Source organism: Salarias fasciatus, unplaced genomic scaffold, assembly GCF_902148845.1.
Source record: "Salarias fasciatus unplaced genomic scaffold, fSalaFa1.1, whole genome shotgun sequence".
Taxonomy (NCBI): Eukaryota; Metazoa; Chordata; class Actinopteri; order Blenniiformes; family Blenniidae; genus Salarias; species Salarias fasciatus.
This window is the reverse complement of record NW_021941384.1, coordinates 1,915-288,838: the sequence shown is the minus strand read 5'-3', so window position 1 is coordinate 288,838 and position 286,924 is coordinate 1,915. Positions and strand designations below refer to the sequence as shown.

Below are 286,924 nucleotides of genomic sequence, written 5' to 3'. Positions count from 1 at the left end.
TTATATTATTTAATTTGCTTTGCTGTTTACTTGGTTTGTTAATAAAATGTTAAACTATTCTATAGTTCTAGTTTTCAGTGCAGATGCTTTAAAACTGGTTTAAAAACAATATAACATATCATGATTATAATCGATATAAATCGTGGTCATTTTGTTTTGCCATATCGCCCAGCCCTACTCCAGGTCAGAAACATTAAACAGGCAGACATCCGAGTACTCTCTAGCCTGGTAAACCAGCCCCGCCCACTCCTCATCCACATTTGGATTTGGAGTTGGGCTCAGTCTGGACAGGAGCCCATAGAAACGTCCTGCAGGGGGCGTCGGTTACTCCTTTGACTGACAGGTACTTCAGCCAATCAGCGTTTCAGAACAAATACGTCATCAAAATGCGTTAGCTTCTCTAAGGGTTAGCTTTAGCTCATTATCTCTAGCTTCCCAACATGCAAAGACACGCGAAAACGTCTTTTCCTGTCAGACCCTCTCCAGGCCAGACTCTGGCTTGATTGTTGTAATTCTTGCTATTTTGGCTCTAACTTTACTGATTGCAGCTTTCAGACGATGGTTAAAGTTAAAGTCCGTCATCTCCGATACGCGCAGCGAAAGCGTCACTTCTGGTTTAGCCACCGCAATTCGCCCAAAAAATTTGAAAACAAAAAGCAGCAATGCTGATTGGCTCGGTCGTGAATGGGCGGGGCTGGTTTATGAGGCAAAGTTCTCTCTCCTCTGCAAGAAACTGTGAAGCAGCAAATTAAAGGTTTAAAGCATACTCTGCCTACTGCGCCACAAACAAATCAAACAAAAAAGACAATAACAGCTGAACAGAGAAAAACCTCACAACAGCAGCCTGCAGTTACTGGCTGCTGTTTCTAATCACAACTCCGAACTCAACCTGTCTTCAAGACACCAGCATGTGAATCGCAGAGGAAATTATAAAACACATCTCTCAAACTATATTCCTCCTCTCCATACTGTCAACGGTTTTGTGAAAGACTGTTTTTCCCTTGAAGGGAACAAGAGAAGCTCAGACTGCGCAAACAGAAATGTTTAGTGAGGCTCTGATCTGAAGACCACCTGAATTTTACGTTGGGTCCTGAACGCACCATGGATGCAGCTGTCAGCACAGCAGCCCAGCAGCAAGCTGGACAAACGTCCTCCTCCCCGAGGACACGCCGGGATGAAAGAACTGGGGCCTTACCTATAAAACTCTGCAGGAAAATCTGACAATACTCGTGCGTGGGAACGCAACGCAAAAAAAATTCAGGAGCTAAAAAAAAGTCCGGTGCACAGCTGTACGCAATTTCCAAGCAATGGTTCCGAATCCTGCGGAGAACATGACGGTGTCCGACCCCACCCACAACCCCCCCAACTCCACCCCGTGGCACCATATATGGGTATGCAAATGAACTCATGAATGAAATTCGGGTATATAAGAGTGCGGCGCAGAGTGCTGTTATCCTTTGCGCGGACTGCGGTTGCACCCGCAGAGCCTGCGGACAACTGCTGATCGGGCGGATGATGTGTCGAAAAATTAAGATCATATCTTAAACAGCTCTTAGTCCCAGACCGTCCCAGGAGAACGCTTCGTTCTCAGAGTGCTGGTCTGCTGGAGGTTCCTGGTTCTCTAAAAGTAGAACAGGAGGTAGAGCCTTTAGCTATCAGGCTCCTGTTATGTGGAACCAGCAGATCAGGCTGAAGACCTTTCTATTCATTCAAGCTTACAGCTAGGGGTTGCTCTCTCTCCCTCTCTCTCTCTCTCTCATTATGTAACTGTTCTGTAAGGTGATGTTGGGAAAATGAGTCGTGGCTTTATTGTATAAATCTGTGAACCTGTGTCCACTTCCATGGAAATAAAATGATCTCTCCCCCTCTCTCTCTTTCCACTGTGGGAGATCAATAGTCAGAACACAAGAACCCTGGACCAAGAGGCGGTCTCTGAGGTGGACTAGAGCCGTGCTTGAGGGATCGCAGACAGAACATCAATCAGCTGATCCACTGAGACAGCCTGGATCCAATGGCTGCAATTCTAACTGGTCATCAATCAAAACAGCTGCTCCACTGATTGATGGAGGAACCCGGACCCAGTGGGTGGAAGGTTTACTGAACCCCGGGTTCTACCATGTGGAACCGGCTCCCAGCTCTGCTCCTTCTCTCGTTTCAATGTAATTTCATTGTATTGCTACATGTCACTGATGATTGTTCCTCCTGTAGCCTCTGTACCCTGTTTATATATGAACTGTATGTAGACACAAGAACCTGTCTGTCCCCTCACCCCAACCGGGACAGCAGGAAGACCACCTCTGAGCCTGGTTCTGCAGGGTTCTCCTCCTCTGAGGCTGGTTCTGCAAAAGTTTCTTCCTGTTAAAAGGGAGTGTTTCCTTTCCACAGTCCTGATGCTGCTCATGTGGATCTGTTGGGTTTCTCTGTAAAGTGTCTGAAACCACCATGTTGTAACTGGCACTTCATAAATAAAGCTGAATTGAATTGAAGTAATGACATTTGGGCGGGTTGCGTTGAGGCACTCAAATAAAAGAAAAGCAACATTTTAAATATTATTCCAATTGTAAACAAAACGAACGAAAACAATAGAAAAACACTTTTTGATCAGCCAAACGAGTAAAAGTGTGCATAATAGGGTTGGGCGGTATCCACATTTTGATACCTTCATACTAGGGATGGGTACCGAATTTCGGTAATTTTTTGGTACCGACCGAATTCCCGGTGAAGTACCGAGTATCGATTCACGGGAAATCCGTCGGTACCACATTTCGGCACCTGAACGCACCTTTTTTTTTTTTTTTTTGACCCTGAACGCACCTTGACATGATGCATCGGCAAGAGCGGAGGACACGGTGACGCGGTTACGTGGGTCCAAAATCTTCGGAGTATTTTGACTCGCAGACCGGGAGCGAATCTATAATATACCGGGAGAGCGGACACGCACACGGGCCGTGAGAGCGGGCGGGCGGGCGGGGGGGGGGGGCGGGCTGCCGCTTGTGTCTGCCGGCCGGAATAGACCCCACTGGCCTGGAACACACCGGCCGTTCGGGAAACCTCCCGATGGCCACCCCGCCCCTGTTCGGAGGTGTTCGCGGGAGGAACAAGCCGCTTCTGCGGCTTCTGCTTCTGCGATGGTCGCTCCCGCTGCATGTCACTTCCTAAACAATGCTCTGCGCATGCGCGGCTCGAAACAAGAGCGCGCATCGAGGCGGCGACTCGACATGATATGTCATCACGCAAAAGCGGTCCCACGTGGCTTTTGATTGGTGTTATGACTGCCCAATCACGAGTTGGAACCATACAATTCTGATCCTCCAGTAAACCTTTCAGTGTTTACTGTAGAGGGGCCTGGTGCTGCTAATGTGAAACATTTTATACAGTTATTTATTTTGAAAGTTGTTTGTTACTGTACAGGCAGCAGGTGCAAATGTGAAACATTTCATACAGCTCTTTATTTTGAGTCTATTTTTATTATGTTATTTATTATTGTTATTTATTTAAATTTTTTACTTTATCCCCACACACATTTTTCTCGTTATTTCAGTTGATGTTATTGAAGCATAAATGTTGAAAATTCTGAAGTTTTGACTATTTTTTTAAATATACAAAATAACTTTAATTACCAAATGCACACCCCCCCCCCCCCAAAAAAAAAAAAAAAAAAAAAAAAAAGTATCGAAAACAGGTACCGAAAAATACCGGTATCGATTCGCAGGTACCGAGTATCGGTATCGTATTGATTCAGATGTGAAAGGTACCCATCCCTACTTCACACCATCTCCACATTTTACCCCGGTATGAAGTATTACCATAACTACTTAAAAAATTATAACTCAAGGCTCAGACAGCATCAAACTTTTGGCTTGTCCCTACACCGTCCAGAACCTGAATACCAAACACTGATAATGAAACAATAACAACATAATGTGCAAAATACCAACAACTTTTATCAGCAACAGCTTAGAAAGTGCAAACACAACAATTAGCATAACCATCCGGAACTGTTTTTTTGCGCAGAATGCGCAGCGCCCACATCGATTAAATTGAAATCTCAACCTGAACAACTTTGAATAACAAAAGAGCAGCTTCTAAAAAGGTGTGAATACAACAGTCAATTAAATGAACCTGACCATTAGGGCTGCCACAAACGATTATTTTGGTAGTCGACTAATCACCAATTATTTTTTCGATTAGTCGACTAATCGCATCATATATAAATTAAATGTAGAACATAGTTTATCACACCACCATGAAGCTGCTCTTATTATAGCCACAACTAGATTTCAGCTTTAAGTGTTTAAGGTATATTCTAACTAAAAATAAAGACAATTCAGATGAGAGTTCATTAAACCTGTATTGAAATATTCAACAAACACTTGTTGAACTGTGTACCATAAAGTGCAAATACTTGAGTAAAATAAGGAAAAGGCTCTTCCCTAAACAACACAAAAATAAATCCTTCATGTATTTGTTTTTCCTAATTTGTGTTTGGCATCAAGCACAGCAACAATGGGCACGTTTACATGGACCACGTATAAGCGGATTGTACATGGAGCGGATTGTAAAATGTGTCATGTAAACACCGAGTGGATCCGCTTCACTCGAAGCTGATTGTAATTTGGAGCCGATTGTAGGAGGTGGTCTACGCCGATCGACAATCCGCTCCGTGTCCCTTATAAACGAGCCTGACAGCGGAGCGGATTGAACTGGGGGAGTGTTTGTTCTGCGCCTGCCTTCCCTCATAGATAGTGATGTGTGACGTGCCAGTAAACAGGAAGCAGCACAGTCAAAAAACCAGCAGAGAACGCCACGGTGGTTTAAAAACACTTTTTTAGTAAAAAACCCCGACAGAAAAAACATTGGTGAGGCGAGATGGAACAAAATCGCACAATAGCGAGTTGTATAAAGAGCTCTATAGCAGAATACAAGCGATCGCCGGCTGGTGTTATGGATTAACTGGCTCCCGTGTTAACGAATGACGGCGGAGGTCTGTGTAAACACATTTTGATTACAGCAGCTGTTAAAGACTCACAAATGACTTTAAACGTATACACTCACTGGAACTGTCCATAACCGACGTTCACCAGAACGACTACAAGTTTCAGTCTATTGGTCACAAGTTAACACGGGCACCAGTTAATTCTAAACATCGACACGCGGAGCAGAGCTCACACCGAGACGAGGCGCTCGGTGCAGCGGTGCTGCAGCCAGGGGAGCAGCCGCTCCTTCAGCAGATATCATGGACTTTTGGGACATTATTTGAGCAGATATCAGCAGATAAAAACTCTCTGCTCGGCGCTGAGGACTGCTGCTGCAGAGAGAAGACCTGGAAGTTCCTTGCGAGAATTTGTGCGCATGACACAGGACGCTGTATAATCCGCTTCACCCAGGGTCCTGGTAAACCAGGATTCATCGTGGATCACTTCATGAATACACTCCGTTTAATACGATTGTTTACAATCGGATTGAAAAAACCACCCATGTAAACTGGGCCATTGAGGCAGGCACCTGTAACTACGGAATTATTAAAGTTTTCGTCTCACTGACTCAAAACAAAAGTGCATTTTGTGTTCAGTGCTCAACTGTATACAACTTTATTCCACTCTGACTCTACATAATCCCAAACTCCACAGGGCTCTGGTTCACCGCCAGGACAGTCAGCATTTCTCCATGTTGGAGACAGGCTGCTCTCTCTGGGAGCAGATGTTCTGCTGCAGAGAGAATCCGCTCCGACGGGGTGAAGCTCTGAAACATAACGGTGGAAAACATCAGCGCGACGTCACTTCTTATTAAAACACATCACTGTTAGAGCGTTACAGAAAACATGAAATGTGTGCTAAAGGCAGCTGATGGATCCAATCGTCACGGCTAAAGCTCGTGTCCGGAGTTTGGAAAGAGAGGTTTTTTTCCGCCCTCCCTCTGCTTTCATAAGCAACCAAGCCACGCCCCTTTAATAATGTACACGGGTGAAAATGAGAGCCTCCAGTCCTGCAGCATCCTCCATGTTGAGCTGTTTCCGGTGGATGTTCAGCAGACGGTGGATATATCTGCTGCTAGCTAACTCTCCTCTGCTGGGCGAGCGCCGTGCTCTCTGGCTGCTCCAGCTGACTGACAGCAGGACAAGGCGGAAGCTCGAAATCTATTGGCTGACGCTGACCGGCGCTTTTTCGGATAACATGGGGGTCTATGAGACGAAGGCGGGGCTCATAAATAAATGTTTATATTGCTTTATGCTGATATTATATTGTAGTATGAACCAGACTGACACACTGAAGCTCTGTTGAAAAAATGATTCATACGTTGGAAACGAACGGAAACTCCGGACACCAGCTTTAATGTTAACATTAACAGCTATGAGTAAACAGCAAGTTAGCCCTCTATGCTAATATTATTAGCTTACCGAGACGACGGTCAATCATCGTCGTCACGAGCCACGACCTGCTTCTGTTTCGGCTGCTCATGCATCGCCGTTGTGCTGCCGTGGAAGGCAGGTTCTGTCTGGCAGATCCTGCATTGCACTTTTCTCTGAGGTTTGGAGCTCCAGTCTGGTGTCGTCGCGGCTGACACGACCACACGTGTGTCAAATACAGAAAGGCAGTTTCGAGACAAAAACAATTTAAAAACAAAAAAAAAAAAGACTATTAGTCGTCGATGATTTTAATAGTCGACATAATCGTGATTAATCGACCAATCGTGGCAGCCCTACTGACCATCCAGAGCAGCTTTTGAGCAGAATGCGCCGCGCACATTTCGATTAAATTCACCTTCGTATTGCATGATTTACAAGCTGCCTCGTCAGTATACCGCTCTCTCTTCTCGTTAGCTCAGAACCCGAAATACTGCCGGTCCGCTGCAGTCCTGGTCTTCTTTGGGACCAGGTCACTCAGTGAGTGAACTGATGGAGATGAAGGACCGCCGCTAACTGACGGAGATGAACTGACAGAGATGATGGACCGCCGCTAACTGACAGAGATGAAGGACCGCCGCTAACTGACGGAGATGAAGGACCGCCGCTAACTGACGGAGATGAAGGACCGCCGCTAACTGACGGAGATGAAGGACCGCCGCTCACTGACGGAGATGAAGGACCGCCGCTAACTGACGGAGATGAAGGACTGCCGCAAACTGACGGAGATGAACTGACGGAGATGAAGGACCGCCGCTAACTGACAGAGATGAAGGACCGCCGCTAACTGACAGAGATGAAGAATCTTTACGTCGTAGTAATTAAACTGTAAGACAAGTAGTTTGTGGACTCAAAAGACCAAGATTCCTTGCGGATAGAACAAGCGCAGAACAGTATTTCATGTCCCTTTCGACCGGGTTTTTAAATATGAATATGAGCATATTCAGGGTTTTGCACGTGTTTATGTGGCTGTGCACCATGTATTATTCCGTCAATATTCCAGTTAATAAAGAGTTATTGCCTTTATATAAACGTACTCAATCTCGCGGCATTCGATCTTGCGAGATCTTGTCCCATCCCTACTTATTAATCGCCCAACCCTAGTGCATAATCATGGCATTTACAATTTAATCTCACGTTCAGCAGAGTACAACGCAGCTTTTCCTTTTCAAGGGCGATCAGCGTCTCGCTGCAGGTAGACCACAAGTGTCGGCCGGCAGGCGATACGCGCCGCATGCAGGCGGTGGATCTGCCGCTGTGGAGGTTTGAGGTGATGTCTCAACATTGCAGAAACACCTTAAAAAAACAAAAAACAAACTTAACATAAAAATGTAGTGAACTGGTTGTACAACATGACTGTGCATCCAGGCTTTATCAGAATAGTTTTCCTCTGGAGTCAACAGGGTTTAACGCGCTGCAGCACATAGAGGCCGTGGACCCGGAGGATTCGGGGTTCGGAGGTCAGATATGGCCATGGCTACATAGCAAACATTTTTTATGTCAATTTGCCATTTAAAGGTGCTGTAGGCAGGATTCTGCATCTCCGCCATCTTGCTTAAGGCCTCAGTATACTCCCCCGTCGCCGCTACGTCGTTCCTACGACGTAGACGTCGTAGCCCTACGACGGGCTACGTCGGGGCTTGACGTGCGCCTCCCGAAAATTGTGACTTCGCGTCGTTTCGACGCGTGGTGACGTGAACGTCGAGGGCTGTGATTGGTCCGCTTTCGCGTTGTTTATAGAATAAAGTAGAACTCACCCGGAATGCTTTTCTGATCCCAACAGTGCTTCGGGAGAAATTGAGATCCAAAATTGAGCGGCGCACATCCCGATGCTGTTAGCGGTGTTAGCACTGTTAGCAGACGGGGCTATGTGTATAGCCGCTCCTCAAACGGCTTTAATCGTCCAAAAGCTCATTAGTTTCACCAATATTCATCACGGTCCGCTCAGCCTCTCCTCCACCACAGCCCGGTGTCACCAGATATGTCATATATGCAGATATATGTTCGGTAAATGCACGCGTGTCTAGAAACGTACGTCTAGAAATCTATGTCTATAGATCTATGTCTAGGTAAAGCCGGAGCTACGGAAGCCGCATTGTTGTTGTGACTGCTAGCGGCTTGGCAGAGGAGGGCGTTCCCTTGACGCAGGAGCAAGATATGTTCAGTAGCGGCGTAGGGTTGCCGGCGTAGGAACGCCGTGGCGGCGACGGGGGAGCATACTGAAGCCTGTAGGGTGACCTAAGCAAGACTTGACCCATCTAAGATGGCGATCTGAAACGCAGCACAGCCAATCCTGTCCTGTTTTCTCTGACATCACGCCCTTACGCAAGTTAAGCCCCTCCCACAAGAACGTGCGACGAACGCCCCTCGACCAATCTTCGGTTAGAGCCTCAGGGGCTCTTCTGATTGGTCAAAGATACCTGGAGCTGTGGAGATTCCTTCTCAGCTCAGAACAGAGACAGATGGAAACGCTGCGCCCTCGCGGTAGAGCAGTGATGCTGCACTCCTAAAGGATTATCAATGGATACTCTAACATTTAATCCAAAGAAAACACAGAAAAATTAGCATTGACTAGCAAAATCCTGCCTACAGCAGCTTTAATTGAGAACAATTTGAAGTGTGTATCATGAGAAGAATTATTATGTCATTACAAGTGACAGTGGGTGTTTGTAGAGCAGAGACAAAGACATTGTAGAGTTTTTATTCCGTGATGTCTGATTGCTCCCTTTGAACTATTGATGTAGTGTTTATTGTAGAAGATGTAGAAAGGTGAGGGTTCAGGAAGGAAACATTCCAAAGCCTCTGAACGTGACTTCCTCAAAGTGTCTCCCCTCATGTGCTTACCACCACTCACTGTCTGTGTTAAATGTATATTTAATTTATATCGAACTTATATCTGTTATTAGTATAGTGTACATACAGTATCTGTCCGTCCTAAACGTATATCCTAATTATCTCTTTGTATCTGCTAATGTATATCTTTATATCTGTTATTTATGTCATATCTGTCTTGGATCTTTAGGTAAATTATATTTAATTTATATCTGTCAGCTTATATCTATTACTTAAAGGTGCATTAAAGGGAAACTTCGGTTTTTTGACACCTGGACCTTATTTCTAGGTGTGTCATGCTCATCAACTCACTCAGACAAACATGGTGCAGCTCGGAGTCCTCCAGAAGTTATTTAGATCCAACTGATTTAGCCGCACTTAGCGGGGGCCACGGCAAGGGAGCTTCAGCGCGGGACATCATCTCTGCAAAGTCGCTCATTTCGGCTGTATTTTTTCATCCATCGCCAGTGTTATCATAAAGTCAGCTCGTCTACCGTACAGTTTTCGCTAACTTAGCCACAATTAGCTCGGATGGGAACGTCGCGGAGCTCCTCTCCCCGGCAGAGAGGCACTTTGGCTGGGCCTCGGCTGTCACGTCGCACGGGCGTCTGACTTCCAGGGCCGGGTTGGTCCGAGTCGGGGCCGAGGTGGGTAAACGGCCCGGAGCTTTTTCCACGGAGTCTCTGGCCCCCGCGATACGCCCTCCTGGCGAGGGGAGAGACCCAGCAGGTGCGCCCAGGCCGGTCTGGAGACCTCCGGAGACTCCGTGGAAAAAGCTCCAGAATGAAGCTTCGAAATGAAAAAAGAAGAACATATTATGACTCAAATTCCTTATTTGGAGTTTTTGTACAACGGCGACAACGACCGACGCGAACACACACACACACACACACACACACACACACACACACACACACACACACACACACACACACACACACACACACACACACACACACACAGACACAGACACAGACACAGACACACACACCCTGGAAAGGGGCCACTCCCAGGGGAAATGGGGGAAACACTGAGCTTAGTGAAACACTCGTGCCTGTGGCTTGTGTCCATGTGCGTGCACAGAAGAGGGGAACTCCTTCCTCACTCTTTTAGCAGCGCTGCAGTAAAATGTAAGTGTCTTCTGCCTGCTGGGTCTGTGTGGAGCTGTGGCAGTGCTGGAAGCCGGTCTGTTCTGACTTTCTGGAAGCTCCATCCTCATACTGCTCAGTTGTTGCTCACTAAGCATCTGGCGGAATAATGGCGGACAAAACGAAACCAAACTAAATCAGGTCAGTAGGAGCGCGCATTACGTCATTCCTCTCAAATTCTCCCCAAAAAAATTCTGGTGCCGGACCGGCACTGCAGCTTTCAAGTGACAATTTAGCGCTGTTAGCAGTACTTGCAATGAATATGTCAGGCCACATTGTACACATTATTGAATATGTCTAACATATTAATGGTGGAAAATAAGTATTTTTGAAGTTGAAAAACTCCTTAAAGGGGCACAGCGCAGTTTTAAATATTAAATTTTCAATTATTCACACCCACACACGTTTTCACCTTTGCCTGATGGGCAGCAAGAGCCATTTTTGCAAGATCGCAGTCGCTCCTATTTCCCTGTGCAGGGCACTGAAGGCACAGCAGTATGAGTGATTCGGGTACGAATCGCTCTGAGCCTGACGTAATGCGCCTCCCGCTGGCCTGGTAATCCTTAAGTTTCGATTTGTCCGCCATTACTCCGCCAGACGCTGAGCAGCAACAACTGAGCAGTACTGAGGATGGAGCTTCCAGAAAGTCAGAACAGACCGGCTTCCAGCACTGCCTCAGCTCCACACAGACCCACCAGGCAGGAGAAACTTACATTTTACTGGAGCGCTGCTAAAAGAGAGAGGAAGGAGTTCCCCTCTTCTGTGCACGTACATGGGCACAAGCCACAGACACGAGCTTTTCACTAAGCTACAGTTACACCTAAGGCCTGCAGGGGGCGCTGTTTCGCATAAAACGAGCAAACTGCGCTGTGCTCCTTTAATTATATTTGTCTTAAATTTGTATGTGGCTCACTCCACACTGAACTGTACCATTTTGTTACAAAAAGGTCAAATTTTAAATTGTTGATTTTCACAAAGTTTCCTCTCTATTTTTGAAGCTATGACTTTATAGGACGAGAAAATATTGTTAAAAAGATAACTCCCTTACTTTTCGGATTTATATAGAGTAATGTAGTACACAAGAGACGCATTTTTTTGGCTGTAACAGGGACACGAAATTGAGTACAAAAGTGTATATAATGTAATTTTTAGTCGGGCATCCCGTTCGGGCAGTGAGACACGGACAGAGCTAATCTCCGGTGCTACGGCCGAATGCGTTCAGAATTCGCAATAGCAAGTGAGAAAAATGTTTGCAGGACGTAACTACTTTTGGACGTAATGAAGTGGACATAAAACAAAAACTGACCTCTTCTAAACATCATACGCGCCAGCTCCCGCCATGTTCTACGTGCCTTTACGTAATAACAGTAAATAAATAAGCACCTCCATGTATTTTCTGGTTTGCATTAAATAATGTCACCTCGTAACTGTGAAAATGACCCGAAAAAGCATTCCAAAACATCAAGACAGCTTCAGAAAAACGTGCACGCTCTCTGCTCGTTGAAGAGGGCAGTTCTGAAACACCGACCCGTCCAGCTGCTCCACCGCTGCTCACCTGTAACCCCTGAGGGAAACCAAGGACTACGTCCACAAGGGGTCGCTGCCCCTGCAGATAGTAAACACATCTTATTACATTATGCAGAATCCTTTGTTTTAAATTAAGTTTTGATATTTCCCCGACCAGTTAGCAACCAAAAAGTCAACCCTGCTTTGTTAATTAACCCGTACACAAAGTCCTAAACACGTTTGGCCGTGCACGTTACAATTCTAACCCCAACATTCAGCACAATTTTTGGAAAGACATGCAGATTTCTTGAAATGTGTTTTTGCTACTCATCTCATTTTATTTTATGTATATCATTGAAGTATATTGTATGAAAAAAATAATAAGATTCAGACATTTGTGTTTCAGATTTTTTTTTAATTGATCCTTGAAGTAAAGTGTTATGTTTGGTACAGTTTAGTGTGGAGCGAGCCATCTACATTACATTTAATTTAAATGTAATAATTAGTTGTGTCGGTCTGTATATTTCTGCTACGTAATTATATCTATCCTAATTTTACATACAAATTACATTTAACTTTTCCTTGTATGGTTGGGCTTTGTATTTTTCTACTTTTCTTTCTCCGTTTCTTGCTGCTGCGACCCTGCAGTTTTCCCATGCGGGACAAATACAGGACTTTCAATTCCGTTTCCTTCTCCTGTTTCGTCTCCACGTAGTTTCTCTGAATTGTGCGGTCCTGTACGGCAGCTGTTTTGTTGGCGATGAGGACGGTAAAGTCACACGCATTTTTTCCCTGGGCAAAATTTTTATAGGTACCAGCTTTGGCGCAGAGGAGCCGCTGTGCAGAGTTTGAGGCTTGTTTTGTGCAGCGAGCTTTATGGGTAGGAAGCCTGGACACTTTAAAACGCAAGTGACCAAAGACAGGATGCATTAGTCCCTGTCCATGCCATGGGGGACGCACTTCATCTTCCCACCGAGAACTGTTTTGAACGACCGGCGTTTAAAACCACCTGGTCAGCAGACAGACGGGATCCCTGGACACAGACGGCGGTGCTGGTCCAGACCGCCAGGCGTCCCAGACGCCGCGGGGCCGTCCCAGACCAGAGGACCACTGCTGGACGGAGGGCAAGAGGACGTTTGGTACAATAAGACGCTGGTCCAGCTGAACGCTCAGCTCCTTGCTGCTTCATCTTCTCTGTTTGTGTGTATTTCTGTGGCAGGGCGACGACGCCATCTACAGGCTGGCAGAGGAACTGCATGGTTCTGAGTCATGGTGTGTGGATGCAGGACGGGACACTAAGAACAGCAGGGGACAACAGATGGCTTGTTCTGGACTACACCAGGTCTAGGAGGACACTGGAACCTAACAGGCTGGTCTGGTCTAGACCAGGTCTAGGATGAGACTGGAAACCAGTGTTGGGCAAGTTACTTTTTGAAAGTAATTAGTTATAGTTACTAGGTACTTCTTTAAAAAAGTAACAGAGTTAAACTCTTAAAATATAACTCAGTAACTAACGTCTAGTCAAATTAACTGTTGTGTTGCTAAAAAAAAAGTGATTAAATCAAAGGATTTGGATCCCTCTTAATGGAACTTTAAGACGCGTATTGGTTCTGAAACCGAACATGATTCAAGAAGTAAAGGGACGCCTGGCAGAATACATTACAAACAGGACACACTTCATTAGTCTAAATTATTCAAATGTTGCTGTGTGATCATGACTCAAGACACCAATCACATTTTATTAGTAACTGAGATCGCATTTTAACATCTGTAAAAAAAAACAAACAAAACAAGAGTTGTCTGTACTTCCATTTACAAGCTGACTGAACGATCATAGCTCTACGGCTGTATCTCCACCTGCTCTACGGCTGTATCTCCACCTGCTCTACGGCTGTATCTCCACCTGCTCTACGGCTGTATCTCCACCTGCTCTACGGCTGTATCTCTACGGCTGTATCTCCACCTGCTCTACGGCTGTATCTCTATCTATTGATCAGGGTTCTATGGCTGTATTGCTGCCATGTCATGTGACGCAACTTTGCACCAATAAGGATCCTTTGTTCTGCATGACGATGTCATTGAGAACGCTTCTGACTGAGGAGCTGAAGATCACATGGAGGACAGAAGTTGCAGGGGTTCCAGCCGGTGCTAAACGTCTGTCCAGCGAGTCTTGCCTGGTCCTGTCATGGCCGCCGTGCCACTGGTGCACTGTTCTCCTGTGTGTTGCCACAGTGGCGCCTCAGCGATCAGAACCGGAGAACGTCAGCTGCATTTTGCCAGTGAATATCTTATATACTGCTGAATGTGCTCACACTGTCCCCAAACCTTCCCCTCGGCGACACCATGTTCGATCCCGGCAGAGCGCCACATGGGCTGGCCAGACGCAGGTGGTGCTCCACACTCCGCCACTGTCCCAAATCAAGTAAACTCCTCCAAACTGGCAACCGCTCTGAACGGGAGGGGGAAGAGCGTTATAAGGAATGCAACCGATTACGTTCTGTGTAATCTCCCTGAAAGGACCTAGAATCAAACTGCTATCACATGACTGATCGACGACTGATCAGAGGTCAGCAGCAGTGAGCCCTGGGGGGGCGGGGGGCAGCCTAGGGGGATGCAAAGGATGTGAGCAACCGTAAAGCACAAGCACACATTAAAGCTCGGGTAGGCGATGTTGTCCAAAAGCTCTCCTTGTCATACTGAGTGAAACGCTCCCTCCCCCTGGGAGAAAAGTCAGTACATTATGTGGACGGAAAAAGGTGCAGAAAAAATCTGACCACCGTAGCGGCCACAGGACAGTAAAAACTCCGACCAATCATAAGGCGCAGACCGCTCTTCAGGAACCAATCAAACCCCTTCGCCGTTCTACCAGCCCCCTGTGCGTACACTTCAATGGCGTGCACTGGCCCTGGTTCAGAGCGCGCTGCCAAGGCGCTCTCGGCACTCGCGTGAAAAATAGAAGGAAGGGAGCGGCGCGCTGCGCTGCTATGCGCGTTGTGTGCGGCAGTCAGAAAGGTTCACAACATTGGAGGCGATCACAAACGCGCGGCGCTTCCGCGTCCAGTGCGTTCGCTCTCAACAGGAGCTCCTCCAATGGGGTGGGAGCTGGGCGGAGCCTTGGGGAGATGCTACATTCGTGCTACATGCTAGTTCTCCAAGATCGTCAACCGTAGCTTTAAACAGCTCACAAAGACAGAAATTAATCATTATTATGTCAACTGTTTTTTTTGTTTTGTTTTGTTTCAAATACGGTACAAAAACTAAAATAGGTTTGCACAGTAACAGTATGTTTACAGTTGTCAAAATGTGGTCCCTGGACCCCCAGGACCCCCCATGGTTCTCGCTTGGCGGCACGGCATGCTCTGCACGCCGCTCGGACGCGACATCAGAAACCACGGCAGCCCAGCTTTTTGTTTTGCAGCCACTTCTCATGTTTGAGCCTGAGGAGCTGCAGCAGTGCAGCAGATGAAATGGCCTCATTGTTTAATCTGACCCCAATATGGAGGACAACCACCTGTAGGACGAAGGAGACGGTGATGGACTTCAGGAGGACACTTCCACACCCACCAGTGGACATCCAGGGGGAGGACACTGAAACAGTGGACAGCTTCCAGTCCCTGACTTCACCTCAACACTAAACTGGACTGGTCCCACAACACCAAGGACCAGAGTGTCTCCACCTTCTGAGGACACTGAAGTCCTTGTGAGTGTCCAGACCTCTGCTCAGGACCTGTTAAGACTCTGTGGTTCCTCTGCTGTCCACTACGCCGCCGTCTGCTGTCCCCGGGCAGGACAGAGCGGGACAGGAAGAGACTCAACCAGCTGGACAGGAAGACCAGCTCTGTCCTGGGCTGTCCTCTGGACAGGAGGGACAGCTCTGTCCTGGGCTGTCCTCTGGACAGGAGGGACAGCTCTGTCCTGGGCTGTCCTCTGGACTCTGTGGAGGACGTGGGTGAGAGGAGGATGTTGTCCAAGCTCACATCCATGATGAACTTCTGCTCTGAGACACTGCAGTGGACGGCAGAGGAGCTCAGCCGACTGAGACCGAGGCTCTCAGTGCAGGACAGAGCAGGTCCTTCATGTCCACCACTGTCAGACTGGACAGCTCCACTGTGGACAATATGTGCAACAACCCTGGACATTATAATATCCTGCAGCCATGGACACTTTAACCCCCAAAAGACATTCAAGGACACTAGTCCATTCCCTCTGCTGTGTCCATTAAAGGGGACATATGATGCTATTTGTCAGTCCCGTCATTTCGGTCTCAGAAGGCCAAAAACATAGTATTTAAGTTTGTTCACCCCAAATTCCTCCTTTGTTCTGAGTTTCAGATCTACGAGCCTCTGCCACCTGTACCTCTCTCCACTGTGGGATTAATGAAGTCTTCCATTCTATTCTATTCTATATGCAAATGAGGAGCTACACAAATCTGACAATGCCATTTCGGACTTTCTTGAGTGAGGAGTTGCATCAACATATTGGTTTTAAAACAATATTGTCTTTTATTTAACAATGAAATGCATCATGTTTGATTTGATTATATATATCATCTGTATCTCTGTACATTGTATGTTTTATATTCCTACACTCCTTGTATTTTGCTGCTCCTTCGTATACATTTATATTATTTATTGTTATTCTTTATTTCTTTTTCTATTTGCACCACGAGTTGTCCTTTCAATTCCGTCATACTTGTACGATGGAAATAAACACATTCTATTCTATTCTTAATTATTGAGCAATAAATATTTCACATCATGACATTGCAATATGTATAACACAACTCACCATTCAGTTCAACACAGCTTAATTTATATAGTGCCACGTACAGAGTCATCCCAAGACGGATAAAAACCCAACAGTTTCACATGAGCAAGAAAAAGCAGCTGTGGAGATGAAAGCCCCCTTTAAGAAGAAGAAACGAGGCAGTATGTCAGTCATGTCTGTACTTCCCTTTTACCTTTGAATGGCCAGGGATCTGTCACGTGATGCACTTTGCACCAATAAGGTTCCTTCTTTCTGTATACTAACTCCATGCTCCACGGCTCAGCTGTTCTCAGGGAACCCCGAGAGAAGAGCCCAGGGGTCCCCGACTCCCTCCGGCCCCAGGTGTTGACCTGTGATGTCATGATGACGTGAACAGGTGCGACGATGGACACGTGAAAATCAGCAGGCGGACAGGGCAGGTGTGCGCGCCTCGCTCCGCCACAGAGTGGCAGTGAAACCTGCTGCTGATTGGTTCTGATCGATCCACAGCAGGTACATGGAGTCTACGCGCGGTCACGTAAAATCCTTTGATCTTAAACGAGCGCCACGGTAACGCGCATGCGCCCGGCAGGCTTGAGAAACAAACAGGGAGGGGGTGGGGGGCACAACAAAAGGCTGCGTCTGCTCCGGAGCCACAGCTCGACACACGGACTCCGCGGAACTCCTCTGCGGGACTGAAGCGGACCACAGTGCCGTGGAACGGTGTGGAACCGCCGATAAACCGGTTCACCGCCACCTTTCAGCGCGGCCCGCTCAACCTGGCCTCACGAACGCAGCCGCTGCTCCGGCGCCACTTTTACACAAAATGGCGGACACGCCCCTACCGGAGCGCTGCGAGCCCGCGCAACGTTTCTGTCCCACACCGCAAACTGTGGCGCCCCGTATCCATTGAACACGTCCCACCGGGAACACCGAATCTTCCCCCGCGTATGGGTGTGGTCGGAGCGTTCGACCGGAGCCCCTGGTTCTTACCTGAAGTGGTTAAAAGCGGACAGCTGTGGGTTGTGCCTGCTGCTTTCGGGTCCTCCGCTTCGCTCCCTCCCCGCCTGCTCAGACATCTTTACAGGGACCCGGGCTCAGCACTGCGCAGGCGCAGATCCGCTTCCGGTGCGGAGCTGTCCCTCTCCATGCGCCATATTGAAAAGGTCAAACAGAAAACACACAGGGACATGACGTCTGGAGCATCCTAAAGAAACAGGAATGTTCCAGAAAACTCTGAAATTATGTTGACAACAAATGAGCACAAAAACTTGTGAAGTCAACCGTTCACAACAACTCTCAAATTCAATTCAAATCGATCTCTAGACGCAGAATACAAGACAGTCAGCTGGAAGTACTTTAAAGTTAGGGTAGACGATGTTGTCCAAAAGCATTTTTTGCCATACTGAGTGAAACGCTCCCTGCCCCCTGGGAGAAGTCAATACATTATGTGGACGGAAAAAAATGCGGAAAAAATCTGACCACTGCAGTGGCCACACGAGTGTAAAAACTCCGACGAATCGTATCACGCGGACCACTCTTAAGGAACCAATCAAATCCCTTCGCCGTTCTACCAGCCCCCTGTGCGTTCATTTCAATGGCGTGCACTGGCCCTGGTTCAGAGCGCGCGCGTGTTGCCAAGGCGCTCTCGGCGCTCGCGGCTCGCATGAAAAATAGCGGAGCGGGGCGTTGTGTGCGGGCAGTCAGAAAGGTTCATAACATTGGAGGCGATCACAAACTCCGTGCGCGTGGTGAGCGTGTGGCACTTCCACGTCCAGTGCGTTCGCTCCCAACGGGAGCTCCTCCAATGGGGTGGGAGCTGGGCGGAGCTGGGCGGAGCCTTGGGGAGATGCTACATTCGTGCTGCATGCTAGTTTTCCAAGATCGTTGACCCTGGCTTTAACAGACAAAAAACAACTGTACATGAGGAGAGGTGGAAAAAAAAACCTCCCTGTGAGCATGAGGGAGCCTGCAGAACCATTCTCACAGCAGGACACATCCTGCAGAACCATTCTCACAGCAGGACACATCCTGCAGAACCATTCTCACAGCAGGACACATCCTGCAGAACCAGTCTCACAGCAGGACACATCCTGCAGAACCAGTCTCACAGCAGGACACATCCTGCAGAACCAGTCTCACAGCAGGACACATCCTGCAGAACCAGTCTCACAGCAGGACACATCCTGCAGAACCAGTCTCACAGCAGGACACATCCTGCAGAACCAGTCTCACAGCAGGACACATCCTGCAGAACCAGTCTCACAGCAGGACACATCCTGCAGAACCAGTCTCACAGCAGGACACATCCTGCAGAACCATTCTCACAGCAGGACACATCCTGCAGAACCAGTCTCACAGCAGGACACATCCTGCAGAACCAGTCTCACAGCAGGACACATCCTGCAGAACCAGTCTCAGGGTACATTCTGTAGAACCAGACTCAGAGGAGACCATAGATATCTTATAGAACACTAGATTCCTCGTCACCGCTGCTGGCCAATGAAGCCGGACGTCCGCAGAGGTCGGCCATCTTTGTACGGAAATCTGGCTCATTACATTGTGTTGATGAGACATGAACTGTTTAACAAGCTAAAACTCGCTCAAATTTCAACCAATTTTCAAATGGTTTGGTTTGTAATAAACCTCAAATCTCTGTTAATGACAAGACATATGTTTGATGAGCACAGCGTGCCCCACACATATACAAACACACACACACACACACACACACACACACATATATATATGTATATGTATATATATATATATATATATTTAAAGTGAATGCATATCATATCCTGAATATTCATAATATTCTTCATATGAGGCTCCATGTTCAAATCCTTACACTGAGATATATTTATAGCACTGCAGACTTATGAATAATTCAGACAAACCATACATGTCCGTATTTTTAGTTTTGTTTGAAAATATTTTAAGATGTGGCAGGGCTGCAGTGGAGGCTGAAGATAAACTATTCACCCACCTGAAACTTCAGAAAAACTCAAATCTCATGAACCTCGTCATCTTGAATATACTATATTTATCAATATAACATTAAACGGTAACCTTCCTCATTATTAAATCTAGTGTGAATGTATAATGTCCCCTATAGATTATTGAAACATGAAATCGTGCACCAGAAAACACACTGTTAAAAAATATTGAATCAGGCTTTGTAAACATTTATGAAAGGAGCTCAGAAAGTCTCAAGTCAAGTAATGGAATCGCAGATTAATTAATAATTAATTAATATAATAGATTACGCTACAATACACAATCTGGAATCCATAATTATCTCTTTAGATGCTGAAAAAGCTTTTGATCGAGTAAATTGGAAATTTCTATTTGGAATATTAACCAAATTTGGGTTTGGAACGTCTTTCATAGACTGGATTAAAATCTTATATAACAACCCAGCTGCATGTGTGAAGACTAACGAGCAGACTTCTCCAAGCTTCTGTCTGCAGCGAGGAACCAGACAGGGCTGTCCACTCTCTCCTCACTGTTTGCCATCTTTATCGAGCCTCTGGCAGCTGCTATAAGACAAAATAAAGACATCAGAGGGATCCAGGCTAACAATAAGATAGAACATAAAATAAGTCTTTATGCAGATGATGTATTGCTTTTCCTGCAGAACTCTCCATCTTCTATCTCCCAGACAATCACACTTATTGACAAATTTTCACTAATATCTGACTATTCTATCAACTGGTCTAAGACTACAGCCATGCCTATAAACTGTGATTTACAAAGTATACCCAATGCTACAATCCAGTCTGGAAACATTAGATATTTAGGCATAAACATTTCTCCAAGGATATCAGAACTTTTAAAACTAAATTACGTTCCGTTACTGAAATCAACAGAGGATGACCTCTTACGGTGGAGACGCTTACCTATATCTCTTATGGGGAGGGTTGCCACCATTAAAATGATGACTTTACCTAAGGTTAACTATTTATTTTCAATGATACCAACCAAACCATCGTCTGGCTGGTTCAAATCACTGGACTCATACATATCTAAATTTCTCTGGAAAAATAAACCATCACGTATCAGTTTAAAGACGCTACAACAGACTAAAGACAGAGGTGGACTAGACTTGCCTAACTTCAGTAATTACTTTATAGCCAGCAAGCTGCAATATATCTCCAAATGGCTTAAACCGAACAATTTAGATGAGCCATGGCTGGATGTAGAGCAGCATTATGTGAGGATCTAGTCATCTCTGACCTGCCATTCATCAGTCCCACCATCAAATCCCATCGCTGTTTTAAAAGTGTCAACATCAGCTCCTCTTTAATGGCTTGGTGGGACTTTCTAAAGCTAACCAAATCTTCTCTGATCCCGTGTAAACTCACACCCATCTGGAACAACCCGGACATCGTGCAAAACAAAAAGATGATCAACTTCACTCAGTGGAGAAATAAAGGAATCAGCCAGCTTGAACATATCATTGAAAATGGCAACTTTCTATCATTCAATACTCTCATCTCACAATATGGAATCAGCAGCACAGCATTTTTAGAATATCATCAACTTAAATCTATCATAGGCATCCGTGGGCCAAGAAGGATCCCAAGCCTGGCAAGAGGCATCCGTGGGCCAGTAAGAAGCACCCCAAGCTGGTGAGGAAGCATCCGAAGCCACACCCGAAGCCGTTAAAGCATCCCAAGCTGCACCCCAAGCCGGTGAGGAAGCATCCCAAGCTGCACCCCAAGCCGGTGAGGAAGCATCCCAAGCTGCACCCCAAGCCGGTGAGGAAGCATCCCAAGCTGCACCCCAAGCCGGTGAGGAAGCATCCCAAGCCGGACCCCAAGCCGGTGAGGAAGCACCCCAAGCCGCACCCCAAGCCGCCTCACAAGCCGGTGAGGAAGCATCTGAAACCGCACCCCAAGCCGGTGAGGAAGCATCCCAAACTGCACCCCAAGCCGGTGAGGAAGCATCCCAAGCTGCACCCCAAGCCGGTGAGGAAGCATCCCAAGCTGCACCCCAAGCCGGTGAGGAAGCATCCCAAGCTGCACCCCAAGCCGGTGAGGAAGCATCCCAAGCCGCATCCCAAGCCGGGCAGGAGGCACCCTAAGCCGCATCCCAAGCCGGGCAGGGGGCACCCCAAGCCGCATCCCAAGCCGGGCAGGGGGCACCCCAAGCCGCATCCCAAGCCGGGTAGGGGGCACCCCAAGCCGCATCCCAAGCCGGGCAGGAGGCACCCCAAGGCAGGCAAGAGGCACCCCAAGCTTCACAAGAGCTCAAGGAGGGAAGCCTACACAATCATCCATTGAGCATCTTCAACAGTGCGATCTCAAAATAAAGTGTTGTTTGATGAAAAAAAAAAAAAAAAAAAAAATCTATCATAGGCAAAAAGTATACCTTTAATCAATTGCAGGGACAGCTACCTCTCGGGGTCGAAGAATTCTTAAACCTCAGTTCCCCAAAGTTGCTATCAAAGATATATAAAATATTATCAAAGGTAGAAGACGAAATCTTCCTTCCGACCTTAAAATGGGAGGCTGACTTATCTAACAACTTTGACCAAAATGCGTGGTCACAAATATGTTTAAATACTTTCAAAATGACAAAGAATTCAAATATACAACTAATACAATTCAAAATTCTGCATAGAATTCATTACACAGGACGAAGGATGTTCCAGATGGGTCTATCACAATCTGATATCTGTTCACATTGCAATGATAACATGACTGACAGCTCCCTCCATGCCTTGTGGTCCTGCACACCAGTGCAGAGGTTCTGGCTTCAGGTGTGTGAAGACCTGTCAACATGGTTCACATGCAATATCCCTGCAACTCCCACACTGTGCCTCTGAGGGGATCTGGGTGAAATTAACATGTCGATAAACTCTGTCTACATGGTTCTCACCATCTTGTGCATCGCAAAGAAAACTATCCTTGTAAATTGGAAATCCAGAAATAATCTGAGTAACGGGCAGTTTAAGAATCTTCTATTAGATCATATCAGCTTGGAGACGATGTCTGTCTGTTCAGAGGATCAATCAGCTGAATCTGGTTCCCTCTGGTCCCCTGTGATCAGCTCCATCACTTAATGTAAGGGGAAGATGAGGGCCTCTCCACTTTGAGGGTCGGTTGTTGGTGGGGGGGCCTGATGGCTGCAGGTGGTTGGCACTGTCTTGGGGTCGGGATCTGGGCAGCTTCGCTGGGGGCTGTCTTCGTGTTTGGTTTGGATTGGGGGTGGGGGGGCCGCCGGTTGTTGGGGCTGTCTGGCGGCGGTGGGGCGGGGGCCCCGGGGGGCCGGGGTCGGCGGGTGCCGGTTCATGTCCGGGCGGCCGGGGTGTCCTGGGGCGGGTGTGGCTGGGAGCCCTGGGCCCTGGTGCCTGGGGGCTCTCTCCTTCCGTGAGGGTGAGGGGGTCGACCTGGCTGGGGGGGCCGGTCGGCTCGGGCGTGCTGCCGCGGCCTGGGTCGGTGCACGCCCTGGTGTCTGGTTGCTGCCCCGGAATCCAGGGCATCGGGGTGGGTGGTTGTGGTGGTGGGGGACAGGGGGGTGGGGTGGATGGGTGGGGGGTGGCGGGGGAGGTGGGTGGGTGGTGGGGGACAGGGTGGGGTGGATGGGGGTGTAGATAGGGGGGTGGTGGGCTGTGGGGGTTAGGGGGTTGGGGAAGGTGCGTGTACGTGTATGTGTATATGTGTGTGGGTGTGTATGTGTGAGTATGTATATATGTTTTTGTATGTGTTGGTATTTATGTAGGTGTATGTGAGTGTGTGGGTGTGTATCTGGATATGTTTGTGTATGACTATGTATGTATGTGTGTGTGGGTATGTATCTGTGAGCGGGGTATGTATGTGTGTGAGGGTGTGTATCTGTAAGTATGTATGTGTGTCTGTACGTGTGTGTATATGTGTGGGCGACTGGAGCTATGTATGAGAGAGTGCGGTGTCCTGTGGGGGGGGGCCCGGTGGGCCTGGGGGCGGTGGGCCCTGGGTCTGGGTCCTTCTGCTGCCCCCTGTCTGTCCTCACCTTCACTCCTCCTGATGCATGATGGGTGTGTGCTTCTTGGGTCGGTGGTTCTCTGGCCATGGTCGCTGTCCGCCCTGGTCCTGGGGGGGGGGGGGGGGGGTGGCGCTCCTGGCCCTGTCCTTCATCGGGGGGCTCCTGGGTGACGGGGGTGCTGCGGCATCCCCGGACCCCCCTCTCCCCCCGCTCTCATGCACACACACGTAGGGCTTTGGGAGGCGGGCTTATCAGGTTGGGTGTGGTGGAGGGGGCCGTCTAAGTGGCCCCAATCACTGCACCCTTCAGTGGCTCGCCTCTCAGTCTTAATTGCACTTAGTCATGTAACACGACCAAATACATACAAACACACACATTGGGGGGTCTTGGCGCGCTGTGTCGGGGGGGGGGCTGTTCAGGTGGATGAGACTGCTCGTTTGGCCTCACTCGCGGCACGGTGTGGTTACTGACCCTCAAATTTTAATCGCAAACAACATATACTCCCATCAACACTCAAGAGACGGAGGGGGGGGAGGGAGGGCAATGGGGTCTTCTGCGCCCCCGTTTCCAGATTCCTTCTGGTGGGGGGTGGGGCGGGGGGGGGGCTGTTGTTTTCCCCACAGGCCGGGGGTTTGGAGCGGCTGTGGTTTGGGGGGCTGCTGGCTCAGGGGGGTGCATATCTGTCTGCGGCGGGGGGGTGGGGGGGTGGGGGCGGCAGTTGTGGGTGGCGGGGGGTTCTGGATGTGGGGTTCGGTGTTCCCTTGCCTTCCGGGGGTGTCTCCCACAGGATGTGACAGTTGGATGACGCGGGAATGTGAGTGTGTTTGGGGTAGGATGGACTATATGTGTGTGTGTGTGTGTGTGTGTGTGTGCGTGTGTGTGTGTGTGTGTGTGTGTGTGTGTCTGTGTGTCTGTGTGTGTGTGTGTGTGTGTGTGTGTATGTGCGTGTGCGTGCGCGTGCTTGTTAGCGTGTGCGTGAGAGGGTGTGAGTGTGTTGAAATGTGAGTGTGTGTGTGTGTGCGTTTGGTTTAGGGATGAGTGGTTGTGTGTGTGCGTGTGTGCATGTGTGTGTGTCAGTATGAGTGAGTGGGTATGAGTGTTGGGTTGGGGCGGGGGGGAGTGAGGCGGGAGAGGACAGGGGGTGGGGGGGGGGGGCCGGGCAGGGGACGGGCGGGGGGGTGGGTTCCGGGTGGGGGTCGTGGGGTGGGGGGTGGAGTGGGGTGGGGTGGGTTGGGGGGGGGGGGGTGGGGTGGGGTGGGGGGGTGGGGGGTGGGGTGGGGGGGGGGTGGTGGGGGGGGGGGTGATGCCCTGGATCTCGGGGTGCGTGGCCGGAGCGCTGGGGGGTGTACTGGCCCGGGGTGGGTAGCCGCCCGTGTGGGCTGGTTCTCCCGGGGGGGTCATAGCCCTTCGCCTGGGTGGGGGGTTGGCTCCTGGGCTCTTGGGCCTTGGGCTCTCGGCCCTGCCCGCCCCGGGCGTCCGGTGCCCGGGGTGGACCGGCTCCTGCCGGTCGTGGCTCCGCGGGGCCCGGGCCCCGGGACTGCCGGGGTCCCCGGCCGGGGCTTTCCTCTGCCCCGTTTCTGGACTGGAGCGTGGGCGTCTGCCTGGGGGGGCGGCTTGGATCCGGGCTCTGTGATGTCCGCCGGCTGTCTGGGCTCTGAGGGCCTCTCTGGCCTGCTTCTGGCCTTCTCAGAGGTCAGAGGTCATATATGCATGATCACTATCACCATCACTGTCACCATCATATTCACATGATCACGTTGATCTTTAATCACTCTTTACATACTGGGTTACCTTGTCTTCTTGTGGTGGTTAGACTAATGGTGATCTGTAGCAGACCTCTCTTGATGCACGCCCCTAGTTTACTACTAGTTACTACTAGTTACTACTAGTTACTACTAGTTACGACTAGCTATATTCAAAAAAAAAAAAAAAAAAAAAAAAAAATACGGTTTGTGGTGTCCTTGCATTTCCCTCCTTCCCTACACCTCCTTTTATTTTTGTGGCCTGGTCTGTTCACTAATATGGTTTGGAAAAAAAGGGGGGGAAAAAAAAAAAAAAAAAAAAAAAAAAAATGTATGTATGGTTCTGTAATTTTCTGTGTTGGTTGTCGGCTCTGTTTTGGTGTTGTCTAGATTGGGGGTTTGGGATTGTTCTAGGTTGCGTGTGGTGCGTCGACAACACTGTTTTGTATTGTGACTTTGTACATAGGTTGTGCCCCCCCCCCCCCCCCCCCCCCCTTCCGTTCTCCCTCTCTTTATCTTTCTCTCTTTCTGTCCCTGCTCTCTGAGCGTCTCCGTCCCGGTCCTGTCCTCAGCCATGCCGGATGCCAGCTTTAAATAAAGGCAGCAGCAGGAGGAGACTCAGTCTCATCCTGCTGCTAATATTAAAATCTGTTCGGATAGTAAAAGGCTACAATCATACAATATTGCACGCCCCAGCTACCGAACAGGACAAGGGAAAAAAAAAAAAAAAAAAAAAAAGTAATGGAATTACAGTCCCAATGTAATTAAGTAAATGAATAAAAGGCAACTGAGTGAATCTCTTGATCAACCAGTTTTTATATAACTCAGAGTCACAGCAGCAGCTGCCTTTTAGTGCTTTAAGATGTTCCACTGAAACATTTCTGCGAAATCAGAGTATAAACGCTGCACAGATCACCAGCCTCACCTTCATCCACAGAAACAATAATAATAATAGTAATAATAATGCATTGGTTTTATACAGTGCTTTTCAGGACACTCAAAGACGCTTTAAATTGCATTATTCATTCACTCCATACTGGGTGGTGGTAAGCTCCTGCTGTAGCCACAGCTGCCCTGGGGGGGGCAGACTGACGCCATCGGCCCCTCCCACCACCAACCATTCACTCTCACAACTTTCATACTCAGGCAAGGTGGGTGAAGTGTCTTGCTCAAGGACACAACGACAGTTTTACGATCGAACCGCCAACCTTCCGGTTATAAGACAACCCGCTCTACCAACTGAGCTACTGTCGCCCCTCTCTAAGTTTTCCCGTACTAAGATGGCCGCCCTCTGCGGACGTCGTGGAGTCTGCCGTAAGGTGTACAGTCCTCTAGAAGATATCTATGGGGGAGACTTCCTGCACAACCAGAACCAGAGGAGACTTCCTGCAGAACCAGATTCAGAGGGGAAGACTCTATCAAGGATTCTGGAGGATGGTTCTCCAGCTCCTCGCGTTAGCTCAGGTTACATAGATGTTTTTTCAATCCGATTGAAAACAGTCGTGTCAAACGCATGTGTGCCCACAGACAGCAGACAAAGGAATCCTCGATCAGTCCTGGTTCTCCAGGGTCCTGTTCTCCAGGGTCCTGGTTCTCCAGGATCCTGGTGAAGCGGATTGTACAGCATGCTGTGACATGAGGACAAAGTCTCTCAGGGAGTTTTCAGGTCCTCAGAGCCCAGCGGTGCTTCTATCTGCTGGATTCTGATCAATAATGTTCCATCGTCTCCGTGAGACGCTGCTCAGAGAGCTCCGCCCCCGGCCGGAGCCCCGCCCCACCCGGCACCACGTCCCGGTGTAGAGCAGCGGGTCTCCGCTCCGCCTGCCGATGTTTCGAATTAACTGGTGTCCGTGTTGACTTGTGACCAACAGACGTTGAAAACCGACTGAGACTTGTAGTCGCTCTCGCGAACGTCGGTTATTCCTGCTGCTGGAACACAGTAAGTTTATAAGTTTCAAGTCTTTTGTGAGTCTGATTTTAAAGGTCCCATATTATGCAAAATTCACTTTACAATGGTTTTGTAACAATAATATGTGTCCTGAGCCGGTCCACAAACCCCCCCAAAATGAGAAAAGTCTATTTCTCTCCTTCTCTTGCTCGCTTCACCTTTCAGCAAATGTGTGCTCAAACGCTTGGTTTTGAAATTCTCTGGTTTGTGACGTCAAAAACCCGAATCGCTCCTCCTCCGGGTTGGTGACACCGCCCCAGACAAGTGACAGACACCCCGGACCATTCCATTTATGCCCTGTGTGTTTCTGCTTGCAAGTGCTGATCTGATTAAGGGACATCTGATGCCTTTTTCACTTTGTGAAGAGTTTCTTCTAGCAGTGTGTGCTGCCGTAGCCTCATTAAGACGCTCAAGTTTGAAAATTGTCTGTTTCCTCCTTGTCTCGCTACGCCACATCTTTGAAAATGAAACTGAAACTTAAGGTGAACCGGTCCAGGAGACGTGCCTCTGACCCCCCACCGTGTAGCAGAGAGTGGGCGTGGCCAGATGCGTTCAAGAGCATCCCGGAAAGTTGGCTGTGAAAATCAGGCTGTTCCGATCAGGGCTCCTCAGAGCCACTTTTTAGACCCTCAAACTCCAAACATAGGATGAATTTGGGGTGAACAAACTTATATACTATGTTTTTGGGCTTCTGTGACCGATATGAAGTGACTGGAAAATAGCATAATATTGGAGCTTTAACATCTCCTGTTTCCAGCATGAGTTTACGAATTCTGTCACTCGTTACCATGGGAACCAGTTAATCCAGAACACCGGCCGGCGGTCTGCTGGTAGTCTGCCTCGGAGCTCTTTGAACAACTCACTGTTGCATGATTTGCGGCCATCTCTCCTCTCCTGTGTTCGTTCTCTCGCGGTTTTCATCAAAAAAGTGTTTTTCACCACCGTGGAGTTGTCCTGCTTGTTTTTGACTGTCCTGATTCCTGTTTACTGCCACATCACCACGTCACCACGTCACCACGTCACCACATACCAGGGAACCAATAATCCCCCGTCTAATCCGCTCCACTGTCAAACCGTATATATATGAGACACGGAGCAGATTATTGATCGGCGTAGATGACCTCGTACAATCTGATCCGAAATACGATCTGTTCCGAGTGAAGCGGATCCACTTGGGTGTTTATATGAACCTTTTACAATCCGCTTCAACTACAATCCGATTATATGGGGCCATGTAAACGTGGACCCTGTTCTTATCTGGAAGGGCCGTTCTCCAGTTCCAGTGTGTTCTGACCTGAATTCTCAGACGTTCTCTCCACTTCAGTCCTGACTTCAGGTGATGTTGTTTTGTGGTGGATTCCAACATTCATGTAAATGTTGACATTGAGAACCTCAACACTGCTTTTATTTCTTTAATATTTACGACTTGAAATTGAAGAGACTGATGAAGAGACTGATGAGGTGAGCATGGCTGAAACTCAGGATGAAAAGTCGGGGTTGTTTGGACCGGCTGTGGTTTGGGGGGCTGCTGGCTCTGGGGGGTGCATATCTGTCTGCAGCGGTGGGGTTTGGGGGTGGGGGGCGGCGGTTGTGGGTGGCGGGGGGTCCTGGTTGTGGGGTCCGGTGTTCCCTTGCCTTCCGGGGGGGTCTCCCACAGGACATGACAGTTGGATGATGTGGGAATGTGAGTGTGTTTGTGGTAGGGTTGACTCTGTGTGTGTGTGTGTGTGTGTGTGTGTGTATACGTTCTTGCTAGCGGGTGTGTGTGAGTGTGTCAGAATGTTAGTGTGTTTGGTTTAGGGATGAGTGGTTTTTTGTGTGTGTGTGTCCTCTGCTCCACGGATCAGGAGAAGCTCTCTGCTCTCGCTATCTTGCCAATGCTGGGCCATCTTGAAGGAAATCTCAGCTGTGTCTAAAAACAACAAATGTGTGAACTTAGCCACGCTAACGTAGCCACGCTAACGTAGCCACGCTACGGCAACGTCATCACGTAAATCACTGCGTCGACCCGGGTCTGACTTTCACACTAAAAGCCAATCGGAGCCGAGCCGATTAAAACCTGGGTCGGTCGCAGGGTTGATGGACCTTTAAACACTTTCCCACTGCCACGAGGAGCCGGTTACTAGCGGGTTGAAACAGGGTTTCTGGCCAGAGGGACAGGGGCAATGACGTATAGTAGACGAGACGCTCACTGCCCCCGGAGAGACGGCCAGCCGGAGCTGACTCCCGGTCGTGGCCGAGGCGGACTCAGAGCGGGATCCAGCACGGTGTGTGACGGTGTGTTTGGTGGTTTACCGAGGTGCAGAAGACTTCTGTTTGGAATCAAGTCACAATGCTTGAAATGTGACAGCAGGAGCCAGGAGAGCCTCGACGACCAAGGTACGTTTTATCAGTTTGATTTCCTGTTTCACTGGGGAGGCGACAGCAGCTCAGTTGGTAGAGCAGGTCGTCTTATAACCGGAAGGTTGGCGGTTTGATCCCCGCTCCCGCAGGCGTAAAACTGTCGTTGTGTCCTTGGGCAAGACACTTCACCCCCGTGGCCTAGTATGAAAGTTGTGAGAGTGAATGGTTGGTGGTGGGAGGGGCCGATGGTGCAGATTGGCAGCCTCGCTTCCGTCAGTCTGCCCCCCCCAGGGCAGCTGTGGCTACAGCAGCAGCTCACCACCACCTGGTATGGTGTGAATGAATAATGCAATATAATGTAAATGCGTCTTTGAGTGTCCTGAGAAGCGCTATATAAAACCAGTGCATTATTATTCACATCATCAGATTCCAAAAAACGGGTCATTTTCTCGTTTTTTCGTTTTTTCCCAAAAACGAAAAAACGAGAATTCAACTCATTTTTTTCGTTTTTCCATTCTGACTGACAAAATGGATTTGCCACTCGTTTTTTCCTTTTTGACAGGTGGGTGGGGCTTAACACTTCTCGCTCCTGATTGACTCATGTTTGCACCGTGCTCTTCAGAGTAAAAGTCTGGAGCCAGAGTCATCTACATGTCGGAAGAAGTAAGTAGTGATCTAATCTTACCGCGTTACATCTTTTAACACCACTGTCACTAAATACATCCTTATAAAACAATCCTCCCGTCATCGACCAGCTCTTCTTCTGAGCTGGCCTCATGCTGACAAGCATGTAGCCTGCACAATTCCTAAGACTAGTTTGAAACTAAACCTCCAACAGCAAACTCTTCTGTCTGTCAGAGGGATTTATGAATGTCACCCAGGTTTGAGCAGATCTGTGCTTCATATAGAACAGAACAGACTGTATTTATCTCACCATGGAGACACTTAGTTATGGAGGCTCGTAGAAAAACCGGGTGCAAAAAAATTAGGAAATTTGAAAATAAAGAATAAGTTAAAGAAATTTAAAAGAAGAAAAGATCAAATTTAATATACAACACATCTAAAATATAACTACTACTACTACTACTAAAATATAACAGGAGCTATAATATGTACAAATATGTACAGATATTTTTTTAGTGCAACAGAAAGAGTATATAATAAAGTGTCTATGATTGACGGGATCATAAAGTCACCATAATATAATAACCAGATAGAATCAAAAGGGTTCAGACATTTTCTCACCTAAGATTTTCAATGACTTTTCCATGACTTCATAATTTGTTACTGAATTTCCATGACCAAAACACAGCTTCACTAAAATGTATGTTTATTGGAGTATTGAACATGAGGAGGTGAGCAGAGCTCCTCAGAGCTGCTCCACTCCTCGTCTGCCGTCTCCTCCTCATCACCTCCACTCCTCTGTTCTCTCCTTGGCAGCGGTGTTACTTAAAACGCAGGCCGCCTGTCTCCAGGCTGTACTGTACTCACCGACTGTACTGAAAATAGTAAACAAACAAAGAAACATCGATTTGAAATAAAAAAAACACTATAATCTGTGATCACTTGGAGATCGAAGTCGAAAGGACACCGTCCATAAAGAGCGTCCACTGTAACCGGAAGTTTTTGTGCGGTCTGAGATTTCAGCAGAAATGACGTCACGTTGCTCCGTGCACAGCGCCTAACAATCAGGACCAAAGAGCAGCGAAGCACTGAGTCATCATGTCTGCGTAGTAGTAATATAGCTACGATGAGATATCTACAGTCCTGACAGGAGGCTGCAGCAGCTGCAGTAAGAAACGTGTAAAGATAGACTTTTACTCTGAAGAGCACCGTGCAAACATGAGCCAATCAGGAGCGAGAAGCGTTAAGCGACTGAGATTCGCGTGATGCAGAAAAAAAAGAGGACAAGAGGAGAAAAAGTCTCTCCACAGGTCACCAAAACACACATCCATCCTGGCAGAGCGAGACGGAGGAAAACCGAGAGCAGACGGATCCAGCCGAGTGCAGTCGATGTGTGACCAGCGGAGAGCGCAGCCAGCAGACACGCCTCCAATACCAACAGCCAAGCGCCGGCGCCGAGACGTTCGCGGCGCCGGCGCCTCCGCTACGCTTCCGTGTCCAGTGCGTTCGGGCCGTAAGGATCTTACAATGTTCATATGGACAAACAGTGGCGTGCTCCTCTTTCTGCTTTCTTTCTTCACCGTAAAAAATAATTCTACCTATTAGTCATGATAAATTAAGAATTTCAGTCAGCAGGACTACAAAGTATTGAAACAGTTGTAATAACTGAAGATGTTATGTTTATGTTGTAAACAAAACTTTTCAAACTTAGAAAAGCGAGTCCAGTGGAATTAGGAATTTTAGTCAAAACAATTAACTGATAATATCTTTCCTCATTGGACATTTCTGATGACATCAGCACGTTGAACGTGCATTGCAGACAGCGCCGGTTCTGCCGTCCGCCATTGCATTCACGACACGTGCGTGGCCAGGAGCTGCACGCTGACTTTATTGCAGTTCGGGTTCAATCAATCTAACGTATTTGTAAAAGGTAAGTCACCATGTTTTATGAATACCAGCCAGCGGTTCTATTTACTTTTAACTTGTCAAGTTATTAGATTAAAAAAAGGCTAAACGTGAGGCTTCAGCTATGTGGTACTAGCGGAGTGCCTCAGGCCTACGGCCCTACAAACTTCACGATTTTAACTGTTAATTCTCAACTTGCCACACTGTCTGACAGAAATGTTTGTTCTGTACAGAATACACCATGAATCGCAGGCGGGGGAGGGGGGGCGCAAGTGGTGTTGAGCGGAACGGGTGCACGGAGCGGAGTGGGTGGTGTGCTCCGAGCGGAGTGCACGCGTGGTTGGGAGTGCTCCGAGCGAAGTGCGCGCGTGGTTGGGAGTGCTCCGAGCGAAGTGCGCGCGTGGTTGGGGGTGCTCGGAGCGAAGTGCACGCGTGGTTGGGGGTGCTCGGAGCGAAGTGCGCGCGTGGTTGGGGGTGCTCCGAGCGGAGTGCACGCGTGGTTGGGAGTGCTCCGGGCGAAGTGCGCGCGTGGTTGGGGGTGCTCCGAGCGGAGTGCACGCGTGGTTGGGAGTGCTCCGAGCGGAGTGCACGCGTGGTTGGGGGTGCTCCGAGCGAAGTGCGCGCGTGGTTGGGGGTGCTCCGAGCGGAGTGCACGCGTGGTTGGGGGTGCTCGGAACGCAGTGCACGCGTGGTTGGGGGTGCTCGGAGCGAAGTGCGCGCGTGGTTGGGGGTGCTCAGAACGCAGTGCACGCGTGGTTGGGGGTGCTCGGAGCGAAGTGCGCGTGTGGTTGGGGGTGCTCGGAGCGAAGTGCGCGTGTGGTTGGGGGTGCTCGGAGCGAAGTGCGCGCGTGGTTGGGGGTGCTCGGAACGCAGTGCACGCGTGGTTGGGGGTGCTCGGAGCGGAGTGCGCGTGTGGTTGGGGGTGCTCAGAACGCAGTGCACGCGTGGTTGGGGGTGCTCGGAGCGGAGTGCGCGTGTGGTTGGGGGTGCTCGGAGCGAAGTGCGTGCGTGGTTGGGGGTGCTCGGAGCGAAGTGCGCGCGTGGTTGGGGTGCTCGGAGCGAAGTGCGTGCGTGGTTGGGGTGCTCGGAGCAAAGTGCGCGCGTGGTTGGGGGTGCTCGGAGCGAAGTGCGTGCGTGGTTGGGGGTGCTCGGAGCGAAGTGCGTGCGTGGTTGGGGTGCTCGGAGCGAAGTGCGTGCGTGGTTGGGGGTGCTCGGAGCGAAGTGCGCGCGTGGTTGGGGGTGCTCGGAGCGAAGTGCGCGCGTGGTTGGGGGTGCTCGGAGCGGAGTGCGCGCGTGGTTGGGGGTGCTCGGAGCGAAGTGCGCGCGTGGTTGGGGGTGCTCGGAGCGATGTGCGTGCGTGGTTGGGGGTGCTCGGAGCGAAGTGCGTGCGTGGTTGGGGGTGCTCGGAGCGAAGTGCGCGCGTGGTTGGGGGTGCTCAGAGCGAAGTGCGCGCGTGGTTGGGGGTGCTCGGAGCGAAGTGCGCGCGTGGTTGGGGGTGCTCAGAGCGAAGTGCGCGCGTGGTTGGGGGTGCTCGGAGCGAAGTGCGTGCGTGGTTGGGGGTGCTCGGAGCGAAGTGCGTGCGTGGTTGGGGGTGCTCGGAGCATGCGTTCGGAGTGGAGGAAGGGCAGGGATCTTTGGGGATCTGTAACTTAAATCTTAGATCTGTAATTTAAATCTGTAACAGATTCCATACATGAGATCATTGCAGAAATCAAGATAGGCAAATGCAAAAATAAGGTGGGTTTTTTTCAGTTTTGAGTGAAAACAATTGTCTTTATTTCATGGTGTTTACTAGTTGTTTTTTTCTTTTTAATTGAAGGTCCAAGTCTTCAGTTTAGTTCAGGAATTTTCAGTATATTTGCCTGTTACAATGCTACTTCCCCCAGTCCACATTAAATATTTTTTTTGCTTTTTAATCCTTAAAACTCTTGAATTTGACACAAAAACTGTATTATCAGTGCATTAATAGGCAAGTGTATGTGCACGCCTCTAGAAAATTTAAATAATTGTCATTGTTGAATGTATTGTAACTATTGTCACGATACTAACATGCGATTTTATGTTGTAGGTCATCGTTGCATTTGGAGGCTGCATGAATGAGATGGACATGTAAGTTCTGCACTTATGTCACAGGAAACCGCAGAAAAATCCTAGAGCACTACAGAACCAGCCATGGCCACTATGGAAGAAATGTAGCTCTTCCTTGCGTCTACAGTGACTGTGTGTGCTTTTTCAAGTCACAGAAGTCTCTACAAAACCATGTTAGACAACATGGATTACGGAGGAGCACACCAGTGAGCTTTAAAGTTAAATGTCTTTTATGCAACTTTGAGGAACCTGCAGATGAGAAACAGTACTTTCGTCATCTTCTGCAGCATTTGAGAAGAAAGGAAACTGTCATTTGCCCGTATAACCACTGTGGTTTTAAGTCAAGCGTTAGCTCCACTTTTCCGTCACACAAAAGTCGTTATCATACCGCCCACTCTTTACAGGATTTTAAATCAGAACTTCTTGTTAACGCTTGTATTTCAGATACAGCTGCACAAACATCAGATCCTGATACTCAATCTTCTGAGGGAAGTAGTTTTGATTTGCAGTCAGATGATGACAATGATGACGATGATGAACAAAGCAATGACACTGGTGAAAAAATTAAAGGAAGACTTGCATCTTTGCTTTTGCGCATGGAAGCAATGTTGCATGTTTCCAAGTCAGCTACACAAGAAATAATTCATGAATTTCATGAAATAGGTGTTTTAGCTGGCCATCTTTCAAAAAGCACAGTTGAAGCCGTTCTTAAAGAGCACAACTTAACAACAGATGATGCTACACTGAGGTTAGTCACTGAGACCCTCAAGGAAACCAATCCGTTTAGTTGTCTTTCAGAAACTGGGCCTCTTGGAACAGAGTACAAAAGGCAGGCATTTTACAAGGAAGCATTTGATGTCATTGAGCCAGTTGAATATGTTTTAGACGATTTGCACAAGAAAACATTTGTATACATTCCGATTTCAGTTTTATTACCAAAACTATTGAATAGGGGTGATGTAATTGACAAAATCCTTGAACAGTCAAACGTTAAGTCTGAGCTTGGTCAGTACAAATCATTTCGTGATGGGCTGTACTACAGAGATAATCCACTTTTGTCAGTAGAGGAGTTGGGTATTTCATTGGGATTATATGTTGACGAATTTGAAATCTGTAACCCTCTAGGAACTTCAAGAAAGAAACATAAAGTTACTGCTATTTATTGGGTATTGGCAGATTTGCCTGTCAGATACAGATCGACCTTGTCCAGTATATACCTTGCAGTACTGAGCAACAGTAATGACGTGAAGACTTTTGGCTATGAACCGGTTGTTGAACCACTCCTCAGAGATCTTTGTGTACTAGAAAACCAAGGGTTTTACATTGACAGACTAGGAACCAGCATCAAAGGCACAGTCCTGTACGTGTCATCAGACAACTTGGGAGCACACTCTCTGGCTGGTTTTCAAGAGTCATTTCGTGTTGATAAATTTTGTGGATTCTGTTTAGCCAGTCATCGTGCCATTCAGAGTGTCTCTGTGAGAGATGGTTCATTTCCTCTGAGAACAAAGAACTCGTATACTGATGCTGTACAGAAACTAAAAAGTACTGATGTTCTTGTTGTTGATGGTGTGAAAAGAGACTGTGCCCTAAACAAACTCACCTACTTCCATTGTGTGACAGGCTTTCCACCTGACTTCTTGCATGACCTACTGGAAGGAATTGTGCCGGTGGAGTTGTGTTTGTGTTTAAAGACACTAATTGACAGTAATTATTTCACTTTGAAGGAATTAAATACTGCCATTAAACATTTTCCATGTACTTTCTCGGATAAGTCAAGTAGGCCACAACCAATTCCCAAGGCCTTTAGAGTGAAAGGAACTATTGGTGGGAATGGCCACGAAAACTGGTCTCTTTTAAGGCTACTACCCTTGATTATTGGCAGTAAAATACCTGAGAACGACAAGACTTGGGCCATAATCTTGGACATCAAAGACATTGTGGAAATTCTGGCATCACCAAAATTTACTGAAGAAGAGCTGTTTTATCTTGAAAGTAGGATTTTTGAACACCGCCAACTCCTTCAAGAGGTTTTTCCAGAGTTCATGCTGAAACCAAAACATCACTTTTTAGAGCACTGTCCTCATCTCGTTCGTTGTTTTGGGCCTTTGCTTGAATTTTGGACAATTAGATTTGAGGCCAAGCACAGCTTCTTTAAGAAGGTTGTTCATGATGTCAATAATTTTAAAAACATATGACTGACTTTGGCCTCCAGGCATCAGCTCACGTTGGCACATTACATGGGCATGCCGAACCTCTTCAAACCAGCACTGGAAGTTGGAAAGATCTCCACTGTCTGTCCTGATATTTTGGACTCCTCTGTCAGAGACACTATCAAGAGTAAATTCAGAAATGTGACTGTGGTTTCTCTTGCCAAAACAGTTTTTTTACATGGAACTCAGTACACACAAGGAATGTTTCTATCAACTGGAAGCACAAGTGGACTTCCAGACTTTGCAAAAATCATCAATGTCTTAATTGTTGGAAATGAGCCCTGTTTTGTTGTGGAACCGTACACAGCTTGGTACGTCGACCACTTGAGATGTTATGAAGTCTGCAAAGATCCTTCTGCCAAACTGATTGTGATCCAACCAGAGGAGCTCAACCATTACTTCCCCCTGTCAGCGTACCTTGTTCAAGAGAGGCTTCTAGTTTCTCCAAAGGCTTTTCTGCTACGCTGAGGTGAGTTAAATCAGCACCTTTAAAAAAGAAATTCAAGGAAACACTACTCTCTTAATTGTGGATGCTCTACATGTCGTGCTCTCAGTTTCACAGAAAAGCACAGACTGACATCCTGGATTGTGGTCCAGCTCAAACAGCCAAAAGACTGCTTCCCTTGTCAGCACATATGGTTGGAGACAGACTTCTGGGTTCTCAAAAAGCCTTTCCGTTACACTGAGGTGAGTTAACTCAACACATTCAAATAAGGTTTCAAGAGAGCGCTTCATGAAATACTGTATTGGCCGGATTATAAGACAACCCCTATTTCTCAAATATCATTTTGTGTAAATATGTTGAAGACAATAAGGTCACTGACAAAAGACTTTATTGTACAATTATTCTATAAAAACTAGGGCTGGGACAACACGTCGACGCAAAAAATACGTCGACGCAAAAACTGCAAGTCGATGCGTCGTCTCAGAATCAAAACAATGGCGGGAGCTTCAGCGCGGGACATCATCTCTGCAAAGTCGCTCATTTCGGCTATATTTTTTCATCCATCGCCAGTGTTATCATAAAGTCAGCTCGTCTACCGTCTTCAGGTGGGTCAGCTGACAGTTTTCACTAACTTAGCCACAGTTAGCTCGGATGGGAACGTTGGAGCTCCTCTCCCCAGCAGAGAGGCACTTTGAGTCGGCCTCGGCTGTCACGGCGCCCGGGCGTCTGACTTCCAGAGGCCGAGTCGGGGCCGATTGGGTAAACGGCCCGGAGCTGCTCCACGGCGGCGACGGGAGAGCTCCGGATCTACGCTCCCGGGCGGAGACGCACTCCCTGCCGGCCGCCGAGCGCGGCGACCCGCCGCATAAACACGGAGGCGGAGAGGAGCTCCGCCACGGATTTAAAAATGAATCGTTAATCGATGCATCGAAGAACTATTTCCTAGATTAATCGATTACAAAATAATCGTTTAACCCAGCCCTAATAAAAACTCACAACAGAGATAACATTTCATGTGATTTAAGATCAAGAAATATTACTGCAGTATTAAATAAAAAAACATATTCTTTTTCTCAAAATCTGAGGCTGTGACTCAGTGAATAAGCAACAAATAAGAACCTCAAAGGTTCAATAACTGCATTAATGATGCTTTATAACCATCAAATTCAAGTTCTATTCAACTTCATGAGTATTAATAATTCAGTCTAATATATCCTGGCGGCTTGGCAGTTGTTTGTTTGACTCGGCTGCGTTGAACCATCAGTTTAAAGTTGGCATCAAAACTTGGCCTCTGTTGTTTGCTCACTTGTCTGGAGTTCCAGCCTCTTCGTTCCAGATGGTCACCTTCCTCCATTTTTCATCAGATCACATATCACACGCTCTGTTTGCTTCCTGGTCACTGATACTTTGGCTCCATCTAGTGGCGCAGATGTGTAACAACAATCTAGTCCTTGATTACAGTATGACCCCATTTTGGAGAATACAATTTCTGGAAAAAGCATTGTCCTATATTCGGGCCAGTATGGTAATCTCTTAATTGTGGATGCTCTACATGTCAGTCTTTTTGGGAAAATACAGAGGTTTTTTGTGATTGTCGTGGGCAACAATCCTTGATAATGTGGCACCTTTTCTTTAAAAATGCGATGGAATAGGCAGGATATTAATGTAATTTTATGCAATGAAATTGCAGGAACTTGCACTAGCTGCAGTTTTTTTGAATATGAAAAAGTGATTCCCCCTGCACTAGGAATGCACATGGTTAACCGTTTAACCGTTAACCGATAACAGGAACTTTGACCGGTTAATACTATCGTGTTTTGTTTTTTTCTTAAGCTCCAGCTGGAGGAGCTCTCCACAGAGCCGAGCGTCTTCCTGCAGCTGGCGTTATGTTACAGATTTCAATGACGGCGCTGCAGACGACTCCTTCAGTCACTGATTAATTCCAGCTGCCTTCATGTTGTACAGTCGGAGGGTGTGTGTCTTTGTGCGCATTGACGCATGTGGCACAAAACCAGCGTTACATTGAATATTATGTTTTATCTCCAGACGCCGCGGGTCGTCCAGATTCACAGTGAAATGGTTCAGTGTGAAGCCGCAGCATCCAGATCAACATTAAGCTCCTTCAGAACTGTTTAAAAATCGGATTTCAGAAGCTAAAACTTTGTTTAGGAAAGTAATCAGAACACACAAAGAAATGACCAGCGCGCTCACTCTCCACATCATTTAAAAAAACAACAGGAGACGATTGAAGCCTACAGTGCTGTCAGTTATATCTAAGTCTTGTAGCTTTTTTTACATTTTAGATGAGAATTTGCCGTCATTGTAAATCTGCAGTTCAGCACCGGACAGCGCCGAGTCCGTCTCTCACTCGGAGTGACGCACATTTCCGTGTCGGAATGGCGTTATTTCGGAATGGTGATGTGTCTGAATGGTGGTGCGTCGGTATGTCGGAGTCGTTTAAAGGTCGTCCATGCTTCGCGTCGCTTTGGAGCTTCGGCGCTCTTTCCACTGTTCCAAACATCCCAGAGAAGCTTTTCCAGCACTGCAGACTGTTTCTCTGCTCCTTTATTACAGATTATATAGAGAAAATGAAACACATACATTGTCAGTACGCTATCATTTAACATTAAAGTTTATTTAGCCTTTTTTTTTCTTTTCTCTGAATGGCGGGGCGGCGCCGGAGCGATTCTGTGGGCAGACCTTCTCCTCCTCCAGACAGGCTGCTGTCTCCGTCCACCAGATTTTCACTCTGGTGTTTGAGCGATCAGGCTGGAGCTCCGGCTGCCTCCACTTTTACCGTCATGTTTTGTTTTCTGTGGCGCTCTGGCGATGCGTATTCCGGCGTGACCTGCGCGCAACGCGGTCACACATTCTGGCTGCTGCGAGGACGTCCGCAGATCGGTCCACGCAGACTAATGGCCAACGCACAACCACGCAGACATGTGAAGCAGGACGGGCCTTAAATCTCATCGGTTGACGGTTATTAACCGGTTAAAGGGTGTCGGTTATCGGTCATAAAAAAAAATATAAAATCTGCATCCCTACCCGACACCCTGTGAAATCATGCAAAGCCCCACATATAAAGTTCTATGTTGTTATTATGCCACATGAACAATGTAAATTGTTAACTGGTTGCTATTGAAATAACTTTATACTCTGTTATCCAGGGGTCAACATGCTGCTGCGAATCATCCTCAACAAGGATGACAGGAAAATCAAGATCGACAGTTTGCCAGAGACTCTTGAAGAGTTTGTTGCGCTGTTGAAACTTAAACTGGAGTTGGAAGGTGACTTCGTGATTCAATATGAAGATCAAGAGTTTGACAATGAGCTCTGCAGCTTGGTGAGCTTATCTGATCTTCCAGAAGAGAAAGCAACACTGAAGATAATTGTCAACCAGGAACCTGAGTCATATCACACTGATTCAACATTGGATACAGCAAGCTTGTCGTCCTCCTCATCATCTACTCGTGAAGACAGCGCTGTCTGCCGTCGTCCTCGGCCTGACCCATTTGACATACCTCGATTCTCGTATGATGTGGAGCTGCAGCTGAAAAGGGGAAATGAAGCCTACGAGGAGAATGGGACATTGCTTAACATAAAAAAAGACACGAAATCTGAAATACTGGAAAAAATAGCCGAAAAAATGTATTCATACACTGCATACCCATCAAGGGAACAATACGAGATTGTTGCCAAAAGTCTGATCAGTAAACATCCCTGCCTGAGAGAGCCAGGCTCGGCCAAGGGTTGCTACTGCTGGAAATTCAGTTTAACATTTAAAATGGGAAACTACAGGACCGAGCTCCGTGTTGCTGGATGCTCTGAACTCCAAGTTAATCGCCGAAGCTCCGGACCAAAGCAGAAGCTGAAGAAGGCTAAAAAAGCCGAAGTCAATTTTCTCCCTGATTTTCCTGAAGGAACAAGCCAGGATGCTCTGGAGGAAGAGAGATTAGCCCTTGTTGGTGAGATGAAGAAGAAGAAGGCTGACACGAAGAAAGTCAACGAACTGATGGGAAACACCTTCTCCCTTCGACGCAAGCAGATAGTGGAACAAGAGCCACCTGTTGCTGAGGTGAAGAGGGATTGGCCGGCTCTGTTCCCAGAGCAGCAGGTAAGGGTCTTGGAATGCTAAAACTGTACCTCTGGTAAGTTGGTGTGGATGTTAATGGTGAAATTATCAGCACTCTACACAAGGGAATTGTGTGAATCATTGCATGATCCCCTCCGGAACCACTGACGGCCTTTTCACCTTTCGGATCAGAAATGCAGTGTTCGTGTGATCTCTCACACAAACTCTTGCCTGCACAATCTTCATATAACGGTAGTGGCACAGTATTTGGCAATATATAATTCAAGCAACAGTCTTTGGTATTATTCCAAGTCTTAAAAGTTCTTTGCAAGGTGAATATTAAGGCCAATGTGTTTTTGATTGTTGTTTTACTTTTTGTTTGAGCACAGACCAAGCTGAATAAAGTTTGTTTTTTTGTTTTTGGACAGATTGAGGCCGAATTTACAAGGATTACTGCAACTGAGCTAAGAAGTTCCTTTTTTTCTGGACTGGAACAGCATTCGCCTCGACTTCTCCAGCTGTACCAGGGCTGAGGAATCTCCTTAACATGCTTGAAAATGATGTAAGTAGTTTACTTAGGATGCACTATAATACTGGTTAATGTTACACAAATTGAGGATTGGTGACTTTAATACTGTACTCTGTTTCTAACAGAATTCAAACCAAATGAAGAGAGATGTCGTGTTAAAGGGCCTGCCATATTTCCTTCGTGAAGATCCTACAAAATTCCACAGAACTGCAGGGGTGAGCTTGAATTTTTCTTATTTTATCGAAGGAAATTGCAACGCCTATGCAATTGCTGGCATTCGTTTGTTTTTTTCTTTTCTTTTAAAAATAACTCAAAAAATTGTTTTTGGTGAATCTGCATACAAACTGGCCTCACACGACGCACATTAAGTCTTCCGTCAACCACTCATTGGTGGACTCTGCACTCTGAATGAATTGACTTTTTTGCCCATCCGTGCTGAATGAGTGTGTTAATCTGTCTGGAAAGAGGCAAAGTATAAATTCTAACAATGTTGACTGCTGTTGCTGCATGGCTTGTTGCTAATGCTTGTGAAAAACCTTTCCACAATTATTTAAACCAAGCCAAATAATCTAACAAGTTCCATTTCCCTGTCATTTGCCACACCATTGTAGCATGAGGGGAGGGAACGTGTTTTCTTCTTTCAGTGACATCAGACAAATAAAAATTATGACGGTGCTGTTTTTTGTTTTTCTTCTTATCTTTGAGAAGCCCACAGATATGGAGGAAGAAATGACGAGGGGATTGAAAGTGGGAATCCTCACAATTCAAGAAGGGGAAGATGTCGTTGACGTGTCGGCGGTGCTTGAGGATCACATCGTTCTGCATGGCATCGAGGAGTATTCGCATGCTGCAGCGGCGCTGTTTGGACTGCTGTACGTCCTCAACATTGACCACTACCCCACAGAGCTGAAATACACCTTTGAAGTGATTCAGAAGGTTCTGATGGGGATCGGAGGCGATCAGTGCTCGGCACGAGTCCATGGCCTGAGAAACAGACGTCTCTGTAAGACCGTTCAGGTCCAACAGAGACCGTTTCTGCCAAACGCGTCACGACCTGACGTAATGTCATCAAGGTTTCTGGATCTTTCAAAACGTCTGTGACACTGGTCAGATACCACTCTGTAAATAGTTTTTTTATTTAAAAAAAAAAGTGTTTTTAGGTAAAAAGGTTGTGAGTTTTAATTGGAGAATGTTGTTCACTAAAGTCTTTTGGTGTTGTACATTTTACAGTTTTACAGTGTTGTCATTTTAACGGTGTCTCCAGTTCAAACATTTTGTAAGTATCCTGTTTTTCAGTTTTCAGTGTTCCTGCTAAGTTTAAATTCTCGCTTTTTCATATGTGAGCCATAGTGGCAAAATGAGGTTTTTTCTGAAGTAGTGACCATGACGCCAAGTTCAAAGATTTAGAACATGTTTCATGGGAATGTGCAATGTCATTTTCAAATATCATCCAGTTAATAAATGTTGGGATGATGAAAAGGTGGAATTTGATTGTTTTTTATGCACAGCCACGAATGTGTAGAGACAAGATCAAGTCAAAAGTGAAAGGAATTATATGTATGCAGAACTTTAAAACTTAATTAGAAGTGAGTCCCATTGAAGCTGACTCCAATGTAAATGTCTCGTTCAGCTGACAAAAAGTTAAGTTAGGTTAACTCAACATTGTAGGTACACAGAAGTATAAATTAAGTTATTTCACATTTGTAATTGCAGTTGAAAGGGATTACATGATCGTGTTGACTAAACTGTAGAATTCTATTGGAATTGATTTGTACTGAAGTTATGAAAACTTAAAAATTTTAGTACAGCTGAACTGCAATAAATTTCATTAAACTTGAAAATACTATTTATTTTGAATAGTTCAGAAGTTACTTGAATGTGTTTTCTTAAGTTAAATCAACTCAAAATTCTAAGGCAGCCTGGACACTCGCTTTTAAGTTGAAACAAAGAGTTATTTTTTACGGTGTTCTTTATTCCAGACTCGAAATGGTCCATAAAATTACACACAAATACTAAAGACAGCAACAAAACAGAAAAAGAGCACTACACATATAAACTATATAAACACTCTCTCCAGTGTCTCCAGAGCACAGAGGTGTACCAGACACTGCTCTGCCCAGGTTTAACAAAAGCTTGAATAATTTTATCATCAGAGTCCTTGAGTCGCTTAATAAACTTAAAAATAAAATTTCTAACAGCATTCAGTGTTCTGACATTGTTCTGCACAAACCACTGGCTCACTCTGCCATCTACTGGGCGAAAAGGAAACGTTTCTCATGAGCACCGCCGTGCAGCTGACATGTCTCAAAGTTAAAATGACCCACGTATTTTATGATCAACAGACATGTCACACTTATCGAAAAGGTGAACACTTAACGATCTCGCGTCCGCAAATTAGATGTATGCAGGCCAGGCAGCAGACCTGTAATTATTATTATTATTATTATTATTCTTACAGTAGTAGTAGTAGTAGTAGTGGTGGTGGTATTGTTGTTAATAATAATAATAATTATTATTTTTTTCCAACATTATTACAAGCCTAGCAGTGTATGCAATAAATGCTGTTCAAAAATAAAAACGCTATTTAAAGTAATTCATCTTTTATTACCCATTTATTAGTAAGGCTTTTATTTTGGTAGGGAGTCCATTTGACCCGTGACGTCAGAGGTCACGTGCTTCCGTTTTTTGTTTTGAGACCTGAAACGAAAAAACAAAAAATTGAAATCCAAAAACAAAATTCAGCCGTAATTTGCTTGTGTTGGTTTTGTTTTTGGTTTTGAATTGAGAAAGAAAAAAAACGTTTTTTCGTTTTTGGTTGAAAACGAAAAAAGGAAAATTGAGCCATTTTTTTCCTTTTTTGGTTTGTTGGTTTGGTCAGAAAGACCCTGACCCTGACCCTGACCCTATTTCTTGTTGCTTTACTGTGTTTCATGCTTTCATTTTCTCCATTTCTTGTCTTCCTTTGGCTGTTTCACTCAATCCGTTTTAATTATTCTAGAAATGAGTGTCCATTGTATTCAATGAACCTCTTCTGATTAAATTGACTTCATTTTTTATTACACTACTTTATTTTTTACATTTTACTCTGAAAACCCTCTGTGTATGTTAAGGTATTACATAAATAATGTGCTGTTCTGACTGCAAGAATTACTCCTCCAGAAACTTTTTATGGCCATTTTTGTGGGAGGAAAAGAGCAGCCAGTCCGAGGTCTGTGGGTCTGAGCAGCTGTGAAAGACCTACTGAATCATTTGAATTGGAGAGAAGTTGTTTAAAACACTAACTTTCTTATTTGGCAGTGGTTCTGTTCTGACAGAAACAGTACTGATTTCTATGAGCAGCCTGGTGCTGCGGGGTTCAGGGGCCGTCTACAACTTACAAGACGCTGCAGCAGTGAAGACAAACGCCATGTCCAATAAATCTGATAGGAGACAAATGAGGATTGTAGTGATTATGGTGACGCTGCAGTGAATCCCAGTGGTGGTATTACATTGTTTTTTTTTGTGGTATTTGTCTTCAGTGTTTCAGCATCTTGCAAATTGTAGACGGTCCCTTAACCCCGCAGCACTACCGACTATTGAAATCAATATTGTTTCTGCTGCTTGACAGACAGATAGTTTTAATAAAAATGAGCTTGTAGCCTGTCGTCCAGCTCACAGCGATGGGATGGAGGCGCCCTTTGTGTGTTACTGACGTTTTGTTACAGAGTTACTGAGACCGAAAGTCCACATCTGTCAACATGCTGCTAACTTCACTGGACTGTTCAGTGAATTAATTATATAAATAATTCATGGGAACGAATTAGTAATTTGTGCGCACGATTTATTTCGTGGCCACAACTTAATTCCGTTTGTTATTATATGAGTGTGATTGCCATAGAAACAGGATTTGTTTTTTCTTGTCTGTGAGGGCTAAATGGCGCTGTGATCCTATTAACAGTCAAAGCCATAACATAACACATGTTGTCCCATCAGTGATGGCCAGCAGCCTTGAAGTCTGTATTTACCCAGGATTCCACAGCGCCCACAGCTTCTGCCACTACCGGGAGTCAGCGCCGGTTTGCCATGGCGCCGCTGCTGCCATGGTGCCGCTGCTGTATGGCTGATCGGCTTAGTACTCTAAATTGACGATCCAGCTATGAGCCCCGGGCGCAGAGCAGTCCTGTAGAACGCTCCTCTGTTGATCTTGTTGATCCCGTCACTAATCCTGCTCCCGGATTTTTACAAGTCCAGCATGGAGGTTTACCTAGGCTAACAGAGACTGAGTCTGTCCATAGTGCTCAAAGCATTAGAAAAAAGTCAATGGGTAAAAAGCTTAACACCTGTACGAGACAGAATAACTCTTCCAGTAGGAAATACATAAAATGTGGTCTACTAAACATTAGAGCAATCTCCACTAAATCTCTGTTAGTTAATGACCTTATCGGTGACAATAACATTGATCTCCTTGCTCTAACAGAAACTTGGCTCCAGCAAGATGACTATGTGAGGCTCAATGAATGTACCCCTCCAACCTATGTTAATTTCCAAACAGCTAGATCAACAGGTGGAGGTGGAGGTGTGGCAGTGATTTCCCACTCCAGTCTTCTTCTTAAACCCAAAACTAATGTTAAATTCAACTCTTTTGAAAGCTTAATACTAACGCTTACTTGTCCAAGTTGGAAGAATCAAAAAGCTGTGCTATTAATTATTGTGTATCGACCTCCTGGTCCTTACTCTGACTTTTTAACTGAGTTCTCAGAGTTTTTAAGCAATATAGTATTGACTCATAACAAGATCCTTATAATAGGTGACTTTAACATCCATGTGGATGATTCTGGTGATAGTTTGAGTAATGCGTTTATTGCAGTATTAGATAGTATCGGTTTCACTCAAAATGTTGATGAATCCACTCATAGTCACAAGCACACCCTGGATCTGGTCTTAACATATGGGATAGAGGTCAGGGACCTAAATGTTCTCCCTCAGAACCCTATACTCTCAGACCATTTTTTAATTACTTTTCAGGTTTTGATTGAAGACTACTGTGCTCAAAAAGATAAAATTCAGCTGATACGGACATTATCTGAAAAATCTGTGGCTCGGTACAAAGAATTGATCCAGCCTGCATTTGCTGCATTATCTTGTGAACTCACAGAAATGAGCTTATTGACCAGTGGTGATAATAGTGATCAGTTTGTTGACAGTGCTATGCACTCACTAAAATCTGCCCTTGACGTAGTGGCCCCGTTGCAGCTGAAAACCAATCAACCCAGGCGCGTTGCTCCATGGTTTAATTCTGAAACCCGTGTTCTCAAACAAAAAACTCGGCAATTAGAAAGACTGTGGCGTAAATCTAAATCAGAACAATCTCTGAAGGCCTGGAAATGTAGCTTGCTAAGCTATAAACAAACTCTTTTTAAAGCCAAGACATTATATTACTCTCGTTTAATAGAAATAAACAAAAATAACCCTCGGTTTCTATTCAACACTGTAGCCAGACTGACAAACAGTCATACTGCAGTGGAACCAGTAATCCCAGAATCTTTAAACTGCCATGACTTTCTTAAATTCTTTAATGATAAAATCATAACCATTAGAGGTAAAATCAGTGAAGCGCTTTCCTCAGATCAAGCTCAGGGAATCCAGCCACTGCCTCCACCTGAAATACCTGAAATACTAGATAGTTTCTCATCAGTCAATGGGGCTGAGATTACTTCAATTGTAATGTCTTCTAAAACCTCAACCTGTCTCCTAGATCCAATTCCAACTAAGCTTTTCAAAGATATTCTTCCAGTTATCTTAAATACGATCATAACTATAATAAATACCTCTCTAGAAATTGGCTATGTGCCACAGTCATTTAAATTCGCAGTAATCAAACCACTGCTGAAAAAACCTAATCTTGATCCTGATATTCTAGCCAACTACAGACCGATATCAAATCTGCCTTTTATTTCAAAAGTCCTGGAAAAAGTTGTGGTTAAACAGCTTTGCCGCCACCTACAGGACAATAGTTTATTTGAGAAATTTCAGTCAGGATATAGAGCTTATCACAGCACTGAGACTGCGTTAGTTAAAGTCACTAATGACTTGCTATTGGCGGCTGACGCAGGTCTAGTCTCAGTCCTGGTTCTCTTAGACCTCAGTGCAGCTTTTGATACAATTGACCACAATATTCTCCTGCAGAGGTTAGAATGTGAGGTCGGCATCAGAGGAAAAGCCCTCTGCTGGTTCAAATCCTATTTATCTAATAGGTACCAATTTGTTCACGTTAACCAACAGTCCTCACCGTGCTCCCAGGTCAGTTATGGGGTTCCTCAAGGGTCCGTGCTCGGGCCAATTTTATTTCTGTTATATATGCTTCCTTTAGGGAACATAATTAGAAGTCACGATATCAATTTTCATTGCTATGCAGATGACACACAACTGTATTTATCTATGAAACCTGATCAAACTAATCAAATAGACAGACTCAGTGACTGTATCAGAGAAATTAAAACCTGGATGACTACGAACTATCTCCGTCTGAATCCTGGCAAAACAGAGGTCATTATACTAGGCCCCCATAAACTGAGAGAGTGTCTATCCAAACAGATTATTACCTTAGATAACGTCAGTGTATCCTCCTCCTCTACTGTCAGGAACCTCGGGGTCTTATTTGATCAGGATATCTCCTTTAAAGCACACATCGACCTGGCTTGTAAAACAGCATATTTCCACTTGCGCAACATAGCTAAAATAAGAAACATTCTACCTAGAAGCGATGCAGAAAAACTCATCCATGCATTTGTTTCCACTAGATTGGACTACTGCAACTCCCTTCTTGCAGCCTGCCCAAAAAGTGTATTAAAAAACTTTCAGTTGGTTCAAAATGCGGCCGCCAGATTATTAACTGGAACTAGAAGACGTGAACACATTACTCCCGTTCTAAAATCTCTTCACTGGCTTCCAGTCGAGTTTAGAGTTAGATTTAAAATCCTTCTCCTCACTTACAAAATCCTAAATGGGATGGCTCCAACCTATCTCCAAGATGCTTTAACGCCTTATCAACCAATCAGAGCACTTCGCTCTCAAAATGCAGGGTTACTGGTGACTCCTAGAGTCTCTAAATGGACACTAGGTGGAAGAGCCTTTAGCTATCAGGCACCGTTTTTATGGAACCAGCTTCCAAGTGGTGTCAAAGAGGCAGACACAGTCTCCACATTTAAGGTTAGGCTCAAGACGTTTCTCTTCGATGCAGCCTATGATCAGGTCAGCTAGGGATTCTAGACTAAACTAAACTAAACTAAACTAAACTAAACTAAACAAAATGAAACTATCTAAACTATACTAACTAAATACTAGTTTAAATACTAAACTATCTTCTTATTGTCTCATGCTAGCTGTTGCCAAAGCTGTCCGTCCCTGGGAGAGGGATCCCTCCATACTGTGGTTCTCCCCAAGATCTCTTCTTCTCCCACTGGGTTTCTGGAGTTTGTTCTTGCCGGATGTGAGGGTCTAAGGCGGTGGTTGCTTCGTTTTGTCTCCTTACTGTGAATTTGACATATTAACATTATGCTTATTCACTGTTTTTATTTTTACCAACCAATGTAACATCTTGAAGCAGCTGTTGTTGTGATACTGGGCTGTACAAAAATACATTGATTGATTGATTGTCCGCCGAGCAGCGAGTGGTCTGGCTCTGGACAGGGGAATTAGACGCTCCATTCACTTCCTGGTCACCAGTAGTTTGGCTCCATCTTGCAGCGCAGATGTGTAACGACAATCTAGTCCTCGACTAAAATATGATCCCATTTTCGAGAATACAATTTCTGGAAAAAAAATCTGTTTGTCCTCTCTTTTTCCCTCTGTCTGTTCCCTCACCCCCTCTGGGCCTGGTTCTGCAGGGTTCTCCTCCTCTGAGCCTGGTTCTGCAGGGTTCTCCTCCTCTGGGCCTGGTTCTGCAGGGGTCTCCTCCTCTGGGCCTGGTTCTGCAGGGTTCTCCTCCTCTGAGCCTGGTTCTGCAGGGTTCTCCTCCTCTGGGCCTGGTTCTGCAGAGTTCTCCTCTGAGCCTGGTTCTGCAGGGTTCTCCTCTGGGCCTGGTTCTGCAGGGTTCTCCTCCTCTGGGCCTGGTTCTGCAGGGTTCTCCTCCTCTGAGCCTGGTTCTGCAGGGTTCTCCTCCTCTGGGCCTGGTTCTGCAGAGTTCTCCTCTGAGCCTGGTTCTGCAGGGTTCTCCTCCTCTGGGCCTGGTTCTGCAGGGTTCTCCTCCTCTGGGCCTGGTTCTGCAGGGTTCTCCTCCTCTGAGCCTGGTTCTGCAGGGTTCTCCTCCTCTGGGCCTGGTTCTGCAGAGTTCTCCTCTGAGCCTGGTTCTGCAGGGTTCTCCTCCTCTGGGCCTGGTTCTGCAGGGTTCTCCTCCTCTGGGCCTGGTTCTGCAGGGTTCTCCTCCTCTGAGCCTGGTTCTGCAGGGTTCTCCTCCTCTGGGCCTGGTTCTGCAGAGTTCTCCTCTGAGCCTGGTTCTGCAGGGTTCTCCTCTGGGCCTGGTTCTGCAGGGTTCTCCTCCTCTGAGCCTGGTTCTGCAGGGTTCTCCTCTGGGCCTGGTTCTGCAGGGTTCTCCTCCTCTGGGCCTGGTTCTGCAGGGTTCTCCTCTGGGCCTGGTTCTGCAGGGTTCTCCTCCTCTGGGCCTGGTTCTTCGGGTGTTCCCTTCCCTCAGCTCTTCTTGCTCATGTGGATCTGTTGTGCTTTCGCTGTAGAAGTCTTCAGACAGTGTGACTGTTCTGTGTGACTGTTCTGTGTGACTGTTCTGTGTGACTGTTCTGTGTGACTGTTCTGTGTGACTGTTCTGTGTAAGTGAAGCTGAATTGAATTGGAAGCTGAATCTATAATTGTATTCATTGCTGAAAAAAAACTATTACTTAAAACATCCTGAATTATTTCCAGGAGCATTGTATCGCTTCAAAAACTTTGAAAATGCATCAGGAATGTGTAACAGACTTCAGCTTCAGTGTACCTTTGACTTCTGAGCAAGAGAACGAGCGCATGGATCCAGCTGTTCGGGACCAATCAGCGGTCAGTACTGCGACCATGTGACCTGGGCCTGCTGTCCAGGTTGCTCCTTTACATGATGATGGCACTCATTGTTTGATCACATTTTATTGAAGTTGTACTTTTCAAATTTTGGAACATTTTATATTCACAGAGATTCACACGAAGTGTCTTTTGGTCTTTCCACTGCATGGACAGTCCTCACGTGTCTTTAGGTCCCTCCACTGCATGGACAGTCCTCACGTGTCTTTAGGTCCCTCCACTGCATGGACAGTCCTCACGTGTCTTTAGGTCCCTCCACTGCATGGACAGTCCTCTGGATGTGACTTTTACTTTGACAGTGGTCTCAGTGGGGGGTGCTGTTCATCAGATAGGAAATGTCCCGTGTCAGTGGACGGTGTCCGTCCAGCATTCAGTGGTGTGCGGCGTGCAGCAGCAGGTCCACGGCGTCCTCCACGTCCTCCACCAGGTGCCGGGGCTCCAGCAGCTCCGGCTCCAGGACCAGGTCTCTGTGGAGCCCCACCGCCGCGGCGCCGGTCTGGGTGGGAGGAAGCTCAGAGCGAGGGTCGTACACACCTGTACACACCTGGGAGGGGCGGAGACAGGACACATGGACACATGGACACACGGACACACACACTCTTCAGTCACACAGGAAGTCCTGCAATCTCCAGGGGAGTCTTGAGAGACACTGCTGGTGTCCCTCAGGTTCAATTCCTGCTGGATGCATTCAAGGACTTTTCTCTCCCAGCCCCCTCAACCTGTCCTGCTGTTCAGGACAGCGTCCCCCACCCCGTCTCCAGCCACCCCCCCTCTCCTGGTCAACCTCCTGGTCCTCCTCCTGGTCCTCCTCCTGGTCCTCCTCCTGGTCCTCCTCCTCGTCCATTGCTCACCCACCTGGAGACTGCCGCGGCGCCGTGAGGGTCGTGTTCTTGGACACATTCAGGCCGGTGCTGCTGCAGGGGACGCTGGAGGACGCAGGAGTGGACGGACGCCTGGCTGCCTGGACCATGGACTACCTCACTGAGCGTCCTCAGTCCAGCGTCTCTGAGTCAAAGGTGGTGGTCCCAGGACACCGTCCTCTCACCTGTCCTCTTCACCAGCTACACCTTCCACCGGACAGCTGTCCCTCCAGAAGTCCTCCGAGGACTCTGCCATCGTGGGCTGAGGGGAACCAGCTGGAGAACCGGTCGGTCATCATGGACATTGTGGACTGCTGTGAGGACAACCACCAGTAGGACAAAGGAGACGGTGATGGACTTCAGGAGGAGGACACTTCCACACCCACCAGTGGACATCCAGGGGGAGGACACTGAAACAGTGGACAGCTTCCAGTCCCTGACTTCACCTCAACACTAAACTGGACTGGTCCCACAACACCAAGGACCAGAGTGTCTCCACCTTCTGAGGACACTGAAGTCCTTGTGAGTGTCCAGACCTCTGCTCAGGACCTGTTAAGACTCTGTGGTTCCTCTGCTGTCCACTACGCCGCCGTCTGCTGTCCCCGGGAAGGACAGAGCGGGACAGGAAGAGACTCAACCAGCTGGACAGGAAGACCAGCTCTGTCCTGGGCTGTCCTCTGGACAGGAGGGACAGCTCTGTCCTGGGCTGTCCTCTGGACAGGAGGGACAGCTCTGTCCTGGGCTGTCCTCTGGACTCTGTGGAGGACGTGGGTGAGAGGAGGATGTTGTCCAAGCTCACATCCATGATGGACTTCTGCTCTGAGACACTGCAGTGGACGGCAGAGGAGCTCAGCCGACTGAGACCGAGGCTAATAGTCTGTTCTACTGTCACTGAGCCCCCCCCGAGCCCCCACCAACCCCCCGAGCCCCCCCCAACCCCCCGAGCCCCCCCCGAGCCCCCCCCAACCCCCCGAGCCCCCCCCCCCAACCCCCCCCCCCATCCCCCCCCAACCCCCCGAGCCCCCCCCAACCCCCCCCCCCCCCCCCCATCCCCACCGCCCGTTTGTCTGTCCCCCGTAATCCAGGACCTGAACCCAGCGGTGATCCAGAGCTCAAAGACAGGGTCCATCAAACCACACTGGGGTTCCTGATTGTGACCTTTGACCTCGCAGCTCCTCAGGAGGGGCTCAGTGAGCTTCATTTGTTGCCAGCAGAGCATTGTTTTTCATCTTCTACGTACCAGGATGGAGTGACACTGAGACGCTGACTCCGCCTCCTCTGTGACATCACTTCCTGTGCCCTGCACCGCCAGCTCGGCTGTCCCGGCCGCATGGCGCCGGGACAGGTAACGGTTGTAGAGATTGGCTCCATAGATGTCTGTCATCACGTTGTCTCTGGGAGGACAGTGAGAGGACACGCTGTCAGGGACATGTTCTAGATGTAAGACATGTTCTAGGTATGAAAGACGTGTTCCACAGTTCCCAGACGGTGTTGTGAGCGGCTCGGTTACCCCACAGCGTAGATGGTGCTGACTCTGCGGCCGAGGTTCTGCTGCCGCAGCAGAACCTCGGCGTGCCGGTAGGTTCTCAGCGCCGGTTTTCCCAGCAGGGCCTGGTACTGCAGCTCTCGCCCGCTCAGCTTCCTGTAGACCGACTCCAGGCACAGCAGGAACATCCCGTGGCCAAACCTACACGGAACGTCGTGACCACACGTCAGACGAAGCCCCGCCCCCCGGGTCGGAGACGACGGGCGCGGTTTGGCCGTTACCGTGGCGACGGCGCCTCGGCCATCCACAGCAGGTCCGCGTTGCACGCCAGAACCGGGAGCTGCGTCTTCGGCCGGGCGTCGTACACGGAACCCGGACTTCCGTTGGTCATGAGCAAGTCGATCAGCAGCTGCAGGTTCGTCTCCCACCGTACGGGCTCCCCGAGCAGGATTATCGCTACGGCAACGCCACGAAGCACAACAGCAGTCACACACTGGCAGAGAGTCCAGAGCGCCGGAGGAACACTGCTGAGTCTGTTGTTGTACCTTCGACCCGAGGGAGACTCCGAGGCTCCGACTGAAAACAAAAACCTCGTTTGAGTCTGAGAGCGTCACTGTAATGAGCCACGCAGGTGAAGCTCTTCACCTTGATGAGCCACACAGGTGAAGCTCTTCACCTTGATGAGCCACGCAGGTGAAGCTCTTCACCTTAATGAGCCACACAGGTGAAGCTCTTCACTGCAGGTGAAGCTCTTCACTGCAGGTGAAGCTCTTCACCTTGATGAGCCACGCAGGTGAAGCTCTTCACCTTGATGAGCCACACAGGTGAAGCTCTTCACTGCAGGTGAAGCTCTTCACCTTGATGAGCCACACAGGTGAAGCTCTTCACCTTAATGAGCCACACAGGTGAAGCTCTTCACCTTGATGAGCCACACAGGTGAAGCTCTTCACCTTAATGAGCCACGCAGGTGAAGCTCTTCACTGCAGGTGAAGCTCTTCACCTTGATGAGCCACGCAGGTGAAGCTCTTCACCTTGTTGAGCCACGCAGGTGAAGCTCTTCACCTTAATGAGCCATGCAGGTGAAGCTCTTCACTGCAGGTGAAGCTCTTCACCTTGTTGAGCCACGCAGGTGAAGCTCTTCACCTTGTTGAGCCACGCAGGTGAAGCTCTTCACCTTAATGAGCCATGCAGGTGAAGCTCTTCACTGCAGGTGAAGTTCTTCACCTTGTTGAGCCACGCAGGTGAAGCTCTTCACCTTGATGAGCCACGCAGGTGAAGCTCTTCACCTTAATGAGCCATGCAGGTGAAGCTCTTCACTGCAGGTGAAGTTCTTCACCTTGTTGAGCCACGCAGGTGAAGTTCTTCACCTTAATGAGCCATGCAGGTGAAGCTCTTCACTGCAGGTGAAGTTCTTCACCTTGTTGAGCCACGCAGGTGAAGTTCTTCACCTTGTTGAGCCACGCAGGTGAAGCTCTTCACCTTAATGAGCCATGCAGGTGAAGCTCTTCACTGCAGGTGAAGCTCTTCACCTTGTTGAGCCACGCAGGTGAAGCTCTTCACCTTAATGAGCCATGCAGGTGAAGCTCTTCACTGCAGGTGAAGTTCTTCACCTTGTTGAGCCACGCAGGTGAAGTTCTTCACCTTGTTGAGCCACGCAGGTGAAGCTCTTCACCTTGATGAGCCACGCAGGTGAAGCTCTTCACCTTGATGAGCCACGCAGGTGAAGCTCTTCACCTTGTTGAGCCACGCAGGTGAAGCTCTTCACCTTAATGAGCCACGCAGGTGAAGCTCTTCACCTTGATGAGCCACGCAGGTGAAGCTCTTCACCTTGTTGAGCCACGCAGGTGAAGCTCTTCACCTTAATGAGCCACGCAGGTGAAGCTCTTCACTGCAGGTGAAGCTCTTCACCTTAATGAGCCACACAGGTGAAGCTCTTCACCTTGTTGAGCCACGCAGGTGAAGCTCTTCACCTTAATGAGCCACGCAGGTGAAGCTCTTCACTGCAGGTGAAGCTCTTCACCTTAATGAGCCACACAGGTGAAGCTCTTCACCTTGTTGAGCCACGCAGGTGAAGCTCTTCACCTTAATGAGCCACACAGGTGAAGCTCTTCACCTTAATGAGCCACGCAGGTGAAGCTCTTCACTGCAGGTGAAGCTCTTCACCTTAATGAGCCACACAGGTGAAGCTCTTCACCTTGTTGAGCCACGCAGGTGAAGCTCTTCACCTTAATGAGCCACACAGGTGAAGCTCTTCACCTTAATGAGCCACGCAGGTGAAGCTCTTCACCTTGTTGAGCCACGCAGGTGAAGCTCTTCACTGCAGGTGAAGCTCTTCACCTTGATGAGCCACGCAGGTGAAGCTCTTCACCTTAATGAGCCACGCAGGTGAAGCTCTTCACTGCAGGTGAAGCTCTTCACCTTGATGAGCCACGCAGGTGAAGCTCTTCACCTTAATGAGCCACGCAGGTGAAGCTCTTCACCTTAATGAGCCACGCAGGTGAAGCTCTTCACTGCAGGTGAAGCTCTTCACCTTAATGAGCCACACAGGTGAAGCTCTTCACCTTGTTGAGCCACGCAGGTGAAGCTCTTCACCTTAATGAGCCACACAGGTGAAGCTCTTCACCTTAATGAGCCACGCAGGTGAAGCTCTTCACTGCAGGTGAAGCTCTTCACCTTAATGAGCCACACAGGTGAAGCTCTTCACCTTGTTGAGCCACGCAGGTGAAGCTCTTCACCTTAATGAGCCACACAGGTGAAGCTCTTCACCTTAATGAGCCACGCAGGTGAAGCTCTTCACCTTAATGAGCCACGCAGGTGAAGCTCTTCACCTTAATGAGCCACACAGGTGAAGCTCTTCACCTTGTTGAGCCACGCAGGTGAAGCTCTTCACCTTAATGAGCCACACAGGTGAAGCTCTTCACCTTAATGAGCCACGCAGGTGAAGCTCTTCACCTTGTTGAGCCACGCAGGTGAAGCTCTTCACCTTAATGAGCCACGCAGGTGAAGCTCTTCACCTTGTTGAGCCACGCAGGTGAAGCTCTTCACTGCAGGTGAAGCTCTTCACCTTGTTGAGCCACGCAGGTGAAGCTCTTCACTGCAGGTGACGCTCTTCACCTTGATGAGCCACGCAGGTGACGCTCTTCACCTTGGTGAGCCACGCAGGTGAAGCTCTTCACCTTGTTGAGCCACGCAGGTGAAGCTCTTCACCTTGTTGAGCCACGCAGGTGAAGATGAGGCACTCACAGGTGTGCTGGGTCTCCTGCTGTGGTCCACCATGTCCAGCAGGGGGTGCTGTTCTGCCAGCTGTTCGATGGTCAGCACCTTGTGGAAGCCCAGACTGCAGCTCTGCTTAGGACTACAACGCTCAGCCGTCACCGTGACGACCACGAGGGTCTGCTGTCTGAGGATACGAGTTTGCGATGCGAGTGACGGGTCCCTGTCCAGAGACAAGGACACATTTATCGTGGAAACTTCTCATGGTTTGCAGAGGACTGTAGGAAAGAACCAGCTGCTCTGGGGTGATCTACAGGAGAGAGAGGGAGAGAGGTCACATGACCACTGTCCAATCAAAGAGCAGCATGACAACAAATAGACAATTCAGAAATAAAGCAGAAGATGAAGCCTCCAGTTTATCTCCCTGATAAAGATCAAACTGAGATTAGTCCTCACCGGGACGTCCAGCAGGCGGGACAGCTGCTCCACCTTCTGCTGCTTCTCACAACTTCCTGCATTAGTGACGAAAACCACCGGGACCCGGAACTTCTGGTTCTGGTCTACAAGCTTCTGGAACGCTCGACGAGCTGCTGGAAGAACGGAACCACCACGGAGGAGGACGCCGTCCACATCGAAGAAGACACCCACCTGAGAGAGACAGCGACAGAGTGGGACGAGAGACAGAGAGACAGAGAGGGACAAGAAAGAAGGGGAGACAGAGATTGGGGACAGAGAGACAGAGACAGAGTGGGATGAGAGAGAGAGAGACAGAGAAGGAGAGAGTGGGACGAGAGATAGTGTGAGAGTGAGAGGGACAGAGACAGACAGTGGGACAAGAGAGAGACTCAGAGGGAGATGGAGAGAGAGAGAGAGAGAGAGAGAGAGAGAGAGAGAGAGAGAGAGAGAGAGAGAGAGAGAGAGAGAGAGAGAGAGAGAGAGAGAGTGAGTGAGAGACAGAGACATGCTGCTATAGAAAGCAGAATAAAGAATCTCTTCCAGCGGTCTGAACAAACAAACTGACCTGTGAGCTGGAGGACAGACTGGGTGTGTGGACCGGTCCACAGGGTGTCTGGACCAGTCCCCAGGGTGTCTGGACCGGTCTCCGGGGTATCTGGACCGGTCTTCGGACCGTCTGGGTCAGTCCTCGTCTCCACATCTCTCTGTCTGTCAAGGCTCTGCTGCTCTTTTATACTCATGTTGGTGTGGCGTCATGGAGGGGGCGTGTCCACACAACGTGATGTCATCGTGTCCCAGAGGAGTCCAGGAGGAGTCCAGGAGGAAGGAGTCCAGGAGGAGTCCAGGAGGAAGGAGTCCAGGAGGAGTCCAGGAGGAAGGAGTCCAGGAGGAGTCCAGGAGGAAGGAGTCCAGGAGGGTTCCAGGAGGAGTCCAGGAGGAGTCCAGGAGGAGTCCAGGAGGAGTCCAGGAGGAGTCCAGGAGGAGTCCAGGAGGAGTCCAGGAGGAGTCCAGGAGGAGTCCAGGAGGAGTCCAGGAGGGGTCCAGGAGGAAGGAGTCCAGGAGGGTTCCAGGAGGAGTCCAGGAGGAGTCCAGGAGGGGTCCAGGAGGAGTCCAGGAGGAGTCCAGGAGGGGTCCAGGAGGAGTCCAGGAGGAGTCCAGGAGGAGTCCAGGAGGAGTCCAGGAGGGGTCCAGGAGGAAGGAGTCCAGGAGGGTTCCAGGAGGAGTCCAGGAGGAGTCCAGGAGGGGTCCAGGAGGAGTCCAGGAGGAGTCCAGGAGGAAGGAGTCCAGGAGGGTTCCAGGAGGGTTCCAGGAGGAGTCCAGGAGGGTTCCAGGAGGGGTCCAGGAGGAGTCCAGGAGGGGTCCAGGAGGAAGGAGTCCAGGAGGGTTCCAGGAGGAGTCCAGGAGGGGTCCAGGAGGAAGGAGTCCAGGAGGGTTCCAGGAGGGTTCCAGGAGGAGTCCAGGAGGGTTCCAGGAGGGGTCCAGGAGGAGTCCAGGAGGAGTCCAGGAGGAGTCCAGGAGGAGTCCAGGAGGAGTCCAGGAGGGGTCCAGGAGGAAGGAGTCCAGGAGGGTTCCAGGAGGAGTCCAGGAGGAGTCCAGGAGGGGTCCAGGAGGAAGGAGTCCAGGAGGGTTCCAGGAGGAGTCCAGGAGGAGTCCAGGAGGAGTCCAGGAGGAGTCCAGGAGGGGTCCAGGAGGAAGGAGTCCAGGAGGAGTCCAGGAGGAAGGAGTCCAGGAGGAAGGAGTCCAGGAGGGTTCCAGGAGGAGTCCAGGAGGAGTCCAGGAGGGGTCCAGGAGGAAGGAGTCCAGGAGGAGTCCAGGAGGAGTCCAGGAGGAAGGAGTCCAGGAGGAGTCCAGGAGGAAGGAGTCCAGGAGGAAGGAGTCCAGGAGGGGTCCAGGAGGAAGGAGTCCAGGAGGAGTCCAGGAGGAAGGAGTCCAGGAGGGTTCCAGGAGGAGTCCAGGAGGAGTCCAGGAGGAGTCCAGGAGGAGTCCAGGAGGGGTCCAGGAGGAAGGAGTCCAGGAGGAGTCCAGGAGGAAGGAGTCCAGGAGGGTTCCAGGAGGAGTCCAGGAGGAGTCCAGGAGGGGTCCAGGAGGAAGGAGTCCAGGAGGAAGGAGTCCAGGAGGGTTCCAGGAGGAGTCCATGAGGAGTCCAGGAGGAGTCCAGGAGGAAGGAGTCCAGGAGGGTTCCAGGAGGGTTCCAGGAGGAGTCCAGGAGGAGTCCAGGAGGAGTCCAGGAGGAGTCCAGGAGGGGTCCAGGAGGAGTCCAGGAGGGGTCCAGGAGGAAGGAGTCCAGGAGGAGTCCAGGAGGAAGGAGTCCAGGAGGGTTCCAGGAGGGGTCCAGGAGGAAGGAGTCCAGGAGGAAGGAGTCCAGGAGGGGTCCAGGAGGAGTCCAGGAGGAAGGAGTCCAGGAGGAGTCCAGGAGGAGTCCAGGAGGAAGGAGTCCAGGAGGAGTCCAGGAGGAGTCCAGGAGGAAGGAGTCCAGGAGGGTTCCAGGAGGAGTCCAGGAGGAAGGAGTCCAGGAGGAGTCCAGGAGGAGTCCAGGAGGAAGGAGTCCAGGAGGAGTCCAGGAGGAGTCCAGGAGGAAGGAGTCCAGGAGGAGTCCAGGAGGAGTCCAGGAGGAGTCCAGGAGGAAGGAGTCCAGGAGGAGTCCAGGTGGGGTCCAGGAGGAGTCCAGGAGGAGTCCAGGAGGAAGGAGTCCAGGTGGGGTCCAGGAGGAAGGAGTCCAGGAGGAGTCCAGGAGGAAGGAGTCCAGGAGGAGTCCAGGAGGAAGGAGTCCAGGAGGAGTCCAGGAGGAGTCCAGGAGGAGTCCAGGAGGAAGGAGTCCAGGAGGAGTCCAGGTGGGGTCCAGGAGGAGTCCAGGAGGAGTCCAGGAGGAAGGAGTCCAGGTGGGGTCCAGGAGGAGTCCAGGAGGAAGGAGTCCAGGAGGGGTCCAGGAGGAGTCCAGGTGGGGTCCAGGAGGAGTCCAGGAGGAGTCCAGGAGGAAGGAGTCCAGGTGGGGTCCAGGAGGAAGGAGTCCAGGAGGAAGGAGTCCAGGAGGGGTCCAGGAGGAGTCCAGGAGGAAGGAGTCCAGGAGGAGTCCAGGAGGAGTCCAGGAGGAAGGAGTCCAGGAGGAGTCCAGGAGGAAGGAGTCCAGGAGGAGTCCACCGGACTGGATACAGCCCGACTGAAGAACGGCTTCAGAATCCTGCAGCCTCACTTTTATGCCACCATTCACCATCAATGTTTTCTCTTCTGTGTAATTTTTGTTTTTTGCTCAAATATTTAGCGTCTCTGTTTTTATGTAGGTATGCCTATAGGTGTGTGTGTGTGTGTGTGTGTCTGTGTGTGTATACACGTATATGCACACATTTATGTTCAGATATACTCTATGGTCACAGTATTGTCTATATATGTTAAAGTACTGTAATGTTTGAAGTTTATTATTTGTAGTTTTTTTTTACTTCACTTTTACACTAAGACCTGAGAAACAGTATTTTACTCATCCTGAAGAGGATCGAAGGACAAAGAGTCTGAGTCTGGAAGGAGTCCTCAGATCTGGTGGGGTCCAGAAGGAGTCCACAGACCAGAAGGAGTCCACAGGGAGTCCACAGACCAGAAGGAGTCCACAGACCAGAAGGAGTCCACAGGGAGTCCACAGACCAGAAGGAGTCCACAGGGAGTCCACAGACCAGAAGGAGTCCACAGACCAGAAGGAGTCCACAGACCAGAAGGAGTCCACAGGTTCTCACATGACTTCACGTGCAGCATTCAGTCACTAATCAGCCAATCACATGCTGCCATGCAGCCACCAATCAACCGGGAGATTGGAACCACATGTTCACACAGACAAGCAGTGTGTCTCTCTCACACACACACACACACACACACACACACACACACACACACACACACACACACACACACACACACACACACACACACACACACACACACACACACACACACACACACACACACACACAGAGAGAAAACTCAGTTTTATAATTTTATTTAGAAAATAGAGCTAAGATAAAAAAGTACAAAGGTATTTGACACACAGGTCAGAGTGAGACAGATGGGTCAGAGTGAGACAGACGGGTCAGAGTGAGACAGACGGGTCAGAGTGAGACAGATGGGTCAGAGTGAGACAGACGGGTCAGAGTGAGACAGATGGGTCAGAGTGAGACAGACGGGTCAGAGTGAGACAGATGGGTCAGAGTGAGACAGACGGGTCAGAGTGAGACAGACGGGTCAGAGTGAGACAGATGGGTCAGAGTGAGACAGACGGGTCAGAGTGAGACAGACGGGTCAGAGTGAGACACACGGGTCAGAGTGAGACAGACGGGTCAGAGTGAGACAGACGGGTCAGAGTGAGACACACGGGTCAGAATGAGACAGACGGGTCAGAGTGAGACAGACGGGTCAGAGTGAGACAGACGGGTCAGAGTGAGACGGACGGGTCAGAGTCCCAGGAGAGTTCGGGCTTCTTGACTTTGAGCCTGAAGAGTCTCACTGGCGTAACGCTGTAACAACTCCATCTTCTTCCGCCTCACCAGAGCTTCCTCCACCTGAGAGACAGACACATCAGAGACAGTGAGACAGGTCAGAGACAGTGAGACAGGTCAGAGACAGTGAGACAGGTCAGAGACAGACAGGTCAGAGACAGACAGGTCAGAGACAGTGAGACAGGTCAGAGACAGACAGGTCAGAGACAGACAGGTCAGAGACAGACAGGCCAGAGACAGACAGGTCAGAGACAGACAGGCCAGAGACAGTGAGACAGGTCAGAGACAGACAGGCCAGAGACAGTGAGACAGGTCAGAGACAGACAGGTCAGAGACAGACAGGTCAGAGACAGACAGGCCAGAGACAGACAGGTCAGAGACAGACAGGCCAGAGACAGTGAGACAGGTCAGAGACAGACAGGTCAGAGACAGACAGGTCAGAGACAGACAGGTCAGAGACAGTGAGACAGGTCAGAGACAGACAGGTCAGAGACAGACAGGTCAGAGACAGACAGGCCAGAGACAGTGAGACAGGTCAGAGACAGACAGGCCAGAGACAGTGAGACAGAGACAGTGAGACAGGTCAGAGACAGTGAGACAGGTCAGAGACAGTGAGACAGGTCAGAGACAGACGGGTCAGAGACAGTGAGACAGGTCAGAGACAGTGAGACAGGTCAGAGACAGACGGGTCAGAGACAGTGAGACGGGTCAGCAGACCTGCCAACCTTGGTGAAATGTTTTGAGTACCACTTGCCTGAACAGTTGTCGACCGGGGGGGGGCTGTCAGTTTTAAGTTCTCATGTGGTTCTTTAATTTGTTTATTGGCAAAGATTAAACAGATGTTTTTGTGATACACATTACATTGCGGCTGACCGTGCACGTTGTCCCCAGAAAAGAGCTTCAAAATGCTGCTACATGTCCTTTAACTAAGCATTTTTTGCTGTGTGTGTGCGCATGCGTGCGCGTGTGTGTTCCATTACTAAAACCTTTATAAAGCCGTGAATACGGTGTTTCAAATGAACTGGTGTCCTTGTTACCTGGTGACCGACTTCCTTTAAAATTTCCTGCTGCTGCTGCTAGTAGCTGCAGATGTTGAAATCAGACTCATAAAAGGTCTGACACGACTTTTTGTCTGGTTTTTAACATCTATCAGCAACAAGGGACGTGAAAGACACCCAGTCGCCAGTTACGTCACGCGGACCAACGCGCAACGCGCACCCACGCGGACATGTGAAGCATGGACGGGCCTTTAAACGGGACTCAGTTATTCCAAAACACCGGCTCCGCTCCGGTTTCGCGACACTCCTCCTCCGCTAGCTAGCTGCTGCGTTCAGGTGACTGGAACTGCTGCGGAAAACTGAAACTCGGTCGTTAACACGAAAGCAGCGGAGACAGCTGGACTCAGGAGACACGTGAAGGAAGCGAGGACAATTTGCACAAAGGAACGACTCTCAGACAGCTGTGAACCGGCTCTCGTCGTTCACTTGAAAGAGCCGTTCAAACGTTCATTGAACGTCGCAGCTCTACGAGGGCAGCACATGTGTTTCCTCCCGGTTCCATAGCTTCGGCGCACCAGACTAATTTACCGGTATTTTTTTTCAGCGTGACAAATACAATGTGTGAAGTGAATGTGTGACAACACACCGAAATGCGTGACACTTCAGAGGCCTGCTGCTGCATCGTGTTGTCAGACATGAGAACGTCCACGGTCCACATTTAGAACAGCGCTCACAGACGTCTGCAGCTTTTTGCGTAGTTTAATGAGGCGGAGCGTACCAGCGTGTTTTGATGTCAAATTGCGTACCTGCTACGCAAAATGCGTACAGGTTGGCAGGTCTGGGTCAGAGACAGACAGGTCAGAGACAGTGAGACAGGCCAGAGACAGACGGGTCAGAGACAGTGAGACAGGTCAGAGACCAGGTTCCGTCCCAGAGCGAAGACAGCCTCACCTCCTTCTGAGACGGGACAGGGACATGAGCGATGAAGGTGACTCCTCCCTCTTCTCCCTCCTGCTCCTCCTGACCCTCCTCCTCATCCGACTGCAGAGAGAGAAGAACCTTCAGCAGAACCCTGACAGAACCTCCAGCAGTAACAGAACCCTGACAGAACCTTCAGCAGAACCCTGACAGAACCTTCAGCAGTAACAGAACCCTGACAGAACCTTCAGCAGAACCCTGACAGAACCTTCAGCAGTAACAGAACCCTGACAGAACCTTCAGCAGAACCCTGACAGAACCTTCAGCAGTAACAGAACCCTGACAGAACCTTCAGCAGAACCCTGACAGAACCTTCAGCAGTAACAGAACCCTGACAGAACCTTCAGCAGAACCCTGACAGAACCTTCAGCAGTAACAGAACCCTGACAGAACCTTCAGCAGAACCCTGACAGAACCTTCAGCAGAACCCTGACAGAACCTTCAGCAGTAACAGAACCCTGACAGAACCTTCAGCAGTAACAGAACCCTGACAGAACCTTCAGCAGAACCCTGACAGAACCTTCAGCAGAACCCTGACAGAACCTTCAGCAGTAACAGAACCCTGACAGAACCTTCAGCAGAACCCTGACAGAACCTTCAGCAGTAACAGAACCCTGACAGAACCTTCAGCAGAACCCTGACAGAACCTTCAGCAGTAACAGAACCCTGACAGAACCTTCAGCAGAACCCTGACAGAACCTTCAGCAGAACCCTGACAGAACCTTCAGCAGTAACAGAACCCTGACAGAACCTTCAGCAGTAACAGAACCCTGACAGAACCTCCAGCAGAACCCTGACAGAACCTTCAGCAGTAACAGAACCCTGACAGAACCTTCAGCAGAACCCTGACAGAACCTTCAGCAGAACCCTGACAGAACCTTCAGCAGAACCCTGACAGAACCTTCAGCAGTAACAGAACCCTGACAGAACCTTCAGCAGTAACAGAACCCTGACAGAACCTTCAGCAGAACCCTGACAGAACCTTCAGCAGAACCCTGACAGAACCTTCAGCAGTAACAGAACCCTGACAGAACCTTCAGCAGAACCCTGACAGAACCTTCAGCAGTAACAGAACCCTGACAGAACCTTCAGCAGTAACAGAACCCTGACAGAACCTTCAGCAGAACCCTGACAGAACCTTCAGCAGAACCCTGACAGAACCTTCAGCAGTAACAGAACCCTGACAGAACCTTCAGCAGTAACAGAACCCTGACAGAACCTTCAGCAGTAACAGAACCCTGACAGAACCTTCAGCAGAACCCTGACAGAACCTTCAGCAGTAACAGAACCCTGACAGAACCTTCAGCAGAACCCTGACAGAACCTTCAGCAGAACCCTGACAGAACCTTCAGCAGTAACAGAACCCTGACAGAACCTTCAGCAGAACCCTGACAGAACCTTCAGCAGAACCCTGACAGAACCTTCAGCAGTAACAGAACCCTGACAGAACCTTCAGCAGTAACAGAACCCTGACAGAACCTTCAGCAGAACCCTGACAGAACCTTCAGCAGAACCCTGACAGAACCTTCAGCAGTAACAGAACCCTGACAGAACCTTCAGCAGAACCCTGACAGAACCTTCAGCAGAACCCTGACAGAACCTTCAGCAGTAACAGAACCCTGACAGAACCTTCAGCAGAACCCTGACAGAACCTTCAGCAGTAACAGAACCCTGACAGAACCTTCAGCAGTAACAGAACCCTGACAGAACCTTCAGCAGTAACAGAACCCTGACAGAACCTTCAGCAGAACCCTGACAGAACCTTCAGCAGTAACAGAACCCTGACAGAACCTTCAGCAGAACCCTGACAGAACCTTCAGCAGAACCCTGACAGAACCTTCAGCAGTAACAGAACCCTGACAGAACCTTCAGCAGAACCCTGACAGAACCTTCAGCAGAACCCTGACAGAACCTTCAGCAGTAACAGAACCCTGACAGAACCTTCAGCAGTAACAGAACCCTGACAGAACCTTCAGCAGAACCCTGACAGAACCTTCAGCAGAACCCTGACAGAACCTTCAGCAGAACCCTGACAGAACCTTCAGCAGTAACAGAACCCTGACAGAACCTTCAGCAGAACCCTGACAGAACCTTCAGCAGAACCCTGACAGAACCTTCAGCAGTAACAGAACCCTGACAGAACCTTCAGCAGAACCCTGACAGAACCTTCAGCAGTAACAGAACCCTGACAGAACCTTCGGCAGAACCCTGACAGAACCTTCAGCAGTAACAGAACCCTGACAGAACCTTCAGCAGTAACAGAACCCTGACAGAACCTTCAGCAGTAACAGAACCCTGACAGAACCTTCAGCAGAACCCTGACAGAACCTTCAGCAGAACCCTGACAGAACCTTCAGCAGTAACAGAACCCTGACAGAACCTTCAGCAGAACCCTGACAGAACCTTCAGCAGAACCCTGACAGAACCTTCAGCAGTAACAGAACCCTGACAGAACCTTCAGCAGAACCCTGACAGAACCTTCAGCAGAACCCTGACAGAACCTTCAGCAGAACCCTGACAGAACCTTCAGCAGTAACAGAACCCTGACAGAACCTTCAGCAGAACCCTGACAGAACCTTCAGCAGAACCCTGACAGAACCTCCAGCAGAACCCTGACAGAACCTTCAGCAGAACCCTGACAGAACTTTGAAAAGAACCAATAACGAACTCTATGGAGCAATCATGGAGCCTTGAAGAGGACAGGAAGCTCCTGTCTGTCTGGGTTAGAGCCGGCTGAGGGACAGGTGGGGACAGGTGGTTACAGGTAGGGACAGGTGGGGACAGGTGAGGACAGGTGGGGACAGGTGAGGACAGGTGAGGACAGGTGGGGACAGGTGGGGACAGGTGAGGACAGGTGGGGACAGGTGGGGACAGGTAGGGACAGGTAGGGACAGGTGGGGACAGGTAGGGACAGGTGGGGACAGGTGGGGACAGGTAGGGACAGGTGGGGACAGGTGGGGACAGGTGAGGACAGGTGGGGACAGGTGAGGACAGGTGAGGACAGGTGGGGACAGGTGGGGACAGGTGGGGACAGGTGAGGACAGGTGGGGGACAGGTGGGACAGGTGAGGACAGGTGGGGACAGGTGGGGACAGGTGAGGACAGGTGGGGGACAGGTGGGGACAGGTGAGGACAGGTGGGGACAGGTGGGGACAGGTGGGGACAGGTGAGGACAGGTGGGGACAGGTGAGGACAGGTAGGGACAGGTAGGGACAGGTGGGGACAGGTGGGGACAGGTGGGGACAGGTGAGGACAGGTGGGGACAGGTAGGGACAGGTAGGGACAGGTGGGGACAGGTGGGGACAGGTGAGGACAGGTGGGGACAGGTGGGGACAGGTGAGGACAGGTGGGGACAGGTGAGGACAGGTGGGGACAGGTAGGGACAGGTAGGGACAGGTGGGGACAGGTGGGGACAGGTGAGGACAGGTGGGGACAGGTGGGGACAGGTGGGGACAGGTGGGGACAGGTGAGGACAGGTGGGGACAGGTAGGGACAGGTAGGGACAGGTGGGGACAGGTGGGGACAGGTGAGGACAGGTGGGGACAGGTGGGGACAGGTGGGGACAGGTAGGGACAGGTGGGGACAGGTGGGGACAGGTAGGGACAGGTGGGGACAGGTGGGGACAGGTGAGGACAGGTGGGGACAGGTGAGGACAGGTGAGGACAGGTGAGGACAGATGTATGGAGATAATTTTGTGTCTTTATTATTCAATCAATCAAAAAAGGTTTTGCAAACAAAAAAGAGAGTTGAGACCAAAAAACATAAATTTGCAATCAAAAAATAAAAGTTCAATCAAATAGAATAAATCTGAGAACAAAATGATTTCAGTGGCAACCCCACCACATTTTTTTGACATCAAAACAGAAAAAAACTTTGGTTTTGAATTGTGAAGTTTTGCTTGCAAGCTCAAAAGTTTTGGTTTTGAATTAAAAAGTTTTGGTTGCGAATCTGACTGGACCCAGTGGGCGGGGCCAACACTGGTGGAAGAGAGAAGAGCTCCTATTGGTCGCTTTGACCTGGCTCCTCCACCGCCTGTCTCCGCGCTGCTGCTGCTGCTTCTGCATTGGTAAAGGCCAGTAGACATTACAGGCTTTTTTCAATCTTCCCCGATTCAGAGACACACTGGAAGACAACGGAGGACAGATCGCACCAGATCTTCCTCTCCTGACCTTCTAGCGTGTGGAGTCCTGTGGAACACACTAGAAGATTCTTCATTAGAGAATCGGCTCCTCGCTCTTCAAAATCTCGCGGAGTCAAACTTGATTTTGAGCGTTTTCCCTTCAGTCCTGTGTTTACATTCATCTCCACTATTCATAATAAGCGAGGAGCTCATTCCCTCACGTCATTCATTCCTATCGGCTCCGTTCTTTCAGAGCATCCCCCCCCCCCCCCCCCCCCCCCCCCCCCCCCCCCCCCCCCCCCCCCCCCCCCCCCCCCCCCCCCCCCCCCCCGTGCAGCACGGAGTGTTCACTGTCAGAGTTTAAATGGTACAGGGGGACGAGGGGAACATACGTAGTTTGACATCATTTCCTTATCATTTACCCCGTATTTGATAATAATTTAGCTCATTCATGTGTGTTTATTTCTTTTTTTTACGTTTCACTCCAGAGAGAAACAGTTTAGAAATAAATTATCGCAATCTGTGACGGACAAGCTACTTTTTTAAAAAATCACCAAATAGCTTAAATCATTTTTTGTCCCCAGATTGAATGGTTTAGACCAGAATTAAAATGCATTGATTAGGAAAAAGTTTCATTATACGTCCAAGTCCTCAGAAAGTTGTTTTTGCAATTCTTTGGTGATGGTTAATAATGAGATGAACTGAAACATTGGGATTATTGCAGGACTGGCGAGATGCAGATGAGTGAACCAGATCTGGGTTTGGGTCTGAATGAAATCCAGTTCATCCAGGAGCGAAACAGTTATTGAGGAATAACCTCTCGTTTTCTGCACTGCTGAGCTTTTCTGTTTCACTGTCATATAGTGAATATATTTCAAAGACATATATTCATGTCTCCAGCTCTGACAGCTGAGAGGGGATTTTTTTTTCAACACCTCAGTCAAACGGAACTGTTCGGCCAATCAGGGAGCTTTATTCTGAGGGTGTGGACAGGTCGGCTCTGAGCTGTCGTCTAGCAGGGCACCGCACACCACAGGATTTGCGATCGGAAATATTAAACATGTTCATTATCTACGATCTCGGCTTCCAACGCCTCCCGAGCGGCTCCGACTGGAAAAAAAAACAACCTCTGGGAACACACGGCACACTACAGGAAGATCGGATCCGAACTCATTTACATACTCCTGACAATCAGACCTTTGGCATCATTCAGGAGGAGAAAACCGGGACAAAATTCAGCCCGTGGTTCGGGCATGGATAACTGCCAATAATCCTGTAATGTCTACTGGCCTTTACCAATGCAGAAGCAGCAGCAGCAGCGTGGAGACAGGCGGTGGAGGAGCCAGGTCAAAGTGACCAATAGGAGCTCTTCTCTCTTCCACCAGTGTTGGCCCCGCCCACTGGGTCCAGTCAGATTCGCAACCAAAACTTTTGAATTCAAAACCAAAACTTTTGAGCTTGCAAGCAAAACTTCACAATTCAAAACCAAAGTTTTTTTCTGTTTTGATGTCAAAAAAATGTGGTGGGGTTGCCACTGAAATCATTTTGTTCTCAGATTTATTCTATTTGATTGAACTTTTATTTTTTGATTGCAAATTTATGTTTTTTGGTCTCAACTCTCTTTTTTGTTTGCAAAACCTTTTTTGATTGATTGAATAATAAAGACACAAAATTATCTCCATATAGGTGGGGACAGGTGGGGACAGGTGAGGGACAGGTGAGGGACAGGTGGGGACAGGTGAGGGACAGGTGGGGACAGGTTGGGGACAGGTGAGGGACAGGTGGGGACAGGTTGGGGACAGGTGAGGGACAGGTGGGGACAGGTTGGGGACAGGTGAGGGACAGGTGGGGACAGGTTGGGGACAGGTGAGGGACAGACCTTGTCATTGTGGACGGAGTAGATGTTCTCCTCTTCCTCCTTCTCCCCACACACACCAGCCTCCTTCTCAGCTCTCCACCTCTGCAGCGCCTCCAGCACCGCTACACACACACACACACACACACACACACACACACACACACACACACCACACACACACACACACACACACACACACACACACACACACACACACACACACACACACACACACACACACACACACACACACACACACACACACACACACAGAGTTGACAGCAGCACAGCGCCTTCAGCCCGACCAGTGACTCCGCCCACTCTCACCCCGTCACACACCCCACTGGGATGAAGCTGCAGCTGAAACACAGCTTCAAACCTGAGGTGCGCGGCCAGTGAGAGGGTCACCAGAGGTGAGCATGAAGGTCAGAGGTCATCAGCGAGAGATTTATACAGGTCAGAGAACAGTCTGCAAACAAAACCAAACTGAAGGGATGATTCCCCAACCGTCGTTCTGAAGGAAGCACATCTTCATCTCTGCGACGACCTGACCCATCGACAGCATAACGGACAGAACAACACTAAACTACAGGCGGCGTCTGTCCTGGTCTCACCCTGCTTCTCATGCTGCGTCTCCAGAGGGAGCAGCACCCCGTCGTCTTCGTCTCTGTAACCATAATACTCGGCGTCCACGTCCTTCATCAGCTCCGCCCTCGTCTTCCTCAGAGCCGGAGCCGCTGTTGGTCACAAGAGACATGAGGACCGGTGAGAGGTGAGTGGACACGAAGAAGCAGGAGGACAGAGACGGGGGCACAGAGACGGGGAGGACAGAGACAGGGAGGACGTACGCTCCTTCTCAAACAGCTCCCGGACTCCCGGCAGCTCCCGGGCCGCTCCGAAGTATTTGTATCCACGGTTACCAGGAACTTCCTTCCCCTCATGGTCCAACATCTTGGGGCCGAAACGCTGGAACACAGAGACTGGGTCAGACGGGTGTGTCTGCAACACCCGGCAGCTGAGAGACACCCGAACAACACCGGACAGCTGAGAGACACCTGAACAACACCCAGCAGCTGAGAGACACCCGAACAACACCGGCAGCTGAGAGACACCCGAACAACACCGGACAGCTGAGAGACACCCGAACAACACCCGGCAGCTGAGAGACACCCGAACAACACCCGGCAGCTGAGAGACACCCGAACAACACCGGACAGCTGAGAGACACCCGAACAACACCGGACAGCTGAGAGACACCCGAACAACACCCGGCAGCTGAGAGACACCCGAACAACACCCGGCAGCTGAGAGACACCCGAACAACACCCGGCAGCTGAGAGACACCCGAACAACACCCGGCAGCTGAGAGACACCCGAACAACACCCGGCAGCTGAGAGACACCTGAACAACACCCGGCAGCTGAGAGACACCCGAACAACACCCGGCAGCTGAGAGACACCCGAACAACACCCGGCAGCTGAGAGACACCCGAACAACACCGGACAGCTGAGAGACACCCGAACAACACCCGGCAGCTGAGAGACACCCGAACAACACCCGGCAGCTGAGAGACACCCGAACAACACCCGGCAGCTGAGAGACACCCGAACAACACCCGGCAGCTGAGAGACACCTGAACAACACCCGGCAGCTGAGAGACACCCGAACAACACCGGACAGCTGAGAGACACCCGAACAACACCCGGCAGCTGAGAGACACCCGAACAACACCCGGCAGCTGAGAGACACCCGAACAACACCGGACAGCTGAGAGACACCCGAACAACACCGGACAGCTGAGAGACACCCGAACAACACCCGGCAGCTGAGAGACACCCGAACAACACCCGGCAGCTGAGAGACACCCGAACAACACCGGACAGCTGAGAGACACCCGAACAACACCGGACAGCTGAGAGACACCCGAACAACACCCGGCAGCTGAGAGACACCCGAACAACACCCGGCAGCTGAGAGACACCCGAACAACACCCGGCAGCTGAGAGGTGGTTGTGGGTGGCTGGAGCCCTTCCCAGGTGCTGTGGGCGAGGGCGGGGTCACCCTGGACAGGTCTCCGGTCCGTCTCAGGGCAGGGTCACCCTGGACAGGTCTCCGGTCTGTCTCAGTCAGGGCGGGGTCACCCTGGACAGGTCTCCGGTCCGTCTCAGTCAGGGCGGGGTCACCCTGGACAGGTCTCCGGTCCGTCTCAGGGCGGGGTCACCCCGGACAGGTCTCCGGTCCGTCTCAGGGCGGGGTCACCCTGGACAGGTCTCCGGTCCGTCTCAGGGCGGGGTCACCCTGGACAGGTCTCCGGTCCGTCTCAGGGCGGGGTCACCCTGGACAGGTCTCCGGTCTGTCTCAGTCAGGGCGGGGTCACCCTGGACAGGTCTCCGGTCCGTCTCAGTCAGGGGCGGGGTCACCCTGGACAGGTCTCCGGTCCGTCTCAGGGCGGGGTCACCCTGGACAGGTCTCCGGTCCGTCTCAGGGCGGGGTCACCCTGTTCAGGTCTCCGGTCCGTCTCAGGGCGGGGTCACCCTGGACAGGTCTCCGGTCCGTCTCAGTCAGGGCGGGGTCACCCTGGACAGGTCTCCGGTCCGTCTCAGGGCGGGGTCACCCTGGACAGGTCTCCGGTCCGTCTCAGGGCGGGGTCACCCTGGACAGGTCTCAGGGCGGGGTCACCCTGGACAGGTCTCCGGTCCGTCTCAGGGCGGGGTCACCCTGGACAGGTCTCCGGTCCGTCTCAGGGCGGGGTCACCCTGGACAGGTCTCCGGTCCGTCTCAGGGCGGGGTCACCCTGGACAGGTCTCCGGTCTGTCTCAGTCAGGGCGGGGTCACCCTGGACAGGTCTCCGGTCCGTCTCAGTCAGGGCGGGGTCACCCTGGACAGGTCTCCGGTCCGTCTCAGGGCGGGGTCACCCTGGACAGGTCTCCGGTCCGTCTCAGGGCGGGGTCACCCCGGACAGGTCTCCGGTCCGTCTCAGGGCGGGGTCACCCTGTTCAGGTCTCCGGTCCGTCTCAGGGCAGGGTCACCCCGGACAGGTCTCCGGTCCGTCTCAGGGCGGGGTCACCCTGTTCAGGTCTCCGGTCCGTCTCAGGGCGGGGTCACCCTGGACAGGTCTCCGGTCCGTCTCAGTCAGGGCGGGGTCACCCTGGACAGGTCTCCGGTCCGTCTCAGTCAGGGCGGGGTCACCCTGGACAGGTCTCCGGTCCGTCTCAGTCAGGGCGGGGTCACCCTGTTCAGGTCTCCGGTCCGTCTCAGGGCAGGGTCACCCTGGACAGGTCTCCGGTCTGTCTCAGTCAGGGCGGGGTCACCCTGGACAGGTCTCCGGTCCGTCTCAGTCAGGGCGGGGTCACCCTGGACAGGTCTCCGGTCCGTCTCAGGGCGGGATCACCCTGGACAGGTCTCCGGTCTGTCTCAGTCAGGGCGGGGTCACCCTGGACAGGTCTCCGGTCCGTCTCAGTCAGGGCGGGGTCACCCTGGACAGGTCTCCGGTCCGTCTCAGGGCGGGGTCACCCTGGACAGGTCTCCGGTCCGTCTCAGGGCGGGGTCACCCTGTTCAGGTCTCCGGTCCGTCTCAGGGCGGGGTCACCCTGGACAGGTCTCCGGTCCGTCTCAGTCAGGGCGGGGTCACCCTGGACAGGTCTCCGGTCCGTCTCAGGGCGGGGTCACCCTGGACAGGTCTCCGGTCCGTCTCAGGGCGGGGTCACCCTGGACAGGTCTCCGGTCCGTCTCAGGGCGGGGTCACCCTGGACAGGTCTCCGGTCTGTCTCAGTCAGGGCGGGGTCACCCTGGACAGGTCTCCGGTCCGTCTCAGTCAGGGCGGGGTCACCCTGGACAGGTCTCCGGTCCGTCTCAGGGCGGGGTCACCCTGGACAGGTCTCCGGTCCGACTCAGGGCGGGGTCACCCTGGACAGGTCTCCGGTCCGTCTCAGGGCAGGGTCACCCCGGACAGGTCTCCGGTCCGTCTCAGGGCAGGGTCACCCTGGACAGGTCTCCAGTCTGTCTCAGGGCAGGGTCACCCTGTTCAGGTCTCCAGTCTGTCTCAGGGCAGGGTCACCCTGGACAGGTCTCCAGTCTGTCTCAGGGCAGGGTCACCCTGGACAGGTCTCCAGTCTGTCTCAGGGCAGGGTCACCCTGGACAGGTCTCCAGTCTGTCTCAGGGCAGGGTCACCCTGGACAGGTCTCCAGTCCGTCTCAGGGCAGGGTCACCCCGGACAGGTCTCCGGTCCGTCTCAGGGCAGGGTCACCCTGTTCAGGTCTCCAGTCTGTCTCAGGGCAGGGTCACCCTGGACAGGTCTCCAGTCTGTCTCAGGGCAGGGTCACCCTGGACAGGTCTCCAGTCTGTCTCAGGGCAGGGTCACCCTGGACAGGTCTCCAGTCTGTCTCAGGGCAGGGTCACCCTGGACAGGTCTCCAGTCTGTCTCAGGGCAGGGTCACCCTGGACAGGTCTCCGGTCCGTCTCAGGGCAGGGTCACCCTGTTCAGGTCTCCAGTCTGTCTCAGGGCAGGGTCACCCTGGACAGGTCTCCAGTCTGTCTCAGGGCAGGGTCACCCTGTTCAGGTCTCCAGTCTGTCTCAGGGCAGGGTCACCCTGGACAGGTCTCCAGTCTGTCTCAGGGCAGGGTCACCCTGGACAGGTCTCCAGTCTGTCTCAGGGCAGGGTCACCCTGGACAGGTCTCCAGTCTGTCTCAGGGCAGGGTCACCCTGGACAGGTCTCCAGTCCGTCTCAGGGCAGGGTCACCCCGGACAGGTCTCCGGTCCGTCTCAGGGCAGGGTCACCCTGTTCAGGTCTCCAGTCTGTCTCAGGGCAGGGTCACCCTGGACAGGTCTCCAGTCTGGCTCAGGGCAGGGTCACCCTGGACAGGTCTCCAGTCCGTCTCAGGGCAGGGTCACCCCGGACAGGTCTCCGGTCCGTCTCAGGGCAGGGTCACCCTGTTCAGGTCTCCAGTCTGTCTCAGGGCAGGGTCACCCTGGACAGGTCTCCAGTCTGTCTCAGGGCAGGGTCACCCTGTTCAGGTCTCCAGTCTGTCTCAGGGCAGGGTCACCCTGGACAGGTCTCCAGTCTGTCTCAGGGCAGGGTCACCCTGGACAGGTCTCCAGTCTGTCTCAGGGCAGGGTCACCCTGGACAGGTCTCCAGTCTGTCTCAGGGCAGGGTCACCCTGGACAGGTCTCCAGTCTGTCTCAGGGCAGGGTCACCCTGGACAGGTCTCCAGTCCGTCTCAGGGCAGGGTCACCCCGGACAGGTCTCCGGTCCGTCTCAGGGCAGGGTCACCCTGTTCAGGTCTCCAGTCTGTCTCAGGGCAGGGTCACCCTGGACAGGTCTCCAGTCTGTCTCAGGGCAGGGTCACCCTGGACAGGTCTCCAGTCCGTCTCAGGGCAGGGTCACCCCGGACAGGTCTCCGGTCCGTCTCAGGGCAGGGTCACCCTGTTCAGGTCTCCAGTCTGTCTCAGGGCAGGGTCACCCTGGACAGGTCTCCAGTCTGTCTCAGGGCAGGGTCACCCTGGACAGGTCTCCAGTCTGTCTCAGGGCAGGGTCACCCTGGACAGGTCTCCAGTCTGTCTCAGGGCGGGGTCACCCTGGACAGGTCTCCGGTCCGTCTCAGGGCAGGGTCACCCTGGACAGGTCTCCAGTCTGTCTCAGGGCTGACATCTACACTCACTCACTCACACATTCACACCTGGGGGCATTTTAGGGTGACCAACTAACCTGACATGCATGTTTTTGGACCGTGGGAGTTGGAGTACTTGGAGAGAACCCACACAGGGAGAACATGCAAACGCCACACAGTCCTGAGCCCCGGCCGGCATTTGAACCCAGGACCTTCTTGCTGTGAGGCAACAGCGCTAACCACTGCCCAATGTGCATTTATAAATTTTCAAAATCCTTTGGCAAGCCTAAGAAATCATCTTGCGACCCCACTCTGATCAATCCAGAGGAGAAAAACCTGCCGGGCTGTTCAGATTCTAACCTCACTCTGAGCAAAGCTTCCAGGCGTTTCCATGGAGACTCTAGAGCAGAATGAAGCTCTACTCTATAGAGGAATGAGAAGTCCCAGGTAAACACAGGTATCGATTATTTTAGTAATCAATTAATCTATCAATTCATTTGGTTGATTAATCAGATCATATATATATATATATATATATATATATGTATATATGTAATTTTATTTTTTTAACTTTTCTTTTTATTTTATTTTGGCAAGCATAAAACTCACCACGGACAAGAAAATGAACTACTATTAATGCTTGCAGTAACATTTATTAAACTGCACAGGAACACTCATTGCTAGGATGAACATTGCACTTTAAATTCACAAATTATGTAAATAAAAAATAAATCAAATTCCTGAGAGAGGGCTAAGGCCTTACCTTCATTATAAAAAAATGCACATGAAAGCTGATTAAAGAACACTTCAGGTACGGCAGGCAGTATTCAGTATTATCAAACAATTCCTATTGATATTATTTTGCCATCTGTCTTGTGCAAAAACAAACTAAAATAAAGCCGCAAGCGGCATTGGACGGGACCGAGCCCTCTGGCAAGGTGGCCCCACTGAGGTCGTCCTCGTGCCTTGATGACTGAAGTCCAGGTCACTGGGAACCTTGCTCCTCCAAGAACAACCATTTTCATGACGTGACCTCATTATCTCTTGTAAATGGGCTTTAATTTTGAAGGAATTTTGACCTTATATTTTGGAAACGTAGTACATGCTTCCACTAACACTGTTTAACCCAAAATTATAAACCAGCTTTGTTAAAAATGTCATTTTTTGCAAAAATGCGACTTTTATTTTGAAGGGGTCTGAGGCTTTTATTTTGCTAGTCATGTTTTCTCCGCTTTAACGAACACCAATATAACCATTTGAGTGTCAGAGTAGCGTTATTCCATACATCCCGTTGTCTGTGCATCTATCCATCCATCCCTCATCCATCCACCTGTTAAAGACTGATTTCAGGTGTATGGTGTGTGTCAGGTGACATTTCTGCAGGGTGACAGCTGTTTGGACCATTCCAATGTGTTTCAAGTGTTGCTTCCTCAGTGGCTTGCTGCTGCAGGGGCACTGCTGCTTCAGTCATGTGTGACTTGTGGTCACGGTGCGCCATCTGCTGTGGAAAGCAGGTACAACATGCAGAATGTTTTACAGCTGGTCTCAGATCAGTGGGAGAGGCTCAATGCCCATATATGGCTTAAGTAGGTCACATGATGTTAGAGTGTGAGTCGGCAGACAATCAGTTTCTCTTTGGTCAAAACAGCTGGTGGAATCCACACACTTCGGCCGAAGTGAACAAAAACTGTCACAATTGATAGGAAATTTACTTCTTTCACTGTCGAGCTTTTCAGAGCAGTCAGACTTACAGTTTTGACCGTGGAAGCCTTAATTAATGAAGAAGGCGAGATTTTTGAGCAAAATTTGACATAGAAAGTGTGAATGACGGACTTCCTGTTTGATTTAGGTCATGGGTACGAGTGAGAAAGTTGTAGATCTCGATGAGACGAACGCATGCATGTTTTTTTTTTTTTTATCTCTGTACGACATTCCTAAAGACAAACAGTCCATTGTAGAGGTTTTTGGGGTGAGGAGTGTTTTGAGGCACATTTGATTTGACAGGAAATAGCGGACTTCCTGTTGGATTTAGGTATAGGTATGTCTCTGGGTAAATTGTAGATCTGGATGAGATGAACGCATCCACGCTGATTTGATTCCTCTGCGACATTCGTGCGGGACACAGTGTCCACTGTAGTGTTTGAAGTGCGTTTTCAGACTTGAAACTTTAAGGGTTAACAGCATCCACACCCTGAGACTTTTGAAAAAGTTTTGAACATCATCGGAAGAGAAACTCGTCCTCTATTATTTGGCGCCACTCTGACGTCTCCACGACAAGCGGTCTCAGAGGAGATCATTTTTAAACGAGGAGTCATTTTTTGCCAAATTTTACACTGAAAGGGAAATACCGGATTTCCTGTGCGATTTAGGGCATTTTTGTCAATGAGGGATTTTTAGATCTCAAGGAGACGAACACATCCACATTGATTTGGTGTCTCTACGACATTCCTAATGGTTGCTGCGGCTATTTTACTGTTTCTAGGTGGCGCTAGAGAGCTGTTTGGGTTATGGGGTTCATTTTTTCATTTTATCAAATGGACCACCGGTCCAGATGTGCGTGCCAAATTTGGTGAGTTTTCATGCATGCTTAGGGGGTCAAATTAGTGCTCGAGTGCGTCAGTAAAATAAGAAACAAACGGACGAAGAACAATAGAGGCCTTGCCCTCAGGCGAGGTGGCCTCAGTTCTGAGGCCACCTCGCCTGAGGGCTCGGTCCCTAAATAGAGGCCTTGCCCTCAGGCGAGGTGGCCTCAGTTCTGAGGCCACCTCGCCTGAGGGCTCGGTCCCTAATTCTGAGGCCACCTCGCCCTCGGGCTCGGTCCCTAATTCTGAGGCCACCTCGCCTGAGGGCTCGGTCCCTAAATAGAGGCCTTGCCCTCAGGCGAGGTGGCCTCAGTTCTGAGGCCACCTCGCCTGAGGGCTCGGTCCCTAATAATAATAAAACTCAGGCTGAGTCCAAAACAGCACATTCACCTTTTTAAACTGACAGCTGCCCTAAAATTTAAAGTGCATTCAAAGGAGGGCAAAACAACAATTTCAGAATACAGTCACTTTTCTTCTTTAGCATGGACGTGGTGCTGTGATAATCTGCCAGCTCCGCTCGGCACTGCAGACTTTGCACCGAGCTCTTCCCTTTTTTTCATTCAAAGTTGTCCCAAACTTTTGACATTTTCTGGCGTTTCCTTTGTTGTCCTTCCTCCTTTTCACCAGCATTTTCTTCATTCTGCTCTTCAACACCCAGACGCGCCACGAAAACGCGTCTCGTCTCATTTGTTATCAATTGTATTTTGACGCAAAATCACGGAAAGCATTTGGCGGTGTGAACCATAGACATAATAAAGAGTAGGCCCCGCTCGGGGCGCTGCGCAACGAGAAATACGGCCGCCATCTTGGTCCGGTGGAGAGGCGCAGACGCTCCGGTCATCCGTATGGGGATTCAGCCGGAGCTCGGTGTGACTCCTGTGTGGGACGGCAGCGAGCAGGGCTCAAGGAATAACCTTTCTCAGATGGGATTAAACGTCTTTTCAACATCACACCTGACTGCAGAGTCATTTGAACAGCTCGCTCATTAACAATTATAGGAACTTTTAGGAACAGATTTGCATGAACTTGAAAAATGAGGATGAGAGGTTCTAAGAAACTTTAAGGAATAAAATAGAGTGAAAAAGGAAGAAAGTGAGCTCTTAGATTGTTTTGTGTTGATCTCCTGTTTCATTTGGCATATTTCCTAAAGACAGAAATGTGAGGAAGAAGTGTGAGATCGCTCTGAGGAGGGAGAATTTCCCAGCAAGAGACTCGTCTGTGCTGTAGTGAGAGTCCAGAGAGCAGGACGTCCGCAGGACGTCCACAGGACGGGACAGGACGGGACAGGCTGTCCGCCGCAGAGATGGCGTTATTCCAGCCATCTTTTCTTTTTTTTTTTTTGCACATATAGTCAAAACAATATGAGTATGTGCATGGGAAAGAAAAAAAAAGCCAAAAGGTTTGTACAGACACTGCTCCTGCACAAACTCAAAGTGAAAAAAAAAGAAATGACCATGTGAAAGGCGTACATAAGAAGACGACATAAAATCCAGCACAAAAGTAGAAAAATAAAAATAAAGAGAAAAGAAAAGAAAAAAAGAGAAATCTCACAAAAATATAAACAAAGAATAAAACAAAACAGACAATCTAAAGCAATTCCCAGGTATCTCCTGTGTCTCTCATTGTGTTTGGATCAGGTCAGATATTTCAATATTGAATTGTTCTTTAAGTTGCTTTTGTAGTTGAACATAGACGCAGCAGGGACAGGCACATTCAAATCTAGATTTTCCCCCATTGGTGAAGAGAAACAACCGATTCCAGCGTTCATAATGATGATAGAATCCGTCCAAACAGATGAGTGCGGGGTCTACTCATTAATAAACGAATCCTCGAAGCAACAGAATTTAATTCAAAGCTTTTTTATAATCGAATTATTCGATGAATCGTTTCAGCCCAAGTACCAATGTCCACACTGCTCCCTCTATAGGACACTACGTAGTGAAGACGCCACCTGTAGGGCTGTCGAATGTCCAGATAGCAAAAAAGAAGGGCACTCAGGGGGTTTGGGGGTGGGGGCGGCGGGGGGTCCTGGATGTGGGGTTCAGTGTTCCGTTGCCTTCCTGTGTTGGTTGTTGGCTCTGTTTTGGTGTTGTGCCCCCCCGTTCTCCCTCTCTTTATCTCTCTCTCTTTCTGTCTCTCGCTCTCTGAGCGTCTCCGTCCCGGTCCTGTCCTCAGCCATGCCGGACGCCAGTTTTAAATAAAGGCAGCAGCAGGAGGAGACTCAGTCTCGTCCTGCTGCTAACAGTAAAATCTGTTCGGACAGTAAAAGGCTGCAATCATACAATATTGCACACCTCAGCTGCTGAACAGGACAAGGGGGAAAAAAAAAAGAAGGGCACTAAATTTCCCACAATGCATCTCGAAAAGTAGTGAGCATCGATGGTCCCTGGATGGTTCAATATTACCCATGGTGCATTGCGAATCTCCAGCAAAATGACGGAAGAGCAGCAGCGCGAGCCGGGAGCTGGACCGAGCCGGTGCGTCTGGTTGCCATGGTAGCGGCCGGGGGTGACGTTGTTGGCGCCGAGGGAAAAAGTAGGGAGCTGCGAGTCCAAATCCCAGGGCTCTAGAAAGTCCACTATGTAGTCCGGCACTATGTAGTGATTGAGCGGTCAGGGCACAGTGTGGACATCCGGACACAGCCACAGACCGGACTGAGTGAGTGAAAGTCCCTCCACCATTAGCGGTCTATGCTAGAGGGCTGTTAGCGGTCTATGTCCGTGGTCTGTTAGTGGTCTATGTTAGCGGTCTATGCTAGAGGTCTGTTAGCGGTCTATGTCCGTGGTCTGTTAGCGGTCTATGTTAGCGGTCTATGGTAGAGGGCTGTTAGCGGTCTATGTTAGCGGTCTATGGTAGAGGGCTGTTAGCGGTCTATGTCTGTGGTCTATATTAGCGGCCTATGCTCGTGGTCTATGTTCGCGGTCTATGCTAGCAGTCTATGTTCATCATGCTCATGCTGTCATGCAGGTTCCCGGGCAAAGTGAAGTCCAGCTGTTTTGACTGTTGAAAATATCGAACTTGTAATATTTCATAATGCTGAACTCCGGAGCGCTGAAGAGGCTAAAATAGCTTCTCATTGACTGTCGATGTCTTTGGCAGGCTTGGAAAGGCATGATGCTGATGTTTGTAAACCACTCCACCTCCACCCCACACACACACCAAAATACACCCCAAAATATAGCAGAGAACAAGAACAGAGCCTCCAGAAGGGAGAACACAAAGTAGAAACAAAACAGGAAAAGCCCTGCTGCCATACGGCCTCAACAACTGCAGAAAACAGAGCAACTGGTGAACCTGCCAGTCCTGCAGCGAATACGACATGAAGAACATCGCAGCGCCACGCCGTAACACCGTAACGCCTGGACTCATTCAGAGTGACAGGACAGTCCCACCAGTGCAGGACAGCGTCTGCTTTTGACATGTAAGACTGGAGAAAAGGGTGCCAAAGAGCCTCTTCAGGAGAAACATCCGTCACCTCCACAAACGGCTTCAGTCCCAGAGAACCAGGAACACAACGCTGCTTTCACCTGCCAAACGTTAACGAACTTCACACGAAAGAAGAACCAACTGAGAACTAGACCAGAAAAACACAGGACAGAGGCCAGGACCTCCTGAAGACACAGCCAGCGCCTGAGCTGCTTGCAGCAGGACGGCCTGCCGGTGGACAGGAAGACACTCACATTGTAGTCCGGTCCCCCCAGATCCCTGATGCGGATCTCCCAGTGGCGCTTCTCCCGGAGCAGCTTGTTGATCTCATCGTTCAGATCCCGGATTCTGAACTCCCCGAGACCAGCTGGGACAGACGGGGCAGAGGGACAGACGGGTTAGAGGGACAGACGGGTTAGAGGGACAGACGGGTTAGAGAGACAAACTAACAGAGGAAAAGATGTAAAGTTTCAGTTTGGACTCACCGTTCTGAATCTGAGCAACTTTCTTTGAGATTTCACTGATGATCTGAAACAGAGACAAGAGACAAGAGACACGTTACGATGACTGCTGTTGGACAACACGAGGAGGACACCTTCAGAAAACTACAGCTGGACCTGGAACTGTGGACCTTATGTCTTCTGCACATCTTTTACACAGCTCTGCAGGAGTGTGGACAGACGACAGTTCTGCAGAACGTCTCCTCTGAGCCTGGTTAACTGACGGAGATGAAGGACCGCCGCTAACTGACGGAGATGAAGGACCGCCGCTAACTGACGGAGATGAAGGACCGCCGCTAACTGACGGAGATGAAGGACCGCCGCTAACTGACGGAGATGAAGGACCGCCGCTAACTGACGGAGATGAAGGACCGCCGCTAACTGACGGAGATGAAGGACCGCCGCTAACTGACGGAGATGAAGGACCGCCGCTAACTGACGGAGATGAAGGACCACCGCTAACTGACGGAGATGAAGGACCGCCGCTAACTGACGGAGATGAAGGACCGCCGCTAACTGACGGAGATGAAGGACCGCCGCTAACTGACGGAGATGAAGGACCGCCGCTAACTGACAGAGATGAAGGACCGCCGCTAACTGACGGAGATGAACTGACGGAGATGAAGGACCGCCGCTAACTGACGGAGATGAAGGACCGCCGCTAACTGACGGAGATGAAGGACCGCCGCTAACTGACGGAGATGAAGGACCGCCGCTAACTGACGGAGATGAAGGACCGCCGCTAACTGACGGAGATGAAGGACCGCCGCTAACTGACGGAGATGAAGGACCGCCGCTAACTGACAGAGATGAAGGACCGCCGCTAACTGACGGAGATGAAGGACCGCCGCTAACTGACGGAGATGAACTGACGGAGATGAAGGACCGCCGCTAACTGACGGAGATGAAGGACCGCCGCTAACTGACGGAGATGAACTGACGGAGATGAAGGACCGCCGCTAACTGACGGAGATGAACTGACGGAGATGAAGGACCGCCGCTAACTGACGGAGATGAAGGACCGCCGCTAACTGACGGAGATGAAGGACCGCCGCTAACTGATGGAGATGAACTGACGGAGATGAAGGACCGCCGCTAACTGACGATGAAGGACCGCCGCTAACTGGCGGAGATGAAGGACCGCCGCTAACTGACGGAGATGAACTGACGGAGATGAAGGACCGCCGCTAACTGACGGAGATGAACTGACGGAGATGAAGGACCGCCGCTAACTGACGGAGATGAAGGACCGCCGCTAACTGACGGAGATGAAGGACCGCCGCTAACTGATGGAGATGAACTGACGGAGATGAAGGACCGCCGCTAACTGACGATGAAGGACCGCCGCTAACTGACGGAGATGAAGGACCGCCGCTAACTGACGGAGATGAAGGACCGCCGCTAACTGGCGGAGATGAAGGACCGCCGCTAACTGACAGAGATGAAGGACCGCCGCTAACTGACGGAGATGAAGGACCGCTGCTCACTGACGGAGATGAAGGACCGCCGCTAACTGACGGAGATGAAGGACCGCCGCTAACTGACGGAGATGAAGGACCGCCGCTAACTGACGGAGATGAAGGACCGCCGCTAACTGACAGAGATGAAGGACCGCCGCTAACTGACGGAGATGAAGGACCGCTGCTCACTGACGGAGATGAAGGACCGCCGCTAACTGACGGAGATGAAGGACCGCTGCTCACTGATGGAGATGAAGGACCGCCGCTAACTGACAGAGATGAAGGAACCGCCGCTAACTGACGGAGATGAAGGACCGCCGCTAACTGACAGAGATGAAGGACCGCCGCTAACTGACAGAGATGAAGGACCGCCGCTAACTGACGGAGATGAACTGACGGAGATGATGGACCGCCGCTAACTGACGGAGATGAACTGACGGAGATGAAGGACCGCCGCTAACTGACGGAGATGAAGGACCGCCGCTAACTGACGGAGATGAAGGACCGCCGCTAACTGACGGAGATGAAGGACCGCCGCTAACTGACGGAGATGAAGGACCGCCGCTAACTGACGGAGATGAAGGACCGCCGCTAACTGACGGAGATGAAGGACCGCCGCTAACTGACGGAGATGAAGGACCGCCGCTAACTGACAGAGATGAAGGACCGCCGCTAACTGACGGAGATGAACTGACGGAGATGAAGGACCGCCGCTAACTGACGGAGATGAAGGACCGCCGCTAACTGACGGAGATGAAGGACCGCCGCTAACTGACGGAGATGAAGGACCGCCGCTAACTGACGGAGATGAAGGACCGCCGCTAACTGACAGAGATGAAGGACCGCCGCTAACTGACGGAGATGAAGGACCGCCGCTAACTGACGGAGATGAACTGACGGAGATGAAGGACCGCCGCTAACTGACGGAGATGAACTGACGGAGATGAAGGACCGCCGCTAACTGACGGAGATGAACTGACGGAGATGAAGGACCGCCGCTAACTGACGGAGATGAACTGACGGAGATGAAGGACCGCCGCTAACTGACGGAGATGAAGGACCGCCGCTAACTGACGGAGATGAAGGACCGCCGCTAACTGATGGAGATGAACTGACGGAGATGAAGGACCGCCGCTAACTGACGATGAAGGACCGCCGCTAACTGACGGAGATGAAGGACCGCCGCTAACTGACGGAGATGAAGGACCGCCGCTAACTGGCGGAGATGAAGGACCGCCGCTAACTGACGGAGATGAACTGACGGAGATGAAGGACCGCCGCTAACTGACAGAGATGAAGGACCGCCGCTAACTGACGGAGATGAAGGACCGCTGCTCACTGACGGAGATGAAGGACCGCCGCTAACTGACGGAGATGAAGGACCGCCGCTAACTGACGGAGATGAAGGACCGCCGCTAACTGACGGAGATGAAGGACCGCCGCTAACTGACAGAGATGAAGGACCGCCGCTAACTGACGGAGATGAAGGACCGCTGCTCACTGACGGAGATGAAGGACCGCCGCTAACTGACGGAGATGAAGGACCGCTGCTCACTGATGGAGATGAAGGACCGCCGCTAACTGACGGAGATGAAGGACCGCCGCTAACTGACAGAGATGAAGGACCGCCGCTAACTGACGGAGATGAAGGACCGCCGCTAACTGACAGAGATGAAGGACCGCCGCTAACTGACAGAGATGAAGGACCGCCGCTAACTGACGGAGATGAACTGACGGAGATGATGGACCGCCGCTAACTGACGGAGATGAACTGACGGAGATGAAGGACCGCCGCTAACTGACGGAGATGAACTGACGGAGATGATGGACCGCCGCTAACTGACAGAGATGAAGGACCGCCGCTAACTGACAGAGATGAAGGACCGCCGCTAACTGACGGAGATGAAGGACCGCCGCTAACTGACGGAGATGAAGGACCGCCGCTAACTGACGGAGATGAACTGACGGAGATGAAGGACCGCTGCTCACTGACGGAGATGAAGGACCGCTGCTCACTGACGGAGATGAAGGACCGCCGCTAACTGACGGAGATGAAGGACCGCCGCTAACTGACAGAGATGAAGGAACCGCCGCTAACTGACGGAGATGAAGGACCGCCGCTAACTGACGGAGATGAAGGACCGCCGCTAACTGACGGAGATGAAGGAACCGCCGCTAACTGACGGAGATGAAGGACCGCCGCTAAGTGACGGAGATGAACTGACGGAGATGAAGGACCGCCGCTAACTGACGGAGATGAACTGACGGAGATGAAGGACCGCCGCTAACTGACGGAGATGAAGGACCGCCGCTAACTGACGGAGATGAAGGACCGCCGCTAACTGACGGAGATGAAGGACCGCCGCTAACTGACGGAGATGAAGGACCGCCGCTAACTGACGGAGATGAAGGACCGCCGCTAACTGACGGAGATGAACTGACGGAGATGAAGGACCGCTGCTCACTGACGGAGATGAAGGACCGCCGCTAACTGACGGAGATGAAGGACCGCCGCTAACTGACAGAGATGAAGGACCGCCACTAACTGACGGAGATGAAGGACCGCCGCTAACTGACGGAGATGAAGGACCGCCGCTAACTGACAGAGATGAAGGACCGCTGCTAACTGACGGAGATGAAGGACCGCCGCTAACTGAATAGAGAAATACGTCACCTGTCGCCTCCATTTCTCAGCTTTAGGAAGGTCACTGCACTCCGAGGCCAGAAAAGGTCTTCTCTCCTGGAGAGAGAGAGAGAGAGAGAGACCATGAGACAGTCAGAGAGGGAGAGAGACACAACATGAGACAGAGAGAGAGAGAGACAGAGAGAGGGAGAGAGAAATAAAAAGAGAGAGAGGAAGACACCATGACACCAGAGAGAGAGAGAGAGACACCATAAGAGAAAGAGAGAGACCATGAGACAGTCAGGGAGAGAGAGAGAGAGAGATCATGGGAGAAACAGAGAGAGAGAGAGAGAGAGAGAGAGAGAGAGAGAGAGACAGAAGGATGTCAAATACTTGACCTTGACTTTTCCTTCTTCCAGCTGAGCCTGTCTGAACCGGGCCAGAGCCGTCCTGACAGACAGAACCAGTGACACAGTTACTCCACACATCCGGAACGAAGAGAGAGAGCAAGAAGGAAAGACGAAGAAGAAGACCGGAAAAAACGAGAAACAGAAGAGGGAATGAAACGGGGAGAAAGCAGAACGACAACAAAGGTGAGAAAATGAGAATCTGAGTAAAAGGTGAGCGGAACGTTAAGAGACGATGAAAAGGTGGAGGTGAGCAGAACGCTGGGGCAGAGTGCGGCAGAAGAACCGGGCCCAGTTCAGCCCCGACCGCTGCAGGAGAACCGGGCCCAGTTCAGGCCACTGCAGGAGAACCGGACCCAGTTCAGCCCCGACCGCTGCAGGAGAACCGGGCCCAGTTCAGCCCCGACCGCTGCAGGAGAACCGGGCCCAGTTCAGGCCACTGCAGGAGAACCGGACCCAGTTCAGGCCACTGCAGGAGAACCGGGCCCAGTTCAGGCCACTGCAGGAGAACCGGACCCAGTTCAGGCCAACGGAGGAGAACCGGACCCAGTTCAGGCCACCGCAGGAGAACCGGACCCAGTTCAGGCCACTGCAGGAGAACCGGACCCAGTTCAGCCCCGACCGCTGCAGGAGAACCGGACCCAGTTCAGGCCACTGCAGGAGAACCGGGCCCAGTTCAGGCCACTGCAGGAGAACCGGACCCAGTTCAGCCCCGACCGCTGCAGGAGAACCGGACCCAGTTCAGGCCACTGCAGGAGAACCGGGCCCAGTTCAGGCCACTGCAGGAGAACCGGGCCCAGTTCAGCCCCGACCGCTGCAGGAGAACCGGACCCAGTTCAGGCCACTGCAGGAGAACCGGACCCAGTTCAAGCCAACGGAGGAGAACCGGACCCAGTTCAGGCCACTGCAGGAGAACCGGACCCAGTTCAAGCCAACGGAGGAGAACCGGACCCAGTTCAGGCCACTGCAGGAGAACCGGACCCAGTTCAGGCCACTGCAGGAGAACCGGGCCCAGTTCAGGCCACTGCAGGAGAACCGGGCCCAGTTCAGCCCCGACCGCTGCAGGAGAACCGGGCCCAGTTCAGCCCCGACCGCTGCAGGAGAACCGGGCCCAGTTCAGGCCACTGCAGGAGAACCGGGCCCAGTTCAGCCCTGACCGCTGCAGGAGAACCGGGCCCAGTTCAGGCCACTGCAGGAGAACCGGGCCCAGTTCAGCCCTGACCGCTGCAGGAGAACCGGGCCCAGTTCAGGCCACTGCAGGAGAACCGGGCCCAGTTCAGGCCACTGCAGGAGAACCGGACCCAGTTCAGCCCCGACCGCTGCAGGAGAACCGGACCCAGTTCAGTCCGTCACACAGACGGAGGCGGTGACGACAAAATGAGGACAAAGAGACGAGACACAGGAGGAGGAAAAGATGAGAGGAGCAGCGGAGGAGGAGTGGAGGAAGGGAGGAGGAGGAGGAGGAGGATGAAGGAGGTTCTCACATGGCTTTCTCTGCGTTCCTCGCCTGCAGACAAAGAGAAGCAAGAAGTAGAAACATCAGAAATCTGATGGAGCTCTGCAACCTTCTGAAGTCAGTGTGAGGATTTGAACCAGCAGCCTGTACCTGTATCCTCCATTCCCTCTGTGTGTATGTTCTACAGCTCCTGTGATGTTCTAAGATTCATGCTGTTCTGTCGGATCCTTCTAGTTCTGGTTTTCTATTATTCTGATTTGCTCTGTTCTGTGTTCTTTATTCAGCCGTTCATGACGTTCTGCCCCCGTGTTCTACGAGCCTCCGGAACCTTAATGTATCCACTGTGAGGTTATTCCAGTCTGTTCTATTCTTAAGCTTTAAAGAACCCCAGAAGCCTCCCACAGAACCTCTCTTCAGAACCTACGGGTTCCTAAAGGTTCCCTCCCCCTGGTTCCTGGGAGCTAACGAGCTAACTAGCTAACAAGCTAGCTTTAGCACTGCGGTGGATTGACCGTGTCAGAGAAACCCGCTGCGCTGTGTGTGTGTGTGTGTGTGTGTGTGTGTGTGTGTGTGTGTGTGTCGCTGTGCAGCTCCTCACCATCTTCGCTCCTTTTTCAGTCTCTCAATAAGACAAAAACCCACTTTAATTCTCCGAAACGCTGCGACGCACGAGACAGGACCGTCTTCTTCTTCTACAGACGCAGAGACATCAGGACGGCGCTGTGCTGCTGCCCCCTGCTGGAGGACAGACGCAGAGACATCAGGACGGCACTGTGCTGCTGCCCCCTGCTGGAGGACAGACGCAGAGACATCAGGACGGCGCTGTGCTGCTGCCCCCTGCTGGAGGACAGACGCAGAGACATCAGGACGGCGCTGTGCTGCTGCCCCCTGCTGGAGGACAGACGCAGAGACATCAGGACGGCGCTGTGCTGCTGCCCCCTGCTGGAGGACAGACGCAGAGACATCAGGACGGCGCTGTGCTGCTGCCCCCTGCTGGAGGACAGACGCAGAGACATCAGGACGGCGCTGTGCTGCTGCCCCCTGCTTCTTCTTCTTTTCCTTTCCGGCAGGCTGTACACATATACAGTGTAATGCTGCCCTCTGCTGTTCAAAGAATTACTCGCAGTACTTTATAGTCACAGGTAAAGGTTGGTGCCTTTTCTATGTCTCGCGAATTTATTCCATAGGCAAAGATTGACTTGACTGAAAATACAGTCATTTTAAGCTTTGAAAGGTCTTTATACAAAGCCGCTCTTTCAGCAGAGCACTGATCACCAAATAAAACCACATGTGCAACAGTCTCTAGTTTCCCACATTGACATTTCCCATCCGGGTGCTTTCCCAGTACCTTTAAACAAGCTGCAAGACCACAATGCCCCAGTCTTAATCTGGTTATTTTTACTTGGTTAATTCTAGAAGAAAACGAAGCAAACCTGGGATTCTGCACTGTGGGTTGACACTTAAAATAATGCCTTCCCCTGGTCTCTGTTTCCCACTCCCTTTGCCACTGTTTCTGCACAGCTCTTTTGATTATACTAAACCACTCCATCTTCCCCAAACAGAGGTTGTACTCGATTTCATTACATAAAAGTGACTGTTTAGCAAGAGAGTCAGCTGCTCCGTTTCCTTCTATCCCTGAATGAGATGGGATCCAGCAGAATGTTACACTGCAGTCCATGGACTCTATTCTATGAAGGCAACTCAAGATTTCCAAAATGACATCTGCCCGAGCCCCAGCTGGACCAGCAGAGACCGCCTGTAGGGCAGACACAGAATCTGAATATATATAAGACGCTTTCGAATTGTTTCTTTCAATCAATTCTAAGGCACACCTAATGGCTAACAGCTCGGCAGTAAACACTGATATATGATCAGAAACTCACACTTTTGATAATTTTATTGTTACTTGTATAAACTCCAAAACCTGCCTTTCCAGAAGAGGGATCCTTTGACCCATCTGTGAAAATATGACAAGAATCTTTTTTATTCTCCACAAATTCATTTATTTGAGCACTTATTTGACTTTTATCTAATCCCACAAAATCCAGCGGAACCTCAGGTTCCGGCAGAAGCCAGAACAGAACAGGAGACCACACTGATCCCCCCACTCTTCCATCCTCTGTACCCATCTTCCTCGCCATCTTACAGACAGAATTTAGAAAAGACTGTTTTCCACTGCTCTTCTCAAACTCCCAGCAGTTTTCCAAAAGACATTAGCAGCAGACTTATGCTCAAGTCCGGCGAGTCTAACCCAGTACTGGAGTCCCAATTTTCTACTCCTAAGTGTTAAAGGGGTCTCCTCCTTCTCAACCAAAAGTGCAGGTATAGGTGTAGTTCCAAAAGCTCCACAACAGACTCTGAGGGCTTTGCTTGGACAATATACAACTTCTGCAAGGTAGATTTAGCTGCTGCTCCAAATACAAAGCAGCCATAATCCAATGTTGCTCTAATCATTGCTCTATAAACCAAGTGCAATGTTGTCCTGTCTGCTCCCTAATCACTGGCAGCCAAACTTCGAAGAACATTAACTATTTTTTCACACTTGTCTACAGTCTTGCCGATGTGTGTATGATATGTCAACCTTTCATCCATCCATAAACACAGAAATCTGACCACCTTAACCCTTTCTAATGGCTGTCTGTATAAGTGTAATGTCATTTCAGGAATTTTCTTTTTAAGACCAAAAATCATATAATTACTTTTTGATGTCGAAATTCTAAAACCCCACATGTTTGCCCAGTGTACCACCTGATCTAACGCTTTCTGAGTTTGCCTCAGTAAAAAGTTGACATTTCTGCCACCATACCAAATAGCACCGTCATCTGCAAAAAGGGATTTTACGAAGGCTGGACTAGAACTTTGAAAAATATCATTTGTCATTACATTAAATAATACAGGACTAATTACAGATCCTTGTGGTGTCCCATTCAAAATACTCGCGGTGTTTGAGATTTGATTGCCTATTCTCACCTGAATTGTTCAATCTTTAAGAAAATCCTCTATCCAAATGAACATCCTGCCTCTGATGCCAGCATCAAATAGTTTTATTAACAAACCCTCTCGCCACATGCTATCATAGGCCTTCTCAATGTTGAGGAAAATGGCCACCAAAGCCTCTTTTTTAGTAATTGCCCTTCGAATATCTCGATCCAACACTGCAACAGAATCCATTGTGTTACTGCCAATTCTAAAACCGTTCTGATAATCCACAAAAAAATCATTCATTTCTAAAAAGTACACTCGTCTATTAGTGACCATCCTCTCCATCACCTTACAGAGAACTGAAGTCAGCGCAATAGGTCTGTAAGACAAAGGAGAGGAGGCATCCTTTCCTGGCTTCAAGATCGGAATAACCACAGCGTGCTTCCATACCTTTGGTAATGTACCAACCTCCCATATGTAGTTAAAAAAAGCAAGGATCTCCTCAAGCACTGGGTCATCCAGATGCTGCAACAGCTTGAAACTTATCTGGTCTTGGCCTGGCGCGGTGTTAGCGCCAGCCTCAATCGCCTCTTTGAGCTCCTTGGAAGAAAAATTCATATTATAAGAACTATTATCATCGGTAATAGATTTAAGCTTCCAATTATTAATTTGCTTAACCGCATTTCTAACTCTAAGACTATCCTCCTCCAAAAACTTGGAATTGTGCACATCCTGAAATACTTTAACACACATATCAGCCTTTTCTTTACTCGAAATTGCCTCCAAGCTCCCATTTTTAAACACTGGAATAGAGGTATTAACCATTTTCCCCACCATTCTATGTATCCTTGACCACACTTGTTTAACTGGTGTTTTTGGCCCTAATGTGCTACAGAATTCTCTCCAGCTTTTCTTTTTTGCATCTTTAATTGTTTTCCTAGCCAGAGCTCTGCACCTTTTAAAATCTGAAACATTTTCCATAGTAGGACATTTTCTTAACCTCTTAAAAGCTTCAGTTCTTTTCCTAACTGCATCATTACATTCCTTGTTCCACCGCGGAACAATGGCTCTATGACGAAACTGCTTTCTGCAAGGAATTGTTTCTGAGGCTATTTTCATAATCATAGATGACAGAGAGTCACACATTTCCTCAATAGAGCCATCACTATTTACATTAGCCACCCCTGCATTAGTGCCTTTCCGAAAATTTTCCCAATCTGCCCGTTTGAAATCTAACCTAGGGGGTCTTTCAGAAGATTCAGTCACAAGGGTTTTATCAAAAATACTCATCACTGGGAAATGGTCACTACCGAGAGAGTCTCTATCTAAAACTCTCCATTCTGCCATCCTGGCTAACAATGGACAAGTAAAACCAAGATCAAGGCAAGACATCTTGTTCATATTAACATCAATACGAGTTGGGGTGCCATCATTTAACATTATAAAATTACTCCTATCTAAAAACTCTTCAACTACAAAACCATTTGAGTCTCTATTATGGCTTCCCCACAAAGGACTATGGGCATGGGGGGGTGGGGGGGGCACAGCCTATGTACACATTCACAATACAGAACAGTGTTGTCGACGCACCACAAGCAACCAAGAACAATCACAAACCCCAATCTAGACAACACCAAAACAGAGCCGACAACCAACACAAAGACTTACAGAACCATACATATATATAGTTTTTTTTCTTTTTTCCCCTGACGAACCATAGTAGTGAACAGACCAGGCCACAAAAATAAAAGGAGGTGTAGGGAAGGAAGGAAATGCAAGGACACCACAAACCTTTTTTTTTTTTTTTTTTTGAGAATATAGCTAGTAGTAACTAGTAGTAATGAGTAGTAACTAGTAGTAACTAGCAGTAAACTCGGGGCGTGCATCAAGAGAGGGCTACTACAGATCACCATTAGTCTAACCACCACAAGAAGACAAGGTAACCCAGTATGTGAAGAGTGATGAAAGATCAGTGTGATCATGCAGATATGATGGTGATAGTGATCATGCATATATGACCTCTGACCCCTGAGAAGGCCAGAAGCAGGCCAGAGAGGCCCTCAGAGCCCAGACAGCCGGCGGTCATCACAGAGCCCGGATCCAAGCCGCCCCCCCAGGCAGACGCCCCCGCTCCGGTCCAGAAACGGGGCAGAGGGAAGCCCCGGCCGGGGACCCCGGCGGCCCCGGGGCCCGGGCCCCGCGGAGCCACGACCGGCAGGAGCCGGTCCACCCTGGGCCCCGGACGCCCGGGGCGGGCAGAGCCAAGAGCCCAAGGCCCAAGAGCCCAGGAGCCGACCCCCCACCCCAGGCGGAGGGCCATGACCCACCCGGGAGAACCGACCCACACGGGCGGCTACCCACCCCAGGCCAGTACCCCCCCCAGCGCTCCGGCCACGCACCCCGAGATCCAGGGCATCACCCCCCCCCCCCCCCCCCCGTCCACCCCCCGACCCACCCCTCCCACCCTGTCCTCTCCCACCTCACTCCCCCCTGCCCCAACCCAACACTCACACCCACTCACTCACACTGACACACACACACACGCATGCGCACGCCACACACACACACACAAACACACACACACACACACACACACACACTCACACACACACACACACACACACAGAGTCAACCCTACCCCAAACACACTCACATTCCCGCGTCATCCAACCGTCATGTCCTGTGGGAGACCCCCCCGGAAGGCAAGGGAACACCGAACCCCACATCCAGGCCCCCCCACCACCCACAACCGCCGCCCCCACCCCCAAACCCCACCGCTGCAGACAGGTATGCTCCCCCCAGAGCCAGCAGTCCCCCAAACCACAGCCGGTCCAAACCCCAGGCCCGCGGGGAACACAACAGCCCCCCCCGCCCCACCCCCCACCTAAAAGGAATCCGGAAACGGGGGCGCAGAAGACCCCATTGCCCCCCCCCCGGCTCGTGAGTGTTGATGGAGTATATGTTGTTTGCGATTAAAACTGAGGGGCAGTAACCACACCGTGCCGCGAGTGAGGCCAAACGAGCAGTCCCATCTACCTGAACAGCCCCACCCCCGACACGGCGCGCCAAGACCCCCCGACGTGTGTGTTTGTATGTATTTGGTCGTGTTAGATGACTAAGTGCAGTTAAGACTGAGAGGCGAGCCACTGAAGGGTGCAGTGATTGGGGCCACTTACGCCGGGAACGCACTGGACGCGGAAGCGTAGCGGAGGCGCCGCGCGCACGGCGCGCGTCTCCGCGCCGGCGCTTGGCTGTTCGCACTGGAGGCGTATCTGCTGCCTGCGCTCTCCGCGCTGGTCACACATCGGCTGCACTCGGCTGGCTCCGTCAGCTCTCGGTTTTCACGTTTGTTCCCTGTTCCCTCTGTCTCGCTCTGCCAGCATGGATGTGTGTGTTTTGGTGACCTGTGGAGAGACATTTTCTATCTCCTCCTGTCCTCTTTTTTTCTGCATCACGTGAATGTCTGTCGCTGTGTGTGTGTGTGTGTGTGTGTGTGTGTGTGTGTGTGTGTGTGTGTGTGTGTTTGGGTGCGGACATGTCTGTTTGTGTGTCCATCTGTCTTGTGATTAGACCCAAGTGACAAATTATAGACGGACGAGCAGCACCGTCCGTAACTAATCGTCATTTAATTTGTTATATTTTGAAAATTGACCGGATTCTCTTGTCTTTTCTGTTTCCGACTTCCTGTCTGGTCCGATCTGCTTGATCCAGCTTGACATATGGCGCTCCCTGCGCTCTCGGCTCGCGTGAAAAATAGAACGAAGCGGAGCGCCGCGCGCGCCGCGCGAGCCGCGGCGCGCGCGGCGCTCCACTGCGCGTTCGGTGCGGCCGGTCAGATAGGTTAACATGGGAGGCGATCAGAAGCCGCGCGCGGCGCTTCCGCGTCCAGTGCGTTCGGGCCGTCAGATGGCCCCCTCCACCACACCCAACCTGATAAGCCCGCCTCCCAAAGCCCTACGTGTGTGTGCATGAGAGCGGGGGGAGAGGGGGGTCCGGGGATGCCGCAGCACCCCCGCCACCCAGGAACCCCCGGATGAAGGACAGGGCCAGGAGCCCCCCTGCCCCGCCCCCCCCAGGACCAGGGCGGACAGCGACCACAGCCAGAGAGCCACCGACCCAAGAAGCACACACCCATCATGCATCAGGAGGAGTGAAGGTGAGGACAGACAGGGGGCAGCAGAAGGACCCAGACCCAGGCCCCACTGCCCCCAGGCCCACCGGGCCCCCCCCCCCCACAGGACACCGCACTCTCTCCTCACATACATACCTCCAATCGCCCACACATATACACCCACACATACAGACATACACACATACTTACAGATACACACCCCCACACACATACATACATGCTCACAGAAACATACCCACACATACATACACACATACACAGTCTCTCACATACAGTATACATACATATCCAGATACACACCCACACACTCACATACACATACATACATACCCACTCATACAAAAACATACATACATACTCACACATACTCACCCACACACATATACACATGCACGTACACGCACACCCACCTTCCCCAACCCCCTAACCCCCACAGCCCACCACCACAACCCCTCTATCTGCCCCCCCGTCCAAAGTTCTTAGATAAGTCAGCCTCCCATTTTAAGGGATTTGAATTTGATTTGAATTTCATGAACAGAACAAACAAGATGGGAGGGGGGACAGCTCTGTATGTAGATAAAAGGTTAAAGTACCACATTGTGGAAGGTATGACTAATGCTATTGAAGATGTGTGTGAATGTATAACCATAGAGATTGTTATGGAAAAAAAGAAAAATATTATTGTCAGCTGTGTTTACTACGTCCTAGCTCCAGCATTGAAGTATTTCAGAATTGGATGGAAGACACGTTTACAATGATAGAGCAAAAAGTCATGTTCATTTGTGGGGATTTCAATATTGACCTACTTAATCCTAACAAGCTTTCATCAGCGGATGAATTTGTTGCTGCTATCTATAGCATGGCTTTATATCCTATTATCACCAAGCCTAGTAGAATAACGTGTCACTCTGCTACATTAATTGATAATATATTTACTAATAACATGAAAAATAATATAGTGAGTGTCGTGTTCGTGTTCGATAAACACTCAGGAGGCTCGACGTTTTCCAAGAAGAACATTTTTAATGCCGCTCATGTCTGTTGTCGGTGACACACAGATTCTTCTTCTACTAGTGCAGTTGTAACAGAGCATTAGAAACAGCAGCGACGCCTGGTGGTGAACAATATATAACAACAACTGATCATAACATCCCCCCTCCTTGAGTTGAGGTATTCCTCATCAATACACATTACAATACAAAACACATTTTACAACAAACAGTTTTGTTTTTGTTTTGTTTTTTTTTTTTTTTTTTAAATCAACCATTAAACATGTGCAAAACAAAACATCAGCTGGACCTTTATTTCTTTTCCAGCTATAAGTCCAGTCTGTCAGGTTTCTTTATTTCTCGTTTTGACTTTCTCAGTTCTGTTGTCAGAAGGACCACTTACATTCCAGTTCAGAGGTGATGTGGTTGTTGGTGGTTCAACTTGAAGTTTGTTAGGCTCCTTAGGCGCTGGTGGAGTCTTCAAAAGACTGCGGCGATTGCGCCTGAGTATCTGTCCATCCTCAGTTTGCACTGTAAAAGATCTTGGTGCAACTTCCTGTAACACAGTTCCTTTTGTATTCCATCCATCAGCATCCTCAATCCTAACTGAGTCGTTGTTTGTCAGAGGAGAGAGTGGTTTGGCTGAAACATCGTAGAAACTCTTTTGTCTCATTTTCTGCTTTTTGCGCTTGGTTTCCACTTTTGTGTTTTTCTTTGGTGTAGTCACAGTTGGGTAGCTTGGCAGTGTTGTGCGCAACTTTCTGTTCATCAGTAACTCGGCAGGTGATAGTCCGCACTGAAGTGGTGAGGCACGGTAACTGAGAAGTGCCAAGTATGGATCAGAGTTGCTGTCAGCTGCTTTCTTCAACAGTTGCTTTAGGATGTGAACACCTTTCTCAGCTTGTCCATTTGACAGTGCATAATGTGGACTGGACGTGACATGACGGAACTCATACTGCTCTGCAAACCTTTGCCATTCCCTGCTGCTGAAACATGGTCCATTATCACTCACCACAATGTGTGGTATGCCGTGCCTGGCAAATATGGATTTGGCGTGAGTGATCACGCAGGCTGAAGACATGTTTGTGAGTAGTGCCATTTCTGGAAAGTTAGAAAAATAGTCCATGACTACAAGGTAGTCTTTGCCTTTGAGGTGAAACAAGTCCATCCCAACTTTGTGCCAAGGAGATGTGGGCATTTCAGGTATCACCATTGGCTCTTTGCTTTGTTTGCTTCTGTGTTTTTGACATGTTTCACATTTACTCACAAGTGTCTCAATGTCTTTGTTAAGCCCAGGCCAATACACTGACTCTCTCGCTCTCCTTTTACATTTTTCAATTCCGAGATGTCCTTCGTGTATCCTGTTCAACAGATCTGGCCTCAAAGCTTGTGGGATGACTATTCTCCCTTTCATGAGTAATAGTCCATCAACAAAACTGAGATCTCCTCGAACATGGTAGTAGCGAGGGCATGAACCTACAGGCCAACCCTCGTCCATATTCTGAATGACACGCTGCAACTCTGTGTCTCGTGATGTAACTTCAGCAATCTGTCTTGACTTCGTGTCAGATACTGGCAAAAGACTTGACACCATGTTTATGTGATTTTCAACGTCATTATCTGTAGTGCTCACACATTTTTCAGCAGGTGCTCTGGACAAGGCGTCTGCGAGGATTAAGTGCTTTCCAGGTGTGTAAACAAGTTCAAAATCGTATCTTTGCATTTTCATCATTAAGCGCTGGATTCTCGGAGACATTTCATTAAGATTCTTTTTGATAATAGAGACAAGCGGGCGGTGGTCGGTCTCCACAGTGAAAGACGGCAGTCCATAGACATAACTGTGAAAATGCTCTAGACCATAAGCCACGCCTAAACACTCTTTTTCAATCTGCGCATACTTGCATTCAGACTTGGTCATAGCCCTTGATGCATAGGCTACTGGCTTCCAGTGTTGCCCTTCAGCTTGAAGAAGCACTGCTCCGATACCATCTTTGGATGCATCAGTTGACACTTTGAGCTTTTTGGTGTGGTCATAGTAGGCTAATGCTGGTGCAGAGGTGAGGGTCTGCTTTAGTCTCTGCCACTCTTGCTCATGTTTCTCAGCCCATTTAAAGTCACTGTCATTATGTAAGAGCTCACGGATGCAGGAGGTCTTTGCTGTGAGGTTGGGAATAAATTTGCCTATGAAATTCACCATTCCCATTATGCGCAACACTCCTGTCTTGTCTGTTGGTCTGGGCATGTTCAGTATTGCCTTTATTTTGTCTTTGTCCGGTTGTACTCCTGTAGCTGTAAGTTTGTCTCCAAGGAAGAGAATCTCTTGTACTGCAAACTCACACTTGGCTCTATTGAGTTTCAGTCCATACTTTTGTATGCGCTCCATCACTTTGTTGAGTCTCTGGTTGTGCTCTTGGAGAGTAGAGCCCCAAATAATGATGTCATCAATGTAGACTCTGACTCCCTCTAAGCCTTCAATGATCTGTTCCATTGCTCTGTGGAATATTTCTGGTGCAGATTTTATTCCGAATGGCAGCCTTAGAAAACAATACCTCCCGAAAGGTGTATTAAAGGTGCAGTACTTGGTGCTGCTCTCATCCAGTTTTAACTGCCAGAAACCTTGTGAAGCATCAAGCTTTGTGAAATTGCTAGCCCCTGCCATCTCACTCATGATTTCTTCTCGTGTGGGTATTTGATAGTACTCACGCTTGATGTTCTCATTGAGATCCTTTGGGTCCATGCAGATTCTCAGCTCTCCATTCTTTTTCTTTGTGACCACCATAGAGTTGACCCAGTCTGTGGGCTCCTGGACCTTTTTGATCACTCCCAGGTTGGTCATTCTGTCCAGTTCTTGTTTGAGGGCTTCACGCAGCGGAGCTGGAACTCTGCGGGGTGCATGCACAATCAGTTGAGCGCCTTCCTTTAGCTGGATTTTATATGTAAAGGGCAGTGTACCAAAACCTTTGAACACCTCAGAAAAGTTTTGTACAATAGCATTAGTGTCACATTTTGAATCTGTTTCAATACAGTACACTCTTTTCACCAGCCCTAACTCTTCACAGTCACCCAACAATGATTCACATTTCTCATTCACAACAGAAAAGTTGACATTGTGCACTTTACCTTTAACATTCACATTCAGTTTACAGGAACCAAAACACTCTATGGGTTGCCCATTGTAATCTTTCAACCCTGATTTCTTTCTGTAGATGTGCGGCTTTACCTGCATTTCTCTTATGTCAGACATGCTAATGAGATTAGCTTTTGCACCAGTGTCCAGTCTCATTGTGACTATTGTCCCATTCACTAGCAAAGGAGTGATCCATTTGTCAGCACTGGAAACACTGTTTACCTTTTCTGATTCATCCTCACTGTTAACGAGCCCAACGAAGAAAGTGTCACTTAAGTCTGTGTCCTCCACTACATGCACACTCTTGCCTTTCTTCCCTTCTTTCTTTTTGGTGAAGCATTGCTTGGCAAAGTGGTTCTTTCCGTGGCAGTTGGAGCATACTTTACCAAACGCAGGACATTGCTTTGGCCTGTGTTGTGATCCGCAGCGCTTGCAGGAAAACGTGGCGTCCTCGGTCCGCTGTGCAGGCCGGGTCTGCTGGCGGCGTCTCCCGCTCTGAAACGACACCGCGCCGATCGCTGCTCCTTCACTCGTGGACGGTGTGGCACACGGCAGCTCGCTGAACGTCTTCATGTGTTTCTGGGACAGCTCACTTGCTTGGCATATTTTAATAGTCATATCCAGGGTCAGCTCGGACTCACGAAGAAGTCTCTCTCTCAACTTCTTGTCTCCAATGCCAAACACAATTTGATCCCTGATCATAGAGTCCTTCAGTGTCCCAAAATTACAAGACTGTGCTTTCAGGCGCAGGGCTGTCAGATAAACATCAAACGGCTCATTTTGAAGCTGCATGCGAGAACAAAACATGTATCTCTCATATGTCTCGTTTTTCTTTGGAGTACAATGCTCCTCAAACCTTGCCAGCACAATATCCAGCTTCTCCTTATCGTCCGGCGAGTCAAACACGAACGTATTAAACACTTCAATGGCCTGTGGCCCCGCCACCGTTAGCAAAAGGGCTACCTTTCTTGCTTTGGACCTCGTCTCCAGTCCCATGGCCGTGACATAAAGCGTGAACTGCTGCTTGAAAACACGCCAGTTTTCGTCAACATTGCCGGTAAGTTTCAGGTTTTCTGGCGGCTTCAAATCCATGCTGGTCTCTTCGGTGGTCGCTCAACTTACTTCGTGGTTTACTCCTGGTACCATGTCGTGTTCGTGTTCGATAAACACTCAGGAGGCTCGACGTTTTCCAAGAAGAACATTTTTAATGCCGCTCATGTCTGTTGTCGGTGACGCACAGATTCTTCTTCTACTAGTGCAGTTGTAACAGAGCATTAGAAACAGCAGTGACGCCTGGTGGTGAACAATATATAACAACAACTGATCATAACAGTGAGTGGATTATTATTGAATGATATCAGTGACCATTTGCCAGTTTTTGTAATTTACAATTGTGATTACAGCATGAAGAAGGTTGGGAATAGTATGGGCTATGTGAGAGTAAGAACGGACGAAGCTCTTGATGCATTTAAAACCGAGTTGATATCCCATGACTGGAGGAATGTGTATGAAGAGAAGAATGTTGACTCAGCATATGATGCTTTTTTAAATTCATTTCTACTGCTGTATGACAAAAACTGCCCTTTGCGACAATGGAGGAAGAAACCAAACTGTTCTGATAAGCCCTGGTTCACAAGGGGATTGTTAAATGCCTGTAAAAAAAAAGAATAACTTATATAGAGATTTTATGAAACATAGAACTAGTGATAAAGAAACCAAATATAAAACATATAAAAATAAGTTAACTGATATTATTAGGAAACCTAAGAAAGATTATTATAATGTTATACTAGAAAAGAACAAAAATAACATTAAAGGTACTTGGGATATATTAAACAAAATTATCAGAAATAGAACAACCAACTCAGGCTACCCAGATCTTTTTATTGATAATGAAAAAGCTATCACCAGCATGAATGATGTGGCTGAGGGGTTTAACAATTTCTTTGTGAATGTGGGACCTGAACTTGCAAGACAAATAAAACCCTCACAAGGGGGAGATGTTTTTCAGAACTTAGGTGAAAGAATTCCAGATACAATCTTTTTGAGGGATACAGATAGAAATGAAATAATTAATATTGTCAATAAGTTCAAGAATAAGACATCAAAAGATTGGAATGGCATTGATATGATGGTGATTAAGAAAGTAATTATTGCTATTGCGGATCCATTAACGTACATTTGTAACCTGTCTTTCAAATCAGGCACACTCCCTTGTAAAATGAAAACTGCTAAGGTAATCCCATTGTACAAAGCTGGTGATAAACATCTTTTCACTAATTATAGGCCAGTTTCCTTACTCTCTCAATTCTCAAAAATTCTGGAAAAAATATTCGTTATACGTTTGGACAGTTTCATTGAGAAGCATCAACTATTAATGGATTGCCAGTATGGTTTCAGAACAAACCGATCAACTTCAATGGCTTTAATGGAATTAGTGGAAGAATTAACAAGTTCAATTGACAATAAGAAATATGCAGTAGGGATTTTTATTGATCTGAAGAAAGCGTTTGATACAATTGATCATGGTATTTTATTGCATAAGTTGGAAAGGATGGGGATTAGAGGGGTAGGGTATAATTGGTTGAGTAGCTATATTGGAAACCGGCAACAGTTTGTTCAAATGGGTGAGTACAGATCAACTAGCTTGGATATTACATGTGGTGTGCCGCAAGGTTCAATTCTGGGACCCAAATTATTTACTTTATATATTAATGATATATGTAAAGTATCTAGTATTGTGAAACTGGTTGTTTTTGCAGACGACACGAATATCTTTTGTTCTGGGGAAAATTTACAGCAGCTGTTGGATGCTGTCTCAGCGGAAATGTGTAAGCTGAAACTGTGGTTTGACACTAACAAATTATCACTGAATCTCAGAAAAACTAAATTTATAGTATTTGGTAAAAGTAAGATAGACTTGAATGCGCAAGTTGAGGTAACGATTGACGGTGTTGGATTGGAAAGGGTTTTTGAAAATCCTTTCCTGGGAGTGATTGTTGACCACAGTTTCAGCTGGAAACCCCATATAAAGTATGTTCGATCGAAGTTAGCAAGAAGTATTGGAGTCTTAAGTAAAGCAAGATTAATCCTGAACCAGAAATCACTATTCATGTTATACTGCACTCTTATACTACCGTATTTAACTTATTGTGTGGAGGTGTGGGGGAACACTTATAAAAGCAACTTACAGACTCTGTGCTTAATGCAAAAAAGAGCAATAAGAATAGTTAGTAATGTAGGTTATCGTGATCACACGAATGAACTGTTTTTAAATCTCCAGGCATTGAAGCTGACTGACATAGTAGAATTCAAAACCGCACAAATAATGTACAAAGCAAGCAATAACTTACTTCCTGGTAATATACAAAAAATGTTTAGAGAGAGAGAAGGAGGGGATGACTTGAGGGGCAAATTTAAATTCAAACAACCCGCTGTCTATACCACTCTGAAAAGCATGTGTATTTCAGTCTGTGGGGTGAAACTGTGGAACAGTTTGTCTGAGTTTATTAAGGAAAGTAAAAATGTCCGACTCTTTAAAACACAGTTAAAACACTTTCTGTTCTGAAATATAGATTGGACTGATGTTATGATGGGGAGTGAAGGAAAGGACCGGAGAAGGGAAGAAAACGGAAACAAAGAAGGAAGGAAGAAAAGGGAAGAGGTAAGGAGAAGGACAGGGGAAGGGGAACAGGAAGAAGGAAGGGGAGAGAGACGGGAAAGAGAGGAAAGGAAAAAAGTGAAGGAAGGAAAGGGAAGAAAAGAGAGGAGAAAGAAGGGGAACAAGATGAAAAAGGGGAAGTTGAGAAGAGGGAAGGAAGAAAAAGTAAGAAAGGGGGAAAATAGGGTAAAAAGAGAAAAAAGGAAGGAAAGGTAGGAAACGGAAAGGTGAAGAGAGAAGAGGAGGTATTAAAAAATAAATAGAAGGGAAAGAGGAAGGAAGAGATGAAGAAATAAGTGTATGAATGTAAATTTGGCTATGTATATATATGTGTGTGTGTATATGTGTGTGTGTATATGTATATATATATATATATATATATATGTATATATATATATGTGTGTGTATGTGTATGTATGTATGTGTGTATATATATATATGTGCGTACATGTGTTTTGAATATTTTGTGCAGTTCCATTTCTTTTTAGTTCTTTGTTGGAATATTAACTACTCATTGGTTGTTGAGACTGTTTTGTTTTTGTTGTTTTTTTGCTTTGTTATAAATGTTGAACAGGAAGAAGGTTAGGCATGTATAAGCTACGTAGCTTCAGCCAAAACCTTTTCGGTCAACCTGATTTTCAGTGGTGTTGCTTTGGTTGGTATACATTTCAATATGATCGAAATAAAAAAAAAAAAAAAAAAAAAAAAAAGGTCGGAAGGAAGATTTCATCTTCTACCTTTGATAATATTTTATATATCTTTGATAGCAACTTTGGGGAACTGAGGTTTAAGAATTCTTCGACCCCGAGAGGTAGCTGTCCCTGCAGTTGATTAAAGGTATACTTTTTGCCTATGATAGATTTAAGTTGGTGATATTCTAAAAATGCTGTGCTGCTGATTCCATATTGTGAGATGAGAGTATTGAATGATAGAAAGTTGCCGTTTTCAATGATATGTTCAAGCTGGCTGATTCCTTTATTTCTCCACTGAGTGAAGTTGATCATCTTTTTGTTTTGCAGGATGTCCGGGTTGTTCCAGATGGGTGTGAGTTTACACGGGATCAGAGAAGATTTGGTTAGCTTTAGAAAGTCCCACCAAGCCATTAAAGAGGAACTGATGTTGACACTTTTAAAACAGCGATGGGATTTGATGGTGGGACTGATGAATGGCAGGTCAGAGATGACTAGATCCTCACATAATGCTGCTCTACATCCAGCCATGGCTCATCTAGATTGTTCGGTTTAAGCCATTTGGAGATATATTGCAGCTTGCTGGCTATGAAGTAATTACTGAAGTTAGGCAAGTCTAGTCCACCTCTGTCTTTAGTCTGTTGTAGCGTCTTTAAACTGATACGTGATGGTTTATTTTTCCAGAGAAATTTAGATATGTATGAGTCCAGTGATTTGAAGCAGCCAGACGATGGTTTGGTTGGTATCATTGAAAATAAATAGTTAACCTTAGGTAAAGTCATCATTTTAATGGTGGCAACCCTCCCCATAAGAGATATAGGTAAGCGTCTCCACCGTAAGAGGTCATCCTCTGTTGATTTCAGTAACGGAACGTAATTTAGTTTTAAAAGTTCTGATATCCTTGGAGAAATGTTTATGCCTAAATATCTAATGTTTCCAGACTGGATTGTAGCATTGGGTATACTTTGTAAATCACAGTTTATAGGCATGGCTGTAGTCTTAGACCAGTTGATAGAATAGTCAGATATTAGTGAAAATTTGTCAATAAGTGCGATTGTCTGGGAGATAGAAGATGGAGAGTTCTGCAGGAAAAGCAATACATCATCTGCATAAAGACTTATTTTATGTTCTATCTTATTGTTGGCCAGGATCCCTCTGATGTCTTTATTTTGTCTTATAGCAGCTGCCAGAGGCTCGATAAAGATGGCAAACAGTGAGGAGAGAGTGGACAGCCCTGTCTGGTTCCTCGCTGCAGACAGAAGCTTGGAGAAGTCTGCTCGTTAGTCTTCACACATGCAGCTGGGTTGTTATATAAGATTTTAATCCAATCTATGAAAGACGTTCCAAACCCAAATTTGGTTAATATTCCAAATAGAAATTTCCAGTTTACTCGATCAAAAGCTTTTTCAGCATCTAAAGAGATAATTATGGATTCTAGATTATGTATTGTAGAGTAATCTATTATATTAACTAATCTGTGCATGTTAGTGGATGAATGTCTACCTTTAATGAACCCTGTTTGGTCAGGATGTATTATGAGCGGGGTTATCTTTTCTATTCTCCTGGACGGGGCTTTGCTGATTATTTTGAGATCTACATTTATTAATGAAATCGGACGATAACTGGACGGAAGTGTGGGGTCTTTCCCTGGTTTAAGTATTAAAGTTATTTTGGCTAAGTTCATATTTGAGGGTACTGTTCGTTTATTTTTTATTTCCATTACCATTTTATGAAAAGTGGGAGCCAACATGGTCCAGAATTCTTTATAGAATTCTGCTGGATAGCCATCTGGACCTGGAGCTTTATTGTTGGGCATATCCTGCAGAGATTTATGGAGTTCATCCACTGAAAGAGGAGAATCCAACACTATTCTATTTTCATCTTTCAATTTTGGAAGGTTAATATCATTAAAAAAAGTATTAATTTCCTCATCTGTTGTGTCTATTTGTGATCGGTATAATCCTTGATAGAAATCTCTAAAGATATTATTGATCTTGTCTGGGTCATGGCTGATGTTTCCTTCTGAGTCTTTAACAGCTGAAATCCTGTTTTTCTCCTTGTTTGTTTTTAACTGATTCGCCAGGAATCTTCCAGATTTATTACTATGCTCAAAGTTCTCTAAACGGAGTCGTTGGATCAGGAATTGAGTTTTTTTATCTAGAATTTCATTCAGTTCAAGTTTAGCTTTCCTTATATCCTTCAGTATGTTCTCTTGTGGGGAGACATGATAAGCCTCCTCCAGCCATTTAATTCTTAATTCCAATTCTAAAGTTCTTGAAGCTTCTTTCTTTTTCTTGTGTGAGGAGAAGGAAATTATTTTTCCCCTCATCACCGCTTTCCCTGCCTCCCAAAGAACACATGCTGAAGTATCTGGCAAGTCATTATTTTCTAAATATATAGACCATTCTCTTGTTAGATAGCTAATAAACTCTGGATCTTTAAGTAATGATGTATTAAATCTCCAGTTTCTAATTGGTGGTTTATTCTTCTTATTTCTGAGAGTAAATGAAACTGGTGCATGATCACTTATGATGATGGGATGAATTTTGATTTCTGAGATGTCATTCATCAGTGTGCTGCTAGTTAAGAAATAATCTAATCTAGAGTAGGAATGGTGAACTGAAGAGAAGAATGTGTATTCTCTTGCAGTGGGGTGGTGAGAGCGCCAGGCATCGCAAAGACCAGAATCCTTCATGTACTGTTTCACAGTTTCTGAGGATTGCCAGAGTCGCTGACTTCCTGTGGTACTCAGTCTGTCCAGCTGTGGGTCAGAAACCATGTTGAAATCCCCTCCTATAATCAATGTGTGACCTGAGTGATCATCCAGTGAGGAGAAGAGGGAGTGAAAGAAGGAGGGGTCGTCAACATTAGGTCCATACACGTTAGCAATGCAGAATTTAACATTCTGGATAGATAATGTGATGATAACAAATCTGCCTTCTGGATCTATGATTGAACTGTCAGTAGAGAAGTTTAACCTTCTACTGATAAGAGTTGCTACTCCTCTTTGCCTGGAATTGTAACAGGCTGAGTACACCTGTGGAAACTGTGTCGATCGGAGAAGATCTACTGATGAGTTTGTTAGATGAGTTTCCTGTAATAAGACAATGTCTGCCTGCAACTCCTGAAGCCGATGGGTAATTTTTAATCTCTTTTCCCTTGTACCAGCCCCACGGATATTCCAGGAAACGAAACTGAGAGTGTTCATGACTAGACAGCTATGAGTGTTACATGCATTTCACTAAACTTGGTGTCTGAATGGAGCCCGTGGTGCATGTTTCAGAATTAAGAAATTGCCAAATATATCAGAAACAATCACTAATTGCCATCCGCGTGCATTTCTCTGCAATGTGCACCGGCACACCTGAGATCCAAGATTGTGGCGGCGCTCGTGTGGTTATGCTCGAAGATGTCTCCCAGTTGGATGATCCCCCAGTCACCTGCAACATATCGTTTGAAAGCTCGCAAGACGTAGAACGTCAACAAACATGATTTGGGCTCCCAGGGTTTACGACACGCCCACAAGATGGCAACAAGAGGCAGCACATAAACATTGTGGCACACAACGCTCTTTCACTACTCCAGAGGATTATGAAGTCAGTTTTATTCAGAGGAGCGCGGATAGGTGGAAAATGACCACAGAACGGTAAGGAAATGAAACATGTTGTGTTTGGTGTGAACAGCTGTGAGAGTTGGTGAAGAAGTATGTGAGAAACCTGATCTGAGCTGCTGCTGTGAAATGTGAAGCTGGGTTCTGGTGGGTTCTGGTTGGTTCTGGTCCTGACAGGAGGCGGGCGGCTCAGAGAAGATTGTTCCTGCTGTCTCTTAAAGTTTCATATGAGACCCAGCATGGTGGAGCAGATGGATCTGGTTCTGCAGGTCCTGGGTCAGGAGGTGTGGAGGAGGGGGGCGTGGGGAATTTTAAAGTTGTTCTAAAACAAACACTCGGTGTCAAAGTGCAGCTGGACCATCAGTTAGTGAGATTAAGGCTTCTGGTTTGAAAGAAATCATCCTATACAAATGCTGTGTTTGCATGAACTCTTTAATATCTTCATCCTGAACAGAGAATAAGAATCAGAATAGTCTTTATTGTCATTGCAACAAGTTACCAAAGTTACAAGTTACAACGAAATGGAAAAGAGGAAAAAATATCCATGTGATGATGAAATGAAACCTTTTCAAGCATTGCAAACAGGCTCGGTTTAATCTTCTGGTGTGAAATACAGCCAAACTCTGGAGAGCTTCTTCCTCAACGCCAGGTTGGAATGCTCAAAACCAAATGACGCCGTCTGGATGCCCGTGTGTGTCCGGTCCAGCTCCAGTACGGAATTACTGCAGCATTGTGGGCCAGCGCCCACATACTGCGAAATGGCTGCGCTGCGGCTCACAGGTGGCAGGTCACAGGTGGCAGGTGGCAGGTCACAGGTGGCAGGTGACAGGTCACAGGTGGCAGGTCGAAGGTGGCAGGTGGCAGGTCACAGGTGGCAGGTCGAAGGTGGCAGGTGGCAGGTCACAGGTGGCAGGTGACAGGTCACAGGTGGCAGGTCGAAGGTGGCAGGTGGCAGGTCACAGGTGGCAGGTCGAAGGTGGCAGGTGGCAGGTCACAGGTGGCAGGTCGAAGGTGGCAGGTGGCAGGTCACAGGTGGCAGGTCGAAGGTGGCAGGTGGCAGGTCACAGGTGGCAGGTCGAAGACTGCAGGTAGCAGGTGGCAGGTGGCTTTTATGCATGAGTGTTTTATTCTGAAACCTGAACACGGCTGTCACGCAAAGCACAGGAGTCGTGGAAGTTTTTAAAGTCTTGAGAGAACAAGCATCACGGTTGATGAAGAAAAACTGATCCTGGAGGTAAAGAGCACAAAATCCTCTGATAGTGCACATCTGGTCAGAAGGCGGAGTGCGGCGATGCCGGCGCTGCATCCGGTGGGATCACCGTACCGGTACGGCTGCGGAACGTTCTGGACCACAGACCTGCGCAGTGTGTGGGCGCTTGGCATCACTCACACTGCCTCGCTGCTGCTGCTGTCTTTATTTGTCCACATGGGGCAATTCAGAAGGCATGCAGAGCAGTCAGTGCAATAAATGGCATAATAAATATGTACAAAATTTAAAATCAAAATGAAGTTTAAAGTGACAATACCTTAATATCATACTAGTAGTATACCAGTGCAAATATACAAACACTGTCAGCAGTCCCAGACAGAGTGCAGTGAGGCAGAGAGGTAGCTACAGGAATATGTACGACATGTCAGTGCAGATATAAGAATTCAGAGGTCAGAGGTCATGTTAGGTCTGTGTAAAAAGCCTGGGGGGTGAGGGGGGGTCATGAGTTGAGGAGCAGGACTGCCCTGGGTCTGAAGGAAGCCCTTCTCTGTCCTGCATGCGGGGCAGCGAAGCCGTCGGCCAGAAGGAGCCACTCCAATGAGAGAAGAGAGCATGTGAGGATCACTGGTGATCCGGTGATCCAGTCTGCATGTTGAGACACTGCAGACAGTTCTGAGAGGCAGTCCTATGGTTCTAGAGCAGACAGGGACGGTCCTCTGCATGGACGATCCTCTGCAGGGACACTCCTGTGCAGGGACAGGCCTCTGCAGGGACAGGCCTCTGCAGGGACAGGCCTCTGCAGGGACGGTCCTCTGCAGGGACAGTCCTGTGCAGGGACAGGCCTCTGCAGGGACGGTCCTCTGCAGGGACAGTCCTGTGCAGGGACAGGCCTCTGCAGGGACAGGCCTCTGCAGGGACAGGCCTCTGCAGGGATGGTCCTCTGCAGGGACAGTCCTGTGCAGGGACAGGCCTCTGCAGGGACAGGCCTCTGCAGGGACAGGCCTCTGCAGGGACGGTCCTCTGCAGGCGGGTTCTGGTCTGGAGGCTGATGGAGTAGAACCAGCAGCTGATGGAAGAAGTGATGGTCTCTCTGTGAAGGAGCAGTAGAATGTTCTGAGAATGTTCTGACTCCAGAAGAGCTGAGCGTCCTCATGAGACACAGTCTCTGGAGACATTTCCTGATTGTCTCCTCTGTGTTCGATGAGAATTTCAGCTGTCTGTCAAAGATGATGTCCAGATATTTGTCCTCGTCCACCAGCTCAACAGGCAGGCCATGGATGGTGGTGACAGCTGTAGCAGTGCCACCTGCCTGTTGGAGGAGGACACTGCATCTGCTGGGTTTCATTAATGTTCAGCTCCAGATGAGAACCATCACAGCAGTCCACCAACTCCTGGAGGACGGAGCTGTGGGACAGAGACAGTCCTGTCAGCAAAGACAGGAGGACGGAGACATCCTGTCAGCAGAGACAGGAGGATGGAGACGTCCTGTCAGCAGAGACATGAGGATGGAGACGTCCTGTCAGTAGAGACAGGAGGATCAGAGACAGGAGGACAGAGATGTCCTGTCAGCAGAGACAGGAGGATGGAGACGTCCTGTCAGCAGAGACATGAGGATGGAGACGTCCTGTCAGTAGAGACAGGAGGATCAGAGACAGGAGGACAGAGATGTCCTGTCAGCAGAGACTGGAGGAGCAGAGACAGGAGGACGGAGACGTCCTGTTAGCAGAGACAGGAGGACGTGTCGTCTGCATGTTTGAGCAGGTGGGAGTCTGGCTGTGAGGACAGTCATCATGTAGAGAATGGAGGAGAGAATGTAGAGAATTGAGGACCAGTGGAGGACTGGAGGACAACAGAGATGTTGACCTGTGGGTTAAAGGTCCAGGATCCACAGGATGAGCTGGTGGACCAGGTGGAAGTGGAGGACAGTCTGTGAGCCAGGATGTGAGGCTGGAGGAGACATCAACGGACAGGAGTCTAGCTGAAGTGTTTGGGTTCCAGGTGATGGTGTTCCAGGTGACGGCGTTCCAGGTGTTGGCGTTCCAGGTGACGGTGTTCCAGGTGTTCCAGGTGTTCCAGGTGACGGTGTTCCAGGTGACGGTGTTCCAGGTGATGGCATTCCAGGTGTTCCAGGTGACGGTGTTCCAGGTGATGGCATTCCAGGTGTTCCAGGTGATGGCATTCCAGGTGTTCCAGGTGATGGTGTTCCAGGTGACGGTGTTCCAGGTGTTGGCGTTCCATGTGACGGTGTTCCAGGTGTTCCAGGTGTTCCAGGTGACGGTGTTCCAGGTGTTCCAGGTGACGGTGTTCCAGGTGATGGCGTTCCAGGTGTTCCAGGTGACGGTGTTCCAGGTGATGGCATTCCAGGTGTTCCAGGTGACGGTGTTCCAGGTGATGGCATTCCAGGTGTTCCAAGTGATGGTGTTCCAGGTGTTCCAGGTGACGGTGTTCCAGGTGTTCCAGGTGACGGTGTTCCAGGTGACGGTGTTCCAGGTGATCCAGGTGACGGTGTACCAGGTGTTCCAGGTGACGGTGTTCCAGGTGTTCCAGGTGACGGTGTTCCAGGTGATCCAGGTGACGGTGTTCCAGGTGATCCAGGTGACGGTGTTCCAGGTGTTCCAGGTGACAGTGTTCCAGGTGTTCCTGGTGTTCCAGGTGACGGTGTTCCAGGTGATGGCGTTCCAGGTGTTCCAGGTGTTCCAGGTGACGGTGTTCCAGGTGTTCCAGGTGACGGTGTTCCAGGTGACGGTGTTCCAGGTGATCCAGGTGACGGTGTTCCAGGTGATCCAGGTGATCCAGGTGACGGTGTTCCAGGTGTTCCAGGTGACAGTGTTCCAGGTGTTCCTGTGTTCCAGGTGACGGTGTTCCAGGTGATGGCGTTCCAGGTGTTCCAGGTGTTCCAGGTGACGGTGTTCCAGGTGATGGCATTCCAGGTGTTCCAGGTGACGGTGTTCCAGGTAATGGCATTCCAGGTGTTCCAGGTGATGGCATTCCAGGTGTTCCAGGTGACGGTGTTCCAGGTGTTCCAGGTGACGGTGTTCCAGGTGACGGTGTTCCAGGTGACAGCGTTCCAGGTGTTGGCGTTCCAGGTGACGGTGTTCCAGGTGATGGCGTTCCAGGTGACGGTGTTCCAGGTGATGGCATTCCAGGTGTTCTAGGTGACGGTGTTCCAGGTGATGGCATTCCAGGTGTTCCAGGTGATGGCATTCCAGGTGTTCCAGGTGATGGCGTTCCAGGTGTTCCAGGTGACGGTGTTGCAGGTGTTCCAGGTGACAGTGTTCCAGGTGACGGTGTTCCAGGTGCTCCAGGTGATGGTGTTCCAGGCGTTCCAGGTGACGGTGTTCCAGGAGTTCCAGGTGACGGTGTTCCAGGTGATCCAGGTGACGGTGTTCCAGGAGTTCCAGGTGACGGTGTTCCAGGTGTTCCAGGTGACGGTGTTCCAGGTGACGGCGTTCCAGGTGTTGGCGTTCCAGGTGACGGTGTTCCAGGTGATGGCGTTCCAGGTGACGGTGTTCCAGGTGATGGCATTCCAGGTGTTCTAGGTGACGGTGTTCCAGGTGATGGCATTCCAGGTGTTCCAGGTGATGGCATTCCAGGTGTTCCAGGTGATGGCGTTCCAGGTGTTCCAGGTGACGGTGTTGCAGGTGTTCCAGGTGACAGTGTTCCAGGTGACGGTGTTCCAGGTGCTCCAGGTGATGGTGTTCCAGGCGTTCCAGGTGACGGTGTTCCAGGAGTTCCAGGTGACGGTGTTCCAGGCGTTCCAGGTGACGGTGTTCCAGGAGTTCCAGGTGACGGTGTTCCAGGTGCTCCAGGTGATGGTGTTCCAGGTGCTCCAGGTGACGGCGTTCCAGGAGTTCCAGGTGACGGTGTTCCAGGAGTTCCAGGTGACGGTGTTCCAGGTGATCCAGGTGACGGTGTTCCAGGAGTTCCAGGTGACGGTGTTCCAGGTGATCCAGGTGACGGTGTTCCAGGTGATCCAGGTGACGGTGTTCCAGGTGTTCCAGGTGATGGTGTTCCAGGTGTTCCTGGTGTTCCAGGTGACGGTGTTCCAGGTGATGGTGTTCCAGGTGTTCCAGGTGTTCCAGGTGATGGTGTTCCAGGTGACGGCATTCCAGGTGTTCCAGGTGACGGTGTTCCAGGTGATGGCATACCAAGTGTTCCAGGTGATGGCATTCCAGGTGTTCCAGGTGGCGGTGTTCCAGGTGACGGTGTTCCAGGTGTTCCAGGTGACGGTGTTCCAGTTGTTCCAGGTGACGGTGATCCAGGTGACGGCGTTCCAGGTGTTGGCGTTCCAGGTGACGGTGTTCCAGGTGATGGCGTTCCAGGTGTTCCAGGTGACGGTGTTCCAGGTGATGGCATTCCAGGTGTTCTAGGTGACAGTGTTCCAGGTGATGGCATTCCAGGTGTTCCAGGTGATGGCATTCCAGGTGTTCCAGGTGATGGCGTTCCAGGTGTTCCAGGTGACGGTGTTGCAGGTGTTCCAGGTGACAGTGTTCCAGGTGACGGTGTTCCAGGTGCTCCGGGTGCTCCAGGTGATGGTGTTCCAGGTGATCCAGGTGACGGTGTTCCAGGTGTTCCAGGTGATGGTGTTCCAGGTGACGGCGTTCCAGGTGTTGGCGTTCCAGGTGACGGCGTTCCAGGAGTTCCAGGTGACGGTGTTCCAGGTGATCCAGGTGACGGTGTTCCAGGTGATCCAGGTGACGGTGTTCCAGGTGTTCCAGGTGACGGTGTTCCAGGTGTTCCTGGTGTTCCAGGTGACGGTGTTCCAGGTGATGGTGTTCCAGGTGTTCCAGGTGTTCCAGGTGATGGTGTTCCAGGTGACGGCATTCCAGGTGTTCCAGGTGACGGTGTTCCAGGTGATGGCATACCAAGTGTTCCAGGTGATGGCATTCCAGGTGTTCCAGGTGGCGGTGTTCCAGGTGTTCCAGGTGACGGTGTTCCAGGTGTTCCAGGTGACGGTGTTCCAGTTGTTCCAGGTGACGGTGATCCAGGTGACGGCGTTCCAGGTGTTGGCGTTCCAGGTGACGGTGTTCCAGGTGATGGCGTTCCAGGTGTTCCAGGTGACGGTGTTCCAGGTGATGGCATTCCAGGTGTTCCAGGTGATGGTGTTGCAGGTGTTCCAGGTGACGGTGTTCCAGGTGATCCAGGTGACGGTGTTCCAGGTGATCCAGGTGACGGTGTTCCAGGTGTTCCAGGTGACGGTGTTCCAGGTGTTCCAGGTGACGGTGTTCCAGGTGTTCCAGGTGATGGTGTTCCAGGTGACGGCGTTCCAGGTGTTGGCGTTCCAGGTGACGGCGTTCCAGGAGTTCCAGGTGACGGTGTTCCAGGTGATGGCGTTCCAGGTGTTCCCGGGGTTCCAGGTGACGGTGTTCCAGGTGATGGCATTCCAGGTATTCCAGGTGATGGCATTCCAGTTGTTCCAGGTGATGGCGTTCCAGGTGTTCCAGGTGATCCAGGTTCCAACAATTGACAATTGATACAATCGACCACAATATTCTCCTGCAGAGGTTAGAATGTGAGGTCGGCATCAGAGGAAAAGCCCTCTGCTGGTTCAAATCCTATTTATCTAATAGGTACCAATTTGTTCACGTTAACCAACAGTCCTCACCGTGCTCCCAGGTCAGTTATGGGGTTCCTCAAGGGTCCGTGCTCGGGCCAATTTTATTTCTGTTATATATGCTTCCTTTAGGGAACATAATTAGAAGTCACGATATCAATTTTCATTGCTATGCAGATGACACACAACTGTATTTATCTATGAAACCTGATCAAACTAATCAAATAGACAGACTCAGCGACTGTATCAGAGAAATTAAATCCTGGATGTCTACGAACTATCTCCGTCTGAATCCTGGCAAAACAGAGGTCATTATACTAGGCCCCCATAAACTGAGAGAGTGTCTATCTGAACAGATTATCACCTTAGATAACGTCAGTGTATCCTCCTCCTCTACTGTCAGGAACCTCGGGGTCTTATTTGACCAGGATATCTCCTTTAAAGCACACATCAACCTGGTTTGTAAAACAGCATATTTCCACTTGCGCAACATAGCTAAAATAAGAAACATTCTACCTAGAAGCGATGCAGAAAAACTCATCCATGCATTTGTTTCTACTAGACTGGACTACTGCAACTCCCTTCTTGCAGCCTGCCCAAAAAGTGTATTAAAAAACTTTCAGTTGGTTCAAAATGCGGCCGCCAGATTATTACCTGGAACTAGAAGACGTGAACACATTACTCCCGTTCTAAAATCTCTTCACTGGCTTCCTGTCGAGTTTAGAGTTAGATTTAAAATCCTTCTCCTCACTTACAAAATCCTAAATGGGATGGCTCCGACCTATCTCCAAGATGCTTTAACGCCTTATCAACCAATCAGAGCACTTCGCTCTCAAAATGCAGGGTTACTGGTGACTCCTAGAGTCTCTAAATGGACACTAGGTGGAAGAGCCTTTAGCTATCAGGCACCGTTTTTATGGAACCAGCTTCCAAGTGGTGTCAAAGAGGCAGACACAGTCTCCACATTTAAGGTTAGGCTCAAGACGTTTCTCTTCGATGCAGCCTATGATCAGGTCAGCTAGGGACTCTAAACTAAACTAAAGTAAACTAAACTAAACTAAACTAAATTAAACTAAACCAAACTAAACCAAACTAAACCAAACTAAATTAAACTAAACTAAACTATCTAAACTATACTAACTAAATACTAGTTTAAATACTGAACTATTTACAAAGCTGCCCTAGGAGCTAGAATGCTGTGGGAAGTACGGTGCACTGAGCCCTGTCCTCTAATGTCTGAATGTTATTCCCTTTAGTCCGTTCATTGCTTTTCCCCTGCTGTCCCCCCCTTCGAGGGGGAGTCTTCTCCAGTTTCAGTTGCTGACTCCACTATTACGAGGGCCTACGAACAAGCTCCGTCCGGACCGGGAGGACACTCCTGTCGGTCCTGCCCGTGGACTGGCTTCAGTTCTACTTCTGGGATCCGTGGTTCTTGTGCTGGACCGTCCAACGGACTGTCCTCAACATTGTCCTAGGCTTTACTTCTTATTGTCTCATGCTAGCTGTTGCCAAAGCTGTCCGTCCCTGGGAGAGGGATCCCTCCATACTGTGGTTCTCCCCAAGATTTCTTCTTCTCCCACTGGGTTTTTGGAGTTTTTTCTTGCCGTATGTGAGGGTCTAAGGCGGTGGTTGCTTCGTTCTGTCTCGTTACTGTGAATCTGACATATTAACATGATGCTTATTCACTGTTTTTATTTTTACCAATCAATGTAACATCTTGAAGCCTCTGAGGCAGCTGTTGTGATACTGGGCTGTACAAAAATACATTGATTGATTGATTGACTGAGGTCTAAGAGAACCAGGACTGAGACTAGACCTGCGTCAGCCGCCAATAGCAAGTCATTAGTGACTTTAACTAACGCAGTCTCAGTGCTGTGATAAGCTCTATATCCTGACTGAAATTTCTCAAATAAACTATTGTCCTGTAGGTGGCGGTAAAGCTGTTTAACCACAACTTTTTCCAGAACTTTTGAAATAAAAGGCAGATTTGATATCGTTCTGTAGTTAGCTAGAATATCAGGATCGAGATTAGGTTTTTTCAGCAGTGGTTTGATTACTGCGAATTTAAATGACTGTGGCACATAGCCATTTTCTAGAGACGTGTTTATTATAGTTATGATCGTATTTAAGATAACTGGAAGAATATCTTTGAAAAGCTTAGTTGGAATTGGATCTAGGAGACAGGTCGAGGTTTTAGAAGACATCACAATCGAAGTAATCTCAGCCCCATTTACTGGTGAGAAACTATCTAGTATTTCAGGTATTTCAGGTGGAGGCAGTGGCTGGATTCCCTGAGCTTGATCTGAGGAAAGCTCTTCACTGATTTTACCTCTGATGGTTATGATTTTATCATTAAAGAATTTAAGAAAGTCTACACAAGAAGTCCAAAAAGGTTCATTGGTCTTTCCAAGGTATAATCCAAAAACAAAGGTTCTTTTCCAAAGACCAGGGAGGTATTTTGTTATTTTGTTATGAAGAAGACAGCTGACAGCTGCCGAAACCGTCAGGTAAATAACAAAATACCTCCCTGGTCTTTGGAAAAGAACCTTTGTTTTTGGGTCTACACAAGAAGGTTGGTAACAAATAGAAAAGACCTTGAAACAAGAAATGGTCTGACATTACTGCATGGGTAAACGGTTCAGTCTCACAGAGGATTTCCCATTAAAATTAATTTTCAGAAATCGCTACTGAGCTACAATATTTATTTCCACCAATCTGATTAACTTGTTAAAGCAGAGGCTGGTTTTTGTCACCATATGAGCAGTAATAGCTGAGGAGGTTTACCTGTCCTGACAGAATGAAATGTTCAGAACAAATATTAGAATGAAGCAGAGGACGGCTGTTCACCATCAATTTTATTTCCAGAAAAACAGAAGTTGGTCACATATAATTCAGGTAAACAAAAACAAGCGGTTCATCTCAGCATGGACTTAATTTCACCATTCATATGTTCACAACGGACACACTGCTCATTCTCCACAATGTGGTTTTATTACGGAGCTTGATACACATCAGGTGTGTGAGGAGCAGGTGTAGCAGGTGTAGCAGGTTCAGGTGTAGCAGTTGCAGTAACTGCCGTCACACTCTCCTGTCTCCTTCTCCAGTGGAATCTTGGGTAATCTGCAGCTTCACTCCGTGTGTCGAGATGTGATGACAGGATGAGTTTCATTCACTTCATCAGCAGGTCTCCTGACAAACACACCAACATTATGACTGTAACATGAGGCCAGTTACAGTGTATTCTCACAGTCAGTGTCCTCTGGGCGAGGACAGTTATGATATAAATTCAAAAGTGGCCGATAAGGAGAAAGTGTTTGCTTTGCTACTACTGCCCTGAACTAGCATGGCTAACGCTAGCAACCAGCTAACACTGCCAACACCGCAACACACTGGTAATCTAACAGAACTCACCGTCTGAAGATGCCGTGAACACACCAGCATGGCAGGTGATGGCGTTGAATGTGATGTTTGGTCATCTGGCGGCTGCCCTCCAGGCCGTTCGGCGTCTGTGTTAGCATACATATCCGAGGTCCCTGCCACTGAGAAAGATTCATCCCTCGTTCTTTTCTTGCTGGAGCCATCGTGGGAACGACTGTGGCAGTTAACAACATGGCACGACGGCACCATGTTTCTAATTCTAAGAACAACAGAAGCGCAGCGTCTTGTCTGTAGCTGGCGTAAACAAACGCTTCAGCTTCCCGAGAAGTCCACAATGCATTGCGGTTTTTTCCACTGCTGACGTCATCCTTTCAGGCCCTATATGATGCCGGCCAGACGCCCCGGCTGACGAGGCACGGCTGGTTTTTCCACCATGCCGGTGGGTCTCTCCACCTGCCGCCTCCCAGCGCCTCTGGACCGGGTGTTCCGGCCTCACGTCTTCCAGGTAGGCGGCGGCATTCCTGGATGACGTCATTTCACTTTGGGGCGACAATTGCTCAGTTGGTAGAGCAGGTCGTCTTATAACCGGAAGGTTGGCGGTTCGATCCCCGCTCCCGCAGGCGTAAAACTGTCATTGTGTCCTTGGGCAAGACACTTCACCCACCTTGCCTAGCATGAAAGTTGTGAGAGTGAATGGTTGGTGGTGGGAGGGGCCGATGGTGCAGATTGGCAGCCCCGCTTCCGTCAGTCTGCCCCCCCAGGGCGACTGTGGCTACAGCAGTAGCTTACCACCACCCAGTATGGAGAGAATGAATAATGCAATGTAAAGTGTCTTTGAGTGTCCTGAAAAGCGCTATATAAAACCAATGCAGTATTATTATTATTATTATCCAGGTAGGCGGCGGCGTTCCTGGATGACGTCATCCAGGTAGGCAGCGGCGTTCCTGGACGATGTCATCATCTGTAGTGACATGTGGGTGGAGCTTATGCTGCCGTCTTATGCTGCCGTGCCCGGTGCTCTGGTCCCTGAGGTGACTGTCTCACTGCCACCCAGGTAGGTGTGCAGGTGGATGGAGGGACGTCCAGGACCTGGACAACCACCGGGGCGGTGGACAGGTGAAGCCACGCCCACAACAGAGGTGCTGTCTCCACTGTCCCTCCGTCTCCTGGTTCTGTCTCCGCGGTCCCTCCATCTCCTGGTTCTGTCTCTGCTGTCCCTTCGTCTCCTGGTGCTGCCCGTCTCTGTCCCTCCGTCTCCTGGTTCTGTCTCTGTCCCTCCGTCTCCTGGTTCTGTCCCCAGTCTCTGTTCAGCTCTCAGCAGAACTCTGATGATACTGAAGCTGTGAATTTGACAATTGATGCATAAAGTAAAACAAAAAAAACAAAAAGGAATTTTTATTGTAGCCCGATCCCTAATACACCTTGGGATGAGTGTGTGTGTGTGTGTGTGTGTGTGTGTGTGTGTGTGTGTGTGAGAGAGAGAGATGGGTGGGTGTGCAATTTTAGATTTTTTTTTTCCAGAAAAAGTTCTTTTGTTAGCCGTCAAAATGACCAGAAGAGCTGGATTGAATGATTGATTGATTGATGTATTGATGTATTGATTGGTTGATTGGAGCCTGTCTACATATAAATCTACTCAGAAATATGGAGACGATCTTGACAGGTCCGTGACAGCGGTCTGGAGTCTGTCATTGATCAAGGGTCCCTGGACCATGGTCTGGAACCCTGTGTTCTCCTGTTCCCTCCTTCTGTCTATTCATCCCAAAGACACAGTAACCCGGAGTCTCCTCTGAGCCTGGTTCTGCAGGGTTCTCCTCCTCTGAGCCTGGTTCTGCAGGGTTCTCCTCCTCCGAGCCTGGTTCTGCAGGGTTCTCCTCCTCTGGGCCTGGTTCTGCAGGGTTCTCCTCCTCGGAGCCTGGTTCTGCAGGGTTCTCCTCTGAGCCTGGTTCTGCAGGGTTCTGCTCTGAGCCTGGTTCTGCAGGGTTCTCCTCTGATCCTGGTTCTGCAGGGTTCTCCTCCTCTGATCCTGGTTCTGCAGGGTTCTCCTCCTCTGAGCCTGGTTCTGCAGGGTTCTCCTCCTCTGGGCCTGGTTCTGCAGGGTTCTCCTCCTCTGGGCCTGGTTCTGCAGGGTTCTCCTCCTCCGAGCCTGGTTCTGCAGGGTTCTCCTCCTCTGGGCCTGGTTCTGCAGGGTTCTCCTCCTCGGAGCCTGGTTCTGCAGGGTTCTCCTCTGAGCCTGGTTCTGCAGGGTTCTGCTCTGAGCCTGGTTCTGCAGGGTTCTCCTCCTCTGGGCCTGGTTCTGCAGGGTTCTCCTCCTCTGAGCCTGGTTCTGCAGGGATCTCCTCCTCTGAGCCTGGTTCTGCAGGGTTCTCCTCTGAGACTGGTTCTGCAGGGTTCTGCTCTGAGCCTGGTTCTGCAGGGTTCTCCTCCTCTGAGCCTGGTTCTGCAGGGTTCTCCTCTGAGCCTGGTTCTGCAGGGTTCTCCTCCTCTGGGCCTGGTTCTGCAGGGTTCTCCTCCTCTGAGCCTGGTTCTGCAGGGTTCTCCTCTGAGCCTGGTTCTGCAGGGTTCTCCTCCTCTAAACTGGTTCTGCAGGGTTCTCCTCCTCTGGGCCTGGTTCTGCAGGGTTCTCCTCTGAGCCTGGTTCTGCAGGGTTCTCCTCCTCTGGGCCTGGTTCTGCAGGGTTCTCCTCCTCTGAGCCTGGTTCTGCAGGGTTCTCCTCCTCTGGGCCTGGTTCTGCAGGGTTCTCCTCCTCTGAACCTGGTTCTGCAGGGTTCTCCTCCTCTGGGCCTGGCTCTGCAGGGTTCTCCTCCTCTGAGCCTGGTTCTGCAGGGTTCTCCTCCTCTGAGCCTGGTTCTGCAGGGTTCTCCTCCTCTGGACCTGGCTCTGCAGGGTTCTCCTCCTCTGGGCCTGGTTCTGCAGGGTTCTCCTCTGGACCTGGTTCTGCAGGGTTCTCCTCCTCTGGACCTGGATCTGCAGGGTTCTCCTCCTCTGAGCCTGGTTCTGCAGGGTTCTCCTCCTCTGAGCCTGGTTCTGCAGGGTTCTCCTCTGAGCCTGGTTCTGCAGGGTTCTCCTCCTCTGGGCCTGGTTCTGCAGGGTTCTCCTCCTCTGAGCCTGGTTCTGCAGGGTTCTCCTCTGAGCCTGGTTCTGCAGGGTTCTCCTCCTCTAAACTGGTTCTGCAGGGTTCTCCTCCTCTGAGCCTGGTTCTGCAGGGTTCTCCTCCTCTGAGCCTGGTTCTGCAGGGTTCTCCTCCTCTGAGCCTGGTTCTGCAGGGTTCTCCTCCTCTGAGCCTGGTTCTGCAGGGTTCTCCTCCTCTGGACCTGGCTCTGCAGGGTTCTCCTCCTCTGGGCCTGGTTCTGCAGGGTTCTCCTCTGGACCTGGTTCTGCAGGGTTCTCCTCCTCTGGACCTGGTTCTGCAGGGTTCTCCTCCTCTGGACCTGGTTCTGCAGGGTTCTCCTCTGAGCCTGGTTCTGCAGGGTTCTCCTCCTCTGAGCCTGGTTCTGCAGGGTTCTCCTCCTCTGAGCCTGGTTCTGCAGGGTTCTCCTCCTCTGAGCCTGGTTCTGCAGGGTTCTCCTCTGGGCCTGGTTCTGCAGGGTTCTCCTCCTCTGGGCCTGGTTCTGCAGGGTTCTCCTCCTCTGAGCCTGGTTCTGCAGGGTTCTCCTCCTCTGAGCCTGGTTCTGCAGGGTTCTCCTCCTCTGGACCTGGTTCTGCAGGGTTCTCCTCTGAGCCTGGTTCTGCAGGGTTCTCCTCCTCTGAGCCTGGTTCTGCAGGGTTCTCCTCCTCTGGACCTGGTTCTGCAGGGTTCTCCACCTCTGAGACTGGTTCTGCAGGGTTCTCCTCTGAGCCTGGTTCTGCAGGGTTCTCCTCCTCTGAGCCTGGTTCTGCAGGGTTCTCCTCCTCTGAGCCTGGTTCTGCAGGGTTCTCCTCCTCTGAGCCTGGTTCTGCAGGGTTCTCCTCTGGGCCTGGTTCTGCAGGGTTCTCCTCCTCTGGGCCTGGTTCTGCAGGGTTCTCCTCCTCTGAGCCTGGTTCTGCAGGGTTCTCCTCCTCTGAGCCTGGTTCTGCAGGGTTCTCCTCCTCTGGACCTGGTTCTGCAGGGTTCTCCTCTGAGCCTGGTTCTGCAGGGTTCTCCTCCTCTGAGCCTGGTTCTGCAGGGTTCTCCTCCTCTGGACCTGGTTCTGCAGGGTTCTCCACCTCTGAGACTGGTTCTGCAGGGTTCTCCTCTGAGCCTGGTTCTGCAGGGTTCTCCTCCTCTGAGACTGGTTCTGCAGGGTTCTCCTCTGAGCCTGGTTCTGCAGGGTTCTCCTCCTCTGAGCCTGGTTCTGCAGGGTTCTCCTCTGGACCTGGTTCTGCAGGGTTCTCCTCCTCTGGACCTGGTTCTGCAGGGTTCTCCTCCTCTGAGCCTGGTTCTGCAGGGTTCTCCTCCTCTGGGCCTGGTTCTGCAGGGTTCTCCTCTGGACCTGGTTCTGCAGGATTCTCCTCCTCTGGACCTGGTTCTGCAGGGTTCTCCTCCTCTGGACCTGGTTCTGCAGGGTTCTCCTCTGAGCCTGGTTCTGCAGGGTTCTCCTCCTCTGAGCCTGGTTCTGCAGGGTTCTCCTCCTCTGAGCCTGGTTCTGCAGGGTTCTCCTCCTCTGAGCCTGGTTCTGCAGGGTTCTCCTCCTCTGGGCCTGGTTCTGCAGGGTTCTCCTCCTCTGAGCCTGGTTCTGCAGGGTTCTCCTCCTCTGAGCCTGGTTCTGCAGGGTTCTCCTCCTCTGGACCTGGTTCTGCAGGGTTCTCCTCCTCTGAGCCTGGTTCTGCAGGGTTCTCCTCCTCTGGACCTGGTTCTGCAGGGTTCTCCTCTGAGCCTGGTTCTGCAGGGTTCTCCTCCTCTGAGCCTGGTTCTGCAGGGTTCTCCTCCTCTGGACCTGGTTCTGCAGGGTTCTCCACCTCTGAGACTGGTTCTGCAGGGTTCTCCTCTGAGCCTGGTTCTGCAGGGTTCTCCTCCTCTGAGCCTGGTTCTGCAGGGTTCTCCTCCTCTGAGCCTGGTTCTGCAGGGTTCTCCTCTGGGCCTGGTTCTGCAGGGTTCTCCTCCTCTGGGCCTGGTTCTGCAGGGTTCTCCTCCTCTGAGCCTGGTTCTGCAGGGTTCTCCTCCTCTGAGCCTGGTTCTGCAGGGTTCTCCTCCTCTGGGCCTGGTTCTGCAGGGTTCTCCTCTGAGCCTGGTTCTGCAGGGTTCTCCTCCTCTGAGCCTGGTTCTGCAGGGTTCTCCTCCTCTGGACCTGGTTCTGCAGGGTTCTCCACCTCTGAGACTGGTTCTGCAGGGTTCTCCTCTGAGCCTGGTTCTGCAGGGTTCTCCTCCTCTGAGACTGGTTCTGCAGGGTTCTCCTCTGAGCCTGGTTCTGCAGGGTTCTCCTCCTCTGAGCCTGGTTCTGCAGGGTTCTCCTCTGGGCCTGGTTCTGCAGGGTTCTCCTCCTCTGGGCCTGGTTCTGCAGGGTTCTCCTCCTCTGAGCCTGGTTCTGCAGGGTTCTCCTCCTCTGAGCCTGGTTCTGCAGGGTTCTCCTCCTCTGGACCTGGTTCTGCAGGGTTCTCCTCTGAGCCTGGTTCTGCAGGGTTCTCCTCCTCTGAGACTGGTTCTGCAGGGTTCTCCTCCTCTGAGCCTGGTTCTGCAGGGTTCTCCTCTGGACCTGGTTCTGCAGGGTTCTCCTCCTCTGAGCCTGGTTCTGCAGGGTTCTCCTCCTCTGAGCCTGGTTCTGCAGGGTTCTCCTCCTCTGAGCCTGGTTCTGCAGGGTTCTCCTCCTCTGAGCCTGGTTCTGCAGGGTTCTCCTCCTCTGAGCCTGGTTCTGCAGGGTTCTCCTCCTCTGAGCCTGGTTCTGCAGGGTTCTCCTCCTCTGAGCCTGGTTCTGCAGGGTTCTCCTCCTCTGAGCCTGGTTCTGCAGGGTTCTCCTCCTCTGAGCCTGGTTCTGCAGGTTTTCTCCTTTGGGAATTGTTGGGTTTTCTGTGTAAAAGAGCCCAGAAATGACTGTTGTGTTTGGAAAGCTAAATCAAGTTGAATTGACTGTAACCTTAAACAGTCTGACAATCCAGAGTCCAGGTCCAGGTCCAGGTCCAGGTCCAGGTACTGAGGAGGAGCTGATCTGATGGTCCTGATGACTAATCAGGGAAAACATCTTGAACAGTCCTGCCTCCTCTGTGTCCTGCTGTCTGCCTGTCCTCCAGGCTTCTACGGGAATCCGGAAGAGGAGCCACAGGGGGAGGAGCCACAGGGGGAGGAGCCACAGGGGGAGGAGCCACAGGGGGAGGAGCCACAGGGGGAGGAGCCACAGGGGGAGGAATCACAGGGGGAGGAATCACAGGGGGAGGAGCCACAGGGGGAGGAGCCACAGGGGGAGGAGCCACAGGGGGAGGAATCACAGGGGGAGGAGTCAAGCCTCCAGCATTATAGTTCTGAGTCAGAGTGACAGCAGAGAAGAAGCCGAAGCCAACAAGCCTTCAGAGCAGCTTCAACACATCAGTAAGTGTCTTCATTACTCACAGCCTGTACAGTCAGACAGTTACAGTCAGACAGTTACAGTCAGACAGTTACAGTCACAGACATACAGTTCCAGTCAGGTCCAGTCAGAGACAGACAGTTCTGGTTCCAGACAGATACAGTTACTGACATTTACAGTCACATCCAGTGACTGACTCTGATAGTCACCGTCAGTTACAGACCAACACTTATGGTGGGCTTGTGTGTAGCGTTGCATTGTGGGTGTTGTGCTGTACTGACATTCCTGCCAGAACAGAGGATCGAAGGGGTGGGGGACTCTGGTCTGGAGGTACGGGGAGGCATAGCATGGGGTTGGTCAGTGATGGAGTGAAGTGAATGAATGAATGAATGAGGCAGAGACCTCAGAGCTTCCTGCCTGAGCTGAAGACTTTAATTTAATGGTAGCAGCTGGTGGTTAGCAGCGAGCGGTCGGCCAGATGTTCGCTCTGAGCAAACAGTTGCTGAATGCTGATTGGCTGTTGTCACTAAGCTGTAATCACACACACATAGATTAAAGGCTGTGTGTGTGTGTGTGTGTGTGTGTGTGTGTGTGTGTGTGTGTGTGTGTGTGTGTGTGCGGGCCTCTGATTGTCAGTATCTATGAGGACTTTCATCATCTCAGTGAAGCTCAGAAGCACCACCATGACCCACAAATCCAATTCAGACTGTTCTCTGAGAAAGAATGAACAAAGAATGGATGAAAGAGGAGAAAACAGTTCACCATCTGTGTGTGTGTGTGTGTGTGTGTGTGTGTGTGTGTGTGTTTGTCTGGGGGCGTTGAGGCGGTTGTGAAACGGAGGTTACTGCAGTTCAAGTTGAACCATGTTTATGAGAGTTGAGCTGAGAGGTTCAGAAGAGGGAAAATCTTCTCCGCTGCATCTGTCCACTGTCCAGTTCACCTCCACTGCTCGGGACAGTTGAGAAAAATCGTCTCTTCCCACCAGATAAATGAACTGAGTTCAGAAATAAAATGAGATGTTTGAGGCCTGTCTGCTGTGGCAGTGTGCCATTGGTCCTGTCCTCCTGCCACCAGCTGTTAGTGACCAGGGTCAGATTTTCAGTCCTATATGACAGAAAAGGAACTAAAGTGGTCAAGACATATCTCTCAAATAATTCTGAAAGTGTGAATTCAAGCACAGACCATAACACTACGAGGTGGAAGGAATATCGGTGTGCATTCAACTATTGTCTCTCGCCAGTAAACGCTTGTTCACCTCGATGTTGCCTGTTTGGAGATTTTCTTACAGCAGGAAAATATCAGTCTCAAACGATGGAAGATGTGAGCTCATGTATAAAACTGTATGCTGGGGAGTAAGAGAGAAACAGAAAAGGAATGAAGCGGAAGAGGTTGGTTGACAAGACATCGGCCCTCGTTTATCAAATAAATGTACGGCAAAAAACTGGGCGTCAAAGTACAGTACGATCAAACAATACGATCAAACAATACGATCAAGGCTCTCTACAGTATGATCAAACCTCCCCACAGCTCTGACATCCTGGAGCCAGTTTGAATCAGAGTGGATTTGCGCTGCAGCAGCTGGAGGAACCTAAAAATAATTATAAAGCAAACCTCAAACATGTCATGAAGCACAAGCAGCACAGATTCGGCACAGATTAAAAAGTGAAAGAAAAAAGATAAAATGAGGCCCTGACAGAATATCTTCTAAAATGTGTCCTTATGGGATTATTGAAGGATTTTCATCTTTCAACAACCCCGCTGGGCCAGAGCAGGAGCTGTTTTCACACATCTGTCACTGTGAAGCACTGCTGCTTCGGACGCTCTCTGTCTTGGCCTGGCAGGGGCGCTGCTGTTCACCTCCGAAAAGGTAAGAATTAAGATCGTCATCCCAGAGAGCACGAGGAAAGATATGTTGCTGACAATCTATGGTGGACATCTTGAGATGGAGAAATGTAAGAAAAGAGCGGGTGAGGTGTTGTACTGGTTACAGATCAACCAACATATCACTACTGAAGTTTCCAAATCCACAATATGCCTGAAATTTGGTACAAACAATCCAGTAGAGCTACGAAAGCCACACCCAGTGCTGGACAGGACTTTTTCCACATGAAAACGTTGGCTCGGGTCTGTTCGTTTGTGATGGACAGGACTACACAGTAGTTCCAGACTGGTTTCCCTACTCCCAGAAGTTTGTAGGCTGCACACCACAACAGCAGATGCCGTGGTTAAAGCCATGAAAGGCATTTTTCCAGACATGGTGTGCCAAGTGAGGTCTTCAGACAACAGGCCACAGTTTTCCAATGCTGCATTCAGGCATTGTAATGAAGAGTGGAACTCCGTGCATCAAGTCTTCATTTTCCGCAGTCCAATGTTCTTGTAGAAAAATCAGTACAGACTGAAAAGACTGCTGTACAAGGAGAAAGACAGTGGGACTGATTTCTACCGCAGCCTTCTTGTTTACCACACAATACCACTGACCACACTGAGCATGCGTGAAGGCTGAGCAGCTCGGGGGAAGCGTCGTCTCAACACAAAACGTATCGAAATTGTGGTTTGAGAAAGAATTTTTCTGCCAATTATGGTACTGTCAGTTGGATATGGACGTTTATTGAAACTGGAGGGTCATTTGTGATACGCCTCCGAAGCAAACAAGATCTAAATCAAAGTTACGTGGAGTCGACCCTGAACAGGCGTGTGAGCGTCACATGGCTAGACTCAACACAGAAGAGCTGTCTGCGCTGATCCGCTCAATAATTAGGGAAGAAATTAATGCAGCGATGGGCAAACTTCAGCCACAACTTGATGCTATGAAAAAAGACATTTCTGATTGCTCTGACAAAGTTGCTGCACTAGAAGAATCTACGAACTGTTTGGAGACCCGGGTGTCCGCGTTGGTGGAAGTAAATGACACTCTGCGCAAGGAGAACAAAGAACTTCGGGAGAAAGCCGATCGTCTTGAGAATCATAGTCGGAAATATAATATCCGAATTCTCGGCTTACCTCCAAACGTGGAGAAGGGAAATCCAACAAGCTACGTGGCTGCTTTGATGAATGAAATGTTTTGTGACAAATGTCAGCAAATTCCTGAAGTGGAGAATGCGCATCGAGTGGGACCCGTGGCCAAGTCGGGGCAACGCGCAATGATTGTACGGATGCACAGGCTGGCTTTGAGAGAAGAGATATTGCGCATTGCTAAAAAGGAGAAAGTTTTGGAGATCCGTGGCATGAAATTACGCATTTATGCCGACTTGACAACAGAGACGGCATTCTACAAAAATTTTATTGAACCGGGGAATCAAGCTGCTGCACATTAAGGATAAAGGTATGAACCTTGCACTAAAGCTGAGGACTGTTTCCTAAGTTTCATGAATAGCCTACAGCCTTTTGAAATTCTTGGTTAGATTCTTACTCTGATGGACAACTAGTGGTTGATGTGAATGGCCAAAATAGGACCACAAAGTTAGTTAAATAAGTTGGTTGAGATGACGTTACATCGTATTGTTTATCACTAACAAATGCCGACAAAATGGGGGTGCATATGTGTGAATGTGTGTCAATGTGTGTCTTTGTGTATTTGTCTTTTTTGTTTTGTCTGTTTGATAGCTCTTTGACGGATATTATTAAGGTAAAAATGACATGTCATGGCGACGGACAAAACACTTCCGAATGAAGAACTAAATATTGCTCATTTGAATATTTGTAGTTTGCGTAACAAAATTCAAGATATAGCTGGAATTTTAGGAAACTATAATTTAAATATTTTGGCAATATCTGAAACGCATCTGGACAACACGATAGACAACTCTCTTTTACATATAAATGGGTACTTATTATATAGACATGATAGAAATTTAGGTGGGGGTGGAGTTGCCTTTTATGTTCAGGATCAATTGCCTGTCAGAATTCGACATGACCTTGGCTGCGTTGGTGTTGAAGTTCTTTGGTTGGAAGTGCAGTTACCACATATTAAGCCAATACTGATAGGCTGCTGTTACAAGCCACCCAATGCACCAATTGTTTGTTTGGATCGAATTTGTTATATGTTAGATAATGCCTGTGACTTAAACAGAGAGATTTTCGTTTTAGGTGATTTAAATATTGATTGGGGCGCAAAAAATTGTTCCCTAAAAAATAAGTTGGAGTCTTTAGCTGCAACTTGTAATTTAGCCCAAGTTGTCACGAAACCAACTAGGATAAGTTATAGGACCGATGGGACGAGGTCTGCTACCTGTATCGATTTACTTTTTACTAATTCAATGGATTTGTGCTCGAAAGCAATTTCTATTTGCGTGGGTGTCACTGATCATAATCTAATTGCAATTAACAGGAAGACAAAAGTTCCAAAAGCAGGTCAGAAAATAATTATGAAACGCATATTTAAATATTTTAATGAAGATATTTATCGTGCAGACATTACAAATATTGACTGGACTCAAGTGTTGCTTGAGGAGAATCCTGAAGAAGCTTTGGAGCTGTTTATGAATTTAATAATAATGCCAATTATCAACAAGCATGCACCACTGAAACGAATGACAGTGAGAAGTATTGCATCTCCGTGGGTGGATAATGAATTGAAAGAATACTTCAGTAAGAGAGATGTGCTAAAAGCTGAAACAACTTCAACAGGTGATGTTGTATTATGGGACAGGTACAAACGGTTAAGGAATTATGTGACAAAATTAAACAGAACAAAGAAAAAGGCCTATTACGAAAACAAATTCAAGGACATAAAATCAAATGGTAGTAAAATGTGGAATACGCTGAATGAATTAACGAAAAGAAACTCAAAATCAGTTCCATCATTTTTGGAAGTGGATAATTTGTTTTTGACTAAACCAGTTGATATTGCTAATTATTTAGGTGACTATTATAAAAACAAAGTACAAAGCTTGAGAAATAACATGAATTCAAAGACAAAAACCGATTTAGGACATACAACTATCCAAAAAAAATTATGAAAAATAAATTTTGTACATTCATTTTTGACAGAGTGACTGTATCTACAGTAGAGAGTGTCTTAAAATCAATGAAAGTAAAACCCTCAGGTACAGATGAACTAGATATAAGGTTATTAAAATTAGTGTCTGACATTGTTGCAATGCCTGTGAGTAATATCATTAACATTAGTCTAGAAAAATGTAGATGTCCTGTCAAGTGGAAAATAGCTAAAATTGTGCCTCTTCCTAAAAATGCTAAAGAGCCTTTTTCTGCAAAAAATAGTAGACCTATAAGTATTCTACCTGCTTTGAGCAAAATCATGGAAAAAATACTATATGAACAAATCAATCTTTATTATTGTAAAAATGGGTTGAATTCACCATCACAACATGCTTATAAGAAATGGCACTCCACAACGACGGCTTTAACTCAGATGACTGATGATTGGATAAATGACATTGAAAACAAAAGACTAGTTGGAACTGTATTGTTAGATCTTCGTGCAGCGTTTGATTTACTAGATCATGATTTACTTTTGGAAAAGTTACGTTTGTATGGGTTCCAAAATTCTGCTTTGCAGTGGATGAATAGTTATCTGAGTAATCGAGAGTTTATGGTTGTATTCAATGGCAGTTATTCTGAGGTAAGAAGTCTCTCTTGTGGAGTGCCACAAGGTAGCTGTCTTGGGCCATTGTTATTTTCTATCTTTTTATTTTGGAGAGTGCCACCATTGTACTATACGCAGATGACTCAACGATTTATGCAGCTGCTCATAATTCTGTGCAACTGAATACAGTTTTGAATAAAGAGTTAAAGTTAGTGGAGCTTTGGATTAATGAAAATAAGTTAGTCATTAATACCGAGAAGACTAAATCATTGGTGATAGGATCACCTTATCTTTTAAAAGACTCTCCTGTATTAAATGTGTCTGTTGGAGGTAGAACTATCGAACCAGTGACTGAGGCCGAGCTGCTGGGATTGACCGTTGATAGGATGCTCACATGGAACAGTCAAATTGAAAATATCCTAAATAAAATGGGTAAAGGCATGGCAATGGTGCACCACTGCAAAAAATGTATTCCATGTAGTATAAGGAAAACATTGGTTGAATCAATAGTTTTGTGTCACATAGATTATTGTTCTTCCATTTGGTCAACCACAACACAAGCAAACTTGAACAAATTACAGGTTGCACAGAATAAGGCGGCTCGGCTCGTCCTGAACTGTTCATCTAGAACAAGTATCAACGACATGCACAACTGTTTGGCCTGGATGCATGTAAAAAGTAGAATGAATTATTCTCTTATTAAATTCATAAGAAATGTTAGAATTACAAAAACACCACAAATTCTGTTCAATGAATTTACTTTTTTCAGTGATGTGCATCAATATTCTACATGTCAATCAGATGAGGGATGTTTTTTGTTCCCTCGCTGTCGTACTAATCAGTCTAAGAGGACAGTGCGATATCGGGCAGTGGTGGCCTGGAATTCATGACCACAATTCTTGATTGTTCAGAGGCAAATACGTTTTGTAGAAGACTGAGATTGTTTATATATACACCAGATTAAAATGATTAGATTATTTTTATAGTAAATTGTGCGCAAAACTAATATTTTAAAGAATGCTTGCAAATGAGCTATTATATTTTGATGAAGTATGTCTATTTATTTCTGAGAGATTTTCTTAAGAAGAGATGAGCTATCACATTTGTATTGTGTTATTGTATTGTGTTATAGTGCTATTATGTTTGTGTTGTTTGTTATTGTCTTTGTGAAGGTGTCATGAATGAATGCTGTATGTGCATCCTGTTCTGTCGGATGAGTCGGTGTATTTGCCTTTGTTTAATGATGAGTTTAGACCCCAGGAAGAATAGACACTGATATTCAGTGGCTAATGGGGATCTTAATAAATAAACAATAAACAATAAACAATACCACTGGAATGCGGAGTTTCACCAGCTCACCTCCTCGTGGGCCTCATCCAGGAGGACCTCCTGAAAACACAGGACTGAGGCAGTGAAGAGGTTCGAAGAACATCAAAAAGCAAGGCAGGAGTTCTACTATGAGCAAGGAGCACAGAACCTACTTGAACACCAAACTGGAGACCAGATGAGGATGAAGGACAACACAAACACACGGGACCAAAAAGCCAAGGTTCTTGAAGAGATTAAACCAAAGTCATACAGCATCCAGACCGAAGACGGAACAGTTATAAGACGGAGCCTCTTGGGACTGGAAACAGCAGTTCAGAGGGCAACGAAACAACGCCAGCATACACAGGAGCCCAACATCTGAGGTTGAGGTCCCAGATCAAGGTCCAGAGCAAACTTCAGACGATCCTCCAGACATGCTGGGCCTCCTGAAAGACTCTCTGAACACATCTGAGGACAAAGATCAGTATCTCCTGTTAAGTTTACAGTAGTTTCATTCTGAGGTTGAACGGTGATAAGGTGATGGTGCTTTGCTTTGCTGTTGATAGATCAGGTTGCAAAAGCTGTTATGTGTACAATTTGATTTTAATTTCTTTACAAAAGTCAGAAACTTTTGTTTTTGAGAAAGGGGGACGTAATGACTTGAGCCGAGTTGATTTGTAACAGTTAGGGGTTTGGCCAGCAGGTGGAGCCATGTGCCTGAGCATGCCAGTGTGAGCAGGTGAGCCGACCTGATCAGATTGAGACAGAGAACCTGTAAAGCACTGCTCTTCAAGTCATAAAGCTGTGTTTCTTGAACCCACACAAACTCTACAAAGTCCACAGGCATGAGGAGGAATAGTATATTTAAATGAGATGTAGGTTTTTCATTCTGTGCATCTTTCATGTGACTAAATGTGAGTAAATTGTGGCCAAAACGTGTATAAACGGTAAGTTAACACCCATATTCAGGACAGTGCTGCTCCAGACTGGTGCTGGGTCACGGTCTGCCACCGGGTTGAACCCCTTAGAACCAAAAGCAAAGTGGTGACCAGACCAGGACTTTGGTCTTCTCCTCTCATTACAGGTTCAGGATGAGTCCCTGCTTCGTATCCATATTATTCTCTTTGGTGTTTTCACTACGAACCTCAGCGGAACCTGCAGGCTGCAAAATCCGCATCACTGACAAAGGACTGGAGATGTGTGAGTATGAGATGAGCGAATGGGTAGACTTGCTCTGGTCCAATGTCTTTCAACTGGTCTCTGTTGTGGTGCTGGTGCAGGTCTGCACCAGGACTTGTCAAACTTTCCTATGACACTGTCCTCCTGAGCCCTCTTCAAGACCAACACTCAGATCAGGGTCAGAAGATCAGGGCCAGGCCTTACCCGGTTTATACCAGACTCAGACCAGGGTCAGAAGATCAGGGTCAGGCCTTACCCGGTTTATACCAGACTCAGACCAGGGTCAGGCCTTACCTGGTTTATACCAGACTCAGATCAGGGTCAGGCCTTACCTGGTTTATACCAGACTCAGATCAGGGTCAGAAGATTAGGGTCAGGCCTTACCCGGTTTATACCAGAGTCAGATCAGGGTCAGAAGATCAGGGTCAGGCCTTACCTGGTTTATACCAGACTCAGATCAGGGTCAGGCCTTACCTGGTTTATACCAGGCTCAGATCAGGGTCAGGCCTTACCTGGTTTATACCAGGCTCAGATCAGGGTCAGGCCTTACCTGGTTTATACCAGACTCAGATCAGGGTCAGGCCTTACCTGGTTTATACCAGAGTCAGATCAGGGTCAGGCCTTACCTGGTTTATACCAGACTCAGACCAGGGTCAGGCCTTACCTGGTTTATACCAGACTCAGATCAGGGTCAGGCCTTACCTGGTTTATACCAGAGTCAGATCAGGGTCAGAAGATCAGGGTCAGGCCTTACCTGGTTTATACCAGACTCAGATCAGGGTCAGAAGATTAGGGTCAGGCCTTACCCGGTTTATACCAGAGTCAGATCAGGGTCAGAAGATCAGGGTCAGGCCTTACCTGGTTTATACCAGAGTCAGATCAGGGTCAGGCCTTACCTGGTTTATACCAGGCTCAGATCAGGGTCAGGCCTTACCTGGTTTATACCAGGCTCAGATCAGGGTCAGGCCTTACCTGGTTTATACCAGACTCAGACCAGGGTCAGGCCTTACCTGGTTTATACCAGAGTCAGATCAGGGTCAGGCCTTACCTGGTTTATACCAGGCTCAGATCAGGGTCAGGCCTTACCTGGTTTATACCAGACTCAGATCAGGGTCAGGCCTTACCTGGTTTATACCAGACTCAGATCAGGGTCAGGCCTTACCTGGTTTATACCAGAGTCAGATCAGGGTCAGGCCTTACCTGGTTTATACCAGGCTCAGATCAGGGTCAGGCCTTACCTGGTTTATACCAGACTCAGATCAGGGTCAGGCCTTACCTGGTTTATACCAGACTCAGATCAGGGTCAGGCCTTATGTGAAATGGTGCACGGAAAGCTTCTTTTATTTAGTGTACGAGGGCGTACCCAAAAGTTCCCGGAATTTGACTGTAACTTTTTATTTCTGACATTTCAAAATAAATCATCACCGTCGCCTTCAAAATAATCCCCATCTGCATTCATGCAGCGCTCCAGCCGTGCCTCCCACTTCACCAATGCGTTGTCAGACCCGTGCGTAATTGTGCCATTTTTTGCCGGCTGCGCTTTGTCTGTCCCCTCCTCCACATCTGCAAACCGCTGTCCCTTCAGCTGCTTCTTCAACCTGGGGAACAAGAAAAAGTCCCTGGAGGCTTCATCTGGAGAATCAGGCGGATGGGAGAGGAGATTCATCTCATTCTTCTCCAGAAACTGCGTGAGGCGCAGCGCCGTGTCCGCTGGCGCTCTGTGGTGGTGGATCAACCGGCTCCACTCCGCCACGACGCTCTGCTTCCTCCTCACATCCTCACGGAGCGTCTGAGGACTTCCTGTAGTAGTCCTGGTTTACAGTCTGACCTGGAGGGACAGACTCGCTGTGGACGAGACCCTGGACAACCAAGAAGCAGCTCAGCATTGTTTTCACGGCTGAGCGGACCTGACGCGCCGACATCTGGCCCTTCTCAGACCCCCGGACCACTCATGGACCTGAGTCTTCCCCAGAGCAGCATCCTTGTAGGCTTGCTGCAACAAGCTGAGTGTTTCTGCTGCTGTTTTTCCAGCAAAAAGCAGAATTTAATGTTTGCGCTGCTCTGGCTTCCCAGTCAATGTCGCCATTTTGGAAAAAATCGCAGACCGCCTCTGCACTCTGTTGCTATAAATAGCGCCTGACAGGCGTCAGTGTCACTCTGGGAGCTCAGATTTCTCACAGATGTGCACGAGGCTTACCTGCAGCACATCTGACGGCCAGAAGTTGGAACTCATTATTATTGTTTTCTGACCAAATTCCGGTTTCTTTTGGGTACCCCCTCGTAGTCAAAAAGAAGAAAAAAAAGGAGCTGATCACTAATTTCAGGCAGAGGAAGGCTGGACCAGAACAATGCTTTGTTTTTTTAGGGACCGAGCCCGAGGTGGCCTCAACTCAACTCAACGCCAAATTTGACCTGCTAAACATGCACGACAACTCACCAAATTTGGCAGGCACATCCAGACGATCAAGAAATTTTAGAAAGTGGAAAAATTAACCCCATAACTCCATCTACTCTCTAGCGCCACATAGAAACAGTTAAACAGCTGCCATGGCCCGTAGGAATGTCGTAGAGAGATCAAACCAATGCTCACGTGTTCGTCTCATCGAGATCCAAATTTCACCAAGAGAAACACCTATACCTAAATCCAACAGGAAGTCCGGTATTTCCCTTTCAATGTAAAATATTCAGAAAATCACTCATTTAAACATTATTTTGTCCAAGACTGCTTGTCGTAGAGACGTCAGAGTGGCGCAAAATGATAGAGGACAAGTTTCTCTCCAAAAGTTGTAAAAAACTTTGTCAAAAGTCTCAGGGTGTGGATTTTATTAACCCCTAAAGTTTGAAGTCTGAAAACGCACTTGAAGCACTACAATGGACACTGCACCCCACACGAATGTTGTAGAGAAATGAAATCGACATTGATGCGTTCGTCTCGTCGAGATCTAAAATTCACCCAGAGACATACCTATACCTAAATCCAACAGGAAGTCCGCGAATTCCTGTCAAATCAAATTTACCTCGAAACACTCCTCACCCCAAAACCACGAACATGTTTTTTTTGTCCCTTCACAATGTCGTACAGAGATCAAAAACACATGTACGCGTTTGTCTCTTCGAGATCTGCAACTTTCGCGCTGACCCCCATGACCTAAATCCAACAGGAAGTCCATTATTTGCACTTTCTATGTAAAATTTTTCTCAAAAATCTCACCTAGTTCACCAATTAAGGCTTCCACTGTCAAAACTACAAGTCTGACTGCTCTGAAAACTTGACAGACTGAAAGACAACTACATTTCCTATCAAATGGGACCATTTTTGTTCACTTTGGCCCAAGCAAATGGATTCCCCAGCTGTTTTTCACCAAACAGAAACTGTCTGCTGAGTCACACTCTATCAGCATGTGACCTAATTAAACCATATATGGGCATACAGCTTCTCTAACTGATCTGAGACCTGCTGTAAAACATTCTGCATGCTCTACCTGGTTTCCACAACAGATGGCGCACCGTGACCATAAATCACACATGAGAGAAGAACAATGCCCTAGCAGCAGCCCCTCAGTCCTCAGATGGATGGAAGGATGGATGCATAGACAGACAATTGGATGTATGGAATCCCGCTACTCTGACACTCAAATAGATATATTGGTGTTTGCTTAAGTGGAGCAGACATGACTATTAAAATAAGAGCCTCAGACCCCTTCAAAATAAAAGTCACATTTTTCAAAAAAATGACACAGTCAGGCCACCTTGCCAGAGGGCTCGGTCCCGTCCAATGCCGCTTGCAGCTTTAATTTTTTGTCTTGTTTTATTGAGATCCCCAGTAGCTACTGTTAAAGCAGTTGCTGTTCTTCCTGGGGTCTAAACTTCATCAGATATTTCTGCACCAACACTTAGCATCAGAACAACAGGATGTACAGACAATGTTCATACCGACAATACAATAACACGACTTTCAACAGAGACATTAACAAAAACAAAAAAAAAACAATATCAAAACAGACGAAATAGCCAGTGTTGTCACTAACGCGCTACTAATTAACGCGTTATTTTAATCTGATTACTTTCTTTCAGTAACGAGCAATCTTACGCATTCATCTTTCCAAACCAGTAATCTGATTAAAGTTAGTTTCCTAAGTGACTGTGCGTTACTGCCTCATAATATATGTATAAGTGAATTTCTAAGAGAAAATGTTTCCCCGGGTAGGTAAAGTGTTTTCCCAGGGGAGGACAAAACGCAGGGTCACGTATTCACGACTATGATTTAATAGAATTCATTTATTTAACCCGTTCGGCCCGACGGACCGACAGCTGTGTGACACTTCACCAGGTGTAAAAAGTGACTAAAGTGCTGTGTGGATTTTTTCTTTCAATAGTGTCTCAAACAAGAAGCCTTAATCTCACTAACTGAACTCTGCAGCTGCACTTTGACCACTGAGTGTTTGTTTTAGAACAACTTTAAAATCCAGATGCAACGATTCGACACGTCCCCCTCACCGCACCTCCAGACACAAAACGCAACAGAACGCAAGGTCCGTCTGCTCCTCCCAACAGGTTGGATATCAAATGAAACTAGAAAATCATTTAATTTAAGATGATACCAGGCAGAATATTGTGAGCCGACCGCCTCCCGTCAGCGGCAAAACAAACCCAAAACCCAGCTTCACATTTCACAGCCAGCACCTCAGATCATGTTTCTCACACTTCTTCAACAAATCTCAAAGCTATTCACACCAAACACAACATGTTTTATTTCCTTACCGTTTTGTGGTTATTTTCCATCTATCCGCGCTCTCCTCCGACCAAAACTAACGCCATAATCCTCTGGAGTAGTGACAGAGCGTCATGTGCCAGAATTAGATGTGCTGCCCCTTGTTGCCATCTTGTGGGCCTGTCGTTAATCTTGGGAGTTTAAATAAAGTTTGTTGCCGTTATACGTCTTGCAAGCTTTCCAACAATATGTTACACGTGACTGAGGCATTATCCAGCTGGGAGACATCTTTGAGAGTAACCGCACAGTGCTGCCGGAGTGAGGCACGCGAACAGCAAATAGCTACTGTTTTGTGATATTTGGCAATGTTTTTTATTATGAAACATGCACATTTATCTTCTTTGCGCGTTTCTGAAGCACATTGCACATTGTTTTTGTTTTTTTATTGATGTGAATTTTGCAGATATTATTGTTTACATATTGCAAAAGAGATTTTTTGTTTTCCTGTGATATAATTGGCTGTTTTTGTATTGATATGCATGTGGTGTTATGCATCAGTATGCATTTCATACATTGTCTGTTATACACCAATTTCTGTATTGTAAAGCCAATGAAACAGAAACGAAAAAAAAATGTTCATGTTTCAAGTTCGTGCACTTTCACAAAAGTATTATTTAAACAACCAGTTGTCATTGTTATGTTGAGGCAGCAAAGGGAGGAAATCGGTAAAAAGTACCTAAGTTATATTTTAAGTAACTTAGTTACTTTGATATTGAAGTAATCAGTAAAGTAACTACATTATCTTTTTGATGAGTAATCAGTAATCAGTAATTGGATTACCTTTTCAAGTAATCTGTGACAACACTGGAAATAGCTCACCATTATGCAATATTAAATAACCAGTTATATATGTTATTCCTGAGTGAATAAAAATAGTCTCATTTGTTCACAAAAATGAGTTGTGTGCCTCTGAGAAATCAAAAACTGCGGCGGATGGTTCCAGGCCACCACTGCTCTATATTCACCCATCTTTGAATGTGACTGGATCGACAGACAGGAAACAGAAACGTCCCTCAACTGTTTGACGGGTAGAATGCTGATGCACATCACTGAAAAAGGTCAGCTTATTATAGAGTATTTCTGGTGTTCTTGTAATTCTAATATTTCTAATAAATTTTGCGAGAGAATAATTTATTCCTCTTTTTACTCTCAGCCATGCCAGCTGGTTATGCATGTCTTCAATGCTTGTCCTAAAAGAACAGTTCAGGACGAGCCGAGCTGCTTTGTTTTGTGCAACTTGAAGTTTATTCTTATTTCAGTAGTGGCTGACCAAATAACGGAACAATAATCTAAATGACACAAAACTATTGATTCAACCAAAATCTTTCTTATTCGGTGTGGTACACATTTTCTACAGTTTGGAACTGCTGCCAAACTTCTGCCCATTTTATTTAATATCTGTTTTATTTGCTGATTCCAGGTCAGCAGGCGGTCCACAGTCACACCAGCAGCTTGGCCTCAGCGACTTGTTCCAGGATCGAGCTTCCTACAGACAAACGCAAAACAGGAGAGTCTTTTAAACAATATGATGAACCTATGACCATGCATTTAGATTTCTCAGCATTAATTACCGACTTATTTTTATTGATCCAATATTCTACTAATTTTAATTCATTATTCAGTAGTGTATTCAACTCTACGATATTGTCACCAGACACATAAATAGTTGAATCATCTGCATATACAACAAGAGTGGCATGCTCCAGAATAAAAGGCAAATCATTTGTAATTAAAGCCGCAAGGGCATTGGTCGGGACCGAGCCTCCCCGCCGGCCCGCAACCAAGACGTCCACCCACTAGCATGGGAGTTGTTGTCATCTCCCATCCACTAACATGTAGCTGTTAGCATCTCCCATCCACTAACATGTAGCTGTTAGCATCTGTCATCCACTAACATGGAGTTGTTGGCATCTCCCATCCACTACCATTTAGTTGTTGGCATCTCCCATCCACTAACATGGAGCTGTTAGCTTCTCCCATCTGCTTTGGAGTCACTGAATGAAGGCACTGAGTGTCAGAGTTTGATTGACAGCTGCTGTCAGCTGTGTAACTGCACTGTATGCCCATATATGGTCATGTCAGAGTGGAGAGAGGAGAAAATAAAAGTTTCTGCTTGGGAAACAATTGCTCCTTGTTCCTTTCCTGTTTGGCAAAACTGAACAAAAAATATCATGTTTGATAGGAAAATTAGTTGTCTTTCAGTTGGTGAGGCTTTCAGAGCAGTCAGACTTTTAGTTTGGACCGTAGAGGCCTCAGTTTGTGAGAGGCGCGGGTTTGTCGCTAGGAGTCACGGTTTAGCCACACTCGACACTTGTTCGAGGTGCTGAAAAAAGGCGACTTTTTCATTTTTTTCCCCATTATAACGGATGAGGGCAGGAACAAGGCAGGATTTCAAACTTCCTACTTTGAGGGCTGATAAAATCCACATCGTCTGACTTTTTTTTGTGTTTAATATTTTTATTAGAATTTTGACATGAAAAAATAACTGAAGAGAATATAAAGAAAAACAAAACTAAAAACCCACCCACTAAAAAAAACCACCCGCGCTTACCGTCATTCAGTGAAAAGAACACTTGAAAAACAAGGATATTAAAATCAAAATGATAATAAAAATGCACACAGTCTGTAAAAAACAATTAAAGAAACAGTTCAGCCAGCGTAATATCAGTCAATCAGTCACTCTTGCACCTGTGTCGATGCTTGATCGAAAAACAGTAAAAAGGGCCTCCAGATCTTATAAAATGTCTTTTCAGAGCCCTTAAGGACATATCTGGTTTTCTCAAGCTTAAGGTGAAACAAAACATCTTTGATCCAGTGTGAAACTGTGGGTGGGGCAGCATCTTTCCATTTCAAAAGTGTTAGGCATCTTGCCAATAGGGTTGAAAACGCAACCATTTTTTGACCACCAGGGGGCAAAGCCAAACCCTCCACTTTAACCCCAAAAAGAAGTAAAACTGGGTCAAGAGCCACATCAATTCCAAATACAGCTGAAAAGGCCTCACATACCTTCCCCCAAAACTGCTGTATTTGGGGACAGAACCAAAACATGTGGATTAAAGTAGCCTCCGCTGATTTACAACGATCACAGGTGGGGTCTACTGAGGGGTAAATCTTCGCCAATTTAGATTTACTCAGATGTACTCTATGTATTATTTTAAATTGAATGAGACAGTGTCTTGCACATATTGATGAAGAGTAAATTTTCTGCAAAATGCTTTCCCAATAATGATCAGAAATGTTGATTTGAAGATCTTTTTCCCACATTTGTTTAATTGCTGCCATTTTAGGAGAGACCAGATGCGCAATCACCCCTAACATAAAGGATATAGCCTTTTTCTTCGTAGGGTTAAAGGACATTATCTCATCTATAGCATCATCAGGAGGTTTGTTTGGGAACCCAGGGATGGATTTGGCAACAAAATGTCGCACCTGTAAATATCTAAAAAAATTTGATGCTGGAAGGTTATATTTTTTCTGTAATTGCTCAAAAGAGGCAAATTTGTTTTCAATATATAAATCCTTAAGAAATTGCAGACCTTGCTTCTGCCATCCTTTAAATGTAACGTCCTGTATAGAAGGGGAAAAGAAATAATTTCCTGCTATAGGACTATGCAAATTCATCCGTAGAAGTTTAAAGTGTTTTCGAAACTGAATAGCGATTTTAATTGAATTATTCACTATGGGGTTGTCAATTTGTAGATTTTTTGGTAATGAAACAGTTGCCCCAATGAGCGATGACAAAGTAACGGAACCAAGAGACCGCCTCTCCATCACCACCCACGCGGGTCCCCCATCGTCATATTGGTGATGTACTAAGTATGACAAGCAGGACAAATTAACTGCCCAGTAATAATAGCGGAAATTGGGCAAGGCAAGACCTCCATCACATTTAGGTTTCTGCAAATGATCTCTACGTAGACGTGGCTTTTTTCCATTCCATAGAAATGATGAAATCATTGAATCCAGTTTTTTAAAGTAGGTATTGGCAATACTTATGGGGAGACTCTGAAATAAGTAAAGGTATTTGGGCAATACTGACATTTTAACCACATTCACTCTCCCAATTAGTGAGAGGTGAAGGGGTGACCAGGTAGACAAATCCTGTTGCGTTTTGAGTTGCAACTTGGCAAAATTTTCTTTAAAAAGTTCACAAAAGTTCGTGGTCACAGTTACGCCAAGATAAACAAAACTGCACTTTGAAATTTTAAATGGAGCGTTAATTTGGCCTACAATAGAATCAGGCATATTTAGTGGCACTAACTCACTCTTATGTAAGTTTAATTTGTAACCGGACACATTTCCAAATTTATCACAAAGCTGTAATACAGAAGGAACGGTCTTCTCCGCTCTGGATATAAACAGCAGGAGATCATCAGCATACAAAGCCAGTTTGTGCTCAATACCATACCTCATGATGCCGCAGATTGAGTTGTTATTCCTTATAGCCACAGCCAGTGGCTCCATAGCCAAAACAAACAACAATGGGCTAAGGGGGCAGCCCTGGCGTGTACCCCAGGGAAGGTTAAAAGGTTTGGAATAGAGATTATTAGTGAGTATAATGGCTGAAGGGCAAGCATACAAAAGCCTGACCCAGTTCAAAAAGGAACCACCAATACCAAATCTGCGTAAAGCCTCAAATAAATAGTCCCACTCAACTCTATCAAACGCTTTTTCCGCATCCATAGAGAGGATGCATTCAGAATCTGTTTGGGATGGAGTATACATTATATTAAGTAAACGACGAATATTAAAAAAAAATGCCTGTTTTTGATGAAGCCTGTTTGGTCGGGAGATATGATATTTGGCAAAACTCTTTCTAGTCTGTTGGCTAAAATCTTTGCTAGAATTTTATAATCTGAATTTAGAAGAGAAATTGGCCTGTATGACCCACATTCCAAAGGGTTTTTATCCTTCTTTTGTAACAGCGTAACACAAGCCTGATTCAAGCTACTGGGCAGGATACCTTTGTTAAAAGAGTCTGTAAATAATTTTGCCAAAACAGGAGTCAATTCATCAGCGAATGTAGCATAGAACTCACTCGGTATACCATCTGGACCTGGTGATTTGTGAGGCCGCAATGATTTAATTGCCAGAACAATTTCCCCCTGCAGAATTGGCGCATCCAAGGCGGAGGCATCGTCTGAAGATAATGTTGGAATTTGTAGGCCTCTAAAAAATTCAGACAGAGGTTCAGAGATATTGACATTGTCAGAAGTATACAGGTCCTTATAGTATTGCTGAAAAGCATCATTGATTCCTTGTTGATCAGTAACAAGAGTTCCATCTTGTAACATAATGCCGTTAATAATTTGTTTGGCCCTTGCAGCTTTTAGTTGTTTTGCTAAATGTTCACCAGTCTTTTCGCCATGTTCATAACTATCAGTCCGGTTCTTCAACAGCAAGTATTCTATAGAATGCGAAGTAATTAAATCATGCTCCATACGAAGTTTTAGTCGCTCCTTGTACATATTTGGGGAGGGATTTTGAGAATTCCTATTGTCCACGTCACTTATTTGTCTTTCTAAGTCATTTTGTTTTTGAATAGAATCGCGTTTTCTATTGGCCGCATATGAAATAATTTGGCCTCTGAGATACGCTTTTAAAGCTTCCCATACTGATGCAATCGCAACATCTGGTGTCATATTAATTTCTAAGAATAAAGCGATTTGATCAGAAATGAACTTGATAAACTTGTCATCGCTTAATAAGAGAGAATTAAATCTCCAGAGTCGCCTGGGGGAGTTAACACCTGGTATACACATTTTTAACAGAAGAGGCGCATGGTCAGATATTACAATCGCCTGAAAGTCGCATGATTTAATATTGCTGGTTAGTTTACTATCTGTAAAAAAATAATCAATTCTGCTGTAAGTTTGATGCGGATTAGAAAAGAAGGAGTATTGTCTGTCTTTTGGGTGTAAAAATCACCAAATATCAAAAATACCGTAAGCAGAAAGGAAGGACTGTAAACAAGAGGCAGATTTTGAAATTGTATAACCAGTTTTTACTGAGGATCTGTCTATAACAGGATCCAGGCATAGGTTAACCTGTTAAACCCTAGGGTTTTTGGTGGCAAGGTTCGCCTAAAAATGCCTATCCATTTTAAATCAACAATATCTCCACCATTATTTGGACAATATGCATAATCTTGGTCTCAATTGATAGCTAAGACCTTAGAGAATATAGTTCCAGTGTCAGAAACACTGTGAATTTTAACATGCCTGAGAAAATTTTGATAAAGTAGAGGAAAAAAATGAAATTTTTACCTTCACCGAATTTTTTTTCAGATTCCACATTGAAAAACTCCATGATGACAATGAAGCCAGCCATAATGATGCCACTGCTTGTGTTCAGTAACTCCTTGACTACAACTGTACCAAGTTTCATGAGAATAGCACAAAGCACATAGATTTTATAGGGTTCAGTTTGGATAGTACCAGGCGAACCCTCCATTTGGCCACTTGGAGACCACCCTGTGCCAAACTACACTAAGTGTTTTTTTTCTTTCTTTGAAAGGAATCTGACTTTAAAATACCTTTAATTTCCACTACAAGGGTCTGTATATATACAAAGGACCCTTTGGTTCTGACATTTAGCCACTATATTATCAGAATCTGCATAGTTTTTGTGGAGAAACTTATAATTGTGCACAGTATTGTGCACAGTATGAAATACATTTTTATACATGGCTGAACCATAACATTTAGCTTCCAACTGAAATATATTTGTAACAATATAATCAATACAAAAATAGCCAATTATATCACTGAGAAAACAAAAAATTATACCCTTTGAAATATGTAAACAATAATATCTGCAAAATGCGCATCAAGAAAAAAACAAAAACAACGTACAATTAGCTGTAAAAAAGCTCAATGAAGATAAATGTGCATGTTTCAGAATTGAAAAATTGCCAAATATATCAGAAACAATCACTAATTGCCATCCGCGTGCGTCTCACTCTGCAGTGCGCACCGGCGCACCTGCGATCCAAGATGGCGGCGGCGCTCGTGGGGTTATGTTTGAAGCTGTCTCCCAGCTGGATGAGCCCCCAGTCACGTGTAACATATCGTTGGAAAGCTCGCGAGACGTAGAACATCAACAAACGTGATTTGAGCTCCCAGGGTGAACGACGAGCCCAGAAGATGGCGACATGAGGCAGCATATAAACATTGTGGCGCACGACGCTCTTTCACTTCGCTAGAGGATTATGAAGTCAATTTTGGTCAGAGGAGAGCCTGGATAGGTGGAAAATGACCACAAAACGGTAAGGAAATAAAATATGTTGTGTTTTGTGTGAATAGCTTTGAGATTTGGCAATGAAGTGTGTGAGAATCATGCAATCTGAGGTGCTGGCTGTGAAATGTGAAGATCAGTTTTTGGTTTGTTTTGCCGCTGACGGGAGCTGGTCGGCTCAGAGAATATTCTGCCTGGTGTCATCTTAAAGAGCAGCTTTTCTAGTTTTACAAGATACCAAATATGTTGGGATGGAGCAGACGGACCGTGCGTTCTGTAGCGTTTTGTGTCGGCAGGTGCGGGTGAGGGGGGCGTGTCGAAATGTTGCATACGAATTTTAAAGTTGTTATAAATCAAACACTCGGTCATCAAAGTGCAGTTTGAGCGTTCAGTTAGTGAGATTAAGGCTTATTGTTTGAGACACAATTGAAAGAAAACATCCTCACAGCATTTTAGTCACTTTTTACACATGTTGAAGTGGAGCGTAAAAATGTTGGACCCGGTACCGGGTCCGTCGGGCCAAACGGGTTAAAGTCACCCCCCATAATAAGCATATGAGAATTGAGAGGGGTATCAAACCAAAAACGCGTGAAAAAAATTGGGAATCATCAAAGTTTGGAGCATAAATATTAACTAAAGTAACATTAAGATTAAAAAGAGAACCTGTTACTATAATATATCGCCCATTAGAATCTGCTAATACTGAAGAGGGAGCAAAAGGGATTTTTTTATTTATCAGTATGGCCACACCTCGGGCCTTCCCTCCAAAATTTGAGTGGAAGAGCTGCCCCACCCACCCACATTTCAAGCGAGCGCAGTCTGAAGTTTTCAGATGTGATTCTTGAATAAATGCTATATCAGCACCCAAATTTTTCAGATGTGTAAGAACTTTCTTCCTTTTCACTGGATGGTTCAGGCCTTTAACATTCCAGGTTACAATATCAAGTGAAGCAACCATTACACACACGTGTCATTATCCACAATAATAAATAAGAAGGCTTCCCTGAAACTTTTAAACACTGACTAATAAGAACTAAAAGAGGTGTGCAAAAACTTGGTCTACTAGGATTGATGGCAAAACACAAAACCCTCCCATGAACCCCCCAAGACCCCAGGGGAGATTAGCTGTAGAAACACACAGCACACCTTCCCTATCTAATTGAAACACTTCCTCAATCACACTGCCTAGCATAATCTCTTGTAACCCGCATGGTGAAAAACTGAGTATAACCCACATAATAACAACATGCCTTTTTTTTTTCTTTCTTTAAATGCAAACAATATTGTTCATACTGAAAGGTAAACTACCCAGTACCAAATATGAACAGTGCTGAGACTAACAAACAAATCACAGTGAATGTCTTAAGATTGTCCAAAAATTTGTCTCACCACATAAACAATTCACGCTGCCTTTGAGTCCTCCACGAACTTCTCCGCTTCTGTGACCGATCCAAACACATGCCGTACTCCATCCATTTTAGTGATGCGGAGCCGCGCTGGGTACAACAGTGAAGGCTTCAGACCCATCTTGTACAAGTCATACATCACAGACCGATACACCTTCCGCTGGTTGATCACCTCCGGGCTGTAGTCTTCGTAGATTCGGAAAGGCTTGTCCCGATATTTCAGGTCGTTCCTCCTTCTCGCCTCGCGGATCAGCAGCTCCTTGTTTTGATATCGGTGGAAGCAGATAATCACAGGTCGAGGTCTGCCTCCGGAGCTTGCTCTTGGAGGCCCAATACGGTGCCCGCGATTGATTTCAGGCGGGGAAGGGAACGCATCTTTCCCAAAAACCTCCTGAATCAGCATGGAAAAAAACTTGCACGGCTGTGATCCTTCGATTCCTTCATCCAAGCCAATCATGCGAACATTGCAGCGTCTGCTCCTTCCTTCAATGTCCGCTAACTTAGCATTTAGCTTCTCGTTAGCCGCTTGTAGCCCCGCACAACTTTTCTCCACTTCAGTGAGACGCTGATGAAGGGTCTCAGCGTTATCCTCCAGTGATCCCAGTCGCTGTCCATGGCTGTCTGATGTCATCTGAAGATCGTCGAGTTTCCTATTTACTTCGTCAAAAAAGGACCTCTTCAGTTCTTGTAACAAAGCAGCGCGGTGTTCTGCTAGCAGGACCGTAATATCGTCCCTGCTAGCACTAGCATGGACCGGGCTAGCTCCAGCTTGTGTCGGCTTATCAGCCGCTTTAGAGGCTTGTTTAGGCGGCATGGCGGAATGCATAGAGAGTTAAGTGGCTTAAAAGTTACATAAAGAAGGTTCACCGCTGAAAAAATCAAGAAAAGTGGATAAAAAAAAGGCCGGGTTAGAGGGAACAAGAAAAATGCCTGTTACCCCATACACGCCATATCCGGAAGTCCCCCACATCGTCTGACTTTTGACAAAGTTTTGAACAACTTTTGTAGAGTAACTTGTCCTCTATCATGCCGCGTTACTCTGACATTTGTACGACAAACGATCTCGGAGGAGATAATTTTTTCGTGAGGAGTGATTTTGAGCAAAATTTTACTCTGAAAGGGAAATCGCAAACGTCCTGTTGGATTTAGGTCAGGGGTGTCAGCATGTGAAGTTTAGCTCTCGATGAGACGAACGCGTGAGTTTGATTGCTCTATGACATTCCTACGGGCCATGGCGACAATTTTACTGTTTCTAGGTGGCACTAGAGAGCAGATGGGGTAAATTTTTCAATTTTATCAAATTTTTTGCCGGTTATGATGTGCATGCCAAATTTGGTGAGTTTTCGTGCATGTTTAGGGGGTCAAATTGATTTATATACGAGGTCAGTATAATAACGAAGAACGAGAAACAGACGAAGAACAATAGAGATCTTGCCCTCCGGGCTTGGTCCCTAAAGAAATGGAAAATAACAATGGTCCTAGACAACTCCCTTGCGGCACTCCACATGAAAGAGGCCTTGTCTCAGAATAACTACCATTAAACAATACGGTTCATTCATAATCAGAAGAGTCCAGCGACTGTCTTCGACATCTGGACTCTTCAATCTGACATAAACACTGAGCTGATCTGCAAACCAGGTCAACCATGAAGTCATTTAATTGAACCTCTGTGGGAAGGACATTGTTTTAAAGGAGAACTATGCAAGTTTTGCTGTGGCGCTGCCCCTACTGGTCTCCTGTGAAAGCTCACTGCTGTGAACGTTCTCCGCACCCCCCCGCAGAGAGCGTACCACTCCCGTTTCTTTTTTTCCGCTTGTCAGACAAAGGTTTTTTCTTTTTTTTTGGTTCTGCCATCTGTGAGCACCTCAGGGAGGCGTTGCTAATGCTAGCAAGGGTTTCATGCCTTTATCCTTGTTCTCCCGTATGAGCGCCGTAAAGCAGGTTTGTTCTGGCCAGATGTAGTCGGGTCGCTCCTCTGAAAGTTGCAAGTGCTGTTTTCAGGACAGACACCGGGGGGAGTGAAGGGACCGGCCAATCACAGCCAAGTCTCTGTTTACCCCCACAGGGATTCTGAAAATCATTTTTTGAGGTAAAAAAACTTACATAGTTCTGCTTTAATGTCTGAAAGACAATTTTACAAAATATTTACCCTTCTTTCATCAAAAGCCTTTTAACATTTTCCTTTAACTTCTGGTTTAATGGAACATAGAACAATCTGAAGGAATGAGAAGAACAACCAGCAACCAGACCATGTTCTGTCAGAACAGTCCCTCATTCCCTCCATCAGGCTTCTTAACACAGACCACACCTATTTTAAGAGGCTTTACACGACCCGTTTTAATGTTCTTTTTATTGCTTTATTCTGCTTTCTTTTCATCTATTATTCTTTATCTTTTATCTAGTTTTATTATTCTGTTCAGACTCTTCACTCTGTCTCGTGTTGTTTCTATGACTGAAAGTTAGATTGATCGATTGGCTTATTGATTATTTACACATTGAGAAGCTGCCAATGAACTCAAGCCTTGTAAAGCCTCTGTTCTCAAACTGTGGTGCGCGTACCACTGGTGGTACGTCAGCTCCCTCTAGTGTTACGTGGGGAATCACAGAAATATATATATTCTTTGAAAATTAGTTAAAAGTCAAAACGTTCAGAAACAAATATTACCACCAAAATACATCATAATTTTCAATTAAAACATGTCAAATCAATTGTAATTCACATTAATTGTTTCTCTTCTAATATATTGCGTTGGACTACGACGTGGTCGTGTTCAGTCACAGAGTAGCGCGCACATACATCATCCATAATATAACTAGTTTAGCTTCACCATCATGTCAAGCTAGCGTGTGGAGGTGTAATGAGAGGTCAGAAAAACTGTACAAACGTGGCTCCAAACAGGAGCTATTAGGAAAAGAAGTGTAGAACAGGAGGAGAACACAACCAGCAGCCCTGCTGGAACTGAAGTTGACGACAGTGAAGTGAGCACGAGGGCTAGTGGCAGAGTCGCCGAAGCGTCACCGGCATCTGTTAACATTAGCGCTAGCAGATGCCGCTAGCACCACAAACAATGCTGCTTGTGTGCGCGTGAGAGAGAGGGAGAGAGAAGGTGTGAGTAAGTGACAGACAGAATTAAATTAAAACATAAAGACCAAGAATATTAGAAATGTACCTGCTTCCTGTGTGTTTTGTCTTTATTTGAACAGAGTATTTTTTTTTTTAGCTTTGGTCATAACGGTGGTACTTGGAAAGCCAAATTTTTCCTGAGGTGGTACTTGGTTTAAAAAGTTTGAGAAACACTGTTCTAAAGTGAACTGAGGGAACTCCTGGTCCTGGAGTCTCCACATGTTTCACAGTTCTGTGGTGACTGATGTGGTCTAGATCCACCTCAGGTGGTCCAAGCCCTGAGATCCTGAAGTGCGGAGGTGGACCTAGTGATAGACACCTTAGGATTTTCCAGGTCATGGACTGAAGAGGGGGGTCAGTCCCTAACCCTAACCCTAACCCAATCCTCAGTTCAAAGATGACCCTACAACTAAGACTGTGATTGTGAATGGAGCAAAGAATACATAGATGAAGTCTCCTGAGATCATTCCTCTGTGACAGACCGCGTTCTAATCCAGTACTCAGAAGAACCTCTGGAGAGTCTACTGAAACACCTCAACATGGAGAAAGTCTCTTGGAGGCCAGCTGTTTGGTGACTCCTCCGTTCACCCACTGGCCTCCAGGAGTCTCAGTCGGAATGAATCTGAACCTGGTTGAAATGCTGCAGCCTCCCAGCTTCTCTTTTCTCTGGCCTGAACTCCTGTTTTTTGTCATACCCCAAACCTCTGCGGCCAGATGGGGGCGCTCAGGGCCATTTTGTCATTTGTGCATGCCCTGTCTTTCCTGTTGTCTGTCTGCTCATGGTCCCCTGCCTGATCACCTGCTCCGTTGTCGCCTTGATGTGTGTCACCTGTGTTCCCTCCTATTCAAGCCTGTGTCCCTCGCTTGTCCTTCTCAGTTCCTTGTGGGTTTGTCTGTGTTTCATTGCCGTTGCCATCCCCGTTAAAATCCCCGTTACATGCCTGTTACCATCCCCGTTACCATCCCCGTTACCATCCCTGTTACCATCCCCGCTACATGCCTGTTACTATCCCTGTTACATCCCCGTTACATGCCTGTTACCATCCTAGTTACCATCTCCGTTACCATCCCTGTTACCATCCCCATTACCATCCCTATTTCATCCCTATTACCATCCCCATTACCATCCCTGTTTCATCCGTGTTACCATCCCCGTTACCATGCCTGTTACCATCCCCGTTACCATCCCCGTTACCATGCCTGTTACCATCCCCGTTACCATCCCCGTTACATGCCTGTTACTATCCCCGTTACATCCCTGTTACATGCCTGTTACATGCCTGTTACTATCCCCGTTACATCCCTGTTACATGCCTGTTACCATCCCCATTACATGCCTGATACCATCCTAGTTACCATCTCCGTTACCATCCCTGTTACCATCCCCATTACCATCCCTGTTTCATCCCCATTACCATCCCTATTACCATCCCCGTTTCATCCCTATTACCATCCCCGTTACCATGCCTGTTACATGCCTGTTACCATCCTAGTTACCATCTCCGTTACCATCCCTGTTACCATCCCCATTACCATCTCTGTTACCATCCCCATTACCATCCCTGTTTCATCCCTGTTACCATCCCCGTTTCATCCCCGTTACTATGCCTGTTACCATCCCCGTTACCATGCCTGTTACCATGCCTGTTTCATCCCTGTTACCATCCCCGTTTCATCCCCGTTACCATGCCTGTTACCATCCCCGTTACCACGCCTGTTACCATCCCCGTTACCACGCCTGTTACCATCCCCGTTACCACGCCTGTTACCATCCCCGTTACCATGCCTGTTACCATCCCTGTTACCATCCCCGTTACCATGCCTGTTACCATCCCTGTTACCATCCCTGCTACTATGCCTGTTACCATGCCTGTTACCATCCCTGTTACCACGCCTGTTACCATCCTCGTTACATCCCCGTTACCATGCCTGTTATCATCCCCGTTACCACGCCTGTTACCATCCCCGTTACCATGCCTGTTACCATCCCTGTTACCATCCCTGCTACTATGCCTGTTACCATGCCTGTTACCATGCCTGTTACCACGCCTGTTATCATCCCTGTTACCACGCCTGTTACCATCCCCGTTACCATGCCTGCTACTATGACTGTTACCATGCCTGTTACCATCCCTGTTACCACGCCTGTTACCATCCCCGTTACCACGCCTGTTACCATCCCCGTTACCATGCCTGTTACCATCCCCGTTACATCCCTGCTACTATGCCTGTTACCATCCCTGTTACCACGCCTGTTACCATCCCCGTTACCACGCCTGTTACCATCCCCGTTACCACTCCTGTTACCATCCCCGTTACATCCCTGCTACTATGCCTGTTACCATGACTGTTACCATCCCTGTTACCACGCCTGTTACCATCCCCGTTACCATGCCTGTTACCATCCCTGTTACCATCCCTGCTACTATGCCTGTTACCATGACTGTTACCATCCCTGTTACCACGCCTGTTACCATCCCTGTTACCATCCCTGCTACTATGCCTGTTACCATGACTGTTACCATCCCTGTTACCACGCCTGTTACCATCCCTGTTACCATGCCTGTTACCATCCCCGCTACCACGCCTGTTACCATCCCTGTTACCATCCCTGCTACCATGACTGTTACCATCCCTGTTACCACGCCTGTTACCATCCCTGTTACCATGCCTGTTACCATCCCCGTTACCACACCTGTTACCATCCCTGTTACCATCCCTGCTACTATGCCTGTTACCACGCCTGTTACCATCCCTGTTACCACGCCTGTTACCATCCCTGTTACCACGCCTGTTACAATCCCCGTTACCACGCCTGTTACGATCCCCGTTACCATGCCTGTTACCATCCCTGTTACCATGCCTGTTACCATCCCTGTTACCATCCCTGCTACTATGCCTGTTACCACGCCTGTTACCATCCCTGTTACCACGCCTGTTACCATCCCCGTTACCATGCCTGTTACCATCCCTGTTACCACGCCTGTTACCATCCCCGTTACCATGCCTGTTACCATCCCTGTTACCATCCCTGCTACTATGCCTGTTACCACACCTGTTACCATCCCCGTTACCACGCCTGTTACCATCCCCGCTACCACGCCTGTTACCATCCCTGTTACCATCCCTGCAACCATGCCTGTTACCATGTCTGTTACCATCCCTGTTACCACGCCTGTTACCATCCCTGTTAAGGCCTCAGTATATTTCCCCGTCGCCGCTACGTCGTTCCTACGACGTAGACGTCGTAGCCCTACGATGGGCTACATCGGGCTACGTCGGGGCTTGACGTGCGCCTCCCGAAAATTGTGACTTCGCGTCGTTTCGACGCGTGGTGACGTGAACATCGAGGGCTGTGATTGGTCCGCTTTCGCATTGTTTATAGAATAAAGTAGAACTCACCCGAAATGCTTTTCTGATTCGAACAGTGCTTCGGGAGAAATTGAGATCCAAAATTGAGCGGCGCACATCCCTATACTGTTAGCAGTGTTAGCACTGTTAGCAGACGGGACTACGTGTATAGCCGCTCCGAAAACGGCTTTAATCGTCCAAAAGCTCATTAGTTTCACCAATATTTCATCACGGTCCGCTCAGCCTCTCCTCCACCACAGCCCGGTGTCACCAGATATGTCATATATGCAGATATATGTTCAGTAAGTGCAGCGTGTCTAGATACGTACGTCTAGAAATCTATGTCTATAGATCTATGTCTAGGTAAAGCCGGAGCTACGGAAGCCGCATTGTTGTTGTGACTGCTAGCGGCTTGGCAGAGGAGGGCGTTCCCTTGACGCAGGAGCAAGATATGTTCAGTAGCGGCGTAGGGTTGCCGGCGTAGGAACGCCGTGGCGGCGACGGGGGAGTATACTGAGGCCTTTCCCATGCCTGTTACCATCCCCGTTACCACGCCTGTTACCATCCCCGTTACATCCCCGTTACCATGCCTGTTACCATCCCCGTTACCATCCCCATTACCATCCCTGTTTCATCCCTGTTACCATGCCTGTTACCATGCCTGTTATCATCCCCGTTACCATGCCTGCACCAGCTCTGCTCTTTCCTGTTTTTGGAAATAAAAGATTTTCTACCCACCTTGAGCTGCCTGCACTGGGTCCTTCCTACCTGCACTGCGACAGTTTGTATTTGTTTGAGTGATAACAACAACTCCACTACTGGTTTCATTTGAAGGGCTGGCTTTCTGCTTTTTTTGCAGTTGAATCCTTAAATTTGAATACATTTGAGGGACTGACTGTTTATGTTTGACATATTTCCTTTTCCAGTGAAGACTGAGACTGAGAAGTTTGTCGAAGAGGAGCTAAGCAACATCAGCATGCCTGAGATGAAGGGCAAAGATGGACGTTTCCAATACACCATCACTGAGTACCTGAGACACTAAATTTAATTTCCTCTGAAGCAAACACGGCAGGAGTGAAGAAACAACACACCTTTCTGCTGTTCACAGTGTGAAGATCACAGAGCTGAACCTGACTCACGCCGAGCTGAAGTTCATCCCCAACGTCGGCTTGCTGTTTGATGTTCAGAACTCGTCCATCTCGCTGACCTTTAACAGAAGGATCCTTTACTGGTTCTTGTAAGTTCTCCCCAGACCCGGTGGTGTAACCCTGCAGAAGGATCCAAGCTGGCGGAGAGTAAGACGATCCGATCATTTCTGTGAGAATTTGACCCTGATGATGCTTTGTTTCAGCTACGATACGGGGAACATCAATGCATCTGCAGAAGGTGTCAACATCAACACTGCTCTGAAAGTGGTCAGAGATGAGGATGGTCGCCTGAAGATCAGCAACATCACTTGTGATGCCAAAATCAACAAAATGAAGGCCAAGTTCAGCGGGACTCTCGGGTAAGCCAGCCATAGCTCCCTGATCAGCAGGGGCCAGTTCCGAGGTCAGCTGAGTGGAGTGTGGTTATGGGATTGGATCAAATCTTGAAAAAGGGTCATTCAAAAGGGAAAGGAGGATTCAGAATGGGATGAGATCATGTCTGCCAATCCTAGTTTCAATCTGGATCAAACCTTTAGTCTGGGTGGTCAAATCAAACGTGGGGTGAGACGGTGGAAACGCGGGGTGAAAAGGTTTAAACGTGGGGCGAGACGGTGGAAACGCGGGGCGAGACGGTGGAAACGCGGGGCGAGACGGTGGAAACGCGGGGTGAGACAGTGGAAACGTTGGGTCAGACGGTGGAATCGCGCAGTCAGACGGTGGAAACGCGTGGTCAGACGGCGGAAACGTGGGGTGAGACGGTGGAAACGTGGGTTCAGATGGTGGAAACACGGGGTCAGATGGTCGAAACGCGGGGTGAAACAGTGGAAACGTGGGGCGAGATGGTGGAAACGCAGGGTGAGACGGTGGTAACGCGGGGTGAAACGGTGAAACGTGGGGTGAGACGGAAACGCGGGGTCAGATGGTGGAAACGTTGGGTGAGACGTTGGAAACACGGGGTGAGACGGTGGAAACGTTGGGTCAGATGGTGGAAACATGGGGTCAGATGGTGGAAACGTGGGGCAAGACGGTGGAAACGTGGGGTGAGACGGTGGAAATGCGAGGTGAGATGGTGGAAACATGGGGTGTGACGGTGGAAACGCGGGGTAAAACTGTGGAAATGCGGGGTGAGACGGTGGAAACGTGCCAAAAGATCTTCGAAATTTGAAACTGTAATTTTTATTTCAAGAAATGAATCAAATTAATGGAGAAAAAATCTAACAAAAAACACATTAAGCAGAGTTTAATACTCTAAAATGCTTCTAACCCAAGAAAAAAAAGCATGGATGCACTGTCAGAAATTTTCCTGTAAAAAAACGGTAAAGAGCTGGCAGCTTGGTTGCCATTATTTGACTGTAAAATTAACAGCTTTTTCCTGTCACATAAATTTACAGTTTTGCACTGTAAATACAAAAACAAATGTGAACTGTGAAAAAACAGTAAAGAGCTGGCAGTCAGGTTGCCATTATGTTCCTGTAAAATTTACATATTTACTTAATTTACAATTTTGCACCGCAAATGAAAAATACAGTGGAGATTGGTATTTAAAATTACTTTCACTGTGTTTTACGATTAAACAACAATTTACTTTGTATTATTTATATAGATTTCAATATGCCATGCAATATGCTCTGCAAAATCTCTGAACCTGGCTACAGCCACCGGAGGCAATTATAAAATCAACCAATACTCATTTTTCAATCCTGTGCTTAAAATGTAAGACAAAAATCAGCTTATTCTTACACTTGACTTTTATTTGAGAGTAAAAATGACATGTAAAAACTTTACATGTTAAATTAAAAATTGTTAAACTGCACTTTAGGTTGATTTGAAGGTAAACATGACTGACATGTTAAAACTTCACATGCTGAACAAATTGCATGTTAAAAACAGCATTACGAACATATTACACTTATTAACAGTATTATGGACATAAAAAGTACTTAAATGTGGAAGTCCAAGAACATCAACAGGAGAGTTATGGCTCAAGCAAAGACACCAGGTTTCTCAATCCAGCCGGTGCCAAGTGTGTTTCTGAGAGAGGGAGAGAGAGAGAGAGACAGACAGACAGAGAGAGAGAGACAGAGACAGAGATCAGCTCCAAAATAACTTCTCGTCACAACTTCTCGCACACAAAATTAACATTTCAGCCCCTCATTCCCCCTATCCTAATAAAAAAAAATCTTGCAAGTCATGACCTATGAAACCAGAAAACTCCAAATTTAAACTTTCAAATAGTTCATATAGTTTCAGAGACAGAACACAAGAACACCTAAAGAAGGACAGAACACATACAAGTTGTAAAATAGAGAAGTCATTTGTGAAACAGTGACTGAGAGAATAGAAAATATCAGAGAGAGAGAAATAAAAGAGGGGCTCAGACAGGGAGAGAGATGAAGGATGAAAGTGGGAACAATGAGAGGGAAAGAGAACTGGAAGCCTGAGACAAACTGGTGTCTTGACAAAACATTAATGGGATTGAGAAACTAATCTCACCTTCATCTCAAATGAAGTCCCTCTCAAAATCCAGTAGTCTTCAGCAGAGTGGACACATGCAGGCTGACTGCTGAGCTCTTTCTGGTGGTCACTTCCAGTCTTGCTGCCTCTCTCGTGGTTGATTCCAATGAGGCGTCTGAAAAATAACAAGTTTCTTTAGTGTGTAAAATCAATTTAATAATCTCAATCTGATAAACAACACAATTAAAGGCAGAAAATCTATGGATGTAGGACTGAAAATGCAAGGTTCTACTTAAAGTATTTTACCTCTGGAGGAGCTCACGGTGCATGCTGCCTCTTCTTGGGACTGATGATTGAAGTTGTAGATTGTGGAAAACAATGCAGCAAGCCCCTCAAGAACAGGGTTGAATCCCCTCAGACAGGATGTGCCCCTCAAGGCGGACCGTCCAGCGCTGAATACCTGCCAGGTCACCTGAAACTTAGAAATTAATCCATCATGAATGTTCTGCCTACCTGTGTCTCAATCTTAAAGCGATGATAGTAGAGTAACATGGAGAGATGTGAAGTTTTTTTTCTTGTTACAAAGTAGTTTTTGTGCATCTTGTTGGATCTGTAGCAGAGAGAACAGTTGTTGTTTTTTGATGTTCATACAATCATGGTACAGTTGGAGGAGCCTTTGATGACAGTCCAGTCCTGCCTTGAGTCACAGTCAGCAATAAAAAGTTTAATTCGCCAATTTAGAAAGCAATATTGTCTTGGGATGGAACCGTCAATAGAAAATGTTGTTGCTTGCATATGCAGTGGTGTAAACACACCAAGTAGTATCAGACGAGGAGTTTCAGGTGTGTTGATGGTCCTCTCAGCGTCAGCTGCAGTGCAGATCCCTGGGACATGGAGAGTGATGTTATGATATGTATGGTGCAGCCTGAACTGTCATAAAGATTGGGGAGAACATTTCATTTGTGGTGTGAAAAGAAAAAAAAATCCCCTATCACTGAGATGCAGATCAGAAGGGGACTAGTCTGATCACTGGTAAAATGTTTACACTCAAACGTCCATAAAGTTTCATTAATTCACTGACAAAATGCAGGTGTCAACAGACGTTAACTTTATAGACATTAAAATGTGCTCCTTGCGTTGTTTGACTATCATCTATGAAAATGTAGCTCGCTGCAAACCAAAATCAATGTGCATCTGATATAATCATCAGTGCCAACAAAACTAATCAAAACTAATCAAATCAAACAACACTATAACATGTAATATGAATCAATCAAGTAAAGTTGTTGTACTCACCAAACAAGATGGAGATGGATCCAAAACGGCAGCAAACGAGTTTCACATGTGCAGCTCAGTCAATCCTCTTCCCAGAATGCCAAAAATATTGCATGGTACCGTTATGATACATTTTAACGGTAAATTGCTGTATAATAGGAATACATTAAAGTCCTGTTAAAAAAAACAGCAAATGAGCTGTAATTTCACTGACTGTCTGTCATGTTAATAGTAAAACACTGTTTATGAGAAAAACAGCATAATACTGCTGAAATTCTGCCGTAAATTTACAGAAATTATTTACAGTGTGTATATGGACTTGGACTGGGCCCCGCAGAACCACAAACCCAGGACCCCCCTGGTGAGAACCACCACAAACCCCGGACTCCCCTGGAGAGAACCACCACAAACCCCGGACTCCCCTGGAGAGAACCACCACAAACCCAGGACCCCTGGAGAGAACCACCACAAACCCAGGACTCCCCTGGAGAGAACCACCACAAACCCAGGACCCCCGGAGAACAGAGAACCCAGAGAACAGAGAAACAAAACAGAATACAGTGATTAAAATACCAAAAGAAAAAGCAATAGAGAAACTATTAAAAGAGAAAATTAAAAAATGTGGAGAAAAAAAGGAATATACCAACAGTCATTGAAAATTTCCACAAACGAAGAACCACCAAAAAGAGAAATGTAAGCAGCTCCACAAATAACGGCACAAAATCCTGAATATCCGTCACACAGCGTTCATCAGTTAAAGAAGAATCAAATCATTCCACAGTTTAGAGGCTCCAGACCTGCAGACGACGACAGCCAGTCCTGAACGCTGGAGGCTGAGCTGAGTGAAGGAGTTACTGTCGGGGAGACACCACTACGAGCCAGGCAGCTCCGGCAGAGAACCTGCAGCCATGCTGCGGACACAAATGATTGCAACGGCGTGCGCCGGTGATCAGCAGAGCAGGCAGGGAATTGTGCTCACGCTCTCAGCAGTGCAGGCCTTTCAGTGAACACATTCAACACAACATGCAGAATCACACTGCAGCATGCCGCTGAGCAAGGCACCACTGCTGTGTGGAATGAGGAAGTCAGGACAGGTGCGGGCCAGCAGGTAAACACTGCCCTGTCAAGGCCCCGCCCACCAATCACTGTCAGCTGTGTGGGACGACAGCAGGAGGACAGAGCAGAAGAAACCTTGAGTCTGCATCTCAGCCCGGTTCCTGAAGAACAGCCTGGATCCCCTCTGGTAGAACCAGCAGTCAGGGTCCCCTCTGGTAGAACCAGCAGTCAGGATCCCCTCTGGTAGAACCAGCAGTCAGGATCCCCTCTGGTAGAACCATCAGTCAGGATCCCCTCTGGTAGAACCAGCAGCCAGGATCCCCTCTGGTAGAACCAGCAGTCCTCTGGTAGAACCAGCAGTCAGGATCCCCTCTGGTAGAACCAGCAGTCAGGATCCCCTCTGGTAGAACCAGCAGCCAGGATCCCCTCTGGTAGAACCAGCAGTCCTCTGGTAGAACCATCAGTCAGGATCCCCTCTGGTAGAACCAGTAGTCAGGATCCCCTCTGGTAGAACTATCAGTCAGGATCCCCTCTGGTAGAACCATCAGTCAGGATCCCCTCTGGTAGAACCATCAGTCAGGATCCCCTCTGGTAGAACCAGCAGTCCTCTGGTAGAACCAGCAGTCAGGATCCCCTCTGGTAGAACCATCAGTCAGGATCCCCTCTGGTAGAACCATCAGTCAGGATCCCCTCTGGTAGAACCAGCAGTCAGGATCCCCTCTGGTAGAACCAGCAGTCAGGATCCCCTCTGGTAGAACCAGCAGTCAGGATCCCCTCTGGTAGAACCAGCAGTCCTCTGGTAGAACCAGCAGTCAGGATCCCCTCTGGTAGAACCAGCAGCCAGGATCCCCTCTGGTAGAACCAGCAGCCAGGATCCCCTCTGGTAGAACCAGCAGTCAGGATCCCCTCTGGTAGAACCAGCAGTCAGGATCTCCTCTGGTAGAACCAGCAGTCAGGAGCTCAGAAGAGGCTGAATCGTCTTGAGCAGGAACCACGGCGCCTGTGAACGACTCCTTTAGGAGGAAGTGAAGAAGAGGAGCTCAGGTCTTCCTGCAGGAACACATCCAGCTGAGCAGGGAGAACGTCACACCTGCCTCCTAAAGCAGGGTGGAACCTGCTGGAGAACCCTGAATGTTCTATACTCTTCTAACTGTTGGGATGTTTAGACTCTTTCTGTTTGAAATCAAGAGTTTTTCAACATATCCACAGTGGATTACTTCCTGTCCATTAGTTACTAGCTGAGGCTCAGGAGCTGACTGATAAGAAGTGATGAAGAGGAGTGATGCTGATGTTGCTGTAGTTTGTCTCAAAGTGAGCCCATGTTGAACCTGCTCCCTGTTGTTCTCGACATTGCTGCTCGTCCACATTGTGATTTGTTCCATTTAGAACGCTGCTAGTCTGGATTAGGTAATCTGGCATAAAGGTGAAACAGATTACCTGATCCTGGACAGAAAAGCAAGGGGATTTCCAAATCCAGATCGTTTTGATCCAGATCAGATTTTTTTGAAAACTGACCCCAGGCTGTACAAATCAACATGTGATGGTTCCCCAAGAACTCTGACCACCAGTCACATCTCTGTTTCAGGAGAGTTTACGACTTCCTGGCCAGAGTTCTGACTACAGGCATGCGCTTCGTCCTCAACCAGCAGGTGAGCCTCTCTCTCTCTCTCTCTCTCTCTCTCTCTCTCTCTCTCTCTCTCTCTCTCTCTCTCTCTCTCTCTCTCTCTCTCTCTGGAGGTGGAGGTTGAGAGCGTGGCGGGATTTTCAACCTGTTTTTCGGGTGTTTTTCCTGCTGTTGTTCCTCTGCTGATCAGGTCAGCGTCTTTTACTGTTTCCTGCTGTCCGGCTGAGAACTGACTCACCAGTAAAGGTGTTGTTGGGGGTTCGGGGAGGAATGGCGGCGGCCGCCGAGCCGCCGGCTCCGTCGGGCCGCCAGAACAGGTGTGGGTGGAGGAGGTTCTGCAGGGGAGCTCTGAGAACCTGCTGCTGCCTCCAGGAGGATCAGAGGAGTGGAGACGCCCTGGTGTTCCAGCTCAGCGAGGGCAGGTGTCCCCGCTGTCCGTCCCCTCCACCCGGACCACCGTGTCCCGCTGTCCGTCCCCTCCACCCGGACCACCGTGTCCCGCTGTCCGTCCCCTCCACCCGGACCACCGTGTCCCGGTGTCCGTCCCCTCCACCCGGACCACCGTGTCCCGGTGTCCGTCCCCTCCACCCGGACCACCGTGTCCCGCTGTCCGTCCCCTCCACCCGGACCACCGTGTCCCGCTGTCCGTCCCCTCCACCCGGACCACCGTGTCCCGGTGTCCGTCCCCTCCATCTGGACCACCGTGTCCCGGTGTCCGTCCCCTCCATCTGGACCACCGTGTCCCGCTGTCCGTCCCCTCCACCCGGACCACCGTGTCCCGGTGTCCGTCCCCTCCATCTGGACCACCGTGTCCCGGTGTCCGTCCCCTCCATCTGGACCACCGTGTCCCGGTGTCCGTCCCCTCCATCCGGACCACCGTGTCCCGGTGTCCGTCCCCTCCATCCGGACCACCGTGTCCCGGTGTCTGTCCCCTCCATCCGGACCACCGTGTCCCGGTGTCCGTCCCCTCCATCCGGACCACCGTGTCCCGGTGTCCGTCCCCTCCATCTGGACCACCGTGTCCCGGTGTCTGTCCCCTCCATCCGGACCACCGTGTCCCGGTGTCCGTCCCCTCCATCTGGACCACCGTGTCCCGCTGTCCGTCCCCTCCACCTGGACCACCGTGTCCCGGTGTCCGTCCCCTCCATCCGGACCACCGTGTCCCGCTGTCCGTCCCCTCCACCTGGACCACCGTGTCCCGCTGTCCGTCCCCTCCATCCGGACCACCGTGTCCCGCTGTCCGTCCCCTCCACCCAGACCACCGTGTCCCGGTGTCCGTCCCCTCCACCTGGACCACCGTGTCCCGGTGTCCGTCCCCTCCACCTGGACCACCGTGTCCCGGTGTCCGTCCCCTCCATCTGGACCACCGTGTCCCGGTGTCCGTCCCCTCCATCCGGACCACCGTGTCCCGGTGTCTGTCCCCTCCATCTGGACCACCGTGTCCCGGTGTCTGTCCCCTCCATCTGGACCACCGTGTCCCGGTGTCCGTCCCCTCCATCTGGACCACCGTGTCCCGGTGTCCGTCCCCTCCATCCGGACCACTGTGTCCCGGTGTCTGTCCCCTCCATCCGGACCACCGTGTCCCGGTGTCCGTCCCCTCCATCCGGACCACCGTGTCCCGGTGTCTGTCCCCTCCATCCGGACCACCGTGTCCCGGTGTCCGTCCCCTCCATCTGGACCACCGTGTCCCGGTGTCCGTCCCCTCCACTTGGACCACCGTGTCCCGGTGTCTGTCCCCTCCATCCGGACCACCGTGTCCCGGTGTCCGTCCCCTCCATCCGGACCACCGTGTCCCGGTGTCCGTCCCCTCCATCCGGACCACCGTGTCCCGGTGTCCGTCCCCTCCATCCGGACCACCGTGTCCCGCTGTCCGTCCCCTCCACCCGGACCACCGTGTCCTCAGTGCCGCCGTTCATCAGGGATGAGCAGCTGGAGCACGAGGAGCTCCGGAGGTTGGGTAAACGACTGGAAGTCTCTGAACGTGTGACGATGTTCCTTCATCAAATTAGACGCCATAGAGTCTCCTTATTCCGGTTAGCGTTTGATGCTTCGCCCCCTTTAGAACTGTGTGTTTCTTCAAGTGTTGTTGCTCTTTATTTCGTTTCGCTCTGTTCAGCGCCTGGTGCTGCTTCTGGCAGCTGGAAGGCGCTTTAGAAATCAAATTCGATTGATTGATTGATATTCATATCCTCACTGCCGCCTCACAGCAGCTCCCGACTGATCCGACGACGGCAGAGCCCCGAGCCGCGGAACCGTTACGGGGCAACCGTGAGAAGTGGCGTTGTCCCTGAGCGGCTCCGCGGTGCACAGCGCGGACCCCTGTAGCGCCCAAATCTACGTCACAATGGGGTTCATCGTATTTATCACGAAACTTCAAATCTTTACCGGGGGAACTTTCTTTGACGGTAAACCTATAGCGATAAATTATCGGCTAACCCTACGGCCTGGCCACGTGGCGACGGGACAACCATCTCCACCTGAACGTGGAGGAGACGAAGGAGACTGTTGTGGACTTCAGGAGAGAGCACTCCCAGCATGCTCTTCTAACATCAACGGTGCTGCCGTGGAGAGAGTGAGCAGCACCGAGCTCCTGGGCGTGCACATCTCTGAGGACCCCACATGGAGCCCTGGGGGACCCCACAGGTGACAGCGTGGGGGCCGGACTTAGCGTCCCCCAGGACCAGGTGCTCGGTCCTTTCCGTGAGGTAGAAGTGAAACCAGTGAAGGGCGGAGGTGGAGAGGCCGGCATGGTGCTGGAGGCGGGGCTGGAGGAGAAGGCGGGGCTGGAGGAGGAGGAGGAGGCGGGGCTGGAGGAGGCGGCGCTGGAGGAGGAGGCGGGGGCGGGGCTGGAGGAGAAGGCGGGGATGGAGGAGGCGGGGCAGGAGGAGGAGGTGGGGATGGAGGAGGCGGGGCAGGAGGAGGAGGCGGGGATGGAGAAGGCGGGGCAGGAGGAGGAGGTGGGGATGGAGGAGGCGGGGCAGGAGGAGGAGGTGGGGATGGAGGAGGCGGGGCAGGAGGAGGAGGCGGGGATGGAGGAGGCGGGGCAGGAGGAGGAGGCGGGGCTAGAGGAGAAGGCGGGGCTGGAGGAGGAGGCGGGGGCGGGGCTGGAGGAGGCGGCACTGGAGGAGGAGGCGGGGGCGGGGCTGGAGGAGGAGGCGGGGCTGGAGGAGAAGGCGGGGCAGGACGAAGAGGCGGGGCTGGAGGAGGAGGAGGAGGCGGGGCTGGAGGAGGCGGGGCTGGAGGAGGAGGCGGGGATGGAGGAGGCGGGACTGGAGGAGTAGGCGGGGCAGGAGGAGGAGGCGGGGCAGGAGGAGAAGGCGGGGATGGAGGAGGCGGGGCTGGAGGAGGCGGCGGGGCAGGAGGAGGAGGCGGGGATGGAGGAGGCGGGGCTGGGGCAAGTGGTGGTTGATGGATCCGACACAGCAGGGAGGTGGAGGAGGATGAGGAGGGATGTGGAACCGGAGTCAGAGGCCATGAGGAGGTCATAGGTCACCCTGATTAGAGCTGGTTCAGAGCTGGGGGAGGGGCGGAAACCAGATTTGAATTTTTCGTATAGACTGTTGGTTTTGAGATGGTTGTGCAGCTGATGTGAGACTCTTTCAAGGATTCTGGAAAGGAATGGAAGGTTTGAGAAGGACGGTAACTCGAGAGGGTTCAGGGTCCAGAGTGGGTTGCTCCAATGTAACATCTTGAAGCCCTCTGAGGCAACTGTTGTTGTGATACTGGGCTATACAAAAATAAATTGATTGAATTGATTGAGGAGATGGAATCTTGATTGTTTTTGCCTGATGGTCAGAGATACCAATGTCGTAGATATGAAGGTCAGTTAATGGAATTGAGTCAGTGAGTACCAAGTCCAGAATGGCCCTTATTGTGTGTAGGTTGATCAGTGAGTTGTTGTAAGTTGAGACAGTCCAGTACTTGTGTAAATTCTGAAGCTTGTTGGAATGTGGGTGAGTCCATGTGTATGTTAAAATCTCCAGTGACCAGAATATTTCTATAGGAGGTGCAGAGTGAAATGAGAAAGTTGTGTATGTCCGAGATGAAGGACGAGTGTGATTTAGGAGGGCGGAGATGAGGGCGATTGTGGCAGAAAGGGTGTTTACAGTTAATAATAATAATAATAACTTGTGGTGTTCGCTAGGGCTGAACGATATGGGCAAAATTTCATATCTCCATATCCATGCGAGATATCTCGATATCGATACGATATATTACAATGGATTCAGTGAAAGTTAAGCATTTTTCAGAAAAATAAAAACATCATAATACAAAAGGATGTAAAAAAAATCCAGTTTTATTTATGAGAACTCACTGCCACTACCACCAAACTCGTTTGTGCCGATTCTGCAACCGCCCTCTGCCATCAGCTGTCAACCAGTAAAAGGAGGTTTGTGGTTGGCTGGCCTTACCTGTGTATGGGCAAGCTTACATGCAGGGCAAGCAGGGGAAATCTTGATATCGTTGATTTTGAGAAACTAATGTCCTGAATGTTCATATCTCGATATCGATATGATAAAGATATATCGTTCAGCCCTAGTGGTCGCACAAGGAGGAGACGGACGAGAGAGTTGAGCTAAGTGCGTTTATTGGCAGCACACGGGTGGCAGCAGCCATTCCAGGAAGCCACCCTCTGACAGATCATTCCTGCCCTTTTAACCTCACCCACAGTGAACCACACCTCCTCAGGTGACTAAACCCCGCCCCTTCTAATATGAGGAAACACCCTCTCCCAGCAGACACCACACAGCTCCCCCCGCCCGAACATTCAGAAGGGACCAAGCGCCCTAAGGGAGAATGAAACTACTCCAACAAAAACATCAGTCTAAGTCTCTTAAGGGAGGCCTAATCACACGGCCATACCGACTGCGCGCCTCCACCATGGCAGGAGCAGGACCCGACGGCGGGGGGCCGGAGGGGGCCGGGGGGCCGGAGCTCCCATGGCAGCAGTCGGCTTGGGGGGACATCCGCGTCTCGGGGGCTGCGCCACCTCCATCGGCTCCTCCGGCAGAACATGCGCAGGCTTCCGGCTATCCACCGAAACCCAGACCGGCCTACCACCCATGTCCAATGCAAACGTCTTGGGCCCTGCCTCCAGAACACGGAACGGGCCATCATAAGGAGGCTGCAACGGGGCCCGGTGGGCGTCATGGCGAGCAAACACATACCTAGCCGCCATCAAAGTCCTGGGAACATAGGAGCGGGGAGGAAGTGGTGAGCAGGAACCGGGGCCAAATGCTGACCCGGCTTTACACAACTGGGCCACTGGGGGGCCGCCAACAACCGAGGCGCTGAAGGATCCGGGAGGAATTCACCAGGGACCCACAGTGGCTGACCCAGGACCAGCTCAGCAGACGATGCCTGCAGATCCTCCTTCGCGGCTGAACGCAGGCCCAGCATGACCCATGGCAGGCGGTCCACCCAGATGCAGTCCGTGAGGGCAGCATGGAGGGCAGCCTTCATAGAGCGGTGGAAGCGCTCGCACAGCCCATTAGCCGGGGGGTTGAATGCCGCGGTGCGGTGGAGCATCACCCCGAGGCTCCTCGCTACTGCAGTCCAGAGCTCGGAGGTGAACTGAGGACCTCTGTCCAGCGGCGTGCCAAAATGGGCCACCCAGGTGGAAATGAAGGCCCGTGCCACCTCTGCCGCCGTCGTGGAAGCCAGCGGAACCACCTCCGGCCATCTGGTGGTCCGGTCCACCATCGTCAGGAGGTGAGTAAAGCCCTGAGAGGGGGGGCAGCGGACCCACCAGGTCCAGGTGGACGTAGTCAAATCTCCTATCCGGCACAGAGAACGGCTCCAGCGGGGCCCTGGTGTGGTGGTGAACCTTGGAAAGCTGACATGCCACGCAGGAAGCTGCCCATCTTCTGACGTCCTTCCTGAGGCCTGGCCAGACAAACTTTGCCCCCACCAGCTTCACTGATGCCCTCACCCCAGGATGTGACAGTGCGTGGATGGCATCAAACACCTGCCGACGCCAGCCGGCAGGCACCATAGAGCGGGGCTGACCTGTGGAGACATCACAGAGGAGCGAAACGTTGCAGCCCTGAAACGCCACATCCTGCAGCGTCAGCCCGGTAGCAGCCATCCTGTACTCCTGGACCTCCGCATCAGTCTGCTGGTCGGCGGCCATTGCAGCGTAATCCACCCCCAGCTGCACAGAGTTCACGTGGGCCCGAGAGAGGCAGTCAGCAACGGCGTTGCTCTTACCAGCAACATGCCGAATGTCCATGGTGAACTCTGAGATGGCCGAGAGGTGGCGCTGCTGCCTGGCAGACCATGGCTCCGTGGTCTTGGCCATGGCAAAGGTGAGGGGCTTGTGGTCCACAAAAGCGGTGAACCGCTGCCCCTCCAGAAGGAACCGAAAATGGCGTGTGGCGAGGACAAGAGCCAACAGCTCCCGGTCAGATGAGCTATATTTCCTCTCGCTGTCTAACAGATGCCTGAAGAAAAATGCCAGTGGCTGCCAGGCTCCACCCACCCACTGCTCACAGACCGCACCCACTGCATGATCCGAGGCATCAGTGGTGAGCGCGACCGGTGCTGTCGGGGAGGGATGCGCCAGCATGGCGGCGTTGGAGAGCGCGGCCTTGGCCCTCTCAAATACCAGGATTCTCTCGGGTGTCCAGTCCATGTCGTCCGTGGCCGTTGCACCCCTCAGAGCCTCATACAGGGGGCGCATCAGGTGAGCTGCGTGTACGATAAAGCCGTTGTAGAAGTTCACCATGCCCAGGAACTCCTGCAGGGACTTGATGGTGCAAAAAAAGTGTGATCGCCTCCACTTTAGCGGGTAATGGAACCTCCCTGTGCGAGGAAACATGATGACCGAGGAACTCGACCTCTGAGAGTCCGAACCGGCATTTGGCCGGATTAATGATCAATCCGTGCTCTGTAAGCCTCCTGAAGAGCTGTCGCAAGTGTAACAGGTGCTCCTCGCCCGAGGCGCTGGCCACCAGGATGTCCTCCAGGTACACAAACAGGAACGGTAACCCCCTTAACACAGAGTCCATCAGCCGCTGGAAAGTCTGCACTGCACCTTTAAGTCCAAATGGCATCCGCAGGAACTCAAAAAGCCCAAACGGGGTGATCACCACAGTCTTTGGTACGTCCTGGGGGTGGACCGGGACCTGGTGGTAGCCCCTCACTAAATCCACCTTGGAAAAGATAACTATCCCCACCAGGTGGACCGAGAAATCCTGGATTTGTGGAACTGGGTACCGATCGTGCTTGGTGATGTTATTCAGTTGCCAAAAATCACCACACGGCCTCCAGCTGCCATCCGATTTTGGGACCATTTGCAGGGGTGAGGCCCACGGGCTGTCAGAGCACCGCACAATCCCCAGACGCTCCATAGTGGTGAACTCCTCCCAGGCAATCCCCAGTTTAGCCGCATCCAGCTGGCGAGGGCGCGCATAAACCAGCGGCCCAACCGTGGGGATGCAACGTTCCACTCCGTTTGACGAGGGAGGCAGAGAAGGTGGGGACTGTGAGATCTGGGAACTCGGCCTGGAGCTGCTGGTACACATCCCCGGTGGGCAGACGACTAGTCAGAGACAGCAATCCCCCCCTCCCCAAGGAGCACGAATAGGAGAAGAAGGAGAGCGTGTCCACCAAGCGGCGGTTTGTAATGTCCACTAATAATCCATGTGCACATAGGAAATCAGCCCCGAGGATCGGAACAGCTACATCAGCCATCACAAAGTCCCAGCCGAACTGCCGACCGTCAAAACACACGGTCACATACCTGGTGCCGAATGTGTGGATAGCAGTCCCGTTCACGGCATCCAGCTGCGGACCGTGTTCACCGCTGGCTCTATCAGTGCTGGAAGCTGGTAGAATGCTCTGCTGTGCGCCAGTGTCCACTAGAAAACGCCTGTCTTTAACAAACAGCAGCTTGTTGGTATCCTCAGCGCTCACAGCTGCCACCAAGCGCTGAGGCAGCCGTTTCCCTGCACCGGGAATGCACACGGTGGCGTGCAGCGCTTCACCCGGGACCCGAAACGCCGGTGGAAAAAACACAGCGCGCCGTCATCCGTACGCTGCTGCCTCGCTGCACTGACTGCAGCATGTATGTCCCCCTCCGGCTGGTGTCGCGGCTCCGGCGGGCAGGTCGCATGGACTCCGAGCGGTCATGATGCGATCCAGATCCTGTCGCCCTCTCCGCCAGACCCCGGTAGTCCGTAGTCTGCACCAGCGACGAGGCAGCCAAGGCCGTGCGCACCGGAGGCAGCAGCTGGCGCAGGAACAGCTGTGTAAAGAGGGAGGAGGCATCCCCGGATCCCAGCAGCGCCAGCATGATCTCCATCAGCTCTGTGTGCGTGCTGTCCCCCAAGCCGTGAAGGGACAGCAGCTGCTCTGCACGCTCCGCGTCCGGCAGCTGAAACAGCCGGAGGAGCTGCGTCTTCAGGGCGGCGTACCTGTCCTGCGCCGGCGGGTCGCACAGGAAACCCATGACACGGCGAGTGGTCGCTGAATCCAGAGCTGCCACCACACAGTAATACCGTGTCTCGTCCGCCGTGATGCCTCTCTGCCGAAACTGCGCCTCGACGTGCTGGAACCACGGCTCCGGATCCTTCTGCCAAAAGTCTGGCAGCTTGATCGCTGCGGCATAAACAGCGGCAGCACCCTGCGCTCCGACGCCGTTGCTTGACTGCACAGACATGTCCAGCGTCGGGGTCACCAATGTGGCGGTCGCACAAGGAGGAGACGGACGAGAGAGTTGGTGCGTTTATTGGCAGCACACGGGTGGCAGCAGCCATTCCAGGAAGCAACACACTGACAGATCATTCCTGCCCTTTTAACCTCACCAACAGTGAACCACACCTCCTCAGGTGACTAAACCTCACCCCTTCTAATGTGAGGCAACACCCTCTCCCAGTGGACACCACAACATTTTATTTGTACAGCGCTTCACAACACAGCAAAATAAATAAAAAAACAACAGCATAATCGACAGCAGTAAAAAACATTAAACATTAAAAGCAATTCTGAACAGGTGGGTTTTAAGTTCTTTCTTGAAGGTGGGGGGGTCGGAGCAGTCACGGAGAGGTGGGGGCAGTGAGTTCCAGAGGGTGGGGGCGGCGATGGAGGAGGCTCTGTCTCCCCAGGTTGGGAGCCTGGTCCTACACGACAGGGACTGACTCCACTATTACGAGGGCCTGCGAACAAGCTCCGTCCGGACCGGGAGGACACTCCTGTCGGTCCTGCCCGTGGACTGGCTTCGGTTCTACTGCTGGGATCCGTGGTTCTTGTGCTGGACCGTCCAATGGACTGTACTCAACATTGTCCTAGGCTTTACTTCTTATTGTCTCATGCTAGCTGTTGCCAAAGTTGTCCATCCCTGGGAGAGGGATCCCTCCATACTGTGGTTCTCCCCAAGATTTCTTCTTTTCCCACTGGGTTTTTGGAGTTTTTTCTTGCCGGATGTGAGGGTCTAAGGCGGTGGTTGCTTCGTTCTGTCTCGTTACTGTAAATATTGACATATTAACATTATGCTTATTCACTGTTTTTACTTTACCGACCAATGTAACATCTTGAAGCCCTCTGAGGCAGCTGTCTGTTGTGATACTGGGCTATACAAAAATAAATTGATTGATTGAGGGACAGCAGGGTGGAGGAGATGGAGTGTGAGGGTGGAGCAGGTCTGTGAGGGGTGGAGGGCTAGATGACGGAGAGCTCTGAAGGTGATCAGGAGGAGTTTGAAGTGGAGCGCTGGGGGACGGGGAGCTGGTGGAGCTGGTGGAGCTGGTGGAGCTGGTGGAGCTGGTGGAGCTGGTGGAGCTGGTGGAGGACCGGGGGGATGTGTTGACGGAGCGGGTGTGGGTGAGGAGGCGGGCAGCGGAGTTTTGAATGTACTGTAGTTTATTGAGGGTTTTGGATGGTGTACCGTAGAGAACGCTGCTGCAGTAGTGGATTCTGGAAGTGATGAAAGCCTGGATTAAAGTTTCAGCAGCAGAGAAGGAGAGTGATGGGCAGAGTCCAGCTCTGTTTTTGAGGTGGAAGAATGCAGTCCGGGTTCTGTGTTTGATGTGGGGCTGGAATGACAGAGCGGGTCCAGGAGAACACCGAGGTTGCGGATCAGCGGGGATGGAGAGAGCGTGGAGTTATCAAAGTTCAAGGTGAACTGTTGTGCGGATTTGGTGATGTTGTGAGGACCGATGATGATGATGACGTCTGTTTTGTCACTGTTTACTTTAAGAAAGTTGTGATTCGTCCATGTTTTGATGTCTGTGAGGCACTGAGTGAGGGGGGGGATGTTGGGGTGTATGGATGTGGTGGAGATGTAGAGTTGTATGTCGTCAGCGTAGCAATGGAAGCGCAGACCGTGACGACGGACGATGTTGCCGAGGGGGAGGATGAAGATGATGAAGAGGAGAGGACCAAGCACCGAACCTTGGGGAACGCCCTGTGGCGGGGGGCTGCGGAGGAGGAGCAGTGGTCGATGAGGACGGACTGGTGACGATGGGAGAGGTATGACTGGAACCAGGACGGAGCAGCGCCGGTGATGAGGGTGGATTTGAGGCGAGACAGGAGGACGGAGTGGCTGATGGTGTGGAAGGCTGCAGTGAGGTCCAGGAGGATGAGGACGCTGAGATGGGTGGAGTCAGAGGAGAGGAGGAGATCATTGGTGGTTTTTAATAGAGCTGGTTCAGTGCTGTGTTTTGGACGGAAGCCGGACTGGAAGGGTTCATGTGGACTGTTGGAGCTGAGGAGGGTTTGGAGTTCTGAAGAAATGACTCGTTCGAGGACTTTGGACAGAAAGGGAAGGTTGGAAATGGGCCGGAAGTTTGCAGGGGTGTCGGGTCGAGACCAGGTTTTTTGAGGATGGGGGTGATGGCAGCCAGCTGGAGAGACTGTGGGACAGATCCGGATGAGAGGAGGAGTTTATGATTTGAGTGATGAGTGGAGGGATTATGGGAAGACAGGTTTGAGTGAGGAGGGAGTGGGGTCCAGGGAGCATGTTGTAGTTTTAATGCCAGATAAAGTTTGTGTTAACTGAGCAGAGGAAATGGTGAGAAGTGAGAGAATTGTGGACAGGAAGCGGGGGGGGGGGGGGGGGGGGGGAGTCAGGTGGAGCAGTGGGGGCGGCAGAGAGGTCAATGGAACTGTAAATGGTGTCAATTTTGGACTGAAAGAAAGACGGAAAACTATTGCATGTGTCGATGGTGAATGAGGATGAAGTGTTATTACTGGGCTTGAGAAGTGTGTTTATGGTGGTGAAGAGAGCCTCGGGGTTCCTGGAGCCGGAGTGGATGAGGCTGGAGTAGCTACAGGACCGAGCAGAGCTGAGAGCATCTTGTACTGCTGAATGGATTCTGTGTATATTTGTAAATGTACAGTAAGACAGATTTTCTGCACAGTCTCTCAAGCTGGCGCTTGCGAGATTTCATCTGATGGAGCTCGGGGGTGTACCAGGGGGCTGTGAGGGTGATGGAGCTCAGGGGTGTACCAGGGGTCTGTGTGGGTGATGGAGCTCGGGGGTGTACCAGGGGTCTGTGTGGGTGATGGAGCTCGGGGGTGTACCAGGGGTCTGTGAGGGTGATGGAGCTCGGGGGTGTACCAGGGGGCTGTGAGGGTGATGGAGCTCGGGGGTGTACCAGGGGGCTGTGAGGGTGATGGAGCTCGGGGGTGTACCAGGGGGCTGTGAGGGTGATGGAGCTCGGGGGTGTACCAGGGGGCTGTGTGGGTGATGGAGCTCGGGGGTGTACCAGGGGGCTGTGAGGGTGATGGAGCTCGGGGGTGTACCAGGGGGCTGTGAGGGTGATGGAGCTCGGGGGTGTACCAGGGGGCTGTGAGGGTGATGGAGCTCGGGGGTGTACCAGGGGGCTGTGAGGGTGATGGAGCTCGGGGGTGTACCAGGGGGCTGTGAGGGTGATGGAGCTGGGGGGTGTACCAGGGGGGTGTACCAGGGGGCTGTGTGGGTGATGGAGCTGGGGGGTGTACCAGGGGGGTGTACCAGGGGGCTGTGTGGGTGAGAGAGACTCTTTGTGTTGGCGGGGGCGAGTTCATGGAGGCAGGAGGAGAGAGTGTTGTTGTAATGAGAGACCAGATCAGAGGGCTGTCGGACGGGGTGGAGGGGAGGGGGTCAGTTTGGTGGTGAGGAGGGCTGACAGTGCAGGTGGATTGATGGATTGGAGGTTTCTGAAGGTTATTTCAGGTTTTGTTTTGGGGGCTGTGAGGGGAATGTGTCTGCTGAGTGTGATGGCGAAGTGGTCCGATGTGTCGAGGTCGTGGCTGGAGAGGTGGTCTACAGTGGGACCAGTGGAGCAGACGAGATGGAGAACATGGCCGTGATTGTGTGTGGGAAGATTTACATATTGAGTGATATTGAAGCAGGTGAGAAGGTCCAGGAGTTCAGCAGCAGGTTTGGAGTTGGATTGTCAATGTGAAAACTGAAGTCACTGAGCAGAAGGATGGATGAGGAGACGGAACTTAACTGGGTCAGAAAGTCTGAGTTCTGACAGGAAGGAGGTGTTGGGCTTTGGGGGACGGTGGATGACAGCAGTGAAGTGGAGAGGGACCGGACAGTCTGAAGGCAGGGTGTCCAAGGGGTGGGTGTTTGAGAGGGATATGGGAGTTAATTTAATGTCCTTATTGAAAATTACTGCAGTGCCGCCACCCTGTCCATCTGAACGGGGGTTTTCAATGTAGGTGAATCCAGGAGGTGTGGTCTGATTAATGCAAACTAGTCCATGGGTTTGTGGCAGGTTTCAGTCAAACAGGGAAAATCCAGTTTATTGTCGGTGACGTATTCATTTAGAATGGAGTGAGCAGGTGTTGAGGAGGGAGAGACTGAGGTGAGTGCTGGCTGTGTGCTGTGGGTCCCGGGGAGAGGGCGGAGACTGGTCCGACTCACGTGAGGATTGTTGTGACGACGTAATGCGGAAGCGGCTGAGACCAGATGGAGGGGATGGCGTTTTCAGAGGCGATGTGGTGGGAGAATGAGCGCCCAGATCCCCGATGAGGAGGACGGGAGCTGGGAGGAGTCCGAGGTGCTGGAGAGAGGCGGCGCAGGCCGGACGGAGCACTGCAGCGGCGGCATGCTCCGAGCGGCAGGTGCTAGCAGGGAGCTAGCATTAGCTTCAGACCGGCGGAGCTGGATACTGGCGGGATGAGGCTGATGATTACATCCAGGGAGGCAGAGAGAGCGGACAGGAGTCCACAGGATGTAAGTCATCACCCAGCAGGGAGTCCTGGAAGGCCGAAGCCTGGGGTCCAGTCTGAGGACGGGCTGTCTGCATGGAGGTGTGTCTCACTGTGGGGCTGTGGGACCAGCAGGGCCCTCGTCCTGTACGGACCGGACGCACCGGGATCTGGCTGCTGCGCGGACGTCTGCGGATCGGTCCGCGCGGACCCTGGCGGACAGGAATTCATGACGATTTTTACGTCACACAGACCAACGCACAACGCGCACCCACGCGGATATGTGAAGCATGGACGGTCCAGTGGGACAGAGGCCAGATTGACGTGACAGTGAGGGACACCACTCCGGGTGATAGAAGACAGGACAGACACCGTCAGATGGAATAGCTGTGTGGGACAGCCACTGGACAGGAGCTGGCGCGGGACAGGAACCGGCAGGACAGGAGCAGAAGCGGTAAGCCAGTTGTTGGAAGTGATTTGTCCTGATGATCGTGATAAATTCCTTATCCAGGTTTCTTTGGCATCAAAACGAGGCAGATAGAGCGTGACCAGGAACCAGGGTAGAGATGACAGTGTCAGAGCTTAAAGGAGCGGCGGCCAATGCGCCCAGCGTCTGCCATCTTGTCAAGTAGCTAATCCCCAAAAGAGCTGGCAGCAGGGCCCGGAACAGGGCATAGGTCAGTACTGCTGTGGTACTTTACAGCAAGACCCCCACCATGGCCAGTTGTTCGGCCCTTATCCAAATATCGTTTAACACAGAATAATAATAATAATAATAATAATGGTAATAATAATGATAATACATTTTATTTATAAGGCACTTTCCATTTCAAACAGAAATCTCAAAGTGCCACATACAGATAAATCAATAATAAAAACATGACACAGTCAGCACAGCATAATAATAAAAAAACAAAAGTATTAATGAGTAACAAATCTGAAAATTTAAATGGCTGACTTAAGAGTGTGGGCTTTTTTTAAAAAGAAAAGTCTTTAGGCCTTTCTTGAACAATTCCACACTCTGTGGGGCCCTCAAGGTCTCTGGCAGCTCATTCCAGAGCCGAGGGGCGACCACCTGGACTGCTCTGTCCCCATGGTGCAGAGTTTGGTTCTGGGCTGGTGCAGGCGGCAGGTGGAGGTGGTGATCGAAGGCTTGGTGGGGCGGTGTGTGGGGTGAGGAGTTCTCTGAGGTAGGCAGGGGCAGTTCTGTGCTCACATTGGTAGGTGAGGAGGCAGAGTTTGAAGTGTATTCTGTATTGAATTGGCAGCCAGTGAAGAGACTGGAGAGCAGGAGTGATGTGGTCTTATCTGCCTCATCAGGACCCGGGCAGCACAGTTCTATATGTGCTGGAGCTTTTGGAGATTCTGGCCAGGGATCCCGACGAGGAGGCGTTACAGTAGTAGTAGCCCAGGCTGTTGCCATGTCTCACAGAGACGCATTAAGCCTGTCCCTTTTTCGATGATGTGGTCGTGGATGAGTCCAGCTTTGTTCGTGACTGCACGTTTAGTTGTTCAAGAGTGATGTGTTTGTTGAAGTCCGGTTTGTTTATTGGGCGCAGAACACTGTAATCCACCCCAGGGTTTCTGATGCACCGACTCACTGCCTAATCAGACCTCAGAGTGCTCCGGGACGCGCTGCAGACCACAGAGACGGTATGGAGCTCTTGCTGCTGCAATTCAGGAATGAAAACCGGCGGTGGATGTAACGAGGCCTGCGCGGTAGATCCAGGAGCGGTGACTGCGATGGCGCGCCGTCCTGTTGCACCCACATCCTCGCCGAGATGTCTGCAGGCATGTTGAGGGAGCTAGCACCGGTGCTAGTTGTTGTTAGCCAGGTGTCCGGTGCGCTGCGCCCGAAGATGGATAAACCGGCCAGAAAGAAGATCCACAGCTTCCATAGGGATGACAGTCCACGAGTTTACATCCATTTGACTGTGAATGTGACCCGGTTCCTGTGGAGGAACTGCAGAATTTAGCATGGGCGGGGCGCCTGGACTGAAAAGGTCTGGTGGAAATCAGTGTTCCCTCTAAGCTGCGCGCTGGCGCAATTGCGCAGTGCTCCCACATTCTCAGCGCACAAGAAAATCTATGCAGCGCTTAAAACAAAATTCACCATAAACGTGTTGTAACCTGCCGCAATCCACGAACCACCAGACGTCTCCAGATCGTTCCAAACGGCTTTTTATTGCACTTCTACAAAACAGATTACAGTCACAGCAGCCCCAATCCAAGTCGTTCCTGACATAGTTGGCCCCAAGCCAACTCGGCCCCGACTCCTGACCAACTCGGTCCCAACTGAAAAAAAATTACCGGTAAATTTGTCGGGTGCGCCGCTGTGATCGAACCAGGAGGAACAAACACAAGCCTGTCACGTACCTGTCAATCAAAAAAGGGAAGGGGCGGGGCTAAAATAGTGCAACAACCAATGAAAACAAGCTTTGTTGTCACGTGAGTCTGCTGGAGGGTGAGCAGACGTCATATATGTAGACGCCCCATTCACGCTGCTGTGCTGCATAGAAGTGACCATAAATCGATCAGTTTTCAACTTCTGATGGAGTTTATTATAAGCATCACACATGGAGGACACACAGACATAAACAGAATGAAATGAAGTCATAAACTCTTCAGACAGAGATTTTTATTGAGAGAATTGGTTTAAGGATGTATATTGTACTTGATTGCTGTTGATATTATGGTTGTATGATTCTGATCAGCATTATTGTGATATTGTACTGTTACATCGATAAGAGCTCTAAGTACAACATTGGAGAAGTGAGAATGCCAGATGTGAAAAATAACGTAAAATTTAAATCTAAAACAATTGGAGTCCAACAATCACAAGGAACAGCACACGTCATTGTGCAAAATGTGTATGTTTCCACAAAACATAGCAAAATGTTACGTCTGAAAGGTGTATGTACATGTATCATTTCTTCTAGAACAGGACTCTAACCCAGGCCACAACTGGCCCTGACCTAGGCCAAAGCAGGACTCTCACATATAACATAGCTACTACACAACTCATGAACAAGAGTTTTGTCTTTTACACTTTAAGTGGGCCAAATCACTTTAAAAGTAAACTAATGAAAATTGCTGCTGGAATTTGATTCTTTTAATAAACCATGCAGCTTGTAATGATCCAAGGCTTTGAACAAGTGTGATACTGGTGTGTGGCCACAGCGTTCACACCTGATGTTGCTCACAGTGGTCCTCAGTGTGCTCAGGGAGCTTGTGTGTGTGCCCGGACACATGAAAAATTAGAGGGAACATTGGTGGAAACCCAGCAAAGCCCCGATCGCCCCACTGTTTACACCTGGACCGAGGGACCACCAAGAGGTGCTGATCAGGGCTCTGCTGGGCTGGTGAGGGGTCAGGAGGTGCAAGGTCATGGATGGAGCAGAAGACAAACAGAAGGATTTTGAACTGAATTCTGAACTGAACCGGGAGCCGGTGTAGAGAGAACAGTACGGGGGAGATATGGTCGTGTTTGCATGTGTTGGTGAGGAGGCGGGCGACTTTGACTTTGATTTTGACTTTTTGACTGTGACTCCATTAGGGCCGAACTGTGATCCAGCTCTGGAGTGAGATTGGAGCTTTGGTTTCCCCCGCTGTCTGTCAGCCCTGTGGGGGGCGGATGGCGGGTTGAGGACGGCCTGCTACTGTCCTTCAGAGGGACAAATCTGGACAGGTTTAAAGAGACAACCAAGAAAGACCTGTACTGAACCTGTGTGAAGGTCCTGAACCTCCGGACTCTGTCTGGGGTCAGGGAGTCCTGGTGGTCTGGGTTCTTTGGTCCAGCTGGCGGACCCTGTCCAGCAGGCAGCAGACCTCCAGTGGAGGGGGGGCATGAGGCACTGAGCACACATGGAGTCCGGGGTGGGGGAGGAGTACTGGTTCTGCCACCAACTTGGAACACTGCAGCACCTGGTCAGAGGGTTCTCGGTTGCCTCCTCTCTTTACCGTCTTAAAATCCTGGTTTCTTGCCCTCGGGGGAACGTTCACCTTCCCAGTGTTCATTTGGCCCCAGATATTCAGCAGGAAACAGGCGTCGCTCTGCCTGCTGAACTTCCTCTCTGCCTCGGCCAGGCTGGCCGTGTGGTCGACCCGAAGAACCAGGCCCAGGTCCGGCAGCACAGACCTGGTTTCTGTTTTGAAAGGCCCCATCCAGATTCTGATCCGGTCCAGGCTGAAAGTGGAGTTTGCGTTCTTCCACCTGATGGACGATGTGCGGGTCTTCAGTGGACTGTGGGCCGTGAGGACGTTCTGTGTCAGGTGGGAGGAGATGGACAGCTGGGCGGACAGCTGGGCGGACAACTGGACGGACACCTGGGCGGACACCTGGGCGGACAGCTGGGAGGAGCTGCCCCCCAAACCACAGCCGGTCCAAACCCCAGGCCCGCGGGGAAAACAACAGGCCTCCCCGCCCCCCCGCCAGAAGGAATCCGGAAACGGGGGCACAGAAGACCCCATTGCCCCCCCCGGCTCGTGAGTGTTGATGGAGTATATGTTGTTTGCGATTAAAATTGAGGGGCAGTAACCACACCGTGCTGCGAGTGAGGCGAAACAAGCAGTCCCATCTACCATCTACCTGAACAGCCCCCCCCCGACGTGTGTGTTTGTATGTATTTGGTCATGTTAGATGACTAAGTGCAGTTAAGACTGAGAGGCGAGCCACTGAAGGGTGCAGCGATTGGGTCCACTTAGATGGCCCCTTCCACCCTCCACCACACCCAACCTGATAATCCCGCCTTCCAAAGCCCTACGTGTGTGTGCATAAGAGCGGGGGTAGAGGGGGGTTCGGGGATGCCGCAGCACCCCCGTCTCCCAGGAGCCCCCCGATGAAGGACAGGGCAAGGAGCGCCACCCCCCCCAGGACCAGGGCGGACAGCGACCACAGCCAGAGAGCCACCGACCCAAGAAGCACACACCCATCATGTAGGAGTCTTTAAACCATGGAGGAGTCTTTAAACCATGGAGGAGTCTTTAAACCATGGAGGGACTCTGAGACCGACTCTGTGTGATTGGATTTAACAACTTGTGAACATGAGAGTGGTTTTGGAAACGTAAAAGAATATTGAAATGTGAATAGAGTGTTTTTTAAAATCCCAACAATCTCTCTCTCTCTGTCTCTCTCTGACGCTGACTCGTTTCTCTGTCTCTCTCTCTGACTCATCTCTCTGTCTCACAGGGTTTCCCCCAGAAAACTTGCTAAGCCTGGTGGTTGGACTGCTAGAGAAGCCCACCCGTGTTTATGGGAAAAAAAAAAAGTTAAAAGTTGACAGAAATTTTGAAATTATGACTACTTTGTGTTATTGTCAGCATTTATTAACATCACTTAAATTCAGAGTCTTACAGAAAGCCACAATCTTAAAACAAAGTTTTAACAAACAAACAAAAAAAAAAAAAATTAAAATAAATATAAAATGTTTTCACCTAAGTTAAATCCTAGTGAATCTTAAAACAAGCCTTTGATGTTCACATTTAAAGGTAAAATAAAGTAACAAAAATAAAAAAGTGCAAACATGATCAAGGTGTGAAAACAGGGCACTCAGAGGCTGGAGAGGTCTCTGCTGGACTGTGACCTCGTCTACTTTTTGAATGAAAAACTAAAGAAAACTTGCTGAAAAATTATTAGATTGCTTACAGTTATTAATATTCTTATGTTCTTTAAGTATTTGTTGTTTATATGGCGTTCACAGCAGTGTAGAAGTCCAGCAGTACCTCCTTCAGTCCAGCAGAGGGCGCATTGTTACTGTTAGATGTACAGTGCAGTGTGAAGCATGTAGAAGAAGAATGTGTATAAATGGAAAGAAGCATGTTGTTTGTTCTGCTTCATTAAACAGAAGCACCGCAGTTCCACCGTTTGGACAGTGAATCATTTTGAGGACAGAACACCAACCATTTTGGATTACATCCGCTAGTTTGATGTTTACCATCGCAACTCACAGAAGGCTGCTCTGACGACGTGCTAACATCCATGCTAACTCGCACCGGCTCTGCCTCATAAACGAGCCGCAGCTCTCTGATAAAACTACATGTCACCTCTGATTTGCTATGTGTTCACGTATCGACCATAAGGTGTCGCCATTGCAACCATATTACCAGATACCATTAAAAGCTTTAGAGACCGTCATTGGTATTGCTGTTTTGGTGCATAAAAAAAAAAAAAAAAAACACTTTTACAATTAACCAGCGACACTTAGCCTGGCGGGGAAAGGGGGGGGGGGGGGGGGGGGGGGGGGGCAAGAAAAGCCTGGTGGCCCGCCAGGCCTATAAAGCACTGAGGGAAACCCTGTCTCTGTCTCTGTCTCTCTCTGACTTGTCTCTCTGTCTCTCTGACTCGTCTCTCTGTCTTTCTGACTCGTCTCTCTGTCTCTCTCTCTGACTCATCTCTCTGTCTCTCTGTCTCTCTCTGTCTCTTTGTCTCTCTGAGTCGTCTCTCTGTCTCTCTGACTCGTCTCTCTGTCTGTCTCTCTGACTCGTCTCTCTGTCTGTCTCTCTGACTCGTCTCTCTGTCTGTCTCTCTGGCTCGTCTCTGTCTCTCTGTCTCTTTGTCTCTCTGACTCGTCTCTCTGTCTCTCTGACTCGTCTGTCTCTCTGACTCGTCTCTGTCTCTTTGTCTCTCTGACTTGTCTCTGTCTCTCTGAGTCATCTCTCTGTATCTCTGACTCGTCTCTCTGTCTGTCTCTCTGACTCGTCTCTGTCTCTCTGTCTCTTTGTCTCTCTGACTCGTCTCTCTGGACAGTTAGGCCTTTTTCTGGGGGAAGGCCCATTTTCATTTTGGGGGACAGAAATCCCAAAGTCCTCCACCAGGTGGCAGGGCGCCGGGTAGCCCCTTTCAGAAGCGGGGACCTTTGGGGCTCCGCCCCTGGCCACTCCCCCTTCACTTTGGAGGACTTTGCTTCATTTTGGGGGAAGATGAGCCAAATAGACTCGGGACTCCGCACCGGGTGCTCTCGCTCCGCTTTGGGGGACTTATGCTTCATATTGGGGCACTATCCATTCATTTCAATGCCGATCGACCCGAGACGCCAAAGGGGGTACTCATCTTCAGTCTGGGGTACTTATTCTTCATATTGGGGCGCTTTGTTTCATTTTGGGGTAAGATCCCCCAAATCGACCCGGTATGCCCAAAGGGGTACTTTTCTTCACTTTGGGGGACTTATTCTTCATATTGGGGCACTTTGTTTCATTTTGGGGCAAGATGCCCCGAATCGACCCGGGAAACCAAAAGGGGTACTCTTCTTCACTTTGGGGCACTTCCCCTCCCAATTGGGGCACTTTGGACGTGTGCTTTGTCAAAGCGCCCCGAAAACTGTCGGGGTGACCCGTGGGGGGCGGGGGGTTCCACATGGGGCACTTCAGTTCACTTTGGGGGACTTTGTCCCCAAACCTTTCCGGAAGCCTCCCGACCGGGCCGGGGGGTGGGGGCCTTTTGGGCCATGCCCCCTTGCCTTTTGGGGTGCTTTTTTCCAATTTCTGGCACTTTGGACGGGATCCGCGGGAGAGTGCCCCGAAGCGAATCAGGGCATACGAGGTGTCGTGGGAAGCTACCGTGCAGGGTGCTTACTTTGATTTGAGGACTTTTTCCCCGAACCTTCTTCTTTAACAGTCACAACACACCTTCTTATTAGCTCTCAGTCAACACATCTTGCAGCTCAGAATGTTGATTTTGTACATTTGAGTCCCCCAGACATGTTGCTTCATTTCCGGCTACTTTTCCGATTGACAAAGTGCCCCATATATACCTGCTTCAGTTTGGAGTACTTTTTAAACTAAGAAAGTAACCCAAATTTATCTCCAGCTTTTGGCTGACAGTCAAAGATTAGACTGCATAAACAACTACCTTTCCTGTTGCAAAAGACAAGTTTATTTTCTTTTAGGGGTGAAAGCAGTAGCGCGGTGGTGCACTGACTAATGCATTGTTTGTCATTTTATCAGCGCTTGAAAGACCACTTTATATGTACACTGTCGCTTAATGTATTCCAAGGCAGCAGGTTTTTAATTCCCCCCTTATTAGAGGCGGTATAATATACTGTATATAAACTCTTAAATTGGATAGGTGCATTGACTGTCTGCACTAAATGTCACTTTTGCATCACTGGATACCATGAAGCAGTCTCCTATCAGTTGGATGTCAGTCCTGTGGCCTCAGACAAAAGCCTGGCATTGATGAGGTACTCTGCCAGACTGATGCTGGCAGGTGAGCCCATTACGGTAACCTGGTGGTCAGTCGATCCATCCACTGGAATTGCAATCTTGATCTGGACAACCTAAATCTACCACCTTCAGTTTAGGGTACTTTTTATGAGGTGTTCATTTTACCCCAGGGGTACGAAATTCTTCAGTTTGGGGCACTTTTTGAATGGAGAAAGTAACCCAAAATGAAAACTTCCCTTCGAAGTAGGGAGAGAGGTCTTCAAGACTTCAATTTGGGGCACTTTTCAAAATTGGAAAAGTAGCCCAAAATGAAACCTTCATTTCAGGGCAGGCAGGAGCTGGGCAATGGCTTCATAATTTTACCTCGTCGGAGTCCCAGGGGCACGGAATTCTTCAGTTTGGGGCACTTTTTGAATGGAGGGAGTAACCAAAAAGGAAATCTTCCCTTCAAGGTTGGGAGAGGGTTCTTCATTTTGGGCTACTTATCAAAGTAGCCCAAAATGAAGCCTCACTGTAAGGGAAGCTCAAAAGTGTTGACTTCATTTTGGGCTACTTTTCCAATGCAGAAAGTAGCCTAAAATGAAGACTTCATTTTGGGGGACTTTCTCAATTTACAAAGTAGCCCAAATTTACCTCCACATAGTTCCCTGCCGCGACAAGAAACCTCTTCATTTTGGGGTACTTTTCATGCTTAAAAAGTCCCCCATTTTCACTTCAGTTTGGGGTACTTTCTGATGTTTGCAAAGTAGCCCAAAATGAAATCAGCCTACTCTTCATTCTGGGGCCTTGAGTGGGGGATGGGCAGTCTAGTCAGTCTTCCCTGAGGTCAAAGCAAGATCTAAAAGTCCTGCGAAGTCGCTCGTTCCGTGCGAATCCTCGCAGAGGGGTCTCACGCCATCCCGCGTTCCCGATCTGGGGTCTCTAGGGTGACGGGGGGGCTCCGGGGGGCCCGAAAAGAGGTGTTTTTCAAAAAGTATCCCAAATTGACTTGGAGCAGTTAAAAGTGCCCCTATTTGAATCTGAAAAAGGAGGGAACGCCAATTATCTTTAATATTTCAGCAACACTTTGAGCAAGACGGTTGAAATTTAAGTATGCGCATCGTGTCGCTGCGTGCGACAAAGTGTGCCAGGGGTCATACACCTGCGACCTTCCCAAGTGCGAAAGGTCAACCCCTACGGGCCGAAAGGTCAAGCCGCGACTCTGTTTTTGCACACGGATCGCAAAAGGCTTTGAGCGAGAAGGTCGAAAACGGAGTCTGCACATCGCGATCCCGCGCTCGACCAGTGTGCCGGGTCTCGGACTGGTGCGACCTTCCCAAGTGGTCAAGGTCACCACCTCTGACTTTTGGGGGACTCTTTGAATGGCAAAAGTAACCCAAGTTGAAAAAAAAGAACTGCTCAAAATGGCTTCCTCTTGGAAAGTCGACCCAATTTCCAACTATGTGGCTTCCCGGATTAAGCCGTGCAGGTGGCCGTTGGTCCCGTCTTGATACGCCCTCCCCGAAGCTAGTTAGCTTTCCGGCGCACGTATCGAGACGCAACTTTCAGAGGCTGAATCTACGTCTGAAATGAGGCCCAGAGGCCAACTTTCAAGCGGTTCGGTGCTACTGCGTGCAAACAGCGAGCCGTCGAAGCTCCAGAAAGGCGAGTTTTCAAAGGCCCGCCCACCCACAACTTTAGGTCCGATCGGCACCGAAGCCACGCCTCTGGACTCGGCCCAGGCCCCTCTACCACATATTAAAAGATCGGCCTCCTCGGACCTTTACAAAACCACCTGCTCTATTCCGAGCAACTCTGTCAGAATGGTGTCTGGGGCTATGGGCCTGACAGCCTGCTGAAGCAGTTCAAGCATCCGAGCCGAAAAACCTTCCAAAGGGCGAGCGGAGAATTTTTTTTGATTTCCCGGTAGAGGGGCCCCACGCCATCCTACACTACCAATCTGGGATCTCTAGGGTCACGGGGGGCTTCGCAGGGCCCAAAAAAGGGTCTGTTCCTAAAGTAGCCCAAATTTACCTGGAGCTGTTATAAGTACCCCTATTTGAAATTGAAAACGGCGGGAACACCAATTATCTTTAATAATTCAAAAACGCTTTGAGCGAAAAGGCTGAAATTTTAGTATACGCTTCGTGTCGCAGCAAGCGACAACTGTATGTGTCGTGCGCCTGCGACCGTCCCAAGCGCGAAAGGTTAACCCTAATTGGCTTAGAGGTCAAACTTTCAGTCCCTTTTTTTTCCTACTTCACAAACGGTTCGAGGTAGAAGGTTGAAAACCGAGTGCTGTCACTCGTGTTGTCACGTGCAACCACTGTGCCGGGTGTCGTGTGCCTGCGACTTTCCCAAGTGCGAAAGGTCAACCCTAATTGCCTGAGAGGTCAAGCCGCAACTCTCTTTTGGCTCCTATTTCACAAACGCTTTGAGCGAGAAGGTTGAAAACGGAGTCTGCGCATCTCGACCCCGCGCTCGACCAGTGTGCCGGGTCTCGGACTCGTGCGACCTTCCCTAGTAGTCAAGGTCACCCCCTTGTCAATTCGGGGCACTTTCTGTCAGTTTTTGGATATCCTAAAATGAAGTGTCAATCATTTAGGGGACTCGGGTGGGGGATGGGCAGCCGACTCTTCTCTGAGGGAAAACGGAGGCTGCAGGCTGGCTGTGAGAGCAGTCTCCCATCCCCCGCACCTCAATAAGGGGCACCCCAATTCATATTGGGGTACTTCTCCCAAAAAGCACCCCGAAGGCTACCGTTTGCCCCTGGGAGTGATGTCATGGCCCCGCCCACCTCAATAAGGGGCACCTCAGGTCATTTTGGGAACCTTTGTCCCAAACGCTCCCAAAGTGGCTGGGATTGATGTCCTGGCCCTGCCCACCTCGGTAAGGGGCACCCCAGGTCATTTTGGGACACTTTTGCCCAAAACACCTGGAAAGCCGTCCGTTGACCCTGGGTGCGGTCGTGGTGGCCCCGCCCACTTCAGTAAGGGGAACTTTGTTTCATTTTGGGACACATAGGGACAAGCGGTCCCAAAATGACCTGGGGTCCCCCTTATAGAAGGGGCGGGGCCGTGACGTGACTTCTTGCATTTGAAAAGTGCCCCAAAATTAAGGTCTTCATTTGGGGATACTTTGCCAATGGGAAAAGTAGCCCAAATTTACCTCCTTCACCTCGTGGTCTCCTGCCCCGAGGACCTCTTCAGTTTGGGGTACTTGTGGTGCTTGAAAAGTAGCCTGTTTTGACTTCATTTTGGGTTACTTTTTGAATAGAGAAAGTTGCCTAAAATGAAATCAGCCTCTTGTGCATTCCGGGGCCTCGAGTTATGGTCGACTCGGTCTTCTTGGAGAGGCAAACAGAGCCTGCTGCTGGCTGTCGGAGCAGCCTCCCATCCCCCACATCTCAATAAGGGGCACCCCAGTTCATATTGGGGCACTTTTGCCAAAAAGCACCCCGAAGGCTACCGTTGGCCCCCGGGGGTGATGGGGTGGCCCCGCCCAATTCAATAAGGGGCACCCCAGGTCATTTTGGGGACCTTTGTCCCAAACGCACCCAAAGTAGCTGGGAGCGATGTCCTGGCCCCGGCCACCTCGGTAAGGGGCAACCCGAGTCGTTTTGGGGCACTTTGTCCCAAAGTGTCCCAAAATTACCTGGGGTGCCCCTTATGGAAGGGGGCGGGGCCACGACATCGCTCCTGGTGACCGACGGGACACTTTGGGACAATGTGTCCCAAAATGACCTAGGGTGCCCCTTATTGAAGGGGGCGGGGCCATGGCGTCGCTCCCGGCGACTAACTGGACACTTTGGGACAATGTGTCCCAAAATCACCTGGGGTGCCCCAAACTGAAGGGGGCGTGTCCTGGGGTGGCGACATGCACCTGGGGGCGTGGCCCACCTGTAAATTTGAAGAGAGTTCCCTCTAGAGCCATTCAAAATCATTACAAAAAGTGGCCTCTTATTACCAAAAGTCACCTTAAATCAAGGCTACTTTTGCTTTATTTTGGGGTCTCGGGTAGCCCAAAACGCAAAGTCCCCCAAAATGAGGGGCCCCAATTCCATTGGGTTCACTTCGGCTACTTTGTAACCCAAATTTACCTCTCCCGAATGCCCAAAATGAAGCATTCCCTAAGTCTCTCTGAGTCGTCTCTGTCTGTCTCTCTGACTCGTCTCTGTCTCTCTGACTCGTCTCTGTCTCTCTGACCCGTCTCTGTCTCTCTGTCTCTTTGTCTCTCTGACTCGTCTCTGTCTCTCTGAGTCGTCTCTCTGTCTCTCTGACTCGTCTCTGTCTCTCTGACTTGTCTCTGTCTCTCTGTCTCTCTGACTCGTCTCTGCCTCTCTGACTCGTCTCTCTGTCTCTCTGACTCGTCTCTGCCTCTCTGACTTGTCTCTGTCTCTCTGACTCATCTCTGTCTCTCTGACTCGTCTCTGTCTCTTTGTCTCTCTGACTCGTCTCTGCCTCTCTGACTCGTCTCTCTGTCTCTCTGACTCGTCTCTGTCTCTCTGACTCATCTCTGCCTCTCTGACTTGTCTCTGTCTCTCTGACTCGTCTCTGTCTCTCTGACTCGTCTCTGTCTCTTTGTCTCTCTGACTTGTCTAGCCCCTCTGACTTGTCTGTCTCTCTGACTCGTCTCTGTCTCTCTGACTCGTCTCTGTCTCTTTGTCTCTCTGACTCGTCTCTGTCTCTCTGACTCGTCTCTGCCTCTCTGACTTGTCTCTGTCTCTCTGACTCGTCTCTGTCTCTCTGACTCATCTCTGTCTCTCTGTCTCTCTGACTCGTCTCTGTCTCTCTGTTTCTTTGTCTCCCTGACTAGTCTGTATCTCTCTGTCTCTTTGTCTCTCTGACTCGTCTCTCTGTCTGTCTCTCTGACTCGTCTGTCTCCATGTCTGTCCCAGATCTGTCCAGCGCTGAACCACGCCGCTCTGGTAGATGTGAACTCCATGTTGGACACGATCCCTGTGAGGACGGAAGTGGACGAGTTCATTGGAATTGATTATGCTCTGATTGATGATCCAGTGGTGACGTCTCAGAGCCTGGACATGCACTTCAGGGTAGGATTTGGACCGATTGGGTCCAGTCTGGAGAACACTGCTGGTGACGGTGTATGTTCTTCCTGCAGGGGATGTTCTTCGACCTGGCCCACCAGAACATCACGCAGGTGAACTCGGCGGTGGACCCGGTCATCAGAGAGTACGACCGGATGGTGTACCTGGCTCTGTCCGAGTTCTTCTTCGACAGCGGCATGTTCTCCTACTACACTGCAGGGATCTTCCAGACGGAGATCGTCAACGAGAAGGTTCAGCGCCACCTGTCCACCCTGCACAGCTTGCTCTCTCTCCCTCTCTCTCTCTCTCTCTCTCTGTCTGTCTCTCTCTCTCTGTCTCTGTCTCTCCTCTCTCTCTCCCCTCTCTCTCTGTCTGTCTCTGTCTCTCTCTGTCTCTCTCTCTGTCTCCTCTCTGTCTCTCTCTCTCTGTCTCCTCTCTCTGTCTCTCTCTCTCTCTCTCTCTCTCTCTGTCTCCTCTCTCTGTCTCTCTCTCTCTCTGTCTCTCTCTTTCTTGCACTGCATGCTGGGTGTGTGTGTGGGGTGTGTTGATGGGGGAATGGAGCTGAGTGAGTGATCGGGCACAAGTTTCCACCTTCGTGCTGTCACTCTTGGGGAGAAGGTAAGGGCTTTTGGCTTGGTAGAGGTTGGTGCTGTGGAGTTGGTGCGGTCGGAGCCGGCGGGGCGTGGCGGCTCCCTCCGAGGACGGCGCCCAGCCGCCCTCATTGAAACACGGGGTCAGGGTGGTTGCTGATCCGCGGTTGGCTGTGGAGCAGGTGTTGCTGGGTGTGGGAGAGCGAGTGGGCCATGCCAACATCACATACGGCTCGCGAATGAACAAGGCTGTAGTTGTGTTTTTGCACAAGGTGCGCTTGGTTCATGAGCTCGTGGAAAGCGGGCTGGTTTTGGATAACGAGTTTGTGGCAGTGTCTCCACTGTTTGTTCCATCTGTCAGAGTGACTGTATCTGGCGAACCTCCGTTCGTTTCCAACAACAGTGTCGAGAAAGAGCTGGTGCGCTTTGGTAAATTAGCCAGCGGCCTTAAACCTGTGCGTCTCTGGTGTAAAGACGCCAGACTCCAGCACGTGCAGTCGCTGAGGAGGCAGTGCGTCATGTATATTAACGATCCCAGCGGAGCGCTCCAACTGTCATTTGCGGTTAAACATGAAAACTGACACTACACTCTGTACGTGAGCTCGGGGAGTATGAGGTGTTTTGCGTGTGGTGACATTGGACACAAGCGCTCGTTCTGCCCCCACCGAGAAGCCCGAGTCGGGGAGTCTGAGCGGGAGGCGGGGGGCGAGGGAGCAGCGGAGACTGGAGAGCAGGAGCAGCTTGCCGGCCCCCCCGGGGCCGTGGGGGCTCAGACCAGGACAGAGGCGCCCGAGCCACCGGCTAATGTCAGCAACAGCACAGAGGGGGGGCGTGAGCTGCAGGTGACAGACCAAACACCGGGGGAAGTTCTGACAGTGCCCCGCCCCCAGTGCTCAACGCAGAGCGCGGTCCTGAGGCTGCCGGGGCGGGGGAGGAGCCTGGGGATGGCGTTGCAGAGGAGGGGGCAAAAGGACAGTGAATGTACAGGACTTCTTTCTAGATCTGGATGGTTTTATAAACTCGGTCAAGAAAATAAAGAAACAGGCTGGTATTGAACAGTTGAGCCAAATGAAGAGGTACAGGCTATCCAAGCTGTTAAGTAAAGTTAAAAAGGACAGAGGGGTGAAGAGGACTTCTGACCTGCAGTAATGGGTGGTGCACAGTGGTGCTTTCCTCTTTACGTCTTTGTTTCTTTTACTGTCTTCTGCCTCCCTTCTCTATATTCCAAGGACAGCCTGAGAATAGGAACATTAAACATTAATGGTGGCAGGGATCGCATCAAACAAGCAGCCGTGGCCGACCTTATGAGGCTGAAGTGCATAGATGTGCTACTCCTACAGGAGACACACAGCACTGCAGATAATGGGGCTGCTGGGAGGAGAGCTCACCCGGGGTCAGTCTTTCTGAGCCAGAGCTCGAATGTGAGTGCTGGGACAGCCAGACTCTTTTCCAGCCGAGTCACTTCAAATAATGCGACTCATGTCGAAGTGGAAAAGTGCAGGTTACATGTAGTGCATGGAACAATTAGAGACACACACTTTGTTTTTATTAACATCTACGCACCAAATATACCAACTACCCGTATGCAGCTGTTTCAGACTTTGGATACATATTTGAGGAACCACACCAGTAACTCTGTAGTGCTGTTGGGCGGGGACTGGAACTGTACAACACATCCACAAGACAGAAACTCGGAGGAACCCCACCCACCCCCAGCCTCATTATTGGCTAATATTATTCAGCAGAATGATTTGGTGGACGCATGGAGGCAGTGTCACCCCGCGCTACGTCAGTACACATGGGTTCGTGTCAGTGGGGGGAGGGTGAGTGCAGCACGTTTGGACAGAATATATATAAACCAAACTCACAATAATGGCGTTAAGGGCACCAAAATCCATTCTGTTGCTTTTTCAGACCATCACTTAGTAACGTTAGACTGTGCAGTGCCACCTCGTGAAGCACGCTGTCCTTACTGGTGCCTCAACATAAAACTATTGCAGGATGCTTCCTTTCGCCAGGCTTTTGGACTGTTCTGGGAGCAGTGGAGGTCTAAAAAGGTGGAGTTTGAGAATGTCCTGAAGTGGTGGGAGGTGGGGAAAGCACAAATTAAGGAGTTTGTCCAGCAGTACACTGTACACACCCATCATTCAGGGAGGGAACAGTTGGAGCAGTTAGAAAGGGAGGTGTCTATCCTGGAAGAAGGGGTAATCAGTGGGACAGGAGCCACCACCACATGGCGAAGCAGGAGAGGCGCGTTGAGAGCATTTATGAATGAAAGAGCCAAGGGGGCTCTAGTGACGAGCAGAGTGACCTCTCTGACTGACATAGATGCAGCAACGCGTTACTTCTTCAACTTAGAGAGAAAGCCCAGGACTAGTATGGAGCTCATGCACCTTAAGCGGGGCAACGAGGAAGTAACATCAGACCCCAAGCTTATGAGGGACGAGGCAATAGGCTTCTATACAGAACTGTTTAGCATTGAAAACTGCGATGAGTCCCGTCGGAGGCAGATGTTTGATGGCCTACTGCAACTGGATGCATCGCAGGCAGAGGCTCTTGATGCCCCGTTTCACTTTGAAGAACTGACGGCGGCGGTGCAGCAGCTTAGCAGCAGCTTAGCATTGGCCGGGCCCCGGTGATTGACGGGCTGCCCCCTGAGTTCTATAAGCACTTCTGGGCACAAATTGGGAGGATGTTTACCAGGTTTTCAAAACTTCCCTAGAGTTGGAGAGCTTCCCTCTGCACTGCACAAGAGCTGTTCTAACCCTTTTGAGAAAAAAAGGGGGACTTAAAGGCACTATCCACGATTTTAATTTAACCACGGCGAGAAAAATGCTTTTTACATCATGTACTAGCAAGTCCATGCTACATTTCTGTGCAAAAAAAAATATCACACATTGATCAGCGTGTTCTGGATATCTGCCCCCCAAAGCGCTGCCTGAGGATTTAGCGTGATGCCCTCTCTGCTCCAGTCGCAGCGCAGCAGCAGGGGGGCGGGGGGGAGAGAGGCCATCTTCAGCGCGTGCACAACACCAGTAAACAGACCAGCATGGAAGCCGAAGGAGCAACAAGCTCCTTTCTGCATTGAACATGTAGTGACAGGGTGAAATATGGTTTACCTGAGACGAAGCGGCCATTTATTTTGAACAAAAAAGAGTGGAAGTGGCTTCTGCTGTGTGAGGATTGTGCACGCGTACGGGATGTGCATGTAGCGTCGTGCACGCTGAGTGGGAGCAGAGCGGAGGGGAGGGGGAGGGTTTTCTCAATGTGAGGAACCAGTCAGAGAGCTCGGGGGCGGAGCCAACATTTCAAACTGAAGTCAGGGCTCAAAATTGTGCAGAATCACGGAGAGCTCCTTTAACTCTACTGCAGAACTGGAGGCCGGTGTCCTTGCTTTGCTCAGATTATAAGATTATGGCGAAGGTCTTAGCCAACAGGTTAAAAGATTGTTTAGATTCAGTAATTCATCACACCCAGTCGTACTGCATTCCGGGTCGTACAATTATGGGCAACCTCTTTCTGCTTAGAGACCTCATTGACTTCGCAAGGCTTAAAAGCTTAGACCTAGAGTTGATCTCCATCGATCAGGAGAGGGCCTTCGACCGGGTGGATCACTCCTATCTGTTTAACGTTCTGGCGGCTTTTGGTTTTCCAAAGAGATTTGTGTCCTGCATTAGTCTGCTGTACTCACGAGCAGCAGTATTGTTGGAAGTGGGGGGAGAGTTAAGTTGTCCGATTGAAGTCCAGAGGGGCGTTCGGCAGGGCTGCCCACTGTCTGGCATGTTGTACACTTTGGCCATTGAACCGCTACTCCACCAGCTGAGGAAAGGTCTCAGAGGTTTTACACTGGCGGATGACATCTTCTGTCTGTCTGCCTACGCTGATGACCTGACTGTGTTCATCACGGATCCCGCAGATGTTCAAACTCTGCAGCAACAGCTGGATTATTATGAACACGCCTCCTCTGCCAAAGTCCACTGGTGTGAATGTGAGGGGCTGCTTCTTGGACGGTGGACTCAGCATACAGCGCCCGCACTCCCAGCTGGACCGCAGTGGAGGACTGAGGGAATGAAGTGCCTTGGGGTGTACCTGGGGAGCGAGATCTTGCAGGGCAGGAACTGGGACTGTCTCGGGGAAAAAGTGAGCGCCAGATTGTCTCGGTGGACATGGGTCCAGCCCCAGCTGTCTTACAGGGGGAGGGCTCTGGTGATCAACAACCTGGCTGCCTCCACCTTGTGGCACAGCTTCACTGCTCCACCCTCCACCACGGAGCTGCTGGACATTCAGAGACGGCTGGTGGATTTCTTCTGGGGGGGGATTCCACTGGCTGGGGGCGGCAGTGCTGTACCTCCCTACTGAAGAAGGGGGCCAAGGTCTGGTGGACATCGCTAGTCGGGTGGCAGCCCTTCGTCTACAAACAGTGAGACACTTCCTGTACGGTCAGAATCCGCTGTGGACCGCCTCGGTACTGCTGTGTGGAGTCTGGAGGCTCGGTTTTGATAAACACCTGTTCTTATTAGACCTTCAGAGCATGGACACAACTGGGACCTCTGCCTTCTACCTGTCAGTACTGAGGGGTGGAGGTCGGTCCTGACTGTGTCCAGAGACCAGCTATATGGACGGACGGAGGAGCCACTGTTTCACAACCCACTGGTCAGGAGCAGCCTGCTGGACTCTGCAGCAGTGAGGCGACTTTCTTGGAGTCAAACTTGACCAAACTGGCCGATTTGAGGTCTGGCAGATACTGGAAGAGCGTGGAGCAGCTCAGCCGAGAAACTGGCATCAGATCTCAGCGGGTCCTGGAGAGACTTCTGGAGGAAGTGAAGCGAGGGTCTCATCGAGGTTCAGAGAGCTGCTGGGTCTGGGCTCTGCTGGACCAGCTCCTCCGGGCTTTCCCTCGCTGAACATCCGGCCTGCTGGTGGCGATGGGGAGGCAGCTGGTGGACTCCTGTCCCTCTTTACACCTGTCCTGCCAGAGTTCAGTACTGTCTTGAAAAAAGCCTCTACATTGTCACCATGAAGGTGAGGAACAGAGCCACGCTTGAAGGTCTCCCTGGTCCAGGTGGTCAGGTGTGTTGGTGCCGGGGTCGTCCCCCAGAGGCAGCTGGAAGTCCCTGTATCGCCCCCCATTGAGAAATGCTGTGCGGATCACCAGTGGAGGGCGGGGCATGGGGCGGGGCTACAAACAGACATGTGGAACACTTTGACCTGGGGACAGACACCAACTGTCCCTTCTGCCCTGAGGAAGAGACACTGGAACACCTGTGGACGTCCTGCCCCCGACTCGTCCCCCTGTTCAGACTGCTGGGACGCTGGGTTGGAGGTTTGCGCCTGGTTCTCACCAGAGAGCTGTTCGTTTTCGGCCCAAAGTCTACTGCTGCCCAAAACCATGAAGCAGCCCTCATAAACTTTCCTCTGGGCCAAACGGAGCTGAGCCTCTGGCTGTCAAGGCGGAACCAGACTCGTGGGACAGGATGCACAGACCCAGAACTCCTCCTGAAAGCCTGGTGGGAGCACGGCTCCGAGTGGAGCATGTTTATAGCTCCCTGGTGGGGGCGCTGGAGGACTCTGAGGAGGTGTGGACTGTGGGAGGGGTCTTGGGAGTGATGGAGGAAGGACGCTTCAACATGAACGTTTAGTCACCTGTCTGTGTGTTTTTAGGGTTTCTTAGGCGCCGTGACTTGTGGTCTTTTGTATTGTTGAACATGTCTGAATAGATCTTAATAAATTATGTGGTAAAGTCAAAGGGCGAATCCCAATTCTCTGCTTAATCCTCAATCTTACTCCTCATTCCTCAAAATGCGCGCTCCCGTGAAGCTAAGTGCCGTCCCATTCCTAAACAAGTTGAGGAAAGGAGCGAGACTAAGGGACGTTATCTCCCTTAATTTTGAGATTCTACGAGACCTACCTTGGAGTTAAGGATGACCCAGAATGCTTGTAAAATAGTTTGTTTTGCTGTTATTTTATTCATAAAAAATTGTGTATATTACTTTGGGAGTAATTGTATTAAGTTTCTATCACAGATAATATTTACAAAGGTTATTAGAAAGAAATCAAGAAAATTCATTTGAATGCATTTATTAACAAGGTCACGTCATGCAAAACGTTAAACATTGATTGATTGATTGATTGATTGATTTTATTTGTTTCATTCTTTTTTAAAAGAAAGAAATGAAAAGGAACAGAAAGAAGTGAGACTTATGATGTCTGCCCCTATCAACATAAAATAAATGACAATTTGTCAAGATTTGTTAACATATCACAAAAAAATGCAAAATTCAATACAACCATTTCACTAAATCAAAATACAAATACGACCATTTCACAAATAATTGCAGATCAAATACAACCATTTTCCAAGTGTAAATACAAAAAAAAAAAACCTTAATGAAATATTTTCAAAAGAAACAATCATTCTAAGTTTGACCATTCTTTAAAACAGAGTCGTACCCTCCCAATAACTGTGCTTTTAAACATTTCTTGAAGATGTGAATGGACTGAGACCTCTTCATTTCACTGTCAATTTTATTCCATAAATTGATTCCTTTTGTTGTGATGCATCTTTCTTTCAATTTGGTTCTTGATTCCGGTCGTTTGAAAACTTCAGTTCCTCTTAATCTATATTGACTGTCTCGCCTTGCAAATCTATTCTGTAAATTAAATGGTAATTTTTTCCGGTGAGCTTTATACATTGTTTTAAGAAGGTTGAGTTCTACCAATTCTTTAATTTTTAAGGATTTCAATTTTATAAATATTGGGTTAGTGTGGTCTCTGTAACCACTTCCATTCACCACACGAATGGCTCGTTTCTGTAAAAGGAAGAGTGGTTCAATGTAGGTCTTACAAGCATTTCTAATGCAGGGCACAATACTTAGTTATAAAGGGCGTTGTTATTGATCATTGACCAAAATTATTACTGCTGCCAGCGCCCCCCCCACCACCACCACCGCTACCGCGCTAAATTCTGCAGCGCCTTGACAACGGAGAGGGGGGAAAAAAAACAAAAACAAAAAAAACAGCGCTCCACGTGTGTGCGCTCTCTCTCTCTCCTTCGGACGGTCCAAAGAAGCGTCGCGCTCGCCGCTAGCACCCTCCTGACGGTCCAAAAACTCCCCGCTGCGCGCGCTCCCCCTAGCCAAACTTTTTTCCTGCAGGAAACACTGCACTTCTGGCTTTCTTCTACCCTCTTGCGCAGTGCTGCCCCCTGTGGTCCAAGGACGTAACTGTCTTTAAGGGCTGTCCCATTTCCAAGTGACTTTACATTCCTTAACACTTGTTTTTAGGAGGCACTTAATTTGAGATTGAGGATCAAGGTTGAGGAGTGAGGATTAAGCAGAGAATTGGGATTGGGCCAAAGTCTCTCTCTCCTCTCTCTCTGTCTCTCTCTCTATATATATCTGTCTCTCTCTCTCCTCTCTCTCTCTCCTCTCTCTGTCTCTCTCTCTCTGTGTCTCTCTCTAGCTCCTCTCTCTGTCTCTCTCTCTCTGTCTCTCTCTCTCTGTCTCTCTCTCTTTCACTTTCTCACACACACACACACACACACACACACTCTCTCTCTCTTTTCTTTTCGAGGTGGCGCTGGGAGACCAGCTGCTGGCTGCAGAGACTGTTTAGATTTGCCGCTTTACCTGTTTTTACTTCTATATGGGCTTGTTTGTTTTCTTTCATAGGGAATGACTCACTGTGCAGCCATGTACGTGGGAAACCCACTTTTACTATACTTTTGTTTGTTTTTTCACTTTAATTTTCACTTTTTGGATCCACGTCGGGGGACCCCCCTGGATTCAGCGGCGCCTCCGAGGGGCCCAGGTTCCTCCGGTGAGACGCTCCTCGGGCTGAACTGGCCTGCTTTACTCTACGTGGACAGCCGGAGGAAAAGAAGAGGCTGCAGAGGTGGGCGAAAGAAGAAGAGGACTTCAATTCCCTCTGTTGTTCTGGGGAATGTCCGCCGGATCGGCAGTAAGACCGAGGAGCTGGCGGCGCCGGCCCGGCAGCAGAGGGAGGACCGGGTCTGCAGCATCATGTCCTTCAGAGACGTGGCTGAATGGACTGAAGGCGGACTCTGGGGTTCCTCTGGACAGATTCACGCTGGTGCAGACCGGAGCGCCGTGGAGACCAGGCTGACGTGCACGTGAAGGAAGAGCTGTGCACGTGGGAACTGGAGCTGCATGAGGCCACTGGACTTGCCAAAACAAACCTCACGCGCTCGTCATGTGCACGTACATCGCCCCCAGCGCAGATGCTGCGGCGGCGTGTGAGCAGCTCCACAGCACCGTCAGCCGGATTCAAACCCGCCACCCCGCCCTGCTGGTCAGCCGAGACTTTAATCAAATCAAATCAAATCAAACTTCATTTGTGAAGCACTTTTCATATTTATAAAAACAACGCAAAGTGCTGAACAGTACAAAGTTTAATCCTCACAAGAGCCGGATAGATGTTGGACCGTCCTCATGCAAACCTGCCAGACCTCACAGCTCCGCCCCCCCGGGACGCCCTGATCACAGCCTGGTCTATCTGCTCCCCCAACACACACCTGAGGTGCGAAGGACACCTGTGCAGAAGAAGTCTCTGAAAGAGTGGACTGAGGAGGCCAAGGAGAGGCTGCAGGACTGTTCCAGACCCGGACTGGACCAGGTTCTGGAACTCTTTTGGGGATGATGTCGGCCTCACACACTGCATCACAGACTGCCTGAGCGTGTGTGGAGAGCAGTGTACCTGCAGCTGTGCGTCAGCTGATTGGACTTGCATGGCGTCCAGAGCAGCAGCGGAGTGCTGGTGCTCCCGACCACGGCGCCCGGCTTAAGTTAAATGCTCGTCATGTTCTAAAAACTTTCACTACGAGTGCCTAGGTCTTTCAGTTCCTGATCTGAGTGATCTTATGAACCAAGAGCCTGGAATTTATCTTTGCAAGTCATGCACTCCAAAAACCAAGAAGTTAGCTCGTGAAACACTGCTGAAGTCTAACCCTGCTAACTCTATTTTTGAGTTTGAGCAGGCTACTTAGGAGTTTTACTCCAAAGGAATCCAGTCGACTCCACTGGTCCCATGGATGAGCTGGAAAAAGCCATGGATAGTCGCTTAGCCCCGCTGGAAGCTAAGCTAATGTCCTCGATCCTGGATGCCTCCAGTGCGGTTACGCATAAGGTTACAACCTACACCGCTGTCGTCTCCTCCAATGCACAACCCTCCCGCTCAGGTTTGGCTCAGAATCTGAAGAAACCTCCAGCTTACAGAGCAGATTCAACCAGGGCAGTTTTGGTTTCCAAGCCACTGGAACCGACCAGGTTTCTTCCCTCGAGGATAAAGCAAACCTTCACTGAACTCTGTGCCGATGCGATGCCTCTAATATCATATGCACGTATGCTAACAGTGGAAAACTGCTTATAGAAGCCAGGTCCGCTGAGTCCTGACGATCTCTGCTGGACATATTTACTCCATCGCCTTTTAGAGTAAACTCGTCTGTCGCTGCTATGGATGCCCGTGAATCAACAAACTCTACGGGGAAAAAAGTGGCTTATTGCCCACGGCATTGAGACATCCACTGCCCCTGACAACCTATCAGCGCAGATCAAGATGGAATACCCCTCTGCGTCTGGCTTCTCCTTCACCACCCCCAAAGCCAGCAGCCGGTTCACCAGTGTGAAATTCTGCGTCTCTGACACCTTGGAATATCAGCGGATCCTAACACACGGGTTCTACGCTGCCGTATTGCACTTCTGGGTACTTCCAATGATCAGACGTCCAATTCGATGCTATAACTGTCACTGATTTGGCCACGTCTCCTCTGTGTGTCGCTCAAAGAGTCGCTGCTGCCCCTGTGGGAGGGAGGAGGCGTAAGTGCCCCCTCCTGCTGCCCCTGTGGGAGGGAGGAGGTGTAAGTGCCCCCTCCTGCTGCCCCTGTGGGAGGGAGGAGGCGTAAGTGCCCCCTCCTGCTGCCCCTGTGGGAGCGAGGAGGTGTAAGTGCCCCCTCCTGCTGCCCCTGTGGGAGGGAGGAGGCGTAAGTGCCCCCTCCTGCTGCCCCTGTGGGAGCGAGGAGGCGTAAGTGCCCCCTCCTGCTGCCCCTGTGGGAGGGAGGAGGCGTAAGTGCCCCCTCCTGCTGCCCCTGTGGGAGCGAGGAGGCGTAAGTGCCCCCTCCTGCTGCCCCTGTGGGAGGGAGGAGGCGTAAGTGCCCCCTCCTGCTGCCCCTGTGGGAGCGAGGAGGCGTAAGTGCCCCCTCCTGCTGCCCCTGTGGGAGCGAGGAGGTGTAAGTGCCCCCTCCTGCTGCCCCTGTGGGAGGGAGGAGGCGTAAGTGCCCCCTCCTGCTGCCCCTGTGGGAGCGAAGAGGCGTAAGTGCCCCCTCCTGCTGCCCCTGTGGGAGGGAGGAGGCGTAAGTGCCCCCTCCTGCTGCCCCTGTGGGAGCGAAGAGGCGTAAGTGCCCCCTCCTGCTGCCCCTGTGGGAGCGAAGAGGCGTAAGTGCCCCCTCCTGCTGCCCCTGTGGGAGCGAGGAGGTGTAAGTGCCCCCTCCTGCTGCCCCTGTGGGAGCGAAGAGGCGTAAGTGCCCCCTCCTGCTACAACTGCCACGGCCCGCATGCTGCCCGCATTATGTGGAACTTTTTGAGCGCCTGGAAAAGTCAGCTTATAATGGCTGATTTTTGGCATACTAACAAACGGGGGTTAATGAACAATTTTGATGAGCTTAGAAGTCGCATTCTTCTTCACAACCCACTATTTGTTTTTGTCTCTGAAACTTTACTGTGTCCGTCCCAGACTCTGCCATTACAATCACAGGCTACCAGCTTATTCGAAAAGACCGTGGAAGACACACACGGCGTGACTTTGGTGGTCTTGTTATTTATGCCTCTAATCTTGCTGTTTTCTCACGTCTCACAAACATTGAATCTTCACAATTTGAGACCATATGGTTGTCAATAATAATCAGGGACATTAATCCACTGACTTGTTTGCTCTGTCGTCCACCTGGTGTCGATATGTCAATACTGCACTATTTAGAAAACTGTCTCGACTCTCATGCTGTCTCACTCAACACTGTTTATTTAATACTGGGTGACTTCAACTGCCATAACTCTAAATGGTTTTCTGCTGACACCGATGGTTGCTATGCAAAAACTATGAATGAATTTTGTGATATTTATGCTTTTTCACAGATTGTTAGTTCAGCCACACGTTTTCCAGACGGCATAACTGGGCAGCCGGCTTTATTGGATATTGTTTTGACCTCAAATCCTGATTTATTTTCGACACCAGTCGTTGACCCACCTGTTGGTGCCTCTGACCATGCAGTTGTTACCACATCAATTCACAGCTTGCTAACTGATGCTGACTCACTCCTACGTAAAACTGAAACTGTCAATGAGATCTGTCCTAATTTTTCAGCTGTCTGTGACTGGTCAGTAATAGTGGCTGGTATTGACTGGGACTACTTTTATCAAATAACCATCCCTTCCACAGCATGCACTTATTTGACTGACTGTATCCAGAGTATTATTTCCCAACTTCGTTCCAGCAAAACGTCGCCGACCAGTGAGCAAATACAACTTGCCTTACCAAACATCTGAGTTTATTCACTTGCGCACTTTAAAACATACAGCGTGGAGTCAGTTTAAACAATCAAACTTAGTTTGATCTCACACAATTTCGTCTCGGTCGTGACAGACTCTCCTCTGAAATTAAACAGATTAAATCTGAGAGTTATCGTCATCAAGCTCAGTTAATCGTTGATTCTCCATCTACAAGACAGTACTGGAAATTAGCAAAGCGATTGTATCTCTTTTCATCAGCCCCTGATCGTATTCCAGATTTACAACTTAACGGCATAGTTGCACACAATACAGTCGAAAAAGCAAATCTGCTGAACAATTATTACACAGGCCAAGCAGTTACCAACCGATTATATTGTTCAGAGCCTCAAGCTGACCATGTTCCTTTCCTTACCTATATAAACTTCAACGAAGCCATTGTACAGTCTAAATTAGCTTCACTCGATATCAACAAGGCTCAAGGTCCTGATGCCATTCCTAATATTTTTTTGAAGAAATGCTCTCTCATCCTAGCTCGACCACTGGCACATCTGTTTTCTCTCTCGTCTCGGTCGGGAATTCTACCAAGGGTGTGGAAATCAACTGTTGTTGTCCTCATTTACAAGCGTAAAGGTGACTCCTCGCACCCTGGAAATTACAGACCAATATCTCTTACATCTGGTGTTGCTAAAATAATGGAAGATATTATTAATGAAAATATTTCTGATCACCTGGTAAGAAATAATCTTATTAATCCTTCTCAATTTGGATTCTTGAAAGGCCACTCTGCCAGTAGCCTGTGTCTATCATCACTGGGCCTCAGTACGTGAACAAAACCTCTCGACAGCGGCTGCATTTCTCGACCGCACTAACGGTTTTGGTAGTGTCCCTCACAACGCACTACGATCACTATTGCCTTCGTTTGGCATTCGTGGTAATCTTGATGCGTGGCTCTCTGACTATTTACACGACATAACACAACGGGCTCGCAGTGATGGACAACTCTCTGCACCATTTCACATCACCTCTGGTGTTCCGCAGGGAAGCGTTTTAGCCCCCACATTATTTCTGATCTTTATTAATAATTTGCTTGTGACTGTTGACCGTCTTGCAACTGATCTTTGAGAAATGGGCAGAAAAATTTCTATTTGTCCGCAGCATATGCAGATGACATTTTGTTTTCCATATCCCACGATGACCCAATGACTGCTGCTGCACACCTGAACATTGTTTTAATACATGTCTCACGCTGGGCTGCTTGTTGGGGAATGATGTTTAACTCTTCTAAAACAATAACTTTGTTCATCTCAGTGTCGCCCACAGCTAAGGCCAAAGCGCATTTCCTTCATGAATGCCTTTATACCTTTCTCTAAATCCTGCACATACCTAGGAGTGGTCCTGTCTGATGATCTGAAGTTTGGGGAGCATATTCGTTATATTTGTGTAAGAGTTACTGAGATTAGCAGGTTACTGACATGTTAGCAGGATACTGACAGATTAGCAGCTTACTGATAGGTAAGCAGGTTACTGACAGGTTACTGACAGGTTAGCAGGTTACTGACAGGTCACTGACAGGTTAGCAGGTTACTGACAGATTAGCAGGTTACTGACAGGTAAGCAGGTTACTGACAGGTTACTGACAGGTTAGCAGGTTGCTGACAGATTTACAGGTTACTGACAGATTAGGAGGTTACTGATTGGTTAGCAGGTTACTGACAAATTAGCAGCTTACTGACAGGTTAGCAGGTTACTGACAGGTTAGCAGGTTACTGACAGGTTACTGACAGGTTTGCAGGTTACTGACAGATTAGAAGGTTACTGGCAGGTTAGGAGGTTACTGATTGGTTAGCAGGTTACTGACAGGTTAGCTGGTTACTGACAGATTAGCAGCTTACTAAGAGGTTAGCAAGTTACTGACACATTAGCAGGTTACTGACAGGTTTACAGGTTACTGACAGGTTAGCAGGTTACTGACAGATTAGCAGGTTACTGCCAGGTTAGCAGGTTACTGCCAGGTTAGCAGGTTACTGGCAGGTTTACAGGTTACTGATAGATTAGCAGGTTACTGGCAGGTTTACAGGTTACTGACAGATTAGCAGGTTACTGGCAGGTTAGCAGGTTACTGACAGATTAGCAGGTTACTGGCAGGTTAGCAGGTTACTGACAGATTAGCAGGTTACTGGCAGGTTAGCAGGTTACTGACAGGTTGCTGACAGGTTAGCAGGTTACTGACAGGTTATTGACAGGTTAACAGGTTACTGACAGGTTAGCAGGTTACTGACAGGTTACTGACAGGTTTACAGGTTACTCACAGGTTACTGACAGGTTAGCAGGTTACTCACAGGTTACTGACAGGTTAGCAGGTTGCTGAAAGGTTAGCAGGTTACTGACAGGTTAACAGGTTACTGACAGGTTAGCAGGCTAATAACACTTTAGCTTCACTGTGGGTTCAGGTGTGTTTCATACCTGTAGATGTTTCTTCAGGTTTGATGAGTTCCTGGACGTTGAGAGCTTTTTCACAGCTGGAGGCAGAGTTTATGTTGTACAGAGAAGTTCTGGGCCTCATCTGACTTACATCCAGCCAAAGAATGAGTTTGTCTCCCTGGAGCAGCCGTGACTCCAGCAGCAGGTGATAAAGTCCATGGTCCATGGAAGCACGGGATGTTTCATTCACGGTTAAACATATCAGTAGAGCGGGAGGCTGCTCCGAGACAGCGGTCGATGCGGTGTCTTTCATTTATATATCTACGGTGTCTATTGTTTATAGATCTGCGATGCGGCGGTTGGTGCTGCAAAGTGTGGTAAAGTGTCACAATGTCTGTTTACGGCATGGATGTCTGTTGTTGCTGGTATATTCTGTCTGATTTTCAAAAGTAAACCCGCCCAGTAATCCTTGTTTTTCAGACATACCTGTAACGAGATTAGTTTTTTTTGTGTGTACTGTAACTGATTACAGTTATAATTTTTTGTATCCTGATTATGTAACGCTGTTACATGTAATCCGTTACTCCCCAACCCTGGCCATCAAGTTGCAGAAGAAGTGCCAACCACCCCCCCATTTTGTTTTTCTTCTCAGCATGGTCACTTTAACCCCCCCGAGAAATTCAACCACACTTTGGAGTCCATTCACTCTGCTGTGTCCATTAAAAACACTCTGCTAAACAAAACAAAAAACCCAACAAAAACAAAAAAAACAAATTGCTACAACTTGCACTGTTACTTGTTCTTTATTGCACCTTTCATTACTTTCTGCCCCCCTGTGAGTTCTGTGAGCCTCTTGCACCGGGACATTTCTCCACTGTTCCACTGTGAGATTAATGAAGTCTTCTATTCTCTCTCTCTCTCTCTCTCTCTCTCTCTCTCTCTCTCTCTCACACACACACACACACACACGCAGGGATGGGTATCTTTGGGATTTTAATGAATCCGATTCCGGTTCTGCTTATCGATTCTGGTTCCTAACAATTCCTTATTTCGATTCCAAAATAGCAACAAAAAAACAAAAACAAAAAACAAACAAACAAAAAGACGGTCAGTAGTTTAACTAAAGTAACTTTATTCCTTTACATTTTAGGAAAATTGTAATGAAAAAAAAATCCTGTCTGAGCAGCATAAGTGCCAGAGTACTAACGTAGATGGCATTCACTGTAAGACAGCAAATAAACATTGAGAAATAAAGTGCATTCAGTAAATAACAGCTGCTTGCTATTAGTGGATACCCCTGAGAAATAAATTGTGAAATACAAACTACAGTGCATCCTGTGTTGCACGGCACACACAAGTCAAGTCATGTCTGAGCAGCAATGAGGTTAACAGCTGAGCTGCCTAAAATAAAAGTAAAACATTCATGACAAATTAAAAAAAGTGCATCTGTAGTGCACATTCTGCACATATATCATATCCAAGCAGCACTGAGGGTAAAATGCATCTTCAAGTCTATTTAGTGCATTCTAGCTGTTCACAAAAATCAAAAAATCATTAAAAAAAAAAAAAAAAACTCACAAAAGTTTGTGTCAAAGTGTCCGAGTAAACAGTTCTTGTTAAGAAAAATCTGCATATCAGCCTTTTCTGGTAGTATGCGTGATCTGTCTGTGCAGATGGTGTCTCCGGCTGTGGAGAAAAGCCTCTCGCTGGGGTTGAGGATGCCTGAAACACAAATACAAAAAGGCCACCTCTGACAGAGAAGGGTACGTGGCTCTGTTGTTCCACCACCAGGCGGCAGGGTCATCAGACATCAGCAGTGGTGGGATCTCTTGGTACATCTTCAGCTCGGTCTCAGTTTGGTGCCGGATGGATGTGGTTCTGCTCGTCAGGATTTCAATTTTCAGGTTGTGTTCATGAGCAAAAAGCTCCTCCAGTGGAGACTTTGCAGCCCTCTTGTGGGGAGGTGGCTCATTCTCCTCTCCGTCGCTCTGCTCTCCTTCTTTTTCTTTATTCTCTCTTTCATCCTTCCCCTCTGACAGCATCACATCATCTTCTTCACCATGCTGCTCTGTTGGCTGCTCAGACTGCCATCATCTTCTCCTTGACCCGCCCCATACAGTGCTGTCCTCCACAGTGTGTTTGAAACGTGGGTCTACTGCAGTGGCCCCTTCAAGAAAACGTCTGATGTCGTCACATTGGTACCGCTTCGACATGTTTCCCCAGACAGCCTGCTGAGGGTGGATGCAAAAACTGTGTCTTCTTCTTTCACAGTGAAATGCATCTCACGTTTCTTCAGAATTGGCAGGATCTGACTGCATGTAGGACTTGTTTCGGATGAAACACAGAGTGTGGATGTGTACAACACTTTCATCAGATGTATGAACTCTTCTGCCTTTCTGAAGTCTTCATCTGTCAGTCGAACAAGCCGGTCCCTCTCCAGCGGCTTTTTCAGGTCATGGTAGGCTGCCTGAATTACAGGAAATTGCTCGAGGAATCTTTCCTTCATCATGGAGAGGGAGTTCCAGCGCGTCCTAACATCAAGGATCAGGGCATGCTGAGGCAGATCTACAGTATAACACAAACAGAAAACCACAGGAAATAGGATTTATTATTATTCTGCAAGAATCAATTAGGTAGGTTAATTGATCACCCTAAATTGCCCTTAGGTATGAATGTGTGAGTGAATGGTTGTTTGTCTATATATGTCAGCCCTGCGACAGACTGGCGAACTGTCCAGGGTGTACCCTGCCTTCGCCCACAGCAGCTGGGATCGGCTCCAGCCACCCGCGACCCCGAAAGGGATGAAGCGGCAGAAAATGAATGAAAGAATCAATTAGCTGTTCTGTAAGACAAACTCAGGGATGCTTACTGAGGATTTGTTGTTTCTCTTGGAATACAATCTTTGCCATGGATGACCTCTTCATCTAGACCACGACGTCGCTGTCCATTTGGCCACTGATGGGACAGAGGACACACTTTGTGCTCCCAGATTTAGTGTATGTGCAAAACAGGCTAGCCTTATGAATTGCAGCCTTTTTATTACCACATTCATGTTTGATGCATTATCAACTTTGACAGCTGTGATTTCGCTGATTATGCCAAATTCTTACAAAATGTCACTAATCTCTTCAGCCACTGCTGGTCCTGTTTGTGATCTGTACACTGCTTTTGTTCTAAGAACTTTCTGTTTCGTCTTTCCCTCAGCAACATAGTGTGCTGTCACTGTCAGGTAATGGTCTTGGGTCAGGCTGGTCCGTCACTGGTTATGGCAACTTTGCTGACATCCTTGAGCTCAGATATAATGCTTGACTTTTCCACCTTGTACCAGGCAGGAATTCAAAGATTTGCCAAAATATCTCTGGAGGGAGGTGTGTAGTTTGCATTCAGGGCCCTGGCCATCTCCCTGCAAAGACAGATTCAACATAACAGTAACTGTCATTATACAAGTTTTACCAGCATTTTTTTTTTAAAATTGATTCTAAAAACGTCCATTTCCACCCTAAATCACACCGTTTTGTTGTTGGGAAATCAGTAATACAGTGTGACAGTGGCAGAAATACACAACTGCAAGAGCTGAAAATGTTTAAAATGAATAGAGAATGTCTGTATTGTGTTTGTTTCATTTTATAGATTCGTCTTGATTTAATTCTAAACAAAGTCATTTGTTTTATAGTTTGCATTGGCGTTTGCAGGGAAACAGCCTACACAAGATGAAATACTGTATTTTTGCCACAGGATAGGATGGGAATATGTGACGTTACATTATTTAGCTTACCTGAATGACGGAGACTCAACGACCGAGAAAGGATGTAGTCCTTTAACTACAAACTTGGTTACCGCACGGTGACACTCCTCGGTTTTGTCTTTTGTCAGCCTCATTTTCGCCAACGTGAACGTTGTCTCTGATGGGGCTGCTGGCAAGGTGTTGGCGCTGCTTGTAGCACCGTTAGCACTGGCTGTGTCAGTCCGCAGTAGATCAAACACTGTTCAGTCATGGAGTCGTACATGTCTCGTCAAGTTTGACGTGCAACCTGTCTTGCAGCTAATTAGCTTGTGGCATATGTTGCACTTTCCCTTTTCATCTCTTTGTCTTTCAAAATGAAGCCAAAGTTTAGAGCATCTTCCGCGGTCCATCATACAGCCAAGTTTCTCCGCTGCTGTTTTTTCCCCTCAGGCGTGTTGAAGTGAGCGTGAATGTGTGACGTGGTCACGTAACAGACAGGTCCTGGCAGATATGTCGCCATTGTAAAAAAAAAGAAAGGTTACAAGTCCGTCCAAGAACCAAAACGCAGAACTGAAAGTAAATATTTTTATGGGTACCCACCGTTTTAGATTCGGTTCCTACTTAGAACAGAATTTTGGTACTGAACCCTACACACACACACACACACACACACACCTCCTTTATTGATCACACCTTGAACGCTGGCGTCTTTTCTCTCGCACTCAGGATGTTTTAATGAAAGCCAACATGAGCTCTGCATGAATAGGAGACCTTACACACACACACACACACACACACACACACACACACACACACACACACACACACTCTGGAGGTAAAACATTTTCAACCAGCAGACCGTCAGAAGACATACAGCTCACACGGGTGAAGTTCCAGTAATCGCTTCAGAGGTTCTGAGAAGAAGAAATTCATTTCAACAGTTCTGGACCTGTTTTGAAAAGTCAAGACTGCTGTTTCTGCTTGTGTTGTCTTTCTCTTCAGATGCCGAAAGATCTGGAAATGCTGCTGAGAACGACGTACTTTGGAGCAATAATGATGCTGGTAAGTGGAAGTACAGTAGAAAACAGTAATCATAAGAGGCAGTGAAACTATGAACACACAGCAGCAGCGGTGTAGAACAGCCATACTGGAGTGTCGAAGAGATCTCTGAGAACACACACATGGCCACCATTAGACACAGCTCTCCTGTTTAACAAGGCTTTGTGAAGGTCCTGGAGGAGGAGACAGAGCAGTGCGTCCAGTCGGAAGACACAGCTGTCACTCAGACGTTCCAGCTCCCTTCCTTTTAACGCAACACGTTCAATTCAATTCAGCTTTATTTATAGAAAATACAACAAATACAACACAGGGATTTCTAGGTTGCTTTTACACATGAGCAAAAACAGACTGTGGACAGGAAAAACTCCCTTTGAAAAGGAAGAACCCTGCAGAACCAGGCCCAGAGGAGGAGAACCCTGCAGAACCAGGCCCAGAGGAGGAGAACCCTGCAGAACCAGACTCAGAGGAGGAGAACCTGCAGAACCAGGCTCAGAGGAGGAGAACCTGCAGAACCAGGCTCAGAGGAGGAGAACCCTGCAGAACCAGGCTCAGAGGAGGAGAACCCTGCAGAACCAGACTCAGAGGAGGAGAACCTGCAGAACCAGGCCCAGAGGAGAACCCTGCAGAACCAGGCCCAGAGGAGGAGAACCCTGCAGAACCAGGCCCAGAGGAGGAGAACCTGCAGAATCAGGCCCAGAGGAGGAGAACCCTGCAGAACCAGGCCCAGAGGAGGAGAACCCTGCAGAACCAGACTCAGAGGAGGAGAACCCTGCAGAACCAGACTCAGAGGAGGAGAACCTGCAGAATCAGGCCCAGAGGAGGAGAACCCTGCAGAACCAGGCTCAGAGGAGGAGAACCCTGCAGAACCAGGCCCAGAGGAGAACCCTGCAGAACCAGGCCCAGAGGAGGAGAACCCTGCAGAACCAGGCCCAGAGGAGGAGAACCCTGCAGAACCAGGCTCAGAGGAGGAGAACCCTGCAGAACCAGGCCCAGAGGAGGAGAACCCTGCAGAACCAGGCTCAGAGGAGGAGAACCCTGCAGAACCAGGCTCAGAGGAGGAGAACCCTGCAGAACCAGGCCCAGAGGAGGAGAACCCTGCAGAACCAGGCTCAGAGGAGGAGAACCCTGCAGAACCAGGCCCAGAGGAGGAGAACCCTGCAGAACCAGGCCCAGAGGAGGAGAACCCTGCAGAACCAGGCTCAGAGGAGGAGAACCCTGCAGAACCAGGCTCAGAGGAGGAGAACCCTGCAGAACCAGGCCCAGAGGAGGAGAACCCTGCAGAACCAGGCTCAGAGGAGGCGAACCCTGCAGAACCAGGCCCAGAGGAGGAGAACCCTGCAGAACCAGGCCCAGAGGAGGAGAACCCTGCAGAACCAGGCTCAGAGGAGGAGAACCCTGCAGAACCAGGCCCAGAGGAGGAGAACCCTGCAGAACCAGGCTCAGAGGAGGAGAACCCTGCAGAACCAGGCCCAGAGGAGGTGGCTGTCTGCCATACCGGTGGGGATGAAGCCATAGGAAGAGGAAAAAGAATCACACAGCCAGATTGATTCTCTAAATCATCTCAGCGTTGCTCTGGTTGCCGGTGAGAGCGCCGTGGCGGCCGACTGCCCCGTCCAGGCCTACAGGTGAACTCTGTACAGCTTGATGTGAACGATGCTGCCTCTTGTCAAGGTTCAGCCATTCGGGACAGCAGCGACAGGTCTATGGCTGGCGGATGTGGTTTTCCAGGACTGTGGGACCACGCTCCTCTGTGATGTCCTGACAGGACAGCCCCGCTCCATCATACCTGCAGACTGGCAGCGCCGGGCTTTTGATGCCGTTCACACTCACGCTCACCGTCACGCCTGGGAGTGAAGGCATCAGCAGAGCTCGTGGGGCAAAATGCATCTGAGTCTAAAAAGGATGTCAGGAGCTCGGCAGACTCCTGTATGGCATGTCAGTGTGTCAAGTTACATCACCATGCCAGACCCCGTCGGAGCCAGAGGAGGTTTCAACTATGTCTATCTGGACTTGGTGGGTCTGTTTTGGTTCTGGTTCAAGGAACACACACAGTATGCCAGTCCCAGGGGTCTGGATGCTTCAAAGAGTAATATATATAGTTTGGATTTTGGTCCAAGACTAAATCAGTGCTCTGTAGACCATCAGTAGGATTTTGAAATCTTTCCTTTCCACACAGCAAAGTGTTGAGTTCTGAAGATGGGGTTTATTCTGATGTAGAGAGGTGTGTCCTCAGCTGGCATCCACCACTTGTGTTTGTGAACTTAACTGTAAAATACATACCTCGCATTTCTGCAACGTCGTGTAGTCACAGAAAAGTCAGAAGTAGCAGAAAACAACGGAGCATAGAAGAGAAACACTGAAGAGTCCCTGGCAGGTTTTCATTCCTCAGTGAAGACTGCCGGGGCTAGGGTGATTACTGATTATTGAAATGATTATTTCATATTTTATGTGTGTGTGCTGGACAGAATCCGGCTCTGGTGGACTCTCCACTGTCGCTACAGCTCGCTGTGAACTCTCCTCCAAAAACCACCATCAAGACGTCTGGAGCAACTGTTGTCATGACGGCCATCGTCAAGGTGATGGTTCTGCCTCCAGGACAAGATCCAGTCCAGCTCAGCAGCATGACCATGGTACACACACACACACACACACACACACAGCCTTGACCTGTGTGTTTTCTGATGGTGAAAGTCATTTCTTGAGTTCTTTGTGATCATATCGCTCACTCTTCGTTTGTCACGGTAGATTAACTGGTTGAACTGGACGCGCTGAGAATTCGACTCCAACTCGTATTTCTCTTCTTTTAGGAAGCGAAGTTTAATGCCAAAGTTTCCATGAGAGGAAAGCGTCTGTCAGTTCATGCTGACCTCCGCAGGTATTTACACTCCCATCTTAGCATGTTTCCCCTTCGAAAACCAAAAACCAGATCTGATGTGGTCTGATGTGGTCCGGTGTCACTGAGGTGTCACGTTTCATCTCCGTGTTGGTCTGGTTGTCTCATTTCAATGTGCTGCTGACAGTCTCTCTCTCTCATCTGCTGTCTCTTGTGATGCTATAGGATCCCTGCAGTGGTCTCACCTTTCTGTGATGGTCTCATGTTTTTTCACATCTTTATGATCATCTTGTGTCCTTCATGTCACGGTGGGACTCTCATTTCTATAAGCTGGTATCAGTCAATCAATCAATCAATCTTTATTTAATAATAATAATAATACATTTAATTTCACAGCGCCTTTCTGGGCACTTAAGGACGCTTTACAATAAAGATTAAAAACACATTACAAATAAATACAACAACAGACAATCTAACAGCAAACTAAAAAGAACGAGTGAGGTTACAGAAGATGGGCAGATTGAAACAGATGAGTTTTGAGTCTGGATTTGAACTGAGGCAGAGCGTCAGTTTTGTGGATGTCTGGTGGAGAGAGTTCCAGAGTGAATGCTCTTTCTCCATGGTGCTAAGGCGGGTGGAGAGAGGAGGAAGACCTGAGGCAGCGTGAGGGGGGGCGACGTGAAGGAGATCAGACAAATGGGGGGGGGGGGGGGGGGGGTTGTGGATGGCTTTAAATGAAAACAGAAGAATCTTGAAAATGATCCGGACTTTGACAGGGAGCCAGTGGAGCTGCTGGAGGACGGGTGATGTGGTGAGAGGAAGAGGTTTGGTAAGATCTGGACCAGCTGGAGCTGATGGAGGGAATTGTGGGAAAACCAGAGAGGAGAGAGCTGCAGTAGTGGAGGCGGGAGGTGACCAGGCTGTGGACCAGGATGGCAGTGGTGTGAGGGGTGAGAGAGGGGCGAGAGGGGTGAGAGGGGGGTGAGAGAGGGGTGAGAGGGGTGAGAGGGGGGTGAGAGAGGGGTGAGAGGGGTGAGAGAGGGGTGAGAGGGGTGAGAGGGGGGTGAGAGAGGGGTGAGAGGGGTGAGAGGGGGGCGAGAGAGGGGCAGAGGCAGTTTATATTGCGTAGGTGGAAGTGTGCAGACCGAGAGATGTTATTAATGTGGAGTGTAAAGAGAGTGAGCTGGAGGACCACACCCAGACTCTAACCTGAGGGGACGGGGACACTGTGGAGCTGTCCACTGTGAGGGACAGCCTGGTAGATCTGGACACTGAGGACCTGTCCACTGTGAAGGACAGCCTGGTAGATCTGGACAGTGAGGACTTGGAGACAACAAGAAGAAGTTCTGTTTTATCACCATTTAATTTAAGGAAATTTGAGGTGAGCCAGGATTTGATTTCAGAGATGCAGAGGGTGAGGGAGGAGGGGGGGAGTGGAGTTTGGCTTGCTGGAGAGAGAGCTGGGTGTCTCCGCATAGCAGTGAAAATTAATACCGAATTTCCAGAAAATGTTGCAGAGGGGAAGGAGGTATATGATGAAAAGGAGGGGCCCCAGGACAGAGCCCTGGGGCACACCAGAAGTGACGGGGAGGGTGAGAGGTGAAGGACTGAGAGCTCCAGTGAGGGAGGAGGGAAACCAGAGAAGGGGGGAGTGAGTGATGCCAATGGAAGAGAGTCTATTGAGCAGGATAGAGGGAGAAACAGTGTGAAAGGCCGCACTCAGATGGAGGAGGATGAGGATGGAGATCAAACCGTGGTCAGCTGCCATTAGAAGGTCATCTGTGATCTTTAGGAGTGCTGTGGCGGGGACAGAGACTTTGGTCCATGAAAGAAGAACAACAGAGAACGACAGAGAGAAAACAGTGTACACAGATAAACAGAGCATCACTGAGCATCTCAGCACTGCCTCCAGATGAGGACCTGGTCCTGCTCTCTGCAGGACTTACCAAAGACTTTATCATGTCTTGACTGGACTCCTCTAGCCTGTTCACAGATGAGAGCATTGAGAGTGAGCCAGCAGCTGTCTGGCTCTGTTCCACCTGGAGCCTTCAGCAATAAGTCCACTGCTTCTTTATGAAACCTGCAGCTCCTGAAATTATACCACAGGGGGCAGTGTTCAGTGGCATACAGCAGGCTTTAAATAAAGCTATTTTTACCTTGTCGGTACAGGTGCTGGATTTCTGTGCCAACATGTTAGCTTGAGCATATAATTTACACCCCTGCCTTTGAATGTCACCATCAACAGAAAGATGACTCCTGACCTCAGGACTGAGGGATTTAACACTGGCTGCAGTGTGGAGCTCAGTTCCAGCTAGAGAGAAAGTGGGAAACAATCTTCTGGTCCTCTGTTGTACTCACAGTCATCACCACACTCTTTTTGGCGTTGAACTCAATGCCATATTGTCTGCATATTCTGAGCAGATACTGATACTGGTTGTCGGTAGTCAAGGAGGCCAATAACCAATATTTACAGCCACTATTCATTTACAGTGAAATAAAAAATATTGGTGTCAAGACTTTGAATAGTGCAAATCCTCTCGGGTTTGCATAGCTCCTTCCTGTTTTTTTGTAGTTTTTTTTTTTTTAAAGCATATACAATTTCGAGGCAATCACTCAGACAATAAAGAAAAGAGAACACAAGCAAAAACATAAGAAATACAAGAGGGAGGAGTAAACAAGCAACCATGCTGCAGCCAAACCAACACAAGTCAACATCAGTCTAAATGTCCACTCATCTAGCCTCACATACTGAAATCAAACTGTAGTCTCCTCGATATGACACCAAGTTAAACCTCCAGAGAAGAACCAGGACCACAGGGGATGTTTTGAAGATTTAATTTTCTCTCCAGTTGGTGAAAACTACAAAACACCAGGGTTCTTACCTATAAAGCTCGCTGTGCACAAAACGAGCCCCAAACTCTGCGCAGCGGCTCCTCTGCGCCAAAAGCTGGTACCTATAAAAATTTTGCCAAGGGAAAAAATGCGTGTGACTCTGCGATCCTCATCGCCCACAAAACAGCTGCCGTACAGGACCGCACAATTCAGAGAAACTACGTGGAGAGGAAAAAGGAGAAGGAAATGGAATTGAAAGTCCTTTATCTGTCCCGCATGGGGAAACTGCAGGGTCGCAGCAGCAAGAAACGGAGAAAGAAAAGTAGAAAAATACAAAGCCCAACCATACAAGGAAAAGTTAATGATAATTTGTATGTAAAATTAGGATAGATATAATTACATTGTGGCGGTTGCACAAGGAGGAGATGGACGAGAGAGTTGAGCTGGGTGCGTTTATTAGCAGCACACAGGACACAGCAGCCATTCCAGGAAGCCACCCTCTGACAGATCATTCCTGCCCTTTTAACCTCACCCAGAGTGAACCACACCTCCTCAGGTGACTAAACCCTGCCCCTTCTAATGTGAGGAAACACCCTCTCCCAGAGGACACCACAACATAACAGAAATATACTGACGTGTCCTGCCCTCGCACCCCGTTGCTCGGCAGGTGATAACTACTGTTCAAAAACCACACCACTGCTTCTTTAGTGGTCTTTAATAATTGAAGAACAAATGGTAAAGCTGCAACACACAAACAGAAATAGCATCAGCGCTAGGTTACAATAAACAAGCATGCTAGCGCTAGCCGCTAGCTAGCGCTAATTAGCGTACATGCTAATTCTACAAAGAACACGTTTCCAGAAGCACTACCCATATCAAATATTTCAGAACATAAAGTAACAATCAGTGCATGTCTGTACATCATGTTCTAGCAACTCACAGGCTGTGCTGGCCCCAAGATACACAGTATCAGTCCAACGGACTGTCCTCAACATAGTCCTAAGCTTTACTTCTTATTGTCTCATGCTAGCTGTTGCCAAAGCTGTCCGTCCCTGGGAGAGGGATCCCTCCATACTGTGGTTCTCCCCAAGATCTCTTCCTCTCCCACTGGGTTTTTGGAGTTTTTTCTTGCCGGATGTGAGGGTCTAAGGCGGTGGTTGCTTCGTTTTGTCTCGTTATTGTGAATTTGACATATTAACATTATGCTTATTCACTGTTTTTATTTTTACCAACCAATGTAACATCTTGAAGCCTCTGAGGCAGCTGCTGTTGTGATACTGGGCTGTACAAAAGTACATTGATTGATTGATTGATTGATTGACAGTAGAAGACACAAAATATCCATTTTTCCTCACTCTCTGTTGGACAGGAAGTGGCGAGCCGTGACACTTCCGGTTTATTTCAAAATAAAAGTGCACCATAAAAACACGGACATATAATTAAAAATAATAACCTCATGCAGACATGTCGGGTGGCTCATAAGGAGCCAGAACACTCCCCACCTGACATAACTGAGATGTCACAGTCCAACGAAACTTGCTGCACAGCATCAGATACAAGGAGAACAACATCTGTAGCTGGTCTGAAGTCAACTTTAGCAGTACCATCTTTTACTACTTTAACTTCCACCTTCCTAACAAGTCCATCACTGCTCAAATGAACCTTTGCAATCACTCCCATTGGCCATTGGTTTGTCTTCACAAGGGGATCCTTTAGGAGAACCACGTCCCCTGGTTGCAAGTTGGGCCTGATGGAAGGCCATTTCCGTCGATACTGCAGCATTGACAGGTACTCCTTCCGCCAACGGTGCCAGAAGGAGTTGGCCAGACTCTGGACTCTTCTCCACTGCTATCTGTAGAGGTCTTTCTCCCGAGTCACCCGAGGGCACAGGGGGTGCCCCAGTCTTCTGCGTGAGGAGTGTGGCTGGAGTGAGGATGAACGGCGAGTCTGGGTCACTCGACACAGGAACCGGCGGCCGTGCATTGATGATGGCAGCCACCTCTGCCAGGAATGTGGCCAGGACGTCATGGGTGAGGTGCCTGGATCCAAGTTGAGCCAGCTGGGAATCTAGGATCTTACGTGCCACTCCTATCATCCGATCCCAGCTCCCTCCCATGTGTGATGAGTGTGGAGGATTGCAGATCCAGGAGCATCCACTGTCATTTAGGAATGACTTAATGTTTGGGTCATCAGGAATCCTTTTCTCAAAGCCTAGCTCTCTACAGGCTCCTGTGAAATTAGTCCTGCAGTCTGATCTCAACTGTTTTGGAGGTCCCCGGACTGAAAAGAACCTGCGGAGGGCATTGATAACGCTAGATGTGTCTATACCCTCTATGACCTCTAGGTGAACTGCTCTTGTGCTCATGCAAGTGAACATTATTGCCCAGCATTTGCTATCAGCAAGCCCACCCCGAGTACGACGAGAGGTAACTGACCATGGCCCAAACACATCAACGCCAACATAAGAGAATGGTGGCTCAGGACTAAGGCGTTCTTTAGGAAGGTCTGCCATTTTCTGAGACTAACGTCACTCCTCCTTGCTTGCGGCAAGCCACACGTGAATGAATGAAACTGCTGACCTGGCGTTTTCCTCCTGTAAATGAGGTAAATTGGAAGAGGCACAGTTCATGAAGTGGATCCAGCATCCAAGAGGAGTGTCGGTAAGAACACACGGAGGGAGGTTTATTGCTCTTCAGATGTGTTTATTAGTTGATGTATCCTGATCCACATGCAGTTCTGCAATAAACAATAATAAAGAAAATCAACTTCAGCCTCTATATTCCCCTCACATTAATATAAATTATAAATAGTCATACTCATGGATAAACGTAAATTATCTAAGTCTACTATCCAATAGGCACCAGAACAAAGAATCATCTCATCGAAGGCAAATAACCAAGGGGAGCTGAAGAATAAACACCGCCCGCCCGGACACACAGGTGAAGGAGACGAGCGCTCTAACATATATGCAGGGCGGAAACAATACAGATAAATCACGCGGAATAGAAACCTAAGGAGCTCACCGCTGCCCGCATGACATGAGCCAGTGTGGAAACAAAGGCTCCCGCCCCACCGAGGCGGAAACAACACTACTGAACGACGAGGAAACGTATTAGGAGTTTATCACCGCCCGCCTGGACTGCACAGGGGGAGGAGAACGAGCGCCCCTGACGGCACAGAACCCGACACTCCACCGGTCACTCGCTCAGGAATAACATGTATCAGAGTATTAAACAAGTGGCCCGGCACCTTCACAGCGACAGGAACGGGAACAAACAACATCTTCCTGTGGTGCGGAGGCCAGCACGGCTTACACAGACGCACAGATCACGGGAACAAACTCACATGGCGGATGAATGGCACTCACGTTCTGTCATTTACTAGGATCCGGGCATCAACCACAACGTACGCGTCTGTGAGGTAAGGCAAGTACCAGACTCAATGGCAGATCTGGTCCAACCCGCAGGTCGGCTAGTCCACAACTCACACCGCCGGCGAACGACCGCTGACGCCTCACGTTACTTCCGCCTGCTGAGAACCAACCCAGACACTCCCCAACCCCGCCTTTTATACACCTCCCAAAACCCAGTAACCTGCTGACCTTAAAGCACCCTCTGTAAGGTGACGTCCCTGGTGTCTAAGCTTTTCATGGTAATGGTGGATCAACAGGTTGGTTACATGGTGTTTGCGTGGCAGTATCAACGGGTGTTTCCCTGCAGTTTCAAGGTCAGAGTGGAGGAGGCGTCCTCCAAACCTCAGGAGGCCTGACTTGTCAAGGTAAGGAGAAAGCTTTATGAGGGAGCTTGTCTTTGAAATGTCTTTCCCTGTCTCTATCCTTTGCAGGTCTTCCGAGAAGCTTTCTCGCTGGACTGCTTTTATGATGGTTTCTGTTGCTTGCTCGAAGTCTGAGGTGGTGAGCTTGTGACACATATGCCATCCTTCTTGTCCTATGCCATCCTTCTGCCATCCTGCATTGTCCGTCTGATTTCTTTAGCTTGAAAGTGCGCGCAATGTGTATCAAGCAGACAAAGGCTCTGGTAAGTGACTTCCAGGTGGAGAAAGATCGAAAGTTTGGAGTCTTTGAACAGGGGTGTGATGCTTGGATGGCAGCAGTGAGCGAAGGACGAACCTCAATGTCTGTGTCAGGGTTTTGAAGCAGAAACATAACAGGTGAGTTGCTCTCTGTGGGTTTTAAGAGAAACTCGGGCCCTTTCAACCATGTGCTGGATGACAGTTTGTCCGCGGGTAGAGATCTAGATCCGTGGTCAGCTGGGTTGCGCTCCGAGGGTACATAAACTCCACTGAGTTGGGTCCGTCACTTGTCGGATGCGTTGCACACGGTTGTTCACGAAAACGTGAAATCTACTTGAGTCATTGTAAATGTATCAGAGAACAACTCGGCTGTCTGAGAAGAAACACATGTGACTGATCTGAATGTCCATTTCGTCTCTGATCAGCTCCCCAACTTCCACTGCTCACACTGCTGCACAAATCTCAAGTCTGGGGATGGTAAGCTTGGGCTTGGGGTTGAGTTTTGCTTTTCCGAATACAAATGCAAGCTTTGTCTCATCATCTGTGTTTGTTGCCTTTAAGTAAGCCACAGCTGCAATTGCTCGGGTCGATTCATCACAGAAGATACAGATTTCTTTGTGTTCGGCATTCATGAAAGAGAAAGAGCAGTACGGTCTGGGGACGTGAGTTTGCTCGAGTTGTTTGAGAGCATTTTTCCATTCCTCCCATTCTTTGAACATGCCCTCTGGAAGAGTCTCATCCCACCCACAAGTCTCTTTGGTAAGTTCCCGTAACAATGCCCTCCCCTGCATGCTGACTGGCACTGCAAACCCCAGTGGGTCAAAAAGATGGTTGATAGTGGAGAGAACACCCCTTTTTGTGTAAGGCTTTTCAGTTTTGGTGATTCTGAATGTGAAACTGTCCTTTTCGATGTCCCAGCATACTCCTAAACTTCTCTGCATAGGAGGTAACTCAGTGTTGAAGTCAATATCTTTGAGCCCAGTTGCTAAATCCTGACTAGGAAATGCTTTCATGACATTTGGGCTGTTTGAGGCTATTTTATGGAGTCTCAAGTTGGAGGTAGCAAGCAGTTCCTGTGTGTCTTTGAGAAGCTCCACTGCCTTGGACTCAGTAGGGACAGACTTTAATCCATCGTCGACATAGAAATGTTTTTGAAAAAACTTCTTGGACTCAGGAGAGTACTGTGTGTCTGACTGGTATGCTGCGTTTCTCAGACCAAAAATTGCAACAGCTGGAGATGGGCTATTGCCGAACACATGCACTTTCATTCTGTACTCGACAATTGGCTCTTTTGGGTCATTGTTGTGGTACCAAAGGAACCGGGGAAAGTTCCGGTGATCTTCTCGCACTTGAAAGCAGTGGAACATTTTTTTGGATGTCCGCTGTAACTGCAACCGCCTCTTCTCGGAAACGGAGAAGCACCCCAACCAGGCTGTTGTTCATATTTGGACCTGTGAGCAGCACGTTGTTTAAAGACACCCCTTGAAACTGAGCGCTCGAATCGAACCACCACCCTGATGTTACCCGGCTTCTGCGGGTGATAAACACAACAGAAGGGCAGATACCAGCATTCTTCGTCTTCCTCAAGAGCTGGAGCTGGCTCAGCATGATCTTTGTTGAACAACCCCTGCATAAAGTCCATAAAATGTCTCTCCATTTCAGGATGTTTCTTTAATGTGCGGCGCAGTGAGTTTAAGCGGCTGAGTGCTAGGCTTCGGTTGTTAGGGAGGTGGGTTCTTGGTGTGCGGAAAGGAAGTGGAGCTATCCAGCTATTTCTGTCGTCTTGGTAAAACTCTCTTTCCATAATCCGCAGAAAGGCTTGGTCCTCAAAGGATGGAGCAAGCTTTTCACCCCTTTCTGTCTGCTGAAAGATGTTCTCCCCTATTTGACATGAACTGTGGGTGTCCCAAGGCTTATCATGTGACTGGGGTTGCTCTTTGACATAGAAACTGTTCTGGCAGGGTGGTAGGAGACTTGGACGCCCGTTCTCTAGAACACTTGTTCTGTATGAGCCCACAACGGCTGGTTTATGAGCCCCCCAAAGGCATACATCCCCTACAATCACCCACCCAAGTGCAAGTTTCTGAGCAAATGGAGCATTAACTGGTCCGTTAATAATAATACTAATAATAATAATAGTAATAATAATAATAATAGTAATGATAATAATAATAATAATAATAATAATAATAATAATAATAGGTTTTATTTGTAACGCAATTTACATTTGAAGACAAATCTCAAAGTGCTACAATAGGAACAAGGTTAAAACAAGCACAGGGTTTAAAACATTACAATACAACATACTTTAAAAGCAACATAAGCGCTGGTATGTCTCTCTAAAAAGGAAGGTCTTTAGTCCTTTTATAAAAGTGCCCACCGTCTGTGGGGCCCTAAGGTGGTCTGGAAGAGCGCTCCACAGACGGGGAGCTGCAGCTTCAAAGGCCCGGTCCCCCATGGTTTTGAGCCATGTCCTGGGCTGAACCAGACGGTGCAGTTGGCCTGACCGGGTATGGGTGGAGGTGTGTGGTGTGAGCAGTTCAGTGAGGGAGGTGGGGGCTGCACTGTGCAGACAGTGATGGGTTTAAGAGGGGTAAGAGGAGAGGAGCGAAGTTGATGAGGAGTACCGGTTTGAATGGCTTCTGCTTTTGAGCCATTAAGCTGCAGGAAGTTTTGACTCGTCCACGCCCCTATATCCTCCAGGCAGGAACTGAGGGGGGAGACGGAGAGCTGTTGGATGACATTTTGATGTAGAGTTGTGTGTCGTCAGCATAGCAATGGAAGTTAATTCCATGCTTGCTGACGACACGACCAAGGGGAAGCATGTATATGGTAAAGAGGGAAGGACCGAGTACGGAGCCCTGGGGGACCCCACAGGTGACGGTGTGAGGCCTGGATTTTGCCTCCCCAGAGCCACGTACTCCGTCCTGTCGGTGAGGGAGGAGCGAAACCAGTGGAGGGCAGGACCAGTGAGACCGAGGTAGTGCTGGAGACGGTGAAGGAGGATGTTGTGGTCGACTGTATCAAACGCAGCAGAGAGGTGGAGGAGGATGAGGAGAGAAGTGGAACCAGAACCAGAGGCCATCATCAGGTCGTCTGTAACTCTGATGAGTGCAGTCTCTGTGCTGTGGGAGGGGCGGAAACCAGATTGAAATTTTTCATAGAGATTATTGTTTTTGATGTAGCTGGAAGGAAACAACTTTTTCTAGGAGTTTGGAAATGAATGGAAGGTTTGAGATTGGTTTGTAGTTTGACAGGGGCTCAGGGTCAAGTGTGGGCTTTTTGAGAAGAGGTTTTATAACAGCAGGTTTGAGTGTGGGTGGGACGATTCCTTTTGCCAATGAGTCATTTATGATTTTCGTTATGAGATGGCTGATGGATTGATTGTAAACTTTGAACAGAGGGGATGGGAGAGGGTGGAGGGGGCAGGTGGAGGGTTTGGATTTGCAGATGATTTCCTCGACCTCCTGCTGTGCTGAGGGTGTGAAGTGTGATAACTGTTGAGTGATTGGTGTTGAAGGAGTATCAGTGGAGGAGCTGTTTGAAGGTGAGAGAGAGGAGCGGATGTCGGCAATTTTGTGGTGAAGAAGTCAAAAAACGGTTGCAGTTTGTATCTGTGTGCTTGTGATGAGGAGTGATTTGTGGTTTGAGAATGTGGCTGATTGTGGAAAAGAGTTGTTTGGAGTTACCTGGGCTACTGTTGATGAGGGCGGAGTAGTGATCTGACCTGGCCTTGGAGAGGGCTTCTGCATATGATCTGCGATGTTCCCGGTAAGCCAACTTATGCACCGTCAGGCCAGATGTTCTGTAGGCAGCTCCAGGACGGCCGGATCGATCCATCAGTCTCAGCTCATTTGTGAACCATGGAGCAGAGCCGGAGAAGGTTACTGTCCGTGTTTTGAGCAGGGCATGAATGTCCAGGATAGAGGTGAGAGATGAACTGTAGAAGTCCATTAGGTTGCTGACAGTTGAAAGTGAAGAGGGGGGAAGCTGTTGCAGATGAGAACAGAAGGAAGAGGAATCAATGTTTTTAATGTTTCTGAAGGTGATCTGGTGCCTGGGTTTAACGAGAAATGATGTTTTGGGGACTCTGAAAGTGATAGCTGAGTGATCTGAAACACCAATATCATAAACCTCAAGGTCTGTAAGTGGGAGGGAGTCGGTGATGACGAGGTCTAATGTGGGTCCGGGAACCACTGGGTCCGGGTTCCTCCATCAATCAGTGGAGCAGCTGTTTTGTTCGATGCCCAATTAGAACTGAACCCATTGAATCCAGGCTGTCTCAATGGATCAGCTGATTGATGTTCTGTCTGCGATCCCTCAAGCACGGCTCTAGTCCACCTCAGAGACAGCCTCTTGGTCCAGGGTTCTGGTGTTCTGACTATTGGTCTCCCACAGTGGAAAGAGAGAGAGGGGGAGAGATCATTTTATTTCCATTGAAGTGAACACAGGTTCACAGATTTATACAATAAATCCACAACTCATTTTCCCCAACATCACCTTTCAGAACAGTTGCATAACAGTTGGGAGAGAGAGCGAGCAGGCGCGACCCCTAGCTGTAAGCTTTATTGAATAGAAAGGTCTTAAGCCTCGTCTTAAAAACTGAGACTGAGTCAGCCTCCCTTACAGACACTGGGAGCTGGTTCCACATAACAGGAGCCTGATAGCTAAAGGCTCTACCTCCTGTTCTACTTTTAGAGAACCTAGGAACCACCAGCAGACCAGCACTCTGAGAACGAAGCGTTCTCCTGGGATGTTGCTAAGTCTCTGTGAGGCAGAGGATGTCTATCCCTTTGTCCAAGATGTTTTGGTGAATGAGACTAGATTTCTTTGTCAGTGACTGTATATTCAGTTGCTCCAGTGTCATATTGCGATTTGAGTCCAGTTTATTAAGAGGCCGAAGCACAGAGTAATCCACTCCAGGTCTTCCAGTACCCCGCTCAGCCAAATCAGTGACTGGGATAGCGGCGCTCCGATGACGTAGTTGGCGACGCAGCAGTGGCACAGCAGTGGCGCGACTGGCCGAGATGTAGACTACAGGGATATGATCGAGTTGCAGCCACCGCATTTGGACATAAAGCAGCACCCCGATCCCCGGTGGATATAGCGAGGTCAGCGTGGAAGTTCCAGTGGAGCTCTGTTGATGTTGCTCGTCGGGAGCAGCGGTGTCGAGGTATTTGCGGGCAACATGCTGGGCAATGGTGCGCCGCCGGTGCTAACAGTTAGCCGGACTCCAGGTGAGCCGCGGTGGATGACAGCCACACCAACAAAGACAATCCACAGCCGCCACAGGGGTGGTAACCATTCGCAGACCACCGCTGGAAGGCAGAGACAGTGCAGAGTTCGTGGAGACTTCTGGGACACTTTGACATGAGAGTAGCTCCGGCTATCACTGTTAGCATAGCTGTCAAAAACAGGGTGCCATCGGGTTGACAAGCCGTCACTGTAGAGCACACCACCAAGGAGGACAAGTGGTACCAGGACATCACCGACAAAATAATCCAGCTAGATGGACTCAAAGTTGGCACCAGGGTTCAAAGATTTTGAAGCTGAAGAGAAGGAACGAGGCAGTGTCCAATGAAGTGACAGGTAGATACATGCACATGCACTACACAAATTTCACAGTGCTGTACGGTAAAATGTCACTTACTGTAGTCACTTGCTGTAGTATTTGCGTTTTACTACAGCAAAAATGCAAAAAGGTAGGACGGATTATTGCAGAGAAGCGGCGAACAGCCCACGCCAGCGTCCTCTCCGCTCACCGTCCACCACCGTGAGCAACAACAGATTCTCTGTTGACCCGTTCAAACACCTTGTGTACTTGTATTATGTCACGGCCTAACAGCAACATAGTTTCGATCTCGGGGTCAAGAGGTGGAAGCTGACTTGCCAGATGTTTTGAGGTGAGGATGGGCGAGAGCGACCTCTGGTGTTGGGATTTCAGACTTGTTGTCTGGGAGTGAATCACACGCGAGCAGGGAGGGCAGAGGAGAGCAAAACTGCCCGTCAACAGACTGTATAATGAGGTTCTCAGCTATGCAGCCCTGTGTCATAGAAACCCCGGTACATGTCTTCAGCATGTATGGCGCTTGGTTGCCTATTGGAATGTCAAAGGTGTCAAAAAGGCTCGACTTGGCTAATGACCTATTGCTCTGGTCATCTATGATAGCATAAACCTTGACTTTCCTATCTGGATGCCTCTGTGGATAGACGAAGGTCTGGCATATTTTAGAGCAGGAGTGCCCCCCACTTGTGACGCCACATACTTGAGTGCATGCTGAGCTGGTCTCTTTACTACCTGGACTGCTCTCCCTGCCGTACCCCTCTGTATGCTCCCCGCCCTGATCTGGAGTAGTGTCTCGAGCTTTTTTATTTTGTGTCCATGGAGCTGGACCTGCATGCAGAGCAGCAATATGTTTGTAGCTGTTGCACTCTGAACATGAAATTTCTGCTTTACAGTCTCTAACTTGGTGAGTGGAGGAATCACAGCACCTGAAGCAAATGTATTATCTGAAATATGATTTACGCTCATCCAGCGTCTTTCCTCTAAAACCCCTGCAGTTCTTCAGAGAGTGTGGTTTCAGGTGAATGGGACACTGCTTGTTAGTGAACTCATTTGTGTTGAATGAGCTTGTCTTGTGAGGCTTGTTTACCTCTGTTTTGTGGACGACGACGGGCGGTCGGGACTTCACGAACCTTGCGTGGTGGTTGTCATGAGTTGCTGGAGTGCATGTGGGAGCTGAAACAGCTGACTTAAAACTGGGGTCATTTCTCATTCTTGCTTGTTCTTCGATAAAGTTACAGAAGAATGAAAATGGAGGAAAACTCACTTTGTGTCTTTGCTTGAATTGTGTCCCCTCTGACATCCACTTGTCTTGAAGATTCGCTGGCTACTTATCAACAATAGGGGCAATGCCATGTGAGGTATCCAAATACACCAGTCCAGGTAGAGAGCCGTCACATTTAGCTGCATCAACTTCGGACAGCAGGTCACCAAGCTCCCTGAGCTTCTGAGGCTCTTTATTTGAAACTCTGGGAAAGCGATCGATTCTGTCGAGGAGAGACTTCTCAATAACCTCTGGAATGCTATAACATTCTTCTAGCCGTGTCCAAACGTGACGCAGGCCCTCTGCTGGATTGTTGAGATGAACAGAGCAAATGCGTTTGGCATGTCTGAATGATTCTTCTCCAAGCCACCAAGTGAGTAGATCCAATTCTTCACTTTAAGTGTAATCCTTCTATAGCATTATAGAAGGAGGCTCTCCATGCCCAGTAGTCCTCAGCTCTGTCTGTAAACTTTGTTTGTGCATCTGTGACTAAATCTCTTTTGGCCAGAAATTTAGTAAGACTAGCAAAGTCACTGTCCCCACTGTCACATTGCTTTGGCTGAAAGGGCGGACTGTGGGGGGAAAGGGAGCTCATTGGCTTGGGTGTGGTACTCACATACTTATAGTCACGCTGTTCTTGGATGGTGGCTGCTGGTAGAGGAGAGCTTCTGGTTTCATCCTTGATGTCCTGTTGACTTGTACATAAGGCGGCTGAATCAGCGACTGGGTTTGTGGCGCATTGTTGCATGGGTGTAAAGACTTAAGTGTCAGGTAATTAATTCTTCATCAGAATGGCTTGATGAGTACTTGAGGAAGCTTTGTAGTCTCTGTGAAGAGGTTGAAGCTGGAAGCTGGCTTAGCATGTGAGAGGTCAGTTTAGGTTGTGTGTTGTCGTGACTTTGTCATGACTCCCCATATTGGGCACGTTTACATGGACCAGGTAGAAGCGGATTATACGTGGCGTGGATTGTAAAATGTGTCATGTAAACAACCGAGTGGATCCGCTTCACTCGGAGTGGATTGTATTTTGGAGCCGATTGTACGAGGTGGTGTACACCAATCGACAATCCGCTCCGTGTCCCTTATAAGCGCGCCTGACAGCGGAGCGGATTGAACTGGGGGAGTGTTTGTTCTGCGCATGCTCCCTCATGTGTGACGAGCCAGTAAACGTGAAGCAGCACAGTCAAAAAACCAGCAGAGAACACCACAGTGGTTGAAAAACACTTTATTTAATAAAAAACCCCGACAGAAAAAACATTGGTGAGGCGAGATGGAACCAAATCGCGCAACAGCGAGTTGTATAAAGAGCTCTATAGCAGAATACAAGCGATCGCCAGCTGGTGTTATGGATTAACTGGCTCCCGTGTTAACGAATGACGGCGGAGGTCTGTGTAAACACATGCTGATTACAGCAGTTGTTAAAGTAAGACTCACAAATGACTTTAAACGTATACACTCACTGGAACTGTAGATAACCAACGTTTGCCAGAACAACTACATGTTTCAGTCATGTATTGGTCACAAGTTAACACAGGCACCAGTTAATTCGAAACATCGGCATGTGACCAGAGCTCACACCGAGACGTGGCGCTCGGTGCAGTGGTGCTGCAGCCAGGGGAGCAGCCGCTCCTTCAGCAGCCTATCATGGATTTTTGGGACATTATTTGAGCAGATATCAGCAGATAAAAACACTCTGCTCGGCGCTGAGGACTGCTGCTGCAGAGAGAAGACCTGGAAGTTCCTCGTGCGCATGTCACAGGACACTGTATAATCCGCTTCACCCAGGGTCCTTGTAAACGAGGATTCATCGTGGATCGCTTTGTATTCTGTAAATGAATACACTTGCGTTTAATACGATTGTTTACAATCGGATTGAAAAAACACCATGTAAACTGGGCCATTGTTTCTCTGATGCATGTGTTGGCGTTTCCCCATTTACCTCCTCTGCTATTGCTGCTTCAAACACGCTGGCTTTGGCGAGTGCAGCCTCTGCTTCCTTTTCTTCTTTCAGCACTTCTAGTGTGGCACTTAGTTCTGCTTGTTTCATTTTGATTTCTATCTCCCTCCGTGCAAACTCAGCACTAGCACGAGCTGCTTCAGCTTTTGCACGTGCTTCGACTGCTGCTTTGGTGAGTGAGCTGCAGGATCTGGATGATGAGCTGGAGCAGGCGGACCGTACCTCCAGGTGCTCCTCCTCCGCTGGCTGCATTGTTGCATCTGGACTGAGGACCAGGGAGCTGCTGTACCTCTTGGTGTAGCCGTTTATCTTACCCCTAAATTCCACTGCGTGCGTTCTGCTCAGCTGCACGCCGCTCCGCTCCGGTCCAACCGCCGCAGCAAATACGTTGCTATTTTAATGACTGTAGCTGATTCCATAGCCTGCGATGGGCTCCGTCTGGGTCCGCCCCGCCCCGCCCCGCCCCGCCCCGCTCCGCTCCACTAGTCCAAAATAGAGCCAAGGTCTATTTTTCTCTCCGGTCCGGTCCGTCCAGGTCTCCGTACGCATAAATTTCATATAATTAATTATAATACAATTTTGGACATCCTCTGTATACCCCCTGGATGCCCTCTGTACAATGGTACATGTTGGTTTTTGGCCCGTTTTTACATTATTTTCACTCCAAAAACTCATAAAATACTCAAAAAATCACTTCAGATAGGCTTCAGTGTGGGATAAGGCCCTCAGACTGAGAGGAGCAGGGACAGACAGCAGGTGCATCCCTCAGCAGATGTCTGAGAAGTCACAAAACCCCGCTAGCGGGCCAGCCAGCCATTCAGCAAGCTCATTGGCTACCAGCCCTGTCAGTCAAACATTTCTACCGACGTGATTGGCTCAGAATTCATCGATGACGAGTGATGACGAGTGATGACGTGGGTCCATCAGTCTCGGCAGCGGTTGGCTGGTTAGCCATCGGAGGGAGGGATGAGTCACTTGATTGGTTGAAATATGATGAATAAGCAACGGAAACCGATCAGTCGCCATATTGGATATCCTCAGCGCGAGTGAGAGAGGTCTGGATGTTTTTATCTGATAAAAAAATGGATTATTATCGGACGCGCACGCGGAGAGACGCGCCGCGTGCGCGCGCGGTGGCGCGTCTAATTCTGGATTATTTGCTTATTTCAAGACATGTTTTGGACAAAAGGCTATACTTTCTAGCTTTGCCTGGATGCATACGTTTGTACTGTGGCAGTTTTTGCTGGATTATCCAGATTATGGATCATCTGTGATCAGTTATGAGCCTCCAAAGGTGAGTTGCGCTGTTTACTTAATTTTGCTGTATGTTGGACAAATGTGTTTATATTACCCGCTGTGGTAATCACATCTGAAAGTGGTTTATACCAGCGGATTCATGAGAATATCAGATTTCTAACGGTACATAGTCTGTCTCTAACATACATAGCGTCTGTGGAATTTGCAAAATGCGTCTGGATATTTGATAAATGCATCGGGAGAAGTTGACCGGCCCGTGGGCGGGCTGAGCTTAAGGGGTTAAAGGTCTGGCAAGTGTTTTGTTGTTTGACCTCCTCAGGTATTGAGTTCCACTCACTAGCGCCCCCCACAGACCAGGCTGACTGACCAAAAGCACTCTTGACACAGTCTCCTCTGGCAGAGCCACGGTGATGCACACTTCTTTTTCTACTACAGATGAACTCTGCCAAAGGGGCTGGAGCCAAACCACGTATTGTTTTGTAGATTAGACATAAAGCTGAAAATTTTTGGAAACTGTCCCAGTTTTAAAGGTTATACTTTTTTAAGATTGCACAATGATGATAATGTCTTGGTTTTTTTGTCCAGAACTTTAATGGCTTGTTTGTATAAAGTTTGCAACGGCCGTGGCCAACACAGATGGACTGACAAACAGAACACACACGGAAAGTCCTTCATATCGCCAAGGCACCAGGTGAAAGACCTGAGGGCAGGAAGAACAATCAACAAAGGGGAGGAGCCAAGGAGCCTGAAACCCGAAAGAGTTTGAACACCACCTAAAACACACTCGACACAACAGGAACCCTGAGAACTCTCTGCTGTTTTCTTTTGTTGCAGGTTTAAGATCTTCTCCAACCAGTCTGCACTGGAGTCCTTGGCTGTGAGTATTTTCACTTTAGGGGAAACAGAAACATGCACAGGATGTTTCATGTGTTTCATGTTTGTGTGTGTGTGTGTGTGTGTGTGTGTGTGTGTGTGTGTGTGTAGCTAATTCCTCTGCAGGCACCACTGAAGACGATGTTACAGATGTCTGTGGTTCCTCTGATCAACAGTAAGTCTGGGACCATGCTGGGACTGGGACAGGACTGAGGGGACCATGCTGGGAATGGGACAGGACTGAGGGGACCATGCTGGGACTGGGACAGGACTGAGGGGACCATGCTGGGACTGGAACAGGACTGAGGGGACACATCCCTGAAGCTGCAGTGTGGATGTTTTGTGTTTTCAGACTGGACAAAGAGAGGAGTACGGATCCCACTTGCTGATGGGATGGATTTCATCGAGGAGGTGGTTGAGTATCACAACGTAAGAAGACTTTCTCATCAAACTTGCGTCTGATTGGCTGAAGGGCGGAGTGTGCTTGTGTTTTCAGTGCTGCTCCCGCTGACAGCAGCTGTGTTTTTCTCGTAGGGGTTTATTGTGATTGGAGCCAATCTTCACTTCAGTAAAGGACTGAGAGACATGGTGGCAGGAAGCATGGAGACCGCTGCCCAGAACAACACCCTGTGAAGTCTGCAGATGAAGACTCTTTACAGCAAATACACACTATTTAAATAAATACAGGAAAGAGGATATGAGAATTTCAGCTTTATTGCACCTTTCACGGATGCTGGAATATATTAACCCATTCTCACAAGCACACACAAATGGATCGTCGAATATGCAAGAAGCCCAATCCATCCATTGAGATGCTGTCTTGCTGAAGGACACTTGGGTACTTGGACAGGGGCATATGGGGTATGACAACTGCAACCTGTATGACACAATCTGACCAACAGGACACAGTAGGACCAAATTACACTTAAGATGATCCCATACGACCCAATGCCATGCAATATGAAACAATAAGATCCAATATGATCCAAAACCACCCAATATCAAATCAAGCTTTATTTTTATAGTGCTTTTCATATTTAAGGAAAAACAACCCAAAGTGCTGAACAGTGTTAAAAAATCAGTACAAAAACAAAACTGCACCTTCATCAAAGTCGGCGCACGCACCCAGGCACAGACCTGCAACCAGGTGTACACACACTTCCATACACATACAAACAAACACACACACTTTCATTATAATTGCTTACAAAAAGGAGACATGGCACTGAGCATCATGGGAAACACCACCGTTGGGGCCGTGAACACTAGGAGAGTCATAGGTCGTAACCGCTGGTCACCGACAGCCAGCCCCCCCACCCCACCAGAACCAAAGGCCCCCCCACACCAAGGTGGCAAGCCCCCCAGCCAGCCAGGACACGAGGAACCACACACAGCAGTCCCAGCGATCTACTCCCAGTGTGGAGGAGCCCCCCGTTGTGGAAAACCCCCTCTCAGTGTGAGGAACGCGCCCCCCCCCCCCCCCCCCCCCCCCCCCCACACTGAATGTAGAGAATGTAAGATGTGATACAAAGTTGATACAAAATAGGTAAAATGAGATTAAAAAGTAAAAGAAATTAAAGTACATAATAAAATTACATAAATAATGATGAAAGTCAAAGGAATGTAGATGTCAATTAATTAATGTCATGTAGCAGTGAAACATGGAGTGAGAAAGGAGAGAAGACGGCCTCCAGAACTGAAACTGGTTCCACGTGGCCTGAGATTTGATGGAGGATGATGTTAGGCTTAGAGTTAGGATTAAGACTGATGTTAAGCGTAAAATAATGGATGGTTAGGATTCAATTCAATTTCAATTTATTTTTGTATAGCCCAGTATCACAACAACAGTTGCCTCAGAGGGCTTCAAGATGTGTTTATGGGGCGACAGTAGCTCAGTTGGTAGAGCGGGTCGTCTTACAGCCAGAATGTTGGCGGTTCGATCCCCGCTCCCGCAGGCGTGAAACTGTTGTTGTGTCCTTGGGCAAGACACTTCACCCACCTTGTCTAAGTATGAAAGTTGTGAGAGTGAATGGTTGGTGGTGGGAGGGGCCGATGGCGTCAGTGTGCCCCAGGACAGCTGTGGCTACAGTAGTAGCTTAGCTCCACCCAGTATGGAGAGAATGAAGAATGTAAAGGGTCTTTGAGTGTCCAGAAAAGCGCTGTATAAAACCAATGCATTATTATTATGTGTTTTTAGAGAGGAGAGCGAGTAAGAGAGAGGCATTTTTCTGATGCGTTTTTCTGGAACCACTTATTTTCAGGGTGGTGCGTTGCCGGAGCCAATCTCACTCACTTGTGGGTGAGGGTGGGGTTCACCCTGGACAGTTTCAGTCTGTCACACATAGAGGCAAACAGCCAGGCATGCTCACATTCACAGGGTTAGGGTATGCAATGTAAAGCTCCCAATTCACCTCACATGTATGTTTTTTGACCAAATTGGTCTGATATTGTTTGGAATAGATAGATAGATAGATAGATAGATAGATAGATAGATAAGACCTTTATTTGTCCCGCATGGGGAAATTCCAATCTTACAGCATCAGAATTAAATGAAGGAACGGTTTCAGAAACTTCAGTTTCAAAAACCTAAGTTAAAAAGTATTAAAAAAAAAAAAAAAAAAAATATATATATATATATATATATATATATATATATATATATATATATATATGTACATGAGTCTTATTTAAATGTTAAAGCTGGTGTCCAGAGTTTCCGTTCGTTTCCAACGTATGTATCATTTTTCAACAGAGCTTAAATGTGTCATTCTGGTTCGATACTACAATATAATATTAGCATAAAGCAATATAAAGATTTATTAATGAGCCCCGCCTTCGTCTCATAGACCCCCATGTTATCTGAAAAAGCGCCCGTCAGCGTCAGCCAATAGATTTCGAGTTTCCGCATTCTCGTGTTGTCAAAGTGTGGAGCAGCCAGAGAGCACGGCCGCTCGCCCAGCAGAGGAGAGTTAGCGCTGCAGCAGATATATCCACTGTCTGCTGAACATCCACCGGAAACAGCTCACCATGGAGGATGCTGCAGGACTCAGAGGCTCTCATTTTCACCCGACAGATAATAGCGTGCACAATTAAAGGGGCGTGGCTTGGTCGCTCATGAAAGCAGAGGGAGGGCGGAGCCTGAGACATTGGATTAAAAAAAAAACCTCTCTCTTTCAAAACTCTGGACACGAGCTTTAATGTGATACAGCGTACATGTGAATATGAATTGGTACATTGCACTTTAGAATATTGCACATTAAAGTTATTTCACATTTAAGTTATTGCACATTTGCGTTAATGCACAGTGAGGTTGTTGTTGTCAGTCTGACAGCTGCAGGAAGGAAAGACCTGCGATACCTCTCTGTCACACACTCAGGGTGTAGCATCCTGTCCATTGTGATCCTCCTCCACAGGGTCCAGAGGACGTCCCAGGACAGAGCCGGCCTTCTTTATAAGTTTGTCCCGCCTCTTCCTGTCTGCTGCTGTCATGCTGCTCCCCCAGCAGACCACACCATAGAAAATAGCCGAGGCCACCACAGAATCATAAAAGGTCTTCAGGAGGCCCCCTGCACCCTGAAAGACTGCAACCTTCTAAGCAGAGACAGTCTGCTCTGACCTTCTTGAAGAGTGCAGTGGTGTTATGAGTCCAGTCCAGTTTATTGTTAAGATGAACACCCAGGTGTTTGTAAGACGTCACCATCTCAGTGTCCCCTCCCTGAATGTTCACTGGAGATGTGGAGGACTGGGGACGCCTGCCAAAGTCCACGACCAACTCCTTTGTTTTACCAGCGTTGATCTGGAGGTGGTTCAGCCGGCACCAGTCCACAAAGTTCTGGATAAGTCCTCTGTACTCCTGCTCATCCCCATTCCTGATGAGGCCACGATAGCAGAGTCATCCCAGAACTTCTGCAGGTGGATGATAGGTGGGAAAAGTCTGCAGTGTGGATGGTGAAGAGGAACAGAGCCAGCACCGTCCCCTGGGGGCCCCTACACTACAGAGGGGAAGTCCCGGGTCCTCACATACTGGGGCCGGTTGGTAAGGTAATCCACATCCAGCATGTGAGGTGCTGGTCCACTCCGGAGAGCTCCAGCTTGTCCCTCAGGACAGCCGGCCTGATGGTGTTGAACACTGCTGAGATCCAGGAAACGGACCCGAACAGAGGTCCTGGGGGACTCCAGGTGAGACAGTGCTGGTTGTTGCAGGAAGACGATGACGTTGTCTACTCCAGGGTCAGTCTGGTCTGCAAACTGCAGCGGGTCCATGGAGAAACTCACCAGGGGGCGCAGGTGGGCAAGGACCAACCGCTCCAGAGCCTTCATCAGGTGCGATGTCAGGGCCACGGGTCTGAGGCAGCTAAGGTCCTGGGGTGGGGAGACTTTGGAACTGGAACCACGCAGGATGTCTTCCAGAGACGTGGAACCCTTCCTACTTCCAGGCTCCGGTTGAATAGATGACCGACGATCCCACACAGCTGGTCCGAGCAGGACCTGAGCAGTCTGGGACTGAAGCCATCTGGTCCTGCTGCCTTCCTGGTCTTAAAGGAATACTCCGAAGATTTTGGACCTACGCCCTATCTCAATCATTTACAAGTGAGATAAGCTCATAAATACCTTTTTTGTGTCCGTTCGTCCAGTGCCTGGCTAGCACCTGTTAGCATTGTAGTTAGCTTAGATCAACTACAGCAGGTGAAGAGGAGACAGAGCCAGACTGAGAAAGTGGACAAAATCCTCCTTCCAGTGGTCCAGGGGACGGCGTATTAGCACGCGAAGTAAATCCGAATGGTTATAAAGCATTTTAAAAGACGTGTTTTCTTTTCAATCCCTTAAAATAATGTTTTGATGAACACAGACCTGTGCATGTGCAGTGCTCCGTGGAAGGATATACCGGAGCACAGCAGTAGAAGCATAGACTCAGCCGCTGTGCACCTGGTATATCCTTCCACAGCGCACTATGCTTGTGCAGATCTGTGTGTGTCAAAACGCTATTTTAATCCTTTTGAGCTGGTTCCTCACCTGGAGGGGTGTGAGGAATAGGCTGGAGCATGGGGGCTGAATGTAGCAGTGGGGGGGAGGGCTGGTGGAGGTGAGCAGAGTCCTGAGGGGGGGAAGTTGATGGGAGGGGTCGGGCGGGACGCCGGAGGATCAGAGGAGGGGGGCTGCTGCAGGGCTGCCACAGCTGGGGGAGGGGCAGAGACCTCCTCAAACCTACAGAAGTAGGTGTTAAGTTCATCCACCCATTGTTGGTCACCAGCTGCCTGGGAATTCGACTCCTGGTGGCCCAAGATGGTTTCAGGCCTTTCCAGACTCCCCTGGTGTTGTCGTCTTGCAGCTGTTCCTCCATCTTCTTCCTGTACATCTCTTTCTCCTCCCTGATTTTTCTCCTCAACTCCCTCTGCACACTCCTCCTTGTTCCTGGACTTAAAGGCCCTCTTCTTCTCCTTTAAAAGAGCCTTAATGTCAGGAGTAATCCAGGGTTTGTTGTTTGAGAAGTACCCCACAGTCCTGGTGGGTACAGCATTCTCCACACAGAAGTTAATACAGTCTGTGATGTGGTCTGTCAGGTTGTCTACGTCCTCCCCGTGAGAATCCCTGAATATATCCCAATCTGTAGAATCAAAGCAGTCCTCCAGAGCCTCTTCAGCCTCGTCAGACCACCTCTTCACCGTTCGGGACACAGCTGGTTGCCTGTTGACAAGAGGCTTGTATACAGGCAGGAGATGAACCAGGTTGTGATCAGATGTTTCCGGGGGGGAGGGGTGATGAGTTGTATGCCTCCTTGGTGTTGACATAGAATAAGTCCAGTTTTCTATTGTCTCTGGTGGCACATGTGACGTACTGAGTGAATTTAGGCAGAGTGGAGGACAGGGAGGCATGATTGAAATCCCCCGACATCAATAGGAGGGCCTGAGGGCTTTGAGTCTGCAGCCTGGTGATCACGGTGTTGACGTCACAGGCTGCATTGGCGTTAGCAGAGGGGGGAATGTACACAACAACGACAATGGCGTGTGAAAAGTCCCATGGCAGATAGTATGGCCTCAGACTAACAGCCAAAAGTTCAATGTCCGGGCAGCAGTGCTGCTCCTTGATGGTGATGTGCCGAGGGTTCCACCATCTATTGTTCACAAACGCTGCCAGCCCCCCTCCTTTCCTCTTACCGCTCATCACTGTCCTGTCTGCCCGTATGAGGGAGAATCCCTGCAGCTCGACGGTCGCCTCTGTGTGCAGCGTGCTCAGCCATGTTTCCATAAACAACGGCATGCTGCTCCGTCGGAATTCCTGCTGGTACCGGGTCAACGCTGCCAGCTCGTCCATCTTACTGGGCAGAGATCTAACGTTCCCCATGATGATGGACGGGAGAGTCGGTCTATAAGCTCTCCTGTTCTTGCTTCGTTTGTTCCCAGCACAGCACCCCCGGGTCCTCCTTCGTAGCTTGCGGTGGATTTGAGGTCGCTCCTCCAGTCTCACAGCTGCATTACGTAGGGTTAACAGCTGATCCCTGCTGTAAACAATGGGAGCCATTGTTGCTCGCAGGCCCACAGGTGCGAAGAGAACATTGAGGTTGTAAAAAAGTGAGTTAAAAATTGCACCAGACTCAAGTGCTCGGTGTTTTAGGTGCACTGTAGTTTCGCACACACCCAAAACTGAAAAAAGAGCAAGAATGCGAAGAAAGAAAGGAAAAAATTTGAAAAAACTCCTCGGCGTTTGCAGACCTGCTGTAAAGGGCTGCTGTAAAGGGCTGCCGCTCGTGCGGCGCCCCGCCCACTGCACACACCTGGTGAGGTTGTCACACTGAACCATTGAGATGTATTCCATCTGAGAATGCGTTAATTCTCCTCTGGTTAACGACTGAGAGACCTGAAGGATCTTCAGGAGGAGCATGAAATGGTTTTGTCTGCTATGCCTAAAAGAAAGATTGGATTTGGGCCCCCCTCCTGCTGCAGCAGGTTCCTGTTCAGGGTCTGGTTTTCCTCCAGAGGAGCCCAGCACGGTGAAGCTATAGTCACCCTTCACCCACTTGTAGTATGGAAGTTACATTTAATGCCTGTCATGGTTCTGGGCAGTGAATCAGAGTCTAGATCAACTCGGGGAGTGGAGCAGCAGGAGACTGAACACGACTGAGTTGCGCGGTACCTTTTTATATAAATGCAACAAAGAAACAAATAAACATAACATGAGTAGAAAACAAAACAAAAGAAAAAAATAGTCTTGACAAATAAAGTGATCTATATACAAATGCAGATTGTGTCAACAGCGGACACTAACGCCTTTTCCGTGATTATTGATCACCCAGCCGGATGAGGTTACAATAAGGTTTAATACGGTTCCCGTCAGACGGAGCATCGCAGTTCTTGGGTCCACTTTTAAAGGGGGAAATCCAAAGTTTGGGAGGGGATTGTGATGGTGGATAAGTGGCCCATAGATGGGTTGCAAAGGGAAACAAAGGAAGCAACTGCAGAGGAGAACTGTCCTACCGGCCCAGCCTGAGCAGGTTAGGTTCCACGTCAGGCCGGCTCCCAGATACAGCCTTCAGTTCAGGCCTAGTGACTCGCCATCAACCTGGCCTGCATTAAAACAGGACCAATCAGTTTACACTATGCACATCAGTCAAGACGAGTCAAAATTAGAAAATATAATCCATGCTGTACAACACATCGTCCGTTATTAAAGCTCAATTTGAATAAATACAGAATAAGATATTCAGTGCAGAACATCACAAGCTCCAATAAAGTGCAAACAGCCCTTTATTGCCCCATTGAAAGGTATTAGTTTGACAGCTGTTGTTTGAGACATGAAAAAAGTGTGTAATATGTGTTCCTGGACGATTAAATACATTATTTTTTTTTGACTCATATGAGCTGTCAGTTCTGAAAACTAGGATATTTTCCTCCTCCTCCTCCCTCTCACGTCCATCCTGCCATTTCTATTTACCTGATGAGATGCCACTTTTGGCAAAACATGTCTTTGCAGGTGTTTAATCGATAACTGATTTCTTTAAATTTCAATATATGGACTTAAACAAGTTCATCTATGAACACACCTAACCCTAACAATGCATCATACTATTAAACTACCAAATGCTCCTTCAGTAATCACACTGTGGTGCTGTACTGACAAGTAATTACACAACGAGATAAGAGGAAGACATCTGGACACAATTCAAAATGTAGAGAGAAGCATGAAGGAGCGCAGGAGGCAGTAGGGAAGAAGAGACTGTTTTCTCTGGATTTACACTTGAGCTGACATACCTAAACAGGTTGGAGGGCATCATGAAAGAAAGAACATCAACAAGTCTTTGCCATCTGCATAAAGAATCAGACACAGGTGAATATGTGCCGGAAATATATGAGTGAAAGAAGAAATATGATGGAGGGTTTGAGGAGAGAAGGAGGAGTTAATAAAAGACTGGGGCGAGGTGGGAGAGGCAGACGATGTTTGAGTAGGTTATTAATTAAAAGCAACTGTTTGAATAAAGTCCAGACTGATGGGGAGCTGTGTACATGGGCAAAGCCAGTAGGGGGCGGCAGAGACATGGAGGCAACCTGCCTCTAAACTTCAAAGAAGAAGAAGTTCTGCCTGCGCATGCGTGTCAAAGTCCTGCCGGGAGACATGGAGCGGCAGAGGATCCTGTGTGTGGGACTGGTGTGTCTGGACATCGTCAGCGTGGTGGACAAATACCCGGAAGAAGACTCGGACAGCAGGTGAGCGGCAGCCCGCGTTTCCTCCAGCTGCGCGAGAGCTGCTGTCCGCTGTGTGTGAGTGTGTATGTGTGTGCTGTGTGAGTGTGTGTGTGTGTGTGTGTGAGAGAGAGAGAGAGAGAGAGAGAGAGAGAGAGAGAGAGAGAGAGAGAGATTCACGGATACTCTTCCAGGATTTTGTTTTCTTAAAACATGAGTTTAAGCTCAGCTTCTGTAGTTTTGTTGGGGATTATTCCATATGCAGACTTTGACCAGCTGATCATTAACAGCTGCTGACATGCTCCAACGCCACCTGTCAGAGTCCAAAGGTCAAAGTTCCTGAGCTGAGGTGAGGGAGGAGGCGGATGTTAGGGTGGAGGTGGTGGAGGAGATGAGATTAGGGTGGAGGTGATGGAGGAGATGAGATGAGGTTACGGTGGAGGTGATGGAGAATGTTGAAATGAGTGAGGAGATAGTGGCTGGATTTAGCATCATTTAATAACATCCAGAGCAGCCAGTAACATCAGGACATGGCTCACATGTACCGGAGGGGAGGAGAGCGCCTCAGAGGAAGTACGGCAACAGACACAGACCATTTCTCATGACAGCACACACACGATCATGTGACTGATCACATCCTCTCCTTTAAGTTTATGTCCTCTGTGGAAAATGTTAATGAACAAACTGGTGCAGAAGACAGACATGGCTATCTAATAATAAACATCTCTGCATAAAATTTACGGTGCATAATAAACTCAATTGACAGAACATTTCTCTTGGAATTATCCAGATGCATTAAGGCACTGGGAACACTGAAAATATGCCAATCACTTTTACCCGGGTGTTAGACATTAGCATAATGTGTTTGTTTTTTTAAAACAATATCAACAACATTTGCGTGAAAACACATGACAATTCCTCATCTTTCTATTCTTTCTTTTTTTTTCAAACAATATCAAAACATTTGCGTGAATTTATTTTTTTTCAGCTTGTAAACATGCAGGTCAGTCTCTGTACTTTGGATTCGGCTTAGAGATCCGGCCTGAACGTCTCACATAACGAGAACATGGTGCGGCCTGGGGATTTTGTTTGCTCCCTGTTGGGATGGCAAGGGGGCGGCTGAGAGACGTAAGGAGATCGGGGTTGCAGTGTGGTTGGAAGAGCGTCCAATGTGCCTGGTACAGCTGGTTGAGAGCAAGGGTCATTTGGGTCGACATGCCGAGATGGTGGTGGTTCATCAACAGGAAGGATGTGGCGGCGATTCCTCCTGTAGATCCCACCGTTGGATTGAATAATGTAAGAGCATAACTCTTTACCAGCTCTTGTCACTGTGCCAAGGCGGTCGTGTCCCTTTGAGGTTTGTAACCGGACATCTTGTCCTTCTGCAAGTGGCACTAGTGTGCAGCTTGTTGCATCGTAGCACCGTTTTTGAATCAGTCTCTTCCTCTGAAGTTGCGCAGCAACCTGTTTTGGGCTCTTTGGGGCAGGAGCTAGCAGATCGTTGTTGACAGGAAAGGTTGAGCGCGTTTGACGGGACACGAGACGTTGTGCAGGTGATCCTAGCATGTTGTCACGAGGAATGTTCCTGAGGTTTAGCAGATTGAGAAAAACGTCAGTCCCATCTCGGTGTGATTTTTCCATTAGTTGCTTTGCGCTGCGGACTGCACGTTCGGCTAATCCATTGGACTGTGGGTACTGTGGACTGCTGGTGACATGAACAAGGTCCCTGCTTGGCAAAGTCTTGAAAGCGTTGACTTGTGTACTGTCTGGCATTATCTGAGATCAGGGTATGGGGTGCTCCATGAACAGAAAAGTGTCTCTTTAGCTTTCTGATCACTGTAGCTGAAGACATGTCTCAGAGAAGATCTGTTCCAAACTAGAGCTGCCACAAACGATTATTTTGGTAGTCGACTAATCACTAATTATTTTTTCGATTAGTCGACTAATCGCATCATATATAAATTAAATGTAGAACATAGTTTATCGCACCACCCTGAAGCTGCTCTTATATAGCCACAATTAGATTTCAGCTTTAAGTGTTTAAGGTATATTCTAACTAAAAAATAAAGACAATTCAGATGATAGTTCATTAAACCTTTATTGAAATATGCAACAAACACTTGTTTAACTGTGTACCATAAAGCGCAAATACTTGAGTAAAATAAGGAAAAGGCACTTGCCTAAACAACACAAAAATAAATCCTTTATGTTAATTTTTTCTGAATTTGTGTTTGGCATCAAGCAGAGCAACATTGAGGCAGGCTCCTGTAACTAAGGAATTATTAAAGTTTTCGTCTCACTGACTCAAAACAAAAGTGCATTTTGTGTTCAGTGCTCAACTGTATACAACTTTATTCCACTCTGACTCTACATAATCCCAAACTCCACAGGGCTCTGGTTCACCGCCAGGACAGTCAGCATTTCTACATGTTGGAGACAGGCTGCTCTCTCTGGGAGCAGATGTTCTGCTGCAGAGAGAATCCGCTCCGATGGGGTGAAGCTCTGAAACATAACGGTAGAAAACATCAGCGCGACGTCACTTCTTATTAAAACACATCACTGTTAGAACATTACAGAAAACATTAAATATGTGCTAATGGCAGCTAATGAATCAAATCGTCACCGCTAATGTTAACAGCTATGAGTAAATAGCAAGTTAGCCCTCTATGCTAATATTATTAGCTTACCGAGATGACGGGCAATCATCGTTCTCATGAGCCACGACGTGCTTCCGTTTCGGGTGCTCATGCATCACAGCTGTGCTGCCGTGGAAGGCAGGTTCTGTCCTGCAGATGCTGCATTGCACTTTTCTCTGAGGTTTTCTTGTCATGCTCCCACACTATGGAGCTCCACTGCTGCCAGGCGGCCATGTTGTCGCAGCTGACATGACTGCGCATGTGTGTCAAACAGAAAGGCAGACGCAGACAAAAACAATTAAAAAAAAAAAACCAGACGCGTCGACTATTAAATTATTCGTCAGTGATTTTAATAGTTGACATAATCGTGATTAATCAACTAATCGTGGCAGCCCTATTCCAAACCATCCTGAGTGTGAGTCTATGAGTACTGAATACTGCTGACCATGCCATTCCAAAATGTCTGTTGCAACTGTGGACCATGGCAGGGTGGGAACAGGATGTGGTTTTAGCGGTTCCTTCTGCTGGTGCGGATGTGTACTGTTACATACTGCACAGGACAGTAGTTCTTTTGTGATGTCCTTGTTCATGTTGGGCCAAAACACTGTGCTTCTGGCTCTGCATTTGGCTGATTCGAGGCCCAGGTGACCTCTGCGCATGATCTGTATGTACTCTTGTTGCAATGAGTTTGGAATGACTGGTCTATGACCCTTGACAACGATACCATCTTCTACTACCAGCTCATCTCTGTATGGAAAGTATGACTGGATAGAGAGGGATACCTGGTGTCTTTTGGTGGGCCATCCGTTCTGGATCACGTTGCTGAGGGACTGAAGCACCTGGTCTCTCGCCGTGTGCTCTCTGAGTTCATCGAGCCTCGCTGTGGAAACAAAAGTGACAGACATCACCTCAAACGAGTTGTGAGTACTTGACGTTTGGGAGTCAGTGCTGGTTGGGGCTCGTGACAGGGTGTCAGCAAGGTACATGTGTTTACCCTTTGTGTAGATCAGAGTGATGTCGAAGGCTTGTTAGCATAGCAGCATCCTCTGCAAACGAGCTGGGGCTGTGTGGATTGGTTTTTTAAGTTCGGTGACCAGAGGTTGGTGGTCTGTTTCAGTGACTGTGTGCTTGCCATAGATGTAATCTTTGAATTTGGTACATGCGAAAACAACTGTAAGAAGTTCGTTTTCGATCTGCGCATAGCGAGTCTCCGTCTCTGACAGAGTGCGAGATGCATATGCGACAGGTCTTCCATCTTGCAAACTTGCTGCATCGAATCCGTAACGAGATGCATCACAGGTTAGTGTCACTGGCTTCTTTACATCAAAATTAAGGATCGACCGATATGACTTTTGTAGGGCCGATGCCGATTATTGTACCTACGGAAACCGATATGTTGAACCAATATTCATTTGCAGTAAAAATGAACATTTTGCTGTCAAAATGTAGCTGTGGGTGGGACATTGTTACACAGCCCAGAGTAGTGACTTCAGGCAGAGAGAGAGATGGCTGTATATATGATCCAAAGAGCAAATTTTTAAATGAATTTATTTTATCGGCTATCGGTAGAAAAGAAAGGCTGATGCCGATTATTAAAACAAAGCCTAATATCGGCCGATATTATTGGCCAGGCTGATAATTGGTCTATCCTTAATCAAAATACAACAGGACTGGTGAGTTAGACAAGCATGACTTGAGATCTTTGAATGCTTGTTGGTGTTGTGGGAGCCAGCACCATGCAGTGTCCTTGTGAGTCAACTGCCTGAGTGGTGCTGCAATGTTACTGAGATTTGGGATGAACTTCCTCAGATAGTTAACCATGCCCAGGAGGCGCTGCACTGCGAGAGAGTCTTGCAGAACTGGCATATTTGTGATGGCTTCAGTTTTTGTGGGGTCAGCCTTGAGGCCTTCTTTCGTGAATATGTGACCCACGTAGCAGACTTGGTCGAGATGAAACTTGCACTTTTACCGATTGAGTCTGAGTTTGATCCACAGTCCAGAACTTTCTTTAGATGAGCATCGTGTTCTGCAACATCGCGAGTGTTCAAGTCTTTAGGGTTAATACACAGTCGTATTTCTTCTTGGTCTCTTTTGTGTGCTGCAACCATTGATGAAAGAGTCCGTGGGTTCAGAGAAAGGGGGAAATGACTCCAGTGGGTGTCATGCTGTCTAGTTCGGCTTTGACACCTGCCTGCATTGCCAATGGGATGCGACATGCTGGACGGACGACTGGCTGTACGTACAGTAGACTTGTAGTTCTCGAGACCTGTCTCGGTCTTGAGACCACTTTTTTGTGGTCTTTTCTCGTCTCGGTCAGGACAGTCTTGGTCTCGGGTCTCGCGGTCTCGGAGAGATTTGTATGTTGCGGCTGGTGGTACATTTTCAAGGTGGAGCTTCATCATTCTCCAGTTTCAGTGCTCTCCGTCCGCTCCTCTCATTAACCCTCTCCAGTAACATTTACGGCGGCTTGGACCTCAGTGAGGCATTCAAAACAATTGGAAATTCGCAATGTTTACAGAAATGAAGAAATGACAGACAAAAAAAAAATCTTAGTATCTGTGAACCACTGTGACAATATAAAACATATTTGAATCATGCTCTTTTTTTAAGAGAAAAAGTCAAAGTCTCCCTTGCTAAGTGCGTTGCCTATCTCCGTTTGGTAACCCCAGGCCACACAGCTGCTGTGAGTAGTGGAAGCTACAGTGGGGGGGTTAGACCTCTGGTAGCTCTGTGTGTTCGACCCCTACCCCATTCTATATAAGCCGAGCACCTGGCTAGAAGGCAGTAGGTACCATCAGGGTTTCCCCCAGCGCTTTATAGGCCTGGCGGGCCGCCAGGCTTTTCTTGCCCCCCCGCCAGGCTAAGCGTCGCTTGTTTATTTATTGCAAATATTTTCAGTCCGCCCGCCCGCACTGCAGCGCCTGGACAAACGGAGAGGGACCCAAAGAAAAAAAAAGCTGCGCTCTGTGACCCAGCAGTGCAGAGACTCGACATGTGCGCTCTCTCCCTCTCTCCACTTCCACTCGGACGGTTGAACGCACGGTCCTGACCCGCGTCCACGCGCTACCCCCCCGGTCCCAACCCCCGACCACACGATCCGAAGCGTCACGCTATCCCCCCGGCCGATCTGCGGTGGGCTCCTCTAGCAGTCCAACCACCAGGCTTAGCAAGTTTTCTGGGGGAAACCCTGACCATTTTTAAGGTCTTTGGTACGACCCGGCCGGGGCACAAACCCACAACCTCCTGGTTGTGAGGCGGATGCTCTACCACTAGGCCAGACTTTAAAGAGTATGGAGAGTTTAAATGTATGTAATTGTCCACATGTCTCACACTTAAAAAATGCCCATATGTCTTATACTTAAATAACTTTATCAAACTTAAATCATGTGTATTAATCTCCAGGCTTGGGCAAGTTACTAATTAAAAGTAATCAGTTACTAATTACTAGACAAAGTAGCTATTGCATTACTTTAGAAAACAGTATTTAAATATGGCAGAATTCAAATTCCATCTTAATGGAATTTTACTGACATGTTCAGTTCTTGATAATAAAACTGAATATATGATTAATGGAATAAATGAACACTTGACAGAATAAATTATAAACAGGAAACACTACAGTAATCTAAATTATTCAAACATTGCTGTGTGAGAATGAAAAAAGACACCAATCAAATTCAATTTCTAACTGTAGATAGAGTTTCTATATCTATTGACGTAGATATATGTAATGGTATCTGTGGAGGAGGGGTTTAATAGTCATGTCAGTCCTGAACGGCACTCAAGATTCAATCCTCAGACAGTGTAGAAACAGCGTCCTGCAGCCGCCACACAGACTTGGTGTCAACATTTCTAGTGAGTTCCCTCAGAGACCTGCTCCTCTCTGTTATTGAGCCCGCAGTTAAATAAAATCTCATATTTACGCAGCTGGACCCAGGATGCTGCTGATGTTCTACAATAGCAGCAACACAATCCAAAACAGATTTTGTCAAAACCATCAAAGAGGAGTACAAAGAGGTATTCAGTGACGAACTCGGAGAACTGCCAGTAACCTCCACAATGACATTAGATCCAGTTCTACAGTAGACTTGTAGTCAAGGCCGCCTCAACCGAGACCAAGACACTACCGAGACCAGAGAGTCTCAAGACCAAGACCAAGACCAAGACCAAGGCCGACAGGTCAAGACCAAGACCGGTTCAGCTCAAGACCAAGACGGAGACCAAGATCAAAACAAAAAAGAAAAAAATGTTTTTTTTGCCATCTTGCATTTTATTTCTTACATTTCAAAATAAAACATCACCGTCACCTTCAAAATAATCTCCATCCACATTAATGCAGCGCTCCAGCCGTGTCTCCCACTTCACCAATGCGTCGTCAGACCCGTGTGTAATTGTACCATTCTGAGCCGGCTGTGATTTTTCTGTCCCCTCCTCCACATCTGCAAACCGCTGTCCCTTCAGCTGCTTCTTCAACCTGGGGAACAAGAAAAAGTCCCTGGAGGCTTCATCTGGAGAATCAGTCGGATGGGAGAGGAGATTCGTCTCATTCTTCTCCAGAAACTGCGTGAGGCGCAGCGCCATGTCCGCTGGCGCTCTGTGGTGGTGGATCAACCGGCTCCACTCCGCCACGACGCTCTGCTTCCTCCTCACATCCTCACGGAGCGTCTGAGGACTTCCTGTAGTAGTCCTGGTTTACAGTCTGACCTGGAGGGACAGACTCGCTGTGGACGAGACCCTGGACAGCCAAGAAGCAGCTCAGCATTGTTTTCATGCTGAGCGGACCTGACGCGCCGACATCTGGCCCTTCTCAGACCCCCGGACCACTCATGGACCTGAGTCTTCCCCAGAGCAGCATCCTTGTAGGCTTGCTGCAACAAGCTGAGTGTTTCTGCTGCTGTTTTTCCAGCAAAAAGCAGAATTTAATGTTTGCGCTGCTCTGGCTTCACAGTCAATGTCGCCATTTTGGAAAAAAATCGAAGACGCAGCTGCACTCTGTTGCTATAAATAGCGCCTGACAGGCGTCAGTGTCACTCTGGGAGCTCAGATTTTTCACAGATGTGCACGAGGCTTACCTGCAGCACATCTGACGGCCAGAAGTCGAAACTCATTATTATTATTATTTTATGACCAGAGTCCGGGAAATTTCCGGTACCCCCTCATATTTAAGTTTGTTCGTTTCAGTCTAAAAAGCCACTCTGAGGAGCCTCCTCACAACAGGCTGGTTCTGAGCCATTGTAATTTAACCATCAAATCATTAATTAATAAGATGTTATTGATCAATCAGCAGTGTCCCAAATGAGCAATTTAATGAAAATGGGTGAATAAAAGAAAATGAGCTTTGAGGAAACGTCAGTCTCCAAAAGGGAAAAAAATAATTTTAACTTATTCTTCATCAAGACACAACTGCTTTTAAGTCAGAGAAGAGTGAGGCTGATTCTATGAGCGCTAAGCTGTTACAGCCGTACATTTGTCACAAAGTACACTGTGTGTGTGTGTGTGTGTGTGTGTGTGCGCGTGAGCGTGTGTGTGTGTGTGTGTGTGTGTGCGAGGTCTGTCCTCATCGGTTGGGGTTGGAGCTGCGTCTCTGGAGTACAGAGGGGAAGACGGCGAGGAGGGGAAGATGGGGATGTTCCCTTCTCCGTGTGTCTAATACCCCTTTTCGACTGCACTGGCTCCCGGGCCAAATCGGGGCCGGAGCCAGGGCCAAAGCCCCGGGCCTCCTGAACACGGGCTTTGCTTTTCGACCGCCTTGGGAGTCACGGAGGCGGAGGCGGAGCTACGTCACAGCGTCACTGCAGAACATCAGTACGTCACTGTGGACGCAGGCTGCTCACATGCTAACTAACCACAACAATGGAGGACTCCCAGAAATGTTTCTGGCTCTCTATTTTTCATGGCGAGCTATCAAATCATCAAGCTGTTAGCCACGCCCACCCTTGTCTCATCAGCTACGGCGTTTGAGAAAGAAGGTAAATATCAGACGTTTTATTGCTCTTTAGTGAACGCGTTACCGTTAGCTTAGCTGCTAACCAGTACGCTAGCGTCAATCATGTCGTGGTTAAACAGATTCAGTAAATGTATGATGATGTCTGTGTTTCTCTTTCTAGATTATCTTCAGGACTGAGCTGCAGATCTCCTGCTGCCTGGTTCCTCCTGGTTCTTCCTGGTTCCTCCTGGTTCCTCCTGGTTCCTCCTGGTTCCTCCGTCACGCTGTCGCTGGACACATTCCAGCAGCATCAGTTTGTGCTAAACTTCTGTGTGGTGGACTTATTTCAATACTTCTGTGATCTGATGGAGGATTTTAATCTTTCTGGTGACTGATGTTTAGAGTGACTGAAGGTTCTGCGTTCTGTCTACAGAACAGAGGGATCATGTTGTTCCGTCTCCACCGCTGCTGTTACTGATGTTTCATTAAATAAATTGAAGTGAGGAAATCACCACGGTGTGTTTGTTCTTAAACACCCTGCTATCATGATCTCATAAACTAATCTCAATAACTGAATTACTTTTCTGTAAGTAGCATGTAGACAGATCATGTAATCAGATTACTGAGCAGGTGTAGCTGATTTTTACCTGCATGGTGTGATGGTGACAAATATGACACAAAATATTTATCTGTTATTCCAGCTGCTTTTATTCACGCCACACCGGAAGAACACCAAAGATAAATAATATTTACACAAAGGGAAGCAGTCCAGTCTGCTCATGTTGTTTAGCTCCCCCTGCTGGCCGCTCCAGCTGCTGCAGGTCCAGATGCTCCACCGGACCGCCATCAGAACCGCGCTTCGTTTTGCTGAATAAAAGCACAGAAACAAGAACAGCTGTTAATAAATACATATTCTCTACATTCATAAGAAAACCAATAAATGCTGTACTGTGCGGTCATGAGTTGGTCCTGTAAACAAATCTTACCGGGTCTGGTCTGGGAGGACGCCGATCCAGATGTCCTGCAGGACGGTACCGGTCAGCTGCAGGACGGTACCGGTGCCGGTCGGCTGCAGGACGGGACGGTGAGCTTAACGAGGCTGATGAGCGGCGCTGCTCCGGTGAACTGCGACCCAACAACTATAAAACAGAATCAACACAAATGATTGCATTTCAGAATTTTTATCATTTCTAGCTTCAGATTCTCAGCAGGCTCACAGCTCGGTGCTTTAAGAATGAAACTTACCAGGAAACGGAGTCATGCAGCAGCTGCTTCACTCCCGTTGGATCCAAACCGGGTCTGCGCTGCTCCGCCAAGTTTCTCCTGAGCTTCTGCTGCAGACCACTGCACCAGGAAGCCCCAGTCTCCTCCTCAGACCACCGCTTATTTTTAAAATCCATTTCTTGGCTAAATTAAACTAAATTAAATGCTGCTCCGCCGTAGCTTTCTGATAAAAAAAAAAAAGGCGACTGCGTGTTTTGCCGGAGGAGATGTAACCCCGCCCCCCCAGGGCCTGACGTAATCGGCTCCAGCTCGGGGCCTGAGCTAGCCCAGCTGCGAAGCGGGACCTGAAAAGCCCAATTTTTGGGAGCCAGAGCCAGGGCCGCTGTTGGTGCGAACACAAGGAACCGGTTCAAAGTTGGGACTAGCCCCGATCTGGCCCTGGAACCAGTTTGGTCGAAAATGGGTATGAGAGTTCAAATAACACACACCGTTCCCACAGCTGTTTACAGCCGGCTCAGATACACTCAGAATGTCACCGTGCAGTGCTGCGGCACTTCTCATGGAGACAATCAGTCCAGAGCTGCAAGTCGGCACTGGTGTCACAAAATCTGGTTCCGGTGGGCTTCTGACCAATGGCACTGACCAGTTTGGCCACCCGGGACAGGATGGGTCTCACCAATGCCACCATTAGGTGAAGAGGTGGTAGTGCACCCAGAAATGGACTGGAATGGACCCTGCTGTTGACATCTGGAGCATGCTTGGGGTCCTGGTTCAGTAAAGTCTCTTGTGGGCCTGATGGAGGCGTCGTCCTGGCTCAGTAATGTCTCTTGTGGTCCCACCTTCAGGTCAGGTCAGCTCAGAGGAAGTGTGGTTTTACGCCTCATGTCCGTCTGATCAGCCTCTTGTCAGTGGGGGGGATTGGCAGTAACAGGCCTCAGTGGTAAGACCCTAAACTTTCAGGGTCATGGTTAGGGTGACCAGATGTCCCGCATTTTAAATACTTTTCACACGTCCCACAAATTGAGATAATGCCCCGCATTGTTAAACACCTTAAAGCTTCGTGCTTATGTTTTTATTTTATTTTTTTTTTTTTCCCTTTGAACTTTCGTCAATGATGTATTACCCGTTTCTCAATTCATGGAGGACTGGGGGGTGAGGGAACAAAGGAGCATGTCTGTCCTGTGCGTGTGTGTGTGTGTGTCTGTTCATGTTTATATGTGTGCATTTATGTATGTTATTGTAAATTGTGTTAGATATGTATGTGTTTATGGACCCCCTCGAAAACGAGATGCTACATCTCAAGGGGCAGTCCATTAATAACACTTCAAACTTGTTATTGACAGTGGCACTTGATTTTTTTGAAAAGCAGTCTCATCGAGGCCATAATCTGCCGCTGATCAAACAGCTGTGTGTCTGTGGTCGGTACATGGGAGAGCCGTCCTCAGGGGGCGGGGTTAGCTCTGGGATGATCTGTCAATCAATCAAGACACGGGTGTGCGCGCCCGCTGCCCGACCCTGCCCCGCCCAAAACAACAACATCGCTTTGGCATACAGCAGTAGACATGGAGGAAAAGATGAAGGCACGAGTCGTAAAAAAAGGAAATGCAGCTGCAGTAAAGAGTGGGAAACCATTTACTCCTCCTGGGTAAGACCAGTGCAGGGGGACTGCACCAAAGTTTTTGTGACGTTTGTCAAAGCAAGTTTTCCATTTCACATGGAGGTGAATATGATGTGAGGCGACACCAACAGTCTGAGATTCACAAAAAACGTGTGGCTCAAAAGAACAGCTCCCATTCCATGGAAATGTTCCTGCTGAAACCCAAAGAAGACTCGAACACAGATGAGGTGACAGCAGCTGAAGTAACGAGCATCTACCACACTGTACAACACTCCCTATCATACAGGTCAGGAGACTGTGGCAGTAAACTAGCATCTGTCATGTTTCCAGACTCTGAGATTGCGAGGAAAATGGCATGTGGTCCTACAAAGGCAGCAGCCATAGTTACAGATGTGCTTGCACCAGCCTCTGTGGAGATTTGTTTGAGAGAATTTAAAACACCACTGGTTGAAGAACTCTCAAGTGAAAAAAAGTCTACACACCATTTTTTTTTTCTGTGGCTTTAGATGCATCTAATCATGGCACTACAAAATTATTCCCACTTTCTTTGAGGTATTGGACACCAGAGCTGGGTTTGAAAAGCAAGATTCTCGATTTTTATGAGGATAGCCATGAGTCAGCGGCGACCACACACCGCCAGATAACAGGCAAGTTACACGGAAATGGCCTGCAACTGGACTTGATTTCAGCCTATACAGCTGATAATGCTAGTGTAAACTATGGGAAAAACAATTCTGTTTTTCAGTAGCTGAAGGCAGGCAACAGTGGCATTATCAAGGCAAACTGTATGGCACACATTGTGCACAACTGTGCAAAGCATGCTGGGGATTGACTTGACATAGACATTGATTCTGTGGTTAACAAAATATACAGTCACTTTTCAGTGTCTGCACAGTGTACAGAGGAATTAAAAGCAATGTTTGCCTTTGTGGAGAAGACTATCTTGCTGTCCAGAGAAATGTACCTACAAGGTGCTTGAGCCTGTGGTCGGCTGTCGAGAGGCTACACAAGAGCTGGGATGCCACGAAGTGCTACTTCCTGTCCCTGGGAGAAAGTCATTGCCCAAAAGCACTGTGGAATCTGTTTAAAGCGGACCAAGATGGTGAGGGGCAACCACTTCAGTTACAGGTCTACCTGGCTTTTCTCAAAAACACTTTAAAGGTGTTTCATGATGTGGTTCTGACGTTGGAGGGAGAAGACGTAGTGCTCAACCTGAAGACCAAGCTGCAACAAAGAGATATGATTCTTTTTTTGGAATGGAGACCAGGACTTTACTCAGAAAATTTCCTGACCAAAAAACTGCAACAATCAGACAGGACTTCACCAACTTTTACAAGACAGCACTAAAATACCTGGAAAAGTGGTACAATTTCACAGATGATAGCTATCGGAAGCATATTCCATCCTTGGCACTGAGGAACAGCTTCAAATTCTCTCATCTCAGCGATGCAGTGGAGGTTCTACAGATAGGGGGGAAACTGGACATGGACGAACTCTGAGGAATACTGCGCTACTCTACCACGCCAACAGGAAATTGTTGAGAGAAGAGCTCCTGTTCTGGAGAAGTGGTCGCTCCTGCTTAAAGGCACAAACACACCCAACCTGATGGCTGTGGCGTCATTTCTCTTCAGCATCGCTATCACCAACGCCTCTGTGGAAAGGGTGTTTTCCCTGATGTGTGCAGCATGGACTGATCAGAGAAACCCTTGCTTGGTGGAGCTCATCAAATGTGAAATCCAGGTCAAGACCAACTTTGAATACACCTGTAAGGAGTTCTACAGCTATGCACTAATGGAGAAGACACTACTAGAAGCTCCACGCTCCAGTAAAACGTATAAAGTCAAGCGGAACACCGAAGATAAGATAAACATTGTCTTAGAATATTGGGAGCACTGAACTAGTTTTATGCTGGATTTGCTGTGTTTTGTGTTTCACCCGGTGCTTTCCCTTGTGCTGAAGGTGCATTGTTTGTGTGGGTGAGACCTGCTTGCAGTTGCTGTAATGAAGAAACTGAAAGACTTCTGATGGACAAAATTATAAGAAAGAATATCAGCCATGTGTTCTCCTATGTGCTGTAAGGGCACTGATTTTGTTACAGTGATGGACAAAACTGAAAAAAAAATCATTTCATTTAACATATTGTTTGTTCCCTCCTGCCTTGACCAGTTTTACATTTGTATATAGGATTTTATGTAGTTATCTGTTGTTTTATGTAGGGCAAAATCTTTTACCTTGTTGCACCTTTATTACTACAAAGTGGCATCGTTCAGTAAATAAAAGGTTAATACAGATCATTTAAAATGCATTTTGGTGTAAGCCTAATGCCCCGTTCAGACCGGCAGCGAGTAGTGCGGCGAGATTGGCGCGATTCGCCCCTGGTTGGCCGCATGTGCATTTTGTGACCCAGCAGTGGCTGCCGCTGAATTTGCATCTCTGTCGCCGGCGGTCTTTTCGACAATGGCAGATGACATCGAAACATTGGCTTTGCTTTATTTGCTTGATGAACCCGACGTCGTCTTGGTGGTGAGTCCAGGCGACGTGTCTGGATTCGTAATATTTTGCAGAGGCGTTCAGAGTACGGTGAGTTTCACCATTTACTCCAGGAGCTGCATCCGGATGAAGGACGCTTTCAGCGGGACTTCCATCTCTCCCGGGTCAGTTTGACGAGCTGCTGTCCCGCTTCGGCGCTCGCATCGCCGACCAGGACACCAGCTACAGGCGCTGTATTCCACCGGAGACCCGACCGCTCAGTAAACTCACTGTTTAACTAACAGTAAACACCGTTTCACCACAATCGGTTTACTCAGTTTACCCGGGGACCCGACCTCCTCACTGATCTTCCTCCAAACTCCTTTTCTATCCTGTCCCGATAAAAACACGACGAAGGCCTCAGGGCGAGCGCTGATCACTGTAACCAGTTTCTCATCCATTTCTGGCGTTTCCCAGGGGCTCCGGTCCGTCATAAACGACGTCATATAGAGCAGCTCTGTGATTGGTTCCCCGCTCGCGAATTCCCCCAAAAAGTTAAACTTTCCCAACTTTCAGCGGCGAGAGAGGAGCGCACGGCCGCCGCGCGGTCCGCGAGAGTAGAGCAGCGGAGCGGCCGCTGCTGAGTTCGCTGAATTCTCGCCGCATGACCGCTCGCCACTTCTTGGCCGCGCGAAAGGCATATATTTTCTATGTAAATCGGCCGCTCTCACTGCGCTACTTGCTGCCGGTGTGAACACCCCATTATTCGTCTATTACTGTATTCTGAACTGAATGAATAAGGTGAGCCCAGTCTGCACCATTGTTTTTGTTCAGATTGTTTGATTTGATTTGTAGAGGCTATAGGCGAATGGAGCCTACTTCGGTAGCTTACAGTACATCTTACTTGAATATGTGCTTCAGTGTTGTTCTATTAATGTGCGTTCACACCGGACACGTCGCGGGTGTCGTGAGCGGCGCTTTTCTATGCAAAGTCTATGGTGGACGAGCGTCGTGGAGCAGCAGGTCGTCAAACTGGGCACGGGAGAGACGAAAGCAGCCCTGGAAGAGACCCTCATCCTCACGCAGCTCCTGGAGCACATGGTGAAACTCCCCAAATTCAGAACGCCTCTGAATAATGGGATGAACCCAGAGACGACGCCCATGTGCCCGATGATGACAACGCTGTCTAGCTTTATTTAACAAATAAAGCCAAGCCACTCTCCTGATGCGATCCGCCATAGCGGGAAACAGAAATCAGCCTCCCGCGCGCCAATAAACTGACGCGCGTCAAGAGCGTCGCAAGCGTCGTGAGCTTTGTGACCACCTGGTGTCAAGCGTCGACGACGCCCGCGACGCGTCCGGTGTGAACGCACCATTAGAATAAACACGTTAATGTTGTGATGTTTGAAGTTGAACTAAGGTCTTTTGTTATCTTACATGAACCTGAGAAAGTTGCTTTAAAATAAAATATCATATACTTGAGCAGAATACCGGTAGATTTTTAAAAATGAATTATTGAAGACTACAACATCTTGGTGTCCCACATTGTCCCACTTACATGTAGTCTCTGTCCCACATGTGGTAAATTGGAATCTGGTCACCCTAGTCATGGTGTCCATGGGAGTATGTGATGGTGAAGGAGCGTCTGGAGGAAAACCAGAGCCTGAGCAGTGACCTGCTGCAGCAGGAGGGGAGACCAAGTCTAATCTGTATTTTGGGAGTAGGAGACAAAGCAGCTTCAAGTTCCTGCTGAAGGTCCATCGGGTCTCAGTCTTTGACCAGAGGAGCAGGAACCTGGTCTGCCCCGTCACATCAGGGCTCCAGGACCATCCCCCCACTCCCCCCTCGCATCAGAGCTCCAGCACATCCCCCCATCATCGCTCCAGGCCCATCCCCCCAGTCCCCCCAGTCCCCCCAGTCCCCCCTCACATCAGGGCTTCTGCCGTCTCAGCTCCTCGTTGAAATAATCTTGTCAGTTGCTTGGAGAGTCCAGCTGACCGGCTCCATTCTGAATCTTAAGGTTTCGCAGATAAAGCAGAGCAGAGCTCTAAAGAGAGACTAAGGACAAATCAGCAAGTGGGGAAAAATGGACGGAGGGAGATAAGGACAGGAGAGCAGAAGGGGGACTTCAGTGTTTTTCCACATTGTGATTGGATTCTGTTCCTTCCAGGTGTGTGTCGCAGCGCTGGCAGCGTGGAGGAAATGCCTCCAACTCGTGCACAGTGCTGTCGCTGCTCGGGGCTCCCTGCTCCTTCATGGGCTCCCTGTCTGCAGGACCAGTGGCCGAGTGAGTACCAGCACACAGAAATGGCCCGGTTCCACCGGGCCCTGCTCGGGCCTGCGCCGCATGGTTCGCTGTAGACGGCCTCGGAACCGGTCGGTTTCCATTAGACAGAGTCCTGGCCAATGAACATCTGTAGTTTTTGCAGAATGTTCTTTTTGTTTAAGAGTTGTATTTTTGAAGGTTACTGAAATGTGATATCATGGAGAAGAAACAGGATTACTGTTCTTCAAAGCATGGAGCCAAAACTTCACTGCCAAACAGAAACTGTTTCTCCTCCAGTGCGTTCAAGACAAAATGAAACCATGACGCCTTTGTCAACAATCGCTAAAATGTTTATTAGGTTCGTACAGGACAGAGGGGGCGGGGCAGGGGAGGGGTCACACACTCCACACACACCTGCTGCTCCAATCCAGCACCAATGAGCGCTTGGCTGAAGGAAACGTCCTGGACTTTGTCCTTCCTCCCTAGAGAGGCAGTCCTCTGTCCTTTCTCACTCCACGTCTCACTACTGTCCATGACCTCTGTCTCCCTGCTGGTCCTTCAGCTCCCCTGCATGGATCCACCTGGACTGAGCAGAGCACTGGAACGTCCTTCTGTGTCCTCTGTCTGTCCCCTCAACCCAACTGGAATAGCAGGAAGTCTCCTCCTCTGAGCCTGGTTCTGCAGGGATCTCCTCCTCTGGGCCTGGTTCTGCAGGGTTCTCCTCCTCTGGGCCTGGTTCTGCAGGGTTCTCCTCCTCTGGGCCTGGTTCTGCAGGGTTCTCCTCCTCTGGGCCTGGTTCTGCAGGGTTCTAATCTGGGCCTGGTTCTGCAGGGTTCTCCTCCTCTGAGCCTGGTTCTGCAGGGTTCTCCTCCTCTGAGCCTGGTTCTGCAGGGTTCTCCTCCTCTGAGCCTGGTTCTGCAGGGTTCTCCTCCTCTGAGCCTGGTTCTGCAGGGTTCTCCTCCTCTGAGCCTGGTTCTGCAGGCTTCTGCTCTGAGCCTGGTTCTGCAGGGTTCTCCTCCTCTGAGCCTGGTTCTGCAGGGTTCTCCTCCTCTGGGCCTGGTTCTGCAGGGTTCTCCTCCTCTGGGCCTGGTTCTGCAGGGTTCTCCTCTGAGCCTGGTTTTGCAGGGTTCTCCTCCTCTGAGCCTGGTTCTGCAGGGTTCTCCTCTGGGCCTGGTTCTGCAGGGTTCTCCTCCTCTGAGCCTGGTTCTGCAGGGTTCTCCTCCTCTGAGCCTGGTTCTGCAGGGTTCTCCTCCTCTGAGTCTGGTTCTGCAGGGTTCTCCTCCTCTGAGCCTGGTTCTGCAGGGTTCTCCTCCTCTGAGCCTCGTTCTGCAGGGTTCTCCTCCTCTGAGACTGGTTCTGCAGGGTTCTCCTCCTCTGAGACTGGTTCTGCAGGGTTCTCCTCTGGGCCTGGTTCTGCAGGGTTCTCCTCCTCTGAGCCTGGTTCTGCAGGGTTCTCCTCTGGGCCTGGTTCTGCAGGGTTCTCCTCCTCTGAGCCTGGTTCTGCAGGGTTCTCCTCCTCTGAGCCTGGTTCTGCAGGGTTCTCCTCCTCTGAGCCTGGTTCTGCAGGGTTCTCCTCCTCTGGGCCTGGTTCTGCAGGGTTCTCCTCCTCTGAGCCTGGTTCTGCAGGGTTCTCCTCCTCTGAGTCTGGTTCTGCAGGGTTCTCCTCCTCTGAGCCTGGTTCTGCAGGGTTCTCCTCCTCTGGGCCTGGTTCTGCAGGGTTCTCCTCCTCTGGGCCTGGTTCTGCAGGGTTCTCCTCTGAGCCTGGTTCTGCAGGGTTCTCCTCCTCTGAGCCTGGTTCTGCAGGGTTCTCCTCTGGGCCTGGTTCTGCAGGGTTCTCCTCCTCTGATCCTGGCTCTGCAGGGTTCTCCTCCTCTGGGCCTGGTTCTGCAGGGTTCTCCTCCTCTGAGCCTCGTTCTGCAGGGTTCTCCTCCTCTGAGCCTGGTTCTGCAGGGTTCTCCTCCTCTGAGCCTGGTTCTGCAGGGTTCTCCTCCTCTGAGCCTCGTTCTGCAGGGTTCTCCTCCTCTGAGCCTGGTTCTGCTCATATGGATCTGTTGGGATTTCTCTGTAAACGCAGCCAGAACTTGCTCTTTGTGATCCTCCATCCAGCTGCTCCAGTAACATTGAAAAACGTTTTGAGTCTCTAACTCTCACCAGCCAACACAGCCTGTTCGGTCGGCGCCTCGCTGCTGTCCTGCCGCTCGCCGGTGTTGGCCGCAGATGGCTAAACCCGCTGCACCAGGCTCACTCCTCTCACTCCTCCAACGGGTTGATTATTGGGCGTATTATCACGTTGTTGTTTTTGGGTTATAAAAATGGCGGGTGTCAGTCTGACCCGACCGCAGCCGCTGTCACGGCTCTGCTGCTGACGTCACTCTGGCCAATCAGAGGACGGCATCTGCCCTCGTCACCTTCTGGGCCCCACTTGGACCCTCAGAGGAGCAGGAACCAGCAGGTACCAGGACCAAACCGTGTGGACCGGGGCCAAGCGGGGACGGCTGGACAGCGCCTTCAGTGTCCACAGTGTTGTTTGTCTGAATGCTGCAGTGAAACACATCTACCGTGCTTTGCTTTGCAGTTTTCTAGGGCATTTTTAACATGCTTTATTTTTATACATTTTCATATTGTCATGTCTTTTATGTAATGTGCAAACAAAGTATCCCTCATGTTAGATGAAGAAATGATAAATGATCTTCTCTCAAGGTAAAGGGAGAACCACGAACCTGTAGCCCTTTCAAATCATTTCTGTAAGATTCAAGCTGATTTTTGCGCTCAGGCCTCATTTACACACAGCCAGCTATAAGGCTGATTCTCACTCCAAACACCAGCAGAAGACTGAATTCTCCTCCTGGGATCAGCCAGCAGCAGACGACACTTCATTCTAGTCAGGACCCTTCATACTCCGAGAAGAAGTAACGGCAGCTCGGAGGCCACGCCCCCTCGCCGCATTCACTTGTCCGGATGTTTCCATGACGCAGTGAGAAGACAGAGCAGAATCTAAGATGATGAAAGAGGAGGAGGAACAGAAGCGTGTTTGAAGCTGAAGAGGAGGAAGAGTTGGTATAGAGATGAAGAAAAGACCACAGAGTTGGATCCATTTTGGTGGAAGCCGGTGGAACGAGGAAGTCCCAATCAGACGTACTCTACAGCAGAAGTAACTTCATCCGGTCAGCGCTGACAGGGAGGCACATGATTTTCTGAGCAGCAGCTGAGAACAGAAACGCCGCCAGCTGTTGGCTCACAGCAGACTCAGGGTTTGTTCTTCCTTCTGGAGTCTGAAGACACTTAAAGCCATGCTGACCAACGAGAACCGACGCAGTTCGCACATACGTGATGCTCGTGCTGCTGAAGCTCATCCCAACATTATTTTCAGTTTGGGAGATTAAACAGATTGAGCTTCACAGTAGCCTGTGCGAGTTACTGAGGGTTTGTTGAGCTGGTTGATAGCGAGATCCACAGCTAGCAACGCCTTCACAATGCTCACCACACTTCTGACTCCTTCTCCTTCGTCTGCAGGCAAAACGAGGACGGCATTGTGCAGGATCTTCACTTTGGCCCCAGTTGTCAGAGATAATCATTGTTGAATTGTAGTTTAACTTGTAAACAAAAGGCTAAACAGCATTTAACTTCACTGTTTTCGTTCCGTAAAGCATATGGGCGTCTGACACACCATCACCGCTGTGATGGTTAAATCATCAGACTGAAGTCGGCCAAGGTGATTGTCCTCTATGGCGTGATGCAGACATCAGCGTGAAGCTCTCAGATGAAATGGTTTTCTGTATCTGACAGGAAGTGTAAACAGTTTCCTTCTGTAGTTTTATTTTGGAGGACTTTCAGAGGTTCTGCATCGACGTGTCTCTGGTTTCTGAGCACGCTCAGTGTGCTTCTCCAGCCTCTGTGGTCATCAGCAACACCAGCTCTGGAAGCCGCACCATCCTTCACACCAACAGGTTTGTGTGTGTGTTTGTTAACCCACCTTTGTTTCAGGTGTTTCATCCTCTTCACCCTCGTCACAGAAGCTCCACCCGTGCCGTTCCCTGGACCGCCGCCGAGCGCTACGCCTGGCCGTGCTTCTGTTTCAGAAGGGTCTTTGTCTGTCTTTGTTAGTTTCATCATGGCCGACTTTTTGAGTCATGCGGTGGACGTGTCAGCGGTGGTTTGGCAGGATGAAGGTCAGACTCCGTGTGCTTGTTGCGTGGTTTGTCCTTCCAGTGGAACTCGAACGGTTGTTCTCTCCGATACGTAAGAAGATCGGCCGCTCCTCGCTCAGTGTTTGCTAAACACTTCACTACAAACACAGATCTGGATGATGGGACAAAGATGAACGTACAGTCCCGCTTCCCATCTGAAGCAGCTCCATCTTTCTGTTCTCCTGATGTTTAGACATGAACAAAGTGTTGTTCAGCTGAGCTTTGGTCGCTTTAGATGGAAACCAAACTGAATTGAAACTGCTGCCGACAGATCCAAACTGTGGAGTGTTTACTGAACGCTGTATGAAAGGAATTGATGATGCTGATCCTGATAAAACATCTGAATCTGACCGGAATGATGATGATGTGGGTCATGTGACCACTGCAGAGGTGGACTCCGAAGTCCTCAGCCTCAATGAATCCACAAATCGGATGGACGTCAGTACTTTATTTAGTAAACTATCTTTTTTTTTTTTGTGGGGGGGTCCAGATATTTTTATTGAACCTGTTCACGTTGCATTTAAATATGCACAAAACAGCCTAAAGATAAGCCCCGTTTATAAATCTTAAAATATATTATACCATTTCTAAAATTAGAAATAAACTAATCAAGATAGAGAATAATCACAAACGTAGTCTTGAAAATAGAGAAATAGAATTTTATTTGATCAAAGGAAAGCAAAGAAGTTGAAGCTGTGTTTAAATACCTGGTGCGCAGGTTGTGGATAATCATTCCTCTGGTAGTGATCCGTTTTTCCCGTTCCTCTCCCTGGGGTCTTCCTTGTTTTTTTTTTTTGTTTTTTTTAACATGAGATGTATATGAAACAATCCCACCTTGGAGGGAGGCTTGAAGGGTTTCCCAGGACAGACATGGGTGTTTCTCTTTATCTTCTTTTGTGTCACGCTGACAGGTAATCTGAGATGCATCTGCACAAGTTCTCCCTATAAAATTCCAAGCTTTTGGTTTTGAGATTTTGGCCAATTAGAAAGTAATTCTTCCCAGACAAGAATCTTGCCTTGTAAACCAGCCCCGCCCACTCCTCATCTGTTTGGTTTTTGGAGCTGGTCTCAGTCTGGTAGGAGCCCAAAGAATCGGATTTCAGTCGGTCTGAAACGGCCGAGCCAATCAGCGTTGCTGCTTTTTGTTTTAAATTTTTTTGGTGAATTCCGGTGGCTAAACCGGAAGTGACGCTATCGCTGCGCGTATCGGAGATGACGGACTTTAACTTTAACCATCGTCTGAAAGCTGCAATCAGTAAAGTCAGAGCCAAAATAGCAAGAATTACAACAATCAAGCAAGAGCCAGAGTCTGGCCTGGAGAGGGTCTGACAGGAAAAGACGTTTTCGCGTGTCTTTGCCTGTAGAGAAGCTAGAGCTAATGAGCTAAAGCTAACCCTGAGAGAAGCTAGAGCTAAAGAGCTAAAGCTAACCCTGAGAGAAGCTAGAGCTAATGAGCTAAAGCTAACCCTGAGAGAAGCTAGAGCTAATGAGCTAACGCTAACCCTGAGAGAAGCTAGAGCTAATGAGCTAACGCTAACCCTGAGAGAAGCTAGAGCTAATGAGCTAAAGCTAACCCTGAGAGAAGCTAGAGCTAATGAGCTAATGCTAACCCTTAGAGAAGCTAACGCATTTTGATGACATATTTGTTCTGAAGCGCTGATTGGCTAAAGTACCTGTCAGTCAAAGGAGTAACCGACGCCCCCTGCAGGACGTTTCTATGGGCTCCTGTCCAGACTGAGCCCAACTCCAAATCCAAATGTGGATGAGGAGTGGGCGGGGCTGGTTTACGAGGCTAAGAAGAATCAGCTTTGGTGAAAAACGGCTGGAAGCGATAAAATGGGTGTTGAGTCACCAGCATTTGATCCAGCCAAACCAAGCTATTAAAGTGGAAATGGCCTGTGATTCTTTTGAAGCGGGAACTGGATGAGGATTGGATCAGTGTGACTGAATCCAGGACACAGTTCACATCTTGCCCAGTATCTGTGTGTAAATGTTTTGGGATGGAGGTCCATGGGTATTTAAATTAAATGTCACCATCTCACGCTACTAGTCTTTCTTAACTTTGGTTTCCAGAAGAAAGTTTTTCAATCTGAGCTGAAGGTGTCCTTGAAATCCAAAATCCATAGTATTTCTGGAGAATGTTGAGTCTGTGATTTCAATTAATTGAAGAACGTTTCTCATTTTGTTTTAGTGTCATCCTCAAAACAGTCATAATCCTGAACAGACTGAATGCTGTTGAAAGCCTTTAGTAGTCTCTGCAGTGGTTCAGAGTAATTCCTTTTGATTGCATCTTTTAATTTTGCCTTTAAAAAATGTTCTTTGGAATTGATCCTTGATCTGAAAACTGAAAATTCATCAAGCCTTTGTCATTTCTTCTGTCTGTCCACATCAAGACATCCATGCTCAAGGTTAGGTTCATTTAGACATTTTTTTTTCATGGACTATTAGTCCTAAGACTAGTTTTTTTTTCTGTGTACTGGGTGGTTTTTCGTTCATACAGGTATTTGACTGATGAACAGCCTATTGGATTGACAATATAGGTAGTTTATCATTCAGAAGATTTGTTTATTATTCAGATCCACAACAAATGTCATTCAGATGGTTGGTTTACTGATGTTATTGGAGGTTTATTAAAGTCCAGCATCACGTCCAAGTAGAAGATCTATGCATTTAGCTCACTCATAACATGAAACCATTCTTAACTCATTCTGGCCATTTGAAGTGCAGTGATTTTCATTTCTTGTCCCCAGAAACCTTCCTGATGTCACAGCAGATGATTTTTCCAAAGTTGACCTCCGTCAATACAAATGGATCCACTGGGAGGTGAGTCCCCTACCGATAAACCTCCATCAGACGTAAACAGGACCATAAATATTTAAATATGATGAAGTAGAACAAATCTGACAAAGTGGGCCAAACTGGCCCGTTGTGCAGCGGATGCATCATGTCTTGTCCCCCGCAGCATGTCCCAGCCATTACCCATCACGTGCATCTGCGTTGAGGAGAAATGTATATATTTTACATAAATGCATACAATTTATCAATGTATTCTAAACTACTAGATCTGGCACCCGGCAGACTCAAGGCATTGTGGGTACTGTAGTTGATGTTCACAGTGCCTAATTCTCCTGTGAGTTTGGTTCTCATATCAATGAATAGTTAAAAGACCCCATCATGAAAAATGGATTTTCGTGAGCTTTAAACATTGTTGGTGTGTTATTACCTCTTAAAAACTTCACTTAGGCCATTCTCTCTCTTCATTCATGCATATGTGAGTAATCTAGATGTCCAGTCCAAGCTCTGGCTCCCTTCAGACCTGATTGATTGATCTCCATCGATAAGTGGCACCAACATGAAGCACTAAATACATGTGGCAGCATGGTAGCATCGAATTTCATACACTAGATCCACAAAATGGCAACGTGTAGGCACGTCTCCAACGCCAGTGTGGGGTCTATGTATTGTATATCTATGGTTGTCGTGAACATGCTGTTATTCAGGTTCCAGGGTAAGGTGATAGCTTGAGAGCTGCTAATGTGGGGAGAGGTGTGGGTAAGTGATTGAATTGTTTTGGACTTGTGTTTTACAGGTTCAGAAAAGCGTGATAGGAGTCCTTTGAAGTGCCTGAGTCTATATCGTTGTTAAGTTCAGAAGGAGTGAAGACAGAATGCCTCATGATGTGTAGAACTGTTCTGGACTGTAGTCTGTGTTAACGATGTGGATCAGGGACCCCAGGCTGAGGTTTAGGTGTTAGAATAGATGTTTTTAGCATCTTCCTTCACTTCCTGGAGTGTTCGACTCAGCATGCAGAGAAAAAAGACTGGTTGTAGATCACTCGTGGCTCCGTTTCAGCTGCGGTGCATCATGTTGCAAGTAAACGGCATACAGTGGAAAAACAGCCATGAACTGCGATGGGCGAGACTCACCAGAGCCACGATGCATGCAGTGTGTAACGGGCTTCAGAAAAGTGTTTTTGTAACTGGGTAAAGATGGACTTGTGTAGTCAGGACGTTCTGCTCTTCAGCTGAGGATTCTCAAGGAGAGGACAAAGCCAAACCGGCCTTGTCTTGCTCCTCTTCATATTGTTTGAGACACAGTCGTGTCTCTTTCTTTTACTTCAACTTCTAAAAATTGAACAGCTAAAGAAAGTCTGTCAGTGTAAGGCCCTATCCACACGAAGATGAATCCAGGCCAAAACTTAAAAAAATATTTGATCAATTCACCCTGTCATCCACAGGAATTCAGCACTCAGTGGATCTGAAACCGAACAATTTTGAAACCAGGTCCCAGGGTGAACAGATCCCAAAACTGTTGAATCCATGGCTCCATAATTCCTCCTCTTTTGGAGCGTTTCCTGATTCGTTGCGTCGTCGCGCTACGTCGTAACAAATGCGCAAAACTCTGTAAACAACAAGAACACTGGCGCTGTGCGGTGTAGCGGTGTAGCAGACGTCCTGCTGAAGACTGCGAGTCTTTTGCCGCTGTTACAGCAGAACACTGCTCTCCTTCAGTCCCACCGGATACAACAGATCAGCATGGAGAACGCCATGCTTCATTTAATTATTTTTTATTTTTTATTATTGTAAGTATACACGTACATGGCAAACATTATGCCAGGGGGGACAATAAGCCATCTGTTTGAATTTCTCGCAGATACTGATTGTTTTTCCAGCCTTTCTGTTTTGTCTTTTAACATTTTTATACAAGAGAGTACAACATTTTTGAAGTGGGTAATTGATGGCTTCTACCTGCTATATTTGCATTTCTGAATAAAGAATTTTGATTTTAGGAATTAGTAAATTGATAAAAAAAAAATCCTCCTTTCTTTCCCTGTTTTCTAAAGAAACAAAAAAACACATTTCCCCACCACAAAGTCCTTGTCTACATTATTAATTACAAAGCGACAGAAATCCTTCCAAAAGATCTTGGAATCATCACGTCCAAAAGAGGTGTTGAGTTGTTTCAGGGTGATTTTCGCAGAAAGAACAGAAACATCAACTTCCCTTTATATTCTGTCATGAAGTGGTGAGCAGGATGCTTCATGTAATGTTGGATCGACCACCAAAAAGATCACGAAGGGCTGCTAGGTGGAGGCACTATGATATTGCCATGTATTTCCGGTGGTTGTCAATGAAGCGCCACCTAGCGGCCTGGCATGTTATTGCAACGTTTCAGCCGTATTGAAGACAGTCATGTGGACGCCCATAAATATTGAATCAATGCCGTCTTTACGGGCAAACGTTTTTGGAACTATGAGCATTTTGGCTTCATGTGGATGGGGCCTAATTCAGTGAGTTCTGTCTTCTTGAGGTTTTACTGGGAATGTCGATGACACAGACCTGTTTAAAATATAACCTCAGCCATCAGAGTGTTTCAGAATGTGGGATCTGCTCTCTCCACCATGTAATCTACTTTTTTTGTACTTTTCAGGGGAGAAATGCTGATGAACAGGTGAAAATGATTGAGAGGGTCATGATGCACAACAGCAAGTTACCACCGCAACAGCAGATCACGATTTCTGTAGAAATAGAGAAGACAAGAGAACCGCTGTATCAGCTGTTTCCACTTGCTGATGTGGTAAGATATGTTTTTGTTCATATGAAACCTAAAATGAATTTGATTTGTCCCACATTTGATCAGGCCATGTCTTTAGAACCCCCATCATCAGCTGACCCCAAACCATTTTTATCACCTGAGAATATCCTAAATCAAGTCAAACTTTATTTATAAAGCACATTTCATATTAAAAAGCAACACAAAGCCCTTTACAGTATTCTTATAGGTTCTCTAAGGTCTATTTAGACCAGGGGTGCCCAACCAGTCGGAGTGTCCCCAGGTAGACCGCGAGGTGCAGGGGGAAAAAACAAAGTTTGTGCGGTTAAAAAAAAGAAAGAAGAAAGCAACAAGTGTGTGCGCGCGCGAGTGAGCAAGTGTGTGTGCTCACGCAGCATGCTCCATGCATGACAATCACGCCTGATGCACACTGGATGCGGTCCGGCTGCGTAACGGAATCACCGCATTACCGCCTGCGGTGTCTCTGCATTCTGCTGGAGGAGGTTGCCAGATCTGTCGCTTTCCCCCGTTAACAATATGAAACCCGTTTAACTCAATAGAAAGCAGCACAAACTGCCGTCTCGGTTGAAAATGAACGTTAAAACCGTATTTGTATAATAAAAATAACACGTTATAAACACAATCATTTCATCAACCTGTCCGACGTGTTCACAAAAGAAACTGTGTTCGCCGCGGCGATCAAGCTGCCGGAGTTTTGGCAGCAGGATCCAGAGCCGTGGTTCCAACACATCGAGGCCCAGTTCCAGCTGAGAGGCATCACGGCTGACGAGACGCGGTACTGCTATGTGGTGGCGGCTCTGGATTCGTCCGCCACCCGTCGTGTGATGGGGTTCCTGCGGGGTCCGCCGGCCCAGGGCAAGTACGCCGCCCTGAAAGCGCAGCTCCTTCGTCTGTTTCAGCTGTCGGACGTGGAGCGGGTGGACAGGCTTTTCTCCCTGAACGACTTGGGAGACGGCAAGCCCTCGGAACTGATGGAGAGCATGTTGGCGCTGCTGGGATCCGGGGACACGTCGTCGTTGTTCATCCACCTGTTCCTGCGTCAGCTCCCGGCCGCGGTGCGCACCGCGTTGGCCACCTCGCCGTTGTTGCGCACGAAGGACTACCGGGGTCTGGCGGAGGAGGCCGACAGGATCCTGGTCGCGTCACGCGCTCGGCGTCCATGCTGCGTGCCCGCCGGAGCAACAGCGTCTGCTGGAGGAGGACGCACCTGCGGCGGCTGCCGCTGTTCGGGATCGGCGTACGGAGGACAGAACGCTGTGTTTTTCACCGGCGATTCGGCTCCCGGGCGAGGCGCTGCACACCGCCGTGTGCGTTCCCGGTGCAGGGAAAAGCCGGACCCAGCGCTCAGTAGCGGCTGTGGGCGCTGGGGATGCTGACAAGCTGCTGTTCGTTAAAGACACGGTTTCCGGACGGCGTTTCCTCGTGGACACGGGCGCACAGCGGAGCATTCTTCCCGCTTCCAGCACGGACAGAGCCAGCGGTGAGCACGGGCCGCAGCTGGATGCCGCTAACGGGACTCCGATCCGGACTTTTGGCACCAGGTTTGTGACCGTGTGTTTTGACGGGCGGCAGTTCGGCTGGGACTTGGTGATGGCTGATGTAGCTGTTCCGATCCTCGGGGCTGATTTCCTGTGTGCGCAGGGATTGTTAGTTGACATTATTAACCGCCGCTTGGTGGACGCGCTCTCCTTCTCCTCCTATTCGTGCACCTTGGGGAGGGGGGGATTGCTGTCTCTGACTAGTCGTCTGCCCACCGGGGATGTGTACCAGCAGCTCCAGGCCGAGTTCCCAGATCTCACAGTCCCCACCTTCTCTGCCTCCCTCGTCAAACGGAGTGGAGCATTATATTCCCACGGTCAGTCCGGCTGGATGCGACTAAACTGGGGATTGCCAGGGAGGAGTTCGCCACTATGGAGCGTCTGGGGATTGTGCGACGCTCTGACAGCCCGTGGGCCTCGCCCCTGCACCTGGTCCCGGAGTCGGATGGCAGCTGGAGGCCGTGTGGTGATTTTTGGCAACTGAATAACATCACCAAGCACAATCGGTACCCTATTCCACACATCCAGGATTTCTCGGTCCACCTGGCGGGGAAAGTTATCTTTTCCAAGGTGGATTTAGTGAGGGGCTACCACCAGGTCCCAGTCCCCCCCGGGGACGTGCCCAAGACTGCAGTGATCACTCCGTCTGGCCTGTTTGAGTTCCTGCGGATGCCGTTTGATCTTAAAGGTGCAGTGCAGACTTTCCAGCGGCTGATGGACTCTGTGTTACGGGGGTTGCCGTTCCTGTTTTTGTACCTGGATGACATCCTGGTGGCCAGCGCCTCGGCCGAGGAGCACCTGTTACACTTGCGGCAGCTCTTCGGGAGGCTTACGGAGCACGGACTGATTATTAATCCGGCCAAATGCCAGTTTGGCCTCTTGGAAATTGAGTTCCTCGGTCATCACATCTCCTCACGAGGGGTGGTTCCGTTACCCACAAAGGTGGTGGTGATTGCCACTTTTCCGCATCCTCACACCATCAAGTCCCTGCAGGAGTTCCTGGGCATGGTGAACCTCTACAACCGCTTTATCGCGCATGCAGCTCACCTGATGCGCCCCCTGTATGAGGCTCTGAGGGGCGTGAATGCCAAGGACGACGTGGACTGGACCACCGAGAGACTCCTGGCATTCCGGAGGGCCAAGGATGCGCTTTCCGACGCCGCTATGTTGGCGCATCCCTCACCGGCGGCTCCGGTCGCACTCACCACAGACGCCTTGGATTATGCAGTGGGTGTGGTCTGTGAGCAGTGGGTGGGTGGAGCCTGGCGTCCCCACGCGTTTTTCAGCAAGCAGCTGCGGGACAGTGTGAGGAAGTGCAGCACATTTGACCATGAGCTTTTAGCTCTTTTCCTCGCTACGCGCCACTTCCGGTTCCTGCTGGAGGGGCGGCGGTTCACCGCTTTTGTGGACCACAAGCCCCTCACCTTTGCCATGGCCAAGACCACGGAGCCACGGTCTGCCAGGCAGCAGCGCCACCTCTCGGCCATCTCAGAATTCACCACGGACATTCGGCATGTTGCTGGTAAGAGCAACGCCGTTGCTGACTGCCTCTCTCGGGCCCACGTGAACTCTGTGCAGCTGGGGGTGGATTATGCTGCCATGGCCGCCGACCAGCCAGCTGATGCGGAGGTCCAGGAGTACAGGATGGCTGCTACTGGGCTGAAGCTGCAGGATGTGGCGTTTCAGGGCTGCAACGTTTTGCTCCTCTGTGATGTCTCCACAGGTCAGCACCGCTCTATGGTGCCTGCCGGCTGGCGTCGGCAGGTGTTTGATGCCATCCACGCACTGTCACATCCTGGGGTGAGGGCATCAGTGAAGCGGGTGGGGGCGAAGTTTGTCTGGCCGGGCCTCAGGAAGGACGTCAGAAGCTGGGCAGCTTCCTGCGTGGCATGTCAGCGGTCCAAGGTTCACCGCCACACCAGGGCCCCACTGGAGCCGTTCTCTGTGCCGGAGAGGAGGTTTGACTACGTCCACCTGGACCTGGTGGGTCCGCTGCCCCCCCTCTCAGGGGGCTGAGAGGGGGGCTTTACTCCCCGGGCTTTACTCACCTCCTGACGATGGTGTACCGGACCACCAGATGGCCAGAGGTGGTTCCGCTGGCTTCCACGACGGCGGCAGAGGTGGCACGGGCCTTCGTTTCCACCTGTGGCCCGTTTCGGCACTCCGGTGGATGTCGCGTCTGACAGAGGCCCCCAGTTCACCTCCGAGCTCTGGACTCTGCTCCACCGCACCACGGCATTCAACCCTCAGGCTAATGGGCTGTGCAAGCGCTTCCACCGTGCCGCCCTCACGGACTGCAACTGACTGGACCGCCTGCCGTAGGTTCTGCTGGGTCTGCGCTCGGCCCCAAAGGAGGATCTGCAGGCATCCTCTGCAGAGCTGGTTCTGGGTCAACCCTTGCGCGTCCCCGGAGAATTTCTCCCGGATCCATCGGGGCCCTGGTCCGGGGCTGCCGGGCAGCCCAGTTTCATGAATGCCGGTCGGGGTTTTGGCCCGCTCCCTGCTCACCACTGCCTCCCCCGCTCCGATGTGCCGAAGACTTTGATGGCGGCTCGGTATGTGTTTGTTCGCCATGACGCCCACCGGGCCCCGCTGCGGCCTCCTTATGACGGTCCGTTCCTCGTCCCGGAGGCAGGGCCCAAGAACTTTGTATTGGACATGGGTGGTAGGCCGGTCCGGGTTTCGGTGGATCGTCTGAAGCCCGCCCATGTTCTACCGGAGGAGCCGGTGGAGGTGGCGCTGCCCCCGAGACGGGGGCGTCCCCCCAAGCTGCCTGCCGTCGTGGGAGCTCCTGCCACTGTCGCCCTGCCGGCGGGTTCCGCACCTGCCACTGTTGAGGTGCGCAGTCGGTTTGGCCGTGTGGTTAGACCGCCCTTAAGAGACTGATGTTGATGTAGTGGTAGGTTTTGTTTTTGTTCTCCCATGGGGCGCACGCTCCCTTCTGAATGTTCGGGGGGGAGTTACCTCACATTAGAAGGGGCGGGGTTGGTGACGTAGGGGGTGTGTTGCACTCTTGGTGGGGTTAAATAGGCGGAAGTGTTCCGTCAATGGGAGCTTCCTGGATGACAGCTGTCACGGTCGGTGCAAAGAATAAATCACGCTCAATCCGAGTCCAGCGTCCGTCTCCTCCTTCTGCAACCTCTACAAGGGAGTGTTTGGCTGAATATTTCACCAGAGAAATCCATGATTACTCAGATGATATTTTTTGTCTTTTTAGCACACTTTTCAGCACTTTGTGACTTTATCTGTGAACAGCGCTTCATGAATATACTTCATCTATTGATTCAGTTCCTTTTCTCTCTGTCTGTTCAGGTGTTCATCAGTAAAGATGTTGCTCGTCACTTTGGCTTCCACTCAGCTGAAGCGGCGCTGAGGGGGCTCTACAGTCGAGTCAAACCAGGGTCAGTGTCCTCAGTCCTCTCTGACTCATCTGCTTGCAGCCCTTCCATTTTTGAACTGTGTGTCTCTCAGGGCCGTCCTCCTCTGTGCCTGGGCAGAAAAAGGAGCTGAAGCTTTGGGTCCTGATGGGATGCTCATTCATTCTGATGCATTTCCTCCTGAAGCTCTGGTGGACACTTTAGGAGCTGGAGACACTTTCAATGCTGCTGTCATCTACAAACTGTCCAGAGGTGAGACATGAGCAACATGTCTTGGTGCTGGTCTGTCTGAAGTTTTCATCACTGTCATTGGTTTTTATTAGTGATCTTTCTCATGTAGCTCCTTCTCAAAGTGTCTTTATTAAGAAATTATTCTGATTTTCACTGTCAACAAAATCAGCTCAGTTTACTTTCTGTCCACAGGGGAACATTTGAAGGATGCTGTGACCTTCGGATGTCGGGTGGCTGGCAGGAAGTGTGGTTTCCATGGTTACGAAGGCCTTCGTGCTCAGTTCAGCAACGAGTGACAAGTTGTTTTTGACTCATTCTGCAATAAACCAACACCGACGGAGAATCCCATTTCTTCTTGTCTGGTTCATTGAAGATCATTATTTGGTTCTGTCAGTCCAACGGCCTCGTTCATAAAAGCTGCTCATGCTCAGAAAGTGTCATACTCCACTTCGAGAATGTGAGAATGAAGCACTGCTAAGTCAGCTTTAACACTGGAGGTTGGACCGTTCAGACACTGGAGAACCCAGCTGAGCAGATCGTGAGGTGGAGAACTGAACCAGATTGATCTCAGACATTTCGTGTGATCACTGATCAGACTGGAAACTGTGAAGGTTTGATGAAGCTTTTCTCATCGGGCAGCAGCAGCTTGATTCTGAATGAAGCGGCTTTTAGATCGAACAAACACAAGACGTAGCAGGATCCCCACAGCTCACGTTCTCCATGTTCTCCTCAGAACCCTGGAGTCAGGACACCTCAGGTTCTTGTGAGAGACCAAGTGGTTGCCCTGAACCTGGGATGTGATCAGCAAAGGCTTGGAAGTTAGGAAAGCATGTTGAACTTCAGTTTCTTCAAAAAATGTTGAAGTTTATTTGGAGGTTCAGTTTCCAAAAAATAACAACAACAACATAAAACCACATTCCTCAGCCTCACAGCAGGCTGGAAAAATCCTGTCAGTCTCTGTCTGTTCTATCTCTCAGTCTCTCCTTATATCAGCCAAAATGAACCAATCAGGAGAAGCCGGACCAACCCAAAAACCCAGGGTGTTTGAAATAATACGCATTAATCTTTCCAACATACATTCAACCATCACCAGTTCCCCGAAATATGTGAGTGTATATATAGCATTATCTACACAGTGCCACCCGGGGGGGGGGTGGCACCCATGTCGTGGAACATTCCCCCTGGCAGGTGACACACTAGATGCGTTGGAAGTGAGAAAGCCAGAGGCAGACTTTTAAGACTTTTGAGCCGCCCCGCCCAGATTTGGCCCGGCGTCACTGATACGTATAGACCTACGTAGGGCATGGAAAACTGGCGAGACCCAAATGAGATCGGTCACAGAGGAGCCGCTGTGAGCTGCTGGAGAGCAACTCACCGCTACCTGGCCCAGCGCTCTGGTTCAGACAGGCCGGGGATTGGACCCCAGCCCTCTCCTCATCAATGATAACATGCTTCATTTGCATAAATACACACCCCCCATGGTGGAGGTCATGAGAAACACAAACATGGAGAACCATAGGGTTGTCCAAGTTGAAGGCAGACTTATACCTCCGCCCCACGGCTGCGCCGTCTACTTCGTCTAGCTCTGCCTACCTCTGGCTTTGCCATCGCGAACGCACCTACTGCTCCTGCAGTGAGCAGTTGGACCTGGGGCAGAAGGAGGGAGTCAGTGAGGTGAGTTTATGCTGATATTCTCCGTCTACTTCTTAAAGACCTCTGGGCCTGTTCACACTGGGCAGTAACTGTGTATTTGGTGAATGTGGAGCACTGATCACAGGCAAGAGCTCGGGGTATCAACGTTTACAATGTTTTCTATGCTGTAACTGGGACTAACTGACGAGTCACCGATTACACATGACGTCACACGTTATGATCTTTTTCTATGGTAGTTGCACACTATAACCACTAGAGGGCTCCATATCCATTTAAATTCAGTCCCTCATAATCCCATTACATCACAGACATTCCAGTAGTTATCAGACAGAAGAGCCACCAGTTCAGCTGTTAGGCTGCTATGTTCACTAAGTATTGTGTCACATTTATTGTATTTAATAATAATGCATTGGTTTTATGCAGTGCTTTTCTGGACACTCAAAGACGCTTTACATTGCATTATTCATTCTCTCCATACTGGGCGGTGGTAAGCTACTGTTGTAGCCACAGCTGTCCTGGGGGGGCAGACTGACGGAAGTGAGGCTGCCAGTCTGCGCCATCGGCCCCTCCGACCATGGTTAATAATGGAGATGAATTAAAACATCAGGATTATTACAGGAATGGTGGAGATGCAGATGAATGCATTAAATCGGAGTTTGGGTCTGAATGGAGGAAATCCAGCTCATGCAGCAGCGACAGGATGAACCATCACTTCCTGTACAGCTGAGTTCAGAGCTCTGGCTCTTCTGTTTCACTGTCATATGGTGAATATATTTCACAGACATATATTCATCCAGCTCTGACAGCTGAGTGGATTTTTTTAATCAGCGGCACCTTGGTGAGACGGAGCTGTTCAGCCAATCAGGGAGCTTTATTCCGAGGGTGTGGACAGGTCGGCTCTCAGCTGATCAGCGTCTCTTGGAGCTCCACACACCACAGGATCTGCGATCGGAAATATTAAACATGTTCATGATCTACGGTCTCTCACCGGCCCCTCCCCTTCCACACAAAGTTGAAAAAACAAGTACAAGTTCCAAACACAAAAGTTCATAGTACTGAGTGGCTGAGTGGTCTAATGCTAAGGCTTAGGCTGGGGAACACTCGTCCAACAAAGACGGGGCAGAAGGGGGGAGAAGAAAAAAGGAGAAAAGAAGAAAATAAAAAGAGAAAAGAGGAAAAATTGGACATGTTGGTGTCATATACACTCGCAGAACTGCTTTATTGTCTCCGGTTCTCTTTTAATGCCAAAAACTTATTTAGATGTGGATCCTCGTGGGATTCGAACTCACACCGCTGTGCTTGAGATGACATCACCCAGAGGTTTGATGAAGATACTCACATCTAGTGGAGGGATGAAGGATCCCCGGAGATGACGCTGTTGTCATCCTTGTTCTTTGAAAGATATCAATTAGAAATCATGCTCCATTTTACATGTTTATGTGAATTCTATTCCAGTTTTTATACATATTGTAGTGGATTTCAATGCTGTGGGTAAATAAAATGTTCCGAATAAAGACATGTTTTCTTGTTGTGATGATTAGTGCACCATGTGATCGAAACTCTCATTCACATCCTTTATCATATTTCCATTTTTTTCATTCATGTGAAAACACAATTTTCTTTGAAAGATTTTAAACAACAAACCTAAAATCAAGTGATATAAGACAATTCTCAGTTAATATACAATGTGTTACTTAATCATAGACAATAATACAGTACAACTATAATACACTGTTACAAAACTATTTACAGTGGATTGCAAAACAATTCCAAATTACTATTTAAAAGCAACAATGACAAGACTGTAAATCACAAATTTAACTAGAAACATAACTGAGTTAAGAACAGTTACAGTGAAAAACTATCTCTATCAGAGTGACTTGATCTACCTTCTTATCATGTCCTCTAACCATTGTTCCTTTGACACTGCCTCTGACTGAGGACAGTGAGTCCACTCAACAGTCTCTCCTGGTGCCGAGCTGCACGTCCAACCCGCCTCCTGTCAGCTCCGTCCAGGCTGTCCCACAGTGCTGTGATGGTGTCCACCTGCTGGTTGGAAAGGCGGCGAGACGTCCGCTCCTGCAGCTCAACCAGGAAAGCTGCGAGCCTGTCCACATGCTGGTATCCTGCTCTGTTCCTGTCATCAACAGCCTGGAGTTAAAAAAGTGAAAAAATAGAAAAAGCAAGGCAACATTTCATGAACAACTTACTACTTCACAAAACATAGCGAAGGATATGTTCTGAAAACGATTACTGACCATATCTGCAGCCTCATGTGATGAACTGCAGGGCAGAAGAGATGCAGAAGAGGCCGTCCCAGAAGAGCCAGGAAGCCTGCAGTTTGGAGGCAGAGAACACAGAGGAAGCCACAACGGTGGAGGTGGATGGAACTCCCGGGGCTGAGGCAGCTGGTTGATTTGTGGATGCAGTGGTCACGACCTGCAAAAGGCAACTCACTTTTAAAATCCAGTTGCTATTTATGTTAACCAAGCATGAGCAGATCTCCCACACCCCGGATGACCTGTCTGGCCGCACTGAGGCTCAGCTTTGCAGCTGTTAGATGATACCACTGAATCTTGACTTGATAAACTGAAAAGCATCACAGTAGAGTCAAATCAAAAGAGTGTGATTTCAATCAGTGAAAATTTGAAACACTTAATTGGAGTATTTAATTACCATTGACAAGTTCAGCGATGTTGGAGGCCGGTAGCTGCAGAGTGTTTCTGCACAGGGCCTGTAGCGGCGGCTCCGGCTGCAGTCTGTTGACCCACGCTGCCATGAGGGGGTGGCTCCGGGACTGGCTGCAGCCTGCAGAGGAGAGACAGAGCGCAGACGAGATACAGCTCCATTTGTACCAGGCTCCCATTAATAAAACCTAACACTATTGCATGTGTGTGTGTGTGGCCATGAGTACTCATGTATGCACAATAACCTCAGATTTTAAATGACTCGCATTACCCTCTGACTGTGGAATCCACATGCACATTTACATTCATTTCCAAACAGTGACCTCTGTCCAGAAAACTGACGTGGACATTTCTCGATCTATACTCATACTATACTATACTTCTATTAATATGGGAATCTGTGTTTCATATGTACATCATGTTTCTATTTGTGAACAGCAACTTCATCACAAAAAGTACTCAGCATGAGAGCAACATGGTATTAAATGGCTTTTACTATGTCACGGAGATATTCTTACCCTCTGATACAGCTCGTACCGCCTCCTCTGCTGTGGTGCAGACCTGTTTCCTTCATCCGCAGGCCAAACCCCGTGGTGGCACATCTTCTGAGTCCAGCTCTGGTACCGCCTTGTGAGATTTTGTTTAGGATGACATAGCTTTCGGCAACTTAAAGAAAGAAATGAACGACCTAAGAGCTATCAGTCTTATACTGTCTTAAAAGACCATAACAATTCTACAGATGAAAAAGTGACAAAGTGTTATGTATATGAAATCTCAAACCCCTGTTCTATAACGTAGCCTAACTTGACCTAAGCTGATCATAATGATCATAACAGCTGATCATAACAGTGCATTTATATTTATGAACACACACACACACACACACACACACACACACACACACACACACACACACAAGGGAGAGAGATATGGATTGCTCACACCGCACAGCATCCTTCAGATAGCAATAAATGGCTTAAAGCATTTGATAATGTAATAAAATCAATGTATACTATAACTCTTGATACATTACATCGTGTGCATTATTAGGATCCTGTTTTTTACAGTCACAAGGCATGATTAGCAAGACTGTTTACTGCACCTCATCCAACAAACTGCATAAATTAAGAGTTTTTTACCATTTTCATTGTAAAACAGACATGACAACATGAAACAAACTAGTACTTACATTGCTGCGAGTGAAGAAAGCCTTGCCCTACCAGCGATACCCTCGTTTTCCCTTCAATTAAGATCGATTTGATAAACTGTTCTGACAGCGGCATAAGAAAACGAGGCTTCTGTTTTTTTCTTCGAGTTTCCGCCCTCCCGCTCAGTGTTAAAATTTCCGTCTCCGGATTGGTCGAATGTTGTAGATTTTGATCTTATCAACATTGGAGCGCCGCGATTGGTCGAAATGTTGAAACAAGGCACCTGATTGGTCCAGATCTGTCAACATTGCCAACATTCAGTCGGACGCGCAGCCCCACAGGGAACATGCTTATTGTGGTGAAGGTCAAATTTTTCTGCAGGGGTTAGAGAGATGTCATCACAACCACTCAAAGTGAGTCTTTTTTTCTGATAATAATCAGCTTCCTGCCCCCAGCCGGGGACAGGGACTGCACGGGCCATCCCAGGGTCGAAGCCTCCACCCCGGCGATCCCCACCGGACCATCCCCGGTGCCCCAGGTAAGGTTCTGCTTCACGGTGGCGCGCACGGTCGCGGCGGCGAGCCCCGCGGCGAACCACGGTCCAATCATCATTTTTTTGTTCCATCACGAACTCCGCCAAAGATACTCCAAAGAAAAAGGATGAGGTAAGTCAAGGCACAATAAAATAAAATAAAATAAAACCAAAGTAACAAGAGAAATAAAATAAATTAAATAAACACAACGTGATGAAAAACCTGGAAAGTGCGTGTTTATTTACAGCAACGTTTCGACTGTAACACAGTCTTCCTCAGGCTCAAAACACGCAAACACAATGAAATTCAAATAAATGCACAGTTTGGCATTGAAGAAAAAAAGAAAAAAAGAAAGACAGGTTTTTCTCCTCCGAAACAGCTCAGATGGGCTTCCCTAAATCAGGAGCTGTGCTCTCTCCAGCAGACTGTGAGAAAGTGAGACGAAAGTGCTGTGCTGCTCAGAGTCTACTCTCACCCCTCCCATACCCACTGGAGGGGTGGGGTTTGTGTCTGGGAATGGAGTAGTAGAGGGAGGAAAAAAACACAGGCCTTGCTTGCAAATATGAAGATAACTTCCTTCCCTCACTTTCAAAATTTAAATGTTTTTTTCAAATAGCTTCCAAAAAAAATTCTAAATTTAAATGTGTTTCTCTTCTTCTACACAGGTCCCACAGATGCAGGATTCACCCACAGGAAGATAAATGTAACAAAATTATGTAATCAACACATGAATAATTATTTTTTTTCTTTTCTTCTATTCTTCTCCCCACAGGTTCCCGGATCCAGGATTCCATGGAAGGTAAGTTTTTTTTTTTTTTTTTTTTTGGTTAAGTTTAGGTAAAGAAGACATGGAAGCAGCTATAACCAAATATTGCATAGTTGCATGATGGAGTGGTTAGGTTTAGGCCAAAAAAAACCTGGAAGGGGCTCTAATAAAATGACATTGTATAACCGTAGGATGGAGTGGTTAGGTTTAGGCCAAAACACGTGGATATTTATCTTATGTCATGGTAAAGGTTTTACCTGTGCCCTTACCAATATATCCTTTAAATTGAGATATTTCCTATAAGCTGATAAAACCCTGTGGTTTTTGAGCAGCCCCTTTGATCCAATATAAGTGTTATAATGGGATTTTAAGTATGCATGTAACCTCCCATTGCTCAGAGAATAATAAGTGATAACAGGGATGATGTCACCCTCTTGTTTCTGCTTAGACACCCGAAATTCTTTGAACTTCTTCCTTAGGAATGATCTGGAGAAACCCCTCTTCCGAAGGACCGCAAAAAGAATGGCTGTTGCCTTTATAAACTCAGTCTTTTCTGTGCAAATCCTCCAAAATCGCAGAAGCTGAGACTTAACTATTCCACCAAAGGTGTGTTGTGGATGATAACTGGTCCTATGGAGGAGTGCATGAGTATCAGTGGGCTTAAAGAATACCTTAGTGTCCAGCAGGTGCTCCCGAGTAAATCGAGGCCCCTTGTAGACAGTGGTGTCTAGAAAATCCACAGATTCTTCCTGCAAGGTGTATTTGACCTTTATGGAGGGGTCATGTGAATTAAGAATCTCTATGAATTCTTTAAATTGTGCTTCTGTACCTGGCCATAGACCAAATATATCATCCAAATACCTGAGGTATCTGAGTGGTTTAATAGAACATTTTTTCAAAACTGCTGTTTCCCACTTCGCCATGAAGATATTTGCGTAGGCTGGGGCAAACTTCTTTCCCATCGCCGTACCCTTGATCTGCAGGAAGTACTCAGAATTGAACACAAAATCATTGATCTCAAGTAACTGGGTTAGGGGACACCATCGATTTGATAGGAATCTGGAATTCCAGAACTGAAGAATCCGGATCCGGAATTTGCAGTTCTGGATTCCAGAACTGAAAATTCCGTATCCGGATTTTTCAATTCCGGAATCTCAATTCCGGATTTTGACCACTATGTTTTGAGCGCTAGAGAGCCATCAAAAGTTAGAAAACCATTTTAAAATTCAGTTTTCAAGTGGCTAACCCATGTTTTTCACCAAAATGACTCTAAATAAATCAGAGAACCCGGCCATATGGGATTTTCACCCGAAATGCCAAAAATGTTGGGACGAGCCCCAAAACACACAAAACAGACAGTCACACCCCCACAAACGCGTGGGTGGGGGTCCCGCCGGTCCCCGAGGGGTCCAAAATTTCACGGTGGAAATTGACCCAACCGACCCTGAGGACAAAGAAAGCTCATCAGCCCGGATCAACGCTAGAGAGCGGGGGCCGATTGGTGAAGTCAAACATTTCTAGAGGTCCTGGAGAGATGACACCCCACCACACCTGTCAGGGACCTCCCCAGCTGTCAGTGGAAGCCAATCCCAGTCCTCTAGCTACTTCCTGGGCGGAGTTATCATTGCTTGACCGAATCTGGAATCCCATTCCAATCTGGAATCTGGAATCTGGAATCTGGAATCCCAACCTGGAATCTGGAATCTGGAATCTGGAATCCCAACCTGGAATCTGGAATCCCCTTCCAGATTGCGTTTCTGAAGCTCTGAGTGTCTGGATCAGCCCAAAAACACCCAAAACAGACAGTCACCCCCCCGAGAGATACGTGTGCGGGGTCGTTCCCAGTCCCCGAAGGGTCCCAAATTTCATGGTGGAAATTGACCCAACTGACCCTCAGGACACCCAAGGCTCATCCCCACGGGTCCAACCATATACATTATGGGGTGATTCATGAGGTCAAATTTTTCTGCTAGGGTTACAGAGACGACACCACAACACACCTGTCAGGGACCCCCCCGCTATCATCTGAACTCAATCCCAGCCCTCTAGCTCCTTCCTGAGCAGAGTTAGAGCAGATTCCAGATTTGGTCATTGGTTGACCTAATCTGGAATCCCCTTCCAGAATGTGACATCGTTTTTAAAAAGTGCAGGTAGACACTTGAAACCATCACCATTGCACTGCTGAGGCCCTAAGCTTTCATTTGATGCCAATCTCAGCCCTCTAGCTCCTTCCTGAGAGGAGTTATCATTGCTTGACCGAATCTGGAATCCCCTTCCAGATTGCGTTTTTGACCCTTAAGATTGCAGGTAGACACTTGAAACCACCACCATTGCACTGCTGAGGTCCTCAGCTATCATCTGAAGTCCAGCCCAGTCCTCTAGCTCCTTCCTGGGCCAACTTATAGCAGATTCCAGAAGCGGTCATAGCTTGACCGAATCTGGAATCCCCTTCCAGATTGCGTCCTGGACCCTTAAATTTGCAGGTAGACACTTGAAACCACCACCATTGCACTGCTGAGGCCCTCAGCTGTCATCTGAAGTCTGTCCCAGTCCTCTAGCTCCTTCCTGAGAGGAGTTATCATTGCTTGACCGAATCTGGAATCCCATTCCAATCTGGAATCTGGAATCTGGAATCTGGAATCCCAATCTGGAATCTGGAATCCACTTCCAGATTGGGTCTTTGAAGCTCAAAGTGTTTGGATCAGCCCAAAAACACCCAAAACAGACAGTCACCGCCCCGAGAGACACGTGTGCGGGGTCGTTGCCAGTCCCCGAGGGGTCCCAAATTTCATGGTGGAAATTGACCCAACTGACCCTCAGGACACCCAAGGCTCATCCCCACCGATCAACCACATAGACTATGGGCTGATTCATGAGGTCAAATTTTTATCCAGGGGGTAGAGAGATGACATCACAACACACCTGTCAGGGACCCCCCCGCTAACACCTGAACTCAATCCCAGCCCTCTAGCTCCTTCCTGAGCAGAGTTAGAGCAGATTCCAGATTCGGTCATTGGTTGACCAAATCTGGAATCCCCTTCCAGAATAAGTCCTTGACCCTTAAATGTGGAGTTAAACACTTGAAACCACCACCATTGCACTGCTGAGGCTCTCAGCTATCATCTGAAGTCAATCCCAGCCCTCTAGCTCCTTCCCGGGCAAAGTTATAGCTGATTCCAGATTTGGTCATAGGTTGACGAAATCTGGAATTGCCTTCCAGAATGTGACATCGTTTTTTAAAAAGTTGCATTTAGACACTTGAAACCACGACCATTGCATTGCTGAGGTCCTAAGCTTTAATTTGACACCAATCTTACCACTGTAGCTCCTTCCTGAGCTGAGTTATAGCTGATTCCAGAAGCGGTCATTGGTTGACCGAATCTGGAATCCTTAGCCATGTTAGCTCCACATGCTAGGATGAGCCCAAAAACACCCAAAACAGACAGTCAGAAGCCCAAGAAATACGTGTATGGGGTTGTTGCCGGTCCCCGAGAGGTCCGAAATTTCACGGTGGAAATTGACCAAACCGACCCTCAGGACACCCAAGGCTCATCGCGTATCAACACATATCCAACTCCCATAACCCTAACCCTAATGTTGATGGAATTAGGGTTAGATTACCGTTGACCGCTAGGGTTACGAGGTTCCCAGAGGGCTGAAAATGCTCCTCATCAGCCTCCCAATCCATCCATATAGACTATGCGCTGATTCGTGAGGTCAAATTTTTACGCTAGGGTTAGAGATATGAAACCTCAACAGACCTGTCAGGGACCCCCCTGGGAGACGCATATCAAATTTGCATAACCCTAACCCTAATCGTTTGCGAACTAGGGCTCGATGACCTTTGACCCCTAGGGTCAAGTTGGTCCCAGATGGCTGAAACTTCACACAGCGGAAGGCCTGGCCCCCCCGATCAACCTCCCCGAGTTTGGTGCCAATCGGTCAATTCATTAATTTTCACCCCCTGGGAGAGCTTCAGATCCTCTAGAGTCAGTATGCCCTCAGCCTCTCAATCTGCTCTCGGATGTGATTTCGTTGAAAAAATTGAAAAAACACGATTTGAAGGAGATCCAAAGGTCCGATCGGGATGCCATTCCACACAGGTGTCGGGGACCCCCCTGGGCCTCACCTGTCAAAGCCACACCCTCCTAGCCCCTCCCCTTCCAGAGTTATTCAATTAAACGCGCTCTGGAGGTTAAAGGTCACTGGGCGGGGCTAGGAGGGCAGCAGAGGGATGACCTTCCACAAACAGGTCAGGGACCCCCCTGGGGGTCACCTGACAAAGCCACACCCTCCTAGCCCCTCCCCTTCCAGAGTTATTCAACTCCGAAGTCGTTAGCGGCGGCTAATGCTAAACGCGTTAACCACGCGGCTTGTGCACGCGCTGGAGGGATATCCTTTTACACACCCATCAGGGACCCTCCCGGGAGTCATGCATCCAAATCCCATCCTCCTAACCCTAATCGTTTAGGAGTTATTAAAGCTCAAAGTTAGGGTTAGCAGCTAACGGCTAATTTAAGCTCCTTCTCAATTTGCGCAGTAATTCTACGCGGTGGGCGGGGCTGCCCCATATCAAAGGGTGCCTAAGGTCACCACGCACCCTGTGTGCGAGTTTGAGCCGGCTAGCTATCACCGTTTGGGAGCTATTAACGAAAATAGCTAAATTAGCTCGTTTTTTAGCCGCAAAACGTTAGCATTTGCCTATTTAACATACTTCTACATGTCCCGGGAGGCTGAAAATTTTACCACAGGTGCAGAAGGGGACCCCGAGGCAACCCTGAAAGTCTCAGCCCTCCAGCTATTACCGTTGATTTTTAAAAATAAAAACGTGAAAACGCGAAATGCAGAAAGTAGCTTTTTTCGGGTATTTCCGTTTCAGCTACAACCACCGCAGCCGGCACACATCAGCGGGGTCTAGAGACGGTCATTTTGATGCCACTTTGACCTCGTTTGCTCCAGTATTTCAAAAATGGCGCACAAAATATGTTCGGTTAAGGCGTTTTTGAAAACGAGTGCCTTCAGCTCTCCCGAAAGACTTCCGGGTGGCCTAGAGGGCTGAAATCGCACAGATTGGATGTGCTGCCAGCCCCGATGCATGACCCCGAATTTGAGCTCCCTGGCTCAAGGCCTTATGGGAAAGGTCACCCCGTTGACCTTTGACCGATAGGGTCAGGAGGGTCGCACAGGGCTGAAACTTCTCACAGTGGATACGCTGGCTCCCCCGATGCAGGTTCCCGAGTTTCGTGCCGATCGGTCAAAGCGTTGAGGAATTTTGCTATGATTCAGGCTTTATTTCGGGCCTTCTGCAGGGCAAGTGAAAACGGATGGATTTTTTTGGAAAAAAGTATTCTAGAGAGCTGAAACTTCACAGGGTGGATGCCCTGGAAGCCCCGATGCAGGATCTAGCGTTTTTTTGTCTCTAGCTCAATGCGTTGTTTTCACCCTCTGGGGGAATCCCTTAGAGTGATGAGGGGATCCCTGACCTCACATGAGGTATGTGTGCGGGGGTCCTGCCGGTCCCCGAGGGTCCCAAATTTCATGGTGGAAATTGACCCAACCGACCCTCAGGACACCCAGGGCTCATCCCCACGGATGCAACCATATAGATTATGTGCTGATTCATGAGGTCAAATTTTTCTGCTAGGGTTACAGAAATGACACCACAACACACCTGTCAGGCACCCCCCAGTGAGACACATATCCAACTTTCATAACCCTAGCCCTCATTGTTTGGGATTGTTAGGTATAGGGATGAAAACCACTCAAAGTGCCTCTTTTTTGCTTTGAGATTGAATGACTTTTTATAGGAACAACTGACATGAATGGTTGAGACATCTATGGATAGGTCTGGACGAGATCTATCCATACATGTGTGAACCATGTTGTTGTGATGTAAGGGGGAGGAGTTATTCCAAAAAAGGCACTTTGAAGTGAGTCTTTTGTTAATAACTTTGTAACCCTAAGTGTGAGAGACTTGAGACTTGAGCCATGCGTAGAGGGTGACGAGCCGGTCCGGGTGGTAGGTTAAGGGGTAAATGTGGTAATCGCAGGCCTGCGATTTTTAATAACTTTGTAACCCTAAGTGTGAGAGACTTGAGACTTGAGCCATGCGTAGAGGGTGACGAGCCGGTCCGGGTGGTAGGGTTAGGGTTAGGGTTTCTTGAAGTTTTGGTCAAAAGTTGGTCAATGTGACATTCTGGAAGTAGGGTTGTGTCAGGGCTAGGGTTGTGAGTGCGTGGTGTGAAAATCAGGACTGTGGGCCTTTGTTTGGCTGAGTTACAGAGTCATGTTCCCGGAGCCCCATAGGAGTCAATGTAAGTGTTAGGTATAGGGATAAAAACCACTCAAAGTGCCTCTTTTTTGCTTTGAGATTGAATGACTTTTTATAGGAACAACTGACATGAATGGTTGAGACATCTATCGATAGGTCTGGACGAGATCTATCCATACATGTGTGAACCATGTTGGTGTGATGTAAGGGGGAGGAGTTATTCCCAAAAAAAGCACTTTGAAGTGAGTCTTTTGTTAATAACTTTGTAACCCTAAGTGCTTGAGACTTGAGACTTGAGCCATGCGTAGAGGGTGACGAGCCGGTCCGGGTGGTAGGGGTAGGGTTAGGTATAGGGATGAAAACCACTCAAAGTGATGTTTTTTTGCTTTGATTTTGAATGACTTTTTATAGGAACAACTGACATGAATGGTTGAGACATCTATGGATAGGTCTGGACGAGATCTATCCATACATGTGTGAACCATGTTGGTGTGATGTAAGGGGGAGGAGTTATTCCCAAAAAAAGCACTTTGAAGTGAGTCTTTTGTTAATAACTTTGTAACCCTAAGTGCTTGAGACTTGAGACTTGAGCCATGCGTAGAGGGTGACGAGCCGGTCCGGGTGGTAGGGGTAGGGTTAGGTATAGGGATGAAAACCACTCAAAGTGATGTTTTTTTGCTTTGATTTTGAATGACTTTTTATAGGAACAACTGACATGAATGGTTGAGACATCTATGGATAGGTCTGGACGAGATCTATCCATACATGTGTGAACCATGTTGGTGTGATGTAAGGGGGAGGAGTTATTCCCAAAAAAAGCACTTTGAAGTGAGTCTTTTGTTAATAACTTTGTAACCCTAAGTGCTTGAGACTTGAGACTTGAGCCATGCGTAGAGGGTGACGAGCCGGTCCGGGTGGTAGGGGTAGGGTTAGGGTTTCTGGAAGTTTGGGTCAAAAGTTGGTCAAAGTGACATTCTGGAACTAGGGTTGTGTCAGGGCTAGGGTTGTGAGTGCGTGGTGTGAAAATCAGGACTGTGGGCCTTTGTTTGGCTGAGTTACAGAGTCATGTTCCCGGAGCCCCATAGGAGTCAATGTAAGTGTTAGGGTTTCCAGTAGGTATAGGTAATAGGGGTAAATGGGGTCCTGAGTCATTGACTCAAGCTCCAATAACTTTGTAACCCTAAGTGCTTGAGACTTGAGACTTGAGCCATGCGTAGAGGGTGACGAGCCGGTCCGGGTGGTAGGTAATAGGGGTAAATGGGGTCCTGAGTCATTGACTCAAGCTCCAATAACTTTGTAACCCTAAGTGTGAGAGACTTGAGACTTGAGCCATGCGTAGAGGGTGACGAGCCGGTCCGGGTGGTAGGGGTAGGGTTAGGGTTTCTTGAAGTTTTGGTCAAAAGTTGGTCAATGTGACATTCTGGAAGTAGGGTTGTGTCAAGGCTAGGGTTGTGAGTGCGTGGTGTGAAAATCAGGACTGTGGGCCTTTGTTTGGCTGAGTTACAGAGTCATGTTCCCGGAGCCCCATAGGAGTCAATGTAAGTGTTAGGGCTTCCAGTAGGTAATAGGGATCATTAAGAACCCAGTTAATAACTAGGGTTAGGGTTAGGTTAGGTTAGGGTTAGGTAATAGGGGTAAATGGGGTCCTGAGTCATTGACTCAAGCTCCAATAACTTTGTAACCCTAAGTGTGAGAGACTTGAGACTTGAGCCATGCGTAGAGGGTGACGAGCCGGTCCGGGTGGTAGGGGTAGGGTTAGGGTTTCTGGAAGTTTTGGTCAAAAGTTGGTCAATGTGACATTCTGGAAGTAGGGTTGTGTCAAGGCTAGGGTTGTGAGTGCGTGGTGTGAAAATCAGGACTGTGGGCCTTTGTTTGGCTGAGTTACAGAGTCATGTTCCCGGAGCCCCATAGGAGTCAATGTAAGTGTTAGGGTTTCCAGTAGGTAATAGGGGTAAATGGGGTCCTGAGTCATTGACTCAAGCTCCAATAACTTTGTAACCCTAAGTGCTTGAGACTTGAGACTTGAGCCATGCGTAGAGGGTGACGAGCCGGTCCGGGTGGTAGGTAATAGGGGTGAATGGGGTCCTGAGTCATTGACTCAAGCTCCAATAACTTTGTAACCCTAAGTGTGAGAGACTTGAGACTTGAGCCATGCGTAGAGGGTGACGAGCCGGTCCGGGTGGTAGGGGTAGGGTTAGGGTTTCTTGAAGTTTTGGTCAAAAGTTGGTCAATGTGACATTCTGGAAGTAGGGTTGTGTCAAGGCTAGGGTTGTGAGTGCGTGGTGTGAAAATCAGGACTGTGGGCCTTTGTTTGGCTGAGTTACAGAGTCATGTTCCCGGAGCCCCATAGGAGTCAATGTAAGTGTTAGGGCTTCCAGTAGGTAATAGGGATCATTAAGAACCCAGTTAATAACTAGGGTTAGGGTTAGGTTAGGTTAGGGTTAGGTAATAGGGGTAAATGGGGTCCTGAGTCATTGACTCAAGCTCCAATAACTTTGTAACCCTAAGTGTGAGAGACTTGAGACTTGAGCCATGCGTAGAGGGTGACGAGCCGGTCCGGGTGGTAGGGGTAGGGTTAGGGTTTCTTGAAGTTTTGGTCAAAAGTTGGTCAATGTGACATTCTGGAAGTAGGGTTGTGTCAAGGCTAGGGTTGTGAGTGGTTAGGGTTAGGTTAAGGGGTAAATGTGGTAATCGCAGGCCTGCGATTTTTAATAACTTTGTAACCCTAAGTGTGAGAGACTTGAGACTTGAGCCATGCGTAGAGGGTGACGAGCCGGTCCGGGTGGTAGGGTTAGGGTTAGGGTTTCTTGAAGTTTTGGTCAAAAGTTGGTCAATGTGACATTCTGGAAGTAGGGTTGTGTCAGGGCTAGGGTTGTGAGTGCGTGGTGTGAAAATCAGGACTGTGGGCCTTTGTTTGGCTGAGTTACAGAGTCATGTTCCCGGAGCCCCATAGGAGTCAATGTAAGTGTTAGGTATAGGGATAAAAACCACTCAAAGTGCCTCTTTTTTGCTTTGAGATTGAATGACTTTTTATAGGAACAACTGACATGAATGGTTGAGACATCTATCGATAGGTCTGGACGAGATCTATCCATACATGTGTGAACCATGTTGGTGTGATGTAAGGGGGAGGAGTTATTCCCAAAAAAAGCACTTTGAAGTGAGTCTTTTGTTAATAACTTTGTAACCCTAAGTGCTTGAGACTTGAGACTTGAGCCATGCGTAGAGGGTGACGAGCCGGTCCGGGTGGTAGGGGTAGGGTTAGGTATAGGGATGAAAACCACTCAAAGTGATGTTTTTTTGCTTTGATTTTGAATGACTTTTTATAGGAACAACTGACATGAATGGTTGAGACATCTATGGATAGGTCTGGACGAGATCTATCCATACATGTGTGAACCATGTTGGTGTGATGTAAGGGGGAGGAGTTATTCCCAAAAAAAGCACTTTGAAGTGAGTCTTTTGTTAATAACTTTGTAACCCTAAGTGCTTGAGACTTGAGACTTGAGCCATGCGTAGAGGGTGACGAGCCGGTCCGGGTGGTAGGGGTAGGGTTAGGGTTTCTGGAAGTTTGGGTCAAAAGTTGGTCAAAGTGACATTCTGGAACTAGGGTTGTGTCAGGGCTAGGGTTGTGAGTGCGTGGTGTGAAAATCAGGACTGTGGGCCTTTGTTTGGCTGAGTTACAGAGTCATGTTCCCGGAGCCCCATAGGAGTCAATGTAAGTGTTAGGGTTTCCAGTAGGTATAGGTAATAGGGGTAAATGGGGTCCTGAGTCATTGACTCAAGCTCCAATAACTTTGTAACCCTAAGTGCTTGAGACTTGAGACTTGAGCCATGCGTAGAGGGTGACGAGCCGGTCCGGGTGGTAGGTAATAGGGGTAAATGGGGTCCTGAGTCATTGACTCAAGCTCCAATAACTTTGTAACCCTAAGTGTGAGAGACTTGAGACTTGAGCCATGCGTAGAGGGTGACGAGCCGGTCCGGGTGGTAGGGGTAGGGTTAGGGTTTCTTGAAGTTTTGGTCAAAAGTTGGTCAATGTGACATTCTGGAAGTAGGGTTGTGTCAAGGCTAGGGTTGTGAGTGCGTGGTGTGAAAATCAGGACTGTGGGCCTTTGTTTGGCTGAGTTACAGAGTCATGTTCCCGGAGCCCCATAGGAGTCAATGTAAGTGTTAGGGCTTCCAGTAGGTAATAGGGATCATTAAGAACCCAGTTAATAACTAGGGTTAGGGTTAGGTTAGGTTAGGGTTAGGTAATAGGGGTAAATGGGGTCCTGAGTCATTGACTCAAGCTCCAATAACTTTGTAACCCTAAGTGTGAGAGACTTGAGACTTGAGCCATGCGTAGAGGGTGACGAGCCGGTCCGGGTGGTAGGGGTAGGGTTAGGGTTTCTTGAAGTAGGGTTAGGGTTAGGTTAGGGTTAGGGTTAGGGTTAGGGTTAGGGTTAGGGTTAGGGTTAGGGTTAGGGTTAGGTTAGGTTAGGGTTAGGGTTAGGGTTAGGGTTAGGGTTAGGGTTAGGGTTAGGGTTAGGGTTAGGGTTAGGTTAGGGTTAGGGTTAGGGTTAGGGTTAGGTATAGGGATGAAAACCACTCAAAGTGATGTTTTTTTGCTTTGATTTTGAATGACTTTTTATAGGAACAACTGACATGAATGGTTGAGACATCTATGGATAGGTCTGGACGAGATCTATCCATACATGTGTGAACCATGTTGGTGTGATGTAAGGGGGAGGAGTTATTCCCAAAAAAGCACTTTGAAGTGAGTCTTTTGTTAATAACTTTGTAACCCTAAGTGCTTGAGACTTGAGACTTGAGCCATGCGTAGAGGGTGACGAGCCGGTCCGGGTGGTAGGGGTAGGGTTAGGGTTTCTGGAAGTTTGGGTCAAAAGTTGGTCAAAGTGACATTCTGGAACTAGGGTTGTGTCAGGGCTAGGGTTGTGAGTGCGTGGTGTGAAATCAGGACTGTGGGCCTTTGTTTGGCTGAGTTACAGAGTCATGTTCCCGGAGCCCCATAGGAGTCAATGTAAGTGTTAGGGTTTCCAGTAGGTATAGGTAATAGGGGTAAATGGGGTCCTGAGTCATTGACTCAAGCTCCAATAACTTTGTAACCCTAAGTGCTTGAGACTTGAGACTTGAGCCATGCGTAGAGGGTGACGAGCCGGTCCGGGTGGTAGGTAATAGGGGTAAATGGGGTCCTGAGTCATTGACTCAAGCTCCAATAACTTTGTAACCCTAAGTGTGAGAGACTTGAGACTTGAGCCATGCGTAGAGGGTGACGAGCCGGTCCGGGTGGTAGGGGTAGGGTTAGGGTTTCTTGAAGTTTTGGTCAAAAGTTGGTGAATGTGGCATTCTGGAAGTAGGGTTGTGTCAAGGCTAGGGTTGTGAGTGCGTGGTGTGAAAATCAGGACTGTGGGCCTTTGTTTGGCTGAGTTACAGAGTCATGTTCCCGGAGCCCCATAGGAGTCAATGTAAGTGTTAGGGCTTCCAGTAGGTAATAGGGATCATTAAGAACCCAGTTAATAACTAGGGTTAGGGTTAGGTTAGGTTAGGGTTAGGTAATAGGGGTAAATGGGGTCCTGAGTCATTGACTCAAGCTCCAATAACTTTGTAACCCTAAGTGTGAGAGACTTGAGACTTGAGCCATGCGTAGAGGGTGACGAGCCGGTCCGGGTGGTAGGGGTAGGGTTAGGGTTTCTTGAAGTAGGGTTAGGGTTAGGTTAGGGTTAGGGTTAGGGTTAGGGTTAGGGTTAGGGTTAGGGTTAGGGTTAGGGTTAGGTTAGGGTTAGGGTTAGGGTTAGGGTTAGGGTTAGGGTTAGGGTTAGGGTTAGGGTTAGGGTTAGGTTAGGGTTAGGGTTAGGGTTAGGGTTAGGGTTAGGGTTAGGGTTAGGGTTAGGGTTAGGGTTAAGGGTTAGGGTTAGGGTTAGGGTTAGGGTTAGGGTTAGGGTTAGGGTTAGGTTAGGGTTAGGGTTAGGGTTAGGGTTAGGGTTAGGTTAGGGTTAGGGTTAGGTTAGGGTTAGGGTTAGGGTTAGGTATAGGGATGAAAACCACTCAAAGTGATGTTTTTTTGCTTTGATTTTGAATGACTTTTTATAGGAACAACTGACATGAATGGTTGAGACATCTATGGATAGGTCTGGACGAGATCTATCCATACATGTGTGAACCATGTTGGTGTGATGTAAGGGGGAGGAGTTATTCCCAAAAAAGCACTTTGAAGTGAGTCTTTTGTTAATAACTTTGTAACCCTAAGTGCTTGAGACTTGAGACTTGAGCCATGCGTAGAGGGTGACGAGCCGGTCCGGGTGGTAGGGGTAGGGTTAGGGTTTCTGGAAGTTTGGGTCAAAAGTTGGTCAAAGTGACATTCTGGAACTAGGGTTGTGTCAGGGCTAGGGTTGTGAGTGCGTGGTGTGAAAATCAGGACTGTGGGCCTTTGTTTGGCTGAGTTACAGAGTCATGTTCCCGGAGCCCCATAGGAGTCAATGTAAGTGTTAGGGTTTCCAGTAGGTATAGGTAATAGGGGTAAATGGGGTCCTGAGTCATTGACTCAAGCTCCAATAACTTTGTAACCCTAAGTGCTTGAGACTTGAGACTTGAGCCATGCGTAGAGGGTGACGAGCCGGTCCGGGTGGTAGGTAATAGGGGTAAATGGGGTCCTGAGTCATTGACTCAAGCTCCAATAACTTTGTAACCCTAAGTGTGAGAGACTTGAGACTTGAGCCATGCGTAGAGGGTGACGAGCCGGTCCGGGTGGTAGGGGTAGGGTTAGGGTTTCTTGAAGTTTTGGTCAAAAGTTGGTCAATGTGACATTCTGGAAGTAGGGTTGTGTCAAGGCTAGGGTTGTGAGTGCGTGGTGTGAAAATCAGGACTGTGGGCCTTTGTTTGGCTGAGTTACAGAGTCATGTTCCCGGAGCCCCATAGGAGTCAATGTAAGTGTTAGGGCTTCCAGTAGGTAATAGGGATCATTAAGAACCCAGTTAATAACTAGGGTTAGGGTTAGGTTAGGTTAGGGTTAGGTAATAGGGGTAAATGGGGTCCTGAGTCATTGACTCAAGCTCCAATAACTTTGTAACCCTAAGTGTGAGAGACTTGAGACTTGAGCCATGCGTAGAGGGTGACGAGCCGGTCCGGGTGGTAGGGGTAGGGTTAGGGTTTCTGGAAGTTTTGGTCAAAAGTTGGTCAATGTGACATTCTGGAAGTAGGGTTGTGTCAAGGCTAGGGTTGTGAGTGCGTGGTGTGAAAATCAGGACTGTGGGCCTTTGTTTGGCTGAGTTACAGAGTCATGTTCCCGGAGCCCCATAGGAGTCAATGTAAGTGTTAGGGCTTCCAGTAGGTAATAGGGGTAAATGGGGTCCTGAGTCATTGACTCAAGCTCCAATAACTTTGTAACCCTAAGTGCTTGAGACTTGAGACTTGAGCCATGCGTAGAGGGTGACGAGCCGGTCCGGGTGGTAGGTAATAGGGGTGAATGGGGTCCTGAGTCATTGACTCAAGCTCCAATAACTTTGTAACCCTAAGTGTGAGAGACTTGAGACTTGAGCCATGCGTAGAGGGTGACGAGCCGGTCCGGGTGGTAGGGGTAGGGTTAGGGTTTCTTGAAGTTTTGGTCAAAAGTTGGTCAATGTGACATTCTGGAAGTAGGGTTGTGTCAAGGCTAGGGTTGTGAGTGCGTGGTGTGAAAATCAGGACTGTGGGCCTTTGTTTGGCTGAGTTACAGAGTCATGTTCCCGGAGCCCCATAGGAGTCAATGTAAGTGTTAGGGCTTCCAGTAGGTAATAGGGATCATTAAGAACCCAGTTAATAACTAGGGTTAGGGTTAGGTTAGGTTAGGGTTAGGTAATAGGGGTAAATGGGGTCCTGAGTCATTGACTCAAGCTCCAATAACTTTGTAACCCTAAGTGTGAGAGACTTGAGACTTGAGCCATGCGTAGAGGGTGACGAGCCGGTCCGGGTGGTAGGGGTAGGGTTAGGGTTTCTTGAAGTTTTGGTCAAAAGTTGGTCAATGTGACATTCTGGAAGTAGGGTTGTGTCAAGGCTAGGGTTGTGAGTGGTTAGGGTTAGGTTAAGGGGTAAATGTGGTAATCGCAGGCCTGCGATTTTTAATAACTTTGTAACCCTAAGTGTGAGAGACTTGAGACTTGAGCCATGCGTAGAGGGTGACGAGCCGGTCCGGGTGGTAGGGTTAGGGTTAGGGTTTCTTGAAGTTTTGGTCAAAAGTTGGTCAATGTGACATTCTGGAAGTAGGGTTGTGTCAGGGCTAGGGTTGTGAGTGCGTGGTGTGAAAATCAGGACTGTGGGCCTTTGTTTGGCTGAGTTACAGAGTCATGTTCCCGGAGCCCCATAGGAGTCAATGTAAGTGTTAGGTATAGGGATAAAAACCACTCAAAGTGCCTCTTTTTTGCTTTGAGATTGAATGACTTTTTATAGGAACAACTGACATGAATGGTTGAGACATCTATCGATAGGTCTGGACGAGATCTATCCATACATGTGTGAACCATGTTGGTGTGATGTAAGGGGGAGGAGTTATTCCCAAAAAAGCACTTTGAAGTGAGTCTTTTGTTAATAACTTTGTAACCCTAAGTGCTTGAGACTTGAGACTTGAGCCATGCGTAGAGGGTGACGAGCCGGTCCGGGTGGTAGGGGTAGGGTTAGGTATAGGGATGAAAACCACTCAAAGTGATGTTTTTTTGCTTTGATTTTGAATGACTTTTTATAGGAACAACTGACATGAATGGTTGAGACATCTATGGATAGGTCTGGACGAGATCTATCCATACATGTGTGAACCATGTTGGTGTGATGTAAGGGGGAGGAGTTATTCCCAAAAAAAGCACTTTGAAGTGAGTCTTTTGTTAATAACTTTGTAACCCTAAGTGCTTGAGACTTGAGACTTGAGCCATGCGTAGAGGGTGACGAGCCGGTCCGGGTGGTAGGGGTAGGGTTAGGGTTTCTGGAAGTTTGGGTCAAAAGTTGGTCAAAGTGACATTCTGGAACTAGGGTTGTGTCAGGGCTAGGGTTGTGAGTGCGTGGTGTGAAAATCAGGACTGTGGGCCTTTGTTTGGCTGAGTTACAGAGTCATGTTCCCGGAGCCCCATAGGAGTCAATGTAAGTGTTAGGGTTTCCAGTAGGTATAGGTAATAGGGGTAAATGGGGTCCTGAGTCATTGACTCAAGCTCCAATAACTTTGTAACCCTAAGTGCTTGAGACTTGAGACTTGAGCCATGCGTAGAGGGTGACGAGCCGGTCCGGGTGGTAGGTAATAGGGGGAAATGGGGTCCTGAGTCATTGACTCAAGCTCCAATAACTTTGTAACCCTAAGTGTGAGAGACTTGAGACTTGAGCCATGCGTAGAGGGTGACGAGCCGGTCGGGTGGTAGGGGTAGGGTTAGGGTTTCTTGAAGTTTTGGTCAAAAGTTGGTCAATGTGACATTCTGGAAGTAGGGTTGTGTCAAGGCTAGGGTTGTGAGTGCGTGGTGTGAAAATCAGGACTGTGGGCCTTTGTTTGGCTGAGTTACAGAGTCATGTTCCCGGAGCCCCATAGGAGTCAATGTAAGTGTTAGGGCTTCCAGTAGGTAATAGGGATCATTAAGAACCCAGTTAATAACTAGGGTTAGGGTTAGGT

At 48.7% G+C, this 286,924-nt stretch overlaps 7 protein-coding genes across 9 annotated transcripts in view; 4 read left to right on the top strand and 3 right to left on the bottom strand.

The window, feature by feature from the left end:
- pcif1 (phosphorylated CTD interacting factor 1) overlaps positions 1 to 17,732 on the bottom strand; it is a 42,480-nt gene extending 24,748 nt beyond the window's left edge. Inside the window, exon 1 of the mRNA XM_030087394.1 lies at positions 17,629 to 17,732. The gene's annotated coding sequence lies outside the window, so the exon portion shown is untranslated. The remainder of the gene's footprint in view (positions 1 to 17,628) is intronic.
- On the top strand, positions 17,586 to 21,923 carry LOC115385405 (early nodulin-75-like). Its single transcript, XM_030087392.1, has 3 exons — positions 17,586 to 17,594; positions 17,711 to 17,763; positions 21,197 to 21,923. Exons 1-3 carry the CDS (start codon positions 17,586 to 17,588, stop codon positions 21,921 to 21,923), a joined length of 789 nt encoding a protein of 262 aa, XP_029943252.1.
- A 29,005-nt stretch (positions 21,924 to 50,928) lies between these two features.
- LOC115385404 (haloacid dehalogenase-like hydrolase domain-containing 5) lies at positions 50,929 to 57,273 on the bottom strand. The gene is made up of 9 exons (XM_030087390.1): positions 57,247 to 57,273; positions 56,574 to 56,765; positions 56,315 to 56,427; positions 56,148 to 56,241; positions 53,450 to 53,480; positions 53,186 to 53,360; positions 52,929 to 53,105; positions 52,659 to 52,812; positions 50,929 to 51,102 (listed from the first exon to the last, which is right to left on the bottom strand). The coding sequence occupies exons 1-9, from the start codon at positions 57,271 to 57,273 to the stop codon at positions 50,929 to 50,931; spliced, it is 1,137 nt and encodes a 378-aa protein (XP_029943250.1).
- A 3,266-nt stretch (positions 57,274 to 60,539) lies between these two features.
- isy1 (ISY1 spliceosome associated protein) lies at positions 60,540 to 87,795 on the bottom strand. Its single transcript, XM_030087406.1, has 11 exons — positions 87,668 to 87,795; positions 87,098 to 87,120; positions 85,605 to 85,656; positions 85,258 to 85,323; positions 81,109 to 81,151; positions 80,878 to 80,990; positions 69,853 to 69,970; positions 69,619 to 69,741; positions 69,026 to 69,126; positions 63,001 to 63,090; positions 60,540 to 61,114 (listed from the first exon to the last, which is right to left on the bottom strand). The coding sequence occupies exons 1-11, from the start codon at positions 87,668 to 87,670 to the stop codon at positions 61,007 to 61,009; spliced, it is 840 nt and encodes a 279-aa protein (XP_029943266.1). The 5' UTR covers positions 87,671 to 87,795; the 3' UTR covers positions 60,540 to 61,006.
- Positions 87,796 to 109,410: 21,615 nt separating this feature from the next.
- Positions 109,411 to 112,876, top strand: LOC115385416 (collagen alpha-2(IV) chain-like). Its single transcript, XM_030087407.1, has 12 exons — positions 109,411 to 109,467; positions 109,618 to 109,671; positions 109,783 to 109,845; positions 110,451 to 110,510; positions 110,706 to 110,738; positions 110,835 to 110,894; positions 111,090 to 111,122; positions 111,210 to 111,266; positions 111,440 to 111,487; positions 111,531 to 111,601; positions 111,687 to 111,694; positions 111,756 to 112,876. The coding sequence occupies exons 1-12, from the start codon at positions 109,411 to 109,413 to the stop codon at positions 112,874 to 112,876; spliced, it is 1,665 nt and encodes a 554-aa protein (XP_029943267.1).
- A 9,903-nt stretch (positions 112,877 to 122,779) lies between these two features.
- pltp (phospholipid transfer protein) lies at positions 122,780 to 225,222 on the top strand. The gene is made up of 15 exons (XM_030087395.1): positions 122,780 to 122,819; positions 130,734 to 130,849; positions 151,643 to 151,742; positions 151,825 to 151,953; positions 152,068 to 152,223; positions 158,235 to 158,298; positions 184,453 to 184,608; positions 184,677 to 184,853; positions 203,859 to 203,918; positions 206,381 to 206,545; positions 206,723 to 206,790; positions 224,488 to 224,530; positions 224,638 to 224,701; positions 224,879 to 224,955; positions 225,061 to 225,222. Exons 2-15 carry the CDS (start codon positions 130,741 to 130,743, stop codon positions 225,157 to 225,159), a joined length of 1,467 nt encoding a protein of 488 aa, XP_029943255.1. The 5' UTR covers positions 122,780 to 122,819; positions 130,734 to 130,740; the 3' UTR covers positions 225,160 to 225,222.
- Positions 225,223 to 233,118: 7,896 nt separating this feature from the next.
- On the top strand, positions 233,119 to 264,584 carry khk (ketohexokinase). 3 transcript variants are annotated; one of them, XM_030087398.1, is made up of 8 exons: positions 233,119 to 233,225; positions 249,245 to 249,361; positions 253,445 to 253,579; positions 256,278 to 256,350; positions 258,958 to 259,104; positions 263,952 to 264,040; positions 264,111 to 264,268; positions 264,440 to 264,584. In XM_030087398.1, the coding sequence occupies exons 1-8, from the start codon at positions 233,134 to 233,136 to the stop codon at positions 264,541 to 264,543; spliced, it is 915 nt and encodes a 304-aa protein (XP_029943258.1). In that variant the 5' UTR covers positions 233,119 to 233,133; the 3' UTR covers positions 264,544 to 264,584. The 3 variants fall into 3 exon arrangements, with proteins under 3 accessions (XP_029943258.1, XP_029943256.1, XP_029943257.1); XM_030087396.1 differs by lacking the exon at positions 253,445 to 253,579 and adding an exon at positions 253,153 to 253,287; XM_030087397.1 differs by lacking the exon at positions 253,445 to 253,579.
- The last annotated feature ends 22,340 nt before the right edge of the window (positions 264,585 to 286,924 follow it).

Coding starts and splice junctions, on each gene's coding strand:
- LOC115385405 (XM_030087392.1), top strand. Junction 17,764..21,196: donor CAGGCGCAGATCCGCTTCCG/GTGCGGAGCTGT, acceptor AATCTATCATAG/GCATCCGTGGGCCAAGAAGG.
- LOC115385404 (XM_030087390.1), bottom strand. CDS start 57,273: ATGTGGAGACGAGGACTGACCCAGACG. Junction 56,766..57,246: donor GACGAGGACTGACCCAGACG/GTCCGAAGACCG, acceptor TGTCTCTCTCAG/GTGGGTGTCTTCTTCGATGT. Junction 51,103..52,658: donor CTCAGTGTCACTCCATCCTG/GTACGTAGAAGA, acceptor CGCCCCTCCCAG/GTGTGTACAGGTGTGTACGA.
- isy1 (XM_030087406.1), bottom strand. Junction 85,324..85,604: donor TGGAAGAAGGAAAAGTCAAG/GTCAAGTATTTG, acceptor CTCTCTCTCCAG/GAGAGAAGACCTTTTCTGGC. Junction 69,742..69,852: donor GGAGCTGTTTGAGAAGGAGC/GTACGTCCTCCC, acceptor TGTGACCAACAG/CGGCTCCGGCTCTGAGGAAG.
- LOC115385416 (XM_030087407.1), top strand. CDS start 109,411: ATGGTGTTCCAGGTGACGGCGTTCCAGGTGTTGGCGTTCCAGGTGACG. Junction 109,468..109,617: donor TCCAGGTGACGGTGTTCCAG/GTGTTCCAGGTG, acceptor ATGGTGTTCCAG/GTGACGGTGTTCCAGGTGTT. Junction 111,267..111,439: donor CGGCGTTCCAGGAGTTCCAG/GTGACGGTGTTC, acceptor GTTCCTGGTGTT/CCAGGTGACGGTGTTCCAGG.
- pltp (XM_030087395.1), top strand. CDS start 130,741: ATGAGTCCCTGCTTCGTATCCATATTATTCTCTTTGGTGTTTTCACTA. Junction 130,850..151,642: donor TGACAAAGGACTGGAGATGT/GTGAGTATGAGA, acceptor TTCCTTTTCCAG/TGAAGACTGAGACTGAGAAG. Junction 151,743..151,824: donor TTCCAATACACCATCACTGA/GTACCTGAGACA, acceptor TGCTGTTCACAG/TGTGAAGATCACAGAGCTGA.
- khk (XM_030087398.1), top strand. CDS start 233,134: ATGGAGCGGCAGAGGATCCTGTGTGTGGGACTGGTGTGTCTGGACATC. Junction 253,580..256,277: donor ACGGTTGTTCTCTCCGATAC/GTAAGAAGATCG, acceptor TCTTGTCCCCAG/AAACCTTCCTGATGTCACAG. Junction 264,269..264,439: donor CATCTACAAACTGTCCAGAG/GTGAGACATGAG, acceptor TTCTGTCCACAG/GGGAACATTTGAAGGATGCT.